Source organism: Manduca sexta, chromosome 18 (assembly GCF_014839805.1).
Source record: "Manduca sexta isolate Smith_Timp_Sample1 chromosome 18, JHU_Msex_v1.0, whole genome shotgun sequence".
NCBI classification, from domain to species: Eukaryota; Metazoa; Arthropoda; class Insecta; order Lepidoptera; family Sphingidae; genus Manduca; species Manduca sexta.
The window spans coordinates 6,316,238-6,537,908 of NC_051132.1; the positions used below are offsets into that span (position 1 = coordinate 6,316,238).

At 34.1% G+C, this 221,671-nt stretch overlaps 8 protein-coding genes, 4 long non-coding RNA genes and 1 other non-coding gene across 17 annotated transcripts; 6 read left to right on the forward strand and 7 right to left on the reverse strand.

Moving 5' to 3' along the window:
* Window positions 1-394: 394 nt before the first annotated feature.
* Window positions 395-4,787, reverse strand: LOC119189617. The gene is made up of 3 exons (XR_005112513.1): window positions 4,694-4,787; window positions 2,719-2,798; window positions 395-444 (listed from the first exon to the last, which is right to left on the reverse strand). It is a non-coding gene; the product is annotated as an uncharacterized LOC119189617 (long non-coding RNA).
* A 7,500-nt stretch (window positions 4,788-12,287) lies between these two features.
* On the forward strand, window positions 12,288-16,371 carry LOC115453888. Of its 2 annotated transcripts, XR_005112590.1 has the most exons (4): window positions 12,288-12,377; window positions 13,797-13,898; window positions 14,383-15,350; window positions 15,488-16,371. It is a non-coding gene; the product is annotated as an uncharacterized LOC115453888 (long non-coding RNA). The 2 variants fall into 2 exon arrangements; XR_005112591.1 differs by lacking the exon at window positions 13,797-13,898.
* Window positions 16,372-29,666: 13,295 nt separating this feature from the next.
* On the forward strand, window positions 29,667-29,739 carry Trnav-uac. The gene has a single exon. It is a non-coding gene; the product is annotated as a tRNA-Val (tRNA).
* Window positions 29,740-40,663: 10,924 nt separating this feature from the next.
* LOC115453200 (fumarylacetoacetate hydrolase domain-containing protein 2) lies at window positions 40,664-48,710 on the reverse strand. Its single transcript, XM_030181878.2, is given in 7 exon segments — window positions 40,664-41,114; window positions 42,216-42,382; window positions 45,888-46,052; window positions 46,588-46,629; window positions 46,631-46,756; window positions 46,759-46,828; window positions 48,271-48,710. Coding segments are annotated over 7 exon segments (1,026 nt in total). The 5' UTR covers window positions 48,570-48,710; the 3' UTR covers window positions 40,664-40,957.
* Window positions 48,711-52,491: 3,781 nt separating this feature from the next.
* Window positions 52,492-53,215, reverse strand: LOC115453199 (39S ribosomal protein L35, mitochondrial). Its single transcript, XM_030181877.2, is given in 3 exon segments — window positions 52,492-52,595; window positions 52,597-53,045; window positions 53,179-53,215. Coding segments are annotated over 3 exon segments (531 nt in total). The 5' UTR covers window positions 53,201-53,215; the 3' UTR covers window positions 52,492-52,535.
* A 196-nt stretch (window positions 53,216-53,411) lies between these two features.
* On the forward strand, window positions 53,412-62,544 carry LOC115453198 (MICOS complex subunit Mic60). Of its 2 annotated transcripts, XM_030181875.2 has the most exons (18): window positions 53,412-53,612; window positions 54,623-54,801; window positions 55,144-55,300; window positions 55,614-55,704; window positions 56,152-56,223; window positions 56,540-56,709; window positions 56,884-57,010; window positions 57,424-57,587; window positions 57,861-57,986; window positions 58,242-58,314; window positions 58,401-58,489; window positions 58,671-58,781; window positions 59,041-59,158; window positions 59,408-59,542; window positions 59,837-59,940; window positions 60,462-60,563; window positions 60,693-60,778; window positions 60,979-62,544. In XM_030181875.2, exons 1-18 carry the CDS (start codon window positions 53,568-53,570, stop codon window positions 61,154-61,156), a joined length of 2,127 nt encoding a protein of 708 aa, XP_030037735.2. In that variant the 5' UTR covers window positions 53,412-53,567; the 3' UTR covers window positions 61,157-62,544. The 2 variants fall into 2 exon arrangements, with proteins under 2 accessions (XP_030037735.2, XP_030037736.2); XM_030181876.2 differs by lacking the exon at window positions 56,152-56,223.
* A 1,190-nt stretch (window positions 62,545-63,734) lies between these two features.
* On the forward strand, window positions 63,735-71,338 carry LOC115453202 (MICOS complex subunit Mic60). The gene is given in 19 exon segments (XM_037440126.1): window positions 63,735-63,892; window positions 64,347-64,543; window positions 65,099-65,304; window positions 65,717-65,752; window positions 65,920-66,071; window positions 66,274-66,400; window positions 66,901-67,064; window positions 67,580-67,705; window positions 67,807-67,879; window positions 68,092-68,192; window positions 68,407-68,517; window positions 68,788-68,905; window positions 69,187-69,324; window positions 69,520-69,623; window positions 69,821-69,922; window positions 70,111-70,199; window positions 70,653-70,717; window positions 70,720-70,833; window positions 71,204-71,338. Coding segments are annotated over 18 exon segments (2,064 nt in total). The 5' UTR covers window positions 63,735-63,847; the 3' UTR covers window positions 70,830-70,833; window positions 71,204-71,338.
* Window positions 71,339-71,615: 277 nt separating this feature from the next.
* Window positions 71,616-72,573, forward strand: LOC119189743. Its single transcript, XR_005112584.1, has 2 exons — window positions 71,616-71,906; window positions 72,101-72,573. It is a non-coding gene; the product is annotated as an uncharacterized LOC119189743 (long non-coding RNA).
* A 92-nt stretch (window positions 72,574-72,665) lies between these two features.
* Window positions 72,666-80,113, reverse strand: LOC115454513 (cytochrome P450 4C1-like). Its single transcript, XM_037440270.1, has 10 exons — window positions 79,252-80,113; window positions 78,205-78,294; window positions 77,902-78,012; window positions 76,447-76,632; window positions 76,061-76,257; window positions 75,536-75,605; window positions 74,955-75,144; window positions 74,483-74,637; window positions 73,894-74,073; window positions 72,666-73,612 (listed from the first exon to the last, which is right to left on the reverse strand). Exons 1-10 carry the CDS (start codon window positions 79,397-79,399, stop codon window positions 73,458-73,460), a joined length of 1,482 nt encoding a protein of 493 aa, XP_037296167.1. The 5' UTR covers window positions 79,400-80,113; the 3' UTR covers window positions 72,666-73,457.
* Window positions 80,114-84,007: 3,894 nt separating this feature from the next.
* On the forward strand, window positions 84,008-91,052 carry LOC119189648 (cytochrome P450 4C1-like). The gene is made up of 10 exons (XM_037439919.1): window positions 84,008-84,152; window positions 84,855-84,944; window positions 85,403-85,513; window positions 85,646-85,831; window positions 86,198-86,394; window positions 86,602-86,662; window positions 86,790-86,982; window positions 88,449-88,600; window positions 88,757-88,936; window positions 90,771-91,052. Exons 1-10 carry the CDS (start codon window positions 84,008-84,010, stop codon window positions 90,920-90,922), a joined length of 1,467 nt encoding a protein of 488 aa, XP_037295816.1. The 3' UTR covers window positions 90,923-91,052.
* A 2,545-nt stretch (window positions 91,053-93,597) lies between these two features.
* Window positions 93,598-191,193, reverse strand: LOC115443356 (cGMP-specific 3',5'-cyclic phosphodiesterase). Of its 3 annotated transcripts, none has more exons than XM_037439993.1 (19): window positions 190,963-191,193; window positions 148,693-149,413; window positions 120,561-120,674; window positions 114,069-114,186; window positions 107,228-107,354; window positions 105,925-106,043; window positions 103,707-103,972; window positions 103,101-103,277; window positions 102,451-102,627; window positions 101,929-102,054; window positions 101,455-101,572; window positions 101,170-101,261; window positions 100,712-101,035; window positions 99,663-99,816; window positions 99,205-99,364; window positions 98,694-98,914; window positions 97,982-98,162; window positions 97,362-97,538; window positions 93,598-97,249 (listed from the first exon to the last, which is right to left on the reverse strand). In XM_037439993.1, exons 2-18 carry the CDS (start codon window positions 149,326-149,328, stop codon window positions 97,379-97,381), a joined length of 3,270 nt encoding a protein of 1,089 aa, XP_037295890.1. In that variant the 5' UTR covers window positions 149,329-149,413; window positions 190,963-191,193; the 3' UTR covers window positions 93,598-97,249; window positions 97,362-97,378. The 3 variants fall into 3 exon arrangements, with proteins under 3 accessions (XP_037295890.1, XP_037295888.1, XP_037295889.1); XM_037439991.1 differs by lacking the exon at window positions 190,963-191,193 and adding an exon at window positions 158,786-159,060; XM_037439992.1 differs by lacking the exon at window positions 190,963-191,193 and adding an exon at window positions 158,786-159,059 and having other exon boundaries at window positions 97,362-97,548.
* A 16,756-nt stretch (window positions 191,194-207,949) lies between these two features.
* On the reverse strand, window positions 207,950-218,580 carry LOC115443357 (golgin subfamily A member 7). Its single transcript, XM_030168724.2, has 3 exons — window positions 218,306-218,580; window positions 217,540-217,692; window positions 207,950-213,421 (listed from the first exon to the last, which is right to left on the reverse strand). Exons 1-3 carry the CDS (start codon window positions 218,456-218,458, stop codon window positions 213,239-213,241), a joined length of 489 nt encoding a protein of 162 aa, XP_030024584.1. The 5' UTR covers window positions 218,459-218,580; the 3' UTR covers window positions 207,950-213,238.
* Window positions 218,581-220,125: 1,545 nt separating this feature from the next.
* On the reverse strand, window positions 220,126-221,483 carry LOC119189735. The gene is made up of 3 exons (XR_005112578.1): window positions 221,339-221,483; window positions 220,642-220,821; window positions 220,126-220,438 (listed from the first exon to the last, which is right to left on the reverse strand). It is a non-coding gene; the product is annotated as an uncharacterized LOC119189735 (long non-coding RNA).
* Window positions 221,484-221,671: the final 188 nt, after the last annotated feature.

Genomic DNA, 221,671 nt, shown 5'->3' on the forward strand with positions numbered 1-221,671 from the left:
GCTATTCGGACGAATATAAAATTTATCCTACCACCAACAATGGTTGGTGATATGGTATATGCCTATAGTTATATCCAGAATCCCTAACACAAATATTTAAAGCTATAACAACATTTAAGTGAACATTCACTGTTAAAATCTTTAGTAATTTATGAAACCGAAGTATAGAGCAAAATGTACGTGCTATGTTTACAAGATCCGACACCTTAACGAATTATAAGCGATTCCTATTCTCGAAATCACGAGGAAATTGCGCTGTTTATTATCAACAATCACCGCTATGACCTTTGTTATTCATGCAATCCTACAAAATATCACATTTTTCAAAACTCAACAATTGAGTTTTCCGCGATGATAACAAACTTAATGTGTATACTCACTCGTCCGTGCTCGATCGATGGAGGGCGAATTGCCCGCGTGTCCGTGACTCGAGACATGCACGCCCTGTAACATAAATAACCAAGTAAGATCCGACTTTATTATGTATGGAACCACAAATTTATGGCCACAGGTGCCCCTTTTAAATTTCCAAGAAAACGGCATATATACTTAACCCTTTAACAATACAGCACTTAAATAAAACAAAGTAAGAAATTTTCCCGTAACCATGATCTATGGTAATAAATCCGGGATATTTTTCTTTATTGCTTATAATGATGAGACGAACTTGCTGTTCGCCTGATGGTAAGCGATACGACCGCTCATAAACAGTAGAAATACCAACCAACACCTTGAATTACAAAGTATTGTTTGGTATACCACTACGCCCGCCATCCTGAGACATGAGATGATAAGTCTTATTAGGTCCTGTAGTTACACTGTCTACACTGACTTAGTTAGCGAAAGGATCTAGGCCTATTTGCATCCATTAACTATACAAATTGTCACTTAAGTTAAGTAAAGAACAAATATACCAAAACGAGGTACAATTTAAATTAGGTACTAAATACAAAATAAATATTTAATGTATATATAGGTACTATAATATGAAGCCGAAAACTTTGTTCGTTTTAACGCGCTATTCTCAGGAACTACACGTTCGAATTGAAAAAATATTTTAGTGTTCGATAACCCCTTTATCTAGGAAGGCTAAAGGCTATTATAACATCACTATGACTATGACCTGTGACCAATACGAGTGGAGCATCAATGAAAAATATTGCACAAACGGGAAAATTCATGATGATTTTCTTCCGTAGCGTGCGCTGTGTAAACAGTTAAAGAACCTACTGCAACAATAACGAATTGTTCCTCTTAAAACGATCTTGTCAATATGATATTGTACTCAATTTTAAAATTATTTTTATCTACCGGCGTAAACTGCATGAGTTAATAAACCAGTCTAATCCCGGCACACGTGTTTGATTCCTATGTCCATTTAATATGGCGGAGAAGGTAGGATTTAAAACAGATCTAAGACATATATTTTAAAACAATGTACCCGCCGCATCTGTCTGCCTGTCTTTACGCTATAAACTCAAAAACTACCCTACTAAGTGCGACAAAATTTGTTATGAAGATAGTTTGAGACCTTGGGAATGACATAGGCTATTTTGTATGGCGGACTTTTATCGGAAAACTGTATCACGCAGGCGTAGCCGCGAGCAGCTAGTATAAACATAACAACACATTGGAAAAAGATTAAGTAAGTATCTTGCTTGTCTGTATAAAGCTTAGTTATTTTTCGATTTTAGTGATTTTTGAGTAGGTTTTAATAATTGTGATAATTTGTACGTAGATTAACTGCAAAATATTAAACAAATAGCTAATAAAGTCAGCCTATTACTACAAGGTCGCCTACATAATTCGTATCTAACCTGAAAAGTAAACATGATGTCACAACATGTTTATCATTAATAATGGTACTTATATACCTCCTAAATATGGACCACTCGTTCGCGGTTAATGATACTGTCACTCGATGAAGCGATAACATACAATTTATCGATTATTTAATGAAAGTTTAGTCATCGCGTGCCGTATAATAAGTTTTGCATACAATGAATTCAAAATCGCTGCTGCCTTTGACATTCATTTACAGTATGGACTCGGGCCAAATTCTTTCCAAACTCAACTCAATAAAAAAAATCTGGAAATTTTAAGACGTATTTTTCAACCACGATACGTCAAATCATTGCAAATGTTTATCGTTATGTGATGGCACGCGGCCTGTCTCTTATTCCAGTATATGACAACCCTAGCTCAAAGAAGATCTGCTAATGGTTTAGGTTGATAGCACAATCTAGATTTTTCCACATACTTAGAAAATAAAATACTTGGTAAATGTTATATACCTCCTTTAGACTGTTTGAACCAAGAACATTTCGTCATGACTGAGGCAAAAAAGCTTTAAGATGGCACCTGAATTATGGATAGACACAATGATTTGTGTAGTAGATATTTCAATAGGTTAGTCACTGTACAAAGTAAGCTATGTACAGTGACTGACCCTGGAATGCGAAATCGAACTGTTTTAACGAAATGGAGGCAAACGCAAAACCGGTACAATTATGGCGACATCGAGAGATACGACATGTCCCGTTGATCATTTTATTTGGTCCACACTGTATTACCTTGCAGCCCCAGTATAAAACGTTTCTTTTTAAGCTAGCTAACTTATACATTTGCGTCATTTTCTAGACAACAAAATGAATACGTCAATCCATTATATAAATCACGTAACTTGATTATAAATCAAGGAAAACAAACAATAAATACCTGATCGATGAGTACAACCGGTAGGGGTATCGAACTGCAGGTACCGTCGGCTTTCACCGTGCTGTGTTTATTGCCATTTTCTGAAAAAAATGAACATTAATTGTCTATAGGAAAAAAACACTCCAGATTGAAGAAAAATATTGATAAATAAATTTTATCGTCCCATTTATTTTCATGAAAAACAAAAGTAATAATGAAATAACTAGGCATATGTATTTGCGTATCAAACAATACTATGAGGACGAACAGTAGTCCTGAACACATCGTAACAGCAATTTCAATGTTTTCTTTGGCCTAGTTCAGTTTTATTTATCTAACAGCCAACTGAAGTAAAGCTGTACCTCTATATCACAGTCTCGGTCTCTCCTATGCCTACCACAAATACGAAAGTTTTCATGCCGAAAGCAATGAGAAACAGGCTTTTTATCATAGCATTACTCTGTACTTAGTTTAATAGCGTTTGTAAATACGGGCGTTAATTGTGTACATATAATAGATATTATAATTTAATCATTAAAATATTTAAATAATAAGTAACAATTTTGAGATACTGTTGAGCCCAAAGATGACGCGCTCGTAGGTACGTACAAGCAGAACCGCACTTAGGGAAGTACTGGGGGGCTTATTCGTGACACTCCTCCTTGGCACCAGGCCCTAGGGAGGGCGCCAAAAGCTTTGGGTGCGTGCAAAAAGCTCTAACAGAAACACGTCGTTATAAACCTAATACTTTTTTCTACAAAAACATAATCCCAAAAAGGTCGTCATAAAAGGGGAGCACCCGAAAAGCTAAGACCGGCCCTATGTACACAACAAATATAAAATTAAAAGTATTGTCAAAACAACCTAATGCTTTATCGATGCTATTTAATTTAATGTCTTATTCAGAGTAATAGTTTATAGGGTTATCTAAAAGCAAATAACTTTTGGTAGTCTAATTCTTGTAATCAAAACACAATCCGGATTTTCCTATTATTATTTCCTTCATAATGACGTATGCATCAGAAACAATTTCAAGGTATGACATAGGAATAAAAATATGCTAAAAAAATATATTTAAGACATCTCTGGTTGATACTGATTCGCTAATCGTCACAAAACACCGAGCAAAAAGCAATTACCTAAATAGTTACCGCCTACAACATAGCACAGTAACTTCGTGACACAAAAAAGGCCAACATCTCCATAAAACTGTAAAACAATGATGCTCCAAAAAAACTTATAAAAATAAAAAGTATAACTATAAATGTTACACCAAGTTCACGTTTACTGTATGAGGCAGTAAGCGTACCTCTTTAGCTTAAGAGAAAAATCAATTTAAATAATTAGAATAGTAGTTATCAATGTCCTCCGTACATACTCCCTGTACTAAAATTAGTTTTGACCTAATAAGCGATTATTTGTTACGTTTTTCCTAATTTTTTTTATTTGTATAAATCAAAATTATGTTTTGTCATACTTCACTTTTACTAAAAAAATTCTACAGGGTAATTTTTACATTCCGTTAGTAAATGAAACCACATTTCTGTTGTTACCCGTGTTAACATTGTGCCAAAAGTTATGCAACGATTTTCACCCAAAATAACAGTTTTAGTTTTCTAATATATTTTTAGACCATTTTGTAGTTTTAAGTTTAGTGGGAATATGTTGTGTTTAAATGTCTATCAGACTTAAAGTATGATGTTGCCGCTCTGACAACTTTTTTTCGTGCAGTAGTAGTAGCCTTTTGGGATGTAATATAAAAATAACTTTTTTATTAATATTGATTTTGTTCCAAATCTACACTTACTTCTTTATATAATCTACACTTTATTTTACATAATATTGAGAATAATTTATGATATCGTGTTATTTTCAAGAAGATAAGTAAATGGTTTCATTTATTAAGGCATTTTCATAATGGCCCTGTATATGACAATACAAACAATTTTTCTAACATGTAAACTTTTAATTTTAAATAAATGTACAAAAAGCATACCGTTACTTCCATTATTCTTGCTGTTTGTAATGCCTTTTTTCTTTCAAAGTTTCCTCATCAGTTTCACAAATCTGCTGTCAACCAAAGATGACAGACAGGGTAGAGCAAGGCACATGCTCCATGTGGTACAACAACAAGAACAATTCTTCAACCTTGTGGTTCAGTTGACCCCAGCGTCAGTAACATTTCAGTTGGTGATAAGTCATTTTTACGGTAGGTTTGTTTTTAATTCCTAATTAAAAAAATAATAATAACATAAAATAAAAGTGAAAACAAAATATAAAAAAAATATATATTATTTTTTTAAATCACTAGACATGTAGATTTAAGATAAAAGAAATCATTAGAATGGCAGGGTAAGTATTATGTTGTTCGGCCATTAAGTTATCATTGTATTACCTCTATGGGATTTGGGCTTTTTGACTTTATAAATACTTAGTTAATATTAAAAATATTGTCAAAATCGAGGGTTCTTTTATCAAAATGTATTATTAAGGAACAAAGTGAAACCAATAAATAAATTCTTTGACAAAGCCATGACTCAAGGCTTTATTGTGGTCCCAGCAAGAAAGTTTCCTTAATGTAACCTGAAACAATTTTGCCTTTCATATAGTTTGTCTAGTTTAAATACATACATATACTGCGTATAAATTCTAATATGTTATGATAAACCATACTATGTTAAGAATTCCACTTAAATGTGGATTCATAACTTGCAGGAAATATAAAATTTAATTGTAATAGTTCAATGAATTGTTTGTCATTAGCTATTTCTGCTATATTTTAATGTATTGTCAATATTTTTTTTATACTAATAAACAAGTAGATATACCATTGGAATACTGAAGATGTGAAATTTTTCTATTTGGAATATTTGCATACACCATGTGTAAATTACCTGTCCTTATGTGTTCTTGCAGATTTACATTTATTTCACATGAAATGATAATGTCAAAATATCACTGGAATCATCATGACTAACTAACAGGAAAATCTTCAGAATATAAATTAAATTATACAGGTTCGATGTTGTTTCTTTTATATTGTATAATTTATAACTAAAGTCATGAATTCTGTTCATTCTATGAGGTAATAGAGTTTTATATTACATCTAAAATATTCACCTGGTCTAGTGTTAGTCTATATGTACTGGTGCTTAGTGGTCCACATTCAATTCGCAAATTGGACAACCTATTTTGTTGTGTAATTTCAACATAATTTTGTAAGATTGGTTTCCTCAGGAATGATTTATCATCCAAGCAGCTGATTAGAAAACTTAAGCCAAAATCCGTTCTGGTAAATGGAATGTGTATGGATGTTCACCCCATAGGAGTGGGCTTAGTGCAAATGAAATGCGAATAACAATTACAATAAAACATAGTCAATTCAATGTAAAATAAAATCTATCAAATTTAAACATACTATGAGGAAAATAAGATTAAAAAATGTGATAAACTAAAAAAAGATGCCCTGACATGGTCACAGAGTATACAATAATGCATTAGTAAAGAAGTTTTATGCAAAAAGATTCATTTAGTGTGTCTTATCCCATTATATGGGATAAATATTGAGATTTTATACAAAATATACAAAGATACAATTTCTAAGATTGTTACAAATATAAAACAAGTTTAAAAGCTCAATCTAAATAGGGAAGAATAAGTAAATTTTTATTTTAATCTAAGGTATGACTAACATGAGGCCAGGACCATAAATAACATACATTAACATACCTACATATTCAAATGTATGTTGTTACATCATGTACACACATCTATCCTGCATAACAGTCTTTACAACAGGCAGTAAAGGATATTATTATCTACAAAGAAATATAATGAATTATTTATGTTATTTATGTTATTTTAAAGATATTTCGAAACATATTTTCTTGGCACACAATTCATGGCATAGATCAGATGTCTATTTGCAGTCAATGAACTTAGGTCACGGAGTAATATTTATTTACAATTTATATGTAGGTATAATCGATTCTTGCTAGGACCTTACCTCATAAAGGTAGATTAAATATACACAATTTATGTTAAAGACAACGTTTCGACCTGGGAAATACCAAAAACGTTGTTTGTGTGAAACTCGTGATTGGGAAAATCCCAAGACCGAAACATCAGTAATGAAAGAATACATACGATTACATCCAGCGGTGAATATTTCATATGATTGCCTGCCAGCTCTTCCCAATAGTCAGAGTGGTCTAATATTCTGCACAGCTCTCTGTTTATCTCAAATGGTAATTGATATATGTACATTTTTCAAATTAGTTTTACGTATTTACACTCATTAGAAGTACACATCAATACCCAAATAAGTTTTACATATAAACGAGTAAAATTGCGACTGACAAGTCTTGTCACTTGAGTCTTGCTTGACAGAACACTGACCAGTGACCAGTGACCACAGAGCTGCAGCGCATATAAATTACAGTGACAATGACGGCCTGAGGATAGTGCTGCCAGCGGATATCTACAATGAATTTACTTATGTGTCTAAAATTAGTACCTACACGGTATATCTTGCGGTAAATAAAAATAATAAGAATACGTAGTAATAATTCAATTGTTACTTTCACTTATGAAATTATAATTCTTGGAAGCATTCTCGTATTGTTAGTTTGAAGAACATAGTAGGGAATTGTCTACTGGCTTCAGCTATGGCCTACATTATTATATTATACTAATGTCTAATGTGTCAGGGTAACGAGTAGGGCCTCGCAGAGATTAAGGAAATATATGAGTTTGATACGCTGTACTTTAAATTACAAAGCCCTCTTTGTAATTAGTAGTAGATGAGGTTGTTTAGATCATCAAATTTATCTCGTTTTTCGACTCTTTCTTGTGGGATTTACTCTATTTTAGAATATACACAAAGTTTTTGAAAACAATAATATCTTCAAGAAAATATTCAACGAGAAATCTCATCATTGCTTCGCTAAAATGTAGTTCAGATTGGAAGTATACGCCTTAAAAATTGTTCAAATAATATTTGTATATTGTTCAAAACAAACGCTGATCTTTTTTATTTTTCAGAGTCGAATCTTTGAGGGCTTAATCAACAAAGAGTTTTTGTGTGTATTCTAAATACATTCATAATTATTAATAATGATTTAATATTAATTATTGATCACCGGTGTTATGTTTTCATTTTCCAAATTATTGTATAATAAACTATAGTTGTATTTCATCAGTTATACAGTTTTTATATTTTGTTACAGAGTCTGGTAGCCCTGACAAAGAAATGTCAATGCTAATTTTATTAAATGTCAATTGACTTTGAAGTATTCGTTAAAAATTGGTTCAAAATAATATAATAACCATATTTAATATTTGAGTGTTAATTTATTTTAGAAAATATGTACCTACCATCATTTAAATTAAAATACGATCATTTTATAATTTTCAACAAAAACAGTCCCTTCCTAACTCGTAAACTCTTTCGTCACCAGCCATCTAGCCATAGTAGCACAATATTAACAGATACAAAACAGTTTTACTTTAAGCGTATAGATGGAGTTAAAATAACACACGTATAATGGAGTTTTATGTCTGCACCAATATAGTTATAAAAATGAATTCAACTTACCGTAACCTGTATCAAATATTACAAAACAAATAAGCTACTTACTGTTGGTACTTACTATTCAGCAAGTATTTTTTATTATATTAAAAAGACGCCTGCCTAATCACTAATGTATACATAGGTATGCCTAGGCAAATGAATAACATCATTAAAAAATAAGTAGGTATCTATTATCTAACTATAGCAACATTCATTCGAACATTTTGTTTATAATCAGGCCAGCAATTCAGTGAAGAGTAGGTCGGTACCTGCTATATAATAATATATCTATAGGATCAAAATACCTGCTGCTGCCTAAGATTTAATTTAAAACTAAGTATATGCAACAATTTCATAAGGTCCTATTTTGTGCCTAGCCAAAATTGGCTAAGTAGGTAAATATAGCATTGTTTTAATACTTGAGCGTAATAAATTACACCTTTGAGTGAATAAAAGGAAAGAGAATACTTAACTACTTATAAAGTAAATATAGGTTTACTAAACCTAAGTAAAAGTGTTAGTAAAAATCGCTCAGGATAAATAAATAGTTCAGAATTTTCTACAGCAAGGCCCTGATATCATATTTTTTAAGCTAACCTTTTCATGATATATAAATAAAGAATATTATTTATTAACAATAAAATCCATGCAATAAACGCAATAGCAACAAATTGTACACGATTCGCATACAATAATTGTGGTCACAATAAAACCGCGTAAGACTAGAAGCATGTGCCACTTCAAACCTGCAAGGCCTACGTAAATAGAAACTATAATATCAGGTACCTAATAAGTGTGTATATTCAAAGGAGAATATAAGTTTTAAAAGTTAATACAATTTTTTTTAGAATGGGTAGCAATTAAGTCATTATGTATAAGTATATATATTAGGATATAAAGTGGGATTATATAGAAATAGGTGTATTTCTTTTATTTACAAAACCAAAACCTTGCCGACGTCCGTAGGGCATTATGGACAGATCCTGTCCATGTATATTGTACAATGAAAGTATGTTCTTGATCAGGGAAGCAACATGGCATCCTCCTGAAAGTTCTTCCTCCGCGATGCCGCCTTGTGACCCGTCTCCTTATGTAGAGATTTCTTTGTACTTCAATCGAAGGATGGTTTAGTAATTAATTGTAGGCTTTGGAGCTGCACGATGGAATCCATTTTCAATAAGTTATGTTAGATGTAACAGCTTTATATTATGTCTGTATCATTTTGAAAAGTTTTAAATTTAACCCTACCTTATTGCTACAGTAGGAACATATTTCATAGTTGTTTAAATACTAGGTTATATCCCCAGATTGTTCACCAAAAATTATATGATTTGTCAGTCTCCCCGTGAACATGAAGGCTGCAGTCTTCGAATTAAAACCGCGATAAAATCCGAAAAATAGTTTAATTTTAATGATTTTTCAGATTTAGCAAAGATTATAATATTTGCTGGATATAATAAATTGTAACAGGGTCGTAATATTGTAATGTTCTAGTCAGTACTTAAAACTATATGACATTATTATGACACCTAATCTATGTATTGTAATGGTTAGGCGAATCGTCATGCTTAAAAAACTTTTCAATAGGTTTTCACCAAATTGTCTCAGAAAACATCTGAGGGCCTTGACGATGCGACGGATACGAGGTTGTCCTAAATAAACTGTAAATTTTATTTATACAATTGTAATAACGTTATAGTTATGTATATGAATGTAATCGATTACAGGGAACATTTTGAGTGAAATTTGGGTCATTAGAAGTAAGCATTAACTGTGTAGTTTTATTACACCACTTTGATAACCTCACGATGGATTTAAAATTAGTACATAATATTTAATTGACTGCCTCGGTGGCGCAGTTGTATTACGATACGACTTTAGTGCTTAAGTCTCAGGTTCGATCCCTGGGCCTTTGGGGTTTTTTACTCTGTATCAGCCCGAAGTCAAGAATGTTTTGACCGATATTGCAATAGGCTCGCCCCCTATCACATCATGGGACGGAACCCACATGGCATAAAGTCCTCCTGAGTTGTGCCTCTGCCCACCCGTTCAGGGATAAAAGACGTGAGATTGAATATATTGAAGACGATCTACAGGACATACATAGCTAGTGGTACTGAGATGTGAGTACTTAATGGTATCTAAGTCTTATCGTATATTATAGTCTACCTTTACGCCGAAGAAAAATATGGGTTGCATGTATTGTTAAAGATAGTTAATGTATAAAGACATCTTACTTTTGCAGAAAAAAGAGTGAGCCATAAAATATAACCCAACCTGCAACGATTTTGTATATGCTAAAAAACGATATCATTAACATAACGTGCAGAAGGTTAGTTGTCAGTTGTAAATACCTACAAAAGAAAACATACGCTCTTATACTTACTTTTGTAGTAAAAAATGTACTGTATGTGGTATCTGTATCTATATATAATGGTATCTCTTATAAATAAAAAAAATCAGTGTGTTTATTTGGGGCAATGTTCGTCCAAAACAGAAACGAAACTTATTAGGTGTCATGGTCCACAAAATCTAACACCGCTAAAGCGGTTAGCTTTCAACTTAGCCAAACCTTTTGGGAAACGCAATATTTTACCAGTATCTGAATTCTATGCATGTATAATGAACTAACTGTTGCTTGCGACTCCGCCCGTGTGAAAAAGGTTTTTCTGCGATGAATATTTTCCCGGGATAAAAAGTAGAGTATAACACACAGGAGTAATTATTAGTAAAAAAAAATAAAAATCAGTTTAGAAGTTCAGTTCAGTGTTGAGATTAGTGCGTTCAAACAAACAAATTCTTCAATAGTATAGATTCAGTGCTCACAAGACAATTCCAGGATATTTTTAATGTCTGTAATACCACTATTTAGTGTAATAAAAATTCGGGTGCCACTCTCTAAATAGATTGAATGATTGTGTTTGGAAGTCAGATAAGGCTCAAAGCTTCTAAAATATTTCTAAAATTGTGGGTATTTAATGGCCATGGACGGTCGTTATTACAACGGAACATGTTTACTGACACCCCTACAGCTTACTGCTGGTTATTTTCGATAATAGAATTTTCTAGATGCAACAAAGCAATATCCAGTAGAAATAGCTCTGGTTGATTTAATGAAAATGTTAATTAAAACTTAACTGAACACCTACGAAGAGATTAAATCCCACCTCTCATCACCGATACCCTATTCGGTACTGGGTTATTTAAAGCCATTGGAATAGCCTTTTGCTTGCACAGTTATTCTTATGACGGTCTATTTACAGGAGCATTTCAGTTAAAATCTTTACCCCATAGAGTTTTGCTGGAAGTGACCGAAGCAATGATACGGATAATATAGAGAAAAATTAAACGATCTGGTGCGAGTTACACTTACGCAGGAATTAGAACAAATATATGAGACACTTGAACACACACAAAACCACATGAGCACAGGGATGTACTGCATCTCAAATCATTTAGTATTACTTATTGTACCACTCGACAATCAAGTTAGTACGGCTTCATACTGACACAGAAGTCACCTTAATTTCGATTCCAGCAATTACGTTTTCGGCCCTTTAAATGAAGCCCGGAAAATTCGATAGAGTTACAAGAAAAGTATAAAGGTATTAAGATAGTCGGCTAAAAGAGAAAATAAAAAGGTATTTTAATTAATTACTGGAATATAAACTACTTGTTGTTAAAAACCAATACCTTAAAATAGTATTTGGATGTCAAGTTATTTCAATAGCTGCTGTTTCATGCTCTAACCTGTAGCTTTACACTTTCATTGTCTCCACGCGGCTACAAGTTTTAATCTTACCCAAATTTTGCATTTCAGTAATCCGGAGTTAGTAACATTACTTCTAGATTTGTCAAGCGTTTAAATAATAATTTTCCCTAAATGTCCCCCAGCAGGGGCAGCTTTAGGGGGGGCGAAGCGGGCAACCTAAGGCCGCCACTGTCCCCCAGTAAATGCAGCCCTGCAATCCGAAGGCTGTATGGCATCGTTCACAAGACCTACATTGTCGAACCGCAGCCGATATCCAACTCAGTTCAACTACGATCACCTTCTGATGCAGATCACATTGGTCTGTTAGTGCTTCTACAGAATCGAGTCATTAATCAGGTGAGAATTAGTTTAATCCATGATTTTACTTTGGTACAGAAGTGTTTATAATTATAATGAAGACATAGTGCTTTTTGTACATCTATGTTAGAGTTTAGCAAAGTCAACCAAGGATCGCAAAGCGTGTAAACAAATATATATAACTGGATATTGTTACTTATAAGCATTTTTATAAATCAATGATAATTTTTGTAGTAAATTTAATGGAAAATAGTATTTATATTGCTCAAGATTAGCTACACGAAAAGTAGGGGAAATAAAAGAGCGTAATTTTCAAACTGGCAACTTTGTCAACAAAAAACTAACCCTTATAAACCATGAACCACGTGTCTAATACCAACTCAAAAGAAATTATTTTAGGGTATTACAAATAGAAACGAAGTGGAATCTAGTAAACAGGCTCGTCACCTACTAATAGAGACATTTAAGCCTTTTTCTAATTATTTTATACTGTTATTATTTAATACTCTTTAGGTAGAAATTTTGATATTAAGTACCACAACCCAGAGTATCCTTGGTCTATTGGCACAGTAAGCATTGGCGCAATTAGGGGGGAAAGGGTGGTTTGCACCCACGCTAGAAACGACTTTACCCACTAGAACAAGTCTTGCGCTTACAGTGGCTTCGCGTGGTGCACTCCTTCCCTTGAATTCGGCGAGCTTTTATTTTGCCCCTACCAGCTGCACCAGTAGATATTTTTATTTATTGTGCAAAATAGACAAACGAGCAAGCGGTCCGCCTGATGAGAAGCAGCATCCGCTGCCCATGGACTTTGCAATGCCAGAGGCACAGCAAGCCGTTGCCTACCTGGGAGTGAGCACTCTTTTCAAGCCTCGTTTAAAGAAGGTCAAGTCATAGCACTCGGGGAATACCGATGCAGGGAGGGATGTTGAGAAATGTTGCGGATTGGGAAATCCCAGGATTTTTTTAACTTAGAACCAGGGATTTTTTTAAATTGTGTCGGTTTATGTAATACGATATGCTTATGACTAATTCCTCTCGGCGGTTAATGTCAGGCTGGTAATAATAAACGATAAAATTTAAATCCTTTATGTATACAAATATGTTAGAAAAACTGTGTTAGGCCAACGTGATTAAAAATAAGGTATTGGCACGTGGAAGAATACTTTTTTAATAATTGAATTAGAAGCTGGTAAAGTTTAGTTAATATTTAGACTAATGAATAGTTAAATCGAGGCTAACGAATTCCCTAATACCACTTTTGAGTTATAATAGGTACCTATGCATGTTTTTACAGGATCTGTGCTATAAAAACGTGCATATTTTGTGCATATTTTGATGTTAGAAATACCGCAATTGGAAATAAATATAAGGGATATTGTGTTTCAATAACTTTAGAATTAATATTTATCAGTATTATGTAATAAACGAGGTTAAACCAAGCTTTGTTTTTTCCAGTCATTTCGATGCACTGGAACGTGGTCTTCTTTAAATAAGAACAATTGCTGTGTATCTACCGCATTCTTTAACAATACATGCATAGGATCATGTAGTCCGTAGGTAAGCGCCTTCAGACGAGGTTATCCACACAACAGTAAATAAAGATACACTTGATCAAACAAACTTAGCCGCTTGACTCATTTCGCCGAATATTTTAGTGAAATCGTTGCTTACTTCTGTGTATATTTTAGGCAAGCAACGAATGAAATTTACTTAACTTCATAATATTATGAAATGGAACGTTTAAAATCAATATAACAGTTTAATTTAAAGTAACATATAGAACTCTACTACTTATTAGCGTGCAAGTTTGAGTAATTACTTGCCCTGTAGAGTAGTTCTGTTTCTTGCGGTTTTATACTGTTTAATGTGAGAGACCTAGTTTATTCAATACGTACACTTACCTTCCGACACGCGGTCGACACTTCAGCTTACACTATTCGTTGTCTTTCAAATGTACTTCGATGTAATAAAATTTTGCTACCGTACAAATTTTAAGGTTATATCAGAACAGTTAATAATAATTTGTTTTTATAAATTCCAGAAGTCGTGAATTGGTTTCAAGAAACTTGATCAAGAAATAAAAGATAGACTGAAGATGGAGTTAACAATATTCCCAAGTTAGAAGAAACATTTGAAGAATTTATGTTATTGCCATAATGCTTAAAATTCGGAGATCACTATAAGCATTGTGCTGGAAACAATTTATACCTAGTCCTCAACTGGTTATGTATTAATATTTAGAGCTAATTTAACCAAATTATGTAATACCTTAATAGGCAGCAATAGTCATTTAAGTAAAGTTAAGGATTTAAATCAAAATGCTTTAGAAGATATATTCCCCAATATTTTAAATGTACCTAAATGATAATATTATTCGGTCGTTTAATTGTCTTGAACCATAAATGTATTGAAAATCTTATCGTGCATCATCAACAAACAATAACAAAATCATTAGCAAATTACCAATATAATTCCGCATAAAGTATTAACAACAAAATTTTGTTTATTCTCGAAAGACTTTTTAGTTGCTGTATTAATTTTACAAAATATTTATAAACATTAATATTAGTAGAAACAACATTCTTCGTGATATTTTTTTCGGAAAAGATTTTTCTTTTCATATTCCAATTTAAAAACAACCTTCGAAGCAGCAAAGAAATTCGGAAGGCCAAATTTCTTATTATGATAATATGTTTCGAAACCTCTGTTTGATGCTGACTGCCTCTATGGCGTGGTTATGTTGCTGCGCGGTATGACTACAACTCTAAGGAACCGGGTTCATATCCTGGATCGGACAAAGTGATATTTGGGTTTTTCTTCTCACTTTCAGCCCGGAGTCTGGAATATGTACCCGACGTGGCGGCAAGCTTGTCCCTTATTACATGGGACGGAACACACTTGACGAAAATTGAATGCTCTGGTTACTCTTCTGCCTACTCCTTCGGGGATAAAAGTGCGATGTGTGTACTTAATACATTGTGCGTCTAAAAGTTATGCTATACAGTATAGGTACTTTCAATGTTTCATTAAAATATAATCATAGGTAGAGTTGAAAATTGCTAAGTATTAAAAACCCATTTTGTAGGATGCAAATCATAAATTATAAAATTGCATTTACAATACTAAGTTTAATATTCTGTTTTCAGCTTATTCCTGAGACTACGGGAAGATATACCGTGAAGACAAAATCTGTTAAGCGAAGTTGGTTTGTGACCGTCACTAACGGGCAGTGATCAGATATTTGCTCGTTTTGACGTTCGCAAAATGAACTCGCTTGACTATATTCTGCGATGGATAAGAAGACTGACAACAGTGACCAAACAATAATTTATTATAAAATGATTTTAGGTCAAAGATTTCAAACATATAGAGTGGAGATTGGAAAGATTGTGTATACAACAGGTTATAGTTTTGTTACATTAAAGTTATTGATATTTCGTAGCATTATTAAAACCTTGTACAAAATATACATATTATAAATGTTTAGTTTCAACTAAGTAAAATTGTTTTTTTTTGTATTGCGTTTTATTGTGTGTATGTATACATGCATAATGCATGTATATGTTTTATATACATGTACAAATTAGATATCGCACACGATATATTTTAAACTTTTAATTACTAATATAATATACGAGTATAAATATTGTTAAAACATATACTTTTATAACATAATTGTGTATTCAATAAAGAAGTTTTTTACTAAGTTTATTTCGATTCAATCCATAGTACTCACGTATACTATAACTTTTTTTTGGTTCTTTGTTTATAATCTATATCATTATAATATTTTCCCTAAGATTCATATGGACCTATAAGTATCATTAGAATATTTTTTTAATATGTTCAAATACTTCAAAATTATGTAACCATGTAGCTTCTGTAATACGTTAATATAAGTAATTAATAAACTAAATAAAGTACATAGTTAAGTGTATCCGTTCGCAAGTAGCTGTAAATAAATTGTATTTGGGTATTTTATAATGTATTTTATGCTACCATTAATTAAATTTTATTTAATGCCACTAATGCCGCGTCCTGTTATATTTTTCCCTATACTCCCAAAGGTCTATCTAAATTAAAAAAAAACTATAAACTGATTTCTGTGTGTTTTTATTCCTTTATTATGGACTATATTATTATTATGGATATTTGTGTGTATTTTTTCCTTCCTTCATCCTTTATTATATACTATCCACTCTTATCATTATGAGATATGGCCAGATTCAAGCAATAAAGTACTATACAATAGTTTTCATGTTCCTAAATTATATAAAACTATATCTATAGTCTAAAGAGAGAATACCGAATTTACATTCGCAATATAAAGATCTGTGTTTTTCTTTTTATAATATCATAGCTGTAAAATGTTACGTTGAATTCAATTGCAGCAGTTCTAAAAAGGCTATGATCTTAGAAAAGTTAATTGTATGTAGCAGGTGACTGCCGCTCTGAGGTCTTGGGTTCGAATCCCGGGTCGGGTAGTTATATCTGAAAAACTATATACGCGGGCGGAGCTGCAGGCAAATATTATAACATGGCTATTAAATATATGATTGAGTTAACTATACTTGAGTATTAGAAATATAATTTCTGATGCACTCGTAAAATTTAGCCGCAGCATACGAAACAAGGATGGATGCAATCATTAGATTAAGACGGCTTTTTATTATGCATTAGAAATAATCCCAAAATACAGAATTAATATGAAGCTCACAGCTTACTAAAACAAACGGTCACGACTCTATTTCACGAAATTTAGGCAGATGCGCAACTGTTGCACATGTACCTACCTTGCTAGCGGTAAGTATAGCTATAACTATAATATACTTTCCCACTGCTGGGCACGGGCCTCTTCTACTACTGAGAGGGATTAGGCCTTAGTCAACCGCGCTGACCTAGTGAGGATTGGTAAACTTCACACACCCTCAAAATTCCTATAGAGGACTTCTCAGGTATACAGGTTTCCTCACGTTGTTTTCCTTCACCGTTGAAGCAAACGATAATTTCCAAAGAATACACACATGATTTTATAAAATCATAGGATAATAATAATCATAATCAGGTTCAAATCTCTTAGGATTTGAACCTGCGAACATTCGTCTCGGCAGTCCGTTCATCTCGGCAGTCCGATAACTATAATATTTAATCGTATTTATATTGTATATTATTATGCGTTTCCGAATGAGGAAGCTTTCTAAATATTTATTTTGATAGTGTACTCAGATATTCGTAATATTTTTTTATATTATACTGAATTTAGCAGAAATACTAATAGTTAAAAAACCTAAAACATAAGATAATTATTTTTAAATTCAAAAACATGTCCCCAATGTCAAAATATTGTCTTAATTATTATCGCTTAGAGACTAATCTCACATCTAAATGTGCATGAGTTTTACAATGCGGATTATTTCACTAATGACGATAAAAACAAACATATTAGCAAAATAAACGTTATTTTCAATTCGAGTTGTTTTCCGATGGCAGTAATTAACTAATTACATATACTAATGAAGTTTATTTGTGATATAAAAGTTTGTCCTTTTTGGAAATGTTATCAGTTAGTGAAGTTGTTTCGTCTCGTGCATTACTAAATAATAAATATACTCTAAGTGAAGTAGTTACAGTGTCTGTAGTGCTATGACTGAATTTCGTAAAATATATTAGTTATCATTAATTGAATACGGTGAGTATCTAATAATAATTATTAAACTTTTTTTTAAAATAAATAGTTATAATTTTAAACCTTACATTTTACCTCTCACTTAGAAATCATTTTATAAACATAAAAAAAAATGTCCTGGTCGTTTAAAAGAAGGCACTTACTCTAATATAACTGCAACGATCAAAACAGGGACGGATTCAGTCATGATTTCAGAGATTTTTTTTACTATAAATTATTTATTTGTGACTTTATGGCGTCTGGTTTAATTATTGTTAGTGTTAGAGTCTATATACTTTTGTAATAGGTATGTATTAGACAGCAAATCTCAAGATACATCAAGCAAGAAGACATCGGAATCAATCTGTTTCGTGAGCTTAAGTAGATTCTATTTGGCTATGTTTAATTATTCAAGCCGGATTGAGTTTACTTATTCTTACGACAGACAATTAGGCGATTTAATATATAAAGGACAACTTTTACAGGACGTCTACAAATTTTGATACGATTTTAAGTAGGGTTTATTCGACTTTTTTCCGTTAAGTCGGATTCGTCCTGCTTATGATTGTGTCGAAAATAACATCGGATTTATGCACTTTTTAAACTCTAACGGTAAAGAGGGGTGTAATAGGTTTAAGGAGAGTATCTGTGTATCTGTTTGTCTGTCTGTGGCATGGTAGCTCTCAAACTAATGGACCGACTTTTATCCATTTTTAATTAAAAAGCTGATGTGATCAAAACTGTTATTAATAGTAATTTAGTAATATCGATTCAGACCGTTGAAAATCATCAGCTCTGGTCCGACTGTTTTCGGATTTAGTATATTATTATTTCGGTAGTATTTCAAGACATAACGACACTGATCTGATGCTTTAGCATCATGTATGGGACTGAATCCCGGACCGGGAGGGATGAAAATACTTTAGCGGTACCCCGATGATTGTCTAAGTACTCATAGCATACTTAAAGGACAAGCAAAAACATTTTATATTTTATTTCTTAGGTGCATGTTATTTCAGTTTTATTTATGTTTCGATTAGCTTAATTTTTAATTATTATTCATGTTATTATAATCACCTATATATTAATTATTGTCCTTTTACTTTTGAAACCAACGCCAATGTAATATTTTCTTATCTAGCTATTTGAGACGACAAATGGATTCCTATTTGATTTCAATATAAGTAGATTTTGTCCGGCTTTTTATATGAGCAAAGCCTTGCAAATATCTTCTTACGTTGAAGTCGAATAAATCATCACATACAACAAGAAAACATGAAGAGCAAGCCAAATTTTGTTGATGATATAAGTAGATACTTCTAGGCTTTGTTTTTTATTAAAGCCTAAAAATGTCTACTAGTATTATTGGTAAAACTATTTAGAAGAAAATGTGAAGACGAAGAAATATCTTGCTGTTGTTAATTATTGTGGGGCCCTCTATATTTTAGTATTTATGTGGATTGTAGCTTACTACCTATCTACCTTTTAAGAAACTGTCACGAAGTCTTCGTGTTCCGAAAAAACTGTATATATTTTTTGCAGCGTTAAGTGAACGTTAGATAAGTGATCTATCTTTATATCAATCAACACCTATCTAGAAAAAAGTTGCCATGAACCCATAACTTGCCCTGTCTTTTTGCCGATATAGAATTGGAACCGCTAGGAGTCTGTCTTGTAAATTCCATAGTAAATCTATCTTACTTATGTCTGCACCAAGTCTACTCCAGATTTCATGTATTTGAGTAACCAATAATACAATATGATCTCCATTAGTTTCAATCATTTGAATAGAAAAGCTTCACGTACCCTCATTGATTCTTACTGGATGAATCCAGTTTCTACCAGTTATTTGCAGATCATAATATGAATTCAAAAGATGTCCTTCTGCATTGAAGCAGGGTGTTTAACTCGTTAACAATGCCATTGCAATACGCAGGAAATGCGCTATTGAGACCGATCTTCGTGGCAATCTTCTGATTGCTTAATTCGCTTATTGTCATCCTTTCACAGCTTGTTATTGCGCAGCATCTCGCTACAATGTTGCATTGCCTGAAGCCCCTCTTGAATATTCAAAACAGAAGTTATATAGACTGAAAAGTACGATCTAGTTCAGATCCCCTTCTGCAGTAACTGCCACTCCCTACGTCTCTCGCTTTTACTTCATACTTTCTTGGGTCCAGATGTTCTAAAAATACACTCAAATACCATTAATAAGCTGTCACATACAGCTCTGTAATTAACAGTAAGTTTAGTCTAATACCATTGCAGTGTTAGTACAAAAGCTATAGTCATTATATTTTATAACACAATTTTTCTCTTCTTCACAGCATTCAGCATCATCGTTCAATTGAAACAGTGGAGGAGATCCAGACGAGACGAAGATAAACATTTTGTTTTAAAAATAAGTAGGTTTTAACTGACTTTCTCCATAATAAGTCAGCGGACTCCTACTTATTTTTACGACAGAATACATCACCGCTGAAGATCTGCTGTCTTCAAAGATTTCGTTATCGGATTTGAATGTTATCGTTTTAAGTACGTTCTGATCGGCTGTTCCCGTTCATAGCCCTTCGTAACATACTTAAATTGATGGCTCAAATATTTAAACTAAAAAAGTTACCTACATACTTTATGATAATTTAAAATTTCATGTCGGATATTATCTATATTCTAGTATATTGGAAATTATTTTATATAATATTATGTTATAAAAAACTTTTTTTATAACTAACATGACAGTGTTATATTTGCACTAATAACACTAGTTTAATTCATTTGAAATAACTTATTCATTTCGTTTTTATAATAATTAATCATTTCGTTTTTATCGAATTACATCCAAAATATTATCCTTAATTCGTATCTGTGTATTTGTCTACTGAATGCGGGGCGTGAAGTGATGTAGACAACAATAGCAACAACAAAAATAAATAGGTAACGTATTTCATATTAAATTATCTCCATCATTAGTTGTTCTCGCTTATAAAAGGATATTTTTGATTTGATTTTAAAAATAAGATCTTTAAGAAAGTTAGGTCCATACTTAACATTTTGAATAATTTCCGAAGTTTAATTTTATATCAAGATTCTTCATCTTTACGTTTCTTTAAATAATATATAGGAATACCACCTCTTACATTTTATTTTATAATAGTCACACTGTATCTGGTCGAGTCCACCAGATGCAGTTTAACCGTCAACCAACCTACCAAGACATACTTTATGAAAAGGTTATCCCAAAAAAACAAAGTTACAATTATTTGCTTTTATATGTATGCTTAATCCAGATGGGTGTGAAAGGTAAAGTAAGGTAAGGTACACATCCAGCATAGATATGCAGGTTATTTTCGTTTTCTTACTAGTACTATTCTGCTTCTCGAGACTTGAAATGGTTCTCTACCAAATATGATTAATAGCTGCCAAGTAGCTGAACTATATTTCATAACAAAAGTTTTGTAGCAACATTATTTGTTGCATATAGTACTCTCATCCCTCTTGCAATATAACGTTTATATTCTGACAAGAAAAGAAAATGCTTTGGGAGCGCCACTTTAGCTTTTTCGTTTTCGTACAAGAAATTAGTTCCATATTTCACCACATGGTGTATATATGAGGAGGTTTGTTATTTTCCCGATCAGACAAGCAAGTAATTATAGAATGCAAACATATATATTCAGGTCATAAGTACGTATGTATAGAATGCAAATATATAACTAACCTACAGTCCCTCGTCCAGTGTCGCATTTATTAATCCACCGTTTATCTGCTTGCAGCAAATCACAAAGGCGACAGACGAGCCCCAATAAGGAAGTAATCACTTACGTGCACTGCCGCTAATCGAGCTCAATCGGACCACACTGTCATACACACTACCAACTGCAATGTAACACGTAAAAATACAGTGCGTCGCGTGTGTTTAAGAAGCAGATTACTATCTGCTTTTTGAATTTTCATCTCTTCAAGATTATCGAAGAGTTTTCGCAATTTAGTTAGGTTGTATACTTTGCGTATGCTGTGTGGATATAACTCCATGCAAAATTTATGTCAAAATTAAAGAGATATATATTACATTTGAGATATTGTTGATGTCCTTGAACATTACTGAATCAGAAATTAAACTAATTGGGGGACTGACCGCCCCCCTCCCCCCGTGACCATGCTGCAAAGTCTTCGAAACGTCGGGAGAAAATAAAAAATACTAAAACCGCGATAGAATCCGAAAATTAGTTTAATTTCAATGTCTAACATTCGCGTTAACATAAGAAATCATTATTACTGAATCAGCTTAAAATGAAATTTGCGGGATACTTTAGCTACTAGTAATGCTATCATTTCTATCTTAACAATACGACAAAGTCACAAACTATTATTTTATGAATTAGGTACGTCTCGTTCGTTATGAACAAGATAAAGTAAAATTAAATTAATAATCAGTGGCATTTCCGTAGGGAAGCGCTAAGTAATACTTCCTTTTTCTAATTGTTTACCTACCAAATACATGAATGTAAAGTTACGCTAGAGAGTGAAATAGAACTTACTTTTACTAATAATATAAATCAAAAGCTTGTTAAGATATTTGGATGTTTCAGAAACTGTTAAACAAACTTGGATGTAATTTAGCACAAAAGTAGACCACGTTCTAGATTAATATACAGGATACATTGTATACTACGTACTTTTCCGGGTACATGATGGGAGTTTATGTAGAGAAGACCGTTACATAAATGTAGAGTCACACTAAGGAATCACTCAAGGTTAAGGTTATCTAGTTTAAGACTATTTCATTTAGTATTTGCCCAAAATTTAAGCAACGTACTTTGACTCCACCGAACTTCACTAATAGAAAGACAATAAAAATCACCCCTAGCTTAACCGCATCTGTTCCCCATTTGTAATAGATACAAAAATTTTCGTTAAACTGATCCGACTAATAACGACTTAGTATTAATCATAGACTTGCTACTCCCGATGAAATGTATGGACTAGTTATAGCTCTATATTCGCATGTTAAACCCCTCTTGATATACTACCACGTAACACGTGCTACTACTGTGAAAAAGAGCAATACCAGATCCCGTTCTTCTTTAGAGAAATGCTTTTCGAACTGGTGGTAGAGTTAATATTTTTTTTTTTTTTTTTTAATCTTTATTTAAGGAGCTTGGTCGTTATTTCACGACTAAGTCGCTCCGTACGTCCACTTTTATCCATGCCTACTATTTTTTTATAAAATCAAAATATTTTTTAATAAGCCTTTAGCCTCTTCCGATACTGGAATGGTCAAAAAGCTATTTATGCTGCCCACATTAAAGCTCAAAGTATGAGGCCCACTCCGCACACACTCCGACAAAACATGAATTAAGTCATCTCTTACTCCACAGTCAGAGCAGTTTGGGGAGTTTGACGCCTGCATAAGATGCTTAAACATATTTGTCGGAATATGCCCAGAGCGGAGCCTCATTACTGCCACTAGCTCTTGTCAATATTGGCGTTAATATTGGCGGAATCTAAATGATGTTTAAAATTTTACAGGATCAAATAAATTACTTATTTTCGACAAAGATGAAATAAAAACAATATTTTACACAAAATCAAGTTTCTTATTTTTCATTATATTTTGAAAATGGCTTTGGAGGGATGCGCTGACGAACCTTTGGGCGGAAAGCCATACAAATGTCAAACATTTGAATTTTACATGCTATTACTGATTCCCTTCAACAAAACGTAGAAAGGTTTCGGGTTCGAATCTCGGAGAAATGATCTCAGATGATGATTCTCAGCCCGGAGTCTGGAATTTCTGCACAATTCGGCGATAAGCTCGCCCTCTATCACATCATGGGTCGGAAGACACTTGGCGAAAAATGGGTACCCTGGTTGCACCTTTGCCTACTTTTCAGGGATATGTACGTTACAACTTTCGGCCTACGACAACCTATATTATAAAACAAAACTAGCACCTAACAATCCTTTCGTAGAAGCATCGAATGATAAATCGAATTTTCTATAAAAATAATCATCATAATATCAGTCCAAGTACCCACACTGGAGTAGTCGAGTTACAGAGCTTTAGCTTACCATCAAAATAAAGGGAGTCCTATACCTCCCCGCGCATATTCAACAAAATAGGTGGATAAAGTGGGCACTGCTATTTAAACCTAATCAAACTCTGTTAAGGAGTAGTCAGTGAGAGCGCGCTTGCGACGCTCGACGTCACCTCCCGCCATATTGGTTTCATCGCAGTTTTATTACAAAACTCAACGTCGACGGTCGTTTAATAGTGCTCAGTTTGACGTTACCCAGTGATGGACAGGACATGGATATTTTACAGTTTCATTGTGTCGGACAATGTAAGTAAGCGATATTTTTAAATGTTTTACAGCACGGTGAATGTTTATTGACCATGTAACGTGAAATTTTCCATGCGTGCATAATATAATGTAATGGGTTTAAATATTTATAAAATCCCTTAAAATACTCTCGTTGAAATCTGCGTCTGTAATTCAACGATTAGATCGGATTTGGTTTAAAATAAATCAGTTGAAATGTTGCGTTGTGTGTGATTTCTTAGATTACATTATTTTCATCATAATCAATTTCATTTTACTTCTTAATTCATATTTTAAGAGTAAAATGTAGTGTTGTTCTCCATGGCGATGGAGAATTGACTATATCGTAGTTTAAAGTCTTACAGTTGTCGTTGAGTATCTCCTCTAAACCAATTTAAGTACCTACTACATTAGCCTGCCTAATTTCAAGATACAAGATCATATTCTTATAATCGCTAAACATCTGTTAAAGTTAGCTCATAAAATCATACCATAAGAGAACTGAATCGTGTGAAGACATGTTAAAGTTGAACAAAATGCCCTCAAGGAAAACATAACAAGGATAAAAATGTTGGTACTCATTCAACTGCTATTACCATTCATTACGTTTCCAACATGCTTGTATGACGCTGTGCCACCATTTAGAACATTTAAAACTGGCATAACAATATGATTCATACAATAATCATTTTAATGTCGTCAGTATTGTCTATTTAACGGACTATGGTCAACTGTATTTTTAGAAAATATTCTGCATGAGTTATATTATTGTTTTAATTATACAATGCCATGATTATAGACATAAATTAATTCTACAAAAGTCAGAGGAATGCATAGCTATTTTACAAAGTGCAAAAATAAACAACCTACTATGATATGCCAATTTTAGAATTATCTTACGTAGTGCTAAGATAATAATCCATAATAATGGAATCACAAAAAAAATCTCATAAAGCATGTATCCACAAAATATGGTCATCTGTTAACCGATCTAATAGAAATACATAAATAATTCCCAATACAACGGACTTTAGTAAAATATAAACGTTGTTATCTCAAGAAATTACAATATTTCCAACCTCATTACATTATAAACATGCCGAGACGCGCGACAATATGGCACAGTTTTACATAAACTTATCGACATCAGGTCGGAAAAGTTTGACATCATTAAACACTACATAAAACTACATGAATGGACCATCTATGCACCAAAATAAACCTTTGTAACTGTCAATGAACAAATAAAATTGAAGAAACGCTACTGTTTACAGGGCGTTATGGAGATAAAACTGAGTGGCAACTCGCCAGCCGATATGAGAGGGCAAAAGTTAAAGATGAGCATTATATTAAAGAGCTACTGATAATGTAAACCAGTATGATGAACTCGCGTCCAAAGTAAACAGCCACTCTTATTATTTATTTATAGTGTGCGTGGCATTGTTTAGAGTTCGCCTTAAGACAATGTGTCGCCTATTTGTTTTACGCTGTTTTTATCGAAATTTATTCATGTGGGATTTGAGCTGTACTGACAATTGTTATTCGTCTAAGCAAGGAAAAATTAATATTATTATATTGTACCTAATGAGTAACAAAATATTTTAATCTAAATTGGTCCAATTTTAAACCGATTTTTAAGAAATTACGTCACAACTCGCATTGTTTGAACAATAAAAGAGAAAAATAATAAAGCTCCAAAATTTGATGGAAACTTCGACATATTATTGTGTAGTAAGGGAAGCCGTTTATGGAACGCGAGGAAGCGTGTTCCATCCCTGCAGAAAAAATGCTTATCTCTCATAAAAATATTTGTTGCACTCTGGGTATCGTAGATCCAAAAATTATTTAGTTTCTGTAACACAACATACTTGGATCTTAGCAAAGATTGAATTTCTAACTATAATACATAATATGTAGGTAACTGTCTCTCACTCATCCCTTAAAAATCATAATTATAACTAATAAACAATTAATTTAACATTTCCATTAATGCCTTCCGACCACTTAAACTTTACAGCTACGTTAATATGAGTACATTTGATCATAGTTTTACGACAATCCAGCTCCATTCGTGCAGTTCAATTAAAAAGTTAATATTTTTCCATGAGCAAGCCGAGCCGAAAACTCTTGCTCTGGTCATTCATCCCAAAGCCATATGGACGCGCACGCAGCGCTTAGAACACTCATATGTATAGACACGTGCATTTGCATAATATTTATGATTCTATTATGTTTAGACAGATTACATCGTATGCATCCAATATCCAATGTTTTGTCTGCAAACTCGCGGTCCTAGTCAATTTTTATCTAAACAAAGTTTGATTCTCGAAATAAGGGTGTGGTATACGCCGACGTATTAAGTAAGCGTAGTTATGTTTTGTTTTAGCTGTGCTGTTGTAAATGCTCTATTATTACGCTAAGAATAAAGGTATTATCAAAACAAATTCTATTTTACTTTAGATTTAAATTAACTTCACTCTAATTGCGTACGAAAGATAGTAAATCCACATGTGAATCGTGAATTAGAAAATAGGTTTCCATATTCTGTAAGATTATCACATGAGCATTAATTCATTCGATTTAAAAACAACTTGGGAATAAAATATATATTGTAAAGATACGTTCCAAAATACACTTATTTTTAAACCTTTTACAATATTGTATCTGAAATTAAAAATCCAATTTTCAATAATGGAATGCACGATGATGTTTTTGAATAAAAATAATACCAGACTATTACTAATGTCTATATCTAAGTAGGACTTAAATGGCTAAAAGTAGGCGAGAATAATTGAGGTCCACTTCTGTCCCCTCTTGACCCCTTTAGTGTAAATTAGTGAATCATTACTTGAAGGAACTCTCTGCACTACTCATAAGATTAAGTTAAGTAAGTTAAGTATTTTTCATATGATATTTTATGTCTATGAAGAATTGCAATTAATTTATTTAGCAGGTTTGTTTTCTTTGACAAATACTTAAGGTAGAAAGCTTTTTTGTGACACCTAGATTTTTCCAATGTAAACACGAGCATATTTTAGGTTACTTATAATTAATAACTATTAATATCCTATTGTATTATTATTCTTTAATAACAATCGATTTTTTTCCGGATACTACAACACGAGGCGATGCAAATCGACTACACTCACATTACACAGTACATGTCACATAAAGCTCATTATCGTGACGCAATGTAACAATATCTGATGAAAAATTATTTGACTGGATAAACAATTTGTTAAATTTTACAACAATTCATCCAAACAATAATAAAATTAGGAACTAGCGTAAAATTTTAAGACATAATTCAGCAAATAACTTCGATAAATTTTATCACAGTTTAGAAGTCAGAACTATGACTGGCCGCAGCATAAGCGATTGAATTAGCTCAATTAAATTTAAGTGCTCAGACATTTCTATCCCTTGCTAACTCTACGCGGCGCGGATGCGAGCAATTGAGAAATTAATTCCAAGATGTGTACACCGCGACGCATGTGTTCATTTAGTGCTTAATGACATGTAGACAGTGGCCGTTTATAAGGACATACTTATGCTAATGCAGAGGAGATTTTATGATTTGACAGATAAAGACTATTTTCAATCATCAATAAATGAGGCGCAACACGTGAAGTTCAATATTTTATTAGAGCAATTGTAAAGATGTCAAAATGGAAGCGCCTCTATCTATCTACTACTAGCCAAAGCTAACAGCCAAAGTTAGTAAACCAAGTTCATCAGTGCTCAAAATGCACCGTCACAGTTTAATCCACATTATGCGTTTCAAATATTGTCAGTAGGTACACAATGGCTTGTCTTTTTATTTTGCATAATATTACATTTATGGCGGTGCCCATAGCAAAATGGCGCGCTAACCGTATTTTTAGAAGCTATCTGTTCGAAATTTAAATATAGGAAACAAATTTGACATCGTATTTCTACAATATGTTATGTTTATTTTGTTTGTTTAAATATTTTTATAATGTACTTAGATAATGTTTCAATAACTTCATAATGAAAATGCCACAAATATTTTTAATTCCCTGCATTCCCCCTGAAGTATATATAATGTAAACTTATAACTAAAACTATTAAGGCGATACCTCAAGGTCCATTTTCATACATTTTGTTTCACCTTTAATCTGGGTAACTAAACAAGTATTGGCAAGTAAAGAATTTAAATTCACGTCTAGTTTAAGAAACATGTAAAAATAATTAATAATCATGGATATTTCTGCCTTTAAAATTTAATATGACGAAATTTTAAAGGCAGAAATATCCATGATTATTAATTATTTTTACGTTTTTCTTTCAACTGCGAGAACTAATCACTAACTAGACGTGAATTTAAATTCTTTACTTGCCAATACTTGTTTAGTTACCCATTTAATATGACGAAATTTTAAAGGCAGAAATATCCATAATTATTAATTATTTTTACGTTTTTCTTTCAACTGCGAGAACTAATCACTAACTAGACGTGAATTTAAATTCTTTACTTGCCAATACTTGTTTAGTTACCCAGATTAAAGGTGAAACAAAGTGTATGAAAATGGACCTTGAGGTATCGCCTTAATAGACAATTTAATAAAGAAAATTTTGGCAGTTTTTTTTTCTTCTAAATGAGATCATTATTTTTTTTAATTATACGTAAAGTTGCATATTCCTACCGGTATCTTGTGCGTCTTCTAGTATGGAACAAATGCTCAAGGCCATTTAGGCGAGAGATATCTTTAATATAAAATAAATTAATACTTTATTATAAGCTCTGTTTCGCTTCAGCTCTATGTCTCTCCATTTTGTTTCTTTGTTTAATAGCGAGCGTTGGTTTTAGCTGCCATGTTATTAAACTTGTCCATCTTCTTTGATGAATTGACTCACTGTTTAAGCGATAAATATGTACTTAATATAATATTAAACTTAGCAAATAGTTTCGTGCTGACGATATTACCAATTAGTCATCCAATATAGAGCCATTTTATGGATTAGTTGTTTGTTGCAAATTATACATTTTTACTTCAACACTGATATGGTCTAGTTCTTATACAGTTATTACTATACACTATAGTTATTGGGTTTATGTACATTTTTATGTCCATATGGCTGGCCCAGGAAAAATCTTTCCTTACTACAATTTCATAACTCAATCGAAAGTCGCCACATAATCTGTAAAAGCTGAATAAACACATAGGTATAAAACACTTCAAGGAACTATATAAAATTAATATAAACTGTATTTATAATTAATGTTATTTCATTATCCAAAAGTAGAGCAAATTACTTGGATCATACATCGTAAACGTACGCAACTACCGAATGATTTTGAATTCTCCAATAACTGGTTCCGTGGTGTAGTGGTTATCACATCTGCTTTACACGCAGAAGGCCGCCAGTTCGATCCTGGCCGGAATCACATATTTTTTTTCTATATTTTTTTTATTACACCCGTATTTGTAATTTTGAATTAATCGTGTATCGATTTAATTACTTTTAATTGAGGATAGTTTTTACTACAATAAGCTACATTTATATCTAAAATGTTTTTTGTTAGGCCTTTTAGATAATGTTGCGTGTAAATGTTAACCTATGTTTTATTTTATTTTAATATATTTGATATAATATTTCCATTATAGACAGACACTATTTTATTTTCATTTTTTTCATTTCACATTTTTCATTATTTCCAACTTTCTTTGTAAATTTTAATTCACACATTTAAATGTCTGCAGGCAATTGTAAAATTGAACCTTATGCGTCAATTATTTTATAGATTTTATCAATGAGTATTTTACCCTCACATAACCAATCTCACAAAAAACTCCTGTTCTAAAACATGAACAAATATTCGAGTGTGACAAAAATATAACACCAAACGCAATGCCCAATTAAGCTCATCTGGATTGACAATTGTTAAAACAGATGTTAATATAGTCTTACTGCGGGTAATATGACGCAGTGACGACATAAATATGCTCTTTGTAAAAATATTTTTCTTTAAGAAAGTAACCAATAAAACAATGACGAATATTCTACAGATACGAACGTCCATATAAACTATTTATTCAAAATCTGGAGTTAGAACTCGCGCTAAAACATCAATCGTCGTTTAACCAAACTTTTTAAACATGCAGTGCTAAGGCGCTTTAAATAGAATGTAAGTACAATGGCAACCAATACCGGATCGCAGTTCATTTCAGTTGAAGACAGCGAGTGACCGGAATGCCAGATCTAGTATGTGCATATATATCGATGCAATAAAGTTTGAAAACTAACAAAAGCTATTAAGCAAGAGCTTAATTGTTCTGACATGTGAAAAATCACGCAACTGTTTTATCATTTCGAGAGATGTTAAATATGTTTGGGGACGTATGATGTTAATTATATTTAATTATAATTATTCATGCATATCTAAAAAGCAAAATAATTTTGAATATATACTTATTTTATCTATTTATTTTACATAAAATAATCTCCGTGATAATTCTACTTTAATTATAAACGGAAGGCAAATTGTAATGATGTTAACAGACTTTTATTGAAGAATTGTATTAATGTATAATTAGAAAACCTTATAACCATTAAATTTCGAGGATTAACAACGATTCATTATATTAAAGAGATGTCACTATGTTCTCTAGCACTATAAAGAATTCAAAGTGGCTTCTGCATAGTCGCGTTACTTGAAAAAAATAATCGACAGCCACTAATTGTCAATCGTGTTTACATGTTTATAATAAGGAGTTTGAATAAGTCGGACATTAAAGACCCTGGATCAACATTTAGAATCTAAATCTTGGCTCTAAAGATGGTACAGATTTTAGGGGTAAGTTTTAGTTTAGTTTTACCTCTAATTTAATATTGTTATAAATAGTTTTATGCAATAATCTAGATGTCTATATACCTGCAAACATTGATGTGCAATTCGGTAGAATATACGTCAATGCCTGTAAAGTAATTATCTTAAAACTTTTTGCTTACAACCTGTTTAATATATTGTACCTGAACTTTCTGAAGATTGCAAGAAAACACGAAGATAGAAAATGTCAAAAACTAAATCTTGTTTCTAAGTACTAGTGCCGCAGGAGTGTATTACCAATCTCCTGCTGCTTAAGTGCTTATCAATGAGGATTTAGTGATACCACATGCAACGGAAAGAAGATGTTTAAAGAAGAAGACATTGGAAATCTTACAAGACGTGCTGTTACAGAAACTTGTGTAATATAACTTTATGCTACCACTTGCTTGTTGGAATTTGTATTGCGGTAGAATATGCTTTATAAGATATGTTTATAATATATTTTATTGTTTTCATATAAATATTTGATAATTCATTGGTTTTAACTAGAATATTGATTAGCCTAAAATTCTGTGTTACAAGCTTTTCGTTTTAGTTAAATCCTCTTGTTTTTAAAGTAATCTATCTTTGACATTTATTATCTTACGCTCGCTCGTTGTAATGTGTTAAACTGTTATGTGTTCTCTTTATATACGTACTAATATATAAATAAGCGGGTCTTTTTTTTCTCTCTTTTTTTTGGGGCACGCTAATTCTCGAAAGATGTAAGTCCATAAATTTTTGTACCTCCCTCCCGTCCCGTACTTTTAATGGCTATTTTAGAAATTTCCTTTGGCACGCAATGCCCGCATGCCCCCACAAAAAAACCCTGGCTATAAGTTTTGTAATTTAGTCATACTATGAGCTGAAATATATTGAATGTATTTTTAAAATTTAAACTGATACTTATATTGACTTCTTTGCTATTTCTTTTTTAACGAAAAATACTTTACGAAACGATTAAAGTGAGAAAATTTATAGTTTGCGTTCAGACAGGCAGACATATACGACAGGGGAAATAAATACTATACTTGAAGAGAACCGACATCGCTGATGGGGATGCCTAGGCACGTCTTATTGGGTATAAATTTTATCCTGACAAAAACATTAACGGTAATATATGTTTGTCCTTATAGCTTATTTTATGTCTATTTTACTAAGTTAAAATGCAGCGCCTCAATAATATAGAAAAATAGTTTAGAGGATCTATCAAATAACTTATATACAATTATTGCTTAGGCGAGGCAAGTTTTGCGTGCCCCCATGAGCGATATTTTTTTATCTTCTTTCAAGAATTTCAAGGCAAGAAAATTGCTACGTCTAAGTGAAGCTTTAGAGGTTAGTTTATCTTCGAACCACACTAACATTATACGTAGTTTATTCGACCATATTTTGTATCTGCAGCATCTTACACATTTTTTAAACTACTAAGTTAAAATGATTATTAACAAAAGATAAACCGGAGATTACAATAACACTTTCGTATCTCTGGATTACTTTTGTAAAGAGACCATTATGAATATACCCCTTTCTTAATCATATCTTCATTATTTATTTATAACATGTGTTTGCCCCCGACTTTTGCGTGCGCTGTGCCACATTCCGAGATAAGAATTTCCTTTACTTATGAGTGACTGAAATACTATTTAAACTCTTACTTACATAATAAATAATAATAACATTATTTGTATTTTGCAAGATTACGCATTATTTTCCGACTTAAAATTTCTTATAATTAAATTCGGGACTATTATGACAAAATGTTTTGTAATAAAATATTAAATGCATAGTAAATATGTGCATTGATTCAGACGTATTTTCGTCGTAAAAGATTATGACTGCTAGGTATGTTTTAACAAATAAATAATTATGTGTAAACATGCTATTTTTAGACTTGGACACTGAGGTATTTATCGTAATCTACTCATAGACAATTGAGACCATAATATAAGCTTAAAACAGTTCTTTACTTCAAATAAGAAGATTTTTTACGGTCATATACTTCCTTAGCCAGATAACGTGCAAGCGGGTGACCAGATGTGTATTCTCCATTGTTAATAAACACCCGCAACTACAGAAGAATCGTGTATGCGACACCGACGAATAAGGGAGCCGATGGATGTTGAACTTTCCGGAAATCTCACTCACTAAATTAATTAACGCTATACATTTATTATTTCAAGTTGGCTTTCGGCGAACAGTAGTTTCTGTCTGAGTTAATCCATTTATGCTGAAGACAATTATTATATTTACACTCTATATGCCACTTAATAAAAAGGATTTTGAAAAAAAAAACTCTAAAATAGAAAAATGACTCAACTTATTTAGATTAAAGGATAGTTTAGTTAATCGATCTATTCATAAATCTAACAATAAATGTTGATTTATACAAAACCTAATCTATAGCCATACATATTGTTATATTTATTGCTGTGAAATTAATAATTACATTATTTTTTTAAAATAAGAATTGCAGGTGCCCTAAAAGATAATAAAACATAATTCAAAGCAGCCAAAAGGTTCACTATATCTTTTTTACGAGGGAAAACGAAATGATCGCTACTACCAGTCCGAGAGGATGGCTAGACAATAGACGGTTTAAAGAAAGTCTTCTGACTTAACCTTAAACCGCACAGGAGACTAAACATTCTAGCGACCGTTGGGTTGGATCGAGTCCCTTGATGTGGGTTGTATACTATATACAAAATACTGATACAATCTAAGCCAGTAACTACCTACAAAATTCCATGATGGTCTTCTTTGCCGCCTCAGGAATGGAAACTTGAGGATAAACAAAGATTTACAATTACAATCATAAACGTCCCGGCGTAATGTCGCCGTATGATCATATGATCCACAGTCATTTTTTTCTTTCATGATGTCACAATTATTACTCATGTGTTTATTCACTTTATTTCGAATGATTGCAATGTGCTTGGAAGGGGGGGGGGGGTAGTTCGCCACCCCTCCAAATGTATGATACAGGTTACTTATCCATTATAAGACAGGTTACAAAGCTTAGCTAAATACAAATTTACGAGCTAATTACAGATAGCCGTGGCTTCGATAGCAATGATGATATTAACAATTTAAATACGTATTCATAAGCAGAGACTTTACATATGTAGGAGAACAAATCTATACAAATCAATTAAGAACTTCAGCAAAACCCTCCGGCTCCAAGTAATTTGTAGCAAAAGTTACAAATTCCGCCCCCGAATTTAGAAAGATGCTCTTAACGTCTAGGACAACGGGAAACCAACTGCTAGCGTTATCGTCCGTCTCGGGATTGCCTCATTAAAGTAGTTCCCCTGCTCGCCCCGCGACCCCCATAAAGCTCCAATTAGTCGCATTTTACGACAGGCAAAGTATGCCGTGATGGAATTTTCTAGATGCCCCCTATCCACAGGATACCGCTGTCATAATCCTGAAAAACTAGGGGCGTTTTTTTGATAATACCTTGAAGGTGGATGGATCAGCGGTCCCCCTTATGTTCAGCGAGGATTTTAACAATGCCAGGGCTACAACCAAGAACTCAATATACAGGACGTACTAATGAGAAGAAGAGAATATTATAGCGAAAATAAATTGACAACTACAACTGCTTGCTTCCCAAGTATATTATAAAAATATTTTCAAACACTAGCCAAAAATTAATGATTTAAAGTGTGTTCTTCGACGTATTTAAGTGCGTCAATACGGCTACGTCCCTATCGCTAGGGAATGTTATTCGATCTCTTTAATTTTTCCTAAAATTTATACAAAACGGCATAAAGCCGAGTCGATAAATAATGAGCCTCCTGGAAAACAAACGTGACTGTTTCGCACAAATAAATATTCTAGACAAATACTTAGTTGTCAATTAAACTATCTTTTTTTATTGCTTTGAATGATAGGACGAGCTTACCGTTCACCTGATGGTAAGCGATGGTATTCGACGGCCCTTAAACAGTAGAAACACCATCCAACGCTTTGAATTATAAAGTTGTGTTTGATATTCCACTGCGCTCGCCATACTGAGACATGAGATGTTAAGTCTTATTATGTCCAGCAGTTACATTGGCTACGATGTCCTTCAAACGGGAACACAACAGTGACTAAACACTGCAGTTTGGCGGTAGAAATAGACATTGCGTTGGTACCTACCCAAGCGAACTCTTACATGTGAAAGACCTACCACCAGTATAGTATCAAATCCGACAAAGGTTTCAAATTTAAAAAAGTATATAATAGTTAGCAATAAACATTTGCGTTTGTCAACGGAAAGATCCTTACGGTCGCTCTGTAGATTTGTGAACAAATACCATAGCCATCAACAAGACGGGTCATTCTACTTAACCAAAGGCGCAAAGGTCAAAAGGCCTGACTCACCTCGGCCAAGCTGTTATGGATTTCTTCGTCAATCGGAAATAGTGCTATGAAGGGAAAACTAGTATAATACAGCTTCAGTAAGTAATTTAATAGGTATGCATTTTAATTTAAACTTGAGTTTTAACGGTGTTAAAAACACCATAGCTGTACACGTAATTGTCTCGGATTTCATATTCAGCCTGTGTAGGTATATTCGGATTAAACCGGCCAAGCCAAGCCTCGCCATTCGACAAAGTTTTGTCGAATGGCGAGGGATAATCAACGTTCGTCAGTCTACACTCCGTCTGGACTTTACTCATTTACCATCAGGTGTAGTGAGGTCACTTTGCTATGTCAGAATTAAAAAAAAAATGATAATGGCCAAATGTGCATTAAAGTGACATTTAGGATTTATTTTTTCAACTAAGGCCCCAACAAACCAGTCCAGTAAAACCTTTTATTTATTACCAATCTTATACATCTAAATCCTATTGACTGCACGAACAATGTATAGGCCATGATATTTCATATATGTTCCGATTTTAGTAAAAATGTGCTCTCTAGTCAGTCGCACCGCTTCCTTTATAGCATATACAAAATTTACTATAATATATCGTGGCATTACAAAGCATACACATATTACTTAAACCTCACCATTGAAATTCACAAAAATTAAACACAACCGGGTAATTCCTAACTTATGACTCGCATGCAATTAATAGTTAATTATTGATATTAGCACCCATATAATCGTTGTTTGAACACCGCATACCTGTCAGTACAGCGCTTTGCAACGTGGCGATGGTGGAACAATACATATCTCATGGTCAGAACTCGGACGCAGTCGAGAAGTATCTTACAGTTCTGTGGTACTTTGGGTATAAGTATAAAGTTGTTAATATTTTTCAATCAAAAACAATTATTTACCAATAATTCTTTCTGCAGGAAGAAGTCGAGAATAATTTCGTTGTGATCTATTTGGTCATCACAGGTGACCTAAGCAGTGGGCATACATTGGATACTACCCGAGTACCTAATACAGGTCTTATGTAATTAAGTCTATAAAAGTATTAACATAAATAATAATATTATAATGCCTTCATTACAAAAAGAAATATTGCATGCTTCTTCAAACATTTTAGTAATAATTAGAATTAGCTCCAAGATAAGTTTAATAGTTTCTTTTAACAGCATGCTTTTTGATTGATAAATCTCAATAGGACATTGTTTTAAAAACAGTTAACGCTAACGTAGTAAGTACTATATAAAACTGTTTCACGCGGATGGGTGTGCGCGCGCGGCGTGTGGAATTGTTTTCGAAGGCGGCCTGCAAATCCTTTCCGGCCTATATTTCCAAATAACCAAAGAGTTGCCATTGTCGATCCTGATTTAAAGGAGTTGCAGTGGCGGGTGTGAGAACGGGATAGTTTCTCAAATCCTTTTTGTGTTTTTTTTATAAAAAAAGGCGACTATACTTTATTCAAAAAGGACCATCCATTTGCAATGCAATTTCACATCCGCGTAGAACAGAAAACGCCCTACGATGGTGAATTTAGATAACGAGAAATGAGGGGGGAACGTGTTTAAATAGGAATTGCCGTAAGGCACACACACACACACACACATCCCACTTAAATCCCCGAAGGGCAGAGTGCACAACCAAAGCACCCCTAATTTTCGCCAGTAATTTATATCTTAATCTGATAGGACCGAGTTTATAACCATATCGGACACGAATTCCAAACTCGAGGCCAATACTGTACTATGAACGTTTTCAAATCCGAGCAGGCCAAGTCGTCTTACGGTCGTTTTCAATTATCGATTCTGATTCCAATCTTCAATCCGATCCTGAAAATAAATCATACAAAATACTGACTTAGTAATCGTATAAAATCGATTACTCTGTTTTCGCGTTGAATCGAAAAAAGCTATAGCATTATTTATTGAAATCAACGGTTAGCAAGGAGAAGCAATTCTTACCATAACTGACGAGGTGATCATTTTGATAAAAAATCCACTACAAATGGAGGTAATATTGCACTTATAATAAACAGTGCACACTAATAAATTTGGCTGTAATTATTATTAGACTTTAATAATTAATAATTGCAGGTAACTTTCAAAACTAAATTGGATATAATAAAAGACAAGTAAAACATTAATTCGGAACATTTGTGTTTTTCATTTCAATTAGTAGTTTTAATTCCGTACATTATACTCATTTTAGAGACCGTAGTATCGACACCGCGAGTACGGTATAAAGTATAAGGGACTCACAGTATTGCTGCTCAAAAATTTCCTACCTAATGATACCATCAAATATCGAACTATCGAAACACTGATGAAGTTTTATATAAAATACGAATAATCACGCGTGGAATACAACATTTCACAGTTCCATATTCCAATTATAATATTGCAGTACGTTTAAAAAAAGAATAGTCAGCTGCCTTGGTAGCGGAATTCTAATAAATACACAGTACGAGTAGGTACGACTACTGTGCTGAGGTCCTGAGCTCGAATTACGGATTAGACCAAAATAATTGTGATTCTTTTTTTTTCATCTTAAAAACATTACTCAGACATAGCTCGGAGTTAGGAAGTTGACAGTGCGATACCCTCATGCCTCGGAAAGCACATTAAGCCGTTACTCCTGCGCCTGATCCCTCTGCGGTCATGTCAGATTGCCGTCTCACTGGACTATGAGAGTGAAGGCACAGAGAGTGTACCTGCGTATTGCGCACACACTTGTGATTTACCGACCGACAGATTGACCGACGTAGCCGAAAATTCAGCTAGGATTCATGTTTTTCAGTCACATGTCTTTGATATCACAACATAGCTCAGGCTTTTTATCCCCGAAGGCGCAACTAATTCATCCACTTTCCACCGTGTGTATTAGTCCCATAATGTGAAAAAGGACGAGCCTATCGCCAAATCGAGCACAAATTCCAAACTCCGGACTACTAAGTAGCAAACCCAATATCACTTTGCCCAACATGGGAATCGACCCCGAAACTACAGCACTGCAGTCGTTCTGTAGTACAAAACCGCCATCGAAGCAGTCTGTAATATTACAATAAGTAAAAACAAAATTAGATAATGGGATACTGAGAAATTAGTTTTCCTTTTGACTCGCCGAGCTTCACTGCTCGGTGTCATAAAATGCGTGCCACTGCTGCTCCTGGCTTTCAGGATTTGTAGTGGTCAATTTGAAGGCGGGAAAGTCTCTCTGATGTACTAGCGTTCTAGGACTTTATCTTCTTTTTAGGGCAAATCAACATCTGGTCAGGGCGGCTAGTTTCATGATAAATATTTTACATACAAAACAGTTTTATTTTAACCTGTGATCCAGTTTAACATTTTGACCGAAATAAACTGTATTACAAGTCGCCCACTGCAAGCAGCTTGTAGAATCAGGCGATACGAGTAAAAACAGTGGGTTTACACTATCGGCAATATTACAATAGTTCTGTGGCGAATTGTCGCCACAGACAAATAGCGATAATATTTTTGTCAATTGGCAACCCAGAGACGCCAAAATATCCCGCCAAAATATCCTGCGATTAACACAGACTCGAGAACAACGGCGATAACCATTTAAATATTTTAATTCTCTTTGATTTAGCTGTAAAAGGCTGGTAGGCAATGTTATCCTTACATACTTATTAAAAGGCCCCCGCCGCGTCTGTCTGCCAACGTAATAAACTTAGAAATTCTTTAACAGATTTCCGTGAAATTTAAAATGGAGACAGTTTGATATCCTGGGACATAGACTACGTTTTATCCCGGAGAAATATACGAGACTTGTCTCCAGGGAAACTCATGTGGACGAAGCCGCGAGCAAATGCTAGTATAAGTATTTCAGTGATGTTAATTTAAGTGGGGTCACATTGCTGTGCAGGAATAACAAAAATATATATTCCAGTCTTGTGCGTCATCACATCTAATATCATTGCACAAAGCCTTGCTGCAAAAAATAGGTTGAGGTACTCTCGTAAATAACTGCGCCACGCTGCATTTCAGGTCTATGAGTGACTAGTTTTAAAGTAGATAAATTGTATAGTTTTGTTTAAGTTACTGAAGGTTAGTACCCGTAGTACCTCACACATACGAGCCAGTACTACGCCTGCTCACCATACAATTACTGTTACGTGTGAAATAACTTCCTCCCAATTGAGGCCACCACAAATAACACATGAAAATTTGCCAATTGCTACCAATCCCATGTAACATCTTTGCCGAGCATCATGCACAAATTGCTAATCCCTGGCATCCTGGCATCAGTGCACACCCATATCACACCCAACGGCAAGTAATTGCATAACAAATAGAAAATTGCATACACTCAAACCTCAACAGTCGTCAAATGAACCTCAACGACAAAATTGCTCGAAATAATATTCATAACAACGAATATCCGTTGAATAGATGAACTTAGATTCTGCGGGCGTTAAAATATAAATTGCCACTTAGTTAAGAGCTATGGATTACCGTTTATTGGACGCACAAAGAGCTCCGCAGTAACTGGACACTTCGGCCCGTATACACCACTTAACTCAATAAAACTCCCCTTGGCTGGCATTAAATTTAATAGTCTATGAAAAGGAACGGCGCGCGCGCAAATGGTCCTTCCTGTGAGCGAACGGAAGACGCCGATTGGCTCAATTGTGAGACCCATTCGCCAATCAGCGTTCGCTTGTGCTGCCAGCTCGGACTAATTTAAAATTTCACGTTCATACATCTTCGTGTGACATACATTTTGAAGTTCATTACATTCTTTTGAATACGTTATTGGAAGCCACGGTCTTTGGCAAACGCTTACTTGGTGCATATAAGTATGTTTATAAATTGGAATGTACTTATTCCGTTTGCATAAAGTTCAAGTGTTTCGAGTCTTTTTAAATTTGAAACCTTATAATTTTGTAAAAACGAAATAATTTAAGATAATCGTTTTCATAACTATTAGATATAATAAGGTCACAAATTGGGTTCAATTTAACTGACAAAAATAGTTTTAAAATTAGAATCATATATTTTATAAACAATGGTATATTCAGAATATTTGTATATTACATAACATTATGTATACAATTTAACGCTTATTTATATAAGTACTACTTGTGGTTTTATTGTTAAAAAATAGAATACAAAAAATCGAGTACTGTTAATATTTCCTATAGGGAATAATAAATTTATATGTATATACAGTAACTATAGACTTGTAAATTATTTTAAAAATTCTCAAAAATTTTCATGTCAATTATTGGGCAGTAAAAATTTTACTGATGCCAGCATATTATTCAATTATTAATATATTACTACATGCGAATAAATCTTTAATTAAAATGTATTTTTTTTCACAGGTTTCAAATTTCAATGCGCAAAAATCCGTCGAAAATCCTAATAATATATACATTTATACAAATATTAACAACTCGGATCACTAGAATTTCTCAATTTTGATGTCGAACGCGCCAATGTTCTGGATTTCGCTGCGGATGACGTCACCGGGCTGCAAGTACTCCGGCGGGTCGCGATACATGCCCACGCCGCCGGGTGTGCCTGTCAGAATGATGTCCCCGGGCAACAGGGTCATTACACTGCAACAAGGATGTTTCAAATTAAAAAATGTAACATATTATCTAATATTTTTCCACGTAGTAAGTATGTCATGATATTTAGAATGGATTTTATATACTTCATTTGTATATTGTGTTAAAAATATTAGGCACCGGACTGCGAAAATCGACCTTCAGACACTTTCCTAAAGAAATTCATAAAAAAAAATATGCTCCTTTTTACAAGATTCAACTGAAAATGGATTCTTTTTCCGATGAATTGTGTTGAGATACAGCTACATGTTTTAATAAAAAAAATGCCGACTATTATATAAATATCTACTTATAAATAGTCGGCTATTAATTAATATTTATAAATATCTACTTGATCCTACTCAAAGTTGACACTTGTTCAATAATACAACCCTTAATGGCAACTAATTAAAATTTCTAGTGCCCTTCAAATCGAAACACAATAGGGCTGATACTGTTGCTTAGCAGAAATAGCCATTGCGTTGCTACCTATCTAGTTGTATTCTAGCCGACTAAAGGCTTACCACCTAATTAGTAGAAAGATTTCTACAAAATATCGTTTTGTAGCCATATATGTAGCTAAGGGGTGGCGTGATTAGACAAGCTGATCAAACATTAGGAAAATATGGCATTGTAGCCAGTCTCAGGACGGAAAGTGCGATGGATTACCAAACCATACTTGTAATTCAAGGTGTTGGATGGTGTTTCTACTGTTAATGGGCGGTCGTATTGCTTACAATCAGGCGAACGGCAAGCTCGGCTTGTCATTCAAAGCAATATAATAATAATAAATAATATCAGCCCGGTATTATATACCGTCCCACTGTTGGCAACGGGCCTTCTCTACTACTGAGAGGGATTAGGCCTTAGTCCACCACGCTGGCCTAGTGCGGATTGGTTTACTTCACAGACTCACTATGCAGTTTCCTCACGATGTTTTCCTTCACCGTTAAAGCAAGCGATAATTCACAAAGAATACACACATCATTTAAGAAAAATCAGACGTGTGTGCCCTTGGGTTATGATCCTACGGTTATTTGTCTCGGCAATCGTTTCCAAAGCCAACTAGGCCCTTGCCGCTTATAAAGCAATAAAAAAAAATAAACTCACGAGGTCAATCTCTCGATGACATCAGGTATCTTGTGTATGAGCTGGTTGGTGTTGCTGGACTGCTTGAGAACGCCGTTGACGCTGCACTTGATGTCGAGCGACTGCGGGTCGCCGATCTCGTCACTCGTCGTGATGCACGGCCCGAGGGGGCAGAACGTATCCATCGACTGTTATAAAACATTATTCATATTGAATGTTGTCTCACTGGGATTAACTGCCTTGATGGCTAAGTATTCGTTACAAATAAGGTGCTGAGGTCTCGGGTTCGATCCCCAGGTCAGGCAAGTTGATATTGGGTTTTCTATTCAGTATCAGCCGGAGTACGGAATTTGTACCCAATATGGCGATAGGCTCGCCCATTATTAGATGATGGGACGGTATACACACGGTGGAAAAGTGGGTGGAGTAGTTGCGCCTCTGCCTACCCTTGCGGGGGATAAATGGCGTGAGTGTTTGTATACTGTATATCGCTGGTATTATATATTGTGTATTTTTCATCTCATAATTTTATTCAGATACAAGTAATTTTTGTAATTTATTAAGATGTCAGCGGCCACAAAATAATATGTCAAGGACTTCGGGAACTACACCTCCAGTCAAAATAAATCTTTCGCATCTGATCATCAAGGATATATTTCGCATAAAACGCCTACTAGAAACCGTCGATGACATCTTTTAACTGGATTAAAACTTGAGAGCACATTTGGGATACCTAACGAATGTCTATATCTAGGTTCTATATATTATCCTCGAAATGTACAGTGAGCTCCAAAAACAAATCAATAAACAAGAAATGTCTATCGAATAGTCGCCTAATAAACGACATTACCACCTATAAAATTTATTAAAGTAACAAACTTCGTGATGAAGCGAAGTCGCTTGTTCGACGGTGGGTTTGGTGCTCTGATCATTGTAAATTTTAGTATAAATGATATATGTACATTCATACGAATGTTTTTTATCTTACCTGTATTTCACATTTAATTGCTATTTATTACGAGACGGTATCTGTATTGGGTTCAGCTGAAAATCAGCACTGCAGTTCACGCTGTAGCATTAAGCTGAGTTGGATCCATTTTGGTTTCTTTTTCTTAATTTTTTTTTTATTTTCTCTTGTATTATTGTAGTTTTAATTTCGTTCTTATTTCATTATTTATTTTGTTTTTTATATTATGTTACTAAAATATATTTTTCTTTCTTCTTTCTTTTTTTCATTATATATTTTTTTGTTAATCACAAGAATGTGTTATCTATATCCTATATTAAACAATTTTTCCTTAGAACCGCCATGATCTGCGCTAAACTAGTCTCACAGCGCTATTTAGCTCAATGCTCCACTCAACTCAATTTATATTACAGAGATGACGTGACGTAACATAAATTTTATCGCTCGCTCATTGTCTACGAGTACAAACGCTAGCGTCTAGACACCTGAATTATATTTAAGTAGAGGTCTATCATTACTTTTTATTCCGTACGCCGGCATCCAAGGAAGTGGGTTAACTAACCCACTTCCTTGGATGCCGGCAAGCAACTGCTGTTAAATGATCCAACCAATCACATAATAATACAATAGATTACCACTATGTTTGATTTTGTTCATTATTTTATACATAACGCATAATATAACACAGAAAAGAAAGTCAATTTTAAATCAGCTAGAAATTCATGTTTAAAATATTGCATTAAAAACTGGGCGCGTAGTCCGTCTCTTATGCCCGCATCATTACGGCTATTTACAACCGGTGACGTCACGCCAATTACGCGCGTTTTTTGACAGCTACCACTTCCAACCATCACACGCTTTTAATATTTTTGCGCACATTTTGATATTATAATTCTTTATAGCCAATCACAACAAACTGGAATTCGAATAATTCTTTCTGCACTTAGATTTGACTTTTAATCTATATCTATACTTATAATAAATCTGTAGAGAGGTCAATTCTGTACATGAAATATATTTCCAAAATAACTATCAGGGGGTGATTAGGGATCGATACTGATGCCAAAAATGCAATTAGTAAAATTTTTGTTTGTCTGTCTGTCTGTATAACCGTTATAGAAACAAAAACTACTCGACGGATTTTAACGAAACTTGGTACATTTATTTGTCATACTCCTGTGCAGGTTATAGTATACTTTTCATCACGCTACAATTAATAGGAGCAGAGCAGTGAAGGGAAATGTTGGGAAAACGGGAGAAGTTACTCCATTTTTTAAGCTTCCGCCGCGTGTGCAACCTTAATTGTTAAAGCTACACAGAAATCATGTATGACGGAAATGTTCGCCTTAAAATTATATAAAAATATCCCACGACAGCATATGTCTATCTTTTATGGTTGACTCACAATAACACGTGTAGCTCCCGATAGCAAAGCAGTTCGAAGCTTTCCCATCATATTTGTCCCCCCGTCCGTTTCTAACACCCTCAGCCCGCCCCGGATCGCGGGGGGGGGGGGCAAGCCAGGGCCCGTGCCCCGGGCGGCGAATTTAGAGGGCGGGAAATTCAAACTTGGCAGACGAATACACATCTCATCATTAACGCAACTTTGACTACTGCGACATCTATACTCTATACTATTATATAAAGCTGAAGAGTTTGTTTGTTTGAACGCTCTAATCTCGGGAACTACTGGTTCAAACTGAAAAATTCTTTTTGTGTTGGATAGCCCTTTGTTTGTGGAGTGCTATAGGCTATATATCATCACGCTACACCCAATAGGAGCGGAGCAGAAATGGCTAACCTCAGGAACTACAGAACTGAAAATTTATTTTTGTGTTGGATAGCCCTTTGTTCGTGGAGTGCTATAGGTTATATATCATCACGCTATACCCAATAGGAGCGGAGCAGTAAAGGATAATTTCAGGAACTACCGGTTTGAACTGAAAAATTATTTTTGTGTTGGATAGCCCTTTATTCGTGAAGTGCTATAGGTTATATATCATCACGCTATACCCAATAGGAGCGGAGCAGTAATGGCTAATCTCAGGAACTACCGGTTCGAACTGAAAAAATATTTTTGTGTTGGATAGTCCTTTGTTTGTGGAGTGCTATATATCATCACGCTATACCCAATAGTAGCGGTTCAGTAATGGCTAATCTCAGGAACTATCGGTTCGAACTGAAAAAATATTTTTATGTTGGATAGCCCTTTATTCATGGAGTGCTATAGGCTATATATCATCACGCTATAACCAATAGGAGCAGAGCAGTAACAGTTTCAACATGTTGCAAAAACGGGGAAAATATATTATTTTTGAGAGCTTCTGTTGAGTGCGCTGCTGCGTAAACGATTAAAGTTATGCAACAATGATGTATGACGAGATTGTTCCTCTTAAAAAGTTATACAAAAATTTATTATAAAACAAAGTCCCCGCTGAATTTGTCTGCCTGAACGTGTTAAACTCAAAAACTACCCAACGTATTAGGATAAAATTTGGTATGGAGACAGTTTGAGACCCTGGGAAGAACACAGGCTTTCGGAAAAATATATAGCGTGACTTTTATAACGGAAAACTTTAGCCTGAAAAACTTTATAACGCGGGCGGAGCCGCGGGCAAAAGCTAGTATTTTATAAAAGCAGTAAAAGCTATTTTAGGAAACACATTGGATGTACTCAGGCGAAAGGAAAAGAAATAAGAAGACTTAGCGGATTAATTAATAAATACCTTTCCGAGCAAAAACTGGCCCATATTCTTCTCCTTCTGCCAGTCCCTAGCGCTGATGTCTTGAGCCACTGTGTAGCCCACTATGTAGTCGAAAGCGTCGGCAGCTTTGACGAAACTCGCCTTTTTCCCGATTACCACAACCAGCTCTACTTCCCAATCGACTTTCTGTGAATAGATATAAAGTATTAAATTATATTAAAAAATGGTGTCTCCTTAATTTCGTGTTTTATGTGTGGACCTGCAAAGACTTAATACTAACAAGACAAAACTAATAGATCGCTCTAAAATGTATCCGCACTGCAAGGTAATTCGATATAAAAAAAACCACGCGCGTCGCAGCGCTGCGACCGCATTGCCCACGCATGGCACGAGGCGACTTATTTAAATGCACCCTTAAGATAGTATCGTAAGAAGTTTAAACGGTATGGCATTACTCTGCCCTGGTTATCTTGAGGCGTAATATGTTGCCTCATAATACCTATTATTTTTTTTGATAAAAGGCGTTCAAACTGTAACACCAAAGTTGCAAACTGGCAGGAACAAACAATTAAAAGAATCCTTCACAAATAAAAGGCTACACTCTTTGTAGGCAAGGGCATTTGAAACTAAATGTAATACCTTTATTTTGTGAGAAATACTAATCACAAAGGTGCACATAAAACAACAAATAATTGCATTACAAACACTGCATCTCACATACCCTAGTAACATCAGTCCTCAACCTCACTGCCTGATCGGGGCCCAATAATAGTGCTGGCGAACTTGCTGAACATCATTGGAACAGGAGGTGGATTCAACTTCTGCTCCTCACAATGATCCTTGTAGTTAAGGCCGATGCACATGACCTTATCAATACCATGGATGGGGAGTTGTTAATGTCACTGCAGGACATTGGCACTACATTGGGGCATTGGCATGGTGATTTTGTTGTGGATTTTAACCTTAAATCAAAAATAAGTTTTATAGATAAGTCTATAAGTACCATTTACATAAAATCATACTGAAATGTAATTGAATATGTGTTATTTTTATGGATAGTAAATAAAGGTTTTCAATAGGATAATAAAACATTTATTATTATATTTTAAATATGTGTTTTCCGTGATAATATATATATTTTTATGTTACAGGTATTTTTATTTATTTGTAGATAAGTTGAAATATAAATTACTGTATAAAGTTACTTCATTCTACACAGTTTTCAACAGTTTATCTTTGGATAGCCACTCTCAAGATAACAATATATTTAAGTACCCTCAGTTTTATAAACAAAGATAACAATGGCTGCAACTATGATAACATTGAACTGAGTTTTAAAATCCAACAAACATACTGTACAATAACAATTTAAATGCAGAGATATTACAAAGATATCCATCTTACAAATAAATGCTATTATACAGTTTTCTTCTAATCACTATTATCTGTTTATATGTTTGTTGGAATTAAACACAGAGACAACTGAACAGATTTCAATGGAATTTAGCCCACATGCATATCATGTCTTGGATTAACGTATAGAGTACTTTGTATCCTGGTAATTTACTCGGAAGTAGGAACTGGTGGGGACAGATCACCCGCTCCAGATGCAACCCTGATACTGCCCACAATCCTCAGATATGAGGAACCGACCAGAGAGAGAGAGAATTTACTCCAATTGGAAAAGTAATTTTCTATAAGTCTAGCGTTATCATGTTTTAGAGACTTTAGTAGTGCGCCAAGGCTTTTGACATGGGCAAAACTGCAAACAATGTATGAAATCATTTTAGCAAGAGAAACTCAATAATATCTATTGGTAAAGTTCAGCCTTTGTACTCAAGTAACATAAATATAAAATTACTTTTCTCCCATATTATTAAACTAGTAAATAATTATTTTTTAAAAACAAATTATATTGTATTACCAGTATTTTTATTTTGTGTAAAATTGTATATTTTAATTTTAAATAAATATCATCAAAATGTAATGCTATCATAGAATTCAAACCACCTATTAAATAACTTAAACATATATATTTTTAACTACACTCATCATATATCCCAGACCTAAATCAGTAGTATGTAATATATTAAATCTTGAAACATTTTATATTATCTTAAAAAGTTTTAGCTTAAAGTTACACTAGCAATTTTAAATAAAATACATAAATAAATTATGAAAACTAATTGAAGCAGAAATATATTTAATGCCACAACTAACATAATATTTATAATAAAAGTTATAGTCATCTAGATAATAAGTTATATATGCAAATAAATTATAAAGGAAAGTATCCGTGTGGTACCAGGTTAAAATCTTTTAAGTACAAGTGAACACTGATAGAAAACTAAACATTTAGTTATCTCTACCATGCAATTTATTTAATAGGCAATTTATTACTTACTTTTTCACGTTATCTATTTGATTATTTCTTAAAATCTCAATTACAGTTGTTCCTAACGAAGGGTCGGCCTTATTTATATCGACAATCCCATCCCCTTCCAAGTAGCCCGCACAAATTTTTTTTGGATCATTTTTGTATGAAAATTGAACTAATTTCATGTTTCTATTCTGCGTTACGGAAAAGGGTCGGGCAATTTCAACTGCCAATCCTTTACTGGGTATGATTTCAGATAATAAATTGCTTTTTATACATGTTATCGCTCGGCGGCACAGCAATCTCCGACTCAGACTACAATTCATTGTCAACGTCAAAGTTTTAAAAATCGAAGGAAACAGTATTAATCTGTTATGTAACTGGCAGAACAGTTTTTACTAATATTGCTAAAAGATTGTGTTCTTGGAGGCCAAGTTTGTTGTAAAAATTATTTTGACTTTGAATTGCTATCAATGTCATGCGTCAGCCGTCATCGCCACTGTTGCCAGGTGACTCCTACGAAATTCCCAAAATTAAGTGGAGAGATCTCAGAAAAATGCTTTTTTGCAAATTTTACAGGATGAATGACCTAAAAACGGGATCCCGAGCTGTTTACTGGTAAAAATGATGGTTTCGACGAGAAATGTACCGTATTATGCTTTCATTAGACAATTTACTACCCGCATAAATCCCCCAATTTTTTTTTCGCGGCGTAAAAAATACAAAATTTTGGAGAACCCTCCCCATCTGGTAACTGTAACCATCGCTGTGTCACTATCAGTCTCTTATCAATTATAATTAGGATACGTTCTGAAATCAGGTATTTAATATTGCAAATAGCAACTTCCTAGACGTCATATATTTCGATATAACGTGATAGCGTAATTTCATATTCTTGGTAATTAAGTATAAATTAGCTTCTTTTTATCACAAAATAAGTACTAATAGAAAATATATATAAAATTATACCTGTTAACTTGAGTAGTTCCTATTATCTTTGGGAGTTTTTATACAAACAAATATTTATAGGCAAAAAACAGAGCACACCTTGCGTGCGATGCAATACGACGCGTAGCGATAAGACAGCCCTGCACGAATGTCCGAAAACTACATTGCCGGATTTATTAATACCTTGGCCAGCCTGCCTGCCTATGCCTCGGCTTAGGGTCGGCCTAGTTACAATCGGTGACCTTTTTCGCTTGCGCAAAATAGCCACCCGGACTTAGTACATGCGGAGAGGCATAAACTCAGTGGGACTTATTTAAAGGGAAGTGTGAATTCGGCACTGCGATAATATTATCTAGTCCCACATATTATATACTTAAATAGCGACAGTTATGGGAATATTACATATTATTACGCAAAGCAGGGCGTATTTACAGAGCAATTCAGAGAATATTTTATGGAACACGTTATGCGGTCTGCCGTCAGTGCTGCCATGTGACTGCCAAACCTCTAACGACTAATTAACAATCTGGCAGGAACAACAACATTTTTAAGACAACAAGCCGGGCTTTCGAGCTTGCCTGAATTCAACCCCCTATATGAGATTCAATTCGGGGCAAATGGTGTTCGAAACATCCTTGTGTATAAAGAGTAGGTACTTACTCGTAAAGAATCATAATCAATTCTTTCAACAATTACTGCAATAATACCTTTTTGTCCATGCTAAAATGTTTCGGAGCAAAGATTCCTATAGCTACCAACTAGTATCGGTCTAATTAACTCGTATATTTTGATAGGTGTACCTACTAAGTACCTATGTCTTCCTGTGCTTTTTTTACAGTGTAATGGATGTGAGTACTTACCACAGATTTAATCTAAATTCTAAAGGATGCACCAATCTATATTACTATTATATAAAGCTGAAGAGTTTGTTTGTTTGAACGCGCTAATCTCAGGAATTACCGGGTCAAACTGAAAGATTCTTTTTATGTTGGATAGCCCTTTGTTCGTGGAGTGCTATATGCTATATATCATCACGCTATGACCAATAGGAGCGGAGCAGTAACGGCTAATCTCAGGAACTACCGAGTCAAACTGAAAAAATATTTTGTTCGTGGAGTGCTATAGGCTATATATCATCACGCTATACCCAAGAGGAGCGGAGCAGTAATGCCTGATCTCAGGAACTACTGGTTCGAACTAAAAAAATCTTTTTGTGTTGAATAGCCCTTTATTTGTGGAGTGCTATAGGCTATATATCATCACGCTATACCCAAGAGGAGCGGAGCAGTAATGGCTAATCTCAGGAACTACCGGTTTGAACTGAAAAAATATTTTTGTGTTGAATAGCCCTTTGTTTGTGGAGTGCTATAGGCTATATATTATCACGCTATGACCAATAGGAGCGGAGCAGTAGTGAAACATTTTGCAAAGACGGGCAAAATTTATTAGTTTTGAGAGCTTCCGTTGCGTGCGCTGCGTAAACGGGTAAACTTATGCAACAATGACATATGACGGGATTGTTCCTCTTAAAAAGTTCTACAAAAATATATTATAAAACAACTAGCGGCCCGCTCTGGCTTCGCACGGGTATAACATAACAAAATAACAGTATTTCTCCACTATTTAATGGATGTTATTATACATATAAACCTTTCCCTTGAATTACTCTATCTATTAAAAAAACCGCATCAAAATCCGTTGCGTAATTTTAAAGATATAAGCATACAAAGGGACATAGGGACAGAGAAAGCGACTTTGTTTTATACTATGTAGTGAAGTTGCATCTGTCTGCCTGAACGTGTTAAACTCAAAAACTACCCTACGTATTAAGATGAAATTTGGTATGGAGACAGTTTGAGACCCTGGGAAGAACATAGGCTCCCGGGAAAATATATAGCGTGACTTTTACCTATAACGGAAAATTTTAGCCCGAAAAACTTTATTTTTAGACTCAGTTTCCAACGACAGATGTGTTGCTCCAAAGGAGAAAAAAAAATAGATAATATGTTGAGTTGACTGTTACATTGTTTCATAATAAATGCCCACCTACACGCATTATGAATTGCGGACAATAATTGACCCCAATTTGTCTCGTGCGCGGGTCAGATCAGACCTCCGTGATTCACTCAACAAAATTTTAACCTCATGTGCTTGTAATTGATATTATAATACCTAACTATTTAAAACACGAAAAAGGGGAAATTAGAAACAGGAATACTTTAACTGTTAGTCAAATCTTTTGTGTTAAGACACAAAAGACTACTTACCCACCTACCGAGTACTTAGTATTTTTTCATGCCTAATCTCATTTTTGTCGCAACCCAAGGCCGTGTCCTGTAATGTGGTTTATTGTACGTATTTTGTAGTTTCCTGGTAAGTAGACGATACCTAGTATATTCTTGTGTATTACGTATATTAAGTACTTACTTACTTTATGTAGTAGATAATAGGGATGTGTCTGATATTCGTAGTCGTTGATATCCAAAACGAAAAAAAAATTATCTATACTTACATAAGTTTGAGGATCTTAAACGAATCATTTATTTTAGTAAATTTCATAACGTAGGAACCCGTCAATGTAGGTAAGTACCTAATACATATTATATGAAATTTTCTATGTAGATATCATGTACTTACCATAGAGTTAACACTATTTCATTAGTACCTACCTATATGATATTTTTTTATAGGTACTAGTGAAATAGTGTTAACTTTAAACAGGCACTTTTTTATTTCTCTAAATTCTTTATTTAATTGTCTCATTTATATTGCATAAATTATGGCGCGCTTTACAACCGGGTCTACGTTTTACACTACCTGTGTATGAGCATTGTCATCATAAGTACCTAGTAAGTAATATTTGACCTAAACGCATTATTGTGTTGGATCCTCCAATGTGAGATATGTTAGAGAAGTATTTTAATTTCAGAAAATAGAACCAAGGTATAACTGGAACATTTGTCTTTAGTGGGTATTTTTTGCATCAGACTACTACAGTTCTCCGAGAGATTGTTAATCACCTCTAGCTTAGCCCTAGACGAGGAATAGAATGGAGGTAGAGACTTGAAAGTGCCTTTAGGCTTCAATACATGGGAACCACTACTTGCCAAAGACAGCTTCTTTTGGTACCACAGCTAAAGTTCTTGGTTCATTACTAATTTAACTTGTTGGATACAGTAAAGCCAAAATGATATAAGTTGGACAAGCTGCAAAATATTCCCAACTATTTTCCTTGAGGCTCAAATAGGCTTACAAAATAAATTGATTTGTGTATATAAGTATTAAATTCAAAAGACTATGTTCAAACATCTAGTTATTATTTATTGTTCTAACTTCAAGTGTAGTTAATTTCTTGTAATAGGTTTTTTCCGAGTAATATAATATTCTTCTCTGGTATGGTACGGGAGCATAAGGATCTTCAACATAATACTTGGGTTTCTTCCAAAATTTTGTGACCATTTTGTCCAAAAGTGTGTTTTGTGTGGCATTACAAAAAACATGTTGTCTCAGCCTCCTTTTTTGTGCTAGGGATTTCTTCCATAACTTCTTTTGCCTGCCAACTTTTGTTCTTATCCAACCACCCCAGTGTAGTCTAAAGAATCTGCGTACAGCAGCTTTAACAGTTTTCCTTTTCCCACGCTTAAGACTAAACTTCGTAACAGATCTAGCAGGTACAGAAGGTAATATGGTTTTGGAAATCTCAAGTACCCGTTTGTTAGATAATAAAGATTGCTGGGAACACAAAGGCGTATTTAGTTGAATATTTTTTAGTGTGGAAAAAGTTTTTATGTCATTCTTAATGATCCTGGCCGTATTGTAAACAGGTATCGAAAGAGGCCGTATTCTCCGTATTGCTGAAAAGAAAAATTAACCTCAAAACAAGTCAAACATCATAACAACAAAACTGTATAAAATCATATTAGAACCACAAAAAGTTATTTATAGACAATTGTGTGCGTAAATTGTTACATTTAATTTATTATTTACCTGTAAATGCACAGCGAAACATTTTAAAGCAGAAATAATTCAAAGCTTTTCCACTGTGATTAAAATTTTGACAGGACTGCAGTTGAGTTACCTAATTTTTTAATATTTTTCTTTTTATGTATTTATTTTACAATTAGTAAGTGATATATTTATATTGTAATTAATTTAAAGTTATACGTATTTGAGTATCGATTTGTTTGTATATGAATTTTAAATAATTTTATGTATTTTAGAACAACAATATCGAGTATCGACTAATTTATAAGTATAGACAATGAACAATTGGTAAACTCTAAGTCTTATCTGTTCTAATATAAACTGTGGACTGTCATTACGTCTTTAGTCTCTGGGATTTTGACGGCCCAAGTGGAAAGAGATTCGTGCCGAAAATGTATAAATTTACGAATCATTTATCAAATGCAAAACTGGTATTGGTATGTAAATAATTCGCATTCTTTAGTCTAATTCATAATATTATAATTTAAGCCTTACATTTTGTTTACAAATAGTAGCCATAAACCAATTTATCTGTGTATTTTACACTAATGTTTTCCCGAGTTTAGGCTGTTTGCTGTCACATTATGGGGTTCTGATGGGAGATTTCCAAGGATTTATTTTGTTTTGATGCCGTAATCAACAATAATAAGATCAACCTTGACATTATTGTCCCTTACATAACATCTTTTAACGTCATTACCCTAAATAACCTAAAATAATAGGCGGTGTATACACTGTAGATATTTTTCATCAAATTCTAGGTCAGAGGATCGCTTTCGATCCGGTCGTAAGTATGAGTCCACTATGAAGATTAATAGGAAAAAGTATCATAAACTTCCATGTAGTACTGTGGATATAGCATTATAAATATTATGTATACAGCAGTAGTATAGTGAGGAGCGATTTAGGTCTTTATCTCTTGATTAATTAGTCAGTAAGCATATTATGCTTATTATGGTTACTATTTGTAAATAAAATGTTTTGTTAAAAATAATAAAATTCATTCTTTTAAATGTGTTATTATACCATTTTCTAGATAGTAAGTGATTTCTTCCCCTCTGTCTTTATGCCACACATAGATATAGATTTTATTAGTTGCACAAGTTGTAGATGTTTTGTTTTAAATATGATACTTATTAGAACTTCATTAGTATGCAAGTATTAGGAACTAATTTGTTACTAAGAAAAATAATTTAAATCTTTTATTTGCCATTAGAAATTTATGACATCTGTAAATAAATCTCATATACTATATTACTGTTATGCTTATATCAGCTATGCTATATTGATTGATTAGCATATATTATTCCTATCTAAAAAGGGAAACTCATAAAAAAATGTTTCACAAGAATATTACAATTATTCTTTAATTGCCAAATCAGTATATTACAATTTTAAAATTTTAATTTATAGTTTTTATAGATATTTATGCTCCATGTCTTTTCAGGTAAGAAGACAGATAGATGGAACGTCTGCTGCGCTAATAGTAATGCGGTCGCCGCGACGGCAATATGCGCAACAGGACGACAAGTGTGCCACACCACCGAGACCTCCCAAATCACGCAAACTCTTGTGGAGTGCTGTCGGTGCTACCGTGCTAACGGGAGCTGCTGTAGTTTACGCTAAGTATGACTTTGTTGTTTTTATTTTTTAACCTGACTATGTTCATTAATGTTATGTATTAGCATAGGTATGTTTACCCATTTCCTTAACACTTGTTGTTAAAAACTGTGACTGAAGTGGGTAGAAGAAATGTCACTGTCACTGTCAGCTATGATGCTGAATAAACATAATATTCATCTACTGAAATATTGTGTTTCCTTAAACATAACAGTTAGCCTGGCAGGGCCGGCTCATACAAAGTAATATACATAAGAAATATATCTTAGACCTTCTCATTGCCACACAATATCATGGTATAAACATCTTGTGCCCATTCATAAATTTTTGGTATCAACACTGATACAGGAGCAGTCCGGAGGCACGAAACTGGTTAGAATCAAACATCCCTTGGGCCAATGACTTTGTGGCGCTTGTCTATCAAGAAAACACTACATATTGGAAGTTCTCAGTGAACCAGTTTAACAAAGCAACCACCGCACTCAGCCATTTTATGTTTGGAAAGGTAATTATAATATCTATATTGAATAGACCGGATTGATGTATAGAGTTGTCACATCTAATTGTGTAAAATATTTAGATAGAAGTAAAGTTGTGAATACTAAATAATAAATTCAGGACAAAAAGCATCGCCATAAAATACCTAGGTCCTAGAGTTATATGTTCTGAATTATAATTTGGATAAATTAACATTATTAACATTATATCTGAGGTTGTTAAAATGGTTACTTGAAGTTTAATAATTCCTTAAAAACCAACTTTTATTCTATTATTTAAAATTTTTTCAGACATTTCAAAAACTTTTATGATTATTTCAGGAGGGTGTATCGCCACCAGATGTCAAGCCAAGATCAGAACAAGACATAGATGCTGATGCTGCTAAAAGTTTTGCTAAGAAAGACTACCAGTGTGAGTATATGTTAATAGAAAATACACCTTTATAGCAAATAACATAAAATAAGTTTTGATTAATTTGTTTATCTCATGGTTTAAAGCATGTTTTTTTGTGGTTTTATACATGATTACTGGTTACCCTACCAAATTAAATTTACTGTAAAAACACACATTATGTTGGTTTCATCCTTTATTCACTTTTCTATTGTATTAGATTTAGCTGTATTGAATTATATTGTGTAACATGGTAATTTACAGTAAGAACTTTCATTTTATGTCTCATCTTTTAAATACTAAAATGTAAAAAAGCAGAAAATTGAGTAAAATTCACCATCATGGTATATAAAATTCATAAAAAATCCTTCGAAATCCTTCTGGTTCTTTAAAAATATAACTTATCATTAGTGCTTATAACTGATCATAAGAGTGATATAACTAACAGCCGGAGATGTTTGCTAACAGTGCCACCGCCGTCATTCCAACCGTTGTACCATGAGGAAAAGAAATTGGAAACACCTAAAGTTGAAACACCAGGTAAAACAATATATAAAATGTTAAGTTCGTTTGAAATTTTGAATTTCTTACACTTATGAGTGATCAATATTTCAATTACAATAAAAAAAATTACATATTAATTTATTGAGTTCAATTAATTTTGTAGGGTTAATTATGTAGTGTCTTTATTAGGGAGTCCTATTTTTTATAATTGGCAATAATTTACTCAAGAATACTCAATGAAAATAACATGTGACTATGTTGGTTTTAACAATGAGAGTTAATTTTTGTCTTATAGGTGGTAATATAGACATAATTTATGATTTTTACATAAAAACTATTTCTCATATTACAGCAACACTAGTCCAAACAGAGAAATGTGAGCCGGCCTCCCCTCCACCAGTGAAAATCACTAAGGACATGGTGGAACTTGAACACGACATGCACGAAAACACTAAGATGGCCGTAGACAACTTTAAAAAGGCCACACAGTACTGCACAGATTATAATAAGGCTCTGTATAAGGTAATTGTTTATCGTAGACGCTGGTACGCGCCGCACGTTATTTTATAAGACACGTAAAATATTGATCAAACATGTTTTCATGGATCACCTTTATAATATATATCGTAGAACCTTGTAATATTGAGCCAGTGGAATGTTGTTATATTAGTTTAAATTGTGTATTTGTTTTTACAGGTTGTGGAATCCTCTCTAGATGACCTAGATAGGAAGTATTTCACGGCGCTACAGGGCGCTCAATCAGAGAGGGATGGTGCAATCAAGAAGGCACAGGAAGCGTCGGCTAAAGCGAAACTCGCCATTGGTACGTTTACAAATGTATCTTATTTATAAATGAATAATTTAAAAATGTGTTCCTGGCTGTAATAAAGTTTCCTTTCAACAGAATTTAAATAAAATGACAGGCTGGCAAAATAATAACTATATTAAAAGATACAGTTATTATAACAGTCAACAATTCATATTCAATTGATGAGTCCATTTAATTCATTTTACCATGTCTGAAAAAATAATTCAATTGTTTTGTAATCTTGAATAATACATTGAAATCTTTGGAGGTGCCTTAAGAGAAAATTCTGGATTTTGTAATTTGTTGTAAATATATATTCACCTATTAAGCCTCTTTTAGAGTATACTTCATTCTGCATATACATTGTTATTTTCCTGCTCAATCTAATTTGTCAGTTATAATACCATCAATTATTGTTTTTTTTCCAGAGACATTAGATCGCATGATAAAGGCTGGTGTGCAAGCGCCGCCGGAGTCGATCGTGGCGACGCAGCGGTACATCAAGCAGTTCAGGGCGGACCTGGCCGCCGCAGAGGCCGAGTTCAAAGTCGAACTGGACAAATCCGTGCTTAGCGACAAGTATTGGAATAAGGTAAAGTTGCTTGTGTTTTATTACCAAACTTAAGAAATAAGTCAACTTTACTGTCAGTTTCATAGCGACAATAGACCTAGAATAAAGTTTAATTGCCACGTTTACAAGTGATTTATTTGAATAAAGTAATTTATTTTTTCGTGAACGCGTACTTTTAAATTCAATACAAATGCGCTAAGGTTTTGTTTCAAAAAGTAAAATGGAGGTACAGGAAAGACAGAGTTTAAAAGTTAAAAACATACATATTTTAATGTAACAATGTGATACCAACAGGTGGAAACGGCTCGCAACGCGTACAAGGAGGAGTTGCAGATTCTGTTCCCGGGCTTGGATCTTAACACTCGCAAGCTTGACATCAAAGGCGACACCGATTTGCTGCTACTCTATGCGCTTAAGCAGGTAAAATTTCTATTTATGGTTGAACGAAACACCTAATGATAGACTAGCCTGTATGGTCGAGGACCTTTGCGTCTTCCATTAAAAAAGTAAACTGTATCGAAAAAAATATATATAAGTGGAACACCTGTATAAACATTTGTTTAGCAATTGTGTGCAAAAAAAAAAGTGCTGTAGATGTATAATATCTTTTCTTGGTTTGAGCAATTTTTTTTTGGATTTCATTGTAAATGGTAACAATTACTGTTTTTTTTTCAGGTTCAATTCCTGCAAAACCAGCTGGCTGAGTTGCAGACTGTTAGGGACTTGAAAATCAATAGGGCTATTGAATGTAAGTTTTATTATTGTTTTTCTAGGCTTTTGATATAATTTGAATGAAAAAAGAGGCTTATTGTTATCCATTCCGAAATTTTTAAGGCCACGACGAGAAAGCAATAATTGAAGCTAAGGTCGAGGATATGATTAAGTCTGAGAGAATCGAGAGGGAGAAGGAATTCCAAAAGAGGGTATGCTTTTTTTATAAATATACTAGACTAGATATTTATATGGTGAACATCAATTACAGTCAAAAATATATGAACTATTTTTTTCATTAGTAGAAAAAAAATAGAAATAATTTTAAATTATTAAGGACTGAAAAAAAGTATTATTGATATCCATGATTTTTTAATCTATTTTTATTTTCAGAGTCTAGCCATCCAAGCAGAGGCTAACAGACACTTGAAAGAGCAACTTAAGAAACAATTTGAGATCCAGCAGGAAGTGTTGCAAGATAGACTTAGCAAGAAAGAGAAGGAGGTTTGACATAGTTTACTGTTCCATATTTATGTTCCGTATTTTTTTTTTAATAAAAAACACGGAAAAATGACTGCATCGCACTCGATGGTCAGTGCAATGGAATCCAAATATGTATAGTATTGGTCAACACGAGAAGGGACTAATCAGAATACATTTTATTTTGAGTGAATGGTTTTACCCAAGGTTACCACTGGGATCGTTTATAGATTACTTCAATTACAGAAATATACTCTTCAATATCGATGTTTTTTTGTGACAGGTGATGGCGAAATTCAGCCGATCAGTGTCTGAGCAAGTGGAGAAGGAGCGAGTGCAGTTCAAGAAGGAGCTAGCGGCGATGGCGGGCAAACTGCAGGCCATAGAGCAGACGCTCAAACGTAATGCATTTCATGTTTTTATTGTATATTTTTTACATGGTACGCAGGGGATGTTTGATATTGAGTAGAAAAATCCAATATCACTTTGCCCGAACCGGGCATCGAACTCCAGACCTCAGCACTGCAGTCGTATTGTAATAAGACTACGGCAATAGCGGCATTGTATTTAAAAAAATATGAATAATATAATTGTGAAGTTTACTTAGTGAGTTAGTTACAAGTTATATATTGTGTTGTTTCGTGTGCCAGAGCGTGCGAAGGCGGAGGCGGAGGCGCGCCGCTCGCAGTCGCTGTGGGCGGCGGCCGAGGCGCTGCTCGCCGCCACGCGCCGCCAGGCGCCCGAGACCAAGGTCGACGGGGAACTCACCGCACTCGAAAAAGCTGGTCAGAATACTTTTTTAATACTACCTACAACGAAGTATGAGTAGATGAAAAAATGGAGAAGTCATGAAATTGAATGATTGTTTGAATGTAGTAATTGCGAAACATTGTGTTTGTTGTATACAAGGAAAAGTTATTATTTTTATCATTTGAAAATAATAAAATATATATTCTATTGTTAAAAATTAGACTAAATTTACTACTTTAATATTTAAATTTAGGTGTTATAAATAGTAAAGTCATCGATAATTATCGATTGTTTATTAAACATTTATCGATAAAACTTTTTTATAACAGGTAAAGATGACAAGTTAGTGCAAACGATACTTAAGGGGATCCCGGCGGAAGTCCGCGAGAAGGGCATCGTTACTGAGAGGTCGCTCAGGGAGAGGTTCGATAAGGTATGAAGCTAACGCTAATCGCTAATATTTGTTTCAAGTTGTCATCTCTACCAGTGATCATGTTCAGACATATTAAAATCTTAATTTAAATAATACACAACTTTTTTTTTATTGTAAAAAAATAATGGCAAATGTAGACACAAAACATCTTAATACTTTTTTTCTCAACGACTGCTAAGATATTTCATGTCAAAACTTTCTTGAGCTGGCAGTAAACTTATAAGTACATATTTATAGGACGCGAGCTTGTCGCGCGATTTATGAATGGAATCAAATGTACAGAATCACACCATATAAGTGAAGATTGGGGATGCAGTAAAATAATTTATCAATGAATGCACTTGTTTAAACAAATTAGTATTCGAATATACTTTTGATAAAAATAAATTTTACATAAATATTTTCAATAAATTAAAAATTAATTTAAAACTAATCGTGTAATAAATATACTCAATATTATATTAAAAGCTACTTCCTTTTCAATATGCACTAATATTGTAATCGCTATCTGCTGTTTGTAGATGGAGAAGACAGCGGCGAAGGTGGCGTTGGTGGGACGTGACGGCGCCTCTTTGCCTGTCTACTTCCTTTCGTGGTTGCAATCGAAGCTTTTGTTCCAAAAGGTATGTACTACTGTGACGAAGTTCCAATTTAGTCATTCTTATTGCTTGCATCGTTTAGTGGCAGGTTTTATGGCCTGGGGACTACATGGAATTTAATTTTAGGTTCTGAGTAATATTTTCTTTTTTCAGTTTTCTGAAATTCCCAAGGATGAGTTGGACAACCTGCCCACAGATTTCACGAAATTGGACACGTTCGACATCATACAGAGGGCGAGGTGAGTTTAGTTAAATCTATTTTATTTTTAGGTAATTTGTATACCTATTCCCATTGGTATTAACACTGGTATTATATATTTGTATCTTCGAATACGAGCATATACAGGGTGTAAGAAAACTGTTACCAAAAACGAAGACAGCTAGAGATTTCTGTGAAAATGTGTTGCGATAATACAAGATTGTGTGTGCGTACGCGCAGGTACTACATGGACCAGGGCGACCTGGGCGCGGCGCTGCGCTACGTGAACCTGCTGCAGGGCGGCGCGCGCGCGGCGGCCGCGGCCTGGGCGCGCGCCGCGCGGCACCACCTCGAGACGCGCCAGGCCGCGCATGCGCTCATGGCACACGCCTCCGTCTCCGGGCTGCTCTATCTCTGAACACGGCGCTCGGCACAGGGGATAAACGCAACACCTACACCACACGCCTTCAACTCATACAAACATTACCTATGAATTTACAACACCAATATTTTATTTATTGAAAGAAACATGAGTACCTTTCTACCTGTAAATATTGTTATTCAGTGTTGTCATTGTTTTAATGTAATCTATGCAACCATGTACTGATTAAATTAAAAGTGGATAAATAATATTTATCGGTAAGACTTTGAAATCAATGCTTAAAATTTACATAGGTCTTGCGTTTAATCTCACATAGTTAGAAATGGAAATTATCATCAAACTTATTATGAACATTTTGTTAAATACCGAGTCTTATAACCTATCTTATCCGTCACATCGTTCTTCAGTAAAAGATAGTAAAGATATATTCACATCCTCCTTTTACAGTCAATTATACACTGTTTATATTTTAAATCAAAATTAATTGATTTTGCAATGATTTTGTCAGTTTGGTTTTTGATACTTGCACTTGTCTATTCTCAAATAGTATGATCAAACAATTATCGACTGACAGGAATCGACTATAAAGTCATATGTATGCGTAGACGACGTGTCGCTTTATACTATAGTAGGTATACTTTGTTACATATGAACCTGTATGTTGTAGCTAGACAGCTTTTTGTGGCACATACGTCAGCATTTAGCATGAAATTTTTCTTCAAGAATTGCTGTTCAATGACGTAGAAGTAAATATTGGGAATAGTATACATTGCATCTGGCAAGACAATATTATAACACTGATTTATAAAATAATAATATTATGTAGCGAAATTAAAAATGCTTTAGTAAATTTATATAACTTGTTATTTATTTAAACAAAAGGTTCACATTATTATTAATGTTAGGTGAATGATAGCTCGATATAATATAATTATATAGAAAAACGGGAAAACGAGGAAACTGCCGTGTTATGATTTTTTGGCATACACAACATGGTGTGAATATTATTATTCTACTTCATATTTATTTTTGAATATAAAAACAGTTTTTTTGGAGTGTTTGTTTTACCATCGTTGAGTTGGTTTTATGAAGTGAGTGTAGCCAGTAAGTACATTAAAGTATACCCCACTTTCGTTCAAAGTTCTATTTTTAAATAGAAAATTGAAAAAAATCGATTGATTTATTTGTTAAAAGGTTGAGAATTTTGTGAAGAATATCAAAAATCTTTTTTAAAAATGTAAAAGTAACAACTACTGCTGGACATAGAAAAATAGCAAAAATTTTCATATTTCTTTTTTGCATAAAACATTTTGCATTTAATTTAAAAGTGACTTGAATTTCGCTGCCAGCGTTAAATGTGGACGGATCTTAATTTATGTAAATATTAAAATGTTGTATGTAATAAATTAACATAATGTTTTTTATTTCTATGTTTCCTTTGACGTTTATGGTTTTTTGTCATGGCGTGACTTTAAAAATACTTAAAGTTTTGATACATAAATTTAACAGCTAAAGGCCAAACGGGTGTTTTTCAGAAATACTTTCTATGTACTTGGTACAAAATTGGGGCTGTTTACAATTTAAGACGATTTATAATTATACTTTAAATTAAAATTTGATTGAACATTCTTACAAAATCAGCTTTCCAAACTGGGCCCTTATGCTGTATGATAGTGTAAACGCGTAACGCGGCCGTGTCATGTTATCTTCGAGAAATGTGCGTGGAATGGTATTCTGTAAGCCAAATTTCTATAGTACTAAACATGATGCGTTGTGTTACGTGCTTGTTACACACTGTCAAAATAACGTGCGGGATAGAGAATAAGGCCCCAGGTGAGACGAGGTGTTACTGCTTTCAGTGCAATAACTGTCTTAAATGTTGTATTGGTATTGTGTGAGATAACTTTGTATAGCAGAATATGAACAACTATCGTTTTTATTGACATATGTAATCATGTAAATTCACTTGGAATTTAAACGAATATTTAACTTGCAGCAGGTGTCATGACTTATCAGTTAGTCAGAGTGAGTCAGAAATAAGTACATATTTACGACGTACTGATAAACTTTGGTTAGTGGACTTATAGCCAGACCCAAAGTGAATTATTTATTGAAACGCAGATCTATATAAATTAGAATTCTCTGACCCAGACGTGTGGGTAGTTGAACAAATAGGAGTAAGGGAAGGGCAGCTGTGCCCCTGAATTTAACGCAAGTACTCTTTTTTTGTATAATGTGTTGAATTACTGGGACTACATAGACCTACTTTATTGTTTAACTTCATAATTTAAAAACATTTTATTTATTTTAATAAAAAGTTTCACGGAATAATTTTATTCTTATAGGATTACCATGCAGCTTATTAGTATGCAGATCTTGGGAAGTTTCTTTAGTTTTAGTTAATTTTTAAGTCTGGTGGGTAACTTACAATAGTTCACTTTGAGTAGCGCACTTTGAGTATGCACAAGAAGCGTATGCATCTAGGTTTTTGGTAGTGCTAGGTTCTAGTTATTACTGTTTTTTATAAACTTCCTAAATTAATTCAATTAATTGTCCGTAATCAAGTGGACTTAAGTAGGTCTGTGATAAAAAAAAATATTGCATCAAAACTTTTTTTTAGAAGAAATTTATCAGCATAAAGTGCCAAAGTTAATGTCTCAAAAGAACATTTCAAACTCGGATGGATCAAAATAATAAAATCAAACCCAGTTTACAAAAATATATACAATGATTAGAATAACTCCGAATATAATCAATGCAAGGAAAATGTTTGTAAGTTTGTTTGTGTTTAGTGCTATAAGTCTTGCTCGTATTCGATATCATTCTACGTAAGCGTACAAGAAGAAGAAAAAGAAGACCGGTGTTCTAATCGTTTCTTCTTTCTCCTATTCCGACACATAATTTCGTCAGAGTATATAAAGAATTTAGATCTTATGCCTTTAATTGCAATTCTATCAGTTACTGCATTGTGGCGTAGAAATTTTAAAAAATTAAGCCGTCTTCATAAACCATTAAAAACAAAATATAACATATCATTACCTACTAATTAAAACATTGTTTTCGTATTTATTTTGTTGTTCATGTATTTATCTAGCTTAGTTAGCTATTTTAATTGGTCACCGGCTTCAAAATTGGTAAATAACCAATATATAGGATAAAAAGTTTCAATGGTAATTAATTAAATTAAAATATATTTTAAGATAATAAACCATTTCTTAACTCCTAGCACTGCCGCAACGCTACAGAATTCCAGATCGCATATATTTCATACTCATATCCGTTTCGTAAATACAAGAATCCTAAAGAGCGTGAGGTCTGCCCCCCACCGCCTTTGCCGCCGCCCCCACCACCGAGGGACACTCGTCTATTTTGGGGGAGCATGGCGGCTCTGGTCTTGGCAGGAGGTTTCGCCGCTTATGCCAAGTGAGGATATTAAGTTGGTGTTTGTGATAGACTAGGCATTGTCTAAGGCTTTGTACGCGTTAAAGGCCTTTCCCGCTATAAAAATATCTAAATCACTAAAGCCATTTATTCGATGACAGCTTCATCTACTTAAAAAATCAAATTGAAAATTCGAATTACCTACTGGCATTAAAATTTCCCGATAATATTATGTTAATCCAGAACATGTTCCATCCCTGTGTAAAATTTCATCCAAAAATCTGTTCAACTGTGCTCTGAAAATTCCAACAATATAGCATATTGAAGAGTATTTGAATTTGTTATAAATAGTAGTCGTTAATACTAACTATTTTTGCTTGTACTTGGTACATCCAAGCAGTATTTGACCACGAAGAAATGTGGGATATAATAATATTTAGACTGGCTTTAGAAGTACCTATTATGTGTTTTGGTTTGTTTTGCAGCTTGCTTTAAAACCTACAGTATTAGATAATACAGGAGGCCATAACGATATAACGATATAAGTATTATATATAATATATATCCAAAGAAACTAATGTATAAAAACATTTTTAGGCGTAACCCTGAAGTCCGTGATTGGTTAACACTCAACGCCCCATGGTTTGATGACTTAATAGCTATCGTTTATAGAGAAAATATGACTTATTCAGAGTTCGCATTCAAATGCGTTGAAGATTTAAGAAAATATTTACTAAACTACTTCGCAGATGATACCAATCCGAAACAGTGCTCTTTGGAAGGCGGTCCCGTTGATATTCCAGGTTAGTTTTTTTAATAGATACAGATTTTTAGGCTATTTTTTTTATTAACCTGCATGATGCGACGAGCGAGCCGTTCTGCTGGTAAGTCTCGTCCGTCCATAAACAGTTGAAATATCATTCGAAAACTGAATTATAAACTGCGTGTATCACCCTCAGACATTACAGATATGATTAAGCCTCATAATAACATAGATATACACTAGCAAAAAATTCTTTTAACGGAATGTTACACTGTTTGCTCAATGTTCCTTGTTGGTTTAAAATGAAGCTACTTAACACATAGCAATTAACACCATTATAAGATAAAACAAATATGTTAGAAGTTACTAAAGGCTAGATGGAACCGCTGACATTGTTTTTACACAAAGAGTAGTTTATTTATTTGTATCTTCATATAAGTTTTATTTTCCAGCCGTACCAGATGAACCGAAGGAAAAGAAATCAGCTGGTGAATACTGTTTATGATTCATTATTGAAATCTGGATCTCCTCAATCATAGGAGCATTAAAAAACGAATATATTTAATTCTAGTCTTCATATGACGGTTCATTTAAGACTCAAATATTTAGATATTTAGGGTACCTGAATTATGGACTACTTAAAACAAATTTGCAGAAGTCGCTGAAGAATTAACACCATGCCAAAGAGTACCGCCACCTCTAATAACTAAGGATATTTGTGAAATCGAGAAATGCATCAAAGATCTCGGAGACAAGGCTATCAATAATTACCGTGCTGCGAAAAGAGCATGTGCAAATTACAACAAGGTAAGTCCTACGTAGGTAAAAAGTAGATATTATACCCACCGAGGTATAGATAGTATTTTTTATTTTGCCTCATAATAAAATAATCTGTTACTGCATCTGTATTACAGCAAGTTAGGACTATGTATTGCAGAATAAGCAAGGGATCCCTACAGTATTAAGCGAGACCGCTTCCTAAATTTTTTTATACTGGCTTTTATTTCAGCTTGTAGAAGAGATGATGCTAGATTTCTCTCTGTCTAATCTGGATGATCTTCATACAGCCATGGGCAAGCGCGGAGAACAAGTCAAAGATTATTTGAAAAAAGCTGCTTGTGCCAAGACACAACTGGGTTCGTAGTATTATTAGACTATACTATACTAATATGTATATTGGTTTTCTTTGCAAAGTATAAGTAAGATAAAATATTTTTTTTTTGCTGTAAAAAAATGTTATTTTGTCCAATTCAACCACAGTTAATCTGTCTAAGCGGCAATAGCCTAGTTGGGAGTGGAACGGACTGTAGTAACGAATGTCCGCAAGTTCAAATCCCAAGTGCAAGCACCTGTGATTTTTTAAAGTTATGTGTAAATTCTTTGTGAATTATCGCTTGTTTTAACGGCGAAGAAAACATCGTGAGGGAACCTTCATACTTAAGAAGCTCTATATATATGAGAATTTTAAGTGTATGTGAAGTCTGCCAATCCACACTAGGCCAGCGTAGTGGACTAAGGCCTAATCCTTTTCAGTAATAGAGTAGGCCCGTTCCCAGTAGTGGGAGAGTATATAATGCACGGCGGATATAATGTGTCTGAAACTAAATTATATACATGCTTACCTAAACTGTTTTAGATGAATTAACCCGATATTTCTCATGTGGCGTCGATGCGCCCAAAGACGAAATAGATAACACCAAATGTATGATTAAAGACTACCAAAATAGGATCACGACTATGAAATCAGAGTATGAGTGGGAACACGACAAATCTATAGTCATGGATAGACAGTGGCAGAAGGTAGTGTAACTCTATGTACGATTATTGATTTTGATTATGTTAGATGAAGTTTCTTATAGTCAACACCTCATTTAAGGATAATTTTTAATAAACTCTTCCTACTCAGCTATCAGTGGCGAAAGTGAAATTTTTCGAAAGGGACCTGACATAACATATAAGTTAATATTCATTATTGCGGTCTGCAAATACTTCTAAAGATAATTAAAATCTACATAAATCCTATATAAAGGGAAGCCGGTAGAAATCGAGTTATATGTACCCTTCCCCACTGCTACCTTTACGTATTAGCTTACATTTGGGGCCGTAGTTAAGACGTCTCTACAATTGTTAACGTCAATAGAAAACAAAAAAGTAAAAGATTGAGATACAGAATTATCGCTAGGCCATATCACTTCCATACATATTTTTGTTTTGTATTAGAATGTAGAAAGGCGTTTTGGGTATGATCCCTGTAGATCTGGAGGTAGAGGTATAGCGAATGAGTCTTATTCTTTTATCTTTCTATTTTTTTCTAGGTTGGAGAATTCATGGGTAAATACGTAGAGGAAAATCAAAGTTTATTTCCTGGTCTAAAGTACGATCAGAAGAAGCCGTCACTACCAGGCGACCCGGATTTACTACTCTATCATGCTTTCAGATATGTATGTTGTCTTTATAATGGTATTTATTTCGATCTGCCGCATTATCTGTCTTAATTATACTGTGAATGTATTTTTTTCCACTTTATTTTTATTTGTAACAGATTCAATTGTTGAAAAGGGATTTGGGCGAAGCAGTAGCTGGCATGACCGACCGTATTAATAGAGGATTAGAAAGTAAGATATTTAGCGATCGTAATTATTCTTGAAAATCAAATTTAGGCCGGTACATGAAGTATAGTGTATTAGGCTGATGGCATTGTACCGAATAATACTATCTTATTCAGCTCAAAATCCGCCCTAGGCATGGTCCAGCGAAAATAACAATTTATTGTAGTGTAGCTAGTTTTCCAGGTCACCATATAATAAATATTAATATATTTTGCCAGCTTTGCCGCAAGGCGATAATATCAACAAAGCCAGAGAAGCAGTCATTGATGCATCTGTTAAAAAAAGACTACTAGACATGGATAAGGAATTTAAGAAACGGGTACTTGAATAAAATGTTTATTTTGGTTAAGGTTCTTAGTTTCTCTACTCTTGTCTGCTAGTAAGATGTAGTTTGTGTTTAATAAGAGTTGTAGACCGTATGTCCATTTACTGATACTATAAATTCATTTAATTACCCTGCATTCTTCGACAAATTCTTTTATTTTCACCATCGTAAAGTATATTCCGAATGGTATAACCCAGATTATTTTTAGTATGATGATCAACGCTGTGCTAACGAAAAGATGTTAAAAGACGCGATGAAGAAACAAACTGAGAGACATGAAGAAACTTTACAAATAAGAATGCAGCAGAAAGAGAAAGAGGTGATTTTTTTTAATTTCATTATTAATATTATATTCAAATTGTTTGTCTATAGGTACTTATTACTGAAGTTAATGCTATGTATATACGTATTAATAAATTTAATGCAAGATTTCTTTAGTGAATCTTTTATCACTCACGAAGATTATTACTTAAACAGGCTTAGATATTTTTTTTAATTTAACACTTTCACAAATAGAAACCAGACAATTGATACCAAATATAAAAAAAAAACATTTTCCTTAAATACAATGCGATTTGCATTCATACAGGCGACAGAGAAACTGAACAAATTGGTAGAGGAGAAAGTGGCATCTGAGAAGAAACAGTTTGCGAATCAATTGGCCGAGACGGCAACGAAGTTGAAAGTAGTCGAGGATAAATTGAACGGTATTTTGTGACGCGTTACTATTGACCAGTAACATAAATCGAAAATGAGTTTCCAATTTTTACGTTAAAAAATATAAAATTTATTACATGATGTTTGTTTTGTTTAATAAAAATATATGATGTTACTTTGCACGCGGTGATTATATTCGTTCAGATAATTAGCTTGTTTGTTTCCTCGCTTTCTGCCTTAAAAATATAAGTAGTTAGAAGGCTATAAAAATCATATTGTTACCTTTATATTGTTATGCAAATAAATAGAGTAAAGGTGGATATTTTTCCAGCCCGTCTAAAGGCCGAGCGTGAGACGAAAAGATCGCAAGAGTTGTGGACTGCAGGAGCCGCTCTCTTGGCCGCTACAAAGAAGGGAGAACAGTACGTTAAAGTGGATAAAGAACTAAAGGCTATAGAAAAGGCATCTGGTAATAATTATTTGTTAGACGAAATTATAACATCAATTACAGTTAACACTAATACGATGCTATAACTAATATACATATTAATATTAAGTCCTTAATTGTTATAGTTTACAATCATTTTAGTTTTTTTAATATATGCCAAAATAACTCAAAAATAAAGTTTGTTACATAATGCTCGTCATATATTACCCTGCTTAGGTGATGATGATAAACTCGTACTGAGCGTGCTGAAGGCCATACCAGATTCAGTTAGAGAGAAAGGAGTGGTGCCGGAGAGTGTATTACGGCAGAAGTATCATGTGGTAAGCTGACGGATTGAACTAAAGCCGCAATTTCCTTGTGAATACATTTTGCAGATATGACACCATATAGCAATTTTTTTAAAAGTCATGTTGCATGCAAGTTCAGCTACATGCAGGCTACTTGCGTAATAGAACCGCGGTATAATGCTGCTTAATGATTGGTCACCTAACTGTAGTAAAGTTTTATGTGATGTCAGATGGAGAGGACCGCATTGAAGGTGGCGTTGGTAGAGCAAGAAGGTGGAACTTTGCCAGTCTATATGCTTTCCTGGCTACAGTCGGCTCTGCTTTTTATGAAGGTATTGAGAGTTGCTAAAGCAACTTTTAGTTTCATGTTACTGTACTGTCTAGTTACTAATATTTCTCGGTAACAATTTGATAACGTCTGCGCGACGACTTAATCTCGCCAGAGTCATCAAATGTTGCCGTATAAAAGTTATACAAATAAATCGTGAGCTTCACTGGATTTTTATTTGTAACTTTTCAGATACCAGGAATTCCGCAACAAGAGTACGATAAAATTCCTGAAGTCCCACCTAAAGATTTAGATACCTTTGATTTATTACAACGGGCTAGGTAATATTTGCACCTATTAAATTATAGTTTTTGTTTTTATCTATCAAAATAAAATAGCCCATATTATCCTATCTTGGGGTTCCAGTTTGCTCCGTATAAAATTCAACCAGGCCGACATAATTGTGTCGACCGGCGAGTAATCATCTCCCGTCAGTTGACAATCTGTTTAACCTTACACACAAAAATAGTAGTCACAAAAGTATTAAAATAAATCCGTTTAATGGTTTACCTGGTGGAAGCGTAATACACGAACAGAATATCGCATTTATGATTTGACTAGCTTTTGCTCGTGTGAAAGAGTTTTCTGTAGCTCTCCTCGGCAACCCAACACTAAAAAAAAGTTTTTAATTCGAACCAGTAGTTCTTGATATTAGCGCGTTCAAACAAACAAATTTTCAGCTTCATTATAATAGTCTAGATTACGGGTCTCTGAATAGACTAATTATGTCATAGGTTTTGGATTGACCGCGGTAACCTAGCAGCAGCCGTGCGTTACGTGAGTTCTTTAGAAGGCGCTTCGAGGCAGCAGCTGCTAAATGGCAAGAGGCGGCACGGTCACACCTTGAGACGAGGCAGGCGGCCGAGGCAGTCCTCGCTCATGCTGCTGCACTAGGTCTACAGTATATTTAGATGGGTAATGTTAGTCTTGTAAAAATTATGTAATGTTAAAAAGGAATGATGCTGAATTGGAAAATATAACTATATTTATTATATTTTAATAAATAACAAGACGAAGAAGCCATTAGTCCTATTAGTAAGCGATAGGAGTATATAATAAACTGAACAGTAACTAGAATATTGCACTGTTATCCTGAGACAGTAAATATAAGTGGCATAATGATGAGTAATCCGGAACACAAGAATGCTTGCAACAAAATCAATCAGAGAATATAGTTTTTTTACGAAAAGCTTATAACTTTAAATATTGAAATTTATGCAAGGAGAACAGTTATTAGCTTTTTAAATCTACAGATCTCTTAAATAAATCAAACATTTCATTTCAGATTCCGTAAATTTTCTACAAGAAGAAATTGTGGTCGTTGCTATAGTTTTAATTTACACAATGTAAATACTCATAATTGACAACTTTTGTAACAGTTATGATTTATATAAAATTGTATAAGTAAAAATGGTACAAGTATACGATGTTTTATTGTAGCTTTGTGTATAACTGTCTATTAATTTTTCGCTTTGATGGTGCCGTGCATACACTCCTTATAGATATGCAACCGCAAGGAAGCAGGGCGTCTACTCCTAAAATCGACAACGATATGTCGGAAACGATAGGAAACGATACGATACTGCTCCGATAGTATGTCAAACACCCTACTCTAACAAATGTTCGGATTCATTATCGCTCAGTCATTTATCATAACCAAAGACTAAATTTATGTTTTTATTTCGTTGTTCGGAGTGAATGATAACTGCTAAATTCATAAAAATAAACAAATATTCTCTATGTAGTCGTTGTGACAAGACATCATAAGTGATATAAATTTATAGACAGCTCGATAATTCAAAGCCTCAGTTCAAAGCATTCAAAGTTTAAAACATTTTATTTACTTACAAGAATTTTATTTATTGTTTGTATATACTATTATTACTTGACATGGGCAAAATCACTGATGATAAAATGTAATCGGAGGAAGCCATAATTAAAAGAAGAAAACTTTCTGAGAAAATTTGATAAATATGTTTATACAACGAGTAAGTACATTTACAAATTATATCTATTTTATTTGTTTAGATTAAGTATGTTTGAACCGTGCAGTGCGGACCAGCTAATGTACAAACTATTCTTTAGACTTAAGTCACTCATACCTGGAATTTTGATGATGACACAAATGTATGAGAGTGTATTTATAATTTAAAAAAATTAAAGTTATTATTTCTTTGTTTAGGTCCTCCCCGCGACTAACGAGAATGCTGCCAACGCAAAGGAGTGGCATTACCCAACGGTTGTAAAGATGGAACAAGAATAAAATACTTACTGACTAATATTGAGTTAAGATTGTCAGGAATAAAGAAAACATTACTAGAAATAGTACATTTATTATAAAAAAAAACCAACAAGCTAGTTGAATTTGTGCTCTTTCTATTCCCAACAATGATATCAAATTAATGTTGGTCAATAATTTGTTTTTCTTTGAAGTTATTATAATAATAAATTATATGTTTATTTTGTTGTTAACTGATAGGTAACTACTGGCTATAATATGTCTTAATTATTATAATGATAAGTGAAATAGGTTTATAGAAGCCATTCCTATGTCCATGTTTGTTCCAAATCAATGCTAAAAAATAGGTATAAATTGTTTTTGTTTATTTTTCGTTTAATATATAAAATATTAATAAAAATATCATCTTATTGTTATTTTATTTGTTTGTTGTTCTTATTTTCATAAATGATAATTGGGTAAGGTACTACATTCATAGCAAAGAACCACTTAAATCTAAAAATAATGTAATTGAAATGTTCTCATATTTGCTGCTTCCTTTTGCGACGGGCCATATTTCCGTCCCCGTGGGCTTCTAAGGTGAATAAAAATCCTCGCAATTGCATTAGAACTGATCGTAAATACCCAATTACCAGTTATTAATTCCACAATCTTAAATACATTACGCTACGATAATGCCGACGACGGCGTAAGAGGTCTCATTGTGCTTATCGTAAACAAAGAGAATAAAAATATCGTAAATATGACAGATGCGATGATGTGAAATGCAAATCTTCGTCACTGACAGTTACCATTAAGAGTAGGTTTAAATTCGATAATGTCGAATCTCTTTCGTTCGTTTGATGATCGTTACGATACTAAAAACGATGTCACAGAGTAGGCTTCGACACGACAAATGTCACGATATATCGAATATCGATTTCGCGAGTAGACGCCCTGGGCCCTTATTCTGTATGATAGTGTAAACGCGTAACGCGGCCGTGTCATGTTATCTTCGAGAAATGTGCGTGGAATGGTATTCTGTAAGCCAAATTTCTATAGTCCTAAACATGATGCGTTGTGTTATGCTTGTAACGCACGGTTAAAATAACGTGCGGGATAGAGAATAATGCCCCTGAAGAGTGACGAAATCCTCAGAACGAAATTTATTTACAACATTACAACTTGATTATGCATAGTCCGAGTCATAATGATAAATGTAAAGGAATTGTTTCTTTTCCATGACAAATCTTTCACCAAGGAGTTTTAAAGTTAGTTTGTGGAAAATTATGTAAACGGATATTTAAAATAAAATTATAATTTATTTTCGCCTTTCTAAGCTTATGTGTTGTCCAGATGCTGGCTTCAACAGAGCTTCCATCTTGAGAACTAGTTTGCTAATGTCCGATGTAATTTTGTATCGTCGCAGGATGTGAGTAATGGTAGTTTTCATTGACATCATAGCGTAGTTTTTACCTGAAATAGAACAATTCCTACATTACGAGTCAATCCGAAGTCTACTAGGACAAATAGGGTGCGAACATTTGGATATCTCTCGTAATTTTTATTAATATTAAGCAGACAGTTGCAATATATTAAAAGGCACTGTTTATTTTCTATGATTTATAATAAGGCCGTAAGTTCTCATATCATTGTTTTCTAGCCACTGTGAAAATTGTTGAAAGGTCGTGTCATACACTAAAATCTATTTTATATATTACTGGTTTTATCACAGTTGTGAATAAATCTTGACGTACCAATACACGATCGTCTGCCAATCCCAAAGACTCCGAAAGCGTTGGGGTTCTGCGGTAGCGTGGCACGGTTGAGCCATCTCTCTGGTCTGAACTTGTCTGCATCCACGCCCCACACAGAGTTCGAGTGGAGGCCACACACCAGCACGTAGAAAGTGCTATTGGCTGGTATTGTGTATTTCTCTGCGGATTTGTTGACGAATTAAAGACATTTTTTTCATTGTTCGTTTTTAGTAACGCACTTACAGTCTCACTTATAAAAATTTCGATAAGCTATGCTTAGTTAAAACACTAATTTACTCGATCAGCTGAAAGTCAAAACCCGCCATATTGCCTCTTAATAAGGTTTAAACTAGGAGACCGGTGATGTTTTGACAGCTATTTAACCAATTCTTAATCAGCTCTTAACGCTAAAACAAGTTTATAAGTAAGACTGTTAGTGTGGTTTCCAGGTCCTGAGTTGTTCACTTCTTGTTAGGATTTTTTTTGAAAAATATGATTACCTGATTTTGGAATTCCGAGTAATCTTTAAAATTATTTGCATTCGGATTGATATGAGATTGCAATGCAGAAGGATAATATATATACTTACTTAGTGTAATATCAGTTTCGGTATATCTAGCGACTACCGGTACGGTCGGAATATACCTCAATGATTCTTTTATTACAGCTTCCAAATATACTAATTTTGATAAGTCCAGTTTATCTACATCTCTATCGAAATCATTCCCAAATACATCTTGTATCCTGTAAATAAAAATAATAATAATAAAATCTATGCTCTTAAATAAATGGCAATAAAATGAGTACTATCTACATTAGCTGTTTAATATGATGTCAAATAAAATGTACTTGTAACTTTGAAACAGGCTTTAAGTGTCAGAAGTTGTACACAATTCCTAGATGTTAAACAACAATTTACTATCGCGAATAGGTCTATGTAAGACTTCATCGACCCTCATAATTACTAGGCTTTAAAAAACTTGAGCCGTTGATCTCTCGGAGGTTCTATACTATACTTGAACCCTGTAATAATAGCAAATGATCACTTTGGATATACTCACTCTTTGTACGCTCGTTCCTGAACCTCTGCATAGGAGCCAAGTAACATTAGCGTGTGGCAAAGTGTATCAGCTACCGTATCATAGCCCGTGATTATCAGAGTGTTCAATTCATCCACAATTTCGGCGTCAGTCAGTGATCCTTTTTCCATTGATAATTTCAGTATGTGGTCGACGAACGGTCTGAATTCATCTAAAATAATAATATAATTATTAGACGTTTCGAAGTATATATCAATGAAATGAAATAAAAGTATGACTGCCTAGGTGTATTATCGGTTCGAATATTATGTAGGTCAAAGTGTTATTGGGTTTTTTTGATCAATATGAGATTAAAGTCTGGAATTTGTGCTCGATATGGCGATGGGCTTGCTCCCATAATATTATAGGAGGGAACACACATGGTGAAAACTGGGTGCCCTCGTTGCACCTCTGCCTATCCCTCGAGAATAAAAATTTTTATGTTTACGTTTTTTTATATGTTTTATTGTATGTGCCATATGAAAATATTGTTAAATAAAATTACCAATGCATTTGCAGCCCTGTTGCTTTAATTATTAATTGAAACTAATTATTAAAATTACCTGACGATTCATCAGTATTGGTAGCGTATGCATTTTCAGCTGCTAATTTTGCTTTATATGCTTGTAAAACCTAAAATGCCGCAATAAAATGTTTTTAAAAATTAAGTAAGTAATCTTCGAAATTCTTGAATTAAGAAATTTGTTTTAATTCCATTCAATTTAATACTAGTTTACATAGAGTTATTTTTGAAGTGCAATGAAATGGCAATTCGAGCCATTTCATTGCACTTCAAAATTCTAAAAATAGTAACAATACGGTACTTTGAATTAGAAAGTATTGCATGCCCTTCAATGCGCTCTTCATCCGGAGACAAAAGATGTTAAATTTCAGTCCAGTAATTACGCTGGGTATAATGTCCTTTAAACCCAAACACAGTGGACACTACTGCTTGCTGGTAAAAATAGTTATTGCAGTGTATCTACCTTCACCTGCTACCATCAAAGCAATTTAAAATCACTCTTATCTAAATTTGAATCGATTTCTATATGCTTCTTACTTATTTGCAGAGCTTTATATTTTTTTACCGTATTAGACATATTGTGAATAATCTTCAACAGCTTATCTTGCTGCCTCTTCAGGCTGGTCATGTTGTAAATGTATTTGCTATGAAGCCACAGCTTTGAGAATCTCTTTACGAAGATGATTAACAGATCATCAATAGCGTTCAAATATTCCACATTATCTTTGCTTTTATCACAGACGTCGATTCCTAGAGCAGTTTCTAAAAAAAATATGAATAATAATAGGTAGGAACTAGAAAAGTTCACGGTATATTATTTTCAATACTATGACTCACTGAATGTAGCGAAGTACAGCTATTATCATTTAAGAAGTAATTTATTTACACCATAGCATTGTTTTCAAATAATAAATCATCAATCAATGAGAACACCAATATATAAATGCTTACGACATATAGTTTCCAAGCTTGAAATAAGTAAAAGTTTTTCATGGTCAAAACGCCCTTTTCCAACTTGTGCATCGAAAGTGGCCGCCAGTTTCCTGGCTTGCTTGTTGAACACCCCGATGAACTTGTTAACGACTTGCTGGTTGATGATCGGGTTCAGCAGTTTGCGATGAACTTTCCATACCTCGACTGAAATAATTTAACCATTATCTGATAACCTTTAATATATAATTAAGTTGGAAAGTGGTAAAGTTGGAGAGTAGGTTGTTAAAAGTAAAATATATTATATAGAAATGTTAATCTAAGGCTTGAGATTGGTTAGGTATATTTAATTTCATTTAGTTAGATTTTCAGTTAGGTTAGGTTATGTTTAATTTCATTATGTGTTTAACTCTCGGTACATAAAGCAAAAAGATTAGATCGTGAAAGTAAACAAATACATCGTGTTAATTAAAGCACAGATTATTTTTTACATGGTTAAGATGTTATATGAGTGCCTGCTCTCGGAGATAGGCATTCATTGACCTTATCAAATTCAACATTAGTAACCTACATAAACACCACCTATACAATGCTAGCGCCATTTATTTAGAAAATCAGATTAAAAAAATCAAAATTTCCTATTGCAGCACATGACTGGGATAGAAACTTATACAGAGTTTTTTGAGATGGGGCAGCAAGGGCAGCTTAACTGCTGAAGCTACATGAAAACTATCTTAGAAGACTGTCTGTCATTATTGAAAACATAAAGATGTGCATTTACAGAATTTGGTATAAAACGGTACAGTTACCCGGAAAATTTGCAATGCAAAAACTATTTTTTATAGCAAACGTTCCTGTTGCTTATAATGATCAAAGATTTTATGGCGCCATTATATCTTTGAATACTTTTAACGTCAGAAATAAAAAAATATGCATTTTCGAAAATACGATCATAATGCGCTTTTAAACAAGCAAAAAGATCAATTGGCATAAAAAAATTTAATAACCTGCTTTTCTTACTGATTGTAGGTACATTTATTTCAAAATCTGTGAATGCAGATCCTAATATCTTCAAAAATGAATGACTTCTAAGGAAGTTTTCTTATAATTATAACAGTTAAGATATTTATTTACCCTTGCTGCTCTATCTCGAAAATCCACCCTGTATTCCAGGACATGATCTATCTGTGTGCCATATTTCATTTTAAATGCGTTAACCGGTTTCTGCGTTTATTTCAAACAAACATCCAAACATTTCCATTTATAATATGTATTAGCAAAATAATTTAGAATTGTGATATAAGATATCACATCATCATCAGTCTATATCTTTGTCCACCGCTGGACATAGGCCTCCTACAATATGTGCCATTTACCATGTTTTCGGCCTGTCGCATCCAGTTCTTAGTATCGACCTTTCACACAGATATCACATAAGTATAAGTGGAAAGGTAAATAATATTTTAATAACTTTACCAGGTGCAATCAACAGGCCACTGCCAAGCCAGGGCTTCGCGAACGAATTCAGGTAATGTTTTTGATTACACGCATTCAAAGCCATGGTACAGTCGTCTGGATCCGTCAGAACTGCAAGAAATGTAATTTTGAGAATTGTCGTTTATTCCTCGGTATTTAGTTCATGTAGATCAATATTTCAATCATAATTTATGTTAAGATTATTGATAGCACGTTTCTTAATTACCAATAATAATATATCACTGATTCCTATGCACAACGCTCTTGATTAAGTTAATAATAGATCATTCAAAAAGTACTTACAATAAGCAGTCAAAGGTCCCATTTTCACCTTCACAATACCTTCGACTTCGTGGCACTCTTGTGACACATCTTTCAGTACATTCCATAACCCTGATCAATCAACACAAATAAATCATCATATAATTTAATAAGATGTCTTATACGAAATTTAAATATCCCTTCATTGCATTTTTGTAAATAAAAGACTTTTTATCATTACCTAAATTTATTTATAGCATTTTGTTCACCTTGAGTTTCATACGTAGTTTGTAATTTTATTCACCCGTTGTCTACAACTTTATGAATAAAACCACTTCCTCATAATACTTGCATGTTCGATTGCCACCAAAATATTAAAGAACCTATTCCTACCTCAATGGCCAACAAGACATAAATTATTCTTTGTTAGCAGCGGTTTTGACTAATGCGAGGCTCAGGGAGTATAGCTTTGCGAGGACTCTTAATTCGACTGCAGAGAAGTAATGTTTTTCTCTTTGTGACCCTCACGCGCTGTAGCCCTCTCTATTTTAATTAAACTATCTTTTGCTCGCAGCTTTGCCTGTGTGAGAAAGTTTTCCAGTATAAAAGTCCAGCTATATATTTTCCCGGAATAAAAAGTAGCCTTTGTCCTTTCCAGGATCTCAAACTATTTGCATACCAAATTTTTTCGTAATCCGTTTGGTAGTTTTTAAGTTTGTCGCGTTTAGGCAGGTAAACAGATGGGGGCCTTTTAAAAATATATCTTTTAGAACTTTTCAAGAGGAACAATTTCGTCATACATAATTGTTGTGTAACTTTAACCTTTCACGCAGCGCAAGCAACGGAATTCCTCAAAAGGAATATTTTTTTTCTGGTTTTCCAACATTTTTCATTGATGCTCTGCTCCTATTGATTATAACGTTTTGGCGTGATGTTATATAGCCTATAGCTTTCTTCGATAAATGAGGTATCCAACAGTAAAATATTTTTTCAATTAGAACCAGTCATTCCTGAGATTAGCGCGACCAAACAAACTCTTCAACTTTTTGTAATATATTGGAGTATATATAAATATAGATAGATACTAACCTGTGCTACTTATGGCGATCATTTTAACATGTCCAATCACTGGAAAAGCGCCCGAGTGGTATGGGGGATCACATATTGATTTTGGACGTTTCCTTAATAACAAATACGTTGATAGAACACACAGAATACAACACAAAATAATAAACATTATGCACGAACACAACAAAATTCGCGCGTATAATGGAAAATTGCAATTCGAAACTAGTTTTTATAAGATCGAGAGCAATCTCTTAAGCTAATAATTTATAAAAATATTTTTTTTATTGCTTGACATTTGCCAAGGCTGCGGGATATTCTACAACGAAAATGAATTGAACATAGATTTTGAGTAAGTAGTACTTAGTCTCAGGCACTAGGGGCTAGTTAGGCCTATAATAGACCTTCATGACTGCCTGGGTGCCTATAGAAACTATGGTTGCCTATGTTAGTGTGCCGATTTTTGGATTAGCCTGGTTTTTTTTTTTTTTGGACTCCTGCTGTCAACACCGAATGAGCCCCGCGAATGGGATACTGGGCTCACCCGGCTTAACGACAGCAGGGGCCAAAGGGGGAGGGGAGGGGGAAGGAATAAGGAAGGGGTAGGAGGGGAGGGAGGATTAGCCTGGTTATATCCCGTTCAAACACGCCGGACACCAGTGTCAGTTGACATTCTATCTGAACTTCACTTCGCTTATCAGGTGCAGTAGCGTCACTTTCGCGTGCCCGCATAAGAAAAATATAAACAAAAAATAAAGTGAGGAATGTTCCGTAAACAGTTTTTCATTGGCAACTATGACGTCAATCACTTATAAAAACAATTTTATATTTGTTGAAATAAAATTATTTTACGGATTTTATCGCGGTTTTTTATATTATAATTTTCTCTCGGCGTTTCGAATACTTTGCAGCCTGCACGGTCATTTTTGTTCGTTATCAACTGAACAAATACTAATCGTTGCTACGTTTAGAAATACATTTACGTAATATGATTCAGTGTATAAACTCGATACAAAATTTGATGTCTTTCACATCCATTCAATATAATTAATTTAACTGATTATAATATAGTGGCCTATAAGAGCGTTCAAGAATCACGCTTTGTATGTACTTACATATTTACAAAATTTGTACGGACAGCATACGGTCCTGCAACATCGCGGTCACTGCACGGATGGATGCGGCAATATTTGGTGCTTTTCCGACATTAAAACTGTATTTTACGCCGTATTTACGCACACGTTAGTTGTACATTATTTATGTTAGGTTTTTTTTTTATCAATGGAGATGTTTATTTCGAGGACCATCGTCCTAAAAAAAAACCTAATGTAATTAGATGTCATTACAATTAATTATTACGTGGTAACGGCGGAGTGCATGAGCTAGTGTGGTCTTCATTGAGGCATATGCTCTACATTAAAAAAAATCTGATAAAGCACAACGGTTATATTGTCATCTATAGAAAAAACAAACTTAATAATGGTTTTTAACACTTAGGTAATAGGTAGCCTCAGTGTATATTTCCGAAGTACTTACTACAATACCTACCAGTCGGAATCTATTTGCATTTTATTTATTGCCAATAGCAATTTTGTATGAAGATGCATCCTAACTGTACATGCATATAAATTTTCATTTTTTGCTACTATTTTAGATGTACACTATATATACGATATCATAGCCACGTCCAAAACTATCAAACTAAATGCTAACTGACGCTGTTTGATGTAGAGGCAGATATTCAAGCAACAGCCGCTGTAATTATGTAATTTAATTAATCTTCCCATAGGAATATATCAACTGAAATCTTTGGATTACCGAGGCTTTCGCGTGACCTACTATTCATATGCTTTATAATATTTGAACATCCGAATTTTTGGTTGAATAATATATACGCAGGTTTTTATGCTAATAATATTATATCATTATTTATAATTGTACAGTAAACACCTTTCATTGCATTTCAAGACAGCTCATGAGTAGAAGATGGACGTAGGTTTATGTCGAGAATTCAACGGATTTGAAATTCAATTTATTTAGTTAGAATTTCCTATAAGAATTGTTTGTAAGACTTAGATTTATACAAACGCAGTAATGACTCTATGGCAGTATAAATTGAATAGACCAAGAATATTGATTCCAGAAAGTTATATTCAGTTAATTGATCTAAGTATGAAGCGGATGTGCGTAAGAAAAAATAACAGACACGGTAAACAAAAATTAACCCTGGGGACTAACCTGTTAGTAACCAGTGATCTTTGAAGATTTACATATAATATGTTCTTGAAAGGATGCTTTCGAAAGATAAAACATTAATAATCAAGTTAAAATGTATATTTTTACATCGGAACAGAAATAAGCTATGTCGCCATTTCCCCATTGCGAGATATCAAACAATATTCATAGTAGTTTAATAATTCTTATTTATCCGCGCTAAACTTGCATACATACAGAGTAGATGGATATTTCCCATTAAGAACATGTAGATTCTGTCAAAAATAAAGCTAAAGTTTTACATGATAAAATCGATTTTCCGGATAGTTCCGAATTCGATAGTTTTCAATCAATTTAAGTATTAATAAATTTTACCATTTAGCACTGATTAGATCAAACGGAACTCAATAATAAGAAACTTTTACCATTGAACCAATACACAGTCTTTCGTTAAGTAGGTGGTGAAATAATGTGCGTAGTCCGTACATTAGTGATGTAAACCCTCTATTATGGAAGAAGGAAGTGAAAATACTATATTGCAAAGCCATAATGAGCTATAAATATGCTTACGTTAAGTACAGACAATAGGCTAAATGTTTGGTTAATGTTGCGGGCCGACCTCGACTGTCAACAACTGTTACACAATCAACAACGATGTTCGTAAATCGATTTCGCTATTCATTATTGTGGGCAGAACTAACTTTATTAGTTGCGTCAATGTCATTAATGAAAACGTGTAGACTGTAGTCACTTGAAGATGCGGTGGAAAGTGCTGCAGTGTTTTGCTAATAAAAAATATAACATATTTGTGGTATGAGAAATATTTGTTAAAATTTCATCCTTCTTGCCTTTTGCACTGAGCTGTGAGATTGGTGTATGATTTAGAAGGGTTTAGTTTATTTATGCGTACGCCCGCCTGTATGTGGCCTATGGAGAACTAACTCCGAGAAAATTTTATAAAAAATTTACCGAAAGAGCAATGTATTGTTCTCATCATACTGAGATGTCATAAAACAGGCTTTAATGTCCTCTAATTTCTTTTTGCTTAGCCGCAGGTATGCACGAAATGGTGGTACCGACTCATGGGGATCATCTACCAACCTATGTGATATACTCGCTTTAGCACGCGGTTTCGCCCGCTTTCAGGCGATTACAAAAATACGATTCTAAGAATTATATTTATTTATAAATAAGGGAAATGCGTCATATACTAAGAATATTGTATTAACCAACGCGTGTACACGCACTGAAAAACATCGTAATATAAAATTTAAATTACTAATTGAAAGGATGTGTGATCATAGTGTTGATTTGATTTAGGAAACATAAAAAACGGAGCGAGCCTTTAACGCAAACTGACTGGCGCAAAAAATGGTCGTGGGAATTAGAATGCACGATAGCGATACGGTAAATCGCTAATATATCAAACGATAAAAAAGAACTACATTTTAACAGCGCAGTATTATCCAATGATTTAAAAAATAATGTAAAGACATGTGTTTATCGCTGGAAAAAACTGATGCTTTCTTCATTGAGTGAGACGTGGCTGTCGTTGCGTTCGATGGATTCCTTTTTACGCAAATGAATTACGAGAGAAGCAAGCGTTTATTGGTAAGTAACATAAAAACAGTAACAATACCATTCAAACTTTTCCAAATTAATTTAGCAAGAAGCATTACGTGACTTACATTGCTTTCCACAGGCTGAGACATTTGATTTTATGTATCATAATCATAACATATAACTCGATTCCTGCCGGCTTGCCTTTCGCAATTTATGTAAAATCGAATTATCAATAGAACGATTTCTAGAGCGCATTAATGCATATAATATATGCATATTAGTAGTACCTATAAGTTGTGTCGGGTTCCCTTTAGAAAAATTTCATCCTTCGGCACTGATGACCAGTATTACACTGCATACAATTCTTTCAGCCAGAACACAACAGTGCTGCGCCAACGTTGTTAGGTAGTAGAAAGAATATTGCAGTGCTAGCAATCCAACTAGAGTTTGCATATAAGAGACCGATCTGACCGATAAAATTTTATTGCAACGACAAATCGTGTCGCGACATGCACGCTAACCCTCCAATTACTGACCTGCGTACCTTAGCATAGGGCAGCAATTGACTGATATATCAACGTATGTCCAATGTCCTGTGCAGACAGATATCATCAGTTCAACCTGTAGGGTGGGTTCATCCCAGTTGGTACTTGATCTTTACAAAGTGTAAAATTACTCTGTTTAATGTGATACTGTTGTGTTACTACATACTTTTTAAGGAGAAATTGCATTGACGTAAGGTTTTTTGAGTTTCTTCAATTTGCAGAGTAAGGAAAAGTTCATTAAGTGAGGAAAATTTATGCAAGACACGATATTTTTCGATGTAATTATTTTTTTCTCTCTTGACTAGTGTTTCCAATTCAACCATATAATGGTTCCTCACTGTAGTAATTCAGTAAAAAAAAATTGGAATCTGAATATGCTTTACTCAACCCACTTTAGGGGCTTTACTTTAATTCTCCTTAGCTGTGACACCTATACATTTGCAGAAAGATCAGTGACAATGTTACCGTTGATACTATTCTTCGTGATACTCCTTGCTTATTGGTGGTGGAAACAATATAGACTGAATTTGACGGAGCCTCCAAGCTTCCCCGGAGCATGGCCTATAATCGGACATATCCATTTGATACTTGGAGATGATTTGTGTAAGTACTTATCGCCATTATGATTTTTTATGTTTAAACGAATGTTGGACATCGAAATAATTTTGCGCGGTTTTTTGGATTAAGATTTTCTCCCCACATTTCGAAGACTTTACAACCTTCATGGTCATAAGGCGGATTAAGGTGTTGGTCGGGCAAAGTGTCAGTTACAATATCTACCTACATAGGTAATCCGAAAAATAGTTTTATGTCGTTACATATCGCCATGTTTTTGAATGGTTTGCCAATCAGTAGTATGCATACTGTGGAACTCTGTAAAGTGCATTATAGTCAATGAGCATTTAAGATTTAAAGCTTATGTTTCATGTAGTCTGCCTCGGTAGCGTAGTTGATTTACATTACGACTGTGCTGAGGTCTCGGGTTAGATCTCCGTGGTATAAAAATAAGAATTCATAAACTCTAGCTATTGAAGTGATAAAACCAAAAATTAATAACACTCAATCAAAAAAGAAAAAAAAATATTAGGAATAATTACCGTCATCAGATTATGCATCTTGTTTCTTTGGTGTTAAATTTGCTTTGCTTTATTTGCATATCACGATTTTATTTTTAATCCTCACTTTAAAATATGAACTTATTTTTGGTAGTTATAATTGCATTACGTATGTAACCTTAATACATAAATTAGATACATGTTTAACAAAATAAAAATGCGTATTTTCTATTTTCCTCTTCAATTTCAGATCTATGGCGAACCGTTAACGAAATGGTCGACACGAGTTTTATGATGGGCGGAGTGGGTTCCGCGTTCATAGGGCCTAGAACTGTATATGGTAATATCACTTTGTATTTGCGTTCCCAGCACAGACGTTGTTAAAATTACTCTGTGGATAAAATAACTCAATGTGAATATCAAATTATAAGAGATTTTGTATCTTAAGGGTTTTAATAAAGTAAGTCAGTGTGGAAATGGAATTATAAAAGACGGCTTCTCAAGGATTTTTATCACTTAGTCGGAAGTAGACAGATCTGTTGTATCTTAGATATCACGTAGTGTAAGTGATCGACAGTCTCTATTACAGCTAGAGGAGCTATGATTCGGTATGTAAGACATTCGGTGATATCTTAGATCTAAGGTACAGGTATGAGGTTGGATTTTTGGGTATTATAGCCATGTTGCCAATATTTGTTACATAGTGTTACTTTCTAGTTCGATTCGGCATACTAATGCTATATGTATATTTGACTGAAGAGTTGCATTAAGGTTTTGACATTAATTTCTCTGTTCCAGTGGTGACGGATCCAGATGAATGCTTCACAGTAGCAAACGCGTGCCTAGAAAAAGACACTTTCTATGATTTTGCAAAACCATGGCTTGGTGAGGGACTGGTCACAGGAAAATGTAATTAAGCAGATAACTAGTTATTTGATTGCACGTATGAAGATCGGATCCAAATTTTAATTTAATTAGAGAATTAGGAATTTTATTATTTAAAAAAATATTGAAACAAATTTCGAGCTCAATTCTTTCTAGTGTCAATATGGCGGAATCATCGAAAGCTGCTAAATCCTGCATTTAGTCAAATCGTACTGGATGGGTTTATTGAGGTGCTGAACAGGCAGTCTAGACGCCTAGTCAAGGATTTGCAGGTGGAAGTAGGCCATGGACCGTTTGAACATTGGAAATATACGAGACACAATGCTTTGGAGACTATTTGTTGTAAGTACACCATTTTGGAAAATAAAAAAAGTTACTAAAACGCTTATGATTGTATTTGTCAAGTGTAGTGCGAGTGGCTGATGTCCGTTGAAGCGAAGTCATTGTCTGATGCATTATCTTAAGATCTTTATTCTAAACATACGTATCTTGTGTATCGGAACGGCATTGTATAGTATGTCTGATTTGGTACGACACTTAGAAAAGAATCGTTAGCGCTAAAAGAAAACAGAAAAAATGTATGACATATCCTATCGATAAGTCTATGGTTAGATTATGTCAACCTAATTCGTAACGTTAGTGTTAACGATAGTAGAGAGGTATCTTGGCTACTGCTTCAGTTTGTATTTATTTGAAAATTATTTACAGTAACAGCACTAGGCGTAGACTTCAGTGACCACACCATTCTAAACAGCGAATACGTGGAAGCAGCAGAGGAGATCTTCAAAGCGTTAGTGGAGAGGTTTCAGAAGTTCTGGTTACATAGCTCTTTAATATTCCAATACAGCGATCTCAAGAAGAAGCAGGATGGGTGGCTGAAAACTGTACATAACATGTCAGATACAGTATGTTGTGTTTTATGTCATTTTTGGATCAATCTCAGAATTTTCAAGTTTTTGTAGAAGATGAGGACAAAGATTATGAATAATGATTTCTTATGTTTACACGAAAAATAGTTTAATTTTAATGTCAAATAACTTACGTCTAACTTATGTCATAATATTTGTAGGTAAAGATTTCATTAAATTATTAATTAATGTTCTTTCTTGTAGGTACTCAAAAGGAGAAAATCAGAAATGAATGGAAATATTTTAAAAGAAGAAAAAAGTCCGGGTTAGTAATTTTTATTTGTAGTTCTTTTTATGGTATTTGTAAGGAATTATTTTGATCGATTTCCAAAAAAGAGAAAGATTCTCAATTCAAGTGTTTGTATATTTTAACCATAAAGTTTGAATTGCAGATAAAAAATTTAAGGCGTTTATGGACTTGCTCTTAGAGCTATCTATGGAAAGAGGTGTTCTCAACGACAAAGAGATTAGAGATCACATAGACACGATGATTGTTGGCGGACACGATACATCAGCCAACGTAATGATGTACGCTATGATACTATTGGGCTCTCATCCTGATGTCCAGGACAAAGCGTATGCCGAGTAAGCTCATATATTTTTTTTATCCCAAAGCGGGAAATTAGTGACTTCTAGGGAGACTATTAGTTTCCCACTTTCACAATAATTAGTCAGACGACAAACGCCTTACACATGAAATAAATATTGGGTCTTATAATAGCTAGCCACTGCAGTTATTTTGTTGATTCAGTTTAAAGATTTAGATCTAGGTTTTACCGTGAGTGCTTAGAAAGTGCTAAACTTAATAAAAGTATTCCTAAATAACCTAGAATAATGATTTATTGAAAATAATGTCATATTTATTATTTATTATTTAATGCCATGGTTCTTAATGCTAACAAATGTTACCACATAAAATATACAAGAAAAAAACAATTTACACCTTCGACATATAACATTAATAGTAAACAATTGCACGAGGTCAGCGAAATAAGGGATTTAGGTGTTATTCTAGACAGCAGACTAAAGTTTACATCACACGTTAATACCATCGTAAAAAAGGCAGCCCAAATGCAAGGTTTTATAAAACGTAATACGAAGGAATGTCGTTTTGTAAAGACTAGAATTCTGTTGTATAATGCCTTGGTGAGGAGTCATCTGGAGTATGCCAGTGTCGTTTGGAGTCCGTCTTATGCTGTTCAATCACAAAGAATAGAAAGAATCTAAAGATTGTTTACAAGGTATCTAACTTTCATATCATCTGGCATCTCTCATAGGCTTCCTTACGACCAAAGATTAAACTTTTATAAAATGGCAACCCTTTACCATCGTCGCAAAATCCATGACCTCGTATTCTTGCAAAAAATTGTTACCGGTAGCCTAAATTGTAGTAACTTACTGGAATATATAAAGATTGCAGTTCCCAGTAGAATTCCCCGATTTCCTGTCAAAAAAACATTCCATGTACCCCTGTATAGAACTAACGTTGGACGCCATTCACCCTTAGCACGAATGTGCGCCGAATACAATACTATTTCCGGAAGTTTAGACAACTTTGATATCCACCACGATTCATTTGAAAACTTTAAACATAAACTGATAAAACACTATTGTTAATTAAGACTTAAAATAAAAAAAGTACAATATTTGTTACTCAGAGCCCATCTAACCCAAAATAATAATAATTAGTTGATTATACTAACACAGAATCTTAAAAAATGTTTTAATAATGTTATTTCATTTTCATTTAATTTAATTTCATACATTTAGTTTTACACAATACCTTGTTCCTCATTGTGTTTTAAATTGATCTTTGTTATTTGTACTTGTTTGTTTTTTTTTTTTTTTTTTTCAATATGATGTAGTAGATTGATGTTTGGCGTGCATGCGTATTTTCAGTAAATACTGTACATACCTATAATAGGCATATGCATTAGATTTGTTACAATTATGGGTAAGATATTTTAAGAATGTAATAATGTATGTGCTGTTGGTGTGTCATAATAAATAAATAAATAAATAAATATATGTGATAATGATATATTTTTTAGAGTTCTAGATGTAATAGGAGATTCAGATAGAGACATCGAGAAACAAGATTTATCCCAATTAGTGTATTTAGAAGCTGTTCTGAAGGAAAGTATGAGAGTTTATACAATAGTCCCAATTATAGCGAGAAAATTAGACAAAAATGTAAAATTAAGTAAGTTGACCTCACAAGTTCATGAGCATTTTTTTAATACAATACTGTGTCAAAAAAACGATTTAACTATATAATTTGCATTTATTTATGGGTTTGCAACTAATGGTTTGTACTAAAGTAGAGGGGTCTAAACTTGTCAATTAAATGTTTTTCCAGAGCGTTGTACGCTAAAAGCCGGTAGAACGTGTTTTATGTTTTTGTTTGGTATACATCGTCACCCAGTGTGGGGTCCTGATGCGGATCAGTTCAAGCCGGAGCGTTGGCTGGACCCGTCCACGCTGCCCGATACTCCGAATGCGTTCACAGGATTCGGCGTTGGTCGTCGTATGTGTATCGGTAAGAGAAACTCGTACTTGTATCATGGGCAAATGTTAGATAGTGAATATACAGAGTGGTGATGACATAACGACATTAAATGAAAACACGAACCCCACTACTTGATCAAAACACTCTAAAATTATCAAAAAAGTTATTACGCAAAACTACAAGAATCTAATTTTTCAAACAAACTAAATGCGAAAATAATCTAAATTAAACACACCAGCCTTTATGATATTGTTTATTAACCTCATCTGACCTGTAGGCACTGCATGTAAGAGGCGTACATACGTACTTATTTGACGGTCCCTTTTGAGCGTAAAGTTTCATTCATGAACGTAATCTAAAAAATGGTGGTCATGGTCGCTAGGCTCACATTTCATGTAAACACTTGAACATTTAAACAAAACTAATACACACGCGTACGAACTACAAAAGAAATGCCGACAAAGCGTCGGCCGCTGCGCCGCGCAGCATCAGCTGATGTGCGTCTTACAACTTACATTATATTTTTTAATAATATTGAATTTTGTTTCTAATTAATAGTTTAGTTTATCTATCCATACGTAATGCTGTATAAGAACGTTCTCTTCTTTCGAAGAGCTAATCATTCGATCGCTCTGTCTTCGTTTTTGGTAGCGCTTCCCTTACACCTGGTATTTTTGCCTACACTGGCCTACACTTACCTACATGTTTCGACAAAAATGTCGAATTGACAACGCAGCTATCTTACCAGTTTACAAAACAAGTGGTGCGCCTCGGCAATCTTTCTTTGTTAATAATAATAATGTTATCTTTATGGTGATTAGGTCTAAATACAACCAGCAATACAATAAAAAATTGTAATATTATTTCTGAGTAACGAGTAGGACATTGTATTTAGTTGTATTACGCATGTAGGTAAATGAAATTGTTTTGAGGTGAATGACCTAATGAACCTGCGTGGCTAAATCGTAATGCATGTACATCATGTTCTAAAAACGTTAAAGTAAAAAATAATTCCTGCGGCTAAACCATTGATTGTAATTTGATAATTTTTGGTATACGTACTACTAACGTGATACTCGGTATGTGGTTTCATTTAATGTCGCTATGTCGTCACCACCCTGTATATGTATGTAGATCTGTGTACTTATGTGCGTGTATTTCGCCTTTTCGGTCTATCGGCTGCGGTTATCGACTGTGATCGGGAGAGTCCAGCTTAGTGTGCAAGTCGGTTAACGCTGATGTATTGCAATTTTATTAAAACTAATTCCACTACAGTAAATGAACGCCAGGCATGGGGGTGATCGTAAAAATTAAGCCGAATTATTTCTACAATCTACTTACTTGAAAAAGTGTGTTGCCCTATCACACGTTGAAATGGCATAAAAGTAAGTCGCGTCAGTATTCTCACTGGGGGTAGGCAGAGGTGCAACCAGGGCTGACCCATTATATGAGATAGGGAGCAATCCTATCGCCATATCGCCAAGAGGTGCGAACTTGGTGACTTGAAATAGAGGCTTTGCCTTCATATGGCAACATTCTCTTTAATACATGTACGTAATAATGTACTATAATAGTTGCATTTTATGTGTTGATGAGATAATAAAGAATAATAAATAAAAATAAGAGAATTCGTCGCTATGACAACTGCACACATTCATTTAGAAATGCATTCACGCATGCGCTTTATTCGCCCCACTTACACCACAAAATGATGAAAACAAAAAAATAAAACCGGGATTTTTGGTAATATTATTCCTAATACATAGATGATTTTTGTCATAATGTTAACAGAGGTAAAAACGAGTAGGTACGTGGGTTTGATTAACTAACGCAATGTCTTTGTACCTATATGTATATGTTTCAGGCAAGGCGTACGCACTGATGTCGATGAAGATAACTCTGGCGCATCTTCTGCGCAACTATCGCATCAAGGCTGATCACACCAAACTAATACTAAAGTTTGACGTCATGTTAAAACCAGTGTCTGGACATCATATCACCGTGGAAAGGAGATAGATACAGGATTTCAGGATTCCATAGGATACCAAAGTAACCTACAGCGCGGTAGCGTCCTTTTACTGTAATTACCTTTTACCGTGACCTAATAACGAATATATTTACAAGTAATAATAATAAGATCCCGTTTCGATCAGTGATAATGGGTTTTTCTGCTCTATCAGTCCGGAATCTGGAATTAGCGCTTGATATGGCGATGGGCTCGCCTCCTATCACATCGTGGGACAGAACACACAGGCAAAAAGTGGGTGCCCCGGTTGCACCTTTGCCTGCCTCTTCTGGGGTGTAAGTGTGAAAGGTGTACGTTTTAATAATATTATTAAAACGTACACCTTTTACGTAATATTATGGTACAGAATCATCGACGCGCAGGTCCAACAGATAAGTGAGACTTCATTTATCTGTTGTTGGCTGATATTATGAATTAAGTTTCACTTTAATAAAAAAATAAACTCTACATATAAATATAAGGTTTTTATGTGTTTTATTTCATTTTGTATAGTGGTGAAATAGATTTAATTACCTATTTTTTGACTATTGAACCTATTTTACAATCATGAAACAATGTTTTATTAATAACACTATTTCTTTTTTTGCTATATGTACAATATAGACTATATCACTTGTACTATTTAAAGGTACATTTAATAATATACGTATTAGAAGAAACAGTAAAAAAAAATTTTATTAGGGTTTTTCTGCTCAGTATCAGCCCGGACTCTGGAATTTGTGCCCGATATGGCGATAGGCTCGCCCCCTATTACATCATGGGACGGAACATACTTGGCGAAAAGTGGGTGCCCTAGTTGCGCGTCTGCATACCCCTTCGGGGATAAATGCGTGATGTTATGTATGTATGTATGTAGTAAAAATATTATTCATACCATCGTCTTGCAAACATTGCATTACTTATAGATTTTAGTATACTTCAGATTTCGATAAAATAAATATGGTAAGAGGTTTGAAATCCTGTGAAGGACAAACTTACTTTAACTATGATAATATATAGCGGCACTTTTATCCCGGTAAAACTTTTACATGCGGGCGGAGCCGCGAGCAAAAGCTAGTAAACTATTAAATCTTTGTTAATGTTCTTTAGGGAGGAATGATATTTGCGTTGAAGGTTTTATATGTATTATATCAATTTAGCTGGCTGATATAGAAAATGTCTTTGTAGTTTCCATAGCGATGGAAAATAACGAGAAAAAAATGGTGTAATTGTGATACATAAGATGTAGCGTAAAACTCAGTTAATAGTAAATAAAGTCTGCTCTGTTTATAAATTCTAAGGGCGTTATTACTCTGCAAAATATCCCATACCTAACAATTTGTTTTTGAATCATTCTTGAAGCTTTGATTCAGCAGATTATGATTCGATACAGTACTAACATAAAAGACTGTTCCAGAAAATAAATTGTTTTTTTTTTTTATTTTAGCTGAGCAGCATATTTTTTGAGTAACCAATTTCTGAATGAAGGACTAAAGTATTTTTTTTAATTTATTTTTACCAATAAAATCACGAAGGTGCAATAAAAATAAGGAAGAAGTGTTTGAAAAAAGTTCTTGTATGAATTAATAAAACCTCTTTTCAGAAATCAGCTTGTTTTTGTTGAAGGTAAGAACATTTAAATTTAGAATGTAATAACAATTATTCTTGTGCGTATGAATATTTTTCTTAAGGACGAAATAAATAGAAAGGATGTTTGCGGAAGTTTTTACGCGAATAAATTAGCACAACTCATACGGATGTAGGTTTTTTTTACGAAATCTTCATTCACCGTTAAGGCGATACCTCAAGGTCCATTTTCATACATTTTGTTTCGGCTTTAATCTGGGTAACTAAACAAGTATTGGCAAGTAAAGAATTTAAATTCACGTCTAGTTAGTGATTAGTTCTCGCAGTTGAAAGAAAAACGTAAAAATACTTGTTTAGTTACCCAGATTAAAGGCGAAACAAAATGTATGAAAATGGACCTTGAGGTATCGCCTTAAAGGAAACGATAAAAAAAATTATATGTAAAAAAATAGACCGGTAACTTGGAAAAATTAGAGTTGTGTGCCTTGAGTTTTGAACCTGCTAACATTGACTCGGCAGACAGTTTCATTCCCAACTAGGTTTTCATCCACTTGTACTTGTCTATTTAAGTTAATTGACTACTTTCTTCTCCCCCCACTTACACCTTTTATTCCTGAAGGGGTAGGCAGAGGCGCAACTAGTGCACTCACTATTATAATTTTAAAAGCAGCTAAATAGCAGTAAAGTCAATTCCTTGGAAATTATTTCAAAGTGTATAAATTCCATGTTTATTGATTTTTTCTTTATATAAACGCAATTATCCAGCTGAACGCCAAATTGAAATAAAACTATTTTGCAAAATATAAATAACTTTAAACAACCAAAGTAAACGTATTGCAGTAATGTTATTCATTTTTATTTGTATTATGAATTTCGAATACATCGCTTCTAACAATACGATTAGCGCCTCATTTTGGTGGGGGATTACCTTAATCAAATTAATGAGTCATTGTGCAAGCCAACTTTCGATTAGGATTCGAAATTTAAATAGGCACGCTTGTCAAGATGGTTGCTTCTAAGAAGTACCTATCATGATTGTTGTATCCGTTGATTGTATAAGTAGATAAAAAAATGTTTATTACAAGAAATAAAACATATCTATTGTTCACAATTTTTATTTGTCGAAACAAATAACATCACACGTACATTGTCGGCGCATGGTTTAACAAAAATGTATATAATTGACAAAGTTGTAGAAGTAAAATTTAATTAATTAGATATATTTTTGTAGAAAAACATAAGCGAGTATATAACATAAACATTACAGAGAAAAGTTCATAAATTTCATATCGTAATTTTAATTATAAATGTAATCACACTAAAATAGAGAATAAGTCTTAACCATGGTACCGCCAACACACGGGGATAATTTAAGATAACTGCTAAACACCAAAGAAAAGTCATTAATTGCATTTGACATCAATTACGAAACAAATTATCTATCAGAAATATCACTGTTTCATCGGTGTTGATCTGCGCTATTGTTAAAAAGTTTTTAGAGATATTTCTTGGAGTCATTCGGACACACGACAATGTGTCTGCTAAGTGCGGAAAAAATAAATTTCTATTATTTATTATCTTGAGTAACGAAATAATGGCCAACATACATTGATGATAGCGTACAAATTCGTTTAGTCTTTATATTATGTTTAGATATACAACACCTTTAGTTATTACCTTAATTTTTATGTTACTTTTTATATTTCTAACGCATAACCTTCAGCCATGATTGCAACAACAGCGCAAATCAAACCTCAGAAGCAATGAAGACATAAACTAAATATATTCGTATTATTTAAAATTGTGAATGCAAGTTAAGAAATCGAAAAACATGATTACATTATTTTATTTCAGTTCACAGTAAAGAATAACCACACTAAATTCACAACATGTGGATCAACATCCTACTTTATAACGACAGTAAAAATCTCCACAATATTTGACATCAATAATTGCTTTAAAAGGGTTTTTAATTGTCAAATTATTCTCATGAACAAACTGATACATTAAGAGACTTAACACAAATAGCAAAATAATTATGCTAAAATCAATAAATATAGTTTTATCTCAAATAAATATACTTATTATCGTGTATATACAATATTCAGTAAAGAACATTTATTTATATCGAGATTTAAAAACATTCGGAATTTTAAATGACAAAAAGTGGAAATTCATAGAATTGCGTGAAAATAATTAACTTAACTTTGCGTTGATTAGTCAATTGACACGTTCGAAATCGTTTTCCTTTCCAATAATAATGAGATTATTATGGCAAGCCGCCACAGAATCACAATAATATTAAGACGACTATATTTTTGAGTTTGTTTACGGACAGTATGAACCTCCTTTATTTTTGGAAAGAAACATTTTAATTTTAATAAACAAACATCTTATATATAGATACATAACGTACTTGACATTATAAAATATAAAATATATAAAGGCAGGCTCAATTATTTTTTTCTTTTGAAACATGATAAGTGCCACATTGACCATGAATTATATTCATGGCCTTGTCAGTTAACAAAATCAAAACATGAATTATAAGTTTTTAATCATGTAAATTTTCCAGATATAAAATTAAAGACAATCATAAATGGACCAACGGAACATTATTTCTATAAAATTATGCATACAATAAAAAGTATTGCACATATTTAAGCAAAATGGACGTTATGGTAGCAACATGCAATAAATATATGAAATTTAACAAAACAACCGACTAGCATCATAATACTTTCAGCTTAAATCATTGATATACAAAATTAAATAATTTAAACGCGTCGTAGATCGTGACATACGAAACATTTCTTATGTTCATAACTATTTGTAACATACACGTTATTTCACAGGCCAAGAGACGAATATTCTATTTTAAAAGTAATAGAGTAGAAAGGAAGCCGGGTCCTATATCCAAATCCTAAATAACTGTAGGTAAAGTGAATGAAAGACCTTTATTTGACCACGAAGAGTAAATTCAAAAGGAGGCCGGTTTCATTCCATAAAGAAATTTAATTCTTTTTTCAAAATACTTTTTTATCTGTGATTCGATTTTAAAATCCATCATTACCTATAATAATTATAAACAGTTGAAAATTTTATTTTAAAACTATCAAGGTCCAAGTTCAATACACTAATTTTGGTAAATAACCCACGTCGGAACATAAGTATACTTATTCTCTTCTCACAACCTTTTAAATTCATAATTCGTGTAATCACACGTGGTATGGACCTATTTATGTTTTTTTAGGTAAATATTTATGTTGGTAAATATTTACCACATTTATAGTAGGGTCATCAAGTGTACTAGTAAATGATAGTTGTTTGGTTTATATTTTGTTCCTTTTTTCTGCTTTGAGGCCGTAGCCAAGGTGCCTTTTCAAAATCGTTAACGCTAATAGAAAACAGAAAAATTGTTTGACAAGACATAAGCTATCGATAAGTCTATGGTTAGGTTATATTATTCTCATACATTACGTTAGCGTTAACGATTGTAGACACGGATTTTGGCTACGGATCTAACTCCTTTTATTACCAAATTAAATAATATTTGAGTAACTAGTCACCCGTCTATATTTTCACCCACAGAGCTTGGTTTTATTAACTTAATTTTTATATATTTAGACTTTATGTGTACATAGTATGAAAAATTATATTGGAACCATACATTTCAATGTAATTATCAATAAAATAATGCACATGAAGTACGGATAAAAAAAAATATTCTCTAAAGATTGTTATTTTGGATATAAGCCCAGCGTGAAGGTATTATATTTTAAAATAGAATTTCGCGAAGTTACTCTAGATCACAGTCTATGTAAACAATACATTTAATAAACATTTACCTAAAGTTTTACAGGAAACATCGTTGCGCCAAAATGGCGCTGAAATTTAAAATACTACGAGTTACACTTAGTTTTTTTTTTCACTAAAATATTTCGAACGAACGAACTGAATTGTTTAAAAAATTACAGAATGTAGACATTTATAACCTGGCTGTTACCGAAATAGGTAATTTCTTTGTTACGAGCCACAATAAATGATGGCAGATTAGTTGTATATGTAACATCAAGTTAAACACTGGGAAGGTAAATGCTTGCCGCTTTAATGCCATATAATGAACATTACTTCACAAACAACTAGTTTGTTCGTCCGGAACAGTATACCACATTAAACTACTTAAAAGTGTGTCTAAATAGTAGAAATGTACAAGTCACTAACGGTGCGAGCCGCTTCGCTTGCACACGCCACGAATTCAAGGAATTTGTTCTACGTACGTCATAAATTAAATGAAATTCGCTCGAAGTGAAACGAACTTCAAGTATTTGCCGCTTGATGTCTGTAGCTGGTTATTTATAACTATTAATGTATTGGTACCTACTTTTTAAATTATACAGCACTGGAAATTCCATTGAAAGGCTTAACAAACATCGTTTATTACCCACTTACTTCAAAGTTAGAGCATGAACTATAGTTTAACTGTAAACAGGGAGGAAGTCTCACCGCCATTCGGCTTTCGATATGTAGTATATTACTGAAGCTGCACTATACCCACGGAGAACAAATACTTGATACGTAAGAACGCACTAACCATGTAGAGAGTTTAAAACACACATTAGTTAAGTTGAAGTAGGGCCGTGGCTCGGCGAAGAGACAGCTGTAGGGCGCCGGCGCGTGCCTAGTCGATCGATTTGGACGGCTTCACTCGGTCCTGCTTGTCCGATCGGTCTGTACTTGCTTGGCTGCCCCTGTTGAAGAAAAGGATTTTTTTTAGTTCGCACATCGATTTTGATAGCATAAATAAAAAATCATTACGTAAAAGTAGATCGTAAGTCCAAATAGGTTCAGTGTACAACTCACCAATTTAAACTTAACCGTCACAACATATGGCAGAGGCGGCTCTTATGTTTCGTCTTGGTTGTCGGCGGCGGCTGCTCGTCCTCCGTGTGGTTGGCTGTTTGGGTCGGTCGTTCTCTCTCCCTCTCTTTCTCTCTCTCTTTCTCGCTCTCCCGCGTGCTTGGCGCGGCGTACAGAGATCTGCAACAGACTTTCGTTTATACTGTTATATTAGATTATCGAAATTAAAATTGTATATTAAATAAGGAATAATCTTTGCAATTTTGGGAAGTTTTTTTTTTTATTTATTTCGAAACAAACGAGACATGTCAAAGGAAAACTATATATACTTACTTTCGCGTAGTCTGGATTTATGGTGGCTCTTAGTGGGCCTTAGTTTTAGTCGTTATTCTTAATTAGGCACTCTACTATCAGGTTCAAGGTAACTCCTTTAGTCGATCGAATAACATAGCATTTCTTGTTTAATAAAACTTACACGTAAAACAGAGTATTTACTCAGTTACATTCCATATACCATTTTATTGAGTAAAGGTTAGCGTATAAACACGTGGATATAATTGAATTTAATAAATTCGCTAAATAGATTATATAAATCAGTTATGATATGGCAATTTAATAATTACCTGGTAAGTTTGTTCCTAGCGGGTCGCGAGGTGTAGTTCCCGCTCTTCCCGCGCCGTAGCGAGTGGAAGGAGGTCTTTATTGGCTTCACAAGCGCCATACTGCTACTGCTTTCGGGTATCGGTTTCGTACTTTTCAATGTCGTTACTGTTAGCTCTACGTCTTTTATTGGTTCGTTCAATGCTGAAACAAGATGTTTTATTAAAGAGGATGGTTTAATATATCTTTCTGACCATATTATATGCTAACTTTATAGTTAGCTCGGGTTTTGGACGTTATAGGACATGAACTTATTGGCATTTAGCTCAGTTTTACCGGTCATTACGAGACTATCCCACCCTCACACCCACCACTGTAACTCCTGTAAGCCAAAATCAGCAGTGGCATGGATTTTATGAAACCGAGCGGTGAAGCCCGACGAGTGTCAGGGAGCACTAATTAGTTTTAAATCGCAACAAAAATTGATCAAACAGGATAGGAAGGAGTTGGAAATATATTTATTACGTAGTATTTAGTTTTACGGTTTGCTAATCTTCTGACGTTATCTCTTTTCGGAGATATCAACTCCTTGAGTTGAAATATACATGACCGGGTTCTTGAAGTGAGTGGGACTTGTTGCTTGCATACTAAGTTGTATGAAACACTGATTAATTTTTTCGTATTCTACCCATAAAACCTACCTAGGTGAAAGTATCATACAAGTATCGCCCTTACCGGTAAATTCCTCAATAGGTTTGTCGATAGTATCATGGTCGATCCACGTGAGGCCCATCTCCACCTTCTCAGCGAGGTCCTGCCACCGCTGCCGGTTCTCCATAGTGCCAGAGTACAGTGGCTGGATCCAAGGGAACGTATCTGACAGAACTTTGTATAACGGCAGACATATCATGTCGATGAAGCCCACTTGCATTTGTGGTAGTTCGTCTTTTTTCTCCCTAGTATTTAAGAAAAAGGAATAAATCAATTATAATTATCAGGTGCTTCGTTAATCGTTAGTTAAAAACATTTTAGCTTTGTTATGTCGTCACGCAGCTGTGTGAAGGGCCTTTTGTGCTTCAGTTTGAAGGGGTTTATGATCAACGTAGTTCTGATGTTTTTTTATGATTTGTCTTTTAAAGACGTGCATCTCCGTAAACAGCAAATTATATGATGAGTACTAAGCATTATGGTCGGCTGAATGTATAGTAAAATAATCATGTACGATAGGCTAATGGAAGTTTCTTACCTGTCCATCATAGCAATGGGTTGTTGGTTTAGTTGCAGTTTTTCAAGGTCTCCCTGGTCGAAGAACTCGTCAGCCACCAGCTTCGCCACCTTGTGCTGCACCTCCCAGGGTTTCGCTATCGCCGACACGTCACATGCCGTCATCATCATGCCACATAACACTAAAATCAACATCAATGTTGTATTGTAGTTTATTATATTTTGAGGTCATCATATGTAATTATAATATTCTAATGTCATTTGGTTTATTTTCCTATCCCTTATACTTCGTTTGTACTGTCCGTACGTTTTTTTACCTTCTTCTAGAGTTTGAGCTATGTTTTACACATCAGAAAATGTTATTAAGGATACAAAATTATCTTGTGCATTCAGGGTAAGATTGAACGACTTCTGCGACTTTACGATGTATCTAGATTTTTTATTAGCTAATGAATCTTGGTTTTTAAAATATCAACTTACGCTCTTTCTTTTCCTGGCTCTGCCAGTCGAATTCACCGTTGTCGACGAGTTCTAAGAACTTAGACTTCTTCTTGAAGTACATCGCCAGGTCGGTGGACAGGATCGCGGTTTCCACCACGCGCATTACATCTTTGTAATCGCTTGGAGACAACGCCTGATTAGAGAGCAAAATTGGAATATTTATAAATGGAATCATGTAGATATATCAAGGTAAAACGCAACATTGGATTAAAATGATATAAATTATTTCAATTGACATTAAGGCGATACCTCAAGGTCCATTTTCATACATTTTGTTTCACCTTTAATCTGGGTAACTAAACAAGTATTGGCAAGTAAATAATTTAAATTCACGTCTAGTTAGTGATTAGTTCTAAAATTTAATATGACGAAATTTTAAAGGCCGAAATATCCATGATTATTAATTATTTTTACGTTTTTCTTTCAACTGCGAGAACTAATCACTAACTAGACGTGAATTTAAATTCTTTACTTGCCAATACTTGTTTAGTTACCCAGATTAAAGGTGAAAAAAAATGTATGAAAATGGACCTTGAGGTATCGCCTTAATAACGTAAGGTAATAAATCCTTTCAAGGTATGACATTTAAATAATGTAAACGCGATCTTTATTTATTCTTTGTTTGTTTTTCTCAGGCACGTAGGTATATAGATCAGTTAACTAAACCTGGAACATTCATATTATTCACACCGTTACAATTTTCTACAGTGTGTTAAAAATATATTATAATTAAAGGGACAGACACATAAATGAAAATAAGACATCACGCTGTATTTTTAAGTGGTTCATGCGTTGACATGACAACTGATATGTATATTAAGACACTACCCACACGCAATTTTTTAATATGTTGTACGTGCCAGCGACCTATACGAAGGCAGGAGAACTGATGGTCCACCTTAAGCTAAGAGATCACCCTCACCCATGGATATTGGCATTTCTAGGAGGACAGCTAAGCCGTTTTCTACAGTAAGTATATTAGTCATATAAAAATTAAATACTTATGGTAATAAAGCTACAAAACTTACCTGAAATATATTATTGCTTTCGCTGTTCAAAATCATAACACACTGGTCGAAATGATGATGCTCCATAGTCGACGTCGAATATAATATGGCCAAAGGACTCTCTGTCTTCGTTTGGAACGCGTTGTTCGTACCTCTATGGTCTAGATCGTGGCATAGACAAGCGACCAGAAGACCCAAAATTTCTAGATCTGACATAAAACGCTCCATTTTGCCTGTTTTCAACATGGCGAACATAGTTTGGGCTACGTTCAGAGCGTGCCTCCAATTGTGATATTTGACTGGACGATAGTTCTTTTTCACGCTAAGTATCCATCTGCAGAGAACCTGTAATCAACAATTTTTTTTGTACTGCCAAATTATTTACGTGAATTTTTAGGCGGGCAACTAGTATTAAAATGCTTAGGGCATGCCAAAGCCTAAAGCGGTTTTTAGTAAGTCTTTTTTAGACGTGTACTTACGTCGTAAGGTATATGAAACTTCTCCACAAGACTACATTGTAGGAACATGCGTAATGTTGCTCTGCACGTGTCTTCGTCGGATAGATCGAAATCTGAAAATAACAATTTTGATAAAAAAAAATACGTCGCCATATAGAAATCATATTTTAGCTAAACAAATATGTTATTTGGAAACGAATCGCGATACGATCGACTTTTAAAAGGCTTTCTTGATTAGTAATTACTTTCTTTTACTTTAGCAAGAACGATATTCATAACTTAAAAATACTAAAAGTTTTTACTAACCGTGAAATTGAAAACTATATAGATTATATGTTTCAGCGGACGGTATCACCTCTTGACATAACTTGCTGGTATCTTCTGCCGACGCCGTCGCGTGGTACGACAAACATTCCAACGCAACCTATAAAGTTAACAATCAACTTAGTATTATAGAAGGGATGTGAATAGTTGGAAATCGGTAACAAGCTAGGATTAATAAAGAAAATGGCCGTGAGTTCATATAATGTCTATTTACTTATATTGGACGTTGAAATGTCTGTAAATTGTTTAACTCCATAATCATGTCAAATATCTTAGTTATACTCCGGAGTTACTATCGCTTTTCACTCATCTTTATATTTGGACTGGAGAGCACTACTACAAGTAGTGTAGTTTCTTTGCAAAAGCAAAATTAAAAAATTTAAGTAATATTTATATAATTTAGTTAATTTTCGACAACAAAAGATGAATAGTTATGTTAAATATATGTTAACTTACTTTCTGTTTAGCCATTAGTTTACACGCGTTTTCGTACATTTGAGTATTATGGATGCCGAGACCGCAGAAGATAGCAAATGCTTCGAATATCGAAACATCACCATCTGTGAAATGTGATCCGTTATCCTGAAAATAACCACAATAGTAATATAATAGAGCCTTTATTTCCATGTAATTTACCTAAATATTAAGAGATGTATAATTCCAAGATTTTCTATTAGTAGGTAGAGGTAAAAACCTCATATTAGTGTTTTCACATATTATGTATTATGCACAGCTATCGGAATGATACAGCCTGATCAGTGTTTTTTGTCTACAGATGTAAAATTGTGTTAATATCTAAGTAAATTAATTTTCCAAACATGATTTTTTTTTAAATCTGTAATAAACAAATATTATCTTACTACTTTACTTTTCTACCCTTTAATGTATATACTATTTAAATTCGTTTCTAAAAACAAAAGTAATCTAGGAATATCAAGTATAATATCTTAACATGTAAGATTAAAAAAACAGTAATACCTTATTAATCAACTGTGCCACGCCAATAACGTCTTTATTAGCATTAACAATAGGCATGCAGAGCATGGTCCGCACGTTGATCGCGTCGTCACCCACCACGCCCATGTGCGCCATGCCGTTCTCTCGCAACCAGTCCTTTACATCCGATATGTTCAACGATCTGTTTGATTGTGCCACCTGGAAAGATAATTGTTAATTATAAACACTACATACAGCCATAAACATAATACAAGGAATTAGATTAAATCTTTTTAGTCGATTTTTTTTATATCCACTGCAGTTTTCATTGAGATGCTTTGCTGGTTTTAAGTGAAGCCCTGGCTTAGCAACTGCAGCGGCCGAGGAAAGGAAGTTGGGGAAAGTAAGGTAAACAAACGGAAAGTATCCAAAATGTGTAGAAGGTAAAGGGGAGAAAATATTCAGAAAACTATATACTTATAAGTATTTTTATATCCAATTTGTAAAGTCTAAACTCTAGAGTGAAATTCTGTAAGTGAAAATTTTTATTGGCCCTTTGTCGCTATTATAATTGTGTAAGCCTGTATTATCTGTAAGTTTTCCACAATCAATAAAATAAAAAAAAAACTTTCTCCTTTTGATACTTCTGAAAGACATTAATTTTAAAACTCTTTGACGGGATTGAAACTTACAGCTAAAGCTATGGAAGCGAGCGTCGACTTATTATCATGCCGCGGCGTGAGGGTAGTTCTGGACTGCTGCGCTCCGAGTTCGAAGAGTGTGTGGAATCTTGTCGGTGCTGGTGGAGGTAACGCCGGTGTGGCCGACCGTCTGCCGCCCGGCCTTTGCACGATACGCTCTAAGTGACTCTGGAACAATTACACATGAGTCGATTTTAAAAAATAACAATTCTTGGCAATTTTTGAAGGAGCGGCTGATTTATCTATTGTGTGCACTAATAGTTATATTAGGAAACAATTGATGATATTAGAAATATCAATTCTTGTTGACTAAGGCAGGAGTATATAGCATCAAAATTATATGCATCGGATTTGGGACTGTCAGCTCAAGGAATAAGGTTTCTTCATCTATCACTATTAAAATGCCACGTTATGATCACGCAGGAATGTTGAATTAAAAATCTATGTCCAAGTACTGTCTGTAAACACATTTGCATGCGGCTGATTACGTCTTTCCATTCTTTGATAACCTGATATTTCTCTACATTTTAACAAACAGTATATGTTACTAACTTCAATAATCTAATCCTTGTTTAAAAATATCACCTAAAAACTTACCGATTCACAATGATCCGTGTCTAATATAAAAACAGCGCATCGCTCACATTTTAGTAGTTCTCTGGCTTCTGTCATGATCTTCGTAACCAAGCATTCTAGATTGCTTTGCTCTTCAAATATACTTCGCGCGAGGGCTAACAGTATCTGGTTTCTTTTGTACTCTAGAACTGATGATTCGAACAGTTGGGCATTTTGGATACCGATACCGCAAAAGGTAAGGTACCTTCGGAATACCTCCACGTCTCTTGGAGAGAATTCTTTGGATCCTGAAAAGTAAAGATAAAAGTATTATATAATTTGTAGCAGATTAATTTTCATTTTGATATATTCATCTTATTCTTCACATTTTTAGCTTACGTTTGTGATAAACGGTGTTACTCAACCATTATTTATATTTATATTGAAATATCTTATATAACTAAGTATAATATCTTAACAACCTTCTTCAAGAATTCCGATAATACTTATTGCTATTCCGAAAATACTAGAACTATTACATAGAACATAGGCTGATTAAAACATAACAAACCTTTAATAACCAACCATCCGTTGTATATAAGAACGTATCTTTTTATACTATCTAAATAGATTTCTATAAGACTTCTTAAAGAAGATTCTGATATTGTATAATATTCCATTTTCAAAGTTCATCGAAGCGACGACATTTGGATGGGCGACTCGCGCGGGCTTGCGTTCGTATGAAATTGCTCGGAATATCCAGTAATGGTGCATTTAAGTTATTTCAAGCCAAATGGACGTTATTTTCAAAGAGATAATTGAGTGTTCAAACTTGAAAGAGATAATTGATCATACTAAAGAGAGTTTGTGTGAGCGCACAAATGAATAAGGACCACAATATCTATATATATAAAATTGAATCCCTATTTCCCTTGGTCACGCTTGAACGGCTGGACCGATTTCACTATTTTTTTTTGTTATGTTTGTTATTGTCAGGAGAAGGTACTTATGAAAGAAAAAGTTCAAAAAATTGCGCGGAAAATTAAAAAATTTAAGAAAACTTAACGAAAATATTAATTTTATATAACTGTCAATTGTTTCAAATAACTGTCAGCGATTGACAGAATGCGCGCTGCAAATTCATAGTTAAGACGGGACAGCGTCTGTCGGGTCTACTAGTGCTTTATATAAATACCCCTAACTGGTTGTTTTAGCAATTTAATCAACTCATTTCCGTAGTAAGTTAGTCCGGCATAAATTTGGCAACTAACGAGGTATCTATCGCTATCATATTATATTTGCACTGAACTTTGTATGAGGCGACAAGCGTACCCTCTGAACAAAAACAATTATACCGTAATATGCCTATTACAGTTAAGATATGATTACCAGCCTTATTATTGCAACTTTTTAGGAGTTATTTAATGGACATTAATGTTTACTGCCAACAAGAGTTTGCGGCAGTTTGATATATTTTAATAATCCCCTCCTAGCCGAATTTCGGCCACGGCGGCCAATCTCAACGGAGATCAGCCAGGTACGCAGGAGATATTATAGTGCACAAGTGTGTGCGGAATACACAGGTGCACTCTCTGTTCCTTTCACTCTCATAGTCCGGTGAGACGGCGCGTCATGGCAATCTGACATTGTGAGAGATCAGGCGCAGGACCAACGGCTTTACGTGCTTTCCGAGGCACGGGGGTATCACACCGCCAACTTCCTGACTCCGAGCTGCGACTGAGTAATTTTTTAAGATGGAAAAACCCAGTCACAATTATTTTGGCCCGACCCGGGATTCGTACCCAGGACCTCAGCGCGGTAGTCGTACTAGTATCATGTACAATTACAACTACGCCACTGAGGCAGTCAAATATATTTCATTGAGCAGCCATATTTAACTTTTATTGTAAACGGGCCGCAATGTCAATTGAAATCATTAACCGACTTAAGTGTATGAAAACGTTATTAAAATTAAACTTACTTTTTACTTATTTTAATGAAAACTATTCAAAATTGACTATATTGTTAGACATATTAACCGATTTTGCGAAATGTTTACTTAGATTAGCTGTTTTTTTTGTTAGATGGGACTTTTGCAAGAGTTTACGGGTTGCATGTTAAAGATAAGCAGGTCGCATGTTGAGTATAATAGTCAATTTAGTTTAATATAAATACCAAAACCCAACAATCACAAATGATATAATATAGGCAATTTACACGTAGAACTGGTATAAGAACATATGAAGACGTATTCTCTCACCGTCAGTCTTATTAATGATCTGGGCGACTCCCACCACGTCCCCCTCGTAGTTGCAGATGGGCATGCACAGGATCAGCTCAGTCTTGTAACCTGTGCGCGCGTCTATCTCGCTGTTAAACCTACAAATATAATAAATTAGTTAAAACATTGGTCTGAAATCAAATCATGGTCCGAGATGTACTGAATAAAATGCAGAAGCTATCTCATTTATTAAAGAAAATTTCCTATATCTGTGTTCAATAACTATTTTGTTTACACTAATTAATTGTGATACCAGTTCAGAACCCTCTGGAATGACGGGATTGTTTTGCACAAATTACGCTTAAGCGCCTTCATATATACAAAAAAAAACGGAGCATAAAGGTGGACTTAATACTTTAAAAATAGAATTAATAATACTACGTATCATTTTACGTTTGAATGTCTGGAAAATAATTAATAAGATGCATAACGTCGACTCAATTCGAAAAACTCGCATCTTCGTTTTAAGTTGAATAAAACTACTTATTGTAAATCAGTACAAAATACTATAAATAATAATAATAATATCAGCCCTGTATTATATACTGTCCCACTGCTGGGCAAGGGCCTTCTCCACTCCCGAAAAGGTTGAAGCCATAAACCACCACGTTGGTCTTGTTCGGATTGGCAGTCTTCACAAATCCTCGAAATTCTTACATAGAACTTCTCAAGTACGCACGTTTCCTCGCGATGATTTCCTTCACTGGCAAATCAAGCGATAATTCACAAAGAATACACACATAACTTTAGAAAAAGCAGAAGTGCGTGTCCTTCGGTTTTGAACTGCCGGATGTTTGTATCGGCAGTCCGTTTCACTCCCAACTAGTCTATCACCGCTTGCAAAGTATTAATTAAAAAGTTATTTTTAGGTACCTAAGTAAATAATATGTTAACTAAATTATTATTTAAATTTATTAAGCTCTTTGTTAATTATTTATTTATTTTGCTTATTTTAAAATTTACTTTAATTAGCTTTTATAATTTAGTCTAGTCTGTCACCTCTTGCAAAGTACTGACAAAAAAGTAATTTTTAGGTACCTAAGTGAACAATACTTTTAAATCAATTATGATTTAAATTCAATAAGTTACCTTTTATAATTATTCATTTATTATTCCTATTTTAACGTTTACCTTAACGAGCTTTTAGAATTTAGTCGACGAAGCACAAAATTCAATTCCAGATCCCACATACATAAAACAAAAGTGTTCAGAATTCAGAGCATCAATACGAGTACTATCTATTCTGTGGCATTAGCTCTGCTGGTCCCAATTAGAGCCTCACCGTGGGTCTGCATACGCGTTTTTGATATTGATTGGATGTTTCGTTTGCGCTGCGAGTCCGGCGACTCCAACGCCGAACGGGATTTTGATTTCTTGTGTTCTAGCTGTGCGAAGGGCGTCGTTCAATTCTGAAAACAAAAGTTTAATAGTATAAAGTTATTACTAATATTTTTTTTCGAATAAAATATAACAGTAACGGCAAACATTATTGTATGTTGTTATACAGTACCTACTAGTTATCGAATATTGCAGTTATGAACATACTTTAAGATATGAACATACACCTTACTGTGAGATGGAAAATAATGAATTTATATTTTTATAATATTCAGCGAACGAAGAAAAGTATTTTTTACGTCGTAATAACATTTTTATACACATAGTCCAATATTGAGATAGATGTACGTACAATTTGATTAGGTATATTCATGAGTCAAGATACATCAAGTTTGTATGGAAGTTTTGAAATAACAAAAATAACTGTCTCGAAACGCTTTTCTTAAATAAACAGACCTAAAATATTATTGTACTCCCATAAAAAGAAATATGAAAACATAATCAGTTTACTTTCGGAACAGTATATTCTGAAAGTAAAACACAAAAAGTTTTTATTCTCTTTTTTAAATTAATATTCTCGGAAACACGGTCGGCCGTTTTTTATTTTAAGACTTCTGTTAACTTAAAAGGTTTGCTGGGCAAAGAGTATAATTCTATAAAGCAATTTCATCAGCAGGGTGGCCCTATCGACAATTTCAATAAAGATGTAATTTGTGACGCAAACTGACGGATTACGTAATTTCCTTATAAATTTTCAATTAGTTTTATTGATCGAATAACTGAGCGCGTCTATGGTAATATTACGTTAAGAAAACTGTTTCTTTAAACAGGATTTTTGCTAATATAGTTAAAATAGCTCAAAACGACAGATAACTTGTAGATTATTCTTCATATTAGGTATGTTAAGTATATGACACCCAATGATTTGATTAAACATTTCGAATGCTATCTTCATTAAAATATTTGTCAGAAACCGAAATGAAACAGCCTCCCACACTACAAATCCAATCCAAACTATTCAATAGGAAACAACATAAAGCCATTCTTAAAGTCCATTCCATTTGTTTATGTTTACATAGATCCAACGCACAGCGCGTGATTTAAAGATGCAGTTCAAATAAGATTTATAGTGGCGACGGTGTCCTATTTTCAGTTTGTTTGCCAAAGCCCGCGAGGAAAGCCGTGGCTTCTCGCTGCCTAGTGCGCACAAATGATGTATTGTCACCGACGATTTGGTCAGGCGGCTTTTCGGCTTCATAATGTAAAACTTTTACGAACAATATTTGTTTACGTCTTGCTTGAATAATGGAAAAGCCGTGATTTCACTGAAAGGTTGGAGTGCGGTTTTTATACTGATTGTTTTTATCGTGATCTCTGCCGCTTTTTTGATAACGGATGAATTTTAATGAAACATGCAGCAGCTTTTAAAACCATCCCGGCTAGTTTATTTGGCTTATTTGTAATTTTAAATGCAAATCGGAACTGTAATTTGTAAAAGTACAAACATGATATAGACAAAAAGGTTAGATGTTGATAATACAGTCAGAAAGAGTTAGAGATAGTTTTATCGTACACAAAAAACTGACGTTAAGAAGCAAAATATTTTCTATTTAACTTCATATCATGATAAATGTGATTGCACTCTGCCTAAGTTCCTTTTCTTTGCAAAATTTACAAATTACTCTCCATATTGTCACGTGCGTACATTATAAACATAAGTGAGGACATAATGGTGCAACTCTGTCATGTAATTTAGAACACAGCACAGATATAATTAAGGCTGGGGTGCGTTTAATTTCCTAGATTAAATTTAAAAATTAAATTGTATTTTACCTTGATCTCTACTTTTGCAATCTAGACCATTTCATATTCATAAAATTTTAAGCATTTTTTTCCTCTGCAATTTCAAGAGAAAATTGATGTAAAGTCAGAGGGCCCCATTCCGTCTATAGGGACGAATCCGTCATAGATAAGAAAGTCAAAAATTCCCCTATTTATTTATAATTACAAAAAATCAGCTTCGTCACCAAATATTTTTTGTATATCATATTCTAGATGTAATCCAATCAGCGAACCTACATCTGCAGTACGAAGTTTTGGAAGCGTCGAGCGTAATTTTTTTAACAGTCTTTTCATGCAACATGTTCAACAACAGATCACGGCTCGCATACAAATGTATCTGATGTTCGACTTAATAAAATAAATCTGGTGTCGACGTTAATGCCAAACTTGTTTCAGTTAATCAAATAACCGATCCCCAACGGGTTTTGCGTGAAACGGAAAAACTATAGTCGTAACGTAGTTTCGATTCTATTAAAAGTTTTCGGGAGAAACAAATCATTAGGTAGATAGCAAATGGTTTCAATTATTGACGACAAATGTTTCCAGCATGTATACATATAGTGTGGATGGATCAAATATGAATCTTTCTATTCATAAAGAAAATTTTAAAATTGTAAATCTGCGATCTTTGCTTGTTCATACTCCTGTATGCTTTAACAGTCGTGATAATACCGTGACAGACTATTGTTTTTAGACAGTAGTGTAGTTTTGTTGAGAGGTTAGTCTTTGTATTTTCAGTTTCAAACTCGCCATAATTGTGTCGACTATCGATGGATAATCATCTCTTGTCAGTTGACACTATGTAAACCCCACTTCGCGTACTATCAGGTTCAGTAGGGTCATATTGCCGTACACGTACTGAATCTATCTGCTGGATGGTGGTGTTTTTATACTATTTAGACCTATCTTTAATAACGTTTAAACATCTTATATTAAATTAATATTATAACTTATGTTTCGGGATTATTACACGCAGATTAATTAAGCATAAAGGCTAATATTGCAAAAATTGGCGATGATTCTCGTCATTCAATGGATGAACTAAACTTTAGTAAACTTAGTGCTATTCGTTGTAATTCGTAATTGAGTCCATCGGTTAGTGACCCAACAACTCAGACTAAAACAACTAAATTATTAGCTGTCATGGTCGTGGGTCGCGTTTTATGTTTATTTGTTTTGTCCATAGATATTTTAGTACTTCATTATAAGCGGCAGTAATGTTTAATGATTCTATTGATTGCTTTTATCGCCTTTCAACGGGGCTGCACAATGTGCCATCGTATACTAAAATTTTATTTTATGGCGACCACACATGTCAAACATGGGTAGGGTATGTTTTGGTTAGAAAATATATTGGAAAAATATGCAATAAATCTACATATTATAAGATATAATATTAAGTTATTTAAATTTTATATCTCTCAAAACTTATAATCTTATTAATTAATAATCATTGCTCAGTAAATTATTTATTAAAATTAAATTAATTATTCATGTTAAATAATTTAAATGTCAGATATAATATAAAAAAGATCCAGTTAAACACTAATAACATAAAAACGTTTATTTGAAAGGCTTATCTAAAGTTTAGATTTTCGTTTAGAATGTTGGCGCACAAATTCACATTACGTCATATGACTCAATCATCCGTAATGCCATAAACACCACAATATATCAATAAATAAGCCTCGGAGAACACTGCACGTCGCGTGATGTTCTGACGCTTAGCAAATGATGTATTTCTATTTACTCGAGGCAATTCAAAAATATATTAGTCGGAGCTTGGGATTTCTATGATCCTAATACTAAGGCCAAGATCAATCTTCATCCACGGACAGATTCGTGGAAATAATATTGATTTAAAGATACCTTTCATTTGTATTTATTTGTATTATTTTATTGATAGCAAAAGGAAGATTAAACAGTAAGTGTTATATTTTAGAGGTTACAGTCACGAAGTTAAAAAAAATCAGCGGAGTCCTCACGTAGACATGAAGACAAGATATTTGTTGCTGTTATACTATAGAGAGGTATGGAGCGAAGCATTTTGAGTATAATGCTGTGGGGCCACAGGAGAAGATCTCCAAAAAAGGTTCAGACGAAAATACATGACCTATTGAGTAAAATGAAACAGACAAATGGACAAAGGATATAATTGAATGCTATTCCAGAAATCGATAAAGAAATCAAGGGGGCCAAATAAAGATGGAAAAATGCTCTCCCTAAAGGTTGGAAAAGATTACCTATGGGTAAAGATAAATGGAAGAAATTAGGGGAAATCATTGTCGAAAAATAACCTGACCAATGAAAAGGTTGCTACGGATTAATAAAATTTAGATTAGATATCAGGATATACTCACATTACTACCAAAACTGCCTCAGGGACATAGTTGTGTTACTAAAGGTTAATTATTTAAGAATATAGAAGACTATAGAGATGCACTTTCTTGTTCTTATTTAATAGCAAGAAACTAACTTGCAGAAGAACATATTCCAGTTCAAATTATTGTCTTCAAATAGGTTTTTAGACTGTTACATCGTCTTTTAGTATAAGTTTCTTACTAACTATCGTTATAAACAATTTAAAGTTATTTATTGGAACAACATTGAACATAAAGTCCCTCTTCTAGAAAGTAATCTTCAAGAAAATAATGTAGAGGAGTAGTATGTCTCTAGAGTAATGCTTTATGGATGCAACTGTGAACTCATTCGTATGACGTATTCAGTACGTTCCCATTGCAGGTAAAGAGGTCAATCTAAACGCCTAATACATGAGACATCGGAGCGTACAGCGGGGCGGAAAAAAGGGTATTTGTTATCTACACTGTCAACAAAATAGATGGCAAATATAAACTTAATAATTTGCATAGATTTTTGCAATTAATACTTGTATTTTTAGGTACAGTCAACTTGTATTATGTCTTGGTATCATAGAAAAGAACTACGTTTCGCATTGTATTATCTTCTATGCATTTTACGTAACATTCCTGTGACCAAATGTAAAATGTTAAGTTATCCAAAACCTCGCTGCAACACAAAGAATCCCTCTAAACACAATTTACTTCACGATAGCAGAATATTTCTCAAGTCAAAACACGAGACGGTTGGTCGCGTTATTGGATTGGGGGCGCTATCCCGGAGTCGATTGTCGTCTTTAATTTCTCGCTTCGGAGCACATGGCCGGGTCGAATTCATGAATTGTAATACTGGCTCCCAATAATGAGCGTTCGACTTGTATCTATGTTGTGTAGAAATTACGAGAATGATAAGAAAAAAGGTTAATTTTGATCACCTTTGGTCGTGTCAATTTGTCTATATTTATTTTTGGGTGGTGTATATATAAAGCTTAGTCAATATTTCATTAGAAATTAAATCATACATAATTCTTGTAATATTGTTAAAATGCATTTTGATTAATTATAAACGTGTTATTAAAGTTAATCGCACCACCGATGTACGACATAATTATAGTAATCATGGACACGGCAATCACTGTAACCTCAAAACATGCCCATTTATATACAAGGGCCAGGAGAGAAATACTTAATTTTAAATTTATTCGAGTTTCACTCCTGGGAAGTCACGTGATCTGAAACCACGGTATTGCTCACAAGGGAAATTGATCACACGCGATATTATGTTCTTGAAAATGTCAAACGCGCTCGAGAACAACCTACGCTTCGAGAAATGTCGAAGGGCACCGCATCACACCACCGACTCACGATATTCGGAGGCGTAGAAATTAACAAGTTAGAATTATAATTCTATGGAAATTAAGGCCAAATTGCTTAATTTGAAGGTACAATTTAGTATAAAAGGATTTTACTGTCGCTTTGATGGAATTTCGTTGTAGTGTAAGGGTTTACACCACTATATTGCATAAGTAAAGGGAATTATTGTCTCTAGATTTAAATATGCAATTTAATCGTCATTTGAATATTAGGTAAGTCTCTATTCACAATTGTCCTGGCGGTATTGTCAACCATAAATTATTTCCTGAACCAAGTACTCAACTGAGTTTGTGTTAACTAACACAAACATATTACGTCTCATATGCATATTTCTACCACAAATTTAAACCTCTTTCCAGGCCCTATCAAGGACGATACAATCATGAAGGGTAAAGAACCTGATGGAAACGATTATCGTCGCTCCTAAGCACTTAAAATGAATACGTATGAGTGCGAAGAAATGGGAGCGCGCTGCGTGCTCTGAAAACTCATATAAGTTATAAGTCATTATCCGTAATGAGTTTTAGAAGGATCACGATTTCATAATTTAATATCATGGGAGGTGAAGGTGCAGTTCATTGCAAACTCCCATTAAAGTATAGATCTATATTGACATATAAAGATGACAAGTTTGTTTGAATGCGTTAATCTCAGGAACTACTAAACCGATTTTAAATATGCTTTCACTAATAGAAAGCTACTCCTGAGTACTATAGATTACTTTTTATCCCAAAAAAACTTTTCCCGCGAGCGGAGTTGTAATCTAAAGTTAGTTGTAAATGTATGTGAATATAAAATATATATTTTTGACTGGAATCATTTCCTACTATATAAATCTTATCTCATTTTTTACAAACGTTATAAAGAGGAAAGTTTTTGTAAATGTTATATTTTTGGATGATAGAAGTAAATTCAAAAACAGCTGAAATTTGGCACACGGGTCGATTAAGTATGTCCTGAATTAACATATTGTAGGCTACTTTTATCCTAATAATTTGCTGCTATGGGAAGTAATGAAGTTTTAGTTATCTAAAATAGATGGCGTTGTAGTCGTACTTATGGCGCTATGAATCGTTATAGTTATCTAGGGAGTGCTGTAGTGTAGTGCTGCAATGTCAGTAACGTTTTATTTTGATTTTGGTTTACTTATAATCCAACTCACGCGCGTAGAGCCGCGATAAAAATCAACAGATAGATAAAGCAAATACAAACCTGTGTCTCTTGTGACGTCAAAGAGTTTTGCTTGCAGATATCTGTTTGGTGCCGTACCTTTTGCTAGGAACAAACTTCCTCGATCTGCTGATGTAAGTAGACACACGTTGACTAAAATCTGAAATAAAATAAATAGGTTAGTTAAAAGGAAAAAGAATCCAAGATTAATTAATTTTATACAAAATTCTCGCTTATAAATAAAACAATTCGTAGACTCACTCAACACTGACACAGTCGCTTTGTTTTAAAAATTCATCAGCGAAATGAAAGGATTATTGGCTAATCCCCGCACCCGAGAACGATTCGCTCACGAATTTCGTTTACACGGACTTGTTATTTAACCATGGACACATAATCTGAAGAGGTAGTATTTAAATTAATTAATTTTCGGTCCTCTGCGGTTAGGGTAACTGATCTGTTGTTAAAAAAAAATATATATATTTTTACTGGAATAAAATTGCAGACCGTGAAGGCAAATTATAGTTACACAAGTTAAAAGGGTTAAGATATATATATTTTTTTGCAAATGAAGGACAAGACGAGTTAATCACAACTTCAATTGTAAGCGTCGCGATAGCTCAGAAACTGCATTTTAATCCACCAAATTACCTACGATTTACTTCTTTACTCTGATTTAATTTTTATGAAACCTACCTTTACCTTACCCTAAAATTGTGTTACTATATAATATAATAATATAATATCAGCCCTGTATTATATACTTGCCCACTGCTGAGCACGGGCCTCCTTTACTACTGAGAGGGATTAGGCCTTAGTCCACCACGCTGGCCTAGTGCGGATTGGTAGACTTTACACACCTTCGAAATTTCCTCACGATGTTTTCCTTCACCGTTAAAGCGAACGATAAATTCACAAAGAATACACACATGATTTTTTAGAAAAGTCAGAGGTCAAATTGTGTTACTGCCATCTGAAAATATGAAAATATGACAAATTGTTCCCAAATATGAATAACGTCCTCTCAAGGTGTAATAATGTATCAAAATGCCTCAAATGATCGTTTAAATGTTGTTTCAAAATATGAATAGCATTTTTGCGTGTTCTAACATCATTATAGTTGTAAGGTGATCTAAATACATTAAACTACAAGTTTTTTAGTACAAACTAGATTTAGGGTACGTCGGAAACTATTAATAGCCCTTGATTCCATGTAATTTAGTAGTCAATTTATAGAATGATTTATTTACGATCCAAAACTACAAACTAGAGTACCCATCTATATAGATACTAAAAACGAAAGAAAGTATCAAGTATCAATTAATTTAAACTGTGTGAGGGGCAAGCGGCGATAATGCTTCGCGGAGCATTCGTTTAATTACTTTAATTAAATGCGGTGGGATGTATAAATAATTCGCTGGAGGTACTCTCTTACACAGATTTACAGAACGAATCAACTTAGTGTGCAGTCATCCTAATATTAGCCGTTTAATAAAAAAGTACTTTAAAAATCACCTAAATGGATTCAAGTGCAGTCTTGTTGTATGTAAATCACATGAGTAGAAATAAAGAAGTCATTTTAGCTCTATCGTAAAACTATGGCACGTCTTTTACAGTTAAATATTTTTAATTAACCTTATTTTATTTAAATGTGTTGATTTTTCAGTCAACAAATTAAACGTATTCGTAGAATAAAATGCAACACGAACGAATTAGACATTACATTTATATGAATTTAATTATCCAATTATCTCACCCTTATTTCCAGTCAGGTAATAGTTATTTTGTGAATATTATTTACCCGACTATTGAAATATCAACCGATCAGATTTCAGAAGTCTCGATATAGAATTTATGATACAAAATACTCTAGCGATTTCTAGAATAGAATGAAATTCACCCGATGCTGGAACCTTTTCTTCAAAATCGCAATCAAAATTTTATTCATAGACGTTTGTAAATATTCCTGAACTAAGATCGTCTTAGTGAGAAGACGAAAATTATTTACAATTTATTATACTCGGCGCACCTACATAATATCGATTTGAATTTTGCACTTCACCACGTGGGAGTGTGATCTTTTAATCTTCCCACGTATGAAGGAGTTCAGACAAACTGTATGTTCTTCCCTCCTCTGCGAATTGTAATACGTGACCGATATTTTTATCTAACTATTCGCCCCAGCCTCGCTCCGGCAGCAGAGCATGTCTACATTTTTTTTTGCCGTATTGTGTGGTCCAATACTCTTCATCATTTGGCTAAAGGTAAGTAAAGACTAGGTCGTTATAATGTAACTTTCTTACAAACAGTACAATACAGGTAAATACTCCGTTTCCTAGGCGATTCAGCATTAACCCGTAAAATTTCTTTCTACTTTGCGTGCCTCGCGCTGCGTCGCCCGCGCTTATGGTTTTGCTCGACAAAATGTTACACTATTATGCTCGTTGGTTTTAAAATAAAGTTGTAACAAGAAATCGAGCATCGTGTTCGAAGTGCGATTAAAATTAAAAAATTGCGAATACTAAGTAAATGTTCTGTTACAAGTAAATGCTCTCTTTCATCACCTCCAAATAGCAAATTAATAGTGGTTTTCATATGACTTTTTTGATATTAAGGTCATAAATGTCATTCTTTGAAATATACTAATGTGCCAACAATCTTCGGAGTATAATTCCTAGAAAATTGTACTTTAATACCTAGCAGCAACATTATTAAGATGGATCGTAAAACCGAAAATTCGTGGCCATATTACATCGATTACAGAAATTGTTAATTATCTGCTAGGTATTCGAGAAAATAATTGCCCGGAGCTGAATTGAAGGAATTTGTACTAAGTGGCCTTTGTCGGCCTGGATCGGCATATTGTGGCTTTTAAGGTTTGCTTCGGCGTTTATCGAACGAATATAATTTAAAAAAAAATGTAGATTATCATTCATTGCCAAAGTTACGCCCGGTGCTAAGTTTGTCCTAATTACATATCCTGGGACATAAACAAGTGTTTATTTGGTAAAGAACAAACACTCATGAGTTAACTAGAATGGAAGTTTATATTTAAAATCAGAATTATCAACAAAGAAACATATAAAGCTCGGTAAATTTGCTACATTAGTAATACTCCTGGCTATCCGACGAGCATATCACCGTCTTTATAAGTATCTATATCTTATTCGAGTTTCAACAAAGTAACTTAAATTTCACACGGATATGCCTATAAAACATCATGCAAATGCCAACAGTATGACACATGAAAAAGAACATAAAAAGACACAAAGGTTAGCCTGAGGGATCCAACAAAAACATAACGATCAATAAACAAAAACAGCGTTGTTTTAAAATTCTGTTTTGTGACAACACTAAAGTGCAAGTTTGTATAATTCGTGTCCAAATTGCGACACGAGACCCGCCTCGTAAACTCCAACACGGTTCAGGTTTTATTGCGGATGAGGTGGCGTTTTGAAAAACGTTGACATAGAACGTGTATAGTATGTCAACTGTTTGGTTCCAGCGGGTTAAAGAATGAGGTGGCGTTTTGAAAAACGTTGACATAGAACGTGCATAGTATGTCAACTGTTTGGTTCCAGCGGGTTAAAGAATGAGGTGGCGTTTTGAAAAACGTTGACATAGAACGTGTATAGTATGTCAACTGTTTGGTTCCAGCGGGTTAAAGAATGAGGTGGCGTTTTGAAAAACGTTGACATAGAACGTGCATAGTATGTCAACTGTTTGGTTCCAGCGGGTTAAAGAATGAGGTGGCGTTTTGAAAAACGTTGACATAGAACGTGCATAGTATGTCAACTGTTTGGTTCCAGCGGGTTAAAGAATGAGGTGGCGTTTTGAAAAACGTTGACATAGAACGTGCATAGTATGTCAACTGTTTGGTTCCAGCGGGTTAAATTTCTATGGAGCTTAGATTTTCATACATTTGAATAGCGATCTTAGCAATTATGATTATAATTTATTTGCCTCGTATGTAGCGAACATAAGGCGCTGCGCAAATGCTGCCAAATTACGACCAAGAATTATGGTACTGCTAATTGGTGAAGTTGCTCACGCTACAAGTTGACAACGCTTTGTCCCAATTCTGGCTAAGTCAAAAATGAAAATACCAATGGCGAAAGCGTGTCGCATGAACATATTTCAAAATAATAATTTCCTGCCATCACGACAATATCATTAGGAAACGACGCTGAACAGTTTCAATTTAAATCGCAAATTAGACGTCAGAGTTTTAAAGCTACGGAGTGCTAAGACCGGCTTTAATTAGAAGTAGAACAAGTTTTTGTTTTGACATATTTTGATTGACGCCTTTGAGAACGCCGCAAAGGATTGTCTTGTGGGGATTTCAATCTAACAACTTAAACAGAAATGTAAAACTTTTAAAGAAACTTCAAACGTCTATTCGCGAAGACGTTGAATGAAATAACACGACGAAATACAGAACCCAGTCCGTCACTAAAAATAAAGCGTTTAGAGAAACTTAATTAAGCTGTCAAATAAATATATTCGCGTTTAAAATTTAAACGGACATAATATGCGGATAATAATTACATTTATTTTTGTATTTAAGATTATTAATAAACTGGCTTTGTTTAAAACCGTATTATCTGCAACCGGAAGTGTCCATAGTCCATTTGATATTTACATTATTAATTATATCACAAAATAAATTGAATGTCCAAAAGACATTGTACAAAAACATTTACTCATTTTTGAATCAATTTACTCACCTCCTTATCCTGTAATACACCACGATAATTAATTATATCCACAAAACCGACGCTGCACCTATATAGAATGTAATCAAGGTAACAATGCTGCCAGTAATAAATCAATACAAGCTCATCACATCCATTAAGGCGATTACAAGTCTAGGCATACCTACATGGCTCGAGTATTACCTGCCTAATGATGAGATGTGAGGCATGTGTACCATCTACATGTTGAACCCAATGGAACAACGGATTTAATGAGCCGTTTTGTTATCATTTGAGCTATAAGTGAATTTAGCTTAGGATTGTTTTTCTTTAAACTTTTTTCTTATTTGGCATAGTAAGTACCTACTTACCGGTGGCATTAGAAAGATTTATTTAGTACTAGCTTCCGCCCGCAGCTTCGCCCGCGTGGATTTCGGACTTCAAAAATGGAGCCAATGGAATGTTCGTTTTACGAAGCTACTCGCTAGGTGATTCGCTAGCCTCTAGGTGCCAAGCAAGCCGCATGCGTGTGCGTTCGCGACCTTATATATATACAAAAATAATCCTTATAGCATGATTCAGTATTCACGCGTGATGGCTTATTATTAGCGTATTTCATGTATAACATTGGTGTTTCTATACCGATTTCTATGATTCTTTTTTATGGAATATTTAATAATGTTAACTTTTTTAATTAGGGATGACTGAGAGTGTTATAAACGTAAGAGTAGACAAATATAATGAGAAAGCTTCGAACTGCTAAGCTATCGGGAGTTACGCGTGTTATTGTGAGTCAATCATAAAAGATAGACATATGCTGTCGTGGGATATTTTTTACATAATTTTAAGGAGAACATTTCCGTCATACATGATTTCTGTGTAGCTTTAACCATTAAGGTTGCACACGCGACGGAAGCTTAAAAATGGAGTAACTTCTACCGTTTTCCCAACATTTCCCTTCACTGCTCTGCTCCTATTAATTGTAGCGTGATTAAAAGTATACTATAACCAGCACAGGAGTATGACAAATAATTGTACCAAGTTTCGTTAAAATCCGTCGAGTAGTTTTTGTTTCTATAACGGTTATACAGACAGACAGACAGACAAAATTTTTACTAATTGCATTTTTGGCATCAGTATCGATCCCTAATCACCCCCTGATAGTTATTTTGGAAATATATTTCATGTACAGAATTGACCTCTCTACAGATTTATTATAAGTATAGATAGATGACATAAGATTGACTACGGATTGGAATTGTATTTAGTTATGTGCAATCACACACATCCTCATGTTTTTAATCCGCGAGAGGAAAAGCAGGCGCGCAATTAATGCACCTACTTTTCATTTAACTAATAGCTGCTTTAGCGAAATATATCCACACTCTCTTAATCAAAGTATTTTTTCTATAAATCACGAATTTCAAAACGATCGATTATTGATGACTGCAAAAATGCGATAAATAGATCGTATACTATCCTCAGTAGAGTACGTAAGATCTTCGTGCAAACAGCGTCTAGGCGAGTCGAATACATTGGTGCAAGTTTTGACTTTTGTTTTTAAGTAGATTGCGCGCACAGAGAAGTGTGAGATTTGGTATAATTAAGATTAATATAAAGAAGAAATGCAGAAAAACTAAATTTATGTATACGGTCGAATTTAGACCACTGGGCGACCAATAGTATTCATTATTTGATAGAAAATACGCCAATTATTTTATTAAAATTTCAACTATTATTCAAAAGATAGAGTCGTCTATAGATCACATATAAGGCCTATTCTTTTCATGCTTAGGGTTACTTCGATTTTCATATAAAATAGACATAAAAATGAACATACCTTATGACAGAGCACGTCTATATCCAGCTCGTTGGCGACATCCTTGATGAGGTCCATGAAGAGATCCGCCTCATCCAGCTGCCTTTGCGCCGAGCTGCTTGGAGACCGTGACCTCTGGGAAAATAAACCGTTTATTTTATATTTGCAAAGACTGATATATCTGGATTTCTAGCAGGCCGGCATAATTGTGCCGACTGTCGAGGAATAATAATTTCTCCTCAATCCATATTATACCTAAACGACACTCCACTTACAATTTAGAGAAGTCACTTTGCGATGCTCGTGTAAAATTAATATAGGTAGAAAGAATTATAATTAGTGAGATGTTTCAAACTACTAAACTATTGTGAAGAGTTTACCAATTCTTCGATGTATACTTGTACTACCGTTGGCCTCGTGACCGCGATTTCTGGTAGCGGCGACAGTTTTAAGAAACTTCATTAGTTACTTTAATTGTTTGTTAAATAAACTATTTAAAGGATGTCAAAAATGTCACCAAATTATTTACGTATCGTGACAATGTTACAAGTTTTTCGATAGACTACTTAATGCGTAATAAGGTCGCGTACTTGCTATTGAGTTTATAGTATTACTAGCTTTTGCCCGCGGCTCCGCCCGCGTTATAAAGTTTTTCAGGCTAAAGTTTTTCGTTATAAAAGTAGTAGTTTCCCGGGAGCCTATGTTCTTCCCAGGGTCTCAAACTGTCTCCATACCAAATTTCATCTTAATACGTTGGGTAGTTTTTGAGATTAACACGTTCAGGCAGACAGATGCAGCGGGGAACTTTGTTTTATAATATATTTTTTAGAACTTTTTAAGTGGAACAATCCCGTCATACATCATTGTTACATAACTTTAAACGTTTACGCAGCGCAGGCAACGGAAGCTCTCAAAACTAATAATTTTCCCCGTTTTTGCAACATGTTTCATTACTGCTCCGCTCCTATTGGTCAAAGCGTGATGATAAATGCGAAACATAGCCTATAGCGGTCCACAAATAAAGGCCTATCCAACGCAAAAAGAATTTTTCAGTTTGGACCGGTAGTTCCTGAGATTAGCCATTACTGCTCCGCTCCTATTGGATATAGCGTGATGATATATAGCCTATAGCACTCCACGAACAAAGGGCTATCCAATGCAAAAAGAATTTTTCGGATTGGACCGGTAGTTCCTGAGATTAGCGCGTTCAAACAAACAAACAAACAAACTCTTCAGGTTTATATAATAGTATAGCTTTTGCCCGCGGCTCCGCCCGCGTTATAAAGTTTTTCAGGCTAAAGTTTTCCGTTATAAAAGTAGTAGTTTCCCGGGAGCCTATGTTCTTCCCAGGGTCTCAAACTGTCTCCATACCAAATTTCATTTTAATACGTTGGGTAGTTTTTGTGTTTAACACGTTCAGACAGACAGATGCAGCGGGGGACTTTTGTTTTATAATATATTTTTTAGAACTTTTAAAGTGGAACAATCCCGTCATACATCATTGTTGCATAAATTTAACCGTTTACGCAGCGCAGGCAACGGAAGCTCTCAAAACGTATAATTTTTCCCGTTTTTGCAACATGTTTTATTACTGCTCCGCTCCTGTTGGTCATAGCGTGATGATATATAGCCTATAGCACTCCAGGAACAAAGGGCTATCCAACACAAAAAGATTTTTTCAGTTCAAACCGGTAGTTTCTGAGATTAGTCATTACTGCTCCGCTCCTATTGGTCATAGCCTGATGATATATAGCCCATAGCACTCCACGAACAAAGGGCTATCCAACGCAAAAATAATTTTTCGGTTTGGACCGGTAGTTCCTGAGATTAGCCATTACTGCTCCGCTCCTATTGGGTATAGCGTGATGATATATAGCCTATAGCAATCCACGAACAAAGGGCTATCCAACGCAAAAATAATTTTTCGGTTTGGACCGGTATTTCCTAAGATTAGCCATTACTGCTCCGCTCCTATTGGGTATAGCGTGATGATATATAGCCTATAGTACTCCACGAACAAAGGGCTATCGAACGCAAAAAGAATTTTTCGGTTTGGACCGGTAGTTCCTGAGATTAGCGCGTTCAAACAAACAAACAAACAAACTCTTCAGCTTTATATAATAGTATAGCTTTTGCCCGCGGCTCCGCCCGCGTTATAAAGTTTTTCAGGCTAAAGTTTTCCGTTATAAAAGTAGTAGTTTCCCGGGAGCCTATGTTCTTCCCAGGGTCTCAAACTATCTCCATATCAAATTTCATCTTAATACGTTGGGTAGTTTTTGAGTTTAACACGTTCAGCCAGACAGATGCAGCGGGGGACTTTGTTTTATAATATATTTTTAGAACTTTTTAAGAGGAACAATCCCATCATACATCATTGTTGCATAACTTTAACCGTTTACGCAGCGCAGGCAACGGAAGCTCTCAAAACTAATAATTTTCTCCGTTTTTGCAACATGTTTCATTACTGCTCCGCTCCTATTGGTCATAGCGTGATGATATATAGCCTATAGCACTCCAGGAACAAAGGGCTATCCAATGCAAAAAGATTTTTTCAGTTTGGACCGGTAGTTCCTGAGATTAGCCATTACTGCTCCGCTCCTATTGGGTATAGCGTGATGATATATAGCCTATAGTACTTCAGGAATAAAGGGCTATCCAACGCAAAAAGAATTTTTGAGTTTGGACCGGTAGTTCCTGAGATTAGCCATTACTGCTCCGCTCCTATTGGGTATAGCGTGATGGTATATAACTTTGAGCACTCCACAAACAAAGGACTATTCAACACAAAAAGAATTTTTCAGTTCGAATTGGTAGTTCCTGAGATTAGCCATTACTGCTCCGCTCCTATTGGGTATAGCGTGATGATATATAGCCTATAGCACTCCACGAACAAAGGGCTATCCAACGCAAAAAGAATTTTTCAGTTTGGACCGGTATTTCCTAAGATGAGCCATTACTGCTCCGCTCCTATTGGGTATAGCGTGATGATATATAGCCTATAGCACTCCACGAACAAAGGGCTATCCAACGCAAAAAGAATTTTTCGATTTGGACCGGTAGTTCCTGAGATTAGCGCGTTCAAACAAACAAACAAACAAACAAACAAACAAACTCTTCAGCTTTATATAATAGTATAGATATAGATTTACACAAAAAAATTCTTAACGATAATGCTGTATGATCTGTAATATCTAACGCTTATATTATCAACATTCGAAAATATAGAAAAGAACACCCTTGTAACGTATTATATTTTTTATTATTTCACCTAGATAACGGACGTAAAATAGATTTTTATTACATAACATTCGATCATAAATGTATCAAGCAATATTTCATCACATCTATATCTAATAGGTTAGGCGAGCGTTAGTATTGCGCCTTCACGAGTTAGGTAGCGTCTCGTCTGTCTGGCGAACTTACCGCCGAATCGAACGCTAATCTAATATTCTATATTCATTCGATATTGAAAAGTAATGTGCTAGTGGCACTACACTGTGGATGTCTACAGCATAAATGGGCCAGATCGTACGTGGTAGTATCCTCTATCATTGTCTTGTAAAAGTAAAGTGACAATTTGCTGTTGTTTTTTGTGTGAGTAAGATTTTCGGAGATTTAAATATCTTCCTTTAATTGACGGATATGAGCATTATGAGTATATAATTATTTAGTAGTGATTAATGTCATATTAAAATAACTCTGGTTAAATATTAATTCATAAAATTTGATTTAAATCTACGTGGAACTAATTTATTGTAATTAGTGTTGAAATTTGATCTTCCAATTTAATAAGTTTGTAAGACATATTATACATAGTTTTTATTATTTGCACCCCTCTCTATGAACTTTAATCAAGCCAAATCGCACTCCTCCGTGCGCGGAATGTGCGTAAAAGGCGTATAACTTTTTATCAATATGTAATATGATTATTTGATATAGCGTTAAAAATAAATAATTAGAATATAATTAGAATATAATTATTTATTTTTATTATATATTATATTTTCATAAATAAAAAAGTATTCACGTGCGTCAAACGCATGGTAATGTGTAATGTTTTATTAATTTAATGTATTTCTAATGGATTTTATATACAAATATTAGCTTTTTGCACGCTTTCACTATATGAACATTAACTATACCAAATTTCGTAATTTCGTTGGCGTAATTTTCGTATAAAGGAGTACAAAGTTTCTGCTTTACGTATTATATAAATATAAACAGGGTATCTTGGTACGGGCACGCAGTGCCTTCAAAGGAAATTTCGAAAATATCAAAAAATTGCCATTAAAAAGAACAGGAAGGAAGGAGTACAAAAATTATGGAATTAGTGTGCCCCCAAAAGGAAGTGACAAAAAAGGCCTGTAAATAAATGAGCCTCATTTGCATTGAATTCGAAATAAATACTCGCAGTACAAATGAAATCTTATTTGTTGAAATAAAATATTATTGAGGCAAAGGCGAGTGATCAAACACGAAATTAACATTAATTTGCAAAAATACAACAGAGCGGTGCAAAAACTACCGATCGTCGTGTCAATTAGGGTCATCACTGGCGAAATAAAATAGCGTTAAATATTGGTGGTAGATAGGTTTACTTAAGTTTGTTTGTACAGGATTCACTGGATCTAATATACTATATTTTAGTTATATGCGCTGAATAACTTCAATTTTGCTATCTAGATGACATTATAACTAATTAATCTTTTTTGTTTCTTTTTTCTTGCCAGCCTGATCTGGCTTCTTTGTTTAATTTTTACTTTTCATTTATTTTATATCTATTAAAAAATATCTGTAGCTATATAAACGACTTAAATCGCAATAATAATTAAATATTCTCATGTACCCTGACTTATTATAAGCGCAACTGTGTTCGCCTACGTGATGAATGAGGAATTAAATTTTATTTAAAAAAAATTAACGTATCTGTTCAGAATGAAAATTTATGTAACTAATGGCTATTCTAAATCAAGATAATCAGAGGCTAAGACATCTTTCTACAGTCGTTTACACTAATAAAAAACAAAAATATGTATGTAAAAATAACAAATCTTAGCAATAAATCTGTCGCTGAGATATGTCATTCCTATAAGTACATTTTTTGTTTCTATTGGCGTTAACGGTAGTGGAAAGACGTCTTGAATAAGGCCCCTGATGTTACTCCGCTTAATAAACGATGGATTAAAAACTTGTTCACATTTAAGACTTTTTTTTTAAATACAAAGGTTTTTTCTAATAGCAAGGTTTATGTATGTAGGTATAATATTATGTAGTATATAACAAAGAGAATATAATCACTACGTTTTAAGAGACAGGACTTAAGGCGATACCTCAAGGTCCATTTTCATACATTTTGTCACCTTTAATCTGGGTAACTAAACAAGTATTGGCAAGTAAAGAATTTAAATTCACGTCTAGTTAGTGATTAGTTCTCGCAGTTAAGAAAACGTAAAAATAATTAATAATCATGGATATTTCGGCCTTTAAAAATTTAATATGACGAAATTTTAAATTCTAGTTACCCAGATTAAAGGTGAAACAAAATGTATGAAAATGGACCTTGAGGTATCGCCTTAATACCAAGTAATAAAATCGAATTTACATGGCGTATCAATACCAATATCACGGAAGAATACGTCAGGAACGTCAAATAACAATACTACCAACTGAACAAAATACATAGTAGTGAGCACTTTTTATCGATATCGATAAATTCTACTGGGTGGGAATCGTCGCTAATGCTACTTTGATAAAATTCGTATAATGTATTTTCGAGTCCACATTATCAATCCAACTCACGCTATATATAGTGAACATTTTAGCACTATAATTACAAGGCTGGACTAAAATGAGGACTCGAAATAAAATAAAAAGCTTTCACATGTTGAATAATAATTGTATTTTAAAATAAAATCCTTTATTCACCATGTAGGCGAATATAGTTGCACTTATGATAGTTCAAGTTGCACTTATGATAGTTCAAGGCATAATGAGAATATTTAATTATAAAGTCAAAGGATGGTGACACTTCTTTTTCGCACTTCTCTTGAAGGATATTATCATTTTTGCAATCATTGTTTATAAAAACATGGCACGGAAATTCAAGCAACATTTCATCAGGAAGTGGATCAGCTTTCAAATTTTTCGATGGTATGGCTGACTTTCTAAGGCGATTGTTCTTTTATTAAAATCTTTGTTATTAAAGTGAGAACGACCACATATTTCAAAGTATGCAGCTTTTCTATGGGCACATATATCAAATCTTCTTTTCCCACAACCCGAACCCACTTTCGGCATCTGGAAATATTTTTTAATTGTAAATAAATTGCTTATTAAATTATATTAAAGCCTAAAATCGTAAAAGTGACCAGGCATATTGATTGCTCAACGCATTTTTAAGTACACACACACTCACACCGACACATACACGACTTTAGTATTTTTTGTCCTGATGATCAGTCATCATCTTCCTAATATTATAAAGCGTGTGCATGCAATTATATGTTTATTATTCCTACCTGCAAAGAATCTAAAATAATTGCGATTAAACTTGGTATGTAGATAGTTGGAATTACTACTTTTTCACTATGTTCCCACAGAATCTGGACCTAATTGGGTGAAACCACGGAGGGCAAATTGATTAATAAATTTAAGCAGGTATCGATATCGATAATAATAACAACATCACTAGTAACATAATGGTAATTAGAAAATGAGAATTTTCATTATTTCTAAGCTACTTTATTTGCGCGATGACTAAAAACATCAAATTAATGCTTACCTGACTTCATCGGATGGAAATTTCGCCATGAACATTCTGCTTTTGTGATTTATTCGACTGGCTCGATCTTCACAAATTTCACACGTAATGAAACGTTTTTTTGATGGCATGTCTTTAAAACGTATTCACTTACACCAACAAAAACACTTCTTGGTATATTTTTACTTGTTTGAATAACAAATAATACAAACATAAATCAATAAAACACAAATATATTCCAAAACGTCAGAAAGTAAACAAACAATAATAATGGCGGTTGAGGAATAGATAGAGAAATCGTACTGAGAGAGAAAGATAGCAGTATCTGCCATTAAATGCCATTTCAATTCTATACAAAAGATTTTTTGTTCCTAGGCTGGTATACTTATAAGGTTATGTTCCCGTGACACACGTAAATGTCATGTAGCTGTCATGTTTACCGGCAAACATTCCGATGCTTCATGAATTAATTAAGATGACATATAAAAAATATAGACAATATTTGACAACCCTAGTTTCAATGGATCGGTAAACATTCGGAATGATCAAAGGTGAAAATGCAGTATTTTTATTTTCGTCATAAAATATAGCCAACTGCTTATTGGGCTTACTGCTACCTGCATTTGAAGCTTTTAAAACGAATATTCTAGTATAGATTTCTATTGTTGGAGAACAAATTTTTCGTGTATATTATTCTGACACATCTGAAACTTAAGAGCGCAGTTTTGGAACCCATTAAATTAGAGACCATTGTCTCTTACATTTAAGATTCTATATAAATAAATGGACATACGACCAAATAAGTTCATTCTTGATGAATGGTCTTCTTTATCGCCCAATAGGCAATGAGACAGGAAAAGGATATTTGTTTCTGTATTTCCGAGAACATATTTATTTGGATTAGACTTAGAGTAAGTTCTTTTTATATTCAAGCACGGCAAAGTGACTCGACTACACCTAATGGTAAGTGGAGTTGGGTTCATAGAGTGTCGACTGACGAGAAATGGTTAATCTTCGTCAGATGACACAATTATGCCGGCTTGTTTGAAACCGGGTATACACAGGCTGATCCTAGAACGAGACACACAAGTATCAGGTGTTATTTACAATATAAGTAGAGTTGTAGGAGTTAAAATTACCTTTACGATGATTTACGAACATCGAACATATTTGACGATATAATACATTGTGATAGCACCGCTGCCCTAGCCGATGACATCGGGCATTTCCGGAAATATTCGGCTGCGCAGGCAGACTAGCAGGAGAGAAGCTATGTCACAGGCGACTATTGTATTATTCTCTAGCAGAGAGATTACTACGCTACGTTAGACTGTTTCTGGTTGCACGTTGTCAAAAATAGTCTAAAATTGTATTCTGCAATTATTGCGAACATAATGTTTAATACTGTAAAAAGAGCGTTTCACATATTTAGCCTTTCTTAGTATATGTTTATGTTTTCTGTACATTTTTATCCTATTATGGGATAGAACGTAAGTAGTATTTCAATAAAGAGTTACCACAAGTGTAAAATGTTTAGTACTCGCTCGTATGTCTGGTAGCAATGAATGCAATTGCGACGCTCAGGGGAACGATTTGGAAATCTAGATAGGAACGGCAGGAGATAAAAGTTACAATCGATAAAAGGTAGGTACTATTGACCAACGAAAATACTACAATAACGTGATTTTCTTGAAATTTAAACAGGCTTCTTTACATGGATCAATGTCAGCACAACTACTTATTATTGTATTGTTTCTAAGACGCGTTTTCATCGTTTGTTCCTACCGCGCATGTGTAAACTTTGGAATGAACTCCCTGCATCGGTGTTCCCCGAGTGTGATGACTTGTCCTTCTTTAAACGAGGCTTAAAAAGAGTGTTCACCTCCCATAAGGCAACGGCTTGCCATTTCCTTATGCAGATGCTTAAAGAAACAGATATGTAATGAGAGGATATGCAATACCATATATATTGTGGGGGCGAGTGGAAACGTATCCAACAGCGGAGCCCGCTCCCCCCCCCCCCCACTTCACACTTAAATAACCATAAACAACATCATTATCTCACAATTGAATCTTTGTTAATCAATCACTAGATGCTACTATATCGTATCAACTTTGGGCGTGGGGGATAGACGTATCAAATAGCGTAGCCCACTCACCCCCAATAACCCATTAGACACTCAATAGTTATGTTGTCTTCCACTTAATCGATAAATAAATAAAAACTTTTCGTCGAATTATTGGCAAAGTAAAAAAAAAAATGATGTACATTGGTATTTCGGCGGACCGCTTGCTCATTTACGTACTAAGGCAATAAAAAAAGTATGTGCAGGCTTCCTCTACTATAGCTATAGCTGTCGATAAACAACTTGGCTCATCGCGTGTAGATGCCTGCGGAAAGGCGCGCGCGGAGCCACGCCGCGCCGCGGTACCGGCCGGACGAGCAGCTCTGGTTTCCTACAATCGTTAATGCTAACATTATGTATGAGAATGACATATCCTATCGATAGTAGTGTAGTTATGTAATTCTCATACATCTTTCTGTTTTCTATGAGCGTTAACGATTGTAGATAGCCATCTTGGCTTCAGTCCCAGGTAAATTTCGCCTCCCGCATTCCGCTCAGATTCCCCTATTGGATCAAGTTGTTTGTCGACATCTATACTATGATGTTTAGGACTTTATCCATCATTCTAATTTGGGCAGATTTTACACATACACGCATAATTTTAAAGTTAGAGATGCGTACTCTAAAGGCTGAATTAAACCTTGTGACATTTATGACACATCACTCCCCCGCAATTCTACTCACAGCTTCGGAACGTCTAGTTAATACAATCAGTATTAGATACTATATTAAGTAAATTTTTGAAATGAATTAATATAATCGTAGGAGTGTAAAACTCTTAAATATGAAATATCATAAATGTATTATTAAATAATATTTCAAAGACAAAGGGACTTCTAACAACTGGATACATAATTCGCAACCTTTTTTAAAGGCTCATAGAAACAGATTTATGAATTTCATAACGATCTTAAAAACTGTTACGAAGGCGAGGCCGTACAAACGAAGCGAACAAAAAAAGATCTTTAACTAAATTCCAAGTACATTTTTCTTAATGTTTAAAGAAATTTTAAAGAGAATTGCTAATGATCTAACATTTTGCAATTCTATTATATTTTAATATAATAATAATAATAATAATAATAATTTTATTGTAAATAACCGAATTTGTTTACAATTGCAATGGTTACAAATTATAAACTTATTATAAAAACAAAAATTAACATATTTGCCAGGGGTACCCAAACTAGGCTAGGCCTGTACCTTGGGATACCAGAAACAATTTAAATATAAAACATAATTAGGTTTTCTATAATTTGTTTGCTAGGTAAGCACCAACAGCAAATAAAAAATTAAATAAATAACAAAATTGAGTGAGATAAGAACTTCTTTAAAACATAATAAGGTAAAAAGGTAGCAAAATAATAATAACTTATAATTTATTTATGATGTTACATAACAATAATTCTGTTTCTTCATAATTCAAATTAAACAGCCAGCTAACAATTGTATTTTTTATTTTAATAGGGCAATCGTTTTTGATGTTACAGTGTTTAGAGACGTTGTTATAGATAAACGAATGTGAGTAATTCGGAAATCTTTTAGCAAAGGTGGATTTAACTGGCGGAAGGTCTAACCTGTAAACTCTCCTCGACAATACTACATTATAATCATGGGAGTTATAAATATTTTTGTGTGCGGATACACAAGCTTTAAGTATGAATAATTGTCGAACCCTGAGAAGCTTCAATTCTTTATACAAAGCATCCGTGGGGGACCTAAACGGTTTGGACAGCATGACCTTCAGAACGGCACGTTGTGCTCTTTCAATAAGTAGCATGAGTGATTTGGCTGTACCACCCCAAACACCAATGCAATATGCAATTAGGGACTGACAGAGAGAATAATAAATAATAATAATATCTTAGAATATTACATAGTTTATTGTACTATGAGTGAAATTATTTGTATAAATGAAACAGATAATGTTTTGCAAGTTCATTTTGCCTGTCGAGTCGGTCTCTACTGCACTAGTCGATATCAGAGCTTGTATATATGCTAATCTTCGAATAAATTCACTAGTGTAGTTCAGGGGAGGTAGTCACGATATACCTAAGTTAAGGATCATAAACTCCTACCGATGCGATTCAACTGTCACTGCATTCTAAGTTTTGACAGTTAATTTCGAGATATTCGCATCGATAGGACTTTACGATCGTTAACTTTGGTCAAGTTTCCTAGGTCTTGTAGAGTTTTGAGTGACGAGTGTGTCTTCATGTATAGGTTCCGGCATACTGCCAGTGCGTCGTTGAAGCTAGACGTTATATAGATTAACAATAGTTTGTTGAGAAATGTATAAGAAAAATTCTACGGTTTAACACTCTATGGAGTACCTAGGACGATCTGTCAGTCACGGCTTAAAATTCTCAGTTTGACAATCAATAAAGTTCCATATTCCATTTCATTAAACCTTGCTCGAAGTTCAGTCCCCGCGGAAATCTTTTCTCGTGATAATATTTTACTGTCATTAAAATATAACCCTAAGGTTTAAATATTGACTAATCGTGTACGAACTAAATTGCATACAAAAATCCATTTATTGGTTTATGTACGATTCGCTAATAAAAATGTATATATCTAAACATCTCCATAAACCAAATTCATGATAATACTTTGGCAAACAATTATAGTCTGAAACTATTAAACTCAAACATACCGACTGTCTTTGAAACTAATTAGCAATGCTCTTCATAAACGTAGTTTTCCTTAGAATACATTTTTGTCATGTGAACAGACCCACACATCCGCAACGGCGTCTTCATGAATCTTGCTAATGACTCTCTTTGTCAAATGTTGCTTTCTCTGTGCAAAGCCCGCGACGCGAAACAAAATTACACATTTCTAAATTAACTTCTTGTTTTAACTACGTATCTAAGTTACTTTTATTTTGGACGTAATGTAATTAAAAAATCCTGCAATCTGATGACGAATAAAAATTACAATTTAAATATGATATAGAAACCAGTGAGTATTTGTATATGACGTCATCTCGACTTGAGCATAAAATCTGCGAGATCAACAGTAAGTAAGTTAAGCGCGTCAGAAACCTTATAGATGCACTTGCAATGTTGACAGGATAATTGTTAATTTACCAACGGGTATAAGCCCTGAAAGCAAGAAAGAATAAGACCATCGTGCATAGATAAAGCAAATAATGAAAATGTCATGAAGTTGGGTAACAGGACTTATCTTGATTTTACGGGTTAAAAAAGTCACATGTGTGCTTAAAACAAAACAAACATGATGATGAATTATAAAACCATAAAGGCAGAAAGGAAAGCCGTGGTGCCTTTTAATACAAACAGATTACTGAAGTAATCTCTTAGCACTCTCAATCTAAAGCTAAATGAAGCGTCAGTTCATATTTTTTCAACTGTCGTCTAAACATAAAAACTTAGTGTCCTCGCGGCCGCCACTAGCACTTTGTTCTAGCTAGCCCGGCTTAAGTGCTCGTCTATCCTGCGTGACACTTTAAAAACCGGTTGAAGTAACAGTTGAAAAGGCGGACTGTCATAACACCCATCTTGCTGCATTGAAACAATATATACAATGTATATTGCAAGAATTTATTAAAATAGTCTTTTAAGGAATTTTATCTTTTTTTTACAAAGATAATAGCGACAATGGCTGTTGGTCGAGTTTTTTGTTTAGGTTTTGGGTGTGTGATGTTATAATCGCAATAGCAAATATATAGTACCATGTCAGTAGTAAAATTTTTGGTGGATAAATTTTAGGTTTTTTTTACGTTATAAACATATTAAAACCTTTTTATTACATCAGGATAAAGTCTTATATCTGAACTTTATTATATTTTACCAGTAATATCCTGCTTAGAAAAATTCACCACGACGAGTCGACCGAATCTAGTCAAATCAATTACATTTATTTCAGTATGTAAGTGGCGCTAAGCCAAGTCCAAATCTCATGTTTCATTTGCCCCAAATACAAGAATTTCGTCGGTCGATCAGCGTATCACATAAACCTCTCGCCCCTGTTAGCAGCTTGTCTCTTGTTCATATTTATACTAGTTTTTGGTGCCCTTACTGTTTACGTGAAAGTTTTTTCCTAAAAAAATAGTGTAGGACACGTTAATTTAGGACCATGGGCGTATCGAAGACGAGGGGAGGGGGTAAGAACGGCTGCTGCTCTTCCCGGATCCAACACAACTATGTGCTTTTGTATGTAAGTACTTATGTAACGTGTTGAATTATTGGGATTGCGTATATGAAATTTCCGTTTTGCATCCTGTATCAAAACATGAGAATTAACCCCGAGTTGAAAGCTAAGTGCGCTCATGTTTAGGACTTTCTTTGTTTGTACATGAGTCTGTCTAAATCAATTCAGCGGTTTAAGTATTCCTCTTAACAACCAATCCAACATCACAAACTTTCACATTTATAATATTGGTGGGAAGTGGGATTAGTAAGATGGCGTTATATTTCTTAGTGAGAGGTCAGGTATCTTTGGCGTATGCCTGTTATATATGTTATATTTATACCAGTTTCCATACATTTGAATGTCTGTTTTGTTGGACGTCCAACATGGTCTAAAAAAAAGAAATATAAAGAAGGAGTCTACATTCGATATAGCGGTTAACTGATTACAATTTTCAATAGATTCTGATAAAGGTTCCATGAAGTTGCTGTTTGGAGACCACATCTTTTTCTCTTTTCTTTCTCATTGTAACAGATTGGTCTAAAGGTCTTTAGGGAGACCTTAGATCAGCAGTAGACTTCTTATAACCGATGTTAGCAGATTCTAGCGTTAATTTTAGCAACAATCAACATACATATATTTGTCGGAGATACTGTCGACATTGCGTCTCTGATTTTAGGGGCCTATGAATATATATAAATTTTTGCTGTATAATTTTCCAAGGGTGTTAATTACATTCCAGTTACTTAGTACATCAGAAATGTCGCAAATATTCCCGAAGTTTCCATTTCCCGCTGAAAACTAAATTATACGAGGTCTCTTAATCAAAGTAATCTTATTACCGACAGCTTCCTATTAGAACTACGCAATTTATTGGAACGCTGTATAATATTATCCATATATATATATAATATTATCCATATATATATATTATACCTAATGAAGATAAGTAGTGGTGTACTTAAAATTATTATTAATATCATGTATAACAGTAATAGTAAAACACATATGAATTCTCATGATATAAAGAAGATACAACTAGAATATTATATTATTTGGATATATTTGCGTCAATATTGTAGGTATATTAAGTTTTCTGCAAGTAACGAACAGTTTTTGTGTTTTTTTTGAAAAAAGGTTACTACGAAAATTTGTATCAATGTGTTCGATGAGATTTCCCCAGGTTTAAACTTTTTGAGCGAAAGAACACGTAAGAGTTCTCATGGAAAATAAAAGGCTATCTAGAAAAACACAGTCACACGCGCAATTAAACACTTAGCAAACTGATAAACTCTTGAAAAGATTTAAATGTATTTTTATAAATAATGGTATATATTTATAATAAAAGTGCCACGCATTGTATGATTTATTAGCTTTTGCCTGTGACTCCGTCTTTATGAAAAAAGTTCTTCTGGGATAAATATTTTATAGCAGTCAAGAGTAACGTAGATTCCTATTCGTGAAAAAAAATCGAAATCAGTTCAGCAGTTCCCGAGATTAGTGAGTTCAAACAAATAAATTCTTCATCTATATAATATTGGTATAGATAGTTGCTATCTGAATTTAGGCCAAATTTTACCAAGTTAGTTCAGTACAATTGAATAACGAGATGAGAAAAGCGCTCGCCTGTTGGTAAGCGATATGACGTCCATACGTACGAATAACATCAACCAGAATTTTGAATTATAAAGAATTACGTAGCATTCTACCGCGCTTATATTGGCCAGTAATTAATTGTTTGCATTTTATTTATTGAAAATGTTCTCTACTAAAACAATAAATCAGGGTTTCATAATCTTAACAAGAACCCCAAATATAAACCAAATAAACGTCAGGTTTCATTGTGTAACCGAAATTCCAACAAAAAGGAATTCAATCTGGAATAAGGGACTAATTTCATGACGGGACCGGCCTCATGAATATTTTCACTCATATCTATGCTAAAAGGCAGAAATGTCGATTGTTGAATTCTTAGTATGCGTCGGGACATTGTATAGATAGAGACGGGTTCAGTCCGGAAACAATTTAGTTTAATATCTGTAATGGATATTAGGTGCGGGGAGTCTGTCCAAGAATATTGAAGAATTCTAAGCCAAATGTATTCTTTAGATATATTCAGGGCCCACGACTTTATCGTTAAAGGGTTAGGCAGAAACGCCTGTACTGTCACGCTTCGATGAGATTGTATCCATCCCATGATGAGACAGGGACCAAGTCGCTCGCAATATCGGTCATGAATGCCTTCGCCGAGAAACTCAGATGTTATTTGAATGGAAATTACAAACACTGGTTTCGAACCTATGTCTTCTCGATTTACAGCTCAAATGCGCCTCTACTACGCCAATAAATCAATGTTACCCCGAAGGTTCTAGTGAAAAATCAAGGATATTGACTAATTTCCGCCTGTCGCGTACTTCAATTCGTGTAAGGGAACGTTTACGATCGATGGGAACTGCCCTTTTGCTCGTCATTATAGTTTTTAGACTAAACAAACTTACAGTATTCGGCATTAGATATTATCGAATCATATCTAAAAATAACGTAAGTCTCAGACAAAACGTCGGGGCCGATACTAACCTTTTATATCTTTCTAGTCAATGTGATATTTACTGGCGAGTATTGAATACCTATTTTCATCACGATGTTTGATGGCGAGTTCTATACATCAAGTTTAGTCATTGTTTTGGTTTAGATATCGGGAATGTTTTCATGAAAGTTGGCTGACGGCAAACTTATTCACTACATTAACAATACTATTAATTAATCTTTACGTTTTATAACTTTTATTACGAGATAGTGATACATGTGCCAGTCTTGAATATATTATCTTTCTATTAATACCCACAAACTAGCGGAGTTCCTGGGTGTGTTCCCTAGTATTGAGGTAAAGTAAGTGAAATTCAGAAAGCTTTGGTGGTTTACCAGTAATAGTCCAAAACATGACGACGAAGCTAATCAGAAGTAGAAGTAGTCAAACGTACTACTAGTAATACTGTATAAATGCATTGAACTAATGGGGTTGGACAAAACTGGCTTTTCTACTTAAATAATTGCATTAGTTAATTATATGTAGTACTGTGCGCAAACGGTATATTGACGTTATAGACTAACGCGTCAGTTTTTTTATCATGCCCCTTACGGGATTTTGTATGCCTCATTCGTATAAAGGCTTATAATATTTTTTGTAAGTATGATTAAAAGGTATGCTCTATCCACACAAAGAACGGAATTTATACTATAAGATGAATCAAGTTTTTATACCAACCATATTTTTTCATAAAATATGGTTTTTCATGATTAAAATGCTGTATTCATTATCTTGGCGAACATAGTTGCGCTTATATATAAGTACTTGAGAATATTTCATTATTACTCCATTTAAGTCGCTTATATAACTATATATGTATGTACATAGGTGTTGTAAATCTGTAATCCGATTACCATACGATCTTGGAGCGCTTCAGGTCAAGCGCACTGCGCGAAACAAATGGAATAGATGGTTATTCGGTTTTTACTGATCCACACGAAATTTTAATCCACTGCGGTGGCGGGGGTCAAGACCATCTGCTATTGAAGTAAACCGCTAGGCAGAACATTCTTTTTATAAATATTAATTAGCTTTTGCTCGCGACTGTCCTGCTTATATATATCCCAAGATAAAAGTAGTATATATCCATACCAAATTTCATCGAAATCCGTTAGGTAGTTTTTTAGTCTCTCCGGTTCAGACTCACAGAAGCGGCGTAGGACTTTTTTATTATTTAAGGATGAAGATACTTGCAAACCACACGCCTATTGGTAACTGACATAATTGTTGAAAAACGCCTAACTTTAAATTACAAAGCACGGTGTGTTTATGCATTGTACTAGTCAGCTTGAGATATTCCATGTTAAATTTCATATTGATCGCATAAAAATTGATGGATGGAGAGTTTAATGAGCAATAGACTTCATGGGACTGAAAATGATTCATATTAAATTTTCTCAGTAGAGCTCCAATATTACATTTGCGAATTTTTTGTTAAAGCTACACTTCTACCTATCCTACAGGTTTTCCTTTGTCATTAGATAAAAGCATCACAAAACTATCATGCCGCATCTTTGCCACTTCATTATTCAAATAAAACGAATATTCTAGAAAATACTTCTAACGAGAATGGTAGAATATTCTCGTTTATTTTTGTATTCTTTCAGTAAAGATAATTATTACAAACGTAGAAACTACGTTCAAAGGTACGAGCTTATTTAAATTTACATCCCTCGGGGCATTGGTCTTTACAATGTTTTTTAGGAGTATCTCAGAATAATGAATATAAGACTTGAAGATAACAATTGCACATTTGAATTTCTTATTTTACATTGGAGTAACTTGTGATGTGACACGTTCCGGAAGCTCGAAAATAACTCGATTTCAAAGTCTTTTGCTACAATTGCTATATCGGTAAAATATCTGAAATACTAAAAATATATCGCACATTTTACATATTTATTACTGTACCGCTTTCGTTTTATATATTCTCCATACATTCTGGGTTGTTAAAATGCATAACGAATGTTTTACGTGACATCGCATTCAGCGAGCAAAACCAATTACAACACACTCTAGCATCAATTTTGTATAATGAAAATGTAATTTCGCCGGATAATTTTATAGTAATTGATTATTTTTGTTAACTTTGTACTATCGTAAATTAAAAGCTGGGATTATATATTTTTTAAAAACCTGTATGAGCCAAATAAGCAGTTTGTTAGTAAGTTTCATGATTTCATAACTGGCATAAACACAGAATCTTGACGTAGATCTGATCTGGGATCCTGTTGCTTTACACTGAGACCGTTTTATGCCCGTGGAACTTGTCTATTCATTTTTAGAGAAAATGCAATATAGCATGGCTTCATTTGGTACGTAACTTGCAAACGAATTACTAAAAACATAAACATATTTCAAAGCACAGTTTAATAATGTGACAAGAATTGTATCATTTAATGATCAATTCAATTCGGATCGAAAGCAGTTTTTAATAAAAGTCGCAAAAAATTTAACTCCGTCACCTCCGATTGCGCAGTAATCTAAATCCATCGAAGTATTTTGTGTCGTAACACAATAATTCTGCCCAATGGCGAACATGGAATAAGGTCTATAAATTTTATATCGTTTCTCCCCCATTTTGCGCCGCCTTGGTCCGCTCGTCCCCCGTCGCGACATGCGTCATTGTTGTACAAAAAAAAATTACAGAGAAGGTCTATTGATCATTAATTTAATTACAATAAAACTTTTTTATTTTTTGTGGAGTTTGCTATTACTATTTTAAAGTTCGACGATAAAGGTTGCAGGGAGTCACTGGATGCAGATTGCTTCCAACACGTCGGTTTAGAAAATTTACAGAGATCTTTGTTTCATAGTGGACCTCTGGTTGCCTACGATGATTTTTAATTTTACTTTTCTAATTATCTCGTAACAAACAATCATCATACGACAATTTTCTATTCAATACCTTTGGAAAAGTTTAGTTGAACAATTGAGAGCTATTTCCAAATATTGTTAAACGCAGCATATTTTTTAGAAAATATATTAATATTTGGTTGAATATACAATGTGATTGTAATAAGTTCTTGGTAAGTCACTCAATAGGACTACAGCTGACAGACTTGAACTATTTCTGCTCGATAAGACCTTTACTACACAACAGGATTTACAGTTTTCTGTATAAAGTACCGAATTAAGGGAAATAGTTGGTATTCAACAAAAAAAAACCTAGATTTCGTTTAATGTTTGTCTCCAGATACCAATAACCATATCACAGTCTGCTGCTGTGATATAAAATACAAAACAATAAAACAACATAATTTACGTGATTAACTCATAAAGTACTACATGTCAACATTTAGTCACATAAATCACGACGGGTGGTCTTGTAAGCCTTCTGTACACGTTGTCCGCTGTGCCAGCCCGGCGAGCGTTGTAATGACTACAATATCTTCGCAAATTGTTTACATCGCTGTGTGTAGGCTTTACACGAATTGCTGTTATCGCACTGCCATTGTAATGCAATTGACTGTCAATATTCACAGAACACGGACAATAGGGCGTTTATACATCAAAGAAAAGCAATTGATTCCGAGTTTTACAAAATCTGTGACGGATTTTGAACGATTAATATTATCAATACGTGATATTTTGAACGTCATGCTGTTACTGCGTAGATATCGTGAATAAGCATAAATATTGCCAAAACCTCATTAGCGGAATAAAAGTCACAGTTGCTCGTTTTGAATTTTGTTTGTCATTTTGCTCCGGCTCCGGTTAACACAGCTAAATGCATTTTAAAAGTTAAGAAGTGACAAAAAAGTTTTTCCTGCAATTTTTCATTTTATTCCAATTGTAAAAGAGATTTGGGCCCAGCAGTGAATAAGACAGTAACATAGAGCTGATACTTTTTGTTCCTTATAAAAATTAAAGTTATGTAATCTGTGTTTGCCGACGACATCATGTAGGTATATATTGCGGAAGTACAGCGTGCGTGTTATATGAAGCCATTTTAATATTCTAAGTACTTTTTATTTTCATGCATCGCAGAGGAAGCAACTGGGTCATTTGGTATTGAGCTTTCTACACCACACACAACAGCTAAAATACCAGGAAAATCGCACACACGTTAAGATTATTTACGGAATTAAATAACATGTTAAGGAGAAGAGGCCTCTCAGCATAAGATCAGTGTGGTAGATTAAAACTTAAACTCTCTACAGAGAGTCACTGGCTCTCTGGCAACAGTAGAACAATATATGACCCCGAGCTGGGTGTGATTTTGAGGAACAAGAAGACGGTATTTGGATATTCTGAAATTTCATTAGTTATACCAAAGCAATACCGGTCAGTAGACAAAATATGTGTACAGTTTATCATTATAAATTATTATCTAAAAAGGATACTTAAACTATGAATAACTGTATTTAAGTATTATTCTATTCACCATGCTGCCCTCTTTTTTTTCTTGTCTTATGTACAACCCCATTATGGTTGTCTGAAAGATATTGCCTAGAGCGAAGGCCCGCCATTTGTAATTATTGTTTCTTATTGTAATTTTTTTTTTATTTGTATTCGCGTGTAGCAATAGCAAATAAATAAGTATACTAAAGTTTCCTTTAAATGTACTAAAGCCATATTTCTTTCAAAATCGTCGGAAATATTTTAAAAAATATTACTCCCTTAAGTATTCTAGTATAGATATCGTAATCTACGGCAAAATCTGAACCCTCATTCGTACAATCTGCAAAGCTGTCACGATATAAAATATGCATATGTAAATTTTACTTCCTTCCTTGTTGTTGCCAAAACGTCCGACGAGACGAGATAAAAACGTGCAAGATAACAAGAAGAATAAAGCATTTGTTGAGAAATGAGGAAAAATATAGAAAAATCATCGATTTTTGTTAGAAAAGATTTTGTCACGGATGACTTAGATTTAAATAAAGCTGATGTCAAGATATTGGATATAGTATTTTGTATTTGTTTGCGTGAAAAAATCGTGTACTCGATGGGCGTCAGATACACGATAACACCTGGTTCAGAGCATTGGCAGACAGAAGACTGAAACGTTATAAGGCTGATAGCGTCCCACCGGTCGAAACTGTCTCTTGTAAATTATGCGGCAGAGTTTGTAGTTCCAGAATTGGTTTATATAGCTACGAAATGAAGTGCTAGTCTAGCTGACAATGATTGAATCGTCCGAAAAGACGTACAAGGCCAAAGGGAGGGCAGGGATTCGTTTGCATAGAGACTATCTTACATAATATGGTGACAAACCCGCATCCTCACCACACTTTCGACTCACGTCTAAGTCTTGAGTTTTCAAACTTTACTTGTAAGTTGTCAGTTTTGTTACCAATAGTTCGAAATCTTCTAGGATTACCAGTTACTAACTTATATTAGACAGCGACAGTTTAGTTGACAGTAATTAACAATTTATGCCAGTTGAATGGCATGTCTGACAGCTATAACTTATAAGTATACAAAATTAATAGGGTATGACCTCAATTTGAATTTCGAGTTCAATTCTCGTGCTAAATAATACTGATATGAATTGTGTTACTAAGTCTTGTGATACTTAGTTACTTATATTTGACATATCCCTATAATATTATACTAGTTCTGTATTATAAACTGTCCCACTGCTGGGCAGTGTATAATACAGGGATCATAGTGGAGGAGGTTCATACCGGGAGAAGCTAGTGCCAGCTGCTACTGAGAGTACTCTGCCAGGCTGGTCTAATGCGTTTGGCAGACTTCAGATACCTTCGAAATTCTTATGGAAAATCTCAAGTATGTTGATTTCTTCACGACGTGTTTCTTTTTCTCACGATGTGTTTCTTTACCGTTATAGCGAACTATAATTGATGCACTTGATTTTCGTAGTCAGTGGTGTGTGCCTTGGGTTTGAACCAGCGGCCTTCGGCTCGACTGACCGTTATATTCCCAACTACGTTATCACCGCTCATCTATCGAATAATCGTAAAGGTAATATGCCATAGAAATAAACAAAATTAATCATATGTTCACTTTACGATGTGCATGTGCATGATCCTTCTACATAAAACGCACAAAAAAACATAGTCTAGTTGAGAACTTCCTTCTTTTTTGAAGTCAGCTAATTATGAAAAGTCAAACAACTTTTGTCTTATCTGCACGGAAATAATTATTTTGCATTTCAGTACACATTTAATAAATCAGACGTATGAAAATAGGTTTAATAATTTTATAATGATCTATTTAATTATGCGTAATTATATTTATGAAAGATCAAATCAGTCTTAAGTTAAAACGATTTAATACTATACCTACTATTTAATAATTCAATTTTATCTACAATAGTGGACGAGGAAATAAAAAAAAAAACAAATTAAGGCGAGAGTAATCCGGTTATAAAATACATACATTAATGAAATTTATACAATACCCAGTGATCTGTAACGTGGCGTTCAGCTTGTATATTTGTATGCTTGTATAATGGAAGCTCACGCACGCCCACTGCCGAAATTAAAAGCGACTCTATCACGAACAATTCACATATTTATTTATCCCAAATATAGTCTGGGAAAAGTTTAAAATGTATTTTTATTATTTATTTAAAATTCGAATTTTTTTTTCAATCGAATATTAATCTAGTATAGTTAGTGCTGGAAAAACTGTCGAGTTGGATATATAGTTTCCATGACAGCACAGTTTTATCATTGCAGACTTTTCATTAAAGAATCATATTGAAAGAAAAATTCTATCATAGTAATAAAAACGCCTTTCTTATAAGGTAGTTTAACTACTACTAACTAAATAACTATATAAATAGTTGAAATAGCCGTAAAGTTACATAATTACCAAATATAGTAACCTTACTTCTTACTTCATTTACATTTATATATTCTAGAATATTGCTGTATTTCAAATGTGAGTGTGGGTTGAAAGAGATCGAATTGAAATGGGCGGGATGAAAAGCCAATGCCTTTGAATAGGGAATAGCTTCGGCAGGTGAAAGATGTGTGTGGGAGAAATGGCTTTTTATATGATTTTTATATAGAACATGATATTTAGTACTTTATTGTACTTTCGCCTCGTGCTGCGAAACCAGGTCTGAAACATCTTGTGCATGTCTTATTAACATTGCGACAAAGAAAAATCTTATTTTTATGACCAGGTGTAAAACGCCTTGTGCCGCAGGAATGGAAAGTATAGAAAAATCCGTGTCGCTTCGAAAGTGTTAATGGTAGTGCATAGAACTGGGAAGTTTTAGGTTTGATACCCACGCCGAAGAATATTTGTCGTGTGTATTTATATGATTTGCCCGGATGTGTGATAACAAAGCAGTTTGAGATCATGTTATCAGTTAATCGTAAACCAGTCAAATATTATTTATTTAAGGACCTTTAACGAAGTATACACGAATATTATAAAAACAATGGTATAACATTTTCAAAACCTTCTGTCTCTAATCTTATTGCAATTTGAATGAATAATTGCAAATATTTGTAACACTGATTATGCAGTAACGCTATGCAAACTAGGTCATTATGTTTATAAGTCAATGCAAAAATGTCTAGAGAGTGTCTGACTTACGTATGAATAAGTATTTTAACCACAACTTCCTTATTTCGTGTTAAAAATCGGTCAGTAATTGCGACCGTGTTACATACCCATGCGTGACAAACTGACCGCAATTAGTTGTTTGGGGATGTTTTATGTTTTCAAACAAAGGATTTCCTTGGTATTGCGAAGGCGTTTGACGAATCTTACAACTTTTATATTCTTTGGTAAACACGGGTGCCATTTAATTCTTTGTTGTATATTGTATTTTATTGCTGCGGCAAAATTTTTCCTTAAATGAGGTACAATTTAGATCAAAATTGACATATTTTATTTCGGAGAAACGTCTATGGACTGTGGATTAAAATGTTCTTCAAGCTTAACCTACTGTACTTCGTCAAGATTTCTCTAGTACTATTTGCCTGGCCCCGGATGCCCTAAAAAAAATTGACGTCAGCGACAATGTGTGGGCTGATATTCTGTTTCAATAGAATATATTTTGTTAATCATTCCTATAGCTCTATGATCTTTCCATCTAAATAAATCTAAAGAATAAACTCAGAATTTTTTTATAGCTTCTCTCAAAGAAATGTACAATTCCTTACGAACACTCGTAATTGTATACGAACAACGTCAGGAGGTAAAATGAAGTGTAGAACATTCATCACTCTACTGTTGGTTCGTTTTACTGAAGCTTAATATTTATCGTAAAACTTGTTATTAATTTATCGTTGTAATAATAATAAATATAGTTGTAATGCTATTGTATTAAGCCTGTGCAAATGAGGTCCTGGATCCAATTCTCATTTAAGGTTTTTCATACACCAATAGTTTTTATTTACCAAAAAGGGGGTATATAGAAATGGTAATAACTTTTGAGTACGATCTTAAGTAAATATTTAGATTATTGAACTATTTACTAAACAATATTTAAGCTCTCAATTGAGTATCTGTTGTCAGCTGAGTTATCGCTGTATAATAAACACGACCCAGCTGTCAAAATCCATCATATGCTGTGACTTAAGATATAATTTGAGATGTGGTTGAAATCAATTTCTTAATAAATATAATATAAATTCTATTTATTAAACGGCAGCATTGTTTAAATGCTTAACTTAACTTAAGAGCGTCTCTGTTGATATCGCAATTAGGCTGAAGTTGAATTGCAACTTTTAATGCGACCCCAAGTCACTAGGAAGCAAGAAGCCATCACAATAATATAATTGTTATCATCGATTGAGGTCTGTCCGTAGCTTTTGGGTCTATTTATTACCTAAAATAGGCCGGGTTACAAATATTTATAGCAGGATAGGGTTAAATTTAACATAAATTACCGTCAGCCTCATTCATTTGATCATAATCTTATATCTTCGCCCGGTTCCAAAAACGTTTCCACGCTTTGGGCCATTTTTCATCTCCCTTCAAGCCCGGTCCGTGATTTATCACCTCTTAATTAAATAGTGCTTTGTTATAGACTAGGATATTTTTAGACAAGCAAAAGTAAAGCTATAATAGGTTGATGGTAGGTCTCTCATAGTTATGTGAGAGTCCGCGTGGGTAACACCATCGCAATGTCTATTTCTGCCGCCAAGCCGCAGTGTGTAGTTAATGTTGTGTTCCGGTTTGAAAGACATTGTAGCCAATGTTACTAATACACATACGTATAGCCTTGGTGTGAAATTTAGACACCCATCGCGTCTAAACTGAAATCAGAAAGTAATTACTATATCCCTTTTGTTACTACATGTTTTATAGTATAAACTGGCGAATTAGAGTTGGTGATTTGATATTAATGATGTGATCCCGTCTGATCCTAGGAAAACATAATACCAAAAGAGTCGTGGGTATGTTAAAAAGTCTAGATTCTCATAATGACACTCTTTGACAGCTACCATTTCTGGTTTTGATTTTTTTCCCGCCCTCACACCCACGACTACAACTCCTGTAAGCCAGGATCAGTAGTGGCATGCATTTTATGACACCGAGAAGTGAAGCTCGGCGAGTCTCAGGGAAAACTTATTTGTCATTATCCCACAACGAAATTAATGAAATAGAAAGATAGAGGATTTGCAAATATTAATTGCAAAGTCACGTCTGTATGAAATAATCGAACGTAATGATTTATGTTTACGCGAATGTTAGACATTGTAATAAAATTATTTTTCCGGATTTTGTCTCCCAATGACCATGAAGGCTGCAGTCTTCGAAACGTCAGGAGAAAATTATAATATAGAAATCGCGATAAAATCCGGAAAATTATTTTATTTCAGAAAATCAAACGATGAATAGGGTACCGGACTCATTTTTGTTCTTCACTATTATCAAATATTTACATAATATAAATTATAACACAGAAGGAATTATTAAAATCCGGTAAGAAATCAACAAGTTATAAGTCTTTGAATTTCGGTGGAAGGGGTAATTAACAAGAAACAGAAAAGAGACGAAATACCCACATGTGACGTCATCGGGAATTACCACGCGCGTGATAGAAAGAGATGAAGCGATATCCCCACATTGCGCCCACTTCTGCACAGTACAATATTTTAAATATGAATTACTCGCTCTTTTTTTAACCAATTTTTATGCAGTTTTCGCAGGAGTGCTTCTTTTCGTATTATTAACCATTGCATATAGCATAATGTACTAAATCAAGCATAGGCCGGTCCCCTATTGTACGAACGGCCTAACTGCTGTGTAGTTCATATGTAACAACAAACTAGCAGCATCATCGGAGCAAAGTACACAGTTTGCGTGTATTGAAATACCAAAGCTAAATAAGCTATCGCGGCTAATGAGGCGGTAAGTGGGATAGGGGTTGCCGGTTGCATCTGCGTCATTAATTACATCGGCCATATACTGTCAGACTATTAGGCGCCGCGCAGACGGTGCCAATTTGTTGCCGACAACACTACACTTACATTATGAAACTAACAGTAAGTGGAGTTACTGCAGCATCTATCAGTCTTATAATATTTTTGATGACGAATTGACAGCGTTTGCTCGTTCCCTTGTCTGCTATGCTGTGGACCGCATTAGATTATAAATTTCACGTATGTGAGAGTTCGTGTTCTGGTTGAAGGATATTAAATATAACTATTAGGCATTATGAGATTAGACAATCAATTCGTCACGACGATTTACGGAGCTTAATGATCCATAATATAGTGTTCTGACCGTTGTTGCTACTTGTTTATATTATACTAGGCGATGCCCGCGGCTTCGCTCGCTAGAAAAGTCTTCCGCGCTTCAAAGTTCGTAAAAATTCGTAATTTCCCATGGAAACAAATTACCGGGATAAAATCTATGTGTTAATCCCGGGACATGGTATACCCGTATCCCAAATGTTACCCTAAACACTTCAACTGTTTATGTTTACTTCTAACAACCATCCAAATTAGTCAGATTATATCTCTTACCTTAATTCAGGCTATTTGACCATCTCAATCTATCCTCAGTTTTTGACAAATATTACCAAACAACTTTATTAGAGGCTCGAATATACTACTTAAACGTTTGATTTCATTAATCTGTCTCATATATAGCTTTAGATGGTTACAAAATAATACATCCGAGCAATTAATCCGATGGGTTTGTAGCAAATAATGTATCGCGTAACACCGACGTCATTACCCGGTGTTAGCGGATTGGAATCAATTTAGCCGAACTATCTTATCGCTTAGAACAGTGTCACTTACCTATAAATCATGAAATATCTATTTAACACGAGTGCTGTCTATACTGTGACACGGGAGTGGCTGTCTGATAATTTTTTCCCATAATGGTAGTCGTGTGAGACTTGCCGATCATCATATTATTTCATAATTGTCGCGTGTGCATTCGTATGGGAATTGAATTATTACTTTGAAAATAAATAAATGAATTACTCTAAACTAAAGAAAAATCTATTTTATTTTTAATATGCACTGCTCCTTCTTTACCTTTGAACTACTTTTAAAAAAGCAATACTAGTTCCTTGCCCGTTCTTTGGTGAAAACTGCTTTTCGAAGTGGTGGTAGTGTAAATATTTGACTAAGTAAATAAGTGTCACGTTTCGGCATCGAACTCCGAATTTTTAATTATTATTTCTATAGAAATATATATAGCCTACTCTGTAATTTAAAGCAATTAGAACGGCATGTATAAATTCACGAACATTGCCATTAAAAAATACCATTAAATTCGATATGGCTTCACGAAACGAGCTCCTCATGTTGCTAATGACAATTGAATAAACTTGAAGCGCCATTACTTCATTATCCTACTAGACGAAAACCTGGGCTGTGAACTGTGAGATTTCGGGTTCGATTCCGAAGCTAAGTAATTGAAATCTGTGAGGGCTTATCAATTTCTAAAAACGCATCTAAATTGACTTTGTTTAAAAATTTATACAAATTGAAGAAATTTTTACAAGTATACACATGTACTACCTTTGACTTCGGTGGTATTCAACTCTACTATCAATCATTTTATAATAACGCATTATTGATGACTGATTATTAGTTTCGCGCCGGCCTATTTGATAATATATAATTCCTCATGTAATATTATACAAGAACAACTAAGTAACACTATTTACTTAAAAAGATAATACCTGTTATATATCTATATGAAACATACTCGTATAAACTATATAAACGGGGCGTTTCAAAAGGCTTTTTACGAACTTATCTTTAGGCTTGAGTGCTTTAAAAATGTGTCGATACGCTATCACAAGTGTCATAACACCGATGGATGTGCCTTGATAAGTTATCGGCAGTAGTCTCGGAATCCACTAGAATAAATGAATTTACAACCTAGATGTTTGCTATTACACTTTTTTATAGTATGACAGACGGCAAACCAATAAGGTATGATGGAAGTCATCTCCATCGAGAATAATAGTTGTTATGGTGTAATTAACATGGTCCGGAATTATAGTACCATGTACAGCAAATGATTCAAGAGCTCTTAATCCAAATAAGAAAACTTTAATTCGCAATTCCAAGGTTATCTCGACAATCGAAGTTCGTTTCTCAGACAATCAGCGACACTCACCTTAACAGGAGACGACGACAGCCATAACTGGAACAGGTCTGATGTCACCGACGTGCTCCTGGCTTCGTGACGAGGTCTCGGCGACAGCGGTCCGCCTGACGTCACACTATGTATCCTATTCACCTCCTCAGCTGTCGCACATTCTCTTAAATACCTTTCTAATACTTTCGGTTTCCCTTCTAAAAGCTTCTTTAATTCTAATAGATCCTCATCTGAACAATCAGGCGACGTCCTTTCTATTACTTCCTTGAACTCTTCAGCACATTGCATAATAAGTTCGTTAGTTGCTAAAACGTCGTAAACGACTTTATTGCCTAACTCGGGACTCGAATTGTAGTAAGCGTCATCTTGCTGCGTCAGTTCGGTATCACAACCATTCTGTTCTGTGATCTCAACGATCGTTATCGGCGGGTTTTCTTTAAGCATATTGTTGTTTTCTAAGAATTCAGGTCTCTTGATCTCTTCTGGTAACTCGTAGACTAGCCTCATGAGTTCGTGTGAGCGTAATGATCTCTGCTCTTCCATCCGTCTGTCTGTCTGTTTGTGTTCCGGTATTTCGCCGGCAAAGTTTGTGCAGTCATCTGTTTTCTTTTCATCTGGTTTTTTAACTACATCTATCGGCTCCTCGGATGTCATGGCAGTTTCAGTGTTTTTTTTCGGTGGGTCGGTTTCTACGTTCTTTGGTGTTCCACATTTCTTTGTACGTGTTTCATTCAATGACCTGAGAACAAAAGAAATTGACAAAATTTCATGAAATTATCCATTACAATATAATAAGAACAAGAAATTTTCTTTGTAATAATTAATTAGTTCCAGAAACCTTCATCTTTTTTATCATCAGGTACTTTGATATTTCAGTGGCTAATGTTTTTTCTAATAAATTACTTTGCTGTAAAAAAAATGAAGTGAATTAGTAAGGACCTGTTTTAATAAACTTTATATAAGTCTAACTACACTTTGTACCTTTAACAATAAAAAATCCAGAAAATTTAGCTTTTAAATCTCATTAATCATGCGAAATGTAACAAAAAATAAAATAACGTTCGAAACTTTTAAATTCAAATTCGATATACATTTTCTACATCGCGCAAAATCCAGCGCATCGAGGTCCTAACTCAGTTGTAAATCTAAATGCAACTCTATAAAGCCGTGCTCAGTGTAATGGCTTCCGACCCGTATCAAATCTGTTTTGAAAATGGAACTAGTTCTTGTATTGAAGACTATGGGACGGGTGTTAGATTACAAGGTAAAGGTTTGAACTTTGAACGATTTATCAATTATGCATTGAAATCTATTGGGGAAACTTAGGTTTAATTTATACTGACACAGATTAGATTGTACATGGAAGTGACTTGTCCTAACTTAAAAGAATTCAGAACTAAGTCAATCGTGATATTTAAATCCATCTAAAGGTTTTACATATATTGAGCCATCAAACATCCAAAAGTCGTCGCAAATTTTAACATTATAATGTAAGTGGGATTTCATTGAAATATAAACATTTACAAATCAAACCAACAACTATTACGGTAAACGAATTCCGGAATGAACACATAAATGCCGTGCAGCCCCTACCACAAATAAGCCTGAAATTACAACATTAATGACACTATCTGCTTGTTTACAAATTGTAGTCCAATATCGTACGATATACTTAAAAATGCTTGTGGTTTTTATTACTTCCTGAATTAAATGAATACTTATTAACCCGAAAATTATGTTCGATGAATGCGGGGTAGGCATCCAAGTGGGGTCTATGTAATTTTTACAAATATTAATAGAGGTTATTCTTGGTGAATTGAATAGTGATAGGAACAAAATATACCTCAGCGTTTTACAGCTAGAACTAGTTATTAAACGTTAGATTACATGATCCTGTACCTAACTCGGGGGAGAGTGATGTTCAAAAACTTTGCAAATTCATGGCATTGCGGTATGAAATAAATAATCATTAACCTAGCATACATTAACACAGCTCTATCGCCAATAGCACGTTTGTCGTCAGTAGCTTTATTCATTTCATTAAAACATTATCGATTGCACAATAAGACAGGTAGTGCAACATAAATAGTGCTTAGAACAGGCCTCGTCACGAACCTAGCATTGCCTACAATGGAAAGGTACACATCATTCACCACAAACAATCACACACGAAATAAATTAAGATCCGATAGTAATTTGCATACATTAACAATGCGGTAGGCGAGACAAAAGCCGTGGAACAATCTAACACAATCGTTCCCGGTGTCCATTCCCATTTGCCACTATTAAAATGTCATCAGCAGACCGTCGATGTTTGAGCGCGAATGCTGTTAATGAATACTAAATGAGAGCGGTTTAACAGACCCTACTTTTACTAAAAATAGTGAAAAAGTTTGTGAAATTTGGTTCTTTTGTCACCTATAACATAATAAGACAATATTCAAATTGACGAAAAGGTGGTGGCACTAGATCCGCCTCTACCTACCTTTTCGGGGATAAAGGCACGTGTGTGTGATTTTGTGATGAAAAAGTTAAAGGAAAAACTGTAGAATCGGTGTTGAATGCAATACATTTTTGAATAGATGAGAATAAAATTTCAAGGATATCAAAGTAAAACATTAACTTTTGTTCCCATACCTTGCAAGATAACTTCAATGAAAATGTCTTTAATAGGGGTACTAAATTGAGCACAAAAACAAATTTAAATAATACAACTACAACTTTGTAGATTTCAAAGCAAGATTCATGGTAGGGGTGCAAAGCCTTGCTCATTTCCACATCTTATAAATTACTGTTATATCGTCTTAAACACATTTTGATGAGGCGCAGTTCAGGATAAATCATAATCGTTAGCCGGGAACTCAGGAAGTGCGTAATTTGAAAATAATGAGTAGTCTACTCCGGGACTTTCTTTAGCCCTCGTAACATTTTATTTGCATACAAGCTTTTGCTCGCGGTGTCGCCCTTGTTAACGCCCATTATCGAGATAAAAAGTAGCCTATTACACTCAGGGATAATACAGCTTCCTATTAGTAGAAAAATATTCAAAATCGATTTAGTAATTTTTGTCTTTATCCATTATAAATAAACATACAAAAACTTCAAAACTTCTAAAAAGAACATTTGTTTAGAAAATGTAGAAGAATTGAACACTAAAACAGGTAACTTTGTCCGACACGGATTTTCCTACGTTGGCACAAATGTTTGCGTGATCAGCAAATATTTGTCTCGGCTCTATGTGGTGGGAAATCACTCGGTTTATTTCTTTTTTTTGATAATATAATGGAAAATCGCATTGACGCTCTAGAAGAATAGATAACTGTTGTATCGTAGCGATATTATAACATTAATACACACATCACGCCTTCATCTTCGAATGGGCAGGCAGAGTTGCTACCACTCAATTTTCGCGAAGTGTGTACTGTCCTATATTGTGATAGGGGACGAGCCTATTGCCATATCAGCAGATAGTGAACAAAAAAAAAAATATACCATTTCCCGACCTGGGATTCTAACCCGGTACTTTAGAGCAGTAGTCGTTCCACGCACGCTATATAACTACGCCACCAAGGCATTAATATTAATGTAACCTAAAAATTTTGTCATTCCACTGCTATGGGTACTGGGTAACATAATCATTAATAACCCTATTTTTAGAATAATCTAGAAATAACTATATTACTGGTCGTTGTTGGTAAACCTTATATTCAGCACTAAGATTAGGCACGAAAACAAACCATTTTTCATTTATCCGTAGACATTATTGGATTTCAATGAACTTAGGTCATAACTTATCGAGGTTAGATAAAAAAAAACATAACATTTTATATTCAACTCTTCAACCATAAAACAGCGAGACTCGTAAATCCACGTTTCAAAAGTACGACGGAACCCGCAACTTCATAATTACTTTAGTTACGTGCCATGTGTATATCTTTCCGAATGAAATTTAAATTGAACTTTTAGTACTCATTGTTAGGGGTTTTGTGTTATTGAAATTTAAAATGAATGATAGATGTGTGATTATTAAAGATTCTGGTTCGGATATTATTCGAAAATATTTCATAACTAGGTTTTGCTTGCGTGAAAAAAAAAATTAAATAAATATCCTTCTTTGTATTTTCTCGGGATAAAAATGAGTTTTTATTAAGTTTAGATCAATGCATGGGAGAAAACGGCATTAAATTCATTCATTAGAGAAGGTAGTTTTTGCGTTATGCGTGTTATAAACATAGTACATACAGAGACAAACAAAAAAAAATATTTTTTTTCTGTTACTTCATAAAGACCCCCGTATCATTTTTTCCTTCAATATCTATAATGTCTAGACATCGGCAAAATCACCCAGGGTTCAAACCCGACACCACACCTTACCACGTCAGCCTAAATATAGCGTCTTAAAAATTCACGTCGAATTGATAACCTCCTCCTCCTTTTTTTGAAGTCGGTTAATAAAAAGTCATTGTAATTATACGAGCTCTCAATTCACTAATATTACTCCAAGAGAATTCGTCGCAGTTGCAACATTACTTTCAGTCAGGAATACACTCACGATAACGCTAAATTCGCACTCAACTAAATGATCAAAAAATTATAAAAGGAAAACTGCGATTTTTTGTGAAAATTTTCGTTATTCTCGAATTATATTTGACATAATGTTCGCAGAGATAAAGACGATTATGTGTTGTCAGTAATAACGCAATGGCAACATGACCCTGTATGAGGAGTATATACGTATTGACATAAAAGACATTTTATAACTGTAGAATTGTATTAGGTCACATATTAGTTTAGTGACAGCGTACGGCAGCGAATCCGTGGGCCATCCTTTGTGTGAGTTTTCCGATACGAAAAGCATGATTTACTTGGAATTGGATTTTATATAACTCTAGCTTCTAAGTTCACTGGTACTGACATAAAATTTAGCTTAAGTTGTGCAACAAGCATTGTTGGTTATAAACGTTATTATTTGAATAGACAAATTTGTATGTATATGTATATATATAAAAATGTATACACATAATTTAACAAACTCTATTTTCAAACTTAACAAATTGGTGGATAGGAAAGATGACTGCCTCGGTGGCATAGTTGTATTACGGTACGCCTAAAGTGCTGAGGTCTCCTATGTGATCCCCGTGCGGTGATATTGGCTTTTTTATTATCAGCCTGGAGTCTGAAATCTGTGTCCGATATGGCGATAGGCTCGGCCTCTATCACATCATAGGACAAAAAACTCATGGTGGAAAAAGGGTGCATCAGTTGCGTCCCTGCCTAAATCTTCAGGGATTTAAAAATATGTGTAACAAAGGTAAATATTTTCTTCGAAGATACATTAAGACATTTAATTAAATATATTTTCCATTACTTCCATTGCCATCAAACATCTATTAAAAGTATATAAAATAGGGTACAAAACAAAATGTATCGACTTCATTCATCGAATCTTCCATTCATATTGAGTGGGGAGCACGCACCGGCTTGGCGCCTTGACCCACTAGATGACCTGTGAAGGTCGCATAAAGCAGTTGGTCGCACGCGGCAGGACAAGTCGTATGGTCGATGTTCATTGTAGATGTTTTCATCGCTAAGAGCTTTGATTCTTAGTTATAGTAAATATTTGAAAGGGATGTTTAGTTGTCTGTGATTGTGGTAAGAAACCGTATGCTGGTTAGTTCTTTTCTAACCTTGGTAGCGATAACTCGTTAGAAGTAAACAGAAAAAATTACGACGATTAAAACGTCGTTGATTCAAGCTAATCTAAATGTTAAAGAAATATGCAATTTCAACAACTTTTTCAATCGAAATCGGATTAATTTTATCGTGAGTTGTATTATTTGAGAGGTAAATAACTTTTGATAAATTATTTCGTTCATTCATGTTCTATCTTAAAACTAAAACCGCAAATTGTCACAAAACAAAGCGCCTTACACAGGATCCCACATTGTCTCCGCAAATCATTCTCCCAAAACGTTTAAACCTAACCCAAACGAATTAGCACAACCCAATCGGGGCTTAAGCACTTAAATATATCGAACAATTGTGACGAACAATACAAACAACATTTGCATGTACATAAACATAAACGCGCATCCTTGAGGAGTACGCCGCTGCCAAACAGATTGTAGTTAAAATATTCACGTCTGCCATCGATCGTGTATTGTCCACTATTGTGACACACGAACGTGGGAACTGGCGAGTATACTGACAGATTAATCCGCCAACCAGGCCTTAAGTATTGAGTGGGTTTAAAACTGAAGAAATTATCAACAGCTTCCTTTTAAATTAAAAAAAAAATAATCAAGAACGAAACCCAGTGTGACATGATCAGTGTATTAAAAATATAAACAGAATTGTGTCGAGTCATGCTTATAATTTTTGTATCTAATAGATCAACAAAAGCAGCCAAGAATCATTACAAGCTCCTAAGAGATTGAGCTTTGGAGTTCTGGAGCTCAAAAAGCTTGTTGAATTTTCACAAGAATTAAACATTTTAGAAATTAAAGAATAATAATAGTTTATTAACGAAGAGCCTTTTTGAACCAATCAGTTTATTACATTTCCAATATAAGATGCTCGACATAGTATAACACCGTATGTCTCATGTAAGCAATACCGGGCAATAAAGCAATTGTGGCGAGCGGATCGTTACGCAATCTTGCTAGGATCGGCTAACAGGGAAAGTGGATACCACCGCCCCGCCTAGCGTGCTGAGCGGACCTTTGTCAAACAATTACATTTATTTAGGACAATAAACTGGATTTAAAAGTATAGTGCATAATCTATAATGCTACTATTGTTGATGTGATTCTCGACCTACAAGGAACTTTGTCAAAGAAAATATTACTTCATTTATTTAGGGCAGCACTGTTTTTTATTTGAAAAACTTTGTTGTAAATGCACGACTATGTCGTTCCATATGTCCACGTTATAAAGTTGTGTAGTGTATATTGTTAATTCTAGAGCTTCGCGAACTCTTTTCAAACAATTTAGTCATGGCCATATATATCATTTATGGCAAATAATAAATTCGATTTCAAAATAATTATGTTCTAATTCGATAGTTCTAATCCTAATAATACTGATAGTACAACGTGCTGTGATCTGAACAGACAAGTTTTTAAAATACGATTCTATTTATTTAGAAGCAAACCACATTTAAAGTTGTGTAGTGAATATTCTACTAATGTGATTAGATTTAAAGTTGTGTAGCGTATTCTAGTGTTATAGACCAACTATTATTGAAAACGGATATATGAAAGTTTGTTAAGCATTTGTATGTTTGTTAGCGATAAGTGCAATGCTAAATGGATTGATATTTGGCACATAGATAGAAGAAGTCGTGGATTAAATGTTAACTTTGTCCTAGGATATGACTTTCACGTAGATACAATTTGTTAACATATTAACATAAAATTCATTAGCGTCGTCTAAAGGTCACTGGCCGAGAAATACAATATTTTATGTTTGTTTATTTGTTGGCGGAGCACGTCAAAGCACTAAATTTATTTTATGAGTCTGTTTAGGAACCATGTCAATATAATACAGTTACATTTTATAAAATTCTTTCGATGGAGCCGCACGTCAATTCAAAACGATAGCGTTAAATGGCGTTCAAAACATGAAGTTCCAGAGAAAAAATTGTCTCCACAAAAAGTTAAGGGAATAAGAGAGATATTAAAAGATATAAAAACAGTTGTATTCAGTTTTTTTTTATTTAAATGCGGCTGTACATTTTTTAGTAAATGAGCGGTATATAAAAAATGTACTATCCCACGATAAACCAGTATAAGGTAGAGGGTTAGGGTATGACTATCAAACAGTTATTATAAAACACAATTCGGCCGATAAATATTGAATATTCCGCTATTTGTCGTCCACAACCGCAATTTATTATATTTTGGTCGCGTTTAGCATCATTAACCTCCATTTATCTAATTACGTATTAACTGATTCTTCTATATAATACATGTTGTAATATAAGTCTTAAGTGCAATTTTCTTCGTAATAGATTTCCAATAAACCATTTATTTATTTAGTTTCATATTTGGAATACTATTTTAAACTCCCATTGGTTTTATCCAATATTGCATCTCTTATAGGTAAAATTTTTAAGATTTTTTTAAATGCTATCATGTTAATCCGTATTCACAAACTATACTATGAGGACGCACAGGACGCCCGAACGCATAGTGACGGCAATTTCATAATTTTCTTTGCCTTTGTTTCAGATTTGTTTATCAACTGAAGTAAAGTTGTATCTCAATATAATCTAATCACATTGTCCCTACGCCTACACTGCGAAGGCTTTTATGTCGAAAGCACTGAAAAAAAGAGTTATTATCACAACATTGTCTGGTACTTAGCTAAGTAACGTTTGTGAACATGGACTTGAATCATTATAGCAAGCACAGATAACAAAATAATTTCCAAAGCTACTCATGGACTCCTCATACCAGAACCTCCAACCCAAAACACGAACATCTTAAAAGCATATAAAGCAACTGGTGAACCATAAAACCACACGAACACTATTACCCTTAGTAGTAAAACAAGTCAAGAATTAACGGCGGGCAAACAAAAACACATTTAAACTTTAACTGCTAACTAAATTAACTTAAATGTATTCCAGTAGCCTTTGACTTGCAGAATGCAGTCAGATATACAAACCATTATAAAATTAATGGCATAATGTCCGTGAGAATAGCAGGCGCTGGACAAGCATTCGTGTTAATTGAATTACTGATTTGATCTGTTTGTTTATTGTTTGCGGCGTAGTTTGTTAGTGGGGGATTATCTGTATACATTTTATATACGTGCATAACGGGCAATATATTTGGTACAAAACTTTTATAATTCCTCGTTGCATTGTCAATCTGCCCGTATCTAGTAAGACAGGCCGGTATAATTCTGATGACTCTGTGACACCATCTTTCTTTGAAGTTGTTAATTGCATTGTACTTAAAAATAAGCGTCAATATTTTCACATATCGGAACATTAAGTTGGAGTGGGATAAATATAGGTGACAGAAGGAGAAAAACAATTAAATTTACTCCAACGATAGCAATAAATATTTAATAACAAAACATAATATATTACACAGTAATCACAACACCTTTAGAGATTATGAGTTCAATATAAAAACAAGACCATAGATTTAACATTAATCAGGCTAAGGTATTTTATTTCTTTCGCATCAGCACGCAATAAAGGACAGGAAAGGGCTGCCCTTACTTAGCAATGTACAAAAACTTCATCCCGATATTTTGTATCGGAAATCCAGAAACAGGCGTGATTTACTATCAGGTAAGCGCCATTAATTCGAATGTGTAGCGTTTTGTTTTTATTGGAATGTATTCGTTAGCTTCTCCCTTTAGGGAAGGCTTCTTCGATTTATGGAGCGATAACAAGGAAGTCAGTTATAGGGAATAAGTAGACATTGCGAACAACTTCTGAAATAGAAGTATGTATGGCGTTAAAGCGTTACACAAAACAATATTCACATTCCACACTAATGTAATAAGTAACGATTGGTGGTCGGCATTTTTGCTGGATGAATGAATAAAACCAGTTTTAAACCACCCAATGGAACCAGCCAGACAAGAAGAACATTATCATTATAACAAAAAATCTACAAAACACTTCACGTCGTAAATTTTGAACGACAAAATTTCCTCATGTACGTATTCATTAACAAAACTGAACACAACGGTTGTGCAAAGTCCTCCTAAAATTCCCGCAACCACTGAGCAAACTTAATTAGGGGTAAAGTGTACGTAGGCTCTGTCAAAATTTGCAACACGGGATAGTGACATCGCATATTTGTCGAACACTGCGCACGAAGCGTTTTAATTAAGAACATGCTGTTAAAATTCTTGTGTAATTTGTTTGAATAAATTGAAGTAAAGTTATTTTTAATTTAAACATTTCCGACTGTATATGTTTTTTAAATGTACGGATAGAGAACAGAAACTCGTTGATTTAGCTATTGCGCAGTTAACTTTTCTGATATCAATTGATCTTCCGGACCTTCAAGTCATGTTCTAAGATTCTTTCTTTAATTAGTCTTACTATACCTATCAGAAAATGCTTAGAATCCATCAAACCAACCTCTCAGTTTCATTTCTGATTTCCATCGTGCGTTCACAATCATCTCGTAACCACTCAGAAGTCATATCCAAAGTCCTGGCACAAGAGGGCATTTCTCTGAGAATCCACTTCACAACCACAACGAAATTTATTTCACATGAACACGAATTTTAATTCTTGACTATTAGCGAGAACCAAAATATTCGATTACTGTACAGTCCGATTTAACAATAGTGACTGATTATTTTCTACTAAAACGAACTTATCAATACCTGTAATTTCTAACAAACATGTTTTCATGTCTGTAAAGCCAACAATATCATATCCGTTATTAAATACCCGTAGACATGATAAACCTTTCGACATTACGTAAGTACGATAAGTCGAAAGATCAGTTGATTCCCCGACCGCCGAGATAGGATGTGTGCAATTATCAGATCTGCAGATCGCGGCTTGTTATCTTGAAACATGCGTGCCGATAAATGTCTTTGATGCAAGAATTTTGAAATCACATCAAGGTAATAGAACTATAGCACTCACAGACAAATTATTTATGATTGTAAAAGTAACCATTAGAATAAAAGACATACTAAGAGTTATAACAATACCATTATTATTTATACAAAACTGACAATAGAAGTGCCTGTTATTGTCAATGAATAAACTGACCGTAATTCGTCTCAATTATAGTCAGTAAGTTTGAGTGCAAGTCAAACTTGGCCAGTTTTTAATTAACCAAGCCATTGTCTAGTGCAGGTATAACGCATAGTTGAATTGCGAGGAACACGCGACAATATAGCAGAGAAGCATCTTACAAACTAAATAATTTGTAAAACGTATAATTTAAGTTATTTAGAATAACGCCAACCTCGGTACAATGAAAAGTATTATTGCTTCATGGAAATTAATTTCACAAGCTTGTAGGTACCAAACATTTCCACATTATTATTTCCTTATTCCAAAGCAGATCACACTTTTTAACGCATGTTGTAGAAAATATTTGGCTTGATTTTTATCAACAGCTACCAGCCATGCCATGAACCATTTAGACGATCCACTCCCTTTAATAGGAAGGGTTGTATCACAGAAATAAAAATACGCAAGGCAATTCGTATCCAAACTATAGGTTTAATTATTTAATTTTGAATACGTCTTATTTTTCAGAAAAATGTCAACCGCAATTTATTCGCCATTAGTGCTGTAGTGTACAGAGAATGCGACGCAGCGATTACGTTACTAGGAACCGAGTAACCGGTTCCGAGGATAATGCAGGACGTCGTATGACGCACTACAATTACGTGTGATGAAAGCAATTAGTTTATATAGATTATAATTTACTGTGTGGAAAAATTACTGACACAAATTACAATAAATCTATCTAAATGAAAGACTCTAACCTAACCGACTTTAGGGAAAGGTTATGATAAATTACATGATCATTATGACTAATCAAAAGAATTTCCATATTTTCATTGTAAATATAAATTTATAATAAAATGTCTGCGCTTGCAATCCATTCAGAAAGTATTAAAATTGTACAATTTAAATATTTATATTCAACTTGAAAACCCTCGACATAAATGGGCCAATAAATGCAAAACCAAAACCGTTGCAGCGAGTGTATTTCAACGAACTAATTCAACTGACAGATATCAAAAAACCGCGCTTCTATTGGAAATCAATGTATTGGCAGACGGCGGAGATCGAAAAACAATAACTGGAGTCGATGGCTCAGTTGTTTGAAGAATGGAATATGAGCTATTATTGTTCTCGGATTATGGCCGTGATATACTCCTCGAGGAAACTTTTAAATTTCCCGAGGTGAGTTTTGATACAAAAAGCTTTGTGCGGGTGAAATTAATTAGGCGTATAAAAGTTTTATGAAAGATTACAAAAAGGAAGTCGTAAATAAGAAGTTTAAAGTTCAAAGTACATTTGATTAAGAGTTATGTACATCCGACTTGGTGCAGTAGTCAAACGTAATACAAAAACTAAGATACAGATATTTGTTAAGAGATAGGAGTAAGCCAAGGAACTGGTGATAGTGGGAAATGAGCCACAATTCTAGACCACTTTAACCTTATAAAGGGCCAAGACGATAAGAACATACGCATTTTGGCATACTGTAGTTTTGCACAGATTGCTACACAAAGAAGTTGAATAACTTAACATTTTGCATAACTTCCGCGAAATGTGATCGTTCCTTATTCGAATTTGAAACCTCAGTATATGTAGGTCGACCGCAATGGTCACATAGTCCGATACGTTTAGTTCCGATTTTTTAAATCGTTAGTTAATTTTTTTCCTGCAATATGTTTTGTTTAGCAGGAGCGTACATTTTGACCTAGTAATTTTTATACTTAGATATCCATTTCTCTTACATCTGGTAATAGGTCATTCTTAGCAGATATCATATAAAAGCTGTATACTTTGAATAACGGGTTTTGTTTGTTTCTTTTTGGGTTTCTACATCTAAAAAGAGCATACCTGGTTTGGCTTTGTGAGTAACATAAACAACGTTCTAATTATAACTGCATGCCAACCTATCAAAAATTATCAACATAGCTATAAAAATTGTTCCATGAATCCCAATCCATTATCAACATTTGCCCTAACATAAACACATTGCGAACATCGCAACAATTTGCGTTGCGCAAACCGTTTAACTGCATTTATACTTGCATCCAAGCGATGTAATCTCATAGAATTTAATTAGAGCCGTCTACTCCACAAGATTATTTACTAGGTCAAACGCAAATGGCTTTTACTAAGGGCAATTTTCATAGCGATGGGGGTTTTAACGGTGCATTAAATTTTACACCGTTTAATTAAATGTTAAGCTTGCTTGGTAATTAACTGGGATTTAAGTATTGTCCTTGTTTCATGCTTGTCAGATGTACCTGGGAACTTATGGGCTATCGATTTGTTTCGTCATACATTAGAAAGTAGAGTTAGATTTATGTATTACTAGTTTTTGCTCGCGGCTTCGCCTGCGTGAGGACTTTTCCGGGATATAAATCCCACTATATATTTTCCCGAGATATAAAGCCTATAAACCTTCCCAGTATCTTAAACTATCTCCGTATCGATTTTCATAAAAATCCGTTCAGTAGATTTTGAGTAAATTAATAACACACAGACAGACAAAAAAAAGGACTTTTTTACAATACCTACGTATAGCCGATGGACTGAATCGTTAACAATGAGATATGTTATTAACAAAATTGTTGACTAATATATCGTAAAAAATAAATTAGCGTAAAATCCTGGCTAATAATCACATAAAAGGATAATAAAGGTCTTGAGCCCAAAATATTATTTGGTTGGTTTTTGGTTTTTAAATTATCCGTTTTCCTTGAATAGCTTGAGAATGATTGATGGAAAACGAATCCATAAATCTTAACATGTGAGAAATACTAATATTAAATTATTTTGTAAAAGATCTATTACCTAATAATTACATACTATATAAATTTGATACCAATAAAAATGTGATTATACAGTTGTAATAAAGAAAGCTTTAATATATGGATTATAAGCAAATTAAAATCCAATGTTAATAAAGCGGTTAGTAGAACAAAGGCTAATGACATTTCCTTATTGAACGTTAAATAATAAATAAAATATAGGTATAGTTTTGATTAACCATAATGCTGTGGTCAAACTGCACGAGTTTTATGTAGCTGTTATTGTAAAAGTTTAAACTAGTAATTTTTTCGGATTTACCAACATGAGTTAACTATAAGGATATTTTAAACAAGAGATAATTTTCTGACTGTAACGACTATAATTTGTTGGAGTTTGTATAGGTGATCGAACAGTACCCCACTTCACACTCAGCTACCCTCTTCTGAGCCTCATTTAGTTGCTTCTTACGACGGGCAGGGGATACCGTAGTGGAATTCTCAAAATTCCCCCAATACATTAAAGGCAGAACCTAACTATCCTAAAGGTGACTGTAATATAACTTTTAACACGTCATGTGTGTTGTTGGCATTTATCGAGTCAGAGATAAAACATAAGATTTATCGAGTTGGCGGTGATAAAAGTTCAAAGTAAAAGATGATCTCTGAACATTTTATGCATTTACAGCATAGAAGACTCCATGAGTATTTTTTTTTCACATATTAGTACCTAAGTACTAATGAGGAAAATAGATAGAAGTATTACCTCACCATATCGATTACCATAAACAAGAAAAATAAAACATAACATATAATGACTCAATTTAGTGAATTCTAATTAAGAACCAATTGACAACCGTCGAATTACTATAGGTATGGAGGTTCAAAGTCAATAAAGCTACATAAAAGGCTGATTAACATCGCTTCTCTACCACTCTAGAACATTGGAGCCATTTTAGTCAAGCTCACAATACTCGTAATGGACCGCGTTGCAATATTCCTCCATAATTTGCATACATTTTCTATAAAGCGATCCTTATCGGGTAGATTCAATATTGCTAGTTGTAATGTAGTCCCATAAGAGATTGGTTTTGACTCAATCCTACTACATCATTCATTGATACATAACAGTAAGATTTGTGAAGATGTTTGTTAGAAGTAAACACGTAAACCGCTGAATGGATTTGGATGCAATATAGTTGGGACATACTTAGGTCATGGATTCAGATATGGATTACTTTTCAACCCAGAACAAAAGGTAACCACACGGACATATTATTTGTAAAACATGAGATGCTTTTGCTGTCAAATAATTAGAAATACAAATATGCGTGTTATTATTTTGTTCATACACATATAAGAAAATTTAATCGCTTGCAATATCGCCACTAACAAATACAAGATCGCCAAGAGCAGTTACACTGATGCTCGTTATGATTGCTTGTAAACATTAAAAAGCCAATATCCGCGCGCAGAGGGTCATCAGTTTTCCTCAAGCGCGGTCAATGAGTCATAAACTGATGATTACATTTGTTACGGGAACTACGTTCTTGTGATTCATTTTCAAGCAATTTTGCTTGTTTGTATACATTAGCAAATAAAAGAAAACTGTAAATTAAGATGACCGCAATGTTTATACAAACGAAATGTGTCTGTCTGTGCCTTTAAAGGAGAATTTGCTTAGTATTTTGGCTATTCGGACATTATCAAGACAAAAGCATATGTTTTTAATTGAAATTTTTGTTGCACTTTAAGTTTGTACGCGATAATCTCCGTAACGGCTGATCATAAGTTTATGATACTTTTTTTAGAGTTATCGACACATATTTACGTCCGAAAAGACCAACTTATAACGATGAAGCTTCAGGCTGGTTTAGTTTCAAATAAAAGTTATATTTTATCCTGGAAAGACTTGCTCGGAGTCGGAAGCAAAAGTTAGTTTTAAAGGAAAATTGGCAAGTTCGGTGACCGTCGCGGTTAGTTAGTTTAGTGTATATAATATGTTCGTATATATGTTGAAAATGTTAATAAGACGGTGTTTTAAAGGCAATCGTTTTGTTCAAAGGGTAATTTCGTCTATTCTGTGACTTTCATGACGAAGGTTCACGATTCATTATCCCGAAGGAATCATCGCGTTTAGTTGGCTATAATCAAATTTAGATTACTAAAGGCGCTGATTATGGTAATATAACTTTCATTTAGATAGATTTAATCTACTTAAAATGTAATTTTCTGCGATAGCAAACGTCGACTAATTCGTTTCATTTCAGTTTCATCCAATTTTTTATTTTACTCTGAGGTCCTATTGACAACTAATATGTTCAAGTAATAAGAGCAATCTATCTAGTTTGTTAGTTTAACAGAAATGAAAGGGTTCCACCAGGTTTATGCACTAGACGCGTTTTGATAAAATGGGTAAATTTTCTACTTCACACAATACTTTAATATTCCGTACTCGCCTTTATTCTGTATAAATACACGGATACGAACCACAAATAAAATCAGTTTATGGTCCACTCTACTTAGTCCGTCTTACATCTGGTCAGTTCAAATAATTTCATCCTTTCATCCAAATTGCTTTGATTTTTTTTCCAAATATACTACGGTACTACGCATAATATTGATTCTATAATGCGTTCCCCATTGGCGTTAATGATGCCGTTCAAAAGTTTCATTTATTTTCAGTTCTCGCAATTGAGGGTAATTCAATTTTTCCTTAATTACCAATAAACTTAGAATTGCGTTCTTTCATATTAACAGGAAATATGTATGGAAAGATGAATATATTTACAACGAAATATTTACGATAAATCAACTTCATGAAATGTATTCTAGAACTGAAAACTGACGTGCACGAATCGAAATCGCGTCCCATGTGTTCCGTACTACTGAATAATTTTGTTTTTATTGTGTGTTAAATTATCCTTCATAACTGCACCTATCATATGTGTTTCTTTACCCTCTATATAAAAAGATTTCATTGAAAGGTCGAGGAGAGATAACACACTTTTGACATAAGGTTTCATAAATAAGAAAAAAGTATATAACCCTGAAAAAACTAGGTCATATATACTCCAGTTTTACATAAAAAATGTTATTGCCGTTGAAATATCTTGGAAATAAACTGCTTCAGGTGAACACACGCAACATAGTCCAGCTCGAACTTAGCTGGCAAACTGCCATAAGCCCGAAGTCACGGAATCGAATACAAAACTCCGCGGGTAGCCGATATTCGTAAGGTTAATCTAGAAACATGTAGGTATATCCCGAAGTTAATAACCTCACCTATAATCTACGCTTCCTGTCATCCTTTACATACATCTCTTAATAAAATAATGACCTATCCCAAAATTGTTAATTTGTGGGAATTGTCAAAGAAACGAATTTGTGATGCGTCCCTTTTTTTAAGTTGCTATAAAATCGAACTTTTTAAAGACAGGTCATAAATGAAACCTATAGCATAAAAAAAAGGAAGATAAGTAAAGGTCGCCAACAGAAATTAGTTTTTGGACGATTCCCACAAATTAATGATTTTGGAATAGGTCATTATTTTATTAAGGGAGCGACATGTACCTATTTAATGGTAGGCATAAGTATATTGGATCCATTTCTATAGATCTATACAATTTAGCAGGATTTATTCTTTAACGCAGTCTGTCATCAACTTCTGTTGATTTGCCCTCAGCTACAATAGCAATGGGTACCATTTTCCAAAAGGGAACCCGACACAACATACAGGTCCTATTAATATGAATAAATGCGGTGTGCAAATCATTGAAATGAAAATTTGATTTGATATAAGTTACGAAAGGGAAGCTGGCTGGAAGCGGGTGTCCGGACCCTTCGGATAAGTTATCATTTAGTCACAGATAGGAGTTCAAAATTAAACAGCCAATGAGTGAAACTTGCTCAATTTAAACCAAAATATATGAAAACAAAGGAAAATCACAATGATTTAAGAACCCGGCTTATCGGTCCAATGACGAATAAACATAATGAGTGTAGAAATCTAGCCATACTCATAATTCAAATGAGTCGTGGCATGAAATGTTACAATGAATCACTACTACAACTATAGTAATACAGTAATAGGATTAAGGTTTGGTCACTCACTTCTGTAGGTACCGTGTTATTTCATAATTGTTCACGGCTTCGCCCGTGTGTGGGGTTTCGGGATAAAAGTCCCGTGCTATATTTTCCCGGGATAAATAGTAGCCTATGTCCTTTCCAAGGTCTTAAATTAGTTAGTTGAGTAGTTTTTGAGTTTATCGCACCTTCCTCGATAAATGGGATATCAACCCTAAAATAATTTTTAAATTCAAATCAGTAGTTCTGGTCACTAGCGGGTTCAAACAAACAAATTCTTCAGCTTTATATAATAGTATAGATAGATAGATTATTAACTAAACTCGGGCAGCATGGAACATAGGTGGGACATATTAGTTTTGTTAAACTGATGGTAGACGCCACGATATATTTTTTTCTTAGATACGTCTAGAGTTGTGCTAAAATTGGAACGAACAAGATATGAAATGGCAATACCCAAAAGTTAATCGAATATCTACAATAGTTGCACACGGGTATAGAAAAGCAGGAATAATCCCCATTGCGATTCAAAATGATTAGTTTTACAAAGCATCCTTGACTGCAATCTCTTCGCAACTGCACATTCCGTCCTTGCAGATTACGCGACCGTCTGTTCCACTTCAGCGCGACGTTTTACAAGTTGCAACCAGCCCCAACCAATTTAGAGAAACGTCAACGAAATGTAGAATTCTTTTACATTATTGTATTTTTCAGTGACCATCGCTGGCTGTCGACCTCCGTAAAACAACAGGAATTTCTCTAGGGAGACAGGAATGTTTATTGTGCCATCGGTAATCAGACTAAGCACACAATAATACTTATATTTATTTATTTACAGCTTTATTGTACATCAAAAAATTACTGATACTTTAATACTGATATTTCTTAATTTGTACTACTGTTATTTCCTGATATGTTCTGTAGGACAGTCTTGTACCTCATCGATCCAATATGCCGATTTATCTGGTATTCAAAGCTGGCTATGATAAGTCTTTTGGCATTGCCATGGCCTCGAGTATCTCGAGAGGAAAAATTCTCGGCACCCTTTTTGGCGATGTTTTTTGATCTGTCGATATTGACGGATTGACGCGAATTCAATGAATGCTTGGAGCTCGAACTTGTAGCGGCCCCTGAAGCCTATGCGGCCTTTTAAACTGGTATTAGCTGCATTTAGTATATAGAAGAACAATTTGCTTATTTCGATTGAGGAAGCTGAACTGAAAAAGCATTTTATCAGGTATCATCGTCCCTTGTTTCGTTAGGTATTGACATGGATTTTTAGAAGAAGTATTACTTTATTATACACATAAGTAATAAAAATAAAATATATTTAAAGTTCTGTGGTAGAAATCATTTTAAAAAAGGAATAAACACAGAGTGGGTAATCTGAGGAAAAATATAGTCAAACGATCGTTATACACAAACAATTAGGCCTAAAATCGCTTAAAGAATATTTTATTTGTACAGACTTAAAAAGTAAACAAATTTTATTAATTTTGTTACTGACTTTTTCAATTTGCGGCCCCCGCTAAGATTCTGCGGCTGTACTTTTGATTTATTACACAGCGGTTTTTGTCTTTTATAACAATTTACCTTGAGTCAAAGTATTTTATTCATTTCATTTAAAATTCTTTATTATGTTTAACATCCAAAGCTTTTCGTAACTGCTAGTCTTCTTGAAATTACTTTGGATTTTTAACTATCCCACTAGGTATTTAAAGTGAGGAAGGTAAATTCTTGGTGTAAATTCAGCATTAATTGAGTTACGTAGGTAGTTTGGTTGATCTAAATGTGCAGTCTTTGATGGGAATCTATGACGTATACGTAAATAATGATTATAACAAGTTCCTAGGTGGGAATTAAGTATATTCAATAAAAAAATGTAAAATTGGTCAATCTATTTATCAACAATTATTTTTATCTTCGTTTCTAAAAAAAGCAATCTACTTTTTCACTTTTTCCTCATGGAGAAGTTATTATTGTTTATAATTGTTTATTGTTAGATATTCTAAGCGCAGGTACATAATAGAAGATCGATACAGCGAAAAGTAAAACACTAGCACCAATCTGTTCCCGTTTCCGGCAATTCGATAGCATTCATAGCACACAAAGCGCCATTCATGACGGCTGCAGCCTGTTCAAAACCTCAGGGGAACCGGTTCCTTTGTGACGTGAAAATGCGGAACGTAGAATAACCACACACAAATCTATATAGATGCGAAATGACATGATCGGTTTTACCAGGAGCCGGTCTTAAGGAAAGTAATTCCTTACCTGACGAGGAGTGTATGCTTTCAGAGTAAATAGGAGTTATTTATGTTTTTTTTGCGTCTCAAAAACTGCTACTATGCCAGTTGTCAATATGGATGGCTATGGAGTGTCAATTTAAGGATTCTGATTCGATCTCTTTAATGTGTAAGAAACACTTCATTCAAAGCATCATTCATAGCAATTCAATATTTGCTCTGAGAATAATATTAAGCACTTATCCGCATGCTATTTAAAATAAATTGATTCCTCATGAACCCCAATAACAACAAATTAAATTAATTATGAAATAAATCATTTAGAATAAATAAAATAACAATAACAAAAATGAATTCAATCTTCGCGCAATGCAAAATAAATATCTGCGTATAATATGTATTAATATTGAAATGAAATGCACATCAAAGGGTTAAAACTTCATCGGTACGGTTTAGTGTAACGTGTTGTGGTCGCTTTTTGGGTCAAGTCTGCGGCTTGCGGAGGGTTGACGCGTTCGAATAAATATGAATTATTGATTTTGGCAAATTTTATGCGGATTGATATTATTTTATTAAACAATCCTTGTTGATTTACCGTTTTGGAATGATTTCGTTGTTTGTTTTATTTACGAAAGGAGAAATATTTTTGGATAATTGAGAATTCGGTAGAAATACTATATCTCTAATTTTATATTAATCAAAACAGACTGCAATAACTCCATTATTATTAGAATTCCAATTCGAATGTTAGTAGTTCGTGAACTTGAGCGGTCTTTAATGTAGCATATTAATGAAATGATAATATAATAAGTTTTATTTATCGTTTCAATGTTTCCTGATGTATAATATATTATGTTTAAAATTGCTTGTTTATTGTCTGTAGTAAGTTATTTGTCAAGCCACATTTTTCAAATCGTTACTGAACTTTACGAATTAAATTAAATTTATTATTATATGTTAAATTACACGAACGATATGTATATTATACCGACATTATTATTATCCTATTCAAGATACTTTATATATAAAAAAATATATGGGAATTTCAGCGACGCATCATTCGACAACCCTACATCAGATGCAGGCCGACAAGGATTGTCAACAAGATTCATGTAATAACAACGCCATAAAAGGTGTCGCACTAGGGTTGTAACGCGTGTTACGGTGAAATACCTTCGGGTAGCATTGTACGATTTGAGTTCTGTTGTTGTTTACAGATTAATAATATATGCAATTGGATAAAATAGGTAAAAACTGTTTTCTGGACTGGAGGTGAATAAAACGAACATAATCTTAATAATGTTCAACATTTATGGGTTGAAATAAATTCATTTCCTTTCATATATGCATTAGACACTTTTAAAAATTTGTTCCACCCAAGAGATGAATCTTTGTAATTTTTTTTCTTAATTATATTAGATTTTATATTTGCATACTAGACCACAACGTAAGTTTTTTATTTTATTGTTAAACCTCAAAACCATTTGCATTTGAGATTCTTAAACAAATAAAACACGTTTGTAAATGGAGTGAACGCAACATTGTATTTGTAAATGTACACAGAATGGTCAACACACAATGATCGGAGCATTGGCAAAAAAGCTTTTTATTTTAAATTATTTTCTTTGTTTCACCTTCATCCTTTTTTAATGTGGCGTCGATGTACCAATACATTTCTTTGAAAATGTTCAATGAAGCGTTTGGCTCAGTAACATGAACATTTTAAAGACCAGACCTTTCATATAATATTTCAAATATATCTTATAAATACAGTATCGATACTGTATCATAGCATTCAGTCGGTATAAAAAAAAACCAAAACCTTAACAAAAGTCTCTGATATTTCCGGTCATTTTTCAAAAAACATCACCATCACAAACCGCCGTAACACAAGTCGTAATTATTCACTACGATCCGGTCTGGGACCTTCGTAATTTCCTAGTATCGATGAGATTTAGGGTTTCAAGATTACGGGGCCAAGGCGACCTAGAACATGTTTGTCAGTCGATTTATGTTAAAAGCGATACTGATTTATAAAGCGACTAATTGACTCCTACATTCCATTAACGTCTGTCAGTGTTTGACGTTTACAAAATTAATGGAACTAGTACGTAATAATACGTTTATTTTATTTAATAATTTTATACTAAAACCTATTTAGAGAGCGGGATATTCTTTCAAATGTATGGTTTATTCAATTAACACAACCATGTTACGCAATATTTTTTTATAAATGGACTTTGAATATTATTCCAATAACGACAATGTCGATAATAGTTTGACAGTTAAAAACTCTGCGCTTCACCCCGGCATATAAGCGCCGGCCCTAAAACGTTCTAAGACATCCAACATTTAATTCTATGGAACGTGATAGTGGAGATTTGGTGTCGCACCAGTCGTAGAAGTCGCGCGAACGCGTCGCCAACTGAAGGAGATGAGTGGGACACTTTTCTATACGGGATGACGGCAGATGGATCAAGACAACCACCGCATGGTACACGGGAAACGTACAAAGGAGTAGAGGTAGACCACCAGCTCAATGAGCAGACCTCGCGCGGTATGCCGGCAAGCATGCAAGCAAGTGGCTAAGACTCGTGCAATACAGAGAAGAGTAGCGTGACAAAGAGGAGGCCTATACTCAGTAGAGAGTAGATACGGGCTGATTAGATATATAGATAGAACGTGATACACTTTGTAATTTTGTAAATCAAAACAATTTGACGAAATAGTCCCTGTGTCTGCTTGATATTTGTGATAGACATAACACAGACAACAGTTTTCGCAAGTTACATCAATTACAATATTTGATTTACTTATTTATTGAGCAATTTACTAAAATAAACTAAATTCTCCAAACTGAAAGTTAACAAGTTTTAACTAAACAACTAAGATACTGTCACAACTCTCTAGTTGCCGAAACTCAAGGCTTCGTCATTGGCTGAAGCCACTGAGTGGTGTCCTCTATAATGGTCTTATGGACTTTAATTAAAGCCCCAGGAGTGCGCGTGTGAAGACTTAAGTCGAGTAAATTGAAAACGTAAAAGTGTCATGTCGCTGTGCAACTTGAAAATGAGTTTGGGTGAATATTTTCTTATTGCCACGAGGTAATATTTACATAGAAAATGTATGTACTCCTATGTTTTGTCCCTTTAAGTAAACTAGTCATTAATAGATTGTTTATTTTTATATAGAGATATTTTAAAGTATATCCTAGTAAAGTTCTCGGTTATTGAAAGACATGTAATCCGAGAAATGACTCAAGTCACTATAATGAATACCTACATAAAATAAACAATCTTCGGAATAGCTCCAATCTTGTTTTTTTTATATATATTCTGAAATCGGAAACGTTTTGGAGATGAAAAATAATTTAATATATAAAAAAAACTATTACAAGTCTCTACAGCTATTCTATCCAACCGGTTTTCCTAATAAAAATAAAAAAAAAAAAACAATCATTTAAAAACAACATTAATATCGGAACTATTTCTGAGGACTTCTAAGTAAAATGCTTGTTGACTCCATTACAAGAAAAATATAATATTATTTATATAGAGAGGTATTAATTTTATAACAGTTTCTTTATCACAATGTTAAGTCAAATCAACGTTCAAAAAAGGATTTTTTATTTACTTTCGTTACACATGAGTGCATATGATTGTCAATTTTCTACACTGTTAATAACTGTGAATAATTCAATTCGTGTTCAGTCAAACGCTTGCGGAAATATTGAATATGAAACTGCAAACAAAAGTTTTTTCCGCAAACAGTCCACTCAAATTAAAACCATTATTCAATATCATCAATAGCAACTGTTATCAACGCGACATGATATTGTTTTCATTTCGACCAAAAGACCGAATTTATCCAAAAAATAATCAGTGTAACTGACCGATAATAATAATAATATTACATAGACTATTGAATTATAGATAGTATTAAAAACTCTATAGAAGAAATACACAAGAACAAATTATCAATCTGACAATGATGGGTAATAAATTTTGGTTAAATATACTATTATGAATTATTAAAAATACCACTTAGGTTGGCAAAAGGTTAAGGGTAAAATACGATACTAGAAAAGTTACACAAAATAGAAAAGATAAAAAAAAAATAATTATAAACGTGCTTGTCACAACGCAGACATTTTCAAACTCATAATTTCTCGCACATTGAACGTGACACGGATATCGTCGTCTCGGGATTAACTTCATTCGATAGTCTCGCGAGTTGTCGCCACTCTACACTTATCTAGATATAACTATGTAGATAATGTGAGGCTGTACCTGCATCCGATCCAAGGCGACGCGTCTCGGTTTACACGATTCTTTATGTTTTAACCTGACGCTCATTTACAGAACGATTGACTTCCTTTGCATACAGGAAAATGTGTTAGCACTGGTTTTTGTATATGTTGTTACAGCTGAGATTCGTTGCAGTATATCCAAGGAAAATAACATTTATCAGTCCATAACAAAAAAATCACTGCACCTAATGTTATATTTAGGTAAAAAAATCGATCATGACAATACCTAACCGCTTCTTCAATTTTTTCTTAATGATCCCAATGTAGGAAAGTGAGAATACGTAATTCAGCATGTTCAGGCTTGAGGGACTTTGCAGCCAGGGTAATTACTGGGCATGAAGCCAACGTCTATCTAACAGCTCGGGGTGGCGATGTAATTAGACTTCCATGCAGCGCTTTTGTAAGTTCTAATAGCCGTCATACTTCTCATTAGGCAAGCCATTTGCTAGGCTTGTCATTCAGTGGGACAAAAAAAACTCATAAGAGCAGTGCCCGATTGTGAAAGGAACCTTATTAATTGTTTGCAACTTATGGCTTTCTTATAAAGGATATTTAATATATTGGTTGTATATGAACTCTACTCAATTTTGGTAATTGGTGGTGGTAGGATATATTTTATATCGAGTACACTAGGTGTTAAAACCCGCTATATTAGCCCACGTACTTGTGTCGCGTTCCGGGATCAGCCTGTGTATATCCGGTTCCAACAGGCCGGAATAATTGTATTCACTGCCGAGTGGTAATCATATCTCGTCAGTCGACATTCTATTGGACTCTACATACCATCAGGTGCAGTGCGGTCACTATACTGAGCGTGTATAAAAAAATCTTATGCTATAAATTATGCAACATGTTAAGGTAGACTAGCATCTCTTTTCGTGACCCATTTCCTGTGTCGAGCTAAACAACAGTATATAAAACGTAATAGTTTAAATACCTCTAAATAGCCTCCTCTTTTGTATGCGTATCATGGAGTTTTCTCATATGGGTAAATTACAATGTGCATATCTAAAAGTTTTTCGATTGACTTGTTTTATTACTTTTGTATACCATTAGATATGAACTTAACCAAAAGCATTTGATAATTATTTGTGAACGCTATTAATATACTAACAAGAGGACATAGGTTTCATTGCTGGAAGGTGGATGAACATTGGATTATTAATACAAGTACTGGATACGGGCCGCTCCAATAGGTCCATCTGGAAATCTTTGGGGGAGGCCCATGTTCAGCGACTGCTGCCCACTGACATCTTGCGGCTGATGATGATGATGATGAAGTAGTAACATATGTCCTGAAAGTCTACATGATGGTGTGATCAGATGAATCAGAAGTTGGTTTGATAATCAGCTTAGTTAAAAATTCATAGTCATCTGGATTTTTCTTTTAGGTCATACAACCTACAACCTTTATACATTATAACAAAAGTAATCCTAGGAAATCGACAAAAGCTGAAAACTTCAAATGTCTATACCTTTTAAAAAAAAATTAATATTCGTTTTACGGTGCCTAGTGACATGACACTAATCAATTAACAATGGAGACCGGAAATCACAGAAAACCAATAATGGATCCATTTATGTCGCTGCATGCGTTATTGCTTTTTCAACGCACGTTAAATGCAAGTGGAATGGAGATATATTGTACAACTAGGTGTTGTTCGCGAATTCGCCTGCGTGAAGGAGTAAATTAAAGTAGCTCATGTTATCCCAGAGCATGGACTACTGTATACCAAATTTTATCCAAATCCGATTGGTTCTTTCTGCCTTTACTTCTAACATCATCATGTACAAATTTTTATCCAAATCCATTCAGTTTTATGGCGTTTACTTTTAACATCGAAACATTTAACAAACTTTTGCATTTATAATATTAATTAGTAATATAAGATAAGCAGTAGAGGTAGACGCAGGTAGAAGAGAGGAAGAACAGCCTAAAATGCAAGAGACTTATGTAAAGTAAGCAATTATCATCCATAATAATCTATAGTACCAATTCCAACACGCAACTTACTCTAGTAATTCGCAATACTTCAACCAATAAATATTTTATGTACTAACCTAGTGACCTAGTCTAAATTTCGTTTTATGATTTTTATTATAATTTTTATCGAGAATTTAATGCGAAAAATCTTGGTTCTTGTGGGACGTGGTTACTTAATATAATGGAATTTGACCCTTGTCAATTTGCTATTAGAAATTAACCTGATTTTCCTGTCTGAAAGAACTTCCTAAATAAGATCAGTAATTAGGACATATTACCTTTAAGCATGTATTAAGATACGAACATACAAAGCATGAACGTAATAATTATATCGTAAGAGAATTCTAATATAATTTGCCATCACAAGAGAAATTATACGTTAAAATATTACAAACAAGTCGTCATAGCAATTTGTAACCTTCTTTTTCGTCATAGAAACTATAAAATGAACAACTTCAATAAAAATGACAAGTTCTAGTGTGATGCACTAAGCACGTTTGAAGTGGTAGTGGCACAGCAGGCATTGTTATACCTGAGAGCTGTTCTCACGTCCATATGAAGTAAAGAGCAAATTAAAAAACCGCGCTGAAATCAGGTTATAACCTAAACGGGACAAAATAGGTTGAATCATTAAATTGGTAATTAAAGTTATGACGTCACTGGCTTGTAATGTTCTTTTCCTTGGCTTATACATTTTTGCGTAATATGTGTGAAATTACAAAACTAGATAAAGCGGAAAGCTGCAATTAATAAAGTAATTAAAGTTTTGACTGAACGTGTGTAACTTTATTTTAGCTTGCCTTATCTCTTAGATTTGAAGATGGAAATATCCTGTAACATTATTTTGGCCCGACCCGGGATTCGAACCCACGACCTCAGCCAACGAGAGTCAAGATGCCTTAGATGCAGTTATAATATTTTCATGATATTTTTTTTTCCTTGACTTATCTACGTCAGGTTTGCATATTTAAGAACGTGATGCAAAAGGTTTGACACTATGGTTTTTACGTGCAGTAGCTTTCGCGGTAATACACCGTCAACAAAGCAGTAGTCCTATTATGAAGAATTCAATACACATATAGTCATGTATGCCTTTTCCAAAAACCTACAACAGCTCACCTACGTAAGCCGAGAAGTTTATTAATCGAATTCAAATTAAAAGGCATAAAAAAAAACAATCAATCTGCCTATTTAGGTCAGGGGGCCATATTCTATGTGCGGAGGCATATCTGTATTTTTTTACAATTACGTGTATTCTAATCGAAGGACAGCTTGGATAGCCGTGTACGTGATTAGGGGACTTTTTTTAACTCTATCCTATAACGGTATCGACGCTGTCCTTTGAATAGAACACCCGTAATCACAATAAAAAGGATTCGCTCCTGTAGACGGAATAGGCCCTGTTTCCCCTCCGCTTCGTCTGTGGGAAAGTGTTTCAGTATAAATAGTGGTAACTTAAGACTAAAACAGCTTTAGATTATAATTACAATATTAGTTAAATCATTATCCCCGGTCCTATGTTTAAGTTGGGATATAACGTTCTATATAACTTACAGGAACTCTTCATATTATTTAATTAAATAAACTTGACCTCACATAAAGGTGTTGTGAATCACAGGTATGATAAACTCAGGGATTATCGGTTACACAATACCGTGAAACGCTTTGGAGATCAAAACATCTTCATGACGATAACTTCTATAGCAGACTATTGGGCTAAGTAATAACAAAAACTTTCATTGATCTATTACGTAACGTAATGAAACAAAGTGATAGAACATGACGCTCGCTTGTATGCGTTTTGACTGCAGTAAAACATCATCCAGAATTTTTGGATAAGATATTATATGACACTCCAGAGACGGTATCATAATGCTTTGTAATTATAGGACATATTAATACATAATAATCTTACAAAACTATCGAAAATAAGATAACAATGAAACAACTGCGATCTTACAATGTCTGCGACTATTGTTTGGCTTGGATACAAATACGATATCTTTTCCAAAACGTACCAACTAAAAACAATATTTATCTATACGTATGTGTCTATTTATATCTATATTATGTATCTATTTAGCACTGGGATTTTACTGTTCGACATCAGTCTGGAAATGTATTCGATATAGGAATAGCCTCGCCTATCAAATCATGGGACGGAATAAACAAGGCGAAAAATTGGTGCATGTCTGCCTCCCCCTTCAGGGATAAAGGCGAATGTTATTTCTTTTTATATCATTAGAACGTATGTCTGGATGGGTATATTAATTTATGTTTTCTCTTCATACAAACTCAACATGGTTAAATCCATAACTGTTTCCGTCCGTACCGACACATGCGGCGACTGCGGTGAGAAATGTTGAGGGCGCAAATTCGCTTTTATGGGTGAAACCAGGTAATACCACGAGAGGAACACTATATATGGAAATAGTATTGGATAAGTTCGCAACTAGTGTATAAGCTGGTCTTCCCTTGTGTAAAGTTATACAAATAACCTTACTTAAGTTGCCTCTTTTATTAAAATATTCATGAATTTAAAAAAGAATTCGAAGATTCGTTTTTAGTTGCATATCAAGTTCAAAAGAGATCAGAACTCTGTCGTGAACACGGCATACAAAACGGTTATGGATTTTTCTTCCTTTTAAAGAAAATATTTGATTCTAGGTATATACTGTCATTTTGATATGTTTCTAAATGCAACCACATACTTATCTTCTTGAAAATAATACTTTATAATAAATTACTGGAAACGTAGATGTTAAAAACTATCGTAAGTTGGGAACTAAATTAATATCAATAATATTACTTTTTATTATAATGCCACTACTATCACTGTAAGATAATTCGTCGCAGCGGTAACATCACACTTTAGGTCAGAAATACTTGCATGCACACACCATATTTGCACTTAACTACAAATAGTCAAAAAATCAAAAAAGTAAATCCGGAATTTTTGGTGAAAATATTCGTTATTCATAGATGATTTTTGGCACAATGTTAGCAGAGGTAAAGACAAAAGTGTAGTTTGATTTAATAACGCAGTTTCAAAATGACCCTGCATATTACGTGTAGTTACATGTACATATAAGCAATGAGTATATATAGGTGTATACTATGGACTCGATACTCCTTACAGCGTGATTAATTTGTGCCTAATTAAATTCATTACTCAATAGATATACATACAACATATATACGTACTAATATGTAACATAAAGTAATTACTGACAAACATTAATTTGGAGTTTGTTAACTAAAATATTGTAATAAAATCTCAGTTTGATATTGAGTGAGTGCCCACAGTTTATGTACAGTCAGCTTCAAATTAACTTATATGGAGATTAAGACTAATATACGATACAAAATAATACGGAACGTCTTGAGTCTGTCGATTAACGTATCCTAATTTAAGGTTGGCTGTAATGAACATGAAAATGTTATACAAATTCCTTGTCCGTGTCATCAATAGGGTATCTAACTTATTTTTATTAATAACTTTTATAAAATATCTACGTTCTATAAATTCAAAGAGCAAAGAAATCATTGAAATTTGGTGAAAAATCTACAAGTTATACAAGTCAAAAAACAGAAAAGGGACGAAATACTTGCGTGTGACGTCAGCGTGCATAAGATGCGTGCAAAAGAAAGAGATGGAGCGATATCCTTACTCCACGCTTGCTTCTGCACGTAGCAATATTTGAAATTTGAATTACTGCCTCATTTCTTATCGAATTTTAATGCTGTTTTCACAAAAGGATTTCTTTTTTATATTAATTGCTGTTGCAAATTAAACAACTTTAAAAATAAAGCATTGTCAAATACCCTATTATTAGACATATAACTAACATTACTCAATTACGGAAGAACTGGACAATTGAAACAATAGAACTTGAAACAAGTATCGATGCTCTACGGATATCAAGTTTTCAAGAGGCGCGATAAGATAAAAGATTCCAATGCAAATATGATTGACACCGTGTTTATTGACATGTTTACAGTTCGATAATGTTCCCTCAATTGAATAACGGGCTTCAAACCTCGACCCTTATTTGATATTAACAGTTAACCCCACGTCAGACAGTTGACTTCAGGAATGGATTACATGTTTTCTTGTGATTCTTAAGCAGAAACCCCTTATTTCAAGTTATTTTGGTGAATACTTTTGCTTGAGTAATCTACATGTTCCTTATATTTGTGATACTACTATATCAAAAGTTAAAACCTGAATTTCGATAATAAAAGTAATATATAAGGAACCTAAGCCACCGAACCGGCATCATCTATGTCCATGTTTAATTCTGAAGGGTTTTTTAGTACAATTCATGAAGTAGTATAAAAAAGAGAAAACAAGGAAACTGAATAATGCGGTTAGTATGCTACCACTTCAAACGAAGGATTTTGTAAAAGAGTTTTAGCATATTGCGAATAACTTCACAATAAAAGGTATGAAAGGTAACCGCGCCAGCCATTTATTCGTCATTTATTGTCGATACTTAATCCAGTTCATAAAAACATCCACACAGATACCCTTTTGATTTGGGCTTGCAATCAATATGCATCCACTGATTAGATATACTACCAACTTATATTAAATACCGTAGTTTGTAAACATGTTTAGAAGTTTGAATGTTTGTTTGAAATAGATGCGTGAACTGCTGAATGGATTTGGTTGCTTTAAGGTATGCAGGAGACTAAGTTCTGGATAAAGATGTTAGGTAAATTACAAGCAAGGTAATAATAGAGTGGCCTGACGGTTGTTTTAAATTTTTGTTTATTGTCGCTACTGATTTCTTGGCATCTAACATTTGTACATTATAATTAAAATAACTCGACGAGGACCTTCTTATCCCTGATACATAATGGCAATTCAATCTCACGAGCAAAACTACGGGCAACTAGTTCTCTATAAATAAGCAAAGGTCAAAGGAATATTCTATATTAAGCACAGATATCGTCTAGGCAACGTGTCCTAGTAACGAATTAGACATTGTAGTAGCGCATAATGTATTCTGAGGAGTAAACGTGCTTTGTGTCTCAAATAACCCGAAAGAAAGTTTCAACTCAATTTCGGTGTTAGAGGACATTTTATACCTGTACTTGAAACTTTGTTTAGTCTAACCACAGATAATACACTATGTTATCACGTGACCCTATTTTGAAATTCCGATCCTATATTCCTGGGACCAAATCACTAAGAAAGGGTTGACAGGCAAGAGGCTGCCATAAAGCTAAGACAAACGGTTTCTACGACGTTCTTGAAAAAAAAAAATCGGCGCCGACTCCACTTGGGAGTGACATAAAGGTGATTTAAAGAAATTATTTTTTAAAATTTAAAGTTTCTCACTAGCCCCAACAGTATCATAGTTGTATTTTATGTACCACACCTTTAATAACACTAAAGACAATTCTACCGCCAAGGAGCAGTGTGCAGTGTTATGGTCCGGTTTGAATGACATTATAGCTAGCGTAATTATTGGGCATTACGAGACTTAACATCCTATTTCTAGTACCTTGTAATCCAAAGTTCTGTATGGTATTGCTCTTTCCGAGCGGCCGTATGGTTAAGCATCAGGCGACGGGCACGCTGGTCTCGTCATTCAATTGGAATAAATAAGAGTCAAGAACTTAAATGTAATTTATATCGCTACAAAAGATCAGGTGTGTTACTTGCTAAGTAATCACTACATAAACACCCACACTCAAAGAAATCGTGAGTGTACTGACTTTTAAGGCGGATGGGGAGTGAACAGGGGAGTACTTTAAAAGGAAAAAGTGTGAAGAGATAAATACATTGATTAACTTCTACACAGTTAATTAGATCTTCACTAATTTAAGCCTCTTTCCACACGACGTGGTTTCTAACACCAAAGCCAATAAAAATAGGCTGCAGATGAATCTACATCACTATGCGCGTAAACAACTAAACCATAGTGAAAATAAAGATACAGAGTCCACGCGCCGGCCATATATTTCAAATATAGTGGCCACCGAGGGACAGAAGGGGCGACGGTAACATCCATAATTTATTACCTAGCATTATTTTAGGATCCAATCCTGAATCAAATGTAAAGATTACAGCGCTGTGGTCTTAATGCGAGATTTGTTTGTAAAATTATGACAAAGATTTCGCTTCGAGAAAAATGTCTGTTATTATGAAGTAGCGATTCGTGTAGGGAGAAATTCTGGGAATTTCAGAATCAATTTTCAAAGTTTTGACAAGAACAGAAAGCTATAATAGATCAAACTATGTATGGATAACAAAATACAATATTTTTATTACAGGGTTTTATTAAGATCTTCACGCGTTACGGAATGGTGGGCAGTCTCTATTATATTACTATAATTTTAGATGTTTTTAAGGGATCACATATGTGTATAAAATATATTAAAACTAGTTTAAATAAATTTATTTTGTAACTTTGGGCAGAAAAATCCTGGTCTATAATGTATCCACGCATTAGTGCTAACAAAAATATTTTTATGGCGTTTCTACTTATATTATAAACAAAATGCATGTGTTGCAAAATATATTTTGTCCATAATTTGCTCTTCATCTAAAGATAATAAAATAAATAGATACATATAAAGCTGTAGAAAACAAAAATGTACCTATTCAATATTCTGTAATATCAATTCGCAATAATTTCTACAAAACAAATGCCTTTATGTACGAAGAGGTGATAGAGGTACAACCGGGTGCCGATTTTTCGCCAGTTTGTTTCGTCCCATGATGTGGTAGGGTGCGATCATATTGGCATATCAGGCAAAAATTCCAGATTCCGGGCAACTGAAAAACCGAATATCACTAAACGACGCGAGATTTAAACCTGGAACCTCAGAGCAGTCTCGTACCACTCATGCAATCCAACTACACCACGGCAATATTTTTTACATATCCATAAACGTTTTAAAATACACCAATTAGTCTATGGATCATTAAACGAGAGCAAACTAGCGTCAGTGAAAAGAGATTAGTGTAACGAGTCGATAAGGAGGATTTGATAATGACGTAATTACCGCGGTCGAGGTTAGCTGGCTGTTTAGATTCTAGTTACCGAAGAAAAACTACTTATATATATATTTTTTTTATTGTTTTGAATAGATTGCCATTCGCCTGATGGTAAGCGATACGACTGCCCATAAACAGTAGAAACACCATCCAACACCTTGAATAGCAAAGTACCGTTTGGCATTCCACTGTGTTCGCCATACTAAGACATGAGAAATCTTATTATGTCCAGTAGTTACACTGGCTACAATCTCCTTCAAACCGGAACACAACAGTAACTACATACTGCTGCTTGGCCGCTGAAATAGACATAAATTTATAAATCCTATTAATTTATAGTTTGAATAAATAGCCTAAGAGGTGAACAGAGATTTTCACATTTCAAAAAGCTTAATTACCATTTACAGAGTAGAGGCAAACGTATAAGTATAGGGTATAAATTCAAATCCCGGTTAAATACCATAATATTATCCGGAAAATTACCAGGCCCAGGACCTCTTGCCATTATTTTTTAAGACCTCATGATATTTCCGGATTATTTTTACAAAGATATTTTATTTGAATAACAACATAAATCTATTCTAATATTATAAAAAGGAAAATGTTGTGACTTTGTTTGTAGGTTTGTAGGGGCTAATCTCTGAAAGTATTGAAGCGATTTTGATTTTTTTTTACTAATAGGAAGCTACATTTCTCCTTACTGAATAGTACTTTTATCCCGGAAAAATAAAAAGCAGGACTTTTACCTCGGAAAAACGTTTACCCGCGGGCGGATCCGCTGACAAAACCTAGTATTGTATAAACGCGATAGTAATGTATATAATTTTTTATAGTGTAGGTTGCGTAAATCATATACTCTAAATGATTACTAACAAACCTGCGACGCCGTCCCCTGATTTAAATTAAGGACCGCCACCTAAGTACTTTTTGTTTCGGCACCTGCATAGAATTCCAAATGAGGTAAATATTATTTTCGAATACGCTTAAGCCCCACGTACAGTGAGGCGACACGACTGTACAGTTATAATATGTATTAAAACGAAAAGGTAGTAACTAGGTGGGAGGGCTCTTTACGTGGGAGTCTGAAGGTACCGTCCGCTTTTCTATTTCTGCCACCAAGCATTTTTCAATCTTATTTTTTTGATTAAATAATGTTCAAAATCGAACATAGGCTACTAATCTATTATTTGATGAGCTTATTAATTTTTGTTGTATCGGACCCCGCTGTCAACACCGAAAACTTGCGAATGGAATAATGGAATCCCTCGACTTAGCGACTGCAGGGTCCTGGATGGAAGTTGAGAGGATCTGGGGAAGGAAGGGTGCGGGAAGGAGAAGGAACCCTCTTAGGATGGGAGGAGGGGAGAAGGCCAGGAAATTTTACGAGCTCTTATAGGCCTCAATGTGAATTGGTTACCAGTAGGTATACACTTTAACCGGAGCAACCCATAACCTGCAGCATCCGCACCCAAAACTTCAGAGTGCAAGAACTGCGTTCACCTAGAACCACAAGATCTTAGACCTCGTATTGAAATCGTCTTTAATTTTCCTCACGAAACATAACTTAAGTACTGATTAATCGCTAAAGGAAATGAAGCGGTCTATTTCAGAATCCAATTTAAGATGTACCACTCAAATTAAATGTTGTCTAATTAATACGAAGGTTTATGTACCGTGACCCTTTGTAACCATACACAGGTCCAAATGGTAAAACTAATATTGAAGTTTATTATTTATGTACGCAGTATTCGATTGATGGCTTCGGAGTTGTTTCTCTAATATCGTTAAAAGGTTTCCTGAGAAACAGAAACTGGTAGTCTATAAACGAGTAATAGTTTATTTAATATTACAACTTATAGGTTTTAACCCTTAAAATATGTTATCTTTGGTCGGAGTCTAGGAGTAAAACTATTTAACCTAAGGGACTAAATAGGAGGGGAACGAAATGCATCATACTATTACGCCCATTCGCTGAAGGAAATTTGTCGCAGCCCTAGTCACGCAGTTGAATGCTTGAATGCTTCGTTGTTGGAAATATACATTGGCGCTTATAAAGGCTCGCGAACATTTCCCCTCCTTTTCCTCTTCGCCTATCCTAAAAGGGTTCCAATCCTTCCTCCATTCTTTCTTCGCCACTCCTTCCCACTTTCCGGGCCTACGCAGTCGTTAAGCCGGGATTCCAGTATCCCGTTTGCAAGTTGCCCCCGATGTAGACTATAGGGATGCCTACTCTAAAAAAAAGGCCTGCTATGAAGGAAATGATAGGACTTTGTTTCGTTTTTTCTAAAGGCCTCAATTTCTTTTCTTTAACTCCAGCATTTATTACCATCATGTAAACTAACAATATGGTACCGATCGAGGCAGAAAATCTTTTGTGTACTGTTTTTTAGGCTGGAATTCTAATAAATAAATCATTATCTGTGACTGTAAGAAAGTGGTTTTTACCAAGAAATCCTTTGTCTAACTTATTTCGTTATAGAAAAGCTAGTTGGACCGGGGTATTACCATTGAAACTTAGAAAAGAAGCCTATTGTCTTTCGAACAATCAGTGCAAAGTTTAAGTCTACCAAAGTTCTGCTTCAATCCACATTCCTTATGGTATAGACCGCAGGAGTTCTGCATTATCATTATTTCTTTTTTTATACTAAATGAAGCAATTAACTTCAGAGTCATACGTTAATAAAGGTGACAAGAAACCTCATATTATACTTAACGCTCCTCCTCAGTAACGCCAAAAGTGATGCTAAAAAACTGAACAGTGACCAGTTAGGTCATAATAAGCAAACACGATGAAAAATCACTCATACCACGTATCCAGTCATTTTGTATAAGAAATGTGTTTTTTATAAATTCAGGCTTACATCCATGACACAGTAGGTAGATGTGTAACCAGGTCATTTATACGTAACCGATATTATTTACCTGACATGGGTCCAGGACCGAACCCATCACGTTATTGGGTACAGATGACCAAGACATTTTTATGTTTGTTTACGATTGTAACCCAAGACAGGCATCTATTTATTAGACAATAAGGTATGTTTTGAACTAATTAAAGAGCCGCTTTGAATGTTACAAGTAATATAGGTTTTATAATAAATTATAAACCGCGTAACAAGTATACTTAACTAGTTCTACGGGTCGCATTTACTCTAAGTAAGCTTGAAATCTTCAAAAACCAAACGTTCTAGCCCGTGATTCTACCTTATTATAAGTAATCACTACACAGCACTCAAAAATCAAAGAACTTAAATAAATTTACAATCAAGACAACAATATGCTTCAGATCTAAAGCACTCCCTGTCAATATCAGTAGCGCTACGAGAATCGAAATTAGTCTGGCGGATTTCAAAACTTCCAACTTCGCTTCGACGTCGGTGGTTAATCGCGCAATTAACAAGGTTTTCAACTTCACAATTCATCAAATGAGTATACTTTTTCTAATCTACAGTTCGGCCTCCATATCCTCTAGGTCTAGATTCATTTACGTGAGATTTTTATATAGTGAGAGAAGGGTCTCACACCCACTGTAACTCCTGTAAGTAAGGAACGGCAGTGGTACGCATTTAATAACACCAAGCTATGATGCTCGTCGAGTCTCTAGGAGTACTAATTAGTTTCAACCCGCAAAGAAATTAATACATACAGAAATATGGGGAGGAGTTGAATATATATGTATTTTTCCAATTCTCTAATTCACTTGCATGTGTCTTGCAGGTTTTAAAACGAAGAACTGTTTGCTGACCCACATTAGACCAGCGTATTGAATTATGGTCCAACTGAAATTCCAAATCTGTCCAATATTGTTATTAGTAATTTGTGTCAAACTAAGCTCTTGATATGCTAATAAATAAACAATTAAAACAGATTTCTGCCGGTATATATTTATAGGAAAATATAAGTTCCAAAAGATGCACAGGCCATAGTATTAATCTATAAAATTGAAATTTATTAAATCCGGACTTGTTTAATATAATTTACTTTGAGATATAACTCTAATACTAAACGCTCTGACAAAGTAATGAGATTAATTTCTAAAGGAGTAGTAATAGAAGTAAATAATTAAGTCGTTGTAAGTCATAAAATATCTCCAAGAATAATCTTAGAAATTATGATTTAAACAAATTAAAATGTATAATTTTTTTCACAGAACAGTATTATCGCTTAGAATTATTTAAATATAGTTGAATACAATGTAAAAAAATCTGAGATAATATGTAATTTAGATATCCAAAAAAAATATTGGTATTATGTGCTAAGTAGTTTGATTTAACTTTTATGTGTGTATAATGTTGTATGTTTCCTTTTCGTCAATAAAATAAAAGTTAAATAAAATAATTTAACAATACGAGATGTATTCTTTTAGAAACGGAACTAAGAAGCTTATTACAAACTAATACTCGTAAGTCGATCCAATCGCCTAGTTCGCAACATATTGCATGCCTTCCAGTCGTATTTGTAGGATCATAGGAGACCCGCCCCATTATTGAGTTTAAATAAAACGTCCATTGAACAAGGGATGAAAGTTCATGAGCCCTATTTAACTTGCAAATCTGCAGCTACGTTCTTATTGAGTTTGTGGAGTTCTATTATTTTATTTCAAATTTAGCCATTTGGTATTATTTAAAAGTCAGAGGTCTCGCCATGGATACTGAATATTTGGTATAATAAGATGAATAAAAGCTGAAGTTGGAGATGCAGTATCACGTCAAATAGTAGTTGATAAAACAAAAGACATTGAACTATCGGTAACAGCCAGTTTCTGTAATAGTTAAAATAAAAGCTACATGATTACCAATAGCAAATGTCGAAAAATTAAAAGAGTTCACAATGAAGAAAATGGTAAAAAAGCATGATTTTTTTCGTTCCAATCATTTTAATCTTGTGAGTTACCTACTCCTCTTCTTTGTCGAATTAATTTCCAAGTAACAGGTATATCAATGAAATACGCATATTAATCAAAGGAAATAGGCTGATTGTGATAATGAATTGACGCAATAACTACCATCAATAGAAAACAAGCGGCTGTTGCGTCTCCTGACCACTATCGTTCCATCTATCAATATTAAAGATAATTTTCCGATATCATAGTCAAGATGGATTGATGCGATTGTGGAATTAGGTTATTTGTATGCGTTATTTGATAAAATCCTATCAAATAATCTTATGCTCACCATTAAATAAACAATGGTTGTGTGTTTTTTTTATTTTATTGTTTCTAATTAGATTAGCAATCAAGATAAGAGAGTGGTGAAGGTTTTGACAACGAAAATCTGATTATTGATGATTAAAATACATGCTACATTATTAAGGAGACACGAATGTCTGTGAAAATCATATATAATATGACGGCTGAAGTCATCCCATAATGTAAGGATAATATTATTTTGTACTTTATTTTATTTAGCTTTTGCACGTGATCATACACCTCTGCGTTCCTTTGAGATAATCCGATTTTTAAATAAAAAGCTTTGGAGACGTATAAGGACTTTTGTAGCGGAAAAGGATTTTAACTCGGACGAAGACATCGCGAACAACACCTAGGGCATTATATTTTAAAGTTAAAGTAACACCTACGTAGCTCTAAGTTGGCGATGCTAAGTAGTTTTCTTACTGCGTCAACAAGATAAAAATGAAAGCAGTAAAGGCCGGTTGTGGAGATTTTTGTATTTTTTTAGTGTCAGTAAAAGAGCAAATGGGTCACATGGTAACTTTTTTAGTACAGGCCAGTGAATTTTAAGTGGATAATCTGGATTTGACATTGGCAATAACAAAAATATATAAATGAACGTGATGCCGCATATTAGCCTTGGAGGAAAGGTGTGTTTGGGTGAAATAACTGAGTTTCCATACGAAATGCAACAGCAAGCTTATGCCGCAACACTTTCCTGAACTATCTAGAATTGTAGTTCTTATTAAATAAAACAAATTGGGAGTTATTGACGTATATTTGAAGTTAAATTTCTAATTCCATATTTCTCGTCAGTCAGTCGTGTTATAGAATGAAACGACCAAAAGAATTTACATTATATTTGATTTTATGATGGTAAACAATACGACCCGCCCATAAACAGTAACAACAGCATACATAACTTTGAATTACAAAGGACTGCGTGACACTCTACGGCGTTCGTCACGCTAAGACATAACCCAGTAATTAGGCTGGGTATCATGTCCTTCTAATTGAACACAACAGTATTGTCTGGTGGTAGAAATATACATTATATCATGACGCCCATCATTTAGGCCACTCATTTTTAGTTCGCATTAATAGTGTTTTGCTAAAAATTATTAATTACCTCCTCTTTATTAATAATCATAATGCTGTAATTATGATATATTAAAATATTGAATTATAAACAGATGGGATAATTTCTTAATACTATTTAATTTTTATTCTTATTAATAATTCTTATTATTTCCATTGTGCCCTATCGACTTATTGTTTATTACATAAACAGGTCATGAGGCAGGTGGGTCCCGATTCACCAGCTGGTAATAAATAATCTCCAGTCGATATGCACAGCAACAATATCAAAACTAAGATAGATGCGCTTCGGACTAAATGAAGAAAAGGAATCAGAGTGGGCTGGGTTATATGTCTTCTGGATATCTTGCTTGATAAAAATGCACTAAGCTGTCACGGCTGATCTTTAATACAGTGGTATTATCCCGGTCGAGCCAGCCCATGCACACTATAAATTGCTATATACACCGGCTTCAACGCTTCAAACCGGAAAGCCATGTTAATTGGGGCAAAAAAAAAATTATACAATATTCTCCGATTTGTACCACTTAGACTGTCTCAGTGACATAGAGATTTTGCGATACAACTGCCGTGTTTTGTGTCAAAATTAAGTAGTTTCCGTCGTTCAAATTAGTCAGACTCATTATTTTAAGATGGAAAATTTATCGACTTTACACAACGATATTAAATTGTGTCAATTCTACGTAATGTAATGTTTGTACAAAATTTGTGTAAAATTGTTCGATTTTATTAAATTAACACTAAACCGTATATGCATACAGATAGTGAATATAAATATTGACCTTGATGCTTACAACTCAATCAGTCATTACAACTACTTTAGTATAATACGAATATATATTTGGTGAGAAACGAACTGAGATTTGAGATGGTGTTGATTTTTCTTCTAACAATGGGTAATGTGTATTTTCATTTAAGTTTTATGGAAACAAAGATGTTCATACAATCTTACGTTGTCTATGATTATGTATACTTTGAAGTCACACCTCCTTGGTGATGCAACATAATAGGCTGGGAACCTTGTATTTACCCCCTATCACATCATGGGACGGAACATACTTGGCGAAAAGTGGGTGCCCTAGTTGCGCCTCTGCATACCCCTTCGGGGATAAATGCGTGATGTTATGTAACCTTGTATTTATGGGTTTGATTTTCAGTTTAAGCAACAAAATAAGTAAATTTTTCGGTTTAACAAAATATTTCTGTTTTACCCGCAATTTGAATTTGTCTAACATATGAAGAAGAGTCGTATTTTATAGTGTCCCTGAACGGATGTGTGGTTGTATACGTAAGATGCACCTCTCTGTATCTATCCTCATAGCGACAATAGCACGAGATTCTATATTTATATAAAGGAATTCTATTCCGTGGATTATAGATCTATAACTCGTGCAGTTTCCAGATTTCACCTAACATAATTATGTTCAATATTACCATATAGCAAATATACGATATAGCAAAGGGTTATACCCTTTGCTATATCGTATAGTAATATCATTGAACATGTTTAATATGACAACAACGTTTTGACACTATGTAAGTGAAGCAATTGTATACATACTAATGATACGGAAAGGTACGTTTATAGTATTATAAGACAACAATAAAGAAACCATAAACATTTTTTTACCGACAAGTAATTTTTGCAATTAAAACATGCTGTTTTATGTCGAAACTTTTATATAGGTAACTTTGTAGGTAAAAAAAGTAAGTATTGTGCTAAATATAGCAGTAAAAGTAAGTCATCCCTACAGCTTACCCTGCGTTAGCCTTTTTGTGGATGAATAGTTTCTTTGGCACTGTATTTCGTTTCGCGATTAAAAAAAAACTGAATTTTATTCTAGACAAAGATATCTATGTGCAAAACACTGAAATACATTCAGCAGTTATTTTATCATTTTTTTACAAAATACATCCTAATTTCCAATGTCCAGACAAATTATCAATTTTAACATTAAGAATATTAGGATTTGGATCAATAACAGTGCGGTTTTACTGATATTACTTTACCTTAGCTTATCACTGTATTATCTACGATTTAAGGGCCAGAAGCTAGAATATATTGATTGATTTCAGTTAGATTTTCATTCATATTTGAAATTCCAGGTTGATCTCCAACAGCATTTCGAAATCCAATTACTAGATTACAAGACTTGACCATAAGCTGATCAATGAGCGTTCAAGTATTCCCGTAAATGATTTTCATCTGGAACATTCAATAGTTTTAACCAATAAACTTTATGAACATACCGGTTCCCTTTTAAGCGAATGAAGAATTAAAGATCATTTTATATGTTCTATTCTTTTTATCGTCAAATGTCAAGGTTTACTTATAATCCAAACTTATATTCTACTTAAGTTAAGAATTTAAAACAATTCTGAATTAAGGAAGATGCATTACCGTTCTTGCTTTAGGAAGCTGAGTCAAAAGGGAGCCCTTCCTGTTTCACTGTGTTGATTTTTCCAATCTTTAACTTCTCGCTCGGTTTTAAATATGCTTATCCAATAAGCTATTTAATTGTGGTTTATATTTTGTTTTTAAAGAAGCCCTTACCGTTATGACATAACAGTTCCAGTACATACTAAGTTTACGTTTTAAGTTACGCTTTGTTTATTGTAGACAAGAGAACAATCTGCCTTTTATAAAACGATACTTATAACTTATTACCAACTGTTATAAATATTAGGGACAGCAAAGCAAAATTCCATAAATCCACACCACTCTTTGTTATTATTACATTTGCGAATTCGCAAAACCAAAAGGTCCTATGAGACCACTTATTTAGTGTAATATGTGCTGTTTCAACACCATTAACCGATTAAACGGCCCACAAAGGCAACAAATTATAAATTGATACAATCAATTACAGTCAAACAATGTATACCTACCACTACTGAAAATTTCACCCCGAAGCGACCGCGTCACGACGGCCGGTCGTGGCGCACAGACCCTGGCGCGGTGACGTCACAGGCGAACGAACAACAAAACACTGTCGCAAAATACTATTCCAATGGCAATTTAATTTAGCAAACGTTATTTTAGCACGCGGTTGCTTGGTTTGATTGGAGATTGGACGTAGTGTGCCTCCTCTGGCGGTCGGCCACGGACTGAAGGCTTGAGGTAAGCCGGGCCAATCGGCACCCCCCTCCCGCGCCGCGCCGCCCGCCCAGGCACGCGTCTGCCTCTACAGTCTACACCATACACTACGGTAATAGTCTAGGCATTCATTTGTGGGAATTAGTATGACATTTTCACACGCGATATAAACAATTTTAATTAAATGAAAATACCTTTATTATTGTATCAATCTTAAATAGGATTTAGGCCAGCCAAAATACAACATAGTAAGCCTATTGTACGAAAAATAACCGTCAAACCTAAACTTTAACTATAAGTATTTTATTTGTACTGAAATTAAAAATTGAGCATAAAAACCTTTATATGACTATGATGACTCGTCATAATTTTTCTTATCAATTATTTTAAAGTAGCTATGTATTTTAATTAATCGACGTTTAAGGATAATAGGTAATTAACATTTATCGCACATTATTCAAATGCATGGATAAAGTATTCAATAATGACTCCACATATGTAGAGTCCCGATTAAGGAAAATTATTGGAACTACATTTTTCTTAGATAGTGGGATCGCAATATGTACAGGTTTTAGAGCGATACTGCAGATGGTTTAGTCTTCAGCATGACTGTGACGGCTTTATAGTTTTGTCGAAGAAAACTAGTGTCATAAGCCAGCTTTGCTGTCAACTTTGGTACACTCAATAAGTGCCTATTTTTTTTAAACTTGCACGGCAAAGGGTGCGAAGACAGGGTCGTAGCTAGACTTGAATTTAAGGTAGGGCAGCTGTTATTACAAGCAGGGCGGAAATAAAAATGTTACTAGATCTGATCTGCTCTATCGATTTTTGGTTTCCTTAACTTGTGTGAGTGAGCAAAAAAAAAAAAGGTGAATTAACTTACGTAATTTTTAAGCTAATATACAGATTGTACCAAAAATCCCCTAAGTAGGGCATTAGCATTTTAAGATAGGGCATTGCCCCTCAATGCCCCCCCCTAGCTACGGCCCTGTGGGAACGAGACTTTCCCGCCCTCACACCCACCACTACAACTCCTGTAAGCCAGGATCAGCAGTGGCACGCATTTTATGACACCGAGCAGTGAAGTGTCTCAGGGTAAACTAATATGGCCCTGTGGGAAGTGGGAACACTTGACTTTCGAGAAATGACCCCGGCAATCGACACAATTATACCTGTTGGAACCGGACATTCTCAGACTAATCCCGGAAAGCGACAGGCTTACCTGGGCCCCTACGTATGTGTGTCAAATGGCGAGGGGTTATCATGTTTCGTCAGTCGACATTCTTTTGGACCCCACTCCACTTACCATCAGCTACAGTGAGATCACTTTGCCGCACGTATAAAAGAAAATTAAACTTACTTTAGTAATAGCTAACGCGTTCTGCGAAATAGTCGGTATTCAATTGGCCATTATTGTGTCATTCGCGCGTGTTTCTTTTATACCGAAATAGGTTATACGAAGAAATTTCAGGAATTTACATTAAGAACAGGCTAGTCCTAATACTTCTGGGAAATCCTTTACGTGTTGCATGTAAACGCCTACTAACTCATTCCAAACCATAAAACATAAATGAAAATCGCCGAAGACACTTAAATTCTGGCATTATTTTTTATATCCAAAGATTCGCATGTTTTAAAAATGCAGTGCCCACTGGTTTGTCAGTCGGATTCTCTTATTGCGCTAATTCATAATTATAAGTTCCCAATAGACCGTCGAAGTGATCGTAAACTTATTTTTATTTTAGGTTGTCAAGACAAAGTGATACTAGGTTCAGGATAAAAATAGTTTACTCATAAGAACATAACGGAAAAAAATAAGTCTTCGATTATAGTCGTGATTATTATTTACTGGTACGTCTTTTGAAAGCGAAAGACCGGCTGAGGAGGTATTACTGGCATGTCTATTCCTAATACGATGCAATATTCTGCAAGCACTATTATAATCTGGTTAAAGGCTATTATACCCAAGTTACTAGGGTTTATGAGACTTAACACCTAATATCTTTTCTTTTCACCGGTCTTACGGCCCAATATCGACACTCGGGAGTATAGCATTTTCAGAGCGATTTGAGGACCGTTCCTAATGCTTGTCAACCTTACACCGGCATACCAACCAAAACGCGGTTCGACACTTCTTCGACGCATACGGCACGGCCCCGGGGTATCTTGATGCACGAATATAGCTCTTCGGAACCGTCCCTAAACTTCTCAGTGTCGTGTGCAGTGCAATAACATATTGTACTTTTTAATATCAGGTTCTCTTGATTGAGGCAAGCAGCACCCACGTTGAATCATTCGTATAAAAATACTTTACTGAAAGTATAGTACTAGTTTGGCACAACGTGACGCGGTGGAAAAAGCAACTACGACGTATTTTCCATAATGTGTTCGGTTGTCGGTATCTAGATGGCTATCGTCTGCCTTACAAAATTGAGTCATAGTATAAAATATGAATATCAATAAAGAGGTACGTCACTCTGTCTATCGGTTACTAAGTCTGTATAATTTAATTATCCCACTATATTTGATTAGACGTGCAATAATGTCTCATGTATGAAACAATTAGCTTTATTTACAGTTAGCCACAAAAGTTGCTGAATAAATTCAAAATAAAATATTTTACAGAGGAGAATATTACCGGGAAAAAAAATGCAATGTTAGTCCAGGACATGATCAATACCAAATATTTTCACAAATATTCTCATTTATTATAATATAATATATTAAATAATTTATTTATTTGCACTTTACATACAATTATATTTTGTACATAGGTGGACTTAATGCCGTAGACATTCTCTCCCATTCAACCTTAGGATGTAGCAGAGATAAACAAGGTGGGTGTATCAAAGAAATCTTCTATAGGTAAACATATTTTTATCTTTCCACTACACATCGATGTGTGACAAACGCAAATGCTGTTTATTTACCGCAATACTTGGCTGTATGGCAACTGCCCGCTTCGAATATAAATTCAACTCTATTATAAATGAATAACGACACAGACTAATCCTACTGTATATGACTCCAAATTACCTGCCTTTGTTCCGAACCGAACCACATAAAGCAAATTAGGAAGGCTTTGCGGCAACACCAGCTCTGATTGTGTGGATACATTTAAATATGAAAAAATGTAGGAATGTAAAATACATTTACAAATGAGAAGAATCATGGAAATCAATTAAATGGAATGATGACAAATTCAGAATGAATTCAATTTGAATTTAGAATATTGAACTTTGTGAAATCGACCGGTGACTGTTGCTTTAAATTTTGATTCTGGGTTATGCAAATATAACTAAATAGAATATCACGCCTTTATTATCGAAAGGCCAAGCATAGATGTAACATATCCACTGTCACTTTATCGTGATTATATCCCTAAAATAATGAGAGTGGGCGAGCATGACTCCATGTCGGGCATAAATTAAAATTCCGGGCCACTCTAGTACCCCTTCGACTCAGATAACCCATCTTAGATCTTAAATATCGTCTTCCACACCTCACAGACTAAGAATACTGCAATTATTAAGACGATTAGAAGGTTGCATTGCTTACGATTCTTTGGCTCCCCTTAATCATCCACGAATTTCAAGCGATCATTTTAGCTTGATTACAAAGAAGTTGCAACTCTGATTAGTGGTTACGCGTACGTTGTGGAAATATCATGACAGTTAGTCACGTAAGTTTACTAGGTATACCACATTTAATATGATACTTTTGTGGGTGTTTCTGTTCCATTGAGTAACTAGAAGAATTTACTTGTATTAGAAAGTAATGTTGTAGAGTAGCACATTGAATTCGGCCTATGAAACATAAATAGTAATTGTTTTCCGCCTAAAAGTAAATTTTAAGAAAAAAATCTTATTTCGCTTCTGTAAAAAATATTTTTTACAATAAAACCGCTTCGCCCAACTTCCTATGATGGTTATATGCATGGACACTTAATACTTTCAGTTCCCTTTAAATAACTACATTAGACTTTTATAATGACACAAGTGAATGCATGTGAAATATCGCTAACAGACCCGTTTATTTCAAACATATGCATAGACAATCATAGATTTTTTAACACATCTTTATGACATCTTTGCTGGTCTCGAACTTTTATCTTCAAGGCTCAACTCGATCCAATATTCAAACTATCTATCATAGCCAAATATTAAATTGAACCTTATTTCCAATCTGAGTACGGGACCTAACGGTAGCAATGGCAGAATTATATAAAACATTTGCAAAACAAGAGAAAACCATTCGATATTAAGAATTCAAATTATTTACATAGAACGCTTTGTTGGCGAATTTCCAAGTAAGACAAGTCTTTAATGGCGGGTAAATTATTTGCTTCATTTGACTAAAACCATTTTTTAATATCATTTAATGTTAATCCAACAGTCATGTTTAATTCATCATTTTATTTTTGAACGCTTCTGTTTGGAGTGAAAAAGATAAATTAACATCGCAAAGACAAACTATGGATAATTCAAGTGGCAGTCTTTTTAAACGAATTGTGAAAAATTATAAAATGTGCGATATAACTATTCGTAAAAACTTTCGCATTTTTTAATATTTTATTATGATACTTGATGTTGCTCGCAGCATTGCCCACGTGAGAGTTCTTTCACAGTACAAAAGTTACACTGTCTACGTACTTTTCCGGAATATAAGTTATAATGTACTAGTTCCACCAAATACATTCATTCAATGTTCTCGCTTCAGATAAAAAAGAGTATGTAATTATCATTTTAGAATACGATGATTTCAAATCATATTCTCATAACAACAAGCATTGTACCTTTGATATTTGTTCCCGTAACAGTGTTTGTTATTGCTTCGACTCTACCTTGGTTGTATTTACCTTCTAAATTCTCTTCAGAACGAGATGCCATAGAATTCGTTCCTTCTTTTATTAATCATAACAGTCTTAATAACAGTTTCCAGTAGTGGGATAGTTAATACAGTACGGGTATTATTCTATAAGGTTGACTGGACTTGAACTTACGTCAGTCGACTCTGTTTGAACGCCACCACTTATCAGATGCAGTAGTCACTTTGCCTTGCCCGCGGAGAGATCCCTCTATTATTGAGTCAGAAAAAAATATGTATTCCGTTACAAAAATCTAGAATACACAGTTACTTGACAAGTTGACACAGTTTCCAATAACTTTTAGTTCCTGATGCGAGTTAAACCCGGGCAACGCATACGGCGATAATTTATGTTCTAACGATCCCATTACCAAGTTTTCAATTGAAAACTTCCCCAATCCATTATCATTCGCGATGTGGGATCAACCGGTGTTAGCGGTATTAAAAGGAAAATAATGGTTTTTGGTAATATGAAAAACTTTTGGTTTATTTGTTGATGATTGGTCAGGATTATTTTAGCATTGCTTAATTTTATATCCGAAATAGCTGGATAATATTCAAACATATCCAGTTTTAAAATTTAGGACAGCAAGATTGAGTCTTACAAAATTAATATATTTACTATGCATTTTTTATCTTCATAGGTTCTCTGGCAGATATATGATTTTTCTCGAAATATATATCTTGGTATCACGTTCCGAATTTAAATATTCGCAATTGGTTAACTTTAATCAAGACAATAGCTAACAATTAAACTGATATATTTAGATACAGCGATGATGAGTGATGGTGTGTTGAACGATGTGTGGTCTCAAAAATGAACTATATGTAACTAGTTTTATGATATTAATTGAGGTCACTGGATTAGTTAATACTATAAATGATGGCTTTAATATTCTCGGATCATTTCCGTGAATAAAAAAATAAATTTAATGCCTCTTTTGTCAAATAGACCAAATATTCGGAATATGATTTATTAATTCAAAATTATTACTTTTAATTTCAGTTTTACTTGTTAGTACAAGTTACGGAGGTTAAATATTTTTAAAGGGAGACCGATATAAACGCCTTCAATTCACAATCAGTGCTTTCGATTAACAAGAAAAGTGAGTCATGTAATATGTTGTATTATTTATGTGTTACAATTTTAATAAATTTACTTACATTCCAGCAAAATTTTTGCGCGCATCGTAATTTGCGACTCTATCAAACCTCGGTAAAGTATTTTATTGTTCGAAACTCGACACTCGGAGCTTTTTGAGAAAATAAACTTTATTGTATTTATTTTTACATTTATATTTCTTTGCAAAAGAGTCCCTGCGAGTTTGTGGTAACATTTTAAAACTTGAAATAGTATCCGTCTTCGGGAAAAAAAATAAACAAGAAAACTACTGAAAAACATTTTATAAGTCCACTTCCTGGATAACCAATAGTCAAAATATAATGGACCTAAAGAGTCGACTTTTATTAGGTTTGAAGTCTCTAGGGCCCGAAAACTACCCTTCCCTAATATCATTTCAATAAACTGCGATCAGAGAAGACCTGATATTTTTAAATTCTAGCGGAATATATTATTATTTTATTCTATATATGACCAGAGACCATACTAAAAGAAATAGGATATGTAGGAGAAGTAAGACATTATAATTAATGTGCACTTAAATTGTTTATTTATATGTAAATGGAAAAGAAAAAGAAATATGTGAACAAAACCTCCGTTTTTGGAAGTTGGTTAGAAAAGATATTTAATTTTTGTACACGTTGTATGAGCTTGTATGATTTGATATTTAAGAATATCTTGAATCGTTGCAGTTTCCTGTATTATAACAATTGTAACATTTTATTATGTTAAGGTAAGTACCAAATACAGCTTATGGACTTCGCCAGCGTGTTTGGTTTACGAAACATATTAAAAAAAATTGTTACAAGGATATATGACATAGATAGATGTCTTGGGTCCGGAAAATGAAACAGAAAGACAGATACGGTTATATTCGCATTAATAAAACTAATTATTTAATATCACCCAGTGGTTTTTACGTTTGTGTGCACCAAATTATTAAATTATGATAAAATCAGAAGCAATGGATATAAAACAGGATGGATAACAATTTGTGCAAATATTTTTGTAACCACTGTTTTTGTAACCAAGGTACTCTTGATAACTTTTTCTTATATTACGATGTCTGTTAGGCAAATTTTCGAGATTAAAAAACTACTACATGTCCCCCCTACGACAATAAAGCCCGCAGATTTCGAACGTGTCAAGGGGAAAAATTAAATAATTTATCGCATAAAAAGTATTTTTATTTCAATGTTACTATTGATTTTACATATTAAGTCGTAGGTTGCCAATTGCTAACATAGCGAACGTGATACGGTTAAATCAACAAATTATCCCAAAATTAAAACAAACAAAGACACATCACGCCTTTATTCTCGAAGGCGTAGGTAGAGTTGCAACCAGGGCCACTTTTCGCCAAATATATTCCATCTCATGATGTGATAGGGGCGAGCCTATCGCCATGTCGGGCACATATTACCGACTCCGGTGTAATAAACCAGGCAGACAAAAAATAAAAAAATGACAGCATAAAACGACATGACACGGGATTCGTATCCATGACCTCAGAGTAGTGATCATAGTGCGCCTGCAATACAACTACGCCACAGACCTAGGCTAAACTACATAATATAGTTATAATCACAAATATCAATTTCATTAGCTTTTGTCATCCTGCGTCATACAATATTTCAAATATTTTTTTAAGCTAACAAAAAAGACATATATTTAAATAAAGTAAAACATTCTAACGCGGCTTCTGAATTAAATATTTTTCTATTCCTCAAGATCCGGCAAGATTAGTTGGTTCGGTCGAAAGTCGTGCCATTGTAGATAGCATGAGTGGGGTCCTTTCAACCCTTGTTGACCACTGGCGTTAATGCGAGCCGCACTCAATGGAAGTTTTCTATCGCTTTCGATTTAAGGTAACTGCCCGACGCCTTTGTAGCTTGTGAAAATTAGGGTAAACTTTGTTGGTGTAAGAGGGTTTAGTGTTTATCTTTTTTTACCAAAATAACAAAGACTTGAGTTCGGGGCACTTCGCAAACTATGATCAATAAAAGCTGATTGTCATTCTACAGATTGTTTGCATTATGATTATAATATTATCATGACGGAAGCATCTTAGATCAACTCGCTTAATTTAGTTTACAACTATTGCCTTTTGTCATTGTAAAGCTATGGCCAAATAAATTTCAAGCATTTTACACTGACATTATTTATTTGTGATCAACGAACACCTAGCCTCTATATGTTGTCCTCATTGCTTCATGAATACTTAAGCACCTTAATAAATATCTTACCGCAGACTAAACAAGCCACCTCACTCATGGTACCTATACATTGCTAATTGGTGATCAAAGGTGTTATAAATATTCCCCTCGCACTGTTTATTCTATCTCATTTGCTCAACTATTATCAGTTTACGAAGGGTTGACAATGGCTTGGCTTCGTTGCCTTTCTATGGATTAACTCTGAAATATATAAGGGGTAAATCGGTTGGGTTACATTTCTGTTAAGTAAATACAATGTTTCTAAGCCTTTTGAAACTAAATCTTCTGTGCAATTAATCTTATCTTAAGTTACTAATGTAAATGGGAAAGTTTGTGATAATGGTTAGGTGTTTCGATGTGTATCACATAGACTTTTTATCTTGATAATTCGCTCCTATTGAAAATATTTAATCTTATTTTTTTTAATAAATGGCTTTAGTAACGATATATGTATATATGGTGCTATGGATCGTTAATGTTTTACGAACTTTGTAGCAAAAAATGCTTTTCAAGTAGGCGCAGGCATGAACAATAATTATTAAAGCATAAACCATCACTAGCCACACACCACATTCACTAAAATACTTATTCTAAATAAAATTATTATGATTGCTGAATCTTGAATTCGTAGTTTTGGTCTTTCCGCCATGTAGCAATCTGTAATCTCATTATAGATATTTGATTACAAAAGTCATAACAAAGAATGAATAAAGAATCGAATAGGATTGATAGATAATATATTTGAACAGTACACCTAAGACTAGCCTAGTTCTTATTGGAACAGTTTGCCAAGATGAAGATCCGCAGGTTCAAAATGCAAAGACACATCTCTGACTTTTCGAAGCTGCGTGTGTATTCTTTGCTTTTATAACTCTTTTTATCAATGAAGGAAAACATAACGAGGAAACCTACATCCAACAATTCTCCATAATATTCAAATTTCGAAGGTATATTAGTCTACCAAATCGCAATAGACCTGGGGCCTTATTCTCTATCCCGCACGTTATTTTAACAGTGCGTAACAAGCACGTAACACAACGCATCATGTTTAGGACTTTAGAAATTAGGCTTACAGAATACCATTCCACGCACATTTCTCGAAGATAACATGACACGGCCGCGTTACGCGTTTACACTATCATACAGAATAAGGGCCCAGCGTAGTAAAAAGCATCACTCACCTCGCTAGTAGATTTCGCAGCCAGCAGTAGCTTGGTGTGTAATAATACAGGACTAATGCTATAATTTTTACCATCAGCCCCACTCTCTATGTTACAACAAATATTGTTACAATAGTTTTAAATATAAAGTTACTCATAATATAACCCCATACGGCTTAATCCTAATGGCATCCGTGGCGCGCCGCTCATTTCCTGACGAGCCGGTTATTAGGGTTCGTTCTATCCGGTTTCATTAACAGTCTGTACCCGGGTAGAACTAATCTTTTCATTACGTATATCTCGGGTAAAAATAACACCGCACCTATTGTGCCGCCTTTATTGTACTTTTATGCGGTTGCTTTAATAAAGTGCTTCGTATGAGATTGTGAGTTCATATTATGTGAAGATATGTGTAGCTTTATATTAAAAATACTGCCAGAGTCTAGAGATAGCGTATGTACAGTGTGATTTCTTGTGTTTTGCCAGATCTGGCAGTGTGATATTTTCATTATTTTATTTGCGGTGTAAAATACTTCCGCAGCTACGTTTTAATTTTTGAGTTAGAGTGGAATCAGTGTAAGCCGTCTTAAAGCACTAACCATTGACAAATAACTAGCACCTAAGTCATCGAATTAGACGCTTCAATTGGTAAACAGCCTTCAACTTCAAACGGAGCTCCGTACCGCCCATTTAGATAAAGTCAATTTATAAAAGAACGTAACAAACCTAGCACTCCGAATACTCTGAGCTTAATTTAAGTCCATTCATTCCTTTGCGAAATCTCGTTGAAGTAACATCTATTTATCATTTTAACGATCGGAGTGGTACTTTCATTCGAATTTGAGACAAAATGGTTATTGCAATGAAAAGACGTCGCCCAAAATACAAATTGAACTAAATTAAATTAATCAACTACAAAGGACGAAGTAAGACAATACAAGATGAAATATTCTTGGATCTCCGTTATCCGGGCAGTCGTGCCAAATAGTACATTATCAATTCTGAGATTGAATGGTATGGTTGGAGGGTTATGTGGATATTTTGAATGATTTTCAAAATAAGCAATCTAATATAGTCTTGACTGCTAATGCTGATTATATTGAATTATTGTAAATAGTAACTTCTTTTTAATACTAATTAGTAAAAATATTACCTTAAACTGAAGTAATATTACACTGATAACCAAAAGTGACGCATTCACTTCTTAATACTGTGAAACTCGTGGTTTTCATGTTTGTTAATACTTGATTTACCCTCGGTTATGAAGAAGCTGCATTTTAAAAGTTCCTATATCTACAAACTTTAGGAGAGCAGATTTACTCCTTGTGCAACCATTAAATGTTTTCCTTCGAGATAGAAGTCTGTCAATCTGCATATATAATATTTTTTATTTTTTTGACGCTTTTCTTAGTAGCGTAAAATTCATAACCCAAACATATTTAATAAAATACATATTTAAAAAGTAAATAGAATTATAGTATACCTACATATAGTTTTAGTTTTTCTCGCGGTTTTGCCTGCGTGAGAATATTTTCCCAGAATAAAAGCCCCATTGTGCAGTTCTCCGGAATAGAATAACTTTTAAGTTAATGCAGGATTTGGTTTTTGTGTGAGTTAAATTTTACTCCAATCTAGGCACCTTTTCAGGTGTAATTAAAACATCTAACAAGAAAGAAAAAAAGCTAAGAGACTCGCTGGACTGATTTGATCAATATAGCAACACAGTCTCCGATGACAGTGTACGCGAAGCGCTACTAACCGACAAAAACCAAAGGTATATCAAGTCTGCCTACCCGCACTGTGCTAGCGTGGTGGATTAGGGCCTAAAATCTCTCGCAAGTAGGAGGCCCGTGCTCACGAGGGGCAGTGTAAAATACAGGACTGATATTATTATGTAGCAGACCTGCGGTCATCGCCTAACAAACTGACGTTGTAGACAACTGACTACTCTGTCAAGAATGCTCAAATGAAATACTAAGAAGAAAACCAAACATCTTCACACATTTTCTTTTACCAATAAGACAGGATTTTGCAAAGATAAAGTTTTTAATTTAAGTTTCTTAAGAGAAGGCTTCCAGTGTTAACGCGGCTCGATTTTCCCAGCGTTTCTAGTAATTAAACAGTTTCTTCAATTCCCATTTTAAAAACGATTATTTAAACGTCCAGTGCAAATGCACAGTGAAATGTGAAATGAGAATTGTAGCCCCCACTCGTTTCAGCTTTGTTTCGCAAACTTTATGCATTATTTTACACAGCTGTTTGTCAGTGCGAGTTGAAAATTATCCCTTGGGTTACATTTGTTTTAACTATTCTGGAAAATAAAAAACCTAATCATTTGGAACTTTTAAATGATATGGTGAATGTGGGTATAATTGAGTACTTGTCTTTATTATAGTTAAACGTTAGCAGCCGCTGTTTGAATGAATAGTGACCAATATCTAAGGGGGAAACCATTAAAGAAACTTGTTGCGGTTGGATTGAGTCAGTACCTATAGAATCTGAAAGACAGACCGGCATAATTTAATTCCGGCTATGATCGAAGAATGCAACGGCGCAGCGTTTCTGTTATGTGGTTGAATGACCTAAATATTGTGAAGCCTGTTTTGGATAGAACGTTAAACCGCCGTTGAATTGCTAGTAAAGTAATCACGAAACTTTGAGTTGTAGATAGTCCATTTTTTTCGTGAGAAAATAAATTGTTTTCAGATCCCTCGTCAGTCTAATGAGCGGGTATGTCGGGATTACCAACCTACTATGCATGCCGGTGTACCGACTAAAACCCCGCGGTAACTTCCTTCAGCGCATTAGAGGCAACTCCGATGTATCATATATTATTACCTGAAGTAATTCTCAGATCGCTACCGTAACAGGCTTTGCCATAAACTGCATAGAGTCTGGGGGTTAGTAGGATGAAACTGGCATCCGCAAACAGCGGCAAGGTCTGCACCCGTAAGAGGCGACTAATAGGGGCCACGACGGGGGTCGTCGGCGGGCAGCAGGGGGCTGTCCGCCCTAGTGCATTTTTGTGCATTTTTGCACATCTTTCGGTTGACCCCCGGGATGGACGGCAGTGTGCTGTTGGCCTCACACTGCCGTAGACGCCGAGGGCGTCCTTCGGTGCGCGGGGGCTTCTGAGCCCCCCTCCCCCCATAGGAGATGGGCCGCAAGGCGGCACCGCGCAGGGGCGTCTGCGGTCGCAGACTAGACACTTCAACGTCAGAGGAAGCCCACAGCCGTCCCTAATGCGCCGAAGAGGGCCACCGCGGAGTTTTAGCTGGTAGGCCGTGTATAGGTTAAGTTGTACATATTATGGTTAGGGAATCGGCCCGGCGGTCGCCTGAAGGTCACCATCAAATCCGGGCGGCTCAACGCCGGGCCGTAAGGCACGGTTACCCCAGCATAACCGCTCAGTCGCCCCCCACGAAGGCTGAGCGGTAGTAATAAGACACTTTCACCGCGAAAAAAAAAAAGGTCTGCACACCAATCCATAACATTTTAGGCTTGCTTTTGGCGTGAATTTCCGAGTGTATGTCCAATGACCATAATGGAACTTATCAGTCCCATTAGATAGTAATCCTGTACCTATGTCGGGATTCGCGCAGAATTATTAAAATTAAAATAATAAAAAAAATACTCCATTGTTTCTCAAAAACTAATAAACACGTATTCAATAATATGTATAGTCACAACACAAACTTTATTTAAACCGAGGACTAATACATGCAAACATCCAATTGCGCTAACTTTTCGCTTATGAAGTAAGTAAATTGCAAAGTTTATTCCTTTGCAATATCTTGAAGACCAGTATCTAAAGAGCTCTTGGGATGACGTGATTTGCGTTCCTTGATGTGTTGTTTTGATGGCAAGAGAGAGGAGAGGTAGATCTCTTTGACGTGGAATATACTCGCAGTACATTGAAGGTGCCTACAATATGTTCTAAGTAATGACATGTTGAATCTTAATTTAGAAGAGATAGCGAACTTTTCTCGCTAACTTAAATGTGCAGAACTGCGAGCAAAACCAGTATACTTAGTACGTATTTAAATTATAGTGAAATTTATCGAAGTAATAAAATGAAGAAACAATTCCTCCTAGTCGAATTTCGGTCACGACGGCCAAACTTAGCGATGATTAGCCAACTACGCAGAAGATATTATGTTGCACAAATGTGTGCGCAATACACAGGCGCACTCTCTCTTCCTTCACTCTCATAGTCGTGTGAGACGGCAATCCGACATGACCTCACCGCCATAGTCAGATAAAATGTATAGTGCAGTACGAAGATTTCCCAAAGGAGCTTTTAGATGATAAAAAATATCTATAAATCGTAAGAAACATGCTGCATAGATTTGCTGGTGGTAGGATTGTATCCGCTCGGATACAATCCTACCACCAGCGACCACCATACACAATGTGTAAAACCCGACGGTACAGCCCATGAAAATGTGTCGCGTTCGTAGATTAGACTGTTTATGTAATAACAGCCGTGTCACTGCCGAAGTATTAACATATCCCACCAGTCAACAATATTTGACCCTCATTTACCATCAGGTGTGGTGGGATCACTTTTCCATGCCCTTATAAAAAAAGGTATAAAATAAATAATTAATAACAATTTAGAGACGACTGCTTTTCAAAACGAAACTGTTAACAATCACAGAGGCTTAATATGTTAAATGATAAATGCCGTGAGCTGGGTTCGACAGTTTAAAGTTTAGAGCTCATTTTAATACATGAAGATATTTTGACGCATCAACGTGGGTCTCCCTGAGGCAAACTTTAATTTAATTTTCTCTTGAATGGTGGCATTAGCAAGGTATTTCCTGCTACTAAGCTAGATTACGATACAATTATGTAGGTAGGTAGGTACCTACTTTTTTTGAGTTACAGTCATCAGTAACAATCATTTCATAGGTAGGACTATGTAAATGTTGACTATAACATAATTTGGATGTGTAAATAATTTAAATATTTTTCATGTCTACAATTAACTGTGTATACCTCGTCGCCAATGTGATGTCCTCCACTTTATGTGTTCTTAGGTAGTGGAATAAAACAACAAAGTAAACAGTAAGTACAGCACAGCACACCGGAGACGTCCGCCCTGCGCCGCCAACGGCCCGGAAGTGTTGCGTTACCGTTGGGCTGTGCTGATCTTTATTATCAATATTATAAACACACATAAAATAATAAACTTTCCTCTCTTATCACTTAGACAGGCCGTCGCACCAACCCCCGCTGCCTACCATAGTAATAACCTCATGTAATTAGATACCATAAAACGTTATGTTTACGAGCTCTCGCAAAGAATTATGTGCTCGGATCAAATTCGAGTGTACCATAAACGCGCGGGACTCAATTGTTTTATAGATCCCGGTAATTACGGAGTTCCCGGACGTTTTCCGATCGGCAAACTTCATTTTACAATGTCAGTAAAAGCGGTGTTAATTTTGTTGCTTTTTGAACGTTTAAACTGTGTTCGTGTCAGTGATTTAATTGTAATCGAATTTTATCCGCTGTTTACGGATCTTTGGACCAAACGTCAAAAGAATTCATCCTTGCTGTTGGTGATTGAATTGGCAATTCGATTTCGTCGAATTCCATCGTAGGAAATATGGTTTTTGCATTTGTTTTCCTTGTGGTTATAGATTACGTACCCAATAATTTTGCACGAAAATATTTCTTGTTTGGTCAATCCAGAGGTACCTTATATAGGCAAGGTACCTGCTACCCATATATGTAGAGAAGGTACATTTTCAATCACAGCATTTCAGGCTTCACACTTATTACCGCTGCTTATCTTTCGAGTTCAACGTTCATGTCATTAAAATTTAAATGAGAAAACCAGAACACAGAACACCGCCCAAAAAAACTTTTCGGACACCATAATGTTACATCCCTCAAGGCTATAAAATGTTAGTTATTTATAGAGAATCACAAACTACCACAGTTTAATTAAGGGTATAATTATAATTCAACATTGAAACTCAAAGCCAAGGGATAAAATGTTTGTTAATGCATATTAAACACGCCCTTTGTTCCCACCTCGCTGGTTTTAAAGTGAAATTATTGTTTTCCTGCAAGTTTCATGAAACAATATGAAATGTTTAGGGTACCTACTGGAAATCCCGGCTTTATGTGCAAATTGTTTTGATTTGTAGATGCTTACTTTTTTTTAAATATTCTTTGTTCTAATTATTATTGATAAAATATCGATTTACCTAAATTGTTAAAAAGGCATTTATTTCCTTTTTTTTCGTTACCTAGCTTAGTATTGTATCTTTTGGAAGAATCAATCGGGACACACCTAGCACAATTAATATGTAATTGTGCCTTTTGCGACCTGGCAATTGAATCTAGGACCTACAATTATGTACCTCACGGTTTAATACGCCGTATGGCTTTAAATATATATATTTAAAACTAGCTTTTGCCCGCGGCTCCGCCCGCGTTATAAAGATTTCCAGGCTAAAGTTTTCCGTTATAAAAGTAGTAGTTTCCCGGGAGCCTATGTTCTTCCCGGGGTCTCAAACTGTCTCCATACCAAATTTCATCTTAATACGTTGGGTAGTTTTTGAGTTTAACACGTTCAGGCAGACAGATGCAGCGGGGGACTTTGTTTTATAATATATTTTTTAGAACTTTTTAAGAGGAACAATCCCGTCGTACATCATTGTTGCATAACTTTAACCGTTTACGCAGCGCACGCAACGGAAGCTCTCAAAACTAATAAATTGTCCCCGTTTTTGCAACATGTTTCATTACTGCTCCGCTCCTATTGGTCATAGCGTGATGATATATAGCCTATAGCACTCCACAAACAAAGGGCTATCCAACGCAAAAAGATTTTTTCAGTTTGGACCGGTAGTTCCTGAGATTAGCCATTACTGCTCCGCTCCTATTGGTCATAGCGTGATGATATATAGCCTATAGCACTCCACGAACAGAGGGCTATCCAACGCAAAAAGAATTTTTCAGTTTGGACCGGTAGTTCCTGAGATTAGCCATTACTGCTCCGCTCCTATTGGGTATAGCGTGATGATATATAGCCTATAGCACTCCACGAACAAAGGGCTATCCAACGCAAAAAGAATTTTTTCAGTTTGGACCGGTAGTTCCTGAGATTAGCGCGTTCAAACAAACAAACAAACAAACTCTTCAGCTTTATATAATAGTATAGATTATGTGCGGCCGCAGCGTTGCATTTTCTATGTCGTTTAAGGTTCCTAAAGGAAAAACTAAGTGCATAATAGATAGCATACTACGCGGCACGGGGTGTCAGTCATAGCGTTACCTTTCAAGGTACCAACGGTCTTTTAAACTACTTAAGTATATTATTTAAATTTGACTCAGTTTTATTTGCATTAATCTCACCTTTTTATTCATAAGTCAAAGTAATGTAAAAAAAACGAACACATAATTTGAATTATTTAATACGAGTCATAATAAATCTATACCTTACCTTATGTTAGTACAATAGGTACAGATGGATTCTCAATTTAGGATTGCCAATGTATCATCTAATATCAATTCATCAGACAAATCTGTGCATTTTTACATACCCCATTAAATTTACTTACATTAATTACTATGACAAATGATATTCTCCATACAATATATTTTTAAAATATTTTTATTATAAACATGGCATATAATATGTGATATAATCATTCATCACTCGTTAACATCTCACAATACTTAGTTCACTGTAGAATTTATTAAAATCGCTATTTTGTTTTACAAGTCTCTATAAGGCGGTATTCCCAGCGAAACGTCGCGCTAGCTATTTTAGAAGCTATCTAATAGAATTTTATGATATATATAGATAAAAAAATTAAACACAATATTTCTACAGCATGTTATCTTTACTTCGGTTGTTTAGATGTTTTTATAATATGCATATTGCTTGTGTAATTTAATAATGATAATGCCACTGTAATTGGTGATTCCGTGAATCTACCACCAAACAACACATCATTTTAATTTGCAACCAATACTATTAGATAAACAATTCAATAAGGAAACTTTTAGAAGTTTAAATTTATTTAAAAGACCTAAAATATTTTATTGCAGAAAATATTTATATATTTTTGCACATAACCGTCACTTGTACGCCGTAAATGAATGGAACGAATGCTCAAGGTCGTTTGCATTGAGTAGGGTCTTAACTGAAAATCTTTTAATTGCATAAGTAAAGAATAAGGCATTTATCGTGTTTGAAATAATTTATATGGAATTATATATTATTATTTTGGAAAATTTACTTGCTTATAGAAAGGGGCTTATGTTACAAGTTTAATTTTATATGATTAAGTTATAGATACGGTTATATATTATGATTTGAAACTATTTCAAATAGTGACTAATAATGTTATCGATATCAATTTACTTCAGTTCTATGTCAAAGTAATTTTTCAAAAATATACAAAATAGCGATTTTAATAAAACCCGGTCCTGACACAAAAATATAATTTATAAATTAATACTATAGAAATGCTACTAAATTATTACAAATACAAAATTGTCTAAATGTTCTAGAATATGGGAATAAAATGTGACGAAGTTACGATAAAATAATTAATAACTTAAAAAAATATAATATTTATTACACATAATATTGAAGATAATTTTGAAGGTACCAACTTCTTATAATAAGGTTTTCTATTGACACCTAAGAAATATAGGAAATAAAGAGTTCGATACTTATACGTTCTATCGACATTAAATAAAGGAAATCCATTCACGAATTATAAGAAGTTCATACCTAAAGAATCATAATTAAAACAAATTAACTGTAATATGTTAGCTATAAACCTAATAATAATAATAATTTTATAAATAATTCGAATAAATGCTAAGCTTAGAAGGAATTGTAGGCGATTAACAATCCCATCCTAGTACGAGAAATTATTCATTTATCAATTACAAAGCACTGGGCAATATCTGAGAGCGATTTTTAAATTAAAATTCACAAAAAAAAACTGCAATTTTTGTTTATTTATTTAGGGCCAATAATTCAATGTTATTTCTTCAGACTGCACTAAAGATTAGTCAATTCACTCTGAATTTAGGAAAGTCGTCATTTCGGGTTATTACAACTTTGCGGTTTGTTTTTTATTAAACTACCTGTCAATATGACGCTAGAATGAATATATTATTTACTTCGTGTAAATCGCTCTCAAATATAAACAACCCATAGACCCGATTCCAAAGTGTCCGAGTAAATCTCAACCACCACTTAGAAAATAAATTGTCTATTTAACGACCACTCCGTGGTTTTTATGTTCGACGCATTATTTTTTTATGCGTGTTTATGCACTTATTACGCTCTTTAAATTTAAAATAAATATTTTTTATTACATAAGTAAATTAAGAACAGTATTCAAAATAATTCGATTATAAAATTTACTCGGACATCGCCAAAGGTGCTTTAAAGTACCTACCTAAAGTGATTACAAAATTCACATTACAATGTTTCATACATAACGCATTATCCTACATACAAATGTTGATAATCAGTCGCCGATTTGAACAATTTACAACCAACAAGTCACTTGCAACTTGCAATCGACAAAATCAATCGTCAATATCTTAATGCCAACATTTTAGTGGCGGAGGCAGTGCTGTAGCTTTCACTCTATATTTTGTTTGGGCAAATTACCAAGGGCAATGGGATAATATGTAACCATGGGTAAAATGTGGAGGGATGCAACCATAGTATATTTGGCACCAAAGCCATAATGCGGCATCTCTCTTGATGCCTGTTCAAATAAATTTAATTCTAAGCAAATCTATTCTTATTCAACCTAGAATGTGACGCCAAAGTGTAGTTTGTCACGTAGATTTTTTAACTACGCACTAAACGTGATGTTAAACCGTTTTTAAACGGTAAATACATGTTAACTTTGCCGCCCTTCCCCCGCCTCCTCTGTCCAGTCCTGTACATGTTGGCAAATTATGCCGCTGATAATATAACATTGCCATTCCTAACTACGGCACCGTGCATAGATATAAAAAAAATATACATTAATTCGTTAACTATTTTCGCAAATCGCATACCTATCAGACATGTGTTTATATTTCGAATAAAACAGCATATTCATTACGATTGTTTCATTTCCTAATAAGTATTATGATTTTTTAAATATTTAAAATTTGTTCGTAAACTTAAGATAAGCAAGTGTTGTGACGTCTCAGTTGCGATTAAATCTATCGATATCGATAGATTACACCACTGTAATACCGTATAAAGACATAACTCGTTTCAGGCAAAGATGTAGAATAACATCACTCAAAATCGATAAGTAATGTCAAATATCGATTCTGGTACACTCGATAATTTCGTTAACGTTTTAATTTACACTTGCAACTTAAGCACAGATACTATAATTTTTATACAATACTTTTCACTTATACAGGATAATTTAAATCAGATTATAATATAATCCACAAATTTTCTTGATTTTCAATACTTTCATGAAGTACAGGCGTTACATTGAATTACATTCATTATTTTGTGCAAAGACACATTTCACACAACAGGGCTCGACCCTGTGAACACACGAGTCTAATATCTATCTACATATATTTATAACAACGCGTATAACCCTCGATAAGCAATGGAAGAACGTTTTGGCGCAGGGAGTTCTGATTAAAAGGAAATTTCAGTCGACAGAAAAAAGTATACAAAGTAAACTTATTGTTTTACTTTTCACTTACAAAGAAATGATACACTTACATGAGTGCAGATTTTATTTCACACCAATTTAAAAAATTAACGATGTTTCGTAGCATCTCTGTATACATACACCCTCTTATTCATAGACAAGACTCTTTCTCAGTGCTGACGGCATGGCAGCCTTCGCAGTGCGTAAAGGCCGTTGTGATTGGCTAATATTGAGATACAACTTTAAGTTAACTGTCAGATAAACAAAGCTGAACAAACAGCAAGCCGTCAGAAAAACAAAGCTGAGAAACAGACTTGGTATCAAGGCTTTACTCCGTCCGTCGATAACAAACGTCTATGAATAAGGGGGACAGTGTATAAGTGGCGAAAGGTGGAACTCGACACAACATATATGTACTAATATACATGAATGTGCTCTGGAAATCGTTCTAATGATAAGTATCTTCTACACAAAGGGAATATAGTTATATAGAGCTTTCGCCACTGCAATGTATAATAAATAAGTATATTAATTGGTGGGATATAAAATATACATTTCAATAACAATCATTTTTTTAAGTAGCAAAAAGTAAAACAATAATGGTAATAATTTAACATGGACTAACTAACACGAGGCAACTTCACTCGTTATATACACGCAAGCCTGTCGGAAACACCTATAGATTTTAAATTATAGTATCTTTTACCTTAATTGGGGTAACACGACTACATGATAAATTCCTATTATCACATAGATTGGTTACAGAATTTTCTCTAATTTGAACAAGAAACTTTATGTAAAAATATATTAGGTAGATGTATGCAGAAATAAATCCTTTGAGAAACAAGAAACAATTACTAATTAATATTTTTTATCCTTTTTTTTAACCGTTTTATTAGCTTAATGACACTGATCTTTTGTATTTTAATATAAGTATTTATTTAACTCAATATTGATTATTCTTGTTTTTTTATTATCAGCCAATATTCTATGATCTGATATATCTGACTGAATAGTGTAGTGCAGTTCGTTTTTTTATAGTAAAAAAAGTCGATATTAGTTTATTCATGTCAAGGAATGGTTTACAATCTATGGTCAGACTAGCATTAATACTGTTTCTCAAACATTTATTTCCTACAGTTAATAGGCAATCTCCAACAGATTCGCAAAATATGTTGCCATGCAACGGAATAAATCACTTAAGTATAAAATGAAACTATGCATTGGAAATGTATAAAAGAAGACAGTCTAGCTCGGAAATTCGGTGCTTGAAGCATAGCTGGGGAGCCAAGCCTTTTGAACACTCGCTACACAAGGACATGGAGTATAAAACGACTAAGATGAATGTTGATTGGTGAGATCTTTACATAAATTGTCATGCTATATCGATGGATCCTGTGTAAAAAAAAAAAATATTCGTAATATGTATCACGCTTGATTTATAAAATGTCTAATGACAAGATTTACCTCCATTTCCAAAGTAATACACAAGATATTGTACGTACTGTTTTTGTTTATTCCAATAATTTATAAAGTGACATTTAAAATCAATTATATTCTTTTACGCAGGACTTATCGATATGTAGGTATAGGCGAAAATATTATGATGTTTATGTAGTGATGTACATTGAACGACGCGTCAGGTTTAGGCAAAAAACTGTCCGTACACTAGTGTTGCCAGATAAAAAATTGTAAAATGTACGTAATTAAAGCAACATTCACAAAAATATTACGTAACTTTTTCACAAATACAATTAGAACAATAATTGTTCCCTAACATTGTATCTGGCTTTTAATATAATTAAATACAATTATAATTATTGTTCTCTAACAAAATTATCTGGCTTCACAAACAGAACATTGGTGACCCTGACTACAAACATACCTACCGACAACAACATTAACTAACACCAACTTCATAGTCTTAATACATTCTGATTTGTCCCGCACGGCCGCATTGTCAGCAAGCACCAAATTTCACAGTAAACAAATCAGAACCAATAGCGTTACATGAAAAACTCCCTGTTCTCTTGTGGTGGTCAAGTGTGCCTCAGCTGATTGTTCGTCGAGTTACCCGTTGGACTCTGACAGTTGGGAACGTCTATCACTGTGATCTCTATGACGCGCAGGCCGCGTAGAATAGGGTCCGTTATGTGTATTCCTCTCGGGTTGTACACTCTTTCGTTCTGCGTTGCTATGAATTTTGATACTTTTCTTAGGTGCTGTAAATGAGAATAGTTTATTTAGGATTGATGATGAGTGCTTTAAGTGCTAAAATAGGTCGGAATATTTCTGGCCTTCGTTTAGGCGCCACTAAATATTTCGAATGAAGGCATACGCACGTAACGCTCGTGCGCGTTTTATTCGGATCACACCTTATACACCTTGAAATAAAGTTGCTTTTGATGAATTAAGATAAAATTTGCAACAACTAGTGAACGTGGCATGAAAGGATTTAATCGCACGCGGATTAGAAGACTTGCGCAAACGTGCCCATTCGTAAATCGCGGGCATTCCTAAGATTTGGACGCTCCCGTGGAGATATATCCATTATTGCCAGTAATTAACAGTATTAGTTTTAAACTTGTTTTAGCATTAAGAGGTGGTTAAGAATTGCTTAAATAGCTGTAAAATTTACAACGGTTTCTTAGTTTAAACTTTATTAAGAGACAAGATGGCGGGTTTTGACTTACAGCTGATCGAGTCAATTTGTGTTTTAACTAAGCATGGCTTTGCGAAATTTTTATAAGTAAGATTGTAAATGTTTACTATGCCATAGCAGAAAAAGCTAGGCCAGTACTTAATCGCCTCAATGTTCTAACGCACTTCAACTGTGAAATATAAGACACTGCATTCGTTGCACCAGGGCAATCTAAATTTATAAGTTCTCGCTTCGAAAAATGTAACAATTTACTACGGATTGCATATCTTTCGACATATCATGGCGCGGAGAGAGAAATAAGCTCACAAACTATATGTATCCATGGTCTGACTTATCAAGGTCCTTATCCCATCGTTTTAAGTTCTTTTGGTAAGTATATAAATATTAAAGAATCTAACTTTTTTATTTGCTTTTTTTAAAACTATATTATACAAAGACCAACACATCAAGCCTTTATTCCCCAAGGGGCAGCCGGAGTTGCACGCAATAAGCCACCGAGGCATATATAGCCCTGCGTTTCTAAATGTCAGGGCCCCTACCTAGTCAAGGACTCCTTGTTTATGCTCAATCTGCCTTTATAGTAAAGACAGGTTTCAATAAACTTATGATTATGTTTAAAGAAGTGGCGTTTATTCCTCTTCGTTAAATAACCTGATAAACCCGAAACTGACCGTGACATTAAGAATTTTCACCTCACAATTTAAAAATTGCGTCCTTATCTATTTGTTTAACACGGTATGTTATCGTATTATGTATGGTGTTATTATTACGTCCTACAAAAATATTATCTATTGCGAGATTATTAGCATAAACGTCATGTTTTTATGATTTTTCGTTGAGTCATGCGACATATATATTTTTGTCATAATATTTATTCATATAGAAATTTGTCATATTTTCTAAATGGTACCAGGATGGCTATTAAATTTGGTGTATATAACTTCAAATTGTTTCGTATTCCAGGTCAGATAAGTATTTAAATAACTTTTATTCTAACTACACCCATAACGTTAAACAGATAGAGGTATTTCGATGCTATTTGTACTAGGTATTAATGAACAAGTTGTGCCCGCGAGCAGACGTCGCATTGTAATCGTGTTATTTTTCTATTTCTTGAATTTTCTAGTGTTTTCTCATCAAACTTAAATAAATCTAAAAAAAAAAATTAAGATATTCAAATGGTCGGATGTTATTTGAAGTCATATAGACCAATTTCTACATCAACATATACATAACTAATATCCCAGAATAGTTCACAATGGGAGAGAACTCCCACAGGGGTGGTGCCACGGGCAAACGCTAGTGTAAAATAAATCCAGTAGCAACGCCACACATTGGTACCTACCCAGACGGAATATTACGCACGTTAAATCATTTAAAATAGTAGGTACTGAATTATTTGATATCCAGTCGTAAGGCCAGCATTGATTTAATTGGTTCATAGCATGACACACGATTTTCAAAACGACACTTCGAAAAACGGTGTCCTTTACACGCACTCATATGACGTAATCAACAAATATTATATTAGAAAAACTTAAAAAAACGTTACGTTGCGATTAACAATTTAAGACGTAAGACATTTTTTTATCCAGTTAAAATACAAATAATATATATATGAATGAATCTATATAGTTTCATTTAATATCAGCCCTGTATTATATACTTGATTTGAACCTACGGACATTCGTCTTGGCAGTCCGTTCCACACCTAACTAGGCTATCGCCGCTTTAGTATAGTTTCATTATAATACATTTTTTACTTAAGTATACTTCATTACATGCACAGTGAATTAATGGATGTCACACTACGTCAGCTGTTTTTGCATAATTATATTATACTTATTGACGTCATTTACGACATCACATTGTTTACAAATAAAGGCTCAATTAAGAATATATTATAATTTTGTGAGAATAATGTTTCAATTACATTAAAAAACAACTATCTTAATTGTTTATGCAAATTACAAAAAGAATTCGAAGACATAACTTAGTAACATTTTTTCCTGTATGAACTGATGATTGTAAGTACTTATCTCAATGTTTAATCTTGTCTACATGCATTATTTAGGCCTTGGATTTCCAAATTTATTGGATACATGTTTATGTTTTTATCCTGTATTTATGTAAAATATGTTAAAACATGTATTATTTATAGGTGTTGTTCAGGGCTTCACGGAATGGCTTTCCCCCTACAAATGTCCCTAAACCACTATAGTGATTCATAACCATTCCATTCATCCATTTAATTAGATTATAAAATTCCATTGGTTTCTTTGAAAGCAGATTGCCAGGACAAAAATCCTATGTTTATATCCAGGAAAATGTCTATAGATGTGCCAAATCTTCCAAATCCATTCAGCCAAAAACATTCAGATATTTTACACAAACACAAACTTTTGCATTTCTATTATAAATAAAAAAGAAGCACAAAGCACGGTACGACAGCCTCTGAGGTCCTGGGTTCCAATCTGATGGTGATATTTGGGTTTTTTCTACTCAATATCAGCCCGAAGACTGGAATTTGTGCCCAATATGGCGATATACTCCCCCCATCACATCATGGTAGGGAACACAGTTGGCGAAAAGTGGGTGCCCTGGTTGTGCCTCTGCATCCCTGTATCCCTTTGGGGATAAATATGTGATGTTGTTGTAAAAAAGAACTAAGATCAGACTAAGATTACACCACATTGTTTTATTTATTTTTATTTTACTGGTGGTAGGTCTCTCAAATGTTTGAGTCCACCTGGATAGGTACCACCGCAATGTCTATTTTTGCTGCCAAGCAGCAGAGTGTAGTCACTGTTGTGTTCCGGTTAGAAGGAGATTGTAGCCAGTGTAAAAACTGAACATAATGAGACTTAACATCTCATGTCTTAGGATGGTAAGCACAGTGGAATACCAAAAAATACTTTGTAATTCAAGGTGTTGAATGGTGTTTCTACTGGTTACGGATGGACATATTGCTTACCATCAGGCGAAGGGGAAGCTTGTCTTGTCATTCAAAGCAATAAAAAAAAACCTTTGGGTAACAAATTGTTGGACAAAAATCTTTAGTAGCTACGGCGACTGTATACTCAGGGTGAATATCTCTATTAAAATTATATTTGAAATACTGTCAAATTTAATTGTTTTAATTAAATTATGTCATCTTTTCAAGGTGTAATGATGGTGGATTAGCAATATTATTTGATGTGTAGTGATATTATCCACTATACAACAATAATGCTAGAAATGTCATCAATTTTCTTTTCTTCTTCAATTGTCACAACAAACGAAGCAGCTTGAAAGAGATTTAAAAGTACCAGATATATTATCCTATATTTTTGTTTTTTGTGTCTCATGGTTTTTTTTTATTTACTGCAATTCAATAACCATACAAGCATGCCTTTCATCTCATGATAAACAATACAACCATTCATAAATAGTTGTACAACCATGCAAAACTTTAAATTACAAGCGCAATGTGGCACTGCACTGTTACTGTGAGATATGAGATCCTCATGTTCAGTAATTACACTGCATACAATGTCCTTCAAACTGGAACATAACAGTGCATGTATACTGCTGCCTGGTGTTAAAAATTGACATCACTGTAGTACCTACCCAGACAGCACCTCCATTTAAAATCTCTAGTATTATTCTCCTATTGAAATAATGCAATAAAAATCTTACCTTTTCATAATGTGTCTCTGTACATATGTAAATGAAATAGGCAGTCAAACATGCTAAACAGCCTTCACAATACGTGCTGCAGTCTGCTGTCTCTGCCATTTCAAAGTGTTCATTTAGTCTCTCCATTGTATATTCAAATGTTTGTCTATCTATCTGTAAATTGAGGATATTTAAACATACTATTACAGTTATTACATAGATAATAGAGTTATAAATTATCTTCTTTATTTGTTAAATAGCTTGTGCCTAGTCGACATTCAGTAATTGTAATGTTCAATATCTATACTGTAAGAGTGTAATCCTTGAAAATAAGTCTAGGGAAACATATAACCTTTAACGAGGGTTTTTATAACAGTATTTTTTTATTGCTATATAGCTTAGTACAGTTCTGACTAGCAATGATTCAGTGGGTACTTAATATGCAAATTATTGTTTTTAAAATGTTACAGTGACCACACCTTTATTATTATTGCTTAAAGTTGCAATAATTTGTGACGAGCTTTATAATCTATGAGACGAATTACAAAAGAAACACTCAATAGTTCCAAAGGTTATCATCTGCATTAATAAGTTAATAGGTCAATTGCAATTTAGCTGAGAAAATGTCAAAGACTTGATGTAGACGACACCTTATTACTTTCGTTGCAAATTAACTATGTATAAAAACACGTCCTTGTGACAAATTAAACACTTCTAAGCGAAGAAATCTCACAAGTTTGTTATCTTTTTAGCAATTTTGTCGGCAGTATTACACTTTTTCACCTACCCTATCTTCAAGTTCCGATGGAAATCTCGTCTGAAACTTGACTGCCGTGCCCTCAGAGTAATCCCTCTGTATAAATATCTTTATGCCTTGCTGTGTTGGGGTCTGTTGGCTGCCTGGAGTGTTAGGCCCAGACGGTATTCTGTTGTTCGCCATTTTTCACCCACTGTAACTCCACACACATAAATTATATCTACGGGAATGCGTATGTTACGAATGTATCATAGTTTTAACATATCGTTAGCGATAAACAAGTCTTCGATTCGAGAGTTATTTCAATAAAATCATCAATGACGTCCGTCAGTGTGAATGTTCAGAAATGACAGCTAGGGATGGTATTATTGTAATGTAAAACCATAAAGAATGATTTTTAGTCGATTATTAAAAGATTGTCGATTGTACATAATGCTAATATCAAATATAAATTCTTTTAGGGAATTATAGGTTACAGTACATATTATGTAATTATGAAATATCAACTATACTGTAAATAAAAGTTTAGATAATAATAATGTTCTGAAGGTATCAATTTTAATTGTACCCGCTAGATGTCGTTAGAAAGTGAAAAATATTCAAAATGTATTCTTAAAACAAGAGGTATATTTAAAAAATAAATAGCCCTTGAAATAGCAAAGGTATGTACTTTATTATTCCATCAACTATGTAGAAGAGACAGCTGAAGCGAAAGTTTGTAAAAATATTTGGATCTTGGATGTTTGTATGTTTGCTGAAAGTAAATGCATAATCAACCGGATTTGGATAAAATTTAACACACGCACACATGTGCTGGATTAACACATAGGGTATGTTTTATATTTATTTTATAGATAAAAATAATATTACGTTGCTTCTATAGATAATAATATTAGTTATATTAATTTTTAAATAGATGGCGTTAGTTTTGTAACAGTAAAGGCTTTTTACGCGGGCAAAGCCGCGGGCAACACGTAGTATTATTTAAAAAGGGAATTTTAAGCAATTTTGGCTGTGTTAATTATTATAGTAAGTAAATTCATTATTGCTAATTTTATAGGTTAGTATTTAATTATTAGTAAAAAAGTTTCATTGCTTGCAATTTATTTACACACAATAAAAACAATCAGCATACTAGTGACGATTTACAAATTTTAACAAAAACATCTTAGGAGCACACTATAAAATATTAATATTGTTATCCTACAGTTTGAATAAATCTTTAGACCATCTAGGAATCCGTATTTTTCGCCAATCAACGTAATTCAAACTTTAAATAACATTGACGAATATTCTTTCGACCAAAGCATTAAAAAATATACTTATAATAAGTATATTTAGATCGTAAATAGGTACCTACATTAAGTGCTAAATTGGAAGTTTAACCGAAACAAAATATTGAAGTAAATTGTAAGTAGGTACTGATGGCTAAACACATTTAAATTAAATAAACACTAAATAAGTAATAATTTCCATATTATGAATAATCGTTTATCAAACTCATTAAACTTTTTCAGTTTGAAATAACACCAACGCCAAATTGCGCCATTCATTTATTTAGGCTATGTACTTAAATAGCTTTTGTAGAAGTTTTCTATTTGTACATATATGGCAATGTATATATAGGGCCATTATAATATAAAAATATAGTAAGTTTTTGGTTCAAATCGCTTGTTTTATAATAAACCGTAATAATTTTAAAAGAAACGAGATTTCGAGATGTACTTATTCATAAAATGAATTATGGCCAGGTTAGTGTCGTTAAGTAGATAGAAAATATATACACGATATCATAATTCTATCTAAAAATGTAACTATTATATAAAAGTATGTAACTGTAATAAATTGAAATTAACATTCACTCACTATTGAAATACATTATTGTACAACTTACTTATATTTAGAGTAAATATTATATAATAGAAGTTAATAGTATAATAGTATTCACTCAATTTTTGGCTGTATTCTCCATTCCTTTACAATTTATTTAACAGCCAATATGGTTCTTAGGGCGTCTTAAATCTAAACTTATAACACTTCCAGAGGCTGGTTGGAGCATAACGTCGATTTTCAAGGTGATCTTAGAAATATCTGCGTTAACTTTGTAGTGTCTTAGTAGATGTGTAATTGTAGTCTTCATCGACATCATTGCAAATGTTTTTGCTAGAAAAAAACATTTAAATAGGTGAAATGCCCGAAGTACTCAGGTTAGTTATTTGAATGTAAGATGGTTTTAAAACCCGATACCAAAAACTAGATACTATATTCCAAAAAATATTTGAATCTTATCAACGGTTTAATAAGAAATTATTAAAACAAAAATATAATCTTTACATTTCGTGTTTATGTAACATGCGAAACTTTACCTATACAGTTTCTTTTTCCAATGCTGAATCCCGCGAAAAGTTTTAAGTTCGTTGATAATGTGGGTGAATCCAGCCATCTTTCTGGGTTAAACTGTTCTGCATCAGGGCCCCAGATTGAATGATGATGCATGCCCCAAAATAACAAAAATACGCTGCATCCAGCTGGCACCGTATAGTTCTCTGTAAATGGTGAAATGTGAGTGGCATCGTAGTCGGATATGTTTTATTGGGAGCCCTAACTGGTGAGTTACGATTGCCAGTGTCTTTGGTCCTGTTGGGCTATTTGGATCTGCTAAATTGTGCTAAACACGATAGCTTAACATTCAAAAAACAGAATAGTTATAATTTTGTTAGTTTAGTAAGACAAAGTACTTTATAATATGGCTATTCCAGAAAATTTTCTAATACAATTATACTAGGATTAGATCGATCAAGCCAGCTCACTGGCGATTATAAAATAAAACCTTTCTGCAACATGTGTATAAATAAAAGTAGCATCGACTACATTCGAGTAGTGTTTGTACTGTGGTTCACATAGTTTTTCCTTTTGGAGTAGATTTTTCAGAAAAAGGATATTCAGTAATGATAATAGCATAGGATAGTTAAAAATCTACTATCTACTTAGGACTTTAAAAACTCATGATATGAAATGTTACAAAGACAATTATTGATATTTAAGCATATTAACATAACTTACTTAATTTCACATCAGAATCAGCATATCTCGAAACGATGGGTGCAATCGGATACAGTCTCAAGGTTTCTTTTATAACTGCTTCCAAGTAAACTAATTTGTGTAAATCGTGCTTGGTAACGTCTCTATCGGAATATCCTAAAACATCTTGTATTCTGAAAAAATTAGGGTGTTATTACCTACACTACTTATTTTCTGTATGATCCAAAAAATAGTGCAGTATATATTTTACACTTATTCTTACGAAGGTAATATTTCTTGTGACTGAAATTAGACATTCGAAATAGGATAATTGATCGCTATTATGAGTATCAATTATTTTCCAACGTAGGTTGT

Excerpts from the sequence above, each read along its gene's own strand:
- LOC115453198 (XM_030181875.2), top strand. The coding sequence starts at position 53,568 with ATGTATAAATTTACGAATCATTTATCAAATGCAAAACTGGTATTG. Across the intron at positions 57,588-57,860 it reads GCGACAAGTATTGGAATAAG|GTGGAAACGGCTCGCAACGC; the intron begins GTAAAGTTGCTT and ends TGATACCAACAG. Across the intron at positions 58,490-58,670 it reads AGAAGGAATTCCAAAAGAGG|AGTCTAGCCATCCAAGCAGA; the intron begins GTATGCTTTTTT and ends TTTTATTTTCAG.
- LOC115454513 (XM_037440270.1), bottom strand. The coding sequence starts at position 79,399 with ATGTTTATTATTTTGTGTTGTATTCTGTGTGTTCTATCAACGTATTTG. Across the intron at positions 76,258-76,446 it reads AAGCTTGGAAACTATATGTC|AAACTGCTCTAGGAATCGAC; the intron begins GTAAGCATTTAT and ends TATTTTTTTTAG. Across the intron at positions 75,606-76,060 it reads TTCACAATATGTCTAATACG|GTTTTACAAGCATATAAAGC; the intron begins GTAAAAAAATAT and ends GCGGCATTTTAG.
- LOC119189648 (XM_037439919.1), top strand. The coding sequence starts at position 84,008 with ATGTTACCGTTGATACTATTCTTCGTGATACTCCTTGCTTATTGGTGG. Across the intron at positions 84,945-85,402 it reads AGGGCCTAGAACTGTATATG|TGGTGACGGATCCAGATGAA; the intron begins GTAATATCACTT and ends TCTCTGTTCCAG. Across the intron at positions 86,395-86,601 it reads TACATAACATGTCAGATACA|GTACTCAAAAGGAGAAAATC; the intron begins GTATGTTGTGTT and ends TCTTTCTTGTAG.
- LOC115443356 (XM_037439991.1), bottom strand. The coding sequence starts at position 158,877 with ATGCCCTCTTGTGCCAGGACTTTGGATATGACTTCTGAGTGGTTACGA. Across the intron at positions 149,414-158,785 it reads ATCAGAAATGAAACTGAGAG|GTCATTGAATGAAACACGTA; the intron begins GTTGGTTTGATG and ends TTTTGTTCTCAG. Across the intron at positions 102,055-102,450 it reads TGGCACAGTTGATTAATAAG|GATAACGGATCACATTTCAC; the intron begins GTATTACTGTTT and ends GGTTATTTTCAG.
- LOC115443357 (XM_030168724.2), bottom strand. The coding sequence starts at position 218,458 with ATGGCGAACAACAGAATACCGTCTGGGCCTAACACTCCAGGCAGCCAA. Across the intron at positions 217,693-218,305 it reads CATCGGAACTTGAAGATAGG|ATAGATAGACAAACATTTGA; the intron begins GTAGGTGAAAAA and ends CTCAATTTACAG. Across the intron at positions 213,422-217,539 it reads CAGAGACACATTATGAAAAG|CACCTAAGAAAAGTATCAAA; the intron begins GTAAGATTTTTA and ends TCTCATTTACAG.